This window comes from Pocillopora damicornis, chromosome 8 (genome assembly GCF_964200805.1).
Source record: "Pocillopora damicornis chromosome 8, jaPocDami1.2, whole genome shotgun sequence".
Lineage (NCBI taxonomy): Eukaryota > Metazoa > Cnidaria > Anthozoa > Scleractinia > Pocilloporidae > Pocillopora > Pocillopora damicornis.
In genome coordinates, this window is record NC_142677.1 from 19,353,335 (window position 1) to 19,586,463 (window position 233,129).

Genomic DNA, 233,129 nt, shown 5'->3' on the forward strand with positions numbered 1-233,129 from the left:
TGGACGCTAGTGGCCGATTTTGTATTTTGGACACTAGTGGCCGATTTTGTATTTTGGACGCTAGTGGCCGAGTTTATATTTTGGACACAAGAGACCGATTGTGCATTTTGGACACCAGTGGCTGATTTTGTATTTTGGACACTAGTGGTTGATTTTGTATTTTGGAGACAAGTGGCCGATTTTGCATTTTGGACGCTAGTGATCGATTTTGTATTTTGGACACCAGTGGCTGATTTTGGATTTTGGATTTTGGACACAAGTGACCGATTTTGGATTTTGAACACTAGTGGCCGATTTTGGATTCTGGACAAAAAGTGACCGATTTCCGATTTTGAACACGACTGGCCGATTTTTTATTTTGGACATTAGTGGCCGATTTTGTAGTTTAGACGCCAGTGGCCGTTTTTGGTATTTGGATGCTAGTGGCCGATTTTGGACATTTTGCATGGGATTTTAAATTGCAACACTACCATTTACTATCACTTTACAACCTTTATACCTTTATATCAGTAGCCAGATGCAGTCTCAGACTGCCTAGTTTTTGTAGTATACAACCTGAGATTAAAAATATTACTGTGATAAGTAATGAGGGTTGCCATCAACATCGCGGTACTTCTAATACATAACTAGATACGCAAAAGAAGGATAGCCCCTAAGCAAAACGTTTCCACTATCATGATCGCAAGGGTCTGAGCGGACAGCAGAGAGAATATATCATAAAAATACGCTTCTCACAGCGGAAAGAGACTATGTCGTGAGAAGAGGGTTAGTGTTTTCACCACCATAAATCATGGAGATATTTTGCCGTCAAGAAACGGAACTAACTAGCCAATGACAATAGATCTAAAGAGGGCACTAATAAAGTGAAAAATAAAATTGATTGCTTAGGTTTTGACTGAAAAAGGATTTTAAGTACTGCCACCTTTTTGTCTTTTATTGTATATATTTTTTAGTATTTAGTTGTTGCTGTCATCTAATTTTTAGTTCAGTTTTTAGTACATAATTAGACAATGGATCACCTGAAAACCAGTTGATTTTGCTAAGCGAAAACTCCACGTTGAATTAAGTATCGTATCGTGTCATATCGTTAATATCGCTGGGCAGCACACTCCTGTAAAAAACTTCATAACAGAATTATTTTGAATACTGCACTTTTCAATACTTTAAGCTACAGGTACTATCTGTCGTTGAACATGCTTTATTGATTATGCTATTTACAATGCCGTCAATCAAACGACCGACTTGGCGTGATGTTTCGGAGGGTTCGACAAGTCATTTTTTAGAGCTTTAAAGGAACACAATGTACAAAGTTGCATATGGTGGAATTTTAAAGATGATTTCAAAACAGGGTGACTTCGCAACAAGTTAGCATTTCGAGATGGGGTGTTCCATTCGACGGTAACAAAATGTTAATTGTACTCTTTTTTACAGCAAGTCAGTCTCTTCAGAGGCTGAATGCTTCGCTTAATGCAGGGAAATTGTCCCTGTTAACATCATGTCTGCGAAAAAGTTAAAAAGGTATTTGCAAATCCACTGCAAAGGAGTCGTGATCTTAACTTTTGCCAAATGTTTGTGAGAAGCATTAATATCATCCTTTTTCTACATGTTATTTTTTCTCCCAACTCCTCTCATTCAGTCCCAGTACTTGATAAGTCCATCCCAGCCACAGGTTACCACCTTTGACGTCTCGTGAGGATGCCACAGGCAAGCGATGCAAACTGCGTCGTGTGCTTTGAACTTGCTGTAGGTCAAAAACAACAAAATTTAACAAAGAATGTGGCACTATTTGGTAAATAAGACAAAAACAACAAGTTGTTGCGACAAGGTTAATCATTTTCCCTAGTTTCCCTTACACTGAGAAGTGTGTCAACAAATCCAGTTTTGAAGTCTCTCATAGCAGATTAGAGCACTTAAGGATACGTTTGACCTTCGAGGGCAAATTTATTTGAATTTTCTTTTTCATGTCAAATTAAGCATTATTATTTTAACTATAGTTTCCAACAAAAATTTTGGAAAAATATTCAAACGCACGTGAATTATTTAAAAAAAAACCTATTTTCGATCTGACTTATTTAGCCCACCAAAATGTGAATAGCCAATTATAACATGTCAACATAAATGATCCCGAAGAGTTTCTAGCGGCAAAACATCCTGCTCCTTGTATTCCAATCGCGTAAACATCCCCTGATTTCGGTTGCACGCTCATGGAGATCATTTCTATCTATGTTAAGTCAATGTCACTTCTCTTTATCACTTTAAGGCCATACACTAACATTAGAGAAATGCCTAGTCCATGATTGATACACTTAAGTGTAATTGCAAGCCACGAGTTACCAAAAACACCCTTCACTTCTGCCAAGTCAAAAATGACCACAGTAGCCTTAATGTTTGTAGGTGTAGCGAGGACGATTTGGATAAAAGTAAGCAACAAATCCTTCACAATAATAATTTCTAATAATGTTAATACTTATATAGCGCCGTATAAATGTGAATATGATCAAATACGTTTTAAAATAACTGAAATAAATATGTAAACCTAACAATTAACAATAATTAAAAAAAATTTTTGTATGCAGATCTTGCGACTATCGACATTACTAATATCTGTATATAATCTAATACCTTTCCTATAAAAACTTACAATAAAATACTTTAAGAGGCAAAATATAGATATTATTATATATGATACAACTTATAGTCAGACGTATAAATGCATAAATTTGTTGTATGCAGATCTTACGATCATCGACATCACTAATATTTCTATATAATCTAATACCTGTCCTATAAAAACTTATCAAATACTTTAAGAAGCAAAATATAGATAATAATTATTATCTGTGATACGATTATTAGTCAAATGTTCAAAGAAATAGACAAGTGAACGGTCTATAGAAGTATTATAAACTGACTATAAACCGAGGAATAAACACAAAATCATTTTTCCTACGGTTCAAAAAAAGAAAAAAAAAATAGGAAAAAAGAGGCTGATATTACCTGTAGAGTTTTGTTGATTTCCAGTCCCATATACAAAGTTTGCCATCTGCATCGCCGGAAATAAGATAACTACAACGACAACAAAGTACAGTCCCGAAAATTATAGTGATTTTAATCAATATAGTTGAAAAAAAGGTCAAAGAAAATCCATACGAATATCATGTCGATGTATGTATATTTTTACCGGAATTTGATAGCAATGGAAGGAAGACCCCGATAAATATTTTCTACACAGAAAGAAATGGTGTGATAAGGAAGAATAAGAAAAATTCTTCAAACTGTTTTCACTTAAGACATTAATTTTTTTTTTTTTTTTGGATTCATTTTCAGATAGGTACGAGGTTGAGAACAACGTTTTCGGTTTACCTTCCATCCGGTGAGAAATTTAACTGACAAGCGTAGCCCGCAACCTAAACAAAGAAGTAGTTGAGATTTATGTAAGACAATCGCATCAAAAGCTAAAGAATAAATAGATCAAATGGCTTGCTTCTCACCATGTGGCCTTTAAACGTTTTCTTTCGGTTTTGACGGAAACGATTTAGTACTGCGAACACCATGATTTGGTTGTCCATGGACTGACATGCCATCCATTTGTCTGCAGAAAGAATAAAGTCAGTAACTTCATCTGCTTTCTAATTCTCTTTTCAAGCTACTACATACTCCCTTAAGCGCGAGAATTTAGTGTTTTATCAGGAGAAAACCATAAAGCTCACCACTTTTTCTATTGCTGGATAACATATTTTTATTGTAGTGAGAGGTTGTATAGTAATCACTCCTGAGAGAAGAGACATCTCTCACCAATCACCAGAGAAGGGCTTGGAAACGAGTGAGGGAGCATGCAGTGAGTCATCTACCAATTGTCGTTCCCATCACACTTTGTACTTGGTACAGTCGTCAAAGATCTTATGTAATAGCGGGGAAGTACGAGCCTAATAATTTCACGGTGGAGGTATCAGGTTATTTAAAAAACACAATGAAATTTAAAACGAGCAACTTACTGTTGGGGTGAAGAGCTACTGCGGGCATGGAGTGCATACTAGGTTCGGCAATATACTTGAAATCCACAGGAATGTCCCTGGTTCGAAAAATGAAACTTACGAGTCAGATGACACAGTCTGCGATGATTCTGAGAAATTCGCCCTGTGCGAGTAAAATGGGGTCGAAAGAAAGAAAAGTGGAGGAAGAAAAAGATAAAGAGATGAATAGCTAACTGTGTGTTCCTCGTCTATTGTTTCCGGTCGAATCGGAATTTAGAGTATAAGAGAGCCAAGAGAAAAACCCTTGAGGGAAGGCGAGAATAATCAACAGACTCAACCCAAATGTGACGTCATACTCGACAATCGAGCCAAGGTCACAGTAATAAGCATTTCCACCTCTGCGCAACCCCACTTCGAAGAATAGAGCAAGGTTTCTTTAAGATAAACAGTCATCGCAAGAACTTGACGAACGTTGGCTGCTTTTCATAAACACGAATGGACTAAGAAAGATAACAACACAGTTACTCACCATTCCCATACTCTGATACTTTTGTCATCAGAAGTCGTCACGAACCTTCTGTTTTGATCCACAAACGTTATCGTGTTAACCGCGCCAAGATGTCTGAAATGGAGTCAATATTTTTGACAGAGCTCTCTTTAAGGTAACACAACTACATGTACTTTTAAAAGTACGAAGTTCATGGTTTCGTACATTTGGCTTGCATTTTCGAGGCTTTTTATTTACGTCTCATATTTACCCTCTTGGAGAATTGCTACCTCACAAACTCATAATTTCGATATTTTTTTCCTTATTCAGAAGGCTTAATTGTGATTCGACATGACCAAAAATGACTCAAAACACTGTTACACACTTGTACCATTGCCTCTAGGTAAACAAATTAGAAGTTTTGACCAACCTGTCATATTCTTGAACAATTTCGTTCGCTCGCGTGTCCCACTAGAATCACAAATATAACCATTAGTAATTTGTTAAACGCCCGGAATTAGGAGCTATGCGCATTTTCTTTCTTTTAAACGGATGGAACATTCGCAATGTTCTCCAGCACATTTTGCTGGGGCACGTTCTTAAAAAAGTATGTAACACCATCAAAACGGTGGCATAGTTTTGTTTTGCTAGGTTGATCACTCGTGTACTCTAAAATAATATCGTCTGGAAGAAATTTTACATCGATACAAAACTTTAACAATTAACAGCAAACGTTACTTCGACTGAAAGATTTCCAATTGTTACCGTTAATATTTTCTTGTCTGAAGTTCCACAAACGAATAAATGCTGCTTATCCTGAGAAGAAAGAGAAAAATGGTTTTGTCCACGCAAATCGAGGAAAATCTTGCAAAATTGGCAAACAACTATTATATTAATGAATTTAACATTTAACAGCAAACGTTACTTCGGCTGAAAGATTTCCAATTGTTACCGTTAATATTTTCTTGTCTGAAGTTCCACAAACGAATAAATGGCAGAGTAACGGTAGATCTAATCCGGAGGTCGTGGGTTCGATTCCCACCGAGGTCAAAAGATTTTTTCTTTGCCTCGTGTGGTTCCCTGTTTCCCTTTATTAGGGCTAACGCCCTGTGGGTTATTCATGGGTTTAAATAGCACTTTAATTTACACTTCAGAGTTAATTCTCTGTTTCACCAACTATTATATTAAGTTTGAGCAATAGCTCATCAGTTCTGGTTCTATTTCAAAACCATAAGGTGTGTACCTTACCTCGTCAGGATTAAACTTGACACAATACGGAATTTTTCGGTTGGTAAAACGTCCAGTGCACTGCCCTGTAACGTATGTGTCATATAAATGCTACCAGGAAAATAGAAATCTGAATAGAAATTCACTGTAACGTTGACAAAAATGAAGACATTTTTTCAAGATTCCCCACCTGTTTCTGTGTCCCAAAGTTTGACATATCTGTCATAAGCAGCACTTAGAAACTGTGTCCCACTGTTGTTAAACGAAATGTCACGAACAGCTTTACTGTGACCTAAAAAGGACGACGACATATTGCAATATTAACATCTTGTGGGAGACCAACCTTCATATGTCACGTAGACATGTTCTGAGAATGAAGATGCACCAAGGTGGGTAGCCAGGTGGGAATAGGTGAAATGCCCCCTATGTCACTCAATCCTCTCGTCTTAAACATTCCCACGTCCTTTCTATGCGCTTATGAAACAGTAGTTGCTGGCTCGGTTATTGATTACGGCAGAGGAAAGAGTCAGAACAATTTTGTGAAACCACGCGAGCTTATCAAAGTTTGGAAAATGTACACCTCGTGGAATAAATTTCATGTAAACACGAAAAATTAATTTATTTGCTTTAATGTGTGGCACATTATGCTATGCAAAGGCAAACTTAGAAGAAATAAACGAAAACATACCCATGAATGTTCTCAAACAACGTCTTTTGCCGTAAACTTCCCACAACTTGAACCGACAAAATAAACAAAAGGAAAACAACATCATAATAAAAAAAATTGGGATGAGATACCCCACAATCAGCAATGCAGCACGAAATTTCGTGACTCAGTGGCTGATATTTTCAGCTCTGGACCATTACTAGTGATAACGGAGCACGAAAACGACTCGTGCTCAACAAATGCGCTGATGCTACATGTTCATGTTATCTTGAAGTGAGAGGGAAAATTTTCTCTTTGATGATCTCTTCTCTCTGGATGGGATGTAACTCAGGAGTATTTAAGTTCTTAGGCTATTGTAATGGCTAAATGTTAAAATATTTGATTGGCATTGCTCTCTTCTAGCTATTATACATTCCACCTTTAAGCTAGATAACACGTTGCTGCTGAAAAGGAAAGTTTCATGTCATCACCTCATACTAGAGTTTTGCAACTGAGATACATTGTACTTTGGTGGTACTGATTCAAGGCTATTCTGAGTGCCTCAGTTAATAACATATTATGTTATTAACTGAGGCACTCCGCCTTTTGGATTGAAAGAATCCTTGGATTTTTTGATTAAGCAAGTTACTGTCTAGCCATTTGTTCTACTGGCCAGACCTACCTTAATTTTGCAGTCCATACTACAAGACAGTAACAGGTGAGCTGATGTTGGAAAGAACCTGATGGAGGAGACACCCTTTGAGTGTCCAGTCCTAATGAGAGATAAAAAACAAAGACACACTGTAAACGGCACTGTTGGCGAGAATTATTTTGCCGATGTTCACGTTTCAAGTAGTTCAAAGAAAGTAACACTGGATATTGTAGAACAATTTACAGGACAAAGAATTATACAGTAGGTTGTGTGATAATGATCATTGAGCCTCTGGTGAATAACAAAGAGGCCTGTTTTTAATTTTATTTCAATAATTCCTTTTTCAGAAGATAATGCTTATGAATCACAAAGCAGTGCTTCAGCATCACAATCTTCAATTGCAGTTGATTATCACAAGATAAGATGTATTATTTGACAAATCATGCTACAAGAACAAGGTACATGTACATGATACACTAAATAATATTTAATAAAATAAATTTAATGCTTATAATATGCATATACCCATTTACATGTGCTCATATGCATGCAAACAAATAAACAAATATTTTAAATATACATAAAGTGTTTGAAAACCCCAACTGAAAGGAGGCAGACCAGTTGGCTTTTTATAAAGCACAGCCAAGGAGTTGAACTTGGGGCCACCAAGAACAAATCCAGTGAGTAGCAGGGCAGAGGACTTGAACCTGGGACCACCAGATTATAAGACCAGGGCCCTAACCACTCAGCCATGCTGTCTCCACAAGAATTCACATCTTTCTCCACAAAACTCTCAACTTACTGACCATGTGTGAATGTGCTTTTTTGGTAAGTAACATCTCTCTGGTGGTTCATCTGTATCCAGTTTCACATCCAGATCTTTTGGAATGTGAAGATATGAGCGACCCTGATAATCCACAGAATCTTGAACTGAAAGGAAAAAAAATCAAGAAATTAAACTAAATCACAGTATTTTTAGATAAGGACAATCCACACACAATCATGTACAAGTCATGGACAAAGACAGAGGTGACAAGAAGATGGCTCCATCTGAAGTCTATACACATGTAGTTGTGTCTTTGAAGAATCACTGTCATGTACAAACAGTATTTCAAGGTTGCGAATAGCTTGTTCATATACAAGGATACAGTCATGTAAAATCAGGCATTTCAATGAAAGGCACTTACTGGCAGTCTACTGCTGCCTCTAAGACCTCTCACGGCTGTCAGTTTAGCCTGCCAAACAGGCTCTTTTTTGGGTTTCCCCTTACAACAAGCTACCATTATGCTATTTGCAGCTGTTTGTGGAAAGAGTTGCCAAAACTCCTAAATTAGAATTTTTGCTTGATATTGAAACTTCCAAAAATTGTGAATTAATAAAAGTTTTTCTTTCAATGAACAGTGGATGGATTTCTAATGAAAACAATTTTTTTTAAATTTGCTAACTCTAATTTTTCAGTCCAAGCCTATACATTCCCTCACCATGAAGAGTAGTCTTTTCTTCCACAACTTGTTCTTCTTTCTTAGTTCTCTTTTGCTTTGTCATCTCAAACTCTTCAAGCTTAGCTGCTTGTTCCTTAAGACAGAAAAAAGTTACATTTTCTTTCCAAAGGTCAACAAATGTCAACTGATAAATTTAATTTTATTAAAAAACTTTCTACTAATTTCACCTCAGATGGCTTAGCAACTTTAGCTTCATCAACAAATGTTGCCCATGGACCTGAAAGGGAAGGTCAATGTCACTAAATCTTCTATGCAAAAATAAGAAACTTCAGATAACTCAGATTTGCACCACAAAATATCACAAAAACAGAATGGTATGACGAGAAATAGGAAAATTGCCTTATTGTATCAAACTATAGTACATGTACTTCCAATATAATCGTTATGATAAAAGTTGGTCACAAATTCAAAAAATATATTTCATAGTAAATTATGTAAACTATGAACAATGTAAGTTGGTCTTTCTTTGTATTCTTTACCTTTGTATCCTTCAATGTCTCCTGGATCACCAGGTTTTTCTCGTTTTCTTTTGTCACCTGGGCGAGCTTCTGTTGCTTCAAATATTGTCAAGCCTGGAGAATACACATATAATAACTTATACCCTATGGTACAGTTCTGCCACAATTATTGTGCTAACAAATGGACAAGCAAGCACATTAAAAACAACCACCAAAAACAAAAAAAATTGACAAAAAAAAAAAAAACAATCACCCAGTCAAAACACACCGAAATTATCCACAGAAATGCTGAAATGCTCCTTGCAAGCATGTAACTAATGGTACATACCCTTCTTCTCCTCTGCTTTTTCTACATCTCCAACAAACCTATTTATAAATTGCAACGTTTCGATGAATAATTAATCAAATATACAGGATAAAAAAAATCTGCTGGTTGAAAAGCTGTTTCAAATGTACATTATGTTGCTGGCTGCCTTCTGTTTTAGGATATCCCTAAAGTCTTTCAGGTTAGAGAAGGAGAAAGAGCATTCTATATGTACTTCAAAACTCTCAATTAACCTCTTTCCTTTCTGTACCTTGAAAGTTAACACAATGAAAGCTTTTTTTCAGCTGTCTCATCAGCCTTAACCTATTAACCCCTGAGAGTGACTAGTGTCTAATTTTTCCATACAAATCACCAGTTAATCAAACGTAAAGGCTATAACAACAAAAAGAAATGATCAGCATGATAATAGGCTCTTAGTTGTTAAATAAACTCTCCTTGTCAATAAAATGGGAAATATATCGAGCACAGTATATTCATTGAAATTCTGTGAAGACAAACCTGTCCCCACTTGTGCTGGCTCCTCCTGTTACACTGGGATCAAGGGCATAACCTGACAGATTTCATACAACACTGTTCAATTCAAACAGTTATTTCAGAAATACATTGAGTAAAACTATTCGAGCTTTCTATATTTATCACAGCTGTTTTCATATGATAAATGAACAATGATAAACAATAATACCTTTAAATCTACAGGAGAAAAATAGAATGACTATGACTGAAATATAAACCCTCTAACCTCCAGAGGTGATCAACATGTAACTTCTCTCTATAATATCCATACACTATCCAGCAAACAGGTTAGAAGATTACTCAAATTTACCAGGCAGAAGTTTTAATCTTGATTTAACACCAAATTCTTGCAATAAATTTAAAAGGAAATGTGTAGCAGCTAGAGGTAAGAATTAACAATCAGATCTTGGCAGTTAAAGGGTTAAAAGAGGTTGACTGTTAATAACGACAATTATCTGTATTACCTACTTATGCTATAAGACACTGAACTTTGCTGAATATCCTCACCATAACTAGTAAATGTTCTTCTTTGAGTTTCAAATGTAAAGTCACTCATGTGAGCTGCTTCAACATAACCTGAAACCAAATCAACAGATTGATTTCTGGGCACATGTGCAGAGCTGTCACTAAAAACCAAAAACAAATGCAGGTGGCAGCTCAACTTGTATAAAAATCAAACTTATTATAAAATCATGTTACCAGCTAGCGCATTCTTTGGAGCACTTTGCTGCCTAGTTTTAAAGGGATTTGATGGTCCAACCTATCCACAGACAGTAGAAAAGCATTGATATATTAATTTATAAAACATATTAGTTAACTTCAAATAACATATGATACCCTGAAACTTCATCACCCTGCTCTGATAAAACTACTTGGCAATTACATGAAAATTTGCAGTAAAATTCATTGATGTACAAGTTGTGTTTTCAGTTGAAAACCAATTGGGCCCAGTTCTTCAAAGGCCAATTAACCCTAGTTAAATTTTAATCCAGGTTTCTATATTTCTCCGTTCAAAAGCCGTTTTGGAATAATTTTACCCATTGTTTTAAGAGCATTCAATTATCAAATTGTAGTCAAAAAGAAATAAACTGAATTTGTTCTTCAAACTTTCAGATCTGAAATCAAATTTCACACTAACCCTTGGTTATCTTAACCCAGCTTTGAACAACCCGGCCCACGCTATAACGTTTTTCGTTGAGCACTAAATGTCTTGAGATGACGACACTTGTATAAAATATTCAGTCATCTCCTTCGCAACTTTTCTCATGGTTCAGTGTCCTACATGTATCACAATTTATGATTCTGAGTCCCAAAATGACGCCTTGAAAAAAAAATAAGGCGGGAAGCCTAAAGATAAAAGTTTTCCGAGATAAAATTGAACTGTGGAGTGTTCCATGCACTAAATTTTCACCTCAGGGGAGAACATCTCCTCATATCGCGGATTGTAAGTGACCTCCTTGGTGGTGGGATCCACTTGTCTAATCACACCAACAGCCTCCTTAGGGGTCAAAACAAATCACTTGTTAAACCTTCTTATAATCCATCTGATATTTTCGCATCTTGAGAAGCGCGAAGAATTCACCAAACCTGACTGATTCGTTACCAACCTTTGCAGTGACAACAGGGGCACTTTTAACCTGAACTTTAGATTGAAGTTGTGAAATTGAGACATTAGAGTTCAGATGTGCCGTATGATCTGCTGTAGTTTCCTCTTCAGGACTTTCATTTCCTTCAGAATCGCTGTCATCACCATAGGCATTCGCAAGAGCTTCTATTGCTGCCATGTTGTTTTGGAGTTGGCCAGGTTACGTAGGAAGCATGAGTTTGGCCCGGTTACCCTGTCATGTAAGTTACCACAGAATGTTCCAACAAACGATAGCTCGACGGGGAAAAATTACGCCCGGTCAGAGTAAAGGGGCATTCAGCGGACACGCATCTGGAGCTAAATATGCATACATGACAAAAATTACACATAAAATGATTGATGTTTCTCGTGCAAAATATAAATGTTAGTCAACTTCCACATGGAATGGCTGTTACTGACCTATGTTTTGTAAAACCCCATGTCAGCTTACTTTATCCAGAACTGGGAATGCTACCGTGCGATTTGAAATTTTGGGGAAGATCCGCGCGCAGTTGCATATTTAATGTCTGTCCAACTATTAGACAAGAAATCGATAATGAGCATGAAATAGTTTTTACAATTATTCTACAAAACTGACAAAAGACAAAAACCAAGAAAAGCAAAACTAAAATCAGTTCCCTGTTTCCTGCTCAGTAGTCTGTACCTTCACAATGTTATGATGTATATCACTGGCTCTCAGTAAGGGATCTAATTTTGGGGCCAAAATGAAAGTATTTTGGAGGGTATGTTTTATAGGCGAAGAGAAAATTCAAAACGTTCCTTTCGTGTATCAGCAAAGCCACGAACATTTCAAGTGTTTCATTGATAAAGTTATATTTACATAATGTGTAATTTTCCTCTTTTCTTCACACAACCCCACAAGCTCGTAGCTTAAAATATTATCGTGTATAAATAAAGGTTATCTATGTATGTATGTATGTATGTATGTATGTATGTATGTATCTGTCTGTCTGTCTGTCTGTCTGTCTGTCTGTCTATCTATCTATATCTATCTATCTATATATATATATATATATATATATATATATATATATATATATCTATCTATCTATCTATCTATCTATTAATCTAACAAATGAATGCCGCGTCCTGTGAAGAGTGAACTTAAAGTAAAAGAAATTTATTTATGATAACTGCGTCCACAGAGGTAAAAATGCGTGATACCTGGGTCCAGTTGTATAAAGGGAGAATAACGCTATCCAGCGGATAAGTGATAGCAAAACGTAGAGCGTTATCCACCGGATATAATTTTATCCAGTGGATAGCGCAATCCAACTTTCGAACAATACCGGGGCCTGGTGTGTAACATTTCCCGGGCACACACTTGATAAAGGATTGCTTCCGTTGAGAAGTGTCCACATCGTTGTCTTTAAAGAACCCCGGCAAACAAGGCCTTCTGCCATCACGACAAATGCTAATATTCTTCTTCTTTGTTTGATTCATTTCCTTTATTTCTGACCGGAAACGCTCTATTGCACTCTCAGTGAGACAAACCTCCTCACCCTACCCCCCAAACCGGTATTTAAAAACTCTCTACAGCGACAATTTATACTAGTAATTTATGGAGTTTCAAGATGGTCGACTGGTAATCGTGGGCGCGCAACGAGTGCAAGTGAGGTCATCGAGGTCGCGGGTTCGAATCACGCTATAGGAGTTATTCTTAATCTGGCTTGGGGGCCGAATAACTTCTCCCCGAGTATGATTTGGAGCTGGCGTACAAGGAGTAACTCTCAAACTGGCTTGGGGGCCGAGTAACTCCTGCCCGTAAAATTCCTTTTTTTTCCATTTTTCTCTCCTTCGTATCACCATTTTATAGTCTTTTTCCAGTTTTCTATCTTTTTCTTTCTGAGCAGTTGTCTTTTTGGTACGGTTGTGGTAAGTGCCGGTTTCTTTTTATAATTAGATGTAATATTATGTTATTATTATTTTATTTTAACTTCATTATTTTTTTATTCAAAATTTTCCATAGATGGCTCATACATGTTGAGCGACAGTTGCATAGCAATTGAAACTAGGTAGTTTTGATATCAACCCCAGTCATAAGGCATCGTTTCCCGTCACTAGACAATATTTCCCGTCGTTGCTCATCACTCACCGTATTTGAACATCTTAATGGCACGATTAAGAAACATCTCACTGTCCTCGACCATCATTCACCTTCATTGGGAGTCACTGACAGTACTCAGAAATCAATTCCAGTCATTTGAAATAGTTCGCTGTCACTAATTATCATGAACCATCAATCGATCTACCGTAATTCACCGCAATGGACATCATTCGCCGCCAGTGGGCGTCATTTACTGTCAGCAAGCCTTATACACCGTCGCTTGGCTTTCGTCACTGTCTCTAACCACCAATTACCGTCAGTTGGCATCCTAAATCAATGAACATCACTCACGGCACATTAGCATCATTTAGTGCAGTTTACCGTCATTATGCTTCATTTGCCGCAGCTTAGCATCATCTATAGTCTATAGGTGCATTCAGTGTCAATAAGCCTCACCCACCACTATTATGCATCATTGACCATCACCCAGGCGTCATTCACCATCACTAAGCGTCATTTACCGTCACTAAGCGTCATTGACCGTCACTAAGCGTCATTTACTATCACTAAGCGTCATTCGCCGTCACTAAGCGTCAATCACCGTCACTAAGCTTCATTCACCGTCACTTGTCATCAGTTATTGTTATCAAAAATCATTTCCGTCACTAAGCGTCATTTACCTTCCCTAAGCGTCATCCGCCGTCACTTAGCGTCATTCACTGTCAACTACCATCATTTATTGTTATCAAATATATCCGTCACTAAGCATCATTAACCGCCATAAATCTTTTTATTTACTTTTACGAAACACCATAAGCATTATTTCTCGCGACCAAAAATTACGATGACTTTTAAAAAACATAATTTTCTTTTACAAGGTTATTCACGCGAGACTTCATACTAAGAGACAAACTCCCAAAGCACATTTGAAACATTACAAGTTTATTTTCATTAAAGAAAATTAACAACCTGTATTTCTAGCTAAGAAGTACGTCTGACAAAAAGTTCGAAAATTTCATACAAAATGGAGTCTAATTAGTCTAGGAATGGTAATGTGATTGGTGGAAAAGGCTGAATTACTTTAATTTTAGTAAAGTTCAGGAAAAATAAAAATATTTGTATCTAAGCCTTCTTTCCACCATCATCATCTTGATAAAAGCGCTAGACAAAAACACTCTATAACTTAAACTGTATTTAAATATTGAGCTCATCACAAAAGCATCAACATGTTGCTTTCCAGCAAGTCTTGAATTCTTGCACCAAGACTGCCTAAAAATTTTGCTGTATGTTCTGCACGAAATGCTTCCCAAAACCATTTACATGCTTTTTGACTCTAGACCTAAACTAGTCTCATACTAAAAAAATTTCAAATTCAGTCTAACAATCATAAAAAAAATGCTCCACACACCTGTTACCAAGAAATAAACAAAATAAAGGGAAAAAACAGCAAAGACAAAAAGAAGAGAAAAAAAAGAGACTGTCAAGGTAGATATGAATGAGTTTCAGATATTTATGTGGCTCATTCATGTGTACCGGTATTAAAAAGAAGCAAAGAATCTCAACTGAAGTTGATCAGTGGATGTATTCAAAATTTTATCCTGCAACAGGAAAGAAATCAGAATCACTCATGGATAAATATCTCCTTTGTGAAAAAGGCAGCAAATGTTTCTATACATAAGGTGTATATTCATCAATTTTCTTAGAAGGGTTAAATTTGAGGAATCCAATATTTTTTAAATAAAAACTGTTAAAAATCTTTCCAGAGATATGCAGTACATGGCCTAAACCTAGGAATACAAGCCAGGCAGATTATGTGAAAATTTAACCCTTTAACTCCCATGACTGACCAAGACAGAATTTCTCCTTTCAATATCAACACAATACAAAGCAGACAAGTGATCAAAATATCAAGAAATTATCAATCAGGGGATTATAAGTTGATCCAAAACCAAATCCTCGAGACTAACATCATAACAACTGTATGCACACAGTAAGGAGAATTACCAATGAGATCTTTGGAGTTAAAGGGCTAAGCAAATTTCAAGCTGACTTTTCTTTTCCATTGTTCAACTTGGGTTGTAATGACCAAATCATATGCATTTACTGGTTTCACCAGACAATTTTTCAAAAGATTTAAAGTGTACCACTCAATAACTTATGAAGAGATGAGCTTGACTCACATTAATTTTAAAGAAATTGTCACTACATCATTGTGTTCCTGTTTGATCAGGTGGTACAGGCAACTCCCCTGGGGGACCGGCCACACCTTGTTCCCCTTGGGGGCCTCTTTCCCCTTGAGGTCCTTGTTCCCCTTGGGGACCCTGAGGTCCTGGAGGGCCTTGAGCTCCTAAAGCAAAAATGGCAATAGAGTTTAGACTTCATATTCAAACTACCTGCATATGCTCTATGGATGGCTGCATGATCCCTTATAGGGTCCAACATAGGTTTGGCAGGATGCGGGATGAGGCTTAAAAACAAGGCGGGATGTGGGAGATAAGAAATTTTAAGGCAAAATGCAGAATGAAGATAGGAAGGCAAGAATGGGATATGCTCTGTCTAAAGGAGGGATAGGGGATAGGACAGGTTTAGGATGGATCATAATTTAGCTCAAGTTGCAAGTCACATGACCTAAGAGACAAAAAAAAACTATTTACTTGCTTTCCCCAAAAACCGTGTGTAAAAATACATGAAATTCCTATGATTAACTAACATTACATGTTCATTTTTTTCTTGGGTAACATCTGATGCAATTTAATCACAACCTTCACCAGACAAATTAGTCAAAAGCTATGTTGACTCTCTGGTTGGTTCATTTACAACAGAGCAATTTCTATGACAGCAACACCATCAAAATTGCTAGCCTCATCAAATATTAAATAGTAACCTAACTAAAAGTGACCACTTAGTTCAGTCCTCAAGCCTGCCGGTAAAAACGCCAAGGAACAACCATTCTTTTAAGCCAGCTAAATATGCTTGAGAAATTTATTGTATTTCTCCATAAAAAAGAGTACATTATCAGTATTGCAAAGGCTTCAATTTGCCCATCAGTTTAAATAAGGTGGTTGTAGTATACTAGGACAGCGGTTGTTTATGTAAAAGTATACATCCGGGAAAGTGTGAGCGCGGGAAGAATATAGAAAGAAACGTGTACTGTGTGTACTGTTGTTGTTCGCCTTCGTGGCTGCCTTTTGTGGCATACTTCTTCATTTTTAGACACTACAGTGGTACACTAGGGAAACTTGGGTTTAACCAGGTGGGATCAGGATGAAAATGTTCATTGTGGTGGGATGGCAGAATGGAATACAAAGTAGCAGCAGGATGTGGGATTGAAAAAGTCTATTTTGGACCCTCTTACAGCACAGGAAAGTTAGGTATGATTCACACAAGGAACTTGTCATGACCCAGCCTAAATACTGGTAACTTGAACAACAAATTTTGTAAGTCTTTCTCATGTCTAAAGGATCATCTTACCAGGTTCTCCATTTAATCCATCCAGTCCCCTCTCTCCTGAAAGCCCTGTAATAAAAAGCAATCATGCAAATGAAAAGAGAAAAAAAAGAAAAAAAGAGAGAGATCCAGAAACAAAATTGCAACAAGAAATAACACCAACCAAGGCTCTCCGTCTACCAACGATTTGCTGATTAGAAATACAACCTGAGGGCAATGATGGTATTGATGCTTTCGAGAATATTAGCAGTACACCTTACTGGTAAATAATTATGATAATTTGTGACCCTTCAACTCTCAGAAGTGATTAATATGTAACTTCTCTCTATAATATCCATAGATTATCCAGTTCCAATACAATACAATAATATACAATATAATATTTATTTGCCATATACGACATTTATAGATGGAAAAAAAAAATGAAGAAAATTGATGACAGAAAATAAATGGCGAGAAAACCTGAAAGAAACCACGAGGCTTATAACAAGTCAGACTTTCTCACTTAAAATAACTAATCTTATATTAGAATTACAATATGTACTTATGGTAATTAACTTTGACCGCACACACGTACACACACACACACGCACACACATATTAAGTAAGTTAGTTAAGAATTACTGCCTTACAGAAGTATCACATAGAATTTCTTATCTTGATCTAACACCAAAATTCTTGAAACTAATTAACAAGGAAATGTGTAGCAGTTAGAAGGGAGAATTAACAATCAAATCTTAGGAGTTCAAGGAATAAGGGTCCTAACCACTATTTCATCGCTTGTCACTTCATTATTAATATCCCAACAGTGTTCTCCTTTTCAGGCAGTAACCAGTAACATTTACTGCCTGTAGTACCTCTTATTACTATTTAAAATTACTTGGAATTCTTGAAAATTCAACAGGTAAAAGGATTGCTTTACCAGTTTGAAAATTTATTTTACCTGTCATGCTTAAAATAATGGAGAACACTGCCCAAGTTGCCCACTGCAACAATTGTTCAAACTTGAACAAATGAGAAGAAAAATTGTGGAGTTGCAGCTAGCTAAATTTCCTTTACAACAGCTCAAAAATACAGTGGTGAGGGCTTTAAAAGAAACAACAACAGGTTTTTCAAACACACCTTGGGGACCCTGTGGCCCTTCTGCACCTGTGTTACCTAATGTAGAAAAGAAAATAAGAAAAAACAAAAATCAATACCTGACCAAGCCAAAATTTAAGGGTGTATTTGTAGGTACTGCTCATTTTAAAACCCATAATTATGTAATAAGAAGATTATTTACTCTGTATGTTTCTGACATGTTTGTTATTATGATTCATATAAATTCAAATTTCTCATCTTCTAACATAAACTATCTTCAATAGTGTGTGTATACCAATGCAAACAGTGGTAAACTACAAGACACGTTTAAGATGTGGCATGTATAATTTGGGTACACAGGCTAACAATCACATCACTTTTTCCGGTCTGCAAGTAACATTACTATATATGGTGAAATAAATGCACTTACCCTTCTCCCCTTGTGGACCTGCAGGACCTGCTGGGCCAGTCTGACCAGTTGGACCTTCAATAACATCATAGAGAACATGATATCAACAAGGTACCTCACTAAGTTCTTGCAATTGAGGGGCATTATCAAAACATGCTTGAAAGTAAGGTAAAGAACCTTACTGAGATGGGTCACTTACTCTTCAACTCAGTTAGATTAAAAATACTGCCTTCAGACATTCTATTGCAGAAATTAATGTGAAACAATGATACAAACTCTATTAAAAATAACCAAATCTATTCCATCAACATGATTTTTTCTTGACTAATAGAGCGCTGGCAACAAAACATGCCCAAATCTTGTAAAAATAATGAATTCTTCACAGCAAAAGAGAAAAAAATGGTAGTAATGGAGATTGGTCACAACAATGAACATTGTAATTCATTGGGTCCATGCTTGTGGCAATAAATAAAATACGAGAAAGTGAACCTCAAGTGGATTACATCATACTGCCAAAACAGGCTGTTTCATTAATATACTTACCATCAAAGGACTTACACTAGCTAAAAAACGTATTTAAAAAAATGGAGGAATTGAGTGCTGGTTATGAGTCAAGGGCAAATCGATACAGGCCTTTTTTTTTTTTTTGCTATAACTGTGATCATGCAGCTATTTTTTTTTTTACAATATGTGGTATCTAAAACTAGAATGTTTTTTTCCTTGAAAAACTTGAAGTATAAGCAGAACCAATCTATGTTATATTCTGAGTCATTAATATCTTCAAAAAGGAACCTTTTAGCAATAGAATTCAGTTTTAACTTTTGCACCTCTCATTTCAAAGACTTTATAAAACAACAAGTATAAGAGGTGACAGAAGACTTTTAATTTTATTATTTAAGGATTTTTAAATTTTTGACAGCTTTTAAATCATAAGTTTAACTAACACAAAAAAGCAGATAAAATACTTTAAAGTTAATGAGTTTTTAAAATTATTCAAATCTTACAGATTGAGTACCTTTGTCTCCAACATCCCCTTTGGGACCTTTTTCACCCTGGGGTCCCTTTTCAGCAGGGGCTCCTGTCTCTCCTTTCTCGCCTGCAAGTCCCCTTGGACCCCTTTCACCTGTTAGACCACGTGCACCTAAAGTATCCCCAAATGTTCCATAGGGAAGGTTTCTATGTGACCATCATTGGCTTTCAAGTAAAATATTTTTGAGCTTTATCTTTTTAATGTTAATTGTTAGGTGCTTCCTAACATGATAGTTACACTCAAGGTTTTATGGTACTTAACATTAAATATTATGACTTGTCAAAACTCGGCTGTCTGATAGACAGTTAATTTAAGTGGATTATCTATCCTTTATACAGTGGATTATTTATAAAATAAATTCCAATTTATATATGAAAATATTTTAAGAACTTAAGAAGAGCAAGATAATATTCTGTTATATTTTCTAGCAGCTCCCTTATGCAAAAGTAATACATATTTTTCAAAATAACTTTTCAACACTGCTATGTCTACAAAATAGAGAAAAATAGAATAATCTCTTTTTAAAGATTAGCCACCTTTGGAATATTTTTTTTATCCAAACATGTAACCAAATATTAGACGACAGAATACCTTGCATCCCTCTATCCCCCTGGGGTCCTTCATCCCCCTTGGGTCCAGTATCCCCCTTGAAGCCTTGTTCCCCAGGGTCTCCTTTGTCACCTTTCTCTCCTGGATCCCCTTGGGCACCTTTCTCACCTATTTTGCCTGGGACACCTGTATAAAGTTTCCATTTCCATCAGTCTGGTTCATTAAAGACAAGGCCAAAAAAATGACTTTGAGATAAGCTTAATAGTGTAAAAATAATAATAATAAATAATAAGCAAATCACCAAAACTCTTAGCCCTTTGTTTTGAACCAAAAAATTAACTATTCAAAAGTCTGAAAACTCTTCTAGATATTATGAAGAATATATTAACCTTTAGCTTCCAAGATGTCAAACTCAGTTCTCAACTCTGTTCACTATGTTTTGAATTTAGTACCAAGAATTTGGTGTTTGATCAAACCATACTTCAAATTTGACATATTTATGCTTCAAAATATAGGAGAAATCCCTTTAGAATCACCGTAAGCAGTGAAAGAGATACAACAAGTCAACCTACATATGCCTGAAAGGTTTCAGGAAGTCTAGGTATCACAAAAAACTATTTTTCTGCTATGAAATTCTAACCCTGACTTGTATTGTTTTAGAAGGGTATTAGCTTTCATCATATGTTACAAGATGTGTCAAGGAAGAACATTCACTAGCCTCCATAAAGAGTGGTTGATATACAGTTATCAGTCCTATGAATTAAAAGTGTTTAATTTTGGGTTGAAATACTCATGGCAATGAACAACTTAAAATGAATGATCAGATTAGTTACATTTCAGACTGGGAAATTGTATTTATTTGATTTCACTTTCAAAGGGAGATGAGTAAATCAAATTATATCAAATTTAATTTTCTACAGAAAAATTGCTTTCTTAAGGTTGCAAAAAAATTAAGAATTATTTATTAATTCACTTTTTTAAAGTATACTTTACCAGATCAGTAGATAATTCTCATCAGAAAATATCAAGCCAGTCTTACAATAAACTCAAACATTTTACAATTTTTTTAATCTTAGATTTCGCTACAAATTAATATTCCATTGACATGGTTAAGGAACGGCTAAGTCAATATTTATCACGTTCTGTAAATACATTAAAGAAAATTATTGCAAAAAGTCCTTTTTCAAATAAATATTAATATAAAGTTAGTTTAAGTTTCACTGTTTGCTTTATTAATACCATTTTGAGCACAATATGGCATTGATAATCGATAGTTAGGCAGAAAGCTTGCCAGTGCCACGTTGACAATCGTAGAGTTCGTGACACAATGAAGATTGCGTGAACGGTTTTCGAAGGTTTCTTTTAGAGCGCATAATCGCAACTTGTTGATGAAAGTTTTTAATTGACACGTTTGTCATTTGATTGGCTTCTTCTTCTAACTTTGGGGGTTGTTATTCGACTTGAAATAAATTCAGTGTCATTTACATTAATTTTAAAGTAAAGCGTTTTTAATGCGTGACATCTCACGGTAATTCTACGGTTAATAAAAGCATCGAAGCCGGTTAGTTCTTCTCGAAACAAAGGATTTCGACTCAAGCTGTGCAGGATCACCATTTCATAAGAAAGCAAGGAATAAAAGTCTCGATCTAATAGTGTAAATTGAAATCCAGTTAAAACTCTGAATTGAGAAATCCATATGATAAAGGAGAGGCTGCTTGCGCAAACAAACGGGCCCACGAAATAAATCACTTACCCGCTTCTCCAGGCATTCCTTGGGGACCAGCCGGTCCTGATTTCAAATAAAAAGGAAATTTTAGTGTCATAATATCACAATAACTACAAAAGCTTCGCATACCTCTCATCGTAAACCACACATTAATTTATCTTCTTAGGAAATAAATGCAAATGTTCCATACCTCGTTCTCCGGTTTTTCCAGGGGGACCATCGCATCCTGCATGAAAATACAATAAAAAAAAAAGGATGCAAATTAGGACAGGATCTTTCTAGATTTAACGTAAGTTTTAGAGATTTTTAGACTACAGGGATAAAGTTTCATTTGTCTACATGGCTCCTTAACCTCTAGTGGGCCGACCATTTGTTCGCGTGCACTGCTGTATTAATTCGCTGAAAAAAGTGGATGCCCATATTTTAGGAACACAAAGGGAAATTGCATCTAAGAAATAGTTCGTATGCGTAAAGGAGGGATGTATCGAAATTTACCTTGTAAAGGAATAACTCCGTAGATCATGGCAAAATTCATTGCCATAGATGAAGTGGCGATCACAAATATGAGCAGTTGAAATGCGGAGAAACCTCCCGCACCCTTGGCCACAGCCTGAGTGTCCTTTGTATCCTTTGGTGCTTTTTTTGCGGGCATAATGCTGAATCAAAATCAGATGATATATGAGGAAATGTTACAAATACAGCACTCACGATGAGGGTGATGCCTACACGCACAGACGGCTAAATAGAAGTGGCCGTGTTGAATAATCAATCAAGAAGATTGGGGTCAAAATATCGCAGACTGGTTCTATTCTCCCGCGGTCCAATAGCCTGCGCCTGCTGAAACTTTGCTCACGCAGGGCGGAAGAATCTAAGTAGTTCACAGAAGTTTAGTTGTAATCAATATTTAATTTTGGACATACTGACGGTAATTTAAACTTCAATGAAGAGGATTTTGGCTAAGGCGAAAGCTAAGCAAGATGGAGGTGTTACTGTGGAACATGCCCTCGAAAAATACGTGGATCGTCCGACAATTGCATGGAATCTTCTCGAGTCATCTCAAGTTGTAGAAAGGCTAAAGCTAAATGATATACGAAGCCCAAAGCCTCCTGGGCACACAAGATTTGTCTGCATTTCAGATACACACAACAGAACGGATAGAATGGAACATGCTATTCCCGATGGGGATATCTTAATTCACGCAGGAGATTTCACCAGTTGTGGAACCCGTGATCAAGTGATCCACTTCAACAGATTTTTAGGGACACTCAATCATCCTCACAAGGTTGTCATCGCTGGTAATCATGACATTTCGTTTGATCTCAAGAGCTACGATTCTCTGTGGTCAAACTTCACACGGATCAGAGAGGAACCTGAGGAAACTCGGAAGCAACTTACAAACTGCATTTATTTGGAAGACGAGGAAATAACTGTGCGGGGATTTCGAATTTATGGCTCCCCATGGTGAGATACTGAGGCTTGAGTTAAAAGAGGCGTAGAGCACATTTCTTGAGAGGCTTGGTATAAACCGGTCTTGAAAAGCTTTTTTAAATTTCAAATACAGGTTTTTGTGACTCAGGTGTCTATCAAGTGTTAACAAAACAAGCTCCTTGATGATAATTCCCTAGGACATTAATTACACCAAATTTGTTTGAGGAGTCAAGCATTACATGGGTCATAACATGCATGAATACATTCAAAGTAATTGTCATTAGTTTACATGACACCACATCTGATGTCCTGCTTGGCAGCACAGGGGCAGTATAGGTGTTTACATGTACATTATTACCATCAGAGGAATTTTCTTGGGAGAGAATCAACTGGAGATTGAGAGATCTCTAGGTTTGGATGTTGCTTTACCTTGTTGTATTTCTAACTCTAAATTTCCTCTCTTCATTTTCCTTCAACTGGCGATAAGTAAGGTGCAAGCTTTGTTTGCCTTAGATACTTTCTTTAGTTACTACAACAGATTTATATTCTGATACAATTCTAGGTCACCTGAGTTTTGCAACTGGGCCTTTATGAAGCCTCGTGGTCAGTCAATGCAGGAGACATGGAACAAAATCCCAGATGGCATTGATATCCTTGTGACCCATGGCCCACCCTTAGGTACTGTAGTTTGCTCAAATCCTTAACACCCTACATCAGTGTGCCTATTCTCTATACTGTTCTCATCACATATTCTCTTGTTTTGATGAGGAAAATTTGTTTGACAATCAAAAGCTTCTTCAGCTTCACTGTAGTAATAATTTCCTTTATCCTTACAAGCTTAATGCTTGATTCAGCAGTGAGACTGTAGGAATAAATCAGATGCTTGTCACTCTCAGGGGTTCAAGGATTAGGCCACTTAAAATTACTCATTATTTGAGTGATAATTTAGCAATAAGAGCTCCCTTATCACTCTACATTTCTGTGAAGCTCAAAAAACCATAAAAGCCAGTCCAAGAAATATTGGTGGAATACTATTGTGTCCCAAAGAAAAAGCCACAGGTGTGAGAAAACCATACCACAAAGTTACCCATTCCAGTAATTAGTTTTAAGTGTGAAGCTTTTTACTTGTGCTTTGAACTGTATTGCACAGTCATCTAATTTTCCCGTAACTAATTGACTTATTATATCAAACAAAGTGTTCACTGTTTTCTCAGCCTCAAAGTGTTACTTTACTCTTTATAGGTCATGGTGATCTTGCAGTTTCAAAGCTAAGAGCTGGATGTCTTAATCTCTTACACACAATACAGTCTCGCGTCAAGCCCAAGTATCACATTTTTGGACATATTCATGAAGGTATATAACATCATATAAAACATAACCTCAGGTTGTAATTTGTATGACTCAGTTATTGTAATAGGCAGATGAAAAAGCAAAAAATTTTGAAGTATTTGGTTTATCATATAAGAAACCCTTAAAGTTATGGTCTGTTTGGCTTCATTCTGTTAAGGGTTTTTTCATAAACCTTGACAAACAAACAAACACAATAAATGGAGTAAGTTTCTAAAGAAACCGTGTTGTTGTATTGGCAGAGGTTATTACAAGATAATTTGGTTTTATAAACTGAGGTGACATTAATTAAAATGGCCACTGGTGAGAGTTTCTTAAGCTGATGTTTTGAGCATTAGCAGAATAAATGATGTGATAATTGTTAAATTCTGAATACGTCTTTTAACCTAATTTTTTTAATATAATGACATTCAATAATCATTTAGTCCACAGATGTAAGAATAACATTTTTCAATTGTACTCCGTAGGATATGGAATAACTACAGATGGAGTTACGACATTTGTTAATGCCTCATCAGTAACAATCCAGTACCAGCCGTCTCATCCACCAATAGTATTTGATCTCCCAAACAAAGAAAGCCTTGATCAATCTTGATTTAACCTTTGCAGCATTCACTTTCTGTTAAGTTTTAACATGGGGCGTATTTGAATCAGACTCTTCCTTTCAGATGCTGTGTGCCCTCCAGTTAGTATAACTGGTAATTGTGATGGGATCCCTTCCTTACTGCTGCCATAGCATATTCCTTGGCAGACCTAAAATAGCTATGAAACCTCAGTGAGTTTATTCCCAAAAGTACTGACACAAGTATGTATAGTACATGAAAGCAAGACTCTGAAGCAAGTACATCACATGTTACAACAAAACAGGCTGTTCCTTCAGATGCACAAAGCCTGTCATGCTTAAGCAAATGATTTAACTCAATTCCAAGCGAGGGCTCAGAAGTAGCCTATTTTTCTCTTTAACAATTTCTCTTAATTAAAAAGTTTTCAAATTGTAAGAAGGATCGATTTTATATATTTAAATAACTTCATTCAGCTGAATACCTAGAATTTGAGAACTGCAGCTTATATTACTTTGAATTCATACATATTTATTCCATATTTTTGAAGTGTATAAAATTTGAAAAAAAAACCTAGAGCTGTATGTAAATATACTCAACTATCACAGCTTACATGACTAGAAAAATACTACAGATGGGTCAAACAAACTAAAAATTAGTCTACTAAATTTAATTCTAAAGGGTCTAACAGAGAACCTTTTTTAATGAGTTATTTGTTTTTGAACACAACCTTGGTGAGCCAAGTTTAAAGGTCTTAATAAATTTAATACATCTTGTTTTATGGCACATCACTGTCTCTTGAAATCCAAGGTGCTTCTCCCATCTAGTACAGTAAATCTTGTAAAATTTCAACTATCAAACAATTGTAATTTTAAAAAAGAAGTACAAGCCTAAAGTTGATTGATGTTGCTAGCCATTTTTCATGGCAATTAGATTTTTCAGCATGTCAAAAGTGTTTCCATCTGGTTGTACTGATAATAATTTACCAGACTTGGTTTGCACTAATAAGAAACCAAATTCATCAAGTCCTATTATCATCACTTCCTCCTTGTCTTTCATGTCATTCACTGACAGGTTAACAGTCACTTCACTGAAAATAGATTCAAGAATACATAGTTTAATTTAAAGTATCAGGCCCTGTTGTTCAATTGGCAGATAAAGTTATCTAACAGATATATCACTATTGGGTGGATAAATGTTAACAAACCATACTGCACTATCCATGATATAGAGATTTATCCAGTAGATAGCATTATCCACCCTTAAAACAACTGGGGTCAGGCTTACAATTAAGGGTGTATATGTTGGCACTATTTTGTCTTTGAAAAGTGGTACTTTAAAATTTGAGACATTATAAATTTATTTGCCACAACTACATTATCTTGTATGTCATATGACTTGGCATACTTACTTTACACAAGTTTAAAATGAACAAATTTCAGTCTTTAGAACCAATCATTGTTCCATTTGATAGTATTTAATGTTAGTTTGATTGTGCAGTTATTTTTCAGCATTAATTATAATAACTGGTAGGTAAGATCCTCAAAGGGTCAAATTTGTAAGTCAGATCAAAACATGACAAAAAAATTCTGAACTGTTAGTTCACCTACTGTAAAATTGAAAAAAAAACATCAGCAGTTAACAGTGTGATACCTAGATGATATGATCCCTCATCAATAATACAAATTTTACATTGGTGTGAAATTTACCCTTCTCATGTGACTAATATTTTCAGTCTGATACCAAATTGACAGTGACCATATATCATGCACTATTGACCAGCCATCAGCATACAATATAATTAACAAAAATTATCCTATTACATACCTATGAAGCCAGCGGTTGTAGTATTTTTTCAGAAAAGGTGCAGAACCATTCTCCTGGAAGTCCTCAATAAGGGCTTCTATTTTGTTGACTGTTCTTGCCAGCATCTCTTCCATAGTCAGCTGCTTTAGGTCAGTCCCACGATCACTATTATACTGTGAAATGATCTCATTAACACTGATGGTAGGTTCTGTGTTGCTGATGTTAATTCCCATTCCTCAGTGAGAAAAACAATAATTTAATGAAGAATGCCACTAATTCCTTAGTCAATATGACCTTAGCCTGAACTTCTGTTTTAAATTGACAGAATTTGGAAGTGTCGTGATTCAAGGAAAAACTTTTGATCAAATAGATTGGACAAATTGTATTCCAACAAATGATATTCCAGTTGTCAGTTTCAAATCTTACTTTGAACAGTTAGTGAGCTAAGTGGCCAAATCAACCAACTTTGAGGTTCATCAGCCAGACCATTTTTTTTTCTTGACCCTTTGGCTACATATTACTGTATTTTGCTTGGACAATAGAATCAGCATATAGAAACTACAGTAGTACCTATGAATGGGAAAGTGTTTTGATGGATACATCTCTTCAGCACTTAATTGGATTGCGAAAATTGACCAACTGGAGCTACCAATGAAAGTAGACTTTTAGATAAACACAGCAACACTTACCCATCACAGCACTCAGCATGTTATCTGTTGCTGATGATGTCACAATAACACCTCCAATTTTAATCTTATTGCCAAAATAAACATCATTTGGCCATTTGAGGCGGATGTTGATATCCTTTGTTAAGAAACAAACATACTGTGAGTCAAATGACTTCTGCAGTAATATCCACATTTCTAAATATTAAAAACATCTCAGGCATCTCAGCCCTTGCCTAAATGTTAAAACTAAGAAACAAAAGATGAAATAGTTCAAACCACCATAAATATTCTAAACAAAAATAGCAATCTCCATTTTCAGGTTCAGATTTCTTTAAACTTCAGATAAAGTTGAAAAAAAAAGGGATAAATGGTTTGTGAAGACAATGATTTCTTCACCCTCAATTGCATTCATTGTGATGCAGCCAGAATATCAAGTTTGTTATTGTTCTAAAGATAAGATGTACTTATTTCCTCCCACATCAAATAGTTGATCATCTCCAATTCAGCATTTCTTTCTGTCATAGTGTATTTATCAGCAGCTGTGTTATGTATTTACTTCATATCCTGGTTGAGATGTGATTGCCTCCACAGCAGCCAGTGAAGCAATGTGCTGTAGGTAGGGTGGTCTTCTACCAAGGTTGGATGCAAATGGAATTTTAACATGAAGGGAAAACATTAAACAACCAGATGGAGACAGCCACACATTTCCACCTCGGCCTGTGGTTTGATGCAGAAAAATTAAGTTTTATTTATATGCTGACACAAATGCAATCTGTGATCGATGAAATAAGAATTAATACATATATGTTAATTAATACACTAGGTCTCTACTTACATTATTAACCAAAGGGGAAATTTTAAGCCCATTCAATTCGATACATTTGTATAATAATAACAACTACTATCATAATGGAAATTTAAGAATCCAGATCAAATGAGGTGTACCCTCAAACTGTTTATGCCAAGATTTTGCTAAGATTATCATGAGCTCACTAACATTTGTAATTAGTTAACAACATGGTTTTGAGTGCAATTTAGTGTTCATAAGCACAAGTAAATATTTCAAAGACAGCACATGAATCATGTTGTGACTTTATGATAATTTAGTATGTGAAAAAAAAGCATCACAGAAAGTTAACAGAGATGAAATTTTGACAGCATGCATGCTATTTGTAATTTGCACTCGTGTTACCTGAAAAATGGACTTGTTTCAGCCAATGAGATACACACAATTTTATCATGTAGATTATCACATGGCTTACCCTGGCCTTTAACTTGCTGTCCTGCAACAACAACCATCCCCACATCTTCAGGGATATTTGAAGTAAAGGTATAATTCCTAAATTAAAATAAAATTTAAAAAAAAAAGAAAAAACAAAGAGTAGTGAGAATAGAGTATGACTTTGAGCAATAAAACATGGAAAACTGTTTCAGGATACTTCAGTTGTCCAGAGACAGGAGCCTGCTTTTTAACAGGTGTACTTAGAAAACTTATCCACACTTAATACCTTATGCATGGCACTTCATGAATAATTTAACTTCTGAGCCTGTTGAAGGTCAGCCATTATCTTCAAGAAGCACTTTTACAAAGGAGGAGCTTATTCAAGAAAAGCACTTTTAATTTTCATATTAAAAAATGCATTATTCTTGGTACAGATGACAAATACTAACCAATCAAAGATTGTTTGTGTGGATGTGATTACATCAGTGTAGAAGACAACTTTTCCCAAAACTTTAGTTTTTAAGTATTTCTGGTAGGTGCTCCAGTTAAAAGAAACAGCCTTGGAGTTTTCCTCATGACAGATAACTGGTAATTTCTCCTCTGTGACATTTGGAATATGCATTTCATCACTTGCCACAAAGTGTAGTGAGAGCTGGTTTCCTTTACAGATGCCGTCCTCCAGTGATGATCTTAAAGACTGCATAAGTTTTTGTTTATCCTTTAAATTATAAGAGACAAATAGCATTTAACCATGATTGTTACATGAAATATATCTTAAAATGTTATTATTTGGAGAAAGTTGGGCAAGCATAAGTGGCATGGTAAAGATAGAGATATTTCCATGGCAGATTGAGTAGGAGTTAGGGAATAGGTTTAACTTATAATATCATATTGGTCAGATGCTTGATGTCTTCTTATAATACGAGGTGAAAGTTAGTTAATAGTTTTATTTTCACAATAAGACTTACAGGGTACTCCATTTCCAATTTATTTGATTTTGTCATAGTATGTCAGTGGAAAAGCAAGGGGGAAAATTTTTGACTTACAAGGCAATAATTTTTTTAATCTTATTTCCTTACTTTTCTCTCAAATTTTTATGAAAAGAAGCTTACCAATTCATTTCCAAGAAGGAATAGTGGAGTCAGTTCTGGCACTTTCAGAGGCTTAAAACTCAATTTTAGTAGTTTTAAAATATGCAGCAACATCTTCCTTCTGGCATCACTGGATTCTCTCAAGCTTTTTAAGTTCTGTGTGTCTTGCTCAAGACTGACTAATTTTACATTATCAGCAAGTGACTCTAAATGAACAAGGCTAAACACAGCATTTCCAGAACCTTCGGAGATCTGAATGATAACTGGTCGCTGTGAAGTTTCTTCTTCTGCAATAATATTCACTCTCTCACCTGTATTTATTGAAAAAAAAATAAAATCAATCCCTTGTATTTTAAACATAAGGGTTTAAGTTACTCAGAACTGCTCACCTTCAAAATAATAAGGCTGACAAAGTGCAGAGAAATGGAGCTTCACTTCAGAGACTACTTCTTGATTTGTTATGAAGGATCCAATGAATGGCTCTTGGTATTCATCCAAGGGCTTTTTGACAACTTGACACGTAAATGGACTACACAGGCTTAGAATCTGTCCTCCACATTTAAGATACTTCAAAAACACTTCTTGAACTTTTGATGACACTGAGTCACTATTTCCTAGAACCAATAGAGCAGTGTTTTCGACCCATGGATGGGTGGTGAGCTGTTGTTCATAAATTCTGTATATTACATAGCTATGCAGATTTATAACTTGTGACAGTGCCCTCTTAACTTCAGTGAACCTCCTGCCTTCTGTGTCATAAGTTCCAGTATATATAAGGATGTTCGGAGGCTTTGAAGATTTAGTAGTCATAGCTTTGCTAACTTGACTAGTTAACCTTGAAGCTGGGGAATAATGCAGAGAACTTAAATTAGTGAAATACCTTTATGTTTCAATTTAAGAGACCATTTTTTAACAAAACCATTGTCATGATCGAGGAAAATATAAAATTGGTTTTCTAATAGAATATTGTAGACGGTATTGTCACGATCCTTTACATGAGATACTGCCGCTTTCATTTTCAAAAATGCTCCTAACCTTTACTATTCTAATATTTCTGTTAACTGAACATTTAAAAACAGTCACACATAACCCTTCGATTCGTTTCAATTGGCTATCAAGAGAGATAGTGCTAGGATCACATGTTTACCTGATGACGATCGAAGGGTCGAAATTTCATTTACACCTGCAACCTTCGTACACGACGAAGTCAAATTCAGAATCCTTAATTTTGTTAGGGCAAAACCAGCTAACCAACTAGCACCCAGCATTTTAAGGACGTCCAAAAGAGCGCGTTTCTCACATGACAAAACCACTACGACGTCTAAGGCTTTAGACAGACCAGGGGAATCACCGGTAGGAAATCGCGGGCGCTGTGTGTTGAGTGCTCATCTATGTAACCTTCATCATCTGTCTCGGGGAGTAATAAGGCCAGAAAACAGCGGGAAAAAGAAGAAAAGGATACCGCAGGTGCCACCTACAACCAGGAGTGTGTCAACAAATATATAGTTTTTGTGTATACAGCTTCTCAAATAATGTTAGAGAGGTATTAAAACTTAAGAGTATTCAACCTTGCCGCAGACGAAATAGAGTTATATGAAGTTTTGTTGGGACGCTTTTATTAGGTCTAATTCGATTTGAAAGACTCGGCAAAGTGATTGGAACCTCAAACTGTTAAACTGTTACATTACATTCGATACTCTATTCGTTTTAATGCACTGCCCAATTTCGAAGAAGCTATCATTAAACGTAACAAATAATTCATAGCTATCTTCTCCTCCTCTTCTTTATCTTTACTCGGATTCTCTGAAGCCGCTGATTCCAGGCAGGAATTACAGTTGGGACATATTTGTTCACTGTAGTCATATCTGATTTTGTCAAGAAAAGAAGTAAATATAGTCAGTTTTTCAATATATCGTACCGTTGATAGTCATAAAACAGAGTTAATAAGAGTAAGAAGCCATTATTAAAATAAAGACACTTAATCTCAAGCCACATTAGGATACTTAGGCTCCAGTTTCTCGAGGGGGGTGACCTTCCCTTAGGCTCTCACACCTCATATTCTGAGTCAAATTTTCACAAAAGTGTATTATATTCGCGCCTTAATTTTAGTTGATAAGTGAAGAAAGATCGGTTCACCACAATACAGCCTTATGGAAGCCACCACCATAGAGTTCGAAAATACCGTCGTTAACACATTATCAATTCTTACTACAACATGCATTAATCAGAACTCAGCATTTCCTACTTCATTGATTCCATAAAGATAAAAACTTATTTATCCCAGTAGGAACAAGGAAAAAACGACAATAAGCGGAAAGGAAATGAGCCAAGGTGTATTATTTAAAAAGCCACCTACTGTGTAACTACTGCAGCATCACAATCAGAGTCACCCTCCGTCAGAAACTGACACCCATCTGTTAGGAAGGAAAACTGCAGTCATTAATGATGTGTACCTCCTGATGAAGGAAGCAGAAAATTTCAAAGACGATGATTATGAATTATGATTTATGGAGAGATAATCAACTCGTCGATTCACTAACCTGAGCTTGTTTCATCGCTATGGTTTTTTTGGGGGACGACATGGGATGCCAATGTCTGCAACAGCATGAACAGATGAAACTTAAATGACAAGCTCTGCCAATTGTTACGCGTGTCGGCACTTTTTTCCTTTTTCATCAATCTTCATTGAAAACTATTTTACCTAGATAAGTTAGGCCCTTCTCGTGTACTGGTATTAAGATTAAAGAGTGGATCAACTCCCCTGTACCGAGTGAATGCCCTGCTTCATCTCGTATATATTCGACCACCATACTGCTAGGGGAAATATGTTTTTGGGGGTTCTCTTTACCAGGATTCCATTGTCTGAACCTCACTTCCTTCAAAGGGTGGTGTGACTGACGGAGAAAACAGTCATTAGAACCTTTTCAAGAAAGGGAGAAATGAGAATGCAAGTTACAAACTTCTTCCAGAGATAAATCCTTCTGCTTTCCGAGTGTTTTCTTTGTTATAAAATGTCTCGAACTTTAAGACTTGCCTTTGAAGAAGAAAGTTCACCATGGAGCCCAAAAGCTCGCGCAAAATCTTGTTGTTGATCGGACAGGATTCTATGCACATTATGTTTAAGTTTTTCAAGTTCTCCGTTTATTCTTTCACGCACAAAGTTATCTGTAAAAACAAAAATAAAATCAATGAAGTGTAAACGCTTCTCAAAAATGGTGAAAATGTTATATTTCTGTCCTTCTGTAATTTCAGGAACCTACAGGACATGCAAAGGACATGCATTAAGGGCCGGCGGGATTGAATCGTCTGTCGTTCAAAAGAAAAGTTAAATGGAAGCGAGCATACGAGGTCATACGAAATCCCATCCTCTTGTCTGCTTATATATTTTGTCAATTTGTATTATTCCTGCAATATAGCAATAAAGATACTAGTACTACTACGAATAAAAATAATGATACTAGCACTACTGCGAATAATAATAATAATAATAATAATAATAATAACGACGGTGATAATGATAATGATAAATCGGTAATGACGATATTAATCGATAAAGAAATTTATCAAATAATCAGAGAACCTAGCGACGAAGGCAGTAGGTGCTGCTTCAAAAATTAGGAAAGAGTTGGGATTGTTTTGAAGAAGTGAAAAGACAAAATATGCATTTTTAAAGCTATTTGATTAGAAATATTTTACATCTTCTTACCTAGATGTCGGAACACCGCAGCGGCAGCAGCTGAATCATCTGTAGAGCTGGATACTGACATGGCCTCATCTGACATGGGATTCATGTGCCCCACCTTCTGAGTATTTTCAACATCGTCAGCTATTTTCTTATAGCTATTTGAAAATCGAACAAAAATATTGTTGTAATAATGTTACAAGACACAAAAATAACACATTCTTGTGTGTAGGGATCAGTCGTTTAATCTTTTTCCCCCACAACCATTCTGATTTGCAAGGAAAAGAAAGCTAACAATAATAAACATATATCAGCGATGCAAAACTGACAGGAAAAAACCTTAATGGTCTGTGACAGGTTTATATTTCAAAGCCACTCAGTGTTTGGTCGTCCTACCCTCTTTGCATTTCCTACAACTTCGATCATTCAATTTTTTAACCCCTTGAAGATTGTGCACTGGTCAGTGTGAAAACTCCCCAAAAATGTATTTTGTTTTCTGTTCGTCGGAGTTTCAATTTACAACAAGAGCTACATTCCATTTTTATTGAAAATCAAATTCTGAATCTGAATAATCGTTTTACATTCTTAAATTAGTGTAAAATTGCATTCTCTCGGCAAGCCAGGATGCTTTTAGATTAGATGTCTACCTACCTTTGGTTGTGATCATCTGTGAATGTGGTGCAATAGTCGTTCATCAGTGGAGAGGTTTCATAAATATTCGTCAAGTGATTCGGATCAGCAGCCATCTTTGGGAGGTTTCGTTGTTTTTCAGGCTGTGGAACCACTTACTGTCGCATCCTAATAAAAACCAATATTTGTAAAAGAAGGCCTCTTTTTGACTTGAAGTGAAGGTGATTTTTACGCATTTGATAAAAAAATTAGCAAATTTAATGATTGTGATTGGTTTGAAGCGCATATAATCTGGGAATATTCTCAAACAGATTTCTCTAGCGCGATCTAGAGAACTCTATTAATTTACCTTTCCTCGAAGAATGAGGAAATTCTCAGTTTCAATCTGTATTTTGTGGAAATTTGGCCATTAATAATGTGAAGTGGCAGTGGTGTGTTCTCCCCAAAATTGATTCCTCCAAGATAGTTTTCGATGGCTAAGTAAACTTCAAAACGGCAGCTCAGATGTGTATTAAGTTTTCTGTTGATACATTTCGCGCCAAAAGTGACGCGCGCGCCGGTTTCCCGCCTTTTTCTCTGGTGCCCGCGGTTGGCAATACTCTGAGATCTCTCGGTTGTAAGAGTTATAGATAGGATTAAAGCCTTTAGAGTTTTGTAAAGTTTTCCTTTTTTTGGCCACAAGATGCTTCATCAAGCTTAGCAAATTTACAAGAGTTAACTAGCTTACATTCAGCATAAAACTCTAAGATGAACGGCGATGGTCTAGAGGACATTGGAAAAGCTTCAACTCTATTGCAAGGTGAGCTAATAAATTGTACAATTAACTGAATTGAATTATCTCAACAATTTTCTTTCCTTGAGTGCAAAACGTTTACCAGGTTCCGCTTATTCTACATCCAGCTCTCGTGAAGGACTTGCGTTCAAATCAAAACAGTGCGGAGAGGGTGGCAGTGTTGGCCGATCGTATAACAAACCTGACGTGCAGAATGCATCAACTTACATTTGAAAGAGCTGACAATAATGCAGTGTTGATACAGATTCATAGCAATGCTGTCACTCTGTGGAATATTGCTGTGGCAATGAAGACGGGTAGTGGGCAAACTGGAACAACCGAAAATGCAAAATGTATGTATTTTTTTCCTTCTCACTACCTGAATTTAGTTTTTTAAAGTAAGGTTCCACCTCAACCATGCTTTAACCCTTCCACTCCCAGATCTCATTAGCAATTCTCCTTATTGTCCTGATACAATTCGTACGGTGCTTGTTCGAAGAATATGGTATCGGATCAACAAATAATCAGCTAACTGATATCTTCGTTATTCTCATCACTTGCCTGCTTGAAATTTGACATTGTAAAGATAATTTCTGTCTCGGTCACTCATGGGAGTTAAAGGGTTAAAGAGATGTTGCTTTTGAAACTGCAAGAGTAACAAATTATTAAGCCAGATTTCTTCGCTTGCTCGGATGAAGAGAAGATTTTTTTCAATCTTGAATATTACCGACTCCTTTGTATTATAGTAAGACTATCCGCATTTGGGCACTTTTACCAGTTTACCATGACTTCCATTTGCAACCTTTTCCAGTGATCGACTCACAACAGGCGACATTTATGCTGACACCGGCTGACCCAAAATATAGCGCTAAACTCAACCAAAAGCCTTGAAAATGTCAGCCGAGTCGGTTAACCGTAAAAAATTGCTGCGAGTGGTCGTGAGATATTCAAGAAAGATTTTGGAAGCTCAGTAGTATCCACAACGACTTACATATCACATATGGCCTTATCAGCCTCTCCACCCGTAAGACGAATTTTAAGTTAGATGAAGGGACTTTTTGGAATGAGTACACTGAAAGTGTAGTTTGGAAAATACCCGAATTGGTGTAAAATATAAACCTTTTTGGATATAAAATTGTATAAACAAAAATTTCTCTCCCTTTCCCTCCTTCACTTCTTTCGCGTAGTGTGAACGTAAGAATGCCGCCCTCAATTATCCTGTTGCGATTTTACCAATAGGGGCCTCTGACCAGTGAATATGAGGAAAAGGCTTCCTTGGCGGAATAATCCATTGCTTTAAATTGTATTTTTTTTTCTTTCAGTGAGGTATGCAGCTTGCAAGCTTTCATTTTTGGCTAATGCTGCTGAAACATGTGAAGTAACCTACCGGAAACAGTTAGTGGTACGGAATTATGTAACAATTTTATAAATGAAATAAAAATTCCAGTTAAATGAATTAATAATTTTGTTCATAATGCAACACTTGATAATCTCTTTTTTTTTAGATGACGACGAAAACAGGACGAGCCTGGCTGGGTGAGCAAAAATATTTACTCAATATTATAGCTTCATTATAGAACATAGCCGTTTCATTCACTTTGCAAGATTTTTTTTAAGTCTAAGTTTAATTTCCGTCAGGTGACTAACCCCTGGGTAATCGCCTAAATAAAACGAAGACAATTAAACTTTGCATTTGATACGAACATGGGTAGAAATAGTCGGGAAAGTGGGTAATTGAGCGCAAGATAAATCGATAAAACCATCGTTATGTTTAGTTAAGACAATGAGGAATAGCCCAATAAATAAGTTTTTCGGGATGAACAAGATTTTATCATTAACAATCATACCTTTATCTTTTCCTTTTCCTTTCATATATTTCAATGTCGACCAACTTGTGTACTACAGATTGTCAGAATCCAGCCATGGCAGATGAATGCCTTGCCTTAGCAACTGAGGCAAGTTTGTCGACTACATGAGAATATTATGATTTGAAAACACGATTAATTTTTTTAGTATTAACGGTGGTATCTAAGACGACTGTTTTGTTAAAATTGCAGTGTTGGAATGGGCTGCAGAAGTCGTGGTCATCAAGAGATGAACATGATTCACCTACACCAGAGCAATCTAAACAGATCGCAGAATGCGAGCGATACATGTTCAGAGTCTACTGTTATAGAGCAGAAACGGTGAATATCATTTACCGTTACTCTTCGTGTGATCCAGTTTATCAAAATAATTATATTAATGAAAAATAACAAATCCAGGAAGACTAAACGTTCCTCTGGATTTTTTGCGTTTTTGTCGTTCCAAGAGAATACAGTTGATGTGTGGTGGCCATTGATTGAAACCAAAACGAAAACCTTCCAGTCATTCCCGAATCAATCATAGGAAACCTTTCCGGCTTTCCTTACCATACAAAATGTTCGAATTTGCCCTGAGAAGTCTTTATGCCGTTCGGGAAAGCTATAGAAAAAAGACACAAGCAGCAGGGTTGACGGCATGTTCTAGGAGAAAATATAATATACATTTTTTAGTTCTATTGAAGATACTCTATTCCCATTTTTATGGCGTAACCGCAATTACTCAGTTAGCATATTTGTTATCCATCAAAGTATAATTTGATTTTTTTTTTTGCAAAATAGAGCTTTTCAATGTGTCAGCAAGATAGAACACAATTGTATGTAGCCAAAGCTAAAGAATTCATGGGCAGACTTCCTGCAAAGGAGGTAAAGGTTCAATTTAAAGTTGGTCTATATTGACATCGAAATACAAAGCTATTTACAGCTTTGATTTTCTTAATTTTTTCGTCTTAAATTTTGTTTACATAAGTGCATTACACTGGCGGAACTGTGCTACAATTTTGGGGTTGATACATATTACAGAGAGGAGTACGAAAAATGTATTGCATGGCTAAGGTAGGTGAAATTTTGGAAACAACTGAGGTTGGCCTACTTTTGTTTTGAGACAATTCGTTCCGGATTTCTTACAGTAATCTACCAGCGGTATAGAGAGTGAGCTACTGGAGAGTCACCATTTCCCAAATCAAATGTTGGAAAGCGAGTGATTTGGGGAGATAGGATAGGTATCTAGAATCTTAGGATCTTCTTAATACTCTTTTAGTGTACGTCATAGTATAGACGAAAAGACGAAATTTCATCACCGAGCAATTATGATAATTAGTGTCCTAGAAACATGGTCAAATTTATCTGTAACTCTCAATTTTTGCAGGGAAAGTTACGATATTCGGAAAGAAAATGGTTCTTCAGGAGCTAATAAACGGGTAAGCGCCTTTAACTCATTTGTAAAATGTTATCCTTTCATCCACTCACTTTGTCCGAGTAAGAAAAAAAGAGCATGCTCGGCCGTTCAGCTATTTCTTAAAGTGAAAAAAGCTATAGAATACTGAAAATTATAGAGTTAATTTCCAAGTTGCTTCAAACTTGTAGTGCTGATCAAATTTCTGGTTACAGCAAGCTACTACTTTGCGTCTCATGGCCAATGCATATCTTGACTGGGACTCTAAACAACATTGGCAAATGGCTCTTAATGCAGCTGGTAGGGAAAAGTTATTTGAATAAAGTATTTTTAATTCTTTTTTTTTAATCAGTCTAAATGGTTGGTTTTGAACATTCGTGTTCTAGCTTGGTTTAATTCCACCCTTGACCCCTATCATTTGTCACCCAACTTCCGTAGTTTTAGTGCTACAGTTTCAATAAAGGTAAGCTTGGAAGCTTCAAGCACTTTAAATTTCTTTAAACGCCACCGTCCAATCATCATATTTTCTTTGAATTTTGAAATCTTTCCCAATATATCCAACCCGACTAAATAATATCTCTTCCACTATTTTTTTTTCAGACCTTGCGAACTCTGTAAGTGGCGTTGCTTTCTTTTAACACTTTACATTTCCTGTTTCAAACTTCCTCCGGCTATTGATTCTTCAGCCATGAAATGATAAATTTTACGTTGTGTTTTAGGAGCATGGGCATCCGGCTGGGTTTTACTTAAAAGCCAAACTTCTTCTGATGGGTAATGGAGACGAAGAGTTGCCGTGTTCAAGATTGTGGTCTGGTATGAGGGTCTTAGGAATACTTCTCTCTTAAGTTAAGATGAACTCAACTTCCAAAGTAATTTGTCGTGCAAAGAAATTTTAAAGGATATCTAATCCAAAATAGACTACAACATATCAGTGCGATAAAAAAATAAACAGCCACAAAACATCAACAGAAACAACTTAAACAAAAAAACAAGAAAACAAGGGAGGCAACCATAAAACAACGGAAGAAAGAGTCCTTCAATGATGGCCACGTAAGGAGAATATTAGGAGCGATTGCAAACCACCTATTAGAATAACGTGGCTCGGCGTTTCAAGGTCTGCACGCTATGGCCTATCAGCTCCTTCAATATATAATCATTGGTACGCGTTTATAGCTATAGATTTTGAGGACGAGTCGAACGGAATGCAGACTGAGAAGCTCCATTTAAATTCTCACCTTTCCTTTCACCTAGCATTCGAGGATACTCTCCGACACCCTGACTTAAAAGTGGATCTTGGGCTTTGTGCTGTAAACCTAGCCGTCCAATACAAGAGGTGAGTGATCTATAACATCGTTGATAGTATGATCAACCATGGTTTGTAATACGCTTACCAGTAACATAATGTATTACCATTTTTTACCTTTGGCAAATGTGGTAGCCTGTTACACTTCTTTATGGAAATAGGCATTAAGAGTCGCAGATTTTCCTGTTTATGAGAGAACAAAGCTTGATAAATGTATTTTATTACGTTTTTATCCTCAGAACAGAGCTGGCTTTTGACTGCTTGAAAATCTTGGAATCTAGATTTAAAAATTCTCTTGACCTATACAAAGTTCAGTTAGAACATCTGGTAAGTTTCAAATAATTCATGGCGTTGGCATAATATTTTGATTCGGTTGCATCCGTTATAGGGTAAAGTTCCAAATCATCTTGATGTAGTTTCGCAATGTATTTAGACGTGTAATTAAAGTAAGGAAATCTTCTTTTGGTTAAAGGTTGGTACAGACCTGCTGTTCCCAACTGTGGTCGAGTTCAATAAAGGACATAGTTGGAGGCAGATAGTTATTATAGCCCGAATCAATCTATTACCATAAAGTCTTAATTACCAAAACTGACCTCAATTTTCCCTCTCTGCTTTCCATATCTAATCCTTGAAGGAACTTCTTCTGACGAACAACAAAGATGAAGATGCCAGAGCTCTCATCGAAAAATGCATTGTTGGTATGTTTTTTTCCGTTTTTCCTCTTTTGAAATCGCTAAGAAATTTTTGAGTGGCGAGGTCACTGTGACGAAGTCATCAGGGATTCTTTGTAACATGATTGTTATTCTTATTGTAGATTCATTTTCGGAGCTTTAAGAAGAAATAAAAGAAACTGTATTTATTCTGATTAGACTTTCCGAGAACCACTGCCCATTTCGGATGAGATTATACGCAAAGCAGGAGTACGTCGTTTGTTTACCAGTGATTATTAAAAAAAACTCGCGTATTCGTGTTAAACTCTGCTATAGCACAGCTTTTTTCTCTATTTCCTCTAGATCAAATGGAAAGGTCTCTCGATTCTCAGATTTGTCAGCGATTCCATATTCTCTTGTGGGAAAAAGCTGCTTCTGCTTACGAGGTTAAGGCAACTGTTGGCAATTATCATAATCCATCAATTCAATTTCGCACGTAAACAGAATTTTGTTCAACGATGTAATATACCAGCTTTTCTAGGTGGAACCATTAGGCTAGCACTATCATTGACCGACATATTTCTCGATCTTTCCTTAGAGGAGAAGCTACAGAGAAGCCTTAGACTGGTACAATTACTCTTTGAGCTTCTTTTCTTCAAAAGAGAAAGACACAAAGAATATTGGGAAACTCCTGGTTAGTGGTTAGTTTTATTTAGGCCTAATTAAATTTAATCGAAACGCCTCATTGAAAAATTATGAAATGATTGGTATTATCTATGATCTGGGTAAGTATGACATATCTTCAGCAGAATTTATAACACTTCAGATGAGAATCTTTTCGCAGGAAAAACTGAACCAAACAGAATAATAAAATAGCAATAGAAAAATTATAGTAATATTGGACTCACTTTACTTGCAATCAGGATAAGAGAGTTCTCTACCTCTTTTTTACGCAGAGAAACAAATGCTCCTGTTACATGAATCTTCAAGATTACGAAAAGGTCGGTATTAATAGATAATTTTATAATGCTTTACTTTCAACATGGTGGATAGTTTTATACGACTGAATATGAATGCCTCTCCCTTTTCAGTTCTTCTACTTGCGCTAGGCTTATTATCTCCCTGATTTCATCTGACGGGACTATGATTTATTTCATAGATCAAACCGGAGTTAACTCCATGAGCTAGTTGATCACTCAATTAAAATCTCATGTTTCTTCCATTTTCTAACTCATACTCCTATGAACAAGTACCAAATAAACAAACAAGGTTTAAAATAAGACCCTTTCACTTTCCTCAGCTTTTTTTTTTCTTAGTTTGTTTCTTCGTTTGCTTTATAGGCCAAAGAAGTTATAGTAGAAGCGGAGCAAAGTGATCCTGACAGTCCTGTCATTCAATTCTACAAGTTTAAAATCGCTCTCGCCGAAGGACAAGATGTTGTCGGTCAGTTGTGCATTTATATTCTTTGACATCTTTTACGGTTTATATTGCAAAATAGGGCAATGTAGTGAGAGGTTATTCTTGTCACAGAGAGACACAAGCTTACTCAGAAAAAAGGCAGGATTGGTGTTTCAAACCTAAATAGAAAACACGACCTTCCGATTACTGATTCTTGTCTCCCACGTTCTCTCTCCCTTGGTTTGTTGTAGCTGTAGACGCAATGACAAAGTTAAGCGAGGTTGGCTCAAATCAAGATAATGATGTAGCAGAGACTAATGCTCATGGACTGATCTGCCTTGCTGCACAGCTAGCTCTAGAGGTAAACTTTAATGTTACAAACAGACGGACAGCAAATATGCTCTGCTGTTTATTCACGTCGGAGTACTGATTGTTCTTCGCTCTATTGTAGATTGCATTGACTCGGTAACACCAATTCTTTGAGCGATATCGCTTTTTGTATTGATTACTACATAATAACTTAGGATTTCTATAGCACGACATGAACTCTTTCCATATATGCATTCTTTCCCTATACGAACTCTTTCCATTTCTGCAAATTCCCACAATAGTGATTTGTTGCTAGAAAGCGCAAGCTCATTTTATCAGTGAAAATGCAGTCTGCAGTTACCAGGATTGACTGAGATAAATGACGTGTACCTTGCCCTTCAGCAAAAGAACCATAGCGTAGCTGTCAGTGCCTTAGAAAAAGTCATAGCGAGCAGCACTGATAACCAGCAGGTTCTAACCTCACTTAGGTAAGTCATTCAAGTATTTTCCTCTCTTTTCATCACGATCGCGTTTTTGTGATGAAAACAGACAGGTGTGCTGCTGCTGACACGGTTTGATAAGCTATGTGTTTGCTTGACAACGAAAATGGTGCATGTGTTTAGTCGGTTTCTTTGGGTTTCTTTTTCAATCCATCTCCAGTGCTTGTTGTTCAAAATTGCCACGCTCGGTAATTTTTTTCAACTGAGACAGGCTATTTTATCGTAGTGTGAGAGCTCCATTTCACCGAATGTGTAAAATCCTTGACGTAACCCAGTTTTTCATTCTCTACCCAGAAAATTAATAATAGGACGGAAAAATCATGGAGCGTTCCCTTTTTTGGAAGAAAAAGATTAGCCGTGATCGCTAATTCAAAATGTTTTTAATAGGTGCCTGACAAGATTAAAACTGACGCAGTCCACAGATTCTGGAGCAACGTAAGTTAAGGAGGAATTTTACCTGGATACCTATTATTAAGGCCAGGTAAAAGGAGGGGGTTAAAAAAAAGGTGGATTGAGGGACTACATCCTTTTTGTTACGCATTATTGTACACTATGACAAACACATAAAAGAAAAAAAATTCCAAGAAAAAATGAAAAAACAAGAAAGAAAAGGGATACTTCTGTAGAAGGTAGCCTTAATAAAACAATGCCACTAAATATTTTGTTTAAACACGACTGTTAGCCGTACTTTTTATGTCCCAATGACTGTCTCTCATTGTCAAAAAATTGGTTATTATTAATCAGTTCTGCGGTTCTTTTCCATTGATTCAGAAAAGATTACAGCAGCTTTTTGCTTTACCTACAGACCGGTAAGTGTTACACGATTTTAGAAGTCTGATAAGAGGGTTTCAAGTGAAGTGTCCCTTAGATAGAGGTAGCTACCTTACCCCTGTTGGTATAAACGTAACCTTTTCTGAATCCACTGGATTCAACTCCAAATATTTTTTTCTGAATCCCAACTAGTGGAAAACTTGATGCACGACAGGATCCTTACTTTGTTCGTAGTTTTTTTATCTGTAAAGTTTGTTCAACTATTCCAGTCAAATCCGCCTCTCATTTTCTTTTTTAGCTTTAGATCGCTTGAATCAGATGGAGCTGGTGAGCGATTCTAATGTGCAAACAGAAGCCGCATGGTTCATGAAAATTGGTAAATTTTTCCTGATTCTTTGATACTCTTGTATTTCACGGGGTGCGAAGAATTATATATTAAGAGGGTTACTCAAGAACGAGGAGAGATCTTAAAATCAGATGTAAGCTATACATGTAATTTGTGCTTATTGTCTTTGACTGATATCCAGTAAACATAGTGAAATGATAGGACATCACGCAGATAATATATAGCTTTAATACATAGCGGGGATGTGGCCATGGAATATGAGATCACCGCTTCCCGCCCCTTTTGATATCCGGGACATTACTCGAATTCCAGCTTTAACTATATAAAATAAACACACCTATGTCATAACAGACAGGGAAATGAGTGGGGACAGAGAACAATTCCATCTCAAGTTGTTAAATATTCGGCGCTAGAATTTATTTTCAGCCCTTAATTCTGTGACAGACAAAAGGAATCACTACAAGACAACAACTTAGTTAAAAAAGAAAAATGCCCCATCCCCCTAAAAAAAAAAAATATATATATATATATATATATATATATATATGTGTATTTATATAATAAGCGCAGTTATGCATGCATTCTGATTGGTTCTCACTTATGATCTATTGGAGGACAGACGTAAAGATGACGTCATCGTTAAAACTTTTTTTTCCGTATGTTTTAAATCTTTATTATATAAAACAAATAGATTCCAAGTTGCCGTGCGTCTGTTCAGTAACAGATCACAGATGACGTAAAAAATGTGGTAAGAACATCAGTGACACACTCGGCTGCGCCTCGTGCGCCACTTTTTTGGCAACTTGGAATCTATTTGTTAAATATATGAATAAAACAAAAATAAATCTTATCATAAGCATTAAATGGCATTTGCGAAAAAAGTTTCTTTGTTTTTTTAGCGTGGAATCTAGCTTTGGAAAGTACCGATTGTTGTGCAGAGATGCAGGAACTTTTCCTATTCTGTTACAAGGTGTGTGTTTACGAGTTTTTCCTTATTTGTCCAGGGACAATTGTTGCCAGTAGTTTTCTACCGGCCTTGTAATTTTCTTTTAGAAAGAATGACTTACGGGGTGGGCATAGATAATTAGTTTTCAAAAATATTTAGTATAAGTTGTTTACTACTATAACTGCTTGAATGCGATTAATCCAGAAATTGTTACAATTTTCTTTGTTTCAAGTTTTCAAGTCTGTGTCTTATGGAATCATCCAATTTGGTTCGTCAAAAAAATTGTCTGGTAATGGCAGCAGCTTCTGCAGTTCAAGCAGCGAGAGAGCAAATCAGTGGAGATGAAAAGGTTTTGCAAACGTCTTTCAGACTGAGCAGTAAATCAAATAATACAAATATGTAGTACAATTGCGTCAATAACTAGGAGCTTGTATCCTTTAACACTCCGCAAAGGAGGCCGAAATCTCAAACCTGATGGAAGTTCCATCGATGAAAGGGAACAAGCGACTGGTTTTGCTGTTATTCCTTACATTCAGGGTGTTACGGAACCCATCAAGAGAACGTTAAACAACGTTAAAGTTGCTCAAAAACCTTTTCAGACTTTGGGGCATATTTTTGCCAAACCTAAGGATCCTGTCACGAAAGAACAACGAACCGACGCCATTTATTCTATTCCTTGCAATGACTGTGATAACGAATACATCGGACAGACCAAACGTCAGTTTGGTACTCGTTTGAAAGAGCATCAAAGAGCGGTTTTCGTTTGCAAAAAAGAAAATTCAGCTTTATCGGAGCACAAATGCCTAACTAACCATGCAATTAGGTGGGATAAGTCTATTATTAACTAATTTGGTTCTCTCAAAACGAGCTTTTTTAAATTTTTTTTTTCAGACTAAGCTTTTACGGCAGTGTCTCGGACATGTTGATGCGTGTCGCGTCTTACGAAAGAAGATTGGAATCGGAGGTTTAAATAGCAGCCTGAAAGGTGATAAAAACATTTTTTTGTGCTCCTTAAGCATTTTTCTTCCAAATGATTAGTCCAAAGTCGGATTCAAAGGTTCTGATGCCTTGTTCTAGAATCAAAATTTTTAAAAAAATGGATGACCTCTCAAATTACGTACTTCTCAACATATTTGCTCTAAAAATCTAAAGGATGTCCAGTTGCACGAGTAAAGATCTTTTAAATTAACAGTAATTCCTATCTTTCAGATGAATCGATATTACTGCTGGCGTTATATGAATTCGAAGCAAAAGCACAACTGGGTGATTCAGACCTCTGTTTCTGTCTTGACGCTGCTGAGGCTCTACTCAACGCAGATCCAGGAACATTTGAAAGCTTTGCTGGTACAATTTTCAAAGTTCAAAATGTAGAAATATCAATTTTTCACAAATACCGATTTTCTAGTCTTTTTCATTTTAATTTTATGAACTATCTTCCCTTTCTGTAGAATTTACCGTGTTTTCTCATTTTCTCTAACTTTATTGGCAATTAATTCGTTCTCCCCTCCTCCTGCTTCTCTAATTTCCACCCGGGGTAGTTTGATTGTGTGGTATTTTAACTTTCTTGTGATCGAATCCAGCGCTTGCAGTTGAGCCGCCTGCTTACCACAGGGAGATAAGCATGAGGGCACTGAGAATTGCGATAAAGAAACACTTAGCTATGGACGTGATTGACTTCACTAAATTAAGGTAACTATGTGTGTCGTTAACAATTCCATCACATTGGTCTAGACGACTTTAACGTCTTAGACAACTTTAACGTCTCCAGCATAAAAACGGCCATTCACGTTATCACTATTTCTAACATACCATTGCCGCGAGCTAAAGCAATTTTCCGAAGCGAATGTACGATACCCTTCTCTCGCTTCTTTTTTGTAGCAAAGCTTTTCATAGTCTGGTGCACCACGCATTAAGTAGTGGTAGCAGCAGTGATGCCGAAAGTAAGGAAGAGGCCTTCGCTGTTTACCAGGACATATGTAAAATCATCGAGAACCAAGCGAAGGTACCCACTATAAACAAATAGATAACTACAGTATGTTTGGGTCCAAGCTTCAGTATAGACATATATATATAAAACATTGAGGTTGGTAGCGTGAGAGCCTTTTGAAAAGGTGGAGTAGGTCACAGGAAACGATGTTAAGATCACACAGGCTCATTTCTACTCCAGAATGCAATTAAATAGTGGTTATCAACCATATGCTGAGTGGTAACCTGCATGGTAACATTTTAGATAGTACGACTGAATGAAGCGAAGAATGTCCGCTTGCAATGAAATAGCTCATGCTCTTTTAAATCCAGGGCTGTTATCCTGAAATTCAGATCTTATGGCTGATGACAAAGGCATGGAACTGTGGAGTAAACTTATTCAGGTACTGCCATAGTGAATGATGAACTTCACAAGCCACAAAAAAGTGTTTCGTTGAATTAAAACAGTTTGCAATGATAAATCTTTCAGCCCAACCATCCAGTCTACCGAATGACTAACAATAGAAAAAAAAAAAACCCTGTCGAAATCAGAATATTTTTATTGTGGAATTTGAGAGGGGATTTCAGTTTGTTACGAGACGTACAGAAATGACTCGACGGTCAATGGTGTGCCATAAGTGTGCCAACCGATTGCATCTGATGGTGAAATCCCTTTTAATGATAATCCAAAATCATGCGAGAGATGGCTTTAAATTAAAGGCAGATTATAATTTTTTTGTTTAACAGAATGTTTGAGGTTAGCTTTGTTAGATTTCTATCTGTAATTTTGCAACTGTATTGTAAATCACTGCAACTTTGCTATACTTTTCGCGTTCCATTGGTGTAGTCACGGCTTGTATAATATTCCCTAAAAGAAACCAGTTCTTTATTAATTATAAATTAAGCAACTAAACTATAGCCGAGGTAGTTAGAATATTTGAATAATTCTGCAAATGCGTAAAATAATGCAAATCATTCTCATTCTAGCGCTGGCGGTCACGAAGCCGGAGAGAAATGGTGTGGATTGGCCATGAGACTGCTTCATCACTTGTCGACATTTAAGTGTAACTATCAGGATAAGGTATTCCATGTAAAGCCATTTCAAGTGATTAAACTATCCATTTCACTATTTATTTAGTCATTACATTTTCTCTCCTTCTGTAAGAGATTGAATCAAAATCAAATAAATTTATACCAGATAGTCATCCATTTCTCGATATTTACTAAAATACAAGAAATGTGACATCCATCAAGATGATATGTAGAGAATAATAAATGGGCGTGCGGAATTTCTTTTCGAGTGTTTAACTCGATAGCTCACGAGTGAGATGGTTATGGCCTTTCTCAGGGTTGGAAATCCTTGTGTAACACCGTAGTTTATATTGTAAAAGGTTTTTGTTTTTACCATAGATGACCAAAGTTTACGGGGATATATTGGATCGTATGGAGAGGAACACATTAAAAGGTCAAGTTGAAGAGTGATGTTGAAGCTACCTGCGTGTACGATCTGATTTTTCTTTTTCCAAGTTCTGTGTGTAATTCGCCTAGTAAATTTGTCGACTTTGTCGTGACCATTAAGTGTTCAGATAAAAAAGGAAACAACAACAACAAACAAACAAGAACAATTATGTGGAGCTAAGTGCAGAAATTTCAGTCATATATCTGAAAGTGTATAAGGCGTTTGAACCAGAAGCAAGGTGAATTTAGAGAAATAAGTTTGGGTTTGGACAATTCAGGTTCGAAATTATTTTCCCAAATTTAACTCTCTCAAAAGTTAACACAATTGTCTCTTTTTTAATGAAATATAATTCAATTTGGTTTATTAAAAGTTTTACCTTTCCTCCACTTAATAAATGTAGCTCTCAGTTATTCATCATCCCACATGCCCTTTTTACTATGAAAATAATGAAAAATATTTGGATGTCGCAGTCGATCATATTCCATTCCAGAATAAACGATTCTTTCCATGAAGTCCCAGTCCTCTCCGCCCCATTTCTCGTCAAACGCTTTTTCATTAAGACCACCAACTTTGTCCCAATCACTCTTATAAACACCAACCAATCCAAAGCCCAATGGTTCCCATTTTCCTTCTGGGGTTTCTGGAGTTTTCCCACAACCCAAGCGGATGATAACGGGAGTGTAGACAGAACGACCTTCAAAGCAATGCTGTGGAACAGATTTAGAAATAACTTCATTTTTTAAAGTAGGGTTTTTAAAACGAGAAAGGCATCTTCGACGGTAAACTACAACCGTCTATAATTGCCGTCGTTGACTAATAAGTAATTGTTTCCTAACTTACCACTAAAATAACGTTATTTTATGGTCCCGTCGTATTTGTGCCACCTAGTTTTGGTAAATACCTCCATAAGGATACAAGTGCGATGAAACCTATCGATATTACCCGTCTGCTTTTTAATCTGATAACAGGCCTCGTTTGTTCCCGTTTTTCATGCGATGTACAACTTTAACAGTCTTTGAGTAAACCGGAAAAAGTACTTATCCCTATGTCAAATACAAGCCTGATTTCTGACCTTGGGAATCGAGCTAACATGGAACATACGAATGTAGGAGTTGTGGGTGCAGGCCTACATAAGATCAGTAAGTAAGTTTTGGAATGGGTAGAAATGTGGTTCATTTCTATACCAAAATTACTAATTCCTTTACTTTACATGTCAGTCGTCAGTTTAACGGAAATCTTATGAAAATGTTATCTATGCTCACTTTACGGATGTCGTCAAAGATTGTGGAAGGTAAGTCCAAGTGAAGATCAAGAGTGAACACGATGGTTTTCGGATCCTGAACTTGTTCCACAGCCCTGTTGAAGGATTTGGTACGAGAATAGTGCTTTGCTTCGTGAACAATGACTTTAGTGGGAGGAAGTTTCCTTTTCGCCAGCTCCTGTTCCAGATTCATGTCGGAGCTTTTATAATCGTATATCACTAGACTCACTTTGTTGTCCTTTGAAGCACTGTACATTTCTTCTAAGTTGTTTAGGAAGTGCACCATCCACCGTCCCTGGTTTTTGAGGGTGATAATCAAGGCGATTTTTGCATTTCTATTCCACTGGAATCCCTTGGGATAACACAAGTTGTCGGAGCCTTTGGGCCAAAAGACAGATTCTGAAAGCATGACCAGTTCGTTTTTTCCCGTGACATTTATTAGGAACTCAAGAAAGAATCGACTTCCCAACTTCGGATCGACTTTTCTTTCCACGTTAACGAGTTTCACGACCTTGAACTTTCTGCATGATAAAGTAAAATTGTCGCTAAATGATAACAATAACTACAACCACAACAACAACAATAATAATTATAGTTTGAGCCGAGAAATTTCCGAGATTTAAATGATTGACAGTATCACTATTTCAGTGTAAAAGTGGTATATATAACAGCAAAAATAGACGATATAACAAGGTTACCATGACAACACTGACACAACAACGATTTGCTTTTGTCAGTTTCAAAACAATGGCGGCAAGATTTCGGGAAATTTCCGGTGAGGAAATACAAAAGCTCGCCGGAAAAAACAGTAAAACAAAAGTACAGTCAAAACTAGAGACGTGGATGAACGTTTGGAAGTCGTGGGTAGAAAGCAAGGGTCTTAACGATGATGTTGTCGAATACGAGGGTAAGGAACATGACGAATGCCTCTCGCGATTCTTTGCCGAAATTCGCAAAAGCGATGGCTCCGACTAACTACGGGACAGCCTAAGGGCTACGTTAGCTGCCTTCGCCATGCACCTCAAAAAAATGACAACAAAACATCCATAACGAACGACCAAGAATTTGTTAAGTGCAGAATGTTCCCGGAAGAAAAAAAAAAGAGCTCTTCGCGAAAAAGGCCACGGAAAATGGCTAAATGCAACAAAAGCCCCTACCTTCCTCGAGAAGCTGTGGAAAAATCGTGTACTTGGCGAACAAAACCCAAATTCACTCCCCCATACTTTCATTTTAATCTTTGGGGTTGCCAGGAGCACCATGAAATTTTTGTCGAAGATTTCAGTTTAAACAAGGACGATCAAGGTACAGAGTGCGTAAAATTCGAAGAAAACCCAATAAAGACCCAGCAAAACTGTCTAAGAAAGAAACGAAGAGCCACCCAGCCAAACATCTTTGCCACTGGAGGTCCCCCTTTTTACTCCACTTCTTTAAACATGTCTTTCCCACAGACCTGAAGAAATGCGAAACAGTGACCCATATTATCTCGCCATTATAGAAAAACCGAAATACGAAGTGTGATACAAGAATCAAAGGAAAGGTTTCAATAAGGTCGACTCCTTCATAAAAAAGTATGACCTTGACCTGAGGGAAGAAAGTTACCCAACCATTTGGTAAGAAAAACGCTTATGAAGAAGCTGAAGGCCTCGAATCATGCAGCCAAGAACTGCTATCATCGGTGTAACAGGCCACACAAACTACGAGGAAGGTCACGAAGCAAAACAGCGACAGATCTCATCTATTATCAACCTTCCTGTCTGCCAAAACGTTTAGAATTCCCTTCCAGTTCTTTCCTGTTTCCCCATTCAGTACAACCATACAGCGACTCCAGCCTGCCAAACAATAGTCCGCCACTTTCATGGCTGCCAGGTGACGATAAATTACGGAGCTGGCGTTGGTGTTTTTCAACAAAGCAGTAGTTAAATACTAGGAGAAACTTGCCCGTACCTTAACTTAATTGTGGTTTCGCTTCACCGCTGCCGTGACAGCAAAAACCGTGATTTTAGAATTTCTTCCATTGAACTAATTCACGTTTTTTGCCTTCGATAGTTTGTACTGGTTTCACAAAAAACCGTCAACCGCCATTTTTCTTCTTTGAGGTAAAGAGATTGTTACCAATACAGACGCCTGCGTATTCTTTTTGTTTGTTTGTTTTTCTTTTTTAACTGTCACGAAATAAAGGTTTCCTGTGCGTTACCGAAAATTTCTCGGCTTCTCTTATAAACAAATAATGGTATAACCAGTGCGTGGTATTACGACTTGTAATATTTCAAAATTGTCCAAAATACCACTCGCCCTTCGCGGCACGTGGCATTTTGAACAATTTTGAAATATCACTCGCGGTATTATTGCCAAATACCACTACAAGTCATGCTTTAATTTTACCTCTACTAATATTAATTAATATTGATATGATAACCCGGGCCAGTATCTGTAGGAGATATTGGGTTATCATGTCGAGTTCAAAGTCTGCCTGCCTTAAGCCCCTTGTCCATGTAGTGTTCTCAAACATCTGCAGACTCAGAAAGAAGAGCCTTCTTTCGCAGATTGTTTAAAAAAAATGTGTTATGGAACAATTATTTAATTCGTTTTTCAAATGATAACTCATACCTCGGCATTGATAATTCATGCTGTATCATGCTCAACTTCGTCCAATAATAGGTATTTGCATTGCCTCATCCTTCGGCTTCGGCAGACAACACAGTTGCGAGATTTAATAATTTTTGATATCATGCGAAAAGCGAATCTAATAATTGCTTTATTATACATTTTTAATAATAATGTGCAATAATCAGCGAAAGAAGACGCTCTCTCTGAGTTTGCAAAGGTTGAGAACACTTTACGGACGAGGGGCTTAGTGTAATATCCGCTGTATAGGGTTATCATGTCAACTTCACACGCTTTGTATATTGATTGAATATTCTCGAACACTCAAATTTTAATGGTTAATAAAAATAATAACAATAATGATAATATAATCGACTGAGTCAGTTCTGTTTTAACTGGTTCATTACAACGTTGAAAGCCACAAGATTTTAGAATAAGGCAAATTCGCCCATCATTTGGTTGAGGCCAAAACAGCCTACAGCTGGCCAAACAAACCCTCATGTTTTTGGTGTAACGCTCGCTATTCGGGTGCTAACGTAGCCTAAGAAGCTGCAAGCCAAAGAAAAAATGGAAAATATGAAGATTTTTGCAGCTTGAATGTATTTGGCCTTCTTGCACGCTTGCGTGATTATTCACACTGTAAGGTTACCTTTTTTTTTTGGTTCTTATTTTCTCAAAGCCATCCAGTGCGATGATAATAGTAATAAAGTTTATGTTATCGGGCAAAAATACATTTGGCCCCTCCAAGAGCTCATTTTAACCCTCGTTTACTGGCCCGGCCTAAAAGGCTCTGATTCGGGCCTAAGACATATCAATACCCACGACCATAGAGTCTACTTTTATAAAAAAAAATAAATAATAATAGTAATATAAAAAAAATTTTAAAAAAAACCGAGCCAAGCGTGTATCTACTCACCCTGGGTGGTGTTCATGTAGAGCATCCACATACTTCTTTGCAGCTTTTTTTGCGATCATCATATCCAAACTATGATTCGCTAATTCTGGATAATATTCCACCACGCTTTTATACTCAACATCTGGGTAACTCTTTATGGGAATAAAGTAACCGTTTAGGAAGTCGTAACCCCTTTTCGGGCCTCTGGGTGCTTCTTTCATGGTTAGATAACTTGGTTCATAAGCGCAATGAGGCAATACGTTGGCAACTTCGTCGTGAAAAAGGTACACAGGTCTGGATTTGGTGTTCGTTTCTAAGCTTTGAAAATGACTGTGCCTTGATTTACAAGCGGGACTTTCTGGAACAGAGTTGTAGTTATTTTCCGTTACACTGTTGCCAATGAATAGAGAAAGGTTATCGGCGGGAATCGTCTCAAATTTATCTCTTTTCTTTCCAGGCAGGCTCCATGCGACTCGAACAAAATCATCTCCTCCCATTTGAAGATGAAGAATTTCTATGAAATATTTGTGACCCATTAACAACTTTATTTCGATGGAAACTTGTGTGGGCGAAAGCTGAAAATTGTTTCTGGTGGTCCATTCACTCAGGCTACAAATCAAAACAGCATTTTCTGGGTATTCGTTTGAGCTGAGCCACAGTTCAGAGAAGTCATCGGAAGCTAAAGCAAATTTATAATATCCTGTTTTCGGCGGGTGTAGAAACCCAAAAATTCTCTGAGCATAATCACTTTCATATCTTGAAATATCCAATGAGTTTACAACGGTTTTCACGTCTGGTGCCTTTGGAAACAACGGGTGATAACAAAGAAGTTGGATTGAAGATTGGCAGAAGTCGTTCCAGATATGGGTATTCGCTCCCAATAACTCCATTTTGGCTGCTTGATTGGCGACTGCGAACCTTTTCCGGTAATTCGAGTTCAATTTATAACTTTCATTGTCAAAAGAAACATTAAATTCAACTGATATCCGGTGCCTTATTGTTACTAAAAACGTTCCACAAATGACAAAGGCTGCAAATGCTAGAGTAATGCTCTTGGTGAGTCGCTTTCTGCGAAAGAGAAACATAAAGAATTTACACAGTGGCTTCATGGTTCTTACTTTTAAAATAAATGGCCACTATTTAGCTTCGTATGTTAATCAATCACCTTGGGTGTGTATTTTGACACGGTTCGGACAGATTTTTACAAACTTCACTAAATCACTTAGATACGCTCCAGCAGAAAAGTTTTATTACTTTATCGTTGTTTGCAAAGCCTGCGTCATTTGTTTATTTATTTATTCACTTTTTTTTTTAATCAAAAACCTCTTTAAGGAAAAAAATAAAAAATGCTCTTCTTACCAGGAACTGAGACTGTATTGACGCGACAGGTTCAAGAGTTTGCGATCTCTTTAAAATTAGATCATGGACTCGTCGTTTCCATGGTATCATAGCCTACTTATTGCGTTAATATATCAAAAAGTTGCCCAGATACGAGCGTTCATTTAAATGCGTCGAATGTTTTGAATCCTTTGAGGCCTTTAATTTTGGTGTGCTTAAAACCGAAATACTCATCTTTTAGATTTAAATATTCACTCAAATTAAATGCACCATATTTCAAAGGTGAGAAAAAAAAAACTTCCTAGTAAGAGTATAAAATCCCCTCAAAGAACGATATTCTCTGGTAAGCTACTGTAATCTAATGCTAACCATGATAGCCTAGTAAAGTGCTTTGTCTATCTAGTAGTTATTTTTTTAATGTTATGTTATAGTTGTGTTTCAGTTTTGTAGTACTTTTGTAAACTGTATGCCGATTTTTAAGTATCAAATGATTAAACGTACCATTTTAATGTTTAAGTTTTTATTTGGAGTTGCTTGTTTTGGTGAATAAAATGAATATACAACAAGGGGCGATACGAATTTTATGGAAAATGTGTCCGTTTGGTATTTATCAGTACGAGTTGGCAGGTATCACAAATCGAACGAATGTGTAATGCGAACGAGTGTGATTTCTTATACAAACCAAAAGTGCGTGAATACCATACGGACCGAGGGAATATCAAATTAGCTACCCCTGCTGTTCAACTTCTTTTTTAATTACAAAATTCCTCAAACGTCTTGACATTGGCCGGGACCAACTTCAAAACAATTTTATCCTGTACAAAACAAAATATCCTTAGAGAATTAGAAGCAATCAGTTACGGTACTTGCAAAAAGTCAGTGTGACGAAATTTTTCCATCTTTCAGGTCGGTTGGATTTGCTCTCAATTTTTTTTCCTTGAGCGTCCAAAAATTACCAAGGTGATGAGCCATGCATCAGAAAACTTTAAAAGCACAGACCTTTTAGGGAGAAAAGAAGGGCAAGAGGGCAGTTGCATTTGCTTTGGGAACGCTTTGTACTCAATCAATCAACTGGATATATCTCATGCTTCAGCACTTTTAGCCAGCCGCCCGCTGACAAGTAATGTCCATATAGCAAGCACTCTAATCGGTGCTGCCATTTTACGCTTTAACCCTCTAAGTCTCATGAGTGACCAAGACAGAATTTCTCCTAACAATATAAATACAATACCAAGCATTCAAGTAATGAGAATAACGAAAAATATCAATTAGGGGAACAAGTTGATTCAGTACCAAATTCTCCAAAATAACATCACAAGAACAGTATGGCAGACAGTAAGAAGAATTACTGATGAGATCTTGAGAGTTAAAGGGTTAAAGTATCCAGCCGTGCTCTTGCTCTATTTTCACATTTCAAAAATTCATGTCCGTCTCAGTTCGTTTGGTGAATAACGGAGCAGCCTATTGGTGGGTGGAGATATTTTTTACAGCGGGCGGTGGGGAACGGTGTACGACGATAACTGGGATATCACCGACGCCAATGTAGTATGTCGTGATTTGGGTTTCTCCCGTGCAACTGCTTCTGCTGATCCCAGAGCGAAATGCGTACCGTCAAGGGTCTGGTGGTATCTGGACGGATGAAGTCAGATGCCAGGGAGGAGAGCTAGATTTAAGTCAATGTTCACACAATGGGTGGAGACAGGGAGATTGTGGCTGCTCTCATAGTAAGGGCCCAAGCGTTGAATGAACTTGAACTCTCGGTTTCTTAACATCATCATAAGTTTTTGCATATTCTTGCATTTAAATCGAGCACTTTTTTTAAAGATTGCTGGTTTGTATGGCATTGAAGTCGTACAGCCGAATGGATATCCACTATTATTGTAGGAGAGTGCGAGCTACCATCGTGAAGAAGGTCAAGGGTTTGTGCCCCATACAGAACTAACACTTAGGACTCGAAAATATTTAATGAAAATCTGGCTTGCCCTTGTAATGACATGCATTATATCCTTATCCTCAGGAGTTTGTGTTTTGTAGGCGATGCAAACAAGATCAAGCACTATTCACAAAGAGAAGCACGCAGACCTCGGAGTCACAGTGTGGTCTTTTTTTGCAGTACTGTCATGGCTCGGCTTGGGCTAGAAATACTCGGATCGAGGGAGTAGTAGTAGGGTAATAGTGTAGCCTTGGACAGCCAAACGCGAAGGTCTGAGTTTCAATACTTCACAAGGGACCGAGATTTTTCTCTTTTTTCACTCTCATTCCAAATGCTGTACAACTTTCTCTATTCTGTTCGACAACTGAGCTGAAAAGTTTGATCGGCTTTTATGTCTATTTTCAATGAACTTAATCACCTCTAGTAAGCAAACGGGTTCACTGAGGTAAATTACCTGCAAGCAGAAGGATAATGCCACGTGAAAGTATGATTTCGTTTTAACATTAGTTTACGCTGCTAATTGATTCAAACAAACGCGACAAATACTGTAGTGGTGTTTTTTTAGTGCTGATGTGTGTGAAGCCACAACATCCTCAAAAAAATCGATTATGGTAAAAATTCAAACTTCCGCATCAAGAATTCTGGATTATTCGCTCAACTGTGATTGGTAACAATATAATTGTATAAACCGCGTCAGATTGTGCTATTCAAGCCAGAGGCTATTCCTGCATGCATCCGGCAAAAATAATAAATTGAACGAGAAATATCGACCGCAAAGTTTTTTTTATATTTTTTATTTGTGGACGACAGTGTTGTTACATGTATGTACTTCTCCGTTTTTTTGTTTGTTTGTTTGTTTTTTACTTTTTAAAGAGCGGCATAAAATTTAAACGTAGCTTTTCTGAAACAGCGGAGATCATAGTTTCATCCTAGGCCTTAAGCTGGTTTCATCAAGACGCGTAGAAAGCTATGCTAGTTAGTATTCCAAACCCTAGAAGTCTCTATTCCAAAGATGATGATCTCTATTAGAACTATCATTTGTTAGATGCTAATTGAAATAAACTCCATATATGCGAAAACAATATATTATCACTTCTTTAGACAAATGCATTCAATATATTTATTATCCAAATTTTTTAGTCACCTTTAAAGTCATCATTGGCACAGATGCCATGCAATGATGATTCTGAAAGCAACCAACAAATGTGACTTTCAATCGAGCGCACAACATGAAAGGAGATAAACTTTTTCAAAAGGCAATTTCGAAAGCCAAAGAATGCTTTTTGAAAGACTAGGTAAGAAAATCCTGTAATAACGTTGACTTCAAAACTAATTCAACCCTTTTGCTACCTTAAACTTTGTCCAAAGAAATCGCAATACATTTTTGACCTCAATCAATACGATGTCAACTGCATGGAAGGTGACCACTACAAGGCTAAGAACGCAGTAAACAAAAAAAATAATGCCTCTATGTTCTCCTACATGATAAAAATTGCGTCCAAAGCACAATAAATCCATTGCTCTTTGTCAGAAACCTTCAAACAAAGAACTGTAATGAAGTCCATAAGCCATCTAAATGAGAAATCGAGGGAGGAAATCTTCGAAGAGGATAGCCTTACTGTAGCCAGATGAAATGCTAATGCGTATACGTACAGAACAGGCGCTTTAAAAACGCGCAGAAACGCAATTTGTGATGAGATAGATAAGTGTATCGTGCAAACTGGCGGGAAGCTAAGATCTATGAGGGGAGATCTCATTGTTGACGTTAATCTATCGAACTGGAATCTCATCTAGAGAGAGAAGTACTTGCAAACGCATGGCCCTCTCTCCGACACAAATGTGATATTGCAATAATGCAAGTTTAAAAGCCCTAGTTCTAAAAGTAATAATGACCAAGATCGTTATTTCTCTTTTGTGAATAAATTTTTTGTAGATAACACACTTTTTCAAGACCATCATAAAATTAAAGGAGCAAACCGACCCTCCTACGATGACGGGCTGCGTTTGAAATAATTTGGTCAAAGTGTACAAAAGTTATGAAAATCCGAAAGAAAAGTAATATAAAAGGAAAAGGAGAGTAAAATGGTGAGGCTAAATCTGAAGCATGCCTGTTTCATCATTGTTGTTTCGAGCTCTCTGTACTGTACTGTCTTTAAGAGAAGAAGAGCGAGCCCTTGTGAACGTGTCGATAATTTAATTACAACCTAGGGTTGGAACACGTTCAGATTTCCAGTAGCTGTTAATTAATTGCTTCCCTATTTACTTTTTTTTTCCTTTTTTTCTTTCCATTCCTTTTTTTTTTTCGTTTTCTCGATTTTTTTTCCGTTAAAACTAAGCAGGCATCTCATTCAACCGTAGTAACAGAGTTCTGTTAGGAGACTGAGGCGACTCGGCAATATGCCAAGTGATACAAACTCAAGTTGTTTTGTTTCGTTTGTTCTGCTTTCACTCTTTTTCCTCAATGGACTTTTCAAACATAATAACAGAAACAGCCAGCATAGAATTGATTTCTTTGAAGTATATCGGTTCTTCTTGGGCAGGCTTCATGAATGGCCTAGCTTCTTGGCTGCTTTGGAAAGTCATGTGGTTCATGAATATCACGTGAGCAGCAGGATGCAAAGAAAGTAAAGGTAGTCTTGTTACATGTGATCACGATGAGTGATCCACTTTTTCAAATCATCAACTTGACCTCCTGAATTGACCCCATCTTGGGAAAGGGTTCTGTACGAGCCTAAAGGGAGTTCGTACGGTAAACAAAGGAAATATTGTCTAGATTATGGCTCATACACGCACACTGTTTTGCAAACTGTGTCTGCAAGCGTCTCCTCAGGCCAGGAGAATGGGGAGGAGGGGAGTTCCCATTCCCACTCGTGTACATCGCCTGAACGCAAACTTTAAAGCCTTTTCATTAAGCGCCAAGATGGCGGAATGGCAGACTAAAGTTCCGGTACCAAAACAATTACTCGAACCACTAGATTTGCCGAGCGTTCATCTCTTTGGGCCTGGCCCGGCTAATCCATCATTACGGACTTACAATGCGCATGCAATGCCGCTATTGGGACATCTACATCCCGAGTTCTGCAAGGTCATGGACGAAACAAAGGCCGGTTTGAAATACGTGTTTCAGACCAATAACGCTTACACGTTGGCCATCACTGGATCGGGACATGCTGCGATGGAAGCTGCGATCATAAACCTTGTAGAACGAGGAGAACGCATTCTAGTGTGTGTCAATGGGTTGTGGGGTAACAGAGCGCGCGACATAGCAGAAAGACAAGGTTTGTTTTCTGGCGATGAGCACGAATTATGTTGTAACACGTGTCGAAAGTAACGAAACGTTGTATAAACCATTACTTCGATTACTGTCTATTTTGTCATTTCTTAGTCTTCCATGATCTCAGTGATTCCATACATTTATTGGGCCGAAACTTTGCTGATGTGTGGCGTATTGTTTTCATAACAACATTAGATGATGATAACTTAACAGAGAACCTTTTACAACCCCTACACGTTATCGACACGTGACTTCTCCTTACCATGTCGACACATCTCCGACAAACAGTGCATAGGACTAGACAAACTCGGCAGCTTGAGGGTGTAATATTGATCTGTTGAACAAAAGGCATTGTTTATTAGCCCTGAGAGAGATCTGCAGCACCCTGGAAAAAAAACAGTGGCTGATTGTTAACTGAAATGCCCATTTGAAATGGTGATCTTTTTATATCAGCTTTCTATTGCGTCTTGATTGTAGCACTGAAGAAGCATTGTTTTGAATCTAGGTGAAATTATCTTGGCTTTCACTGTACATGTAGGTCAGAAAGATCCAAACAGTGAAGACAAATGAAGATTAGTTCACATCAGTGTTAGAGTTTAAGGAATTAAACAACTAATAGCATGTTATCATTTACTTGTTTTCCTTAAGGTTGTGATGTACAGGCCATTGAAAAGCCGCCTGGAGAATACCATACGTATGCTGAAATTGAACAGGTGAGTTACTCTGCCCACCAACTCTTAAGAGCTGATTGATATTTAACCTCCCCTTACAACATCCATACCTTTTTCAACAAACTGGTATTGGGAATAGAAAAACTTGTCACATAGTTAGAAGTGTTGCTCTTGATTTCATATCACTTTTTCTAACAACTAACTTTAAAGAAATGTATAGAAGATGAAAGAATGATATTAAAAATTAGATCCTGAGACTCACAGAATTGATGTTATGGCTTTTTTCCTTTTTTTTTTTTTTTGCTTTTGCTAGTGTTTGATTCAGTAATAGTAAATCCTAGATAGCAATTTTAAATACATTTAGATGATGAAATATCTATTTCTTGTCATTAATTTTTTCCAGGGCCTCAAAGACCATAAGCCTTCAGTGTTGTTTCTTGTTCACAGTGAGTCTTCTTCAGGAATATGTCAGCCATTAGATGGCATTGGAGCTTTATGTCACAGGTAAACAAAGGAATAATTATTATAATTGTATTCATATATTGAAACCCAAATGTACTGCTTTAGTTGCAGAAGGGGAATCATCAATGGTTGGTTGTTCTAGACTCTGATTCAAGCAATTGTGATTCCAGCTATTGCTGGGTTTTTTGGGTCACAGATTCAGGCTCCAGCCCTTCGTGGGCTTTTTGGCTTACATTCTTGGTTAAGAAAATTAAAATTTATCTCCTAGTGCCAATCATGATCAACAAGTGAATGGTACTGGCATTTTTTCAGGGAAGCTTGACAATATTTTATGAAGTGGGGGGGGGGGGAAGAAGGAAGGGGAGGAAGGTAGGGAGAGGGGGGTGGGGGTAGAGAAGCAATACCCCCAATTTTTCTTAGCTGTTTCAAGTATCAAGACAAGGATGAGCTGTGGCAGCTCCACAAGTCAGTCTTGCATGCAGACCCGAGTGAAGTTTACCAGCTAAAGAATCTACAACTGTCATAGCAAAGTTGTGAGTTTTACAATGATAGTGAAATTATATGGGATCATTATCATCAACCTAATCATTATCACAAGCACATACAACCTTTGACATTGTATGAAATCAGAGCAGGAAACTGTAGACTTCATTTGTGTTTGTGAGACTTATTCCCTAAAGCCAGCCACATGGTGATGTCTTTTGAAATTGGGACATTTTATCTTAGATTAGATACAACTGAGCTTGGCCTGAACCTTCTTATCATAGCATTGACTCATGTATCTTGATTATAGACATAACTGCTTGATAATTGTGGACACTGTAGCATCTCTTGGTGGTACACCTTTCTTCACTGATGACTGGGATCTGGACTGTGTCTATACAGGCTCTCAAAAGTGTTTAGGGGCACCTCCAGGAATATCACCAATAACCTTCAGTCCTAGAGCCATGTAAGTTGTCATTTTAAGCTTGAGAAGTGCTAGTTTTTTCTTGAACTTGGGTGACAAACAGTTCTTTCTAAACTGAGAATAATTATTTTTCTTGCCTAGTTGATTTGATCTTTCCTTCAAAAGGCAACCCATGAGATTGTCATTTGATAAAGCTGCTAAAGTAAGATATAAATGTTTTTTAATAACTAGCTCAAGTATAGTCTTCTCTCTTTAGATTTTAATTCAATTCCTTTTCCTTGCTGAAAGGATTGGTTTCTAATCTTACTGGTCCTTAAAGCACATTTAGATTTTACACACTGGCATTTAAGACCATTTATAAAAAATAAAAGTATCCCTCTCTGGTTTGTTGCTGTTTTCATTGAATGTTTTGTATTTGTTTATTTTGTTTTGTTTTTGCATTTTATGTCTTATTATAGTCATTGGCAAATTATTAGAAACTATAAAAGATTTTATACTTGTCAAGGGAGATTTTGCACACCTGAAAATCTTCGTTAAAAAAATTTTTCACATTCATCAGTTTGCCATTTGTCTTCCTGCTAAATGGTGCATAATGCCTTTGTATAATCAAAATTTGTTCAACTTGCCTGTTTATCTTTACGCTTTCTGTGGTTTGCTGTTTGTTTATTTCAGGGCAAAGGTGAACAGCAGAGAACTCAAAGTGCCATCATTTTACTTGGATATAAAAGAATTGGGGAATTACTGGGGATGTGATGAAGGGCCAAGAAGGTAGACCTTAATTCTTGGGATTAGCTTAAAATTTTTTTCAGTTCACATTCAAAATCATATTAGTTAACTATTGTCTGATGCATGTAGTCATGGCATAAAGTACTTGCTCAAATGAGATTTTTGGTGTTAAGAGCCCCACACCATATTATCAGAGCAAATCCGGAGGAGGGGTCTGGTGGTTTGGGACTTCCCTTCCATTTTCTTCCTTGAGGTTTTTTTTTCTTTAAATAGATTTTGTCATACAAGTAATGTAGTTTAAAATGCTTTTTGAGTTATTAAAACAATTTTAAGTTTAAAGAAAGATGTTTTTTGTTGTGTCACAAGCATGGGACAAAGAAGAAAATTCTGAGTCCCTATGAGGAATCAAACCTCAGACCTTCGGATTCCGCACTCTGTCCCATATTCGTTACAAGACGAAAAACATCTTTCTTTATTTCTTTACCAAGCTCAAAATTTACCATCTCTCTTATTTTGTATCTACAATTTTAAGTTTATTTGCAGATGCCCTTTCTTGGGTTGAGATTTTTTAAATGGGCTCAATTGATATTTGTCTCACTCATTTATGCCCCTTCATTTCCTGAAACAAAAAAATGAAAAATGAAAAGAGTAATTACAAAATTTCAAAGTAAAGATTATATACTGTATTAGTGCAATTTTGAAGAAAAAGGCACAAATCATTTTATCATGGGAATCATTTTAAACTGCAATAAGTGCACCAAAGATAAATAGTTAACTTGTTTTTTTGTCCATTTATGTAAAAAGTCCTGGTGATTTATTATTGCTGGCATAAAGTACTGTTTCTTTGTAGTTAAATTAATAACTTTCTTGTTTTCAATTAAATTGATAGATACCACCACACAGGAGCAGTCAGTCTAGTTTATGCCTTGAGAGAAAGTCTGGCACAGTTAGCAGAAGAGGTAATTAGTTTCAAGGAATTATCATGGCTATGCCTTTCTTTGTGAACATTTAATTTGTCATTAAAAAAAATTTTTGTGTTGCTCCAATATTGAATGCAGACAGTTTAAAGAAGATCTCTTCACCCATCTCCCTCCTACTCCAAAATATATGATAGAAAAAATCTGAATGTGTAACTGCTGATTCAAACATGATATGTGCTCCTCCTGTGAATTGGTGAAATGAAAAATAAGACCAATCAACCGAAGAAACATTTCAATTGAACAATGCTAAGAACGAAAGCCAGATACTTACCCAGACTGGACACAAGGAATATGTCAGTTTTCTTCTGTTATGTACGTGTATGAGGAGAACAACGAAATTTCTCCCTGTACAAGAATTTGGAAGATAAATTTGTTCTTGCAAAAATTAGATAGCCAGCAATCAATGTTTATTTATTTATTTCTCTAGGGACTTGAGAATTCCTGGAAGCGGCATCACAACACAATCGAACATCTGTGGGCTGGACTTGAGGAGATGGGGTTAAGGATGTTTGTGAAAGACAAGGTAAAGTTTTTTAAAAAAGGGGTAAGTTACTAAAGAAACTGTGGTGTTGCGTCAAGTGGGAGAGTATAACAGGGTAATTTGGTATTACCAACTGAGTTGATAGCGTAAATTGGCCACCGCTAAGAGTTTCAAAGCTGACATTTCGAGTGTTAGCCCTTCGTCAGAGCGTTAGCCCTTCGCTATGACGAAGGGCTCACGATCGAAATGTCTACTTTGAAATTCTTAACGGTAGCCAATTTACGTTATCAGCCCAGTTAATTCAACCAATTAATAAAGTTTCTTTAGTTTTGATTGAGGCAGGAAACGTGTGCTGTCCAGAAACGGAGATAGCTCTTTCTCTTTCTCTCTCTCTCTCTTAGGCAGCTCGGCTACATTATAATATGACACAGGGCTCTTTGAGAAAGTATGATCACGGAAATTTCAAGAAATTTATTTTCCAGACATATGAAAAGTACTGTTTGGGAAAATGAAAAGACGTCTGTAGTTTACTCCATTCTGTAACAAGCGCTTGATTAATGTGAGAAATTTTTCAAGTGTTAGCTGGGCTAGTTGAATTTCGTGATAGGGTAAATTAAGAGATGATTTTAAATAGTGATCAGATATTCTTAGGGTTCACTACAAAAAAAAAAAAGAAAAAAAAAACTTAAATAGAAAGTTGCAAAATGTTTTCTTTTGCAGGCTATGCGTCTGCCAACTGTTACAAGTATTCGAATTCCTGAAGGATTCCCAGACTGGAAAGCTGTCCCGACTTATCTGATGAAAAAGTGAGTAAGATCAATTTTATTGTTACATTTATAAAAGAACTTATCAACTGGCTGTCAAAAGTGATGTAAGACCGCAGTCACTCTGGTTTTAGAAAACTTGTGTAACACTCTCCACCAATCAGATGTAAAATTTAAAGCAATCGCGGCATAGATACTTTCGTTTTCCCGCGCTTATGACAGAGCCCTTTTCACTGTTAGTTGTTAGTGCTTTTGTACGATATTTATTGTGAGAGACCGAAAAAAAAATCAAATCTTTTTTACTTTATGAGATGCGCTTAGTCGAAAAGCACTCGTAGATATTTTATCATAAGGGTGTTTTGCCGCCGGTCACTGAAGCCACCACCTTTCGCTGCAGAAACTGCTATATAACTCGGCTTGTATGGCCCACCTTTCCTTCGCAGCAGAAATGCGATAATTATACACCCCTATGGACGTTTTTGTTGATTCTTGCTGTTCTCTCCCTCTTTCTCTTTTTTTTTTTTCCTTTATTTATTTTTTTTTCTCTCTCTCTTTCTTCAGACACAAGATTGAACTCGTCGGTGGCCTGGGCCCAACACTCGGAAAGGTTAGTGGAATATCGGCTTTATACTAGTAGCGTTTTAGAGAATCTAACAAAGAAATAAGCGAAATCGTTCTGCGTTTCGTTATCATCTATATATCATTTCAGCGTCAAAAAACAACATATTTTGCGTTACCTTTTTAACTACGTGTTCTTGTGCCATCTACAAATTATCTCAAGAAGGTAAATTTTAAACTAGCTCTATTTTTCTTTTGCTCGTTTGTTTTTTTGTTTGTTTTATTTCATTTTTTAATTTTTCATTTTACCAAGGTATGGCGAGTAGGATTCATGGGACATAATTCATCCCTTGAAAATGTGGACAAGTTCTTGCGACTTTTCAAAGAGGCGCTGGAAGCTGTGAAAAATCGCCCAAAATCTCAGATTTAAAAAAGATATTTGCGAAGCAAAGAATTTTAGCCGGTGTGGCTATAAATGCCGGGAAAAATAGTCAAGGCAGAATTGAAATGTTTGAAATGGGAATTTTATAGCTATTTATCAACTGTCACATGAAAAGAGTCTCTAGGTTAGAAAAGTGTAAAGCATTTATTAAACTCTGTACTTGAGCTCATTTGGTCTCTCGTTAATACATTACTGCGTCTAGTCAGAGCCTTAGCGAAATGCCATCTTTGCAGAATGGAAGCTAATATGTAAGACCCCATCTAGACTAGGCTGAACATGCTTAAAAACGCAAGTTAAGTCTTCCTTATACTTCAGAAAGAAAAACGTACTGTTCGGATCCAGTGTAAAGGTCTGGGGGGTCTAGACCCATTCCGATCAGACCTGTTGGTGATTTACCATTTGCCTATCACCAAAATTCTTGCAACGATAAGATCACGTATATGACTTCACGATCACTTTACTGTAACCTCAAATGAAGAGGAGGCGGGGGAAGGTGGGACGGGGGAACGTGGGTTGGTTGAGAGATATTTGCCGAAAAAAATTGTTCTGTTTCCTCGTTCAAGTAAATAGCAGTTGATAGCAGATTTGTTTCTCCGTCTAACTGTCGTGATTATTTTGCTCTTATTTTAAGACGCTCAATCGAAATGATTTCAAATTATTAAGTTTACTATGTTTTCTAAATGTTTCCCCATTCGTCCCGGTTCCCTGTATCATTTATCTGTCAATCAATGGCATTTTTTCACTATTTTTGTTGAGACTTTTCTGAAACGCGCTCAAAGGCTTTGAATCGCGACTAATTTTGATTAGACTTTCGAATTGGACGTATCAATACAAACTCAGACGGGAGGACTTTTGTTTTTCAATATTACCATTTAGATTAAACAAATGAATTGCTTCGGCTCAAGGCCTCAAAACAGTAACAATCAAGTGTATTTCAATTTGAGAATACCTTGGCCGGCTTCACAGTCTTGTTTATTATGTTCTTCAAAAATTCATTTTTAACCTTGAAGGCCATAATGTTACTTGTAACCGAATCTTTTCCTGGGAACTGAAATTTAAGGCTCTGTTTTTGCAAAAGATGCCTGATCGTTCTGTTTTTATGATCAATTACCCTCACCCAGCTTTGTTTTTGTTTTTGAGGTGCGTGGGAAGCCGAAATTGGCAAGATAAGCGGGGGCATATATTTCAAAACTGTCTCGTTTATTGCACTACTCCTTCAGACTTCTGACACCGTTATCTGATTAGAAACGTCAAGAATAGATAACACAGTGAAATATTGTCGCCTTGTCACTTCCCATCTGCAAGGGGCCAATAACATCTGAAGGGTAAGAAACCCCACTGGAGATTCTTATTAAAAGTTCTAAAAATGTATATGAATCTAAATTGATGAAATGAGAGCAGCTTATCGCGACTTATTCAAAACCTTAAAGTGAACATACAATGCGGTTCTGGGGAAGTTTTACGAAGCACACAGGATTCCCCTTTGTCCATGCTAAAGAGAGAAAAAATGATTAAACGACACTCAGTGAAAAAAATTAAACAAAAAAATGCAGACTGTAACCATAGCTTTTCTGCATGATTTTACGCAGTCAAGTTACATATCACATTATCACATAAGAAATCGATCCTTGAGGGTTTGTTCAATCACTAGTGACTTACGCATCTTGTGCAAACTAATTCCACCCTGGACGATCTCCTTTTCTATCTCCTCACAAATACTTCCTCTTCTTGATAGAACATCACTAAAAGAATTTCGATAACCTTCGGGCACGCTATCCAAACTCCTTCCACAGTCAAGCTCCGTTCTATCGTTCTTCTCTTGGGATTCGGAACTTTGGCTGCAAGGCGAATCGCTTTGCCGGCTTCCTTGCAGCACCGCGTCATCCATTGATCTCTCAGACTTTAGAACTCTGTTTTTCCTCGTCGGTGCGTCGTGATTCATGCTTATCCATCTTTGTTTAGAAAGCTTCAGACTTCCTTTAAATAATCGTCTTTTTTGGTTCGCGGAATTGCTCTGATTGCTCGATCTTTCATTGTTTACCTTTGTATGTGGAAACGCCGTCTCTTTCTCAATATCTTCGCTCTCGCCTGAACAAGTTCCAAACATTGATGTTTCACAATTTTGTTCCTCTCGACGAGAGTCCTCGTCTGGGTCCATATTCTAAAAACTACGCCTCTGTGTATTGCTACAAATGATTTTTCTTGATTTCGCGACAGCGTAGCTTTACGCCGTTACCCATACATTACCGAGTTAAAATTGGCTTCACAGTATTCCTTATCTAACCGACAAACCACAGAGATATCAGCGTTAATTGTTAGTGAAACAATTATGGTATAGACAATCCTTTCAACTTTTTTCAGTCCTTACCGCCCCTCGACATCATGGCGCTTTTTGCCATACTTTGCCTCTTGTTTTGTTTATTTATTTTAATTAATTCTTAATTCGTGGTCGGTTTTTAATTTTGCATCGAGTAAAGCACAGAGACTTCATCAAAATTCCATTTTGAAATATTTGATAGCATCTCATCCAATAATTCAAATAAAAATTGATTGCTTAAAAGCATGTGCGTGACTACAAGTCTGGATACATGTCAATTTTGGTCTTCTTTTTACACTATTTGGCAAGAGCAATTATTGCTGAAAACTGCTGTATCTCACTTTTCACGCATGTTATCGCTTTTAAATTCACCAGAGTACGCCAGAATATATGAAACCTCTTCTTGAGTCATCCAGTCGTTTACTTCTGAATACGCAGTACTAGCTATCATAGAGTGGAAATGATTAATTTACAATCTCCAGCTGCTGTGCCATGTCGTTTCTTTCTCTTATATAACTGACTAAAAAAGCCAGTGCAAAAAAAAAGCTACAATCACAGTTAAATTCGTGATTAACAAAACGTGGCGATCAACACGAATCATCGATGAATAAAAGTATTAATTCAAATTTAATGGTTCTGTGAAAGTCAAAACACTCATATTAATTAGGATTGACGAAAAACAAAATAGCGGTAATAATAATGATAATACCACCAAAATAATAATAATGACAATAATAATAATAATGATGATGATGATGAACGTGGAGAAAGAATATCATGAAGGTCTCTCAATGAATCGAGAGATAGGAAATAGAGCTCTAAGATAGACAGCTAATTATACCCATCGTGAAATGTTATAATTGTAAAACCGCCACTACGTGACATTCTTATGATCATCAGTTTTATTCACAAGTCTTCCTCATATTTGCATCGTTTGTGATACCTGGGATTAAAACTGTGAGGCAAAACACACTACCTAGGTGGTATACAATTCAAGGGTAATGATAAAAGGGAAAAAAAGGAAAAAAATGTTAGAAAAAGGAAGTCTATGTAAATCAGTTGTTTCAACAAGCACAAGGTACCTAGAACAGCCTGGAGTGGGCCCGGAGGAGCGTCGATCGAGGAGCCTCGAGGGGCAAGGACTTGAAAAACGCAAGAGAAAAGGTACTTTAGGAGAAACTCCACACAATTGCGCTTTGAAGGTTTAGTAATCCCTTGTCTTATCTCTTCTCAGAATTCTCCCTTCCTTTTTGTTATTATCAATATTTTTTAAATTACTCTTTTCCTCTACCCACGCGAAACATTTGTGATTTTCTAATATTAATACTCAGAACTCATCAAGGTAAGCTACTAACCGAGAATTCTATCACAAAAAATATACCAGAGTTAATTTGCTTCACAATATATGTCCTTTGGAGGCCCGTGAAGGCATATGTGTCGATGGATGAGAATTCCCCTTTGGCCGCTAAGAGTGACTAACATCTTATTTCTCCCTATAATAACACTCCTAAATTACACATTAAGGTCACGAGAAAATAAGGAAATGATCACCAGCTTAAGAGGCTCTTGATTGTTGAACAAATTCTCTTTGTCAGCACTTTAGGAAATGTATAGAGAACAGTATGGAGAATACAGAGACTGATGTTGGGGTGTAAAGGGTGAAAAGCCAAACTTCACAAGCCCCTCAAAAACATTTTCATTAGAATACTTCAAAAGAGGGCCGCAAAATCAAAAGAAGATCAAAGCTAAAAAATACAGCAAACGTGAAACCTTTATTATCGAAACTTCCCGAATAGAGCAGTACAAAAGATACCCACCCAGGGTCGGCCAAGTCAGAATGAATACGGCGTGAAAAGTTCCATTTCACAATCAAGAATTGTGTAGATACTTATAACTTAGTTTTCAATTGAGCGAGCTCTACTGTTAGATAAAGAGGGATGGTTTAAAGAAAAAGCACTAATTTCCTTAGCTTAACCTCTCACAACGAATATAGCAGGACGCGAGCAGGACGCGCTGTCTTCACCCGCGGGAATATCTGAGACAAGCTGAGTCGAGGAGACATTTGCGGGGCGTCTGGCACTAATAATAATTAGACCCCCAGCAAACCTCTCGTCAAGGCCTCATTCTTTCCCGCGAGCGAAGACACTATCTACCTAGATTTACTTCCAGAAGTTTTTGTTTCAGAATGGTAAACCCTCAAGAGAAAAACTAACGAAATTTTATATTACTAAGTCCTTGAATAATATTTAATACAAGGTTGTTAATATTAAGGAAGGGGATTTCTAGGGTGTAATTAAATCCCAGCCTTATCAGGATGAAAAAAACATAAATATACATCATTGTTACCCACTGTAAAATTGAAATCCCTCGCTTAACATTCCTCTCGCATTGAAAATATATAATAATAGGCTTTATATTACGTTGAAAATACATTTAAATATACACTTGCACTCATGATCGCAAATACACATTTACACCAACTTTTTCGAAATACTTTACGTTCGGTTGCATACGTTAATTAATCGGATGAGACTGGACATTTCACATCGAACAATATTCTAAAAATAATCTTTTGAATTATCATTGGTTAATTCCATAGACGTGGATCTATCTCTAATTTGATCAATAAAATTTTCAGTTCTACTCTTTAACTGATAATTTTAGTTTAATACTATTGCTCAAGTGAGTATTGAGATGCGCGCGCTCTGATTAGTCGAGGATAGTGTAATATCTAGCCATAATCACCCCGCCCGAGATGATTATAAAAAGGGCGCTAAGTTTCATGATGTCTGCCTCGCGTTTTGTCAATGTTTCTGAGAAGGCGATAAACGCAATGGAACAAAATCTATTGCGAAGAGCACAAATTATACTATTAAGTTTGGCCGTACCCTTTTCAAAAGAAATGTATGAATTTTTTTGGTGACTGAGTAAAATAAACCTGCTAAAACTCCTTGCTTATCTTGATACGACCGTTCACTACAATTGTAATAAAATATGCGTAATGCTTACTTTATCTACAGAAAATACAACAGAATTCGAAAGCACCTGAGTAATTACTAAAAATACTAAAAAGAAAATTCCCCTCAGGTTCAGTGAATACAGTTGAATAATTCCCTCGACTTCGCCTCGGGGATTATTCAACAATATTCACTTCGCCTTTGCATAGTTAGTAGTCTCCTCTACTAACTATGGCCTTTGGCGAATTATAAATAAATATTTTTCCTCATCTCAACTTCATTTCTTGATTGTTCTTTATAGCTCTGTTGCAAATTCGACAGGAGTTTGGGCCCGTCTTCTTTCACGTTCAATTTCCAGTAACCAGTTTTCATTAGCTGTTCTTTACTGAATCTATTGCTTCTTTAAATAACCGTAAGAACAGGTCAACATTCTCCTTGTACGAATTATGTCCCATAAATCCTACACGCCACACCTTAAAAAAAAAAAAAACAGAGGAAAATGAGAAATAACAATACACATCCAACTGGGGCCAGGACAGGTTTTTAAAAGTCCCGCACTGCCGGTGCGTACTAGTATTTGACAGCATACTGAGTTGTATTACTTCTATTAATTACAACTTTTTAATGAAAGGCAGGGTGTGGGGTGGGAGTGGGGGGGGGGGGGGGTGTAACGTCGGACTTCCACCCCCTTGACTACCCTACCCTATGCACAAAGACGTTTACACCACCAATAATGCAAGATCTGTTGAGGTGTTCCAAAAGCTAGGGAGTAAACTGGACTTATAAAATAGCCTGCATAGCAGGCGTGATCTTGAGGGGAGATCAGTTTGTTACACCTATTTTATCTCTACCCAAATTAAAAATCCATCCCTCTTTGCTTAATTTTCTAGTGTAGATATTGTAAAAACGAAGGGGTTAAGAGTGTTGTTAAACTGAATGTTAATTTCTCCCCACCTCCCTCCTTCTTACATGCATCAACGGAACGATTCATCATTATTATTAATCATCATTATTCATCGTCAGGACGGTTCTCCCTGTCTGCCACACCTCAAACCCTAAATGAACTGGGATTTTTGAAGCATAATGGCACAGCGAGGAGATACCTTTAAGAAAATCCAGCAAATAACGATAAAAGATTTACGGTTCGAACGAATTCGTATCATTGCTCGTGCAACTCGGTTACTAACCTTTCCGACTGTTGGACCCATACCACCAACAATTTCTAACTTGTACCTGAGGAGGAGGAGGGAAAAAAGAAGTTTTCTGATTAGCACTAAATTTTACTGCAGGCTTAAAAGGATGCAAACAGGCTTTCTTGCAAGAACAGAGGGAAATTGTTATGAACAGATTATCTATTGATAAAGTCGGTTACTAAAGGTTTCTCGCTAGTTGACAGACATGGAACTCCTAAAGTTAGTCAGCGGTATTTCTCTACTTGAAATCAAGATGGCGACTGTGAGAGGAAACGTTCATTAAGGATAGAGCGTAATTTTAGGTGCACGTAACTCATTCATGAATACATGGATACAAACAGACTTTCGCGCAAGAACAGAAGGAGATAGTTATACAAAGATAAATTGGTAAGCATGCCATAATTTGCATGTACACACAGAGAACGGGGAGCTAAGCTTGTTTTGCTACAATTGTTTGTGTTTTTGCCTACTTTTTCATAAGATAATCTGGAACAGCTTTCCAATCTGGAAATCCTTCAGGGACTTTTACACTCGTCACTGTTGGAAGACGAAGGGCCTAGAAAGATATCAAGATTATTAACATTGTAGAAATAGTTATTTTTTACTTTTACAATACAAATTCACAAGTCAAGTACAATTATTACAAGAAAGGAAATTGTTTCGATCTCTGTGGAAACATGCTATCGATGCGATCAAATATATAGAAAAAGGTAACTATCTAGAATAATTTTGAGTAAACATCTTAATATGTAATCATTAGCAATAGAAAATACTGAATTTTACTGATGTACATTTCATTGGGTAAAAATTAAATGAAAAATTCACCTTGTCTTTGACAAACATCTCTAAGCCCATCTTTTCAATTCCAGCCCAGAGGTGTTCAATTGTATCATTATGCCGTTTCCATGAATTTTCAATTCCCTGATAAAGGAAATAAAGTCGGTACTTACATATTGATTCCGTACTTGCTTTTCAGTGTGATACAATAATGGAAGTTAGTGCAGTAATGTTCCCTTTGGAACAGCATGGGTTCATGATATATGTAGATATCTTATTGGACCAGTTCTAGGGCTTTGCTAGGAGATATTAACCCCTCTGCTATATATTTGTACAGACCAACTATAGCTCAGACTACTGTTAATGTTCTTTTTCAGTAATTAAATAGAAGGTATACCTCTTCTGCAAGCAAAGCCAAACTTTCTCTTAATGCATAAACCAAGTTTATTGCTGCTGTGTGATGATACCTACAAACAAACAATGAAACTTGAACATTGGAATACTTTTATTTTTGGAAGATGTCATGGTTACTCAAATTCAAGGGGTTTTTTTGTGTAATTTGCTCTTTGAAATACCATTGTGAGCAGCAACAGAAAGGGTAGAGTTGCATGCACAATGTTCCATGTTGAACAAATACAAACTAGTTATGATAATTTTGAATAGATGTAAAAATTTTACCTAAAGAAGGAAAATTCATTACACAATAAAACTAATTTACTGAAGCCAATCATACATACAAAAGGCAGAGGCACATGATTGCCTTAGTTACATGTGTTTAAACCCATGTCTGACTTTAAAAAAAAAATTTGAAGGGTAATATGGTTTTCCTTGTTAATTGTGCTTTTGTTTTCTATGCAATAAAAATAAGAGTGAAATATGAAAATATTTAACTATTGAAATATGCATAAAACAAATATTTACCTCCTTGGTCCATCATCACAGCCCCAGTAGTTTCCAAGTTCATTAATGTCCAGGTAGAAAGATGGAACTTTAGTTTTCCGGCTGTTTACTTTTGCCCTGAAAATGAAAACAAAAGAGATTGTGCATTGAATGTATGTACACTAAGAAGTACATAAAGATGTTGGGATGAGTGTTTTGGTTAATTTCCTTTACTGTTTGGGCCCTTTGTACAACACTCTTAACCCATTACACCCCAACATTAGTATAAATATTTTCCATACTGTTCTCCAAACATTTCTTAAGGTACCGACATGGAGAATTTGTTTAACAATCAAAGAGCTTCCTTAGTTAGTGATCATTTGCTTAATTCTCATGAACTTAATGTGTGATTTGGGTGTGATACTGTAAGGAGAAATAAGATCCTTGTAACTCAGGGGTCAAAGGGTGAAGGATTAGTGTGGTGGATGATGGCTACAAGGAGATGGTAAGCTTCAAGCTTTTTGTGTTGCATCTAGATGGAGTTAGGAAGGAGTAAAATAATTCTAACCTTTTCAAAAAAGCTGATTTGACACAGAGGACATTCCTCTGTAGTCTAAAAGCAAGGAGGTACATGTGTACAAATGAAACTATCTCTTCAAATTAAAGTTACATGCTTTTTTTTCTCATGCTATGCTATATGCTTTCTCATGCTTCTATGAACTTACAAGTTCCTGAAAGTCTGCCTCAGAGAAACTGAAAGAGTTGAAACCAAAGTACTTAAATTTTGTAGAAGAGTCTTCTCAAAAAATAGAAATACATGATCACTTACATGGCTCTAGGGCTAAATGTGATTGGTGAAATTCCTGGAGGTGCACCTAGGCACTTTTGAGAGCCTGTATAAACACAGTCCAGATCCCAGCCATCAGTGAGGAAAGGTGTTCCACCAAGAGATGCTACTGTGTCCACAATTATCAAGCAATTATGTCTATAATTGTACAGATAGGAAGATGAGTGGTCAAAAGAGAGAATTGCAAAAAGGTTATTCTGTATATTATAAACTGAAAAGTTTACTACTCAAAATAAAGAAAAAACAGACAAAGGAAAAAAACAGAATTTAAAAAATGCTGTTATTAATAATACAGCGAGCTGCAAGTACTTGTGCATAGATGAATTTTCAGAATAGAGCATGTAGTAAAAGTAAAAATAATTATTGCTTTGTTCTAAAAGAGTTTTAACATACTATTAGTTAATTTGTTTGGAATTTAAGAATTAAGTAAGATGATGGAGATCCTCTTACTTATGGCACAAATCTCCAATGCCCTCCAGTGGCTGACAGATCCCTGAAGAAGACTCACTATGGACTATAAAAAGGACAGATGGCTTGTGCTCTTTAAGACCCTTTAAAGAAGAAAAATAATATGTTTTTTAAGAAATAAATAAGTGAGCTTTTGACTTGGGAATGAAAAGCATCCTTTCATTATCAAAGCTTTCAATAGGATTTGAAGAAGGTCTCTAGTCAACTTTAAATATGGATACCACATAGATAAATGATGTAGAAATAAAGAGTAGAGCGTGTAGAATGTAAAGCGGCCATGCATCCCAAAATAATCACTAATCAATGGCTGGTACTACTTTCTTGAGAACCCTGTTAATGTGAAATAATTTATTGTAATATAAATAATAGTTATATTCACTGTTTTGAGAATTGCAAAGTATTACGGATTAAACTTGCATATACTGAAATTTTAGTAATGAATAGTTATGAAATCAGGATATTTTACCTGTTCAATCTCTTCTTTAGTATAGTAGTCTCCTGGTGATTTTTCTAGAACACGCACATCACATCCTTTGGAAACAAACACTTTGTCACTTAACAAATTAGGTTTATTGAATTTGCCTGAAGCAATAGTTGTGCTTTTGAACAATGCACATGACATCTAAAGTGAGTTTATGATGTTAATGACGATCAAGATGTGAATATTGACATATTTCTGGTTGAAACTTCTCAACGTCTGAAAAAAGCAGAGAAAGTGACTGCTGGAAATGTTAATGTAATTGCAAGCTAGATGCAGATTGCTGTGATTACAACTTTTTATCATTATTGTTAAAATTGTCATTTACTTAGTTTTGACTGTGAAAGTTAATTTTTGGAGTTGTGATATTAGCTAAGTCATGAAATTTGTATCTTCAGTTGGTCATTTAAAATTGTTTCATTTATCAACTGATAAGCTGAGTAAATGCACATTGTTATTAAAACAATTAAGTTGCTGGTCATTTGTATATTTTCTTTTTACTCTTAGATGGCTGCAACAATATATTTAGTTATTTTTGATACACTTTTGATAATATGATAAATACAAATTACTATTTTTAGAATCTGAAAAAGAAATAAAATTGATACTGTAGCCTTGACAAATGGTTGTTATTGTAACCAAACTGAATTACCATCATGTTCCCATAAATCTATCAAGGTAAAATTGTGAAGTTCAAACAATATTCTTGATGAATTATTATTGTCATAGAAACCTGCTGACATTTACTTGTGGGAAGGGTAGGGTAGATGTATCCTTTGCAATGTTTGCATCTTTTTTATCTATTTTTAGAACTCTGCTTCTTGTTTTATTAATTATCTGTATCTCCCTAAATGGGACAAAAGGTTTACTTAAAGACGAAAATGTGAAATTAATTGAAAATGAATTTAACTATTTAAGTCAAAAGTAAACTAAAGAACACTCTACCCACTTAGATGTATAACACAGTTGGATATATTTAAACAAAGACCAGATTACTCACATAACGTGTCACAACTAAGACCGCAGATTAGAACTCAGATTTTTCATCAGACGCCTCTGTAGCAGCATTAACAACAAGAGCGCAAAAAAAAAAAATGATAATAATAACAATAAAAAAAAAAACAAAAACAATTCTTTTGAAATTTAAACGAAGAAGGAATGCGACTGGACTTTAACCGGTGTCATACGTGATTAAGATTCAGAAAAAAAAACTTTTTTATTTCACCTTGCCTCTCGGCGATTTCTTGTGCCCTGGCACCCCACATCCCGTTGTTGCAAACCAGAATGCGTTCTCCGCGTTCTACCAGGTTCATGATCGAAGCTTCCATTGCAGCATGTCCCGCACCAGTGATTGCCAACGTGTACTTGTTGTTTGTTTGAAATACGTACTTCAGACCAGCCTTTGTCTCATCCATAACATGATGAAAATCAGACTGTAAATGGCCAAGAAGTGACATGGCAGACGCATTATAAATTCTCATGGATGGATTCGATGGGCCTGGTCCGAAAAGAAGTTTCGTGGGAACTGACAGAGGGACGAAAAGTTGTTCTGGAGGGGGAATGTTCGGCTTCAGTTCGGTCAACTTTGTAGTAGATGTTGAGACTGCTCTCAGTTCGAGGCGGAGAGGTCCGCGAACGGCTACCCCAACAATACGAGAAACTTTCGCCGCGCTCATATTTTTTCCTTCCCCAGGAAATGTGTAGCCGCTCTGTAGTACGTGTGCTATGTAAATTGTAGTGGTAATACCGGTTGGATTGTTTATAAACAGAGTGACACGTGATCAAAAAGGCGACAAATGCTAGTTTGCATCATAGAAAACCAGACGAGCGAGTTTTACTTTTTCATACACGGCAGCTCGTCACGTAAATTGAAAAAAAATATTTTCATTTCCGCACCAAGCATAGATTGTTAAGATAATAATTACACAAGTAGGATTACATATACGATTTCTATGAAACTTCCCCGTTATTCAAGGGCCATGAATTTTGCCGTCGAAACTAATTTTGTGTTCTCACAAAAAAAAAAAGGAATTAAAGAAACATGTTCAATGACATCATAGAAGCCGACGTGGGCGTGTTGGAGGTGTGTACTTATACACGAACAAACTCTTCGGGTAAACAATATTTTGAATTTCTTTGTGGGGAAGCAATTGAAATTACTAGATATTAAAATCACCATTCTTTATTGGAAGAAAGTAATGTTAAAAAAGGAATAAGAAATATTTCATTTCAAAACAATTCACGATTTGTCACGCGAGTTTACAGTCATATTGGGCTCGGAGAGGCAAATATCTGTGCGCGAGCATTCAATTATGCAAATGTTGCTGCGTCACTTCCTGTGTTAAGCCTTGAACCTTTGTAATTTGGATAAGAGCCACGTTTGTTCTTATTCTAGCGAGCCTTTAAAATTCTTCATCTCTTTTTTCGCATATTTTGGCTCGGAAGAATTTTGTTTTGCGACAAACACCGGGTTCAAATCAGAATGATATGTTACAGCTTCCCATTTCATTTCAATTTTTAACATGGACCATTAGCGGTTTCTCACATTTCAAAATAACACGATAATTGCCCAGTGTGTCTAGAAAATGGTTTAGCTCGACTTGGGTGTCTAGAGATAGTGTCAACCGTTTGCCAAGGTCTGTCTGGACAATACAATGTTTGTCATAAGGATATTTTGGAAAAAGTAAGGTGAAAAAGAAGCAGCAAACGGATCCTTGATTAATCGCCAGGAATGATAATTATCTTAAAGCCAAGAGTTACCCCGAGAGTAAAACACCAAATTTCCAGATGGCCACTTTCAAGTGAATAATTCAGAAATTTTTATCACTTTGTTGGGTGTTGTGGCGCCTATTACAGGCTTAAGTGGAAATTTAGGCAAGCCAACTGGAGATTTTGATAGGATAAAATGTATATTAACCTGTTTGCGTGATTGTTCAGACTGTTTCGTGATCACCTTTTTCAGCTCTTATTTTCTCAATGCCCTCCTAAATTGACAAATGACAGCAATGGCCTTAGTAATTTGAATACTATAATAAAACAATAGAGTTTATGTTCTTGAGTATGAAGAGTCCATTTTAACCCACACCAAATGGTTGTGCTGAAATGACAGTGAGTTGGGCTTAAAACATATCTATGCCCAGAAACATTAACTCTACCGTTTTAATAAAGGTTTTTGCACTACAAAGGCAGCTGCTGTCATTTTGGCTCTAATGGCACTAAGTTTTGGTATTAGCTCCCTACAAGGCACAACTTATACAACAATGCAACATTTATACAACAATATTTTAGTTCCACACAATTACTGTTAAAAGATACATTTTTTGCAAAATGGTTTTACTGACACAGCTAAAGACTATTTTAATGCTAAAATGAACAAGTAGATTATTCAATGCAGCATTTGTTCTTTTTCATGGTCTGCTTGTGCAAAATACTTCATCTAATTGTGTTTTGCTACAAACAAAATTTTGTTGACATGTAGTTGCATCTATGCTGAGCTCCATGCTAATGATTGCTATTCAATATGTCATGTACCTGTTCATTTGTTTTGCTTCAGTTCCTTGCCATCTTAGATGTTCAATCTTTAATAACATTCACATCAAGAGTAATGCTACTATTTACACAAGATGCTGAAATTAGAATTTCTTGTCCAACTTCCACAGCTACTTCCTCTTTCAAAACAATAGCCGCTTGCCTCCAATGTGATTCAGCATAATCTCCACTATATGTTGAAAGTGATTGTTGATTGCCAATGTGCAGAGCAAACCAGTAGGGAATGGCTTGAATCCTCCCTGACTTGGAAACTTTTACTTTTTTCTCAGAGTGAGTTTCAAGTAAAGAAAGTACCTTATTTTCCTCATCAAACTGCTCCATGAAATTTATGCTAAAAAGTTCAATATGGTTGGTGATGCTTGAAAAAGGAAGAGTTGTAAGGTCAATATCTATCTGAGTGGTTACTTGAAAATCATTCAGAAACTGGCCAATCTCAAGCCCAAGTGTTCTGTCCTGGTCAAGTACACGACAATTGGCAAACAGGAAAGAAGATTCAATGCACATGCAGTAGACAGTGAATCCCATAGGAATAGTTTGAAAATTTTGTGGTCTGAGCAGACATCCTCTTGAAAAGACAATGTCTTCAATAACTTGCTGACGAATGATGCCTGATGGCTCTACAAGGTCACTGACAAGTAAATTCCAAATTCTTCCCTCCTTAGCAATTTCTTCAAGTTTTTCTGAGCCTTTCTCAATAACTTTTGGCAAATCATTTCCATGTGAAATATGTTCTATCCAATCTGTGTTGTGAGGATTTAATATCAAGACGTGGTCTGCCTTCCCTCTTGCAGCAAAATGAGAAAACAAAGCAGGGCCATAAGTGATGTCAAGAACATTACATACACCATCTTTACATGGATTTTCATTGCCACTGCATAAATGCTGTTTCAGTTTCAAGGAGTTAACAGCTCCTGAGATGACTTCATCATAGAGGTTATTGAAGGGAGTGTCATTCAGGCGCCGCATGTATGATGGTGGAATGATTGCCACAACCTCTTCATGGTCACTCTTGGTTGAGGGATTCATTATTATTGCAGTTTGACTCTCCCTTTGTGATGGTACAGCACTAACTTTAGATTCAAAAACTAGTTTTGTTGAGTTAATTCCACAAAAATTGAACTTCAGACAATCTTTGGAAAGCTCTCCATGGAGAGAAAGCATGTCTCCCTTTGAAACTGCAAATTTACAAGATGAATCAGCATCATTTGCATAAATGGGGAAAACTGCCTGCTCCCAGCACAGGGAATCATCTTTGGGGCCAGTTGAAAGAGTTATATCTTCATCTAGTAGCAAATCAAACCAGACTGCAACTGCATCAGCTTGACCACAGTGGGTTGCAGTGATTTCAAACTTCAAGTCCCTGTCCTTGTTCAAGCTACTAGGATTGTTAAAATCATACTCTGTCACTTTAAAGGGGCATGTGAGAGATGTAAATCCACCTCTTAACTGGTTCAAACTCTCTGTATTGTAGGGTTCAAGCTGATCAAATGCACTGACACTCACGGATGGTATTTCTACCTTTCGTTCCATTACCTCTCCTCCTATGCTACACTTGGGAAACATTTTTAATCCACTCATTGATGGTTTACACCTTGTTTGATTTCTGATGTCATCGCACATAATTACCATGGCATAAAGAACAGCACCACCAGGAATGACCTTAGAAATGGGTTTTACAAAAGAGTCTGAGTTCTCTGGTGGGTGAATTAGCAAGTTAGACCATGCATGTTCTACAGTGGTGAGAATTCCTTCTCCAAGGAGACCACAGTCAAGTGTCTCTGTCACCACCAAAGAAACCTGCTTTGGGATATCCTTACCTACTGTCATCTCAGTTGATTTTTTATGTATGGTGTGAATCAACTTCTCCATGTTATTAGCCCTCAGTACATCGTGGCCCAATTCGAACATGGTCTTGGACATTTCGCAGGCATACACCTCTTTTGATCCGCTTTGAACAGCAAACATACTTAGAATACCAGTACCACTTCCAATATCCAAGACAATGTCATGGCCTTGGCCTATTGCCTTGGAAATGGCTCGTTTGTAGGCCGAATTTCTTTTCTTGTCATTTAACATTCTAAAATGCCACCTCTCAACCAAAAGATTTGCAACATTTTCAAGATTTTCTTTCGCTCTAATGCTTGTTGGATTTACATGTAATGCCCTTCTAAAACACGAAGCAGCCTCGTCAGTGAAACCCAACTTGATCAAGTTTGCTCCTGTGTTAATGAGAACGATCTCACTTTGAGGATACAGCTTCAATGCTTCCTGAAGACAAATCATCATTTTATCCAGCTCGCCATGAGACTCGAGTATTTCTAACCAATTTCGTAAAGCGAGGACGAATTCTTCTTCTAACGTTCCTTTGAATGACGGTTCCACATTAGCCAGAAATACTAAATGTGCCAAGGCATCGCCGTACTGTTCACGACGAAGACAGCTCTTTGCAGCATAAAAATGCTGGGAGTAAGGAGAGTTTTCTTGCATTTTCGGTAACTTTCCAAACTTTTATAGCTAAAATGAAACAATTATCCAGAGATTCATGAGGAAAGCCACGAATTCTTAGCAGAAAAGGGCGCTTCATTGATAGCACTAAAAGCTGTCATCCTCGTCGCTATCTTCTTTATGCAGAAATCTGCTGTTTAACTGCGGGCGCTGTTATCAAAGCGAGGCTGAGCGCTAATGTTGCCATGGATATTATGTAAACTCTGAGCGATTTCAGGTTGTTTCCAGCTGGTAAACAGTGTACTATTGAACGGAGCGAACGATCATGACGGAGAATCATCCAAACCCGCTTGCTTTCGTTCCTGACTATGTGGAGAGAAAAGGATCTCTCTTCTTACGGTCTGATCACATGGATTATGGCAGACCAACTCTTGTGTCCAACTGGTAAGTCGCTTACGAGCAAACGGCACTTGTCGCGTGCAGTCCGTTTCTTGATTATAACCAAACTATATGTAAACACTACTTTTGTTGTCACAAAAGAAAGAGGGAACCTATAATTCTTTTTACTTGATTTAAGGCCTATTAAATACTACATATGATTGAAAAAAGATCTGCATTTTCAATTGGTAACATGCTCCGTGGCAGGGAAGAGTGCGCGAGTTCCGATGCTGGTTTCGTGTGCATGTCGAAGTGAACGATGCATGTTTTGTTTGGAGAAAACTCTTTATGGGGAATTGTTCTATCTGTTATACATTGGCAAATTGCTTCAGCTCGAAATATTGAAAATATATCCATTTTTTTCATCAAGATTTGTCAATTATTAGTTAAGTTGTACATAGCTACTTGTTATCCATTGTGACCTTTGTACCCGAAAGCTTAAAAGAGTAAACCTCCATTGATTTTAAAGTCACTGGTTGACCCCCAGAAATGATCTATACTTTCTATCCCAACCTTTCCAACATTTCGCGGTACTCTAGGACTTTCCTTGTCGCGAGTTTCAAATATTTAAGTCCGAGCATGTTTATACACTGTACTAATTACTATCTGAACAAAAATTTACAGCCGGCTTCAACTTTTACTGGTATTAATCAACTTTCCTAAACTTAACAGGCATCAAGCAAGGGAGGCTGAGCCCAAAGAATATGACATCAAAGATTACCAACCCGAAAAGAGGAACCTTCACAACTCCACATACCATCGCATTGGAAATGTCACAGATGGGGTGAGAACACTCGATTGGTTTATCAACATCTTTGCATACAAGATTCATGAGGTTTTGCAATCCCTTATTTTCATTTTTTTCATGCCCCTCATTATCAAATTTGTATCTTTTAACATTTCTCTTCCTTTTCCTGTCCTTCCTGAGTCTTGCTTTCCTCACCTGCAACTCATAACCCTTCTCCTCCCATTCTGTTGGGCTAGGCTGCTCCCCTTCCCCCAACCCATGCCTCACCCCTTTTTTGATTTGCTAAGACTCTCTTTAATCTAAACTGTAAACATCTATGTTTTCTATATCTTTAAAATGGTAAGGTTGTAAATTTTCACTCATTAAGGAACTTAAGAGACTTTCTGGACCAAAGCTGTTACAAGGCCTGACAACATGATCTAACTTGGAATTTAATTGAAAACTTGTAATGCCTGCAGGGATTTGCTTTATAGTGTGTATTTTGATCTAAGAATAACATCAATGTACTTTTAACATACTATTTCTCTCCCCCAGTCTTTACCCGATACAACCAGTCATGACCAAATGGAACAAGCAGTGAAGCTTAAAAGTGACTTTGAAACAAGAGAAACAAGACGGCAGATGGTAGACATAAACACTTTTAAAAGCGTTAATTTCCAAAGGTGTGTAATCATCTGATTTAAAAATATTATATATTTATAAAACGGTTTTCTTCATTACTCAGCGGTCATCATTCAATATTTAAGACTAAGGGATGACCTAAATGTACTTTGCAAACCAGTAATCCTTCTTTTTCTAGTGCATTGGCACACATCAGTTTTACCTGTCAGGTAATAATATTGGTATATGACAGTGTATGCTCATGCATATAAATTACAAATTAAATTATAGTCTATTGGCAGATCACTACATATCCAAGAAATTATACAGGCAAATTTAAGTTATCTAGAACTGATCTTATACAAGTCTAATTGTGTGGGTCTCGAAGTGCTTTTTGCAGACATGATGTTCATAAAATGTGAAAGGATCATACAATTATAGTTGTTTATATTTACTAACAAAAATTTTACCTTTTTGCAAATGATTTTATAGAAACAGAATCAAAGGGTATTAAGTTGTGAGGTTAAGAGGTTATTAATCCCTTCCATCAGATCCATGATGTAGGAATATTCAGTGAGTTGGGGTACTTATATATCTGGAATAAAAGTGTATTCAAGTTAGTTGGTTGTATTTTTACTTCTGATATAGAGATACTGGGGCACCTGAGAGAGGATTTGGCAGTGTACTTCCAAGACATCCACTTGACCATGGAAAGAGGTAAATTGTTGTTTCTTGAATTCCACCTTTCCACCATGCCCCCTTGCAGCAAATTATGAAGCTTTGCCTAATTAGTGTCAAAGTATAAAAATTGGTAAAAATTCCCCCATAAAATTAAGCTCAAAACTGGTATATTTTGATGACTTCTCTTTCTTCGTTAATGCTTTCCTGATCTTTTGAAAACCATGCTCAACATAAAGAACATAGCAGTACCCGGTTTCAGACCAAATGGTTGAAAATCCCCACCTTGTGCAACGGCATAGCAGGTCCAAGGAGAGTACCCCCACTACTATTTCCCTCCCCTTCCACCCACTGAATAAAAATGTTGCGATGTAACGTTTCACTTATACACTGAGTCAATCAAGAAAACATAATGCGATTCAAATACTTCCATTTTATTTTTGATACCAATGCGGAAAAAGCTCATGCATGACTATGTTTAACTCTTCGCAGGTACCTTGACACCACATATAGAGTGGATTACGACTCCCCGTACCCATATCAAACACAAAAGGTGACATACTTCACTAGATGTGATAAACATGATGTGTTCGAGATGCATGCATGTTACATTATAACACCCAAGTATTTTGCGTGTAATAACGTTCGCGCTGATTAGTGCACAACGTGTTAACTCTTTCCAGTTTCGCTCTTTCTTCGTTTACGCCGTCGTCAGCAGCGACCTAAAGAACATGAGCGTCACAGAAAGCACTCAGTGGGTTCAAAATCTGTGTTCATGACATGATAATTTTTATTTCGTTAATTCTATTTTGTGATTGTCGAGTTACGTTTGCTCTCGTTGAAATTCTCAAACGCGTATTAAACCACGCGTCATAACGACAAATTCGAGTACGCACGAGGCGAAATCGAGGTAAAGCCGAAGGTGCACAGTGATAAATGAATTTCGCGCGCTTTCTAGGTCGTCTTTGAAGTCTTTCTTTTGGAGAGGGAAAGATCTAAATTGAAATAATCCTTTAGAGTACGTAATGGTTTCTTTTTTTGCGTGTCATATGGAATGTCCGCCTCCAAGTTAAATCGTTTAAGACTGCACACACTTTAATACCACGAAAAAGTGATGATTTTACAGGAATTGCTTTATCACTACAGTTTCCCATAATCATTGAGGAATTCAACGAAGCCTTTGTTTATTTATTTATTAAACTATTGATTCATTTTTGTGACGAACCAAGAGGAAACACGAGCAAAAGTAATCGAAAAAATACGGAAGCAGTTTTCGAGTTCCAGCGCCAAAAAACAACAACCAAAAAAGAGAAAAACATTTTAAAAGGTTTTTCTCCTGAAATGATTTCATTTACAGCAAGAGTTGAAAACTCCTGCTGTTGTGAAATCGATTCAAGAGAACTAAACAGAAACACTCAAAAAACTAATTCCAGGTAAAAATCATCAGTGATCAACACTTGTGATAATTCCTCTCTCGCGTTTGGTCTTTCAATATCTCCTGGTTCCTCACCAGACTCCTCCTCCAGAGCCCGATCAGTCTGCACTTTGGCGGAAGTGCCACTCCCAGTTTACCGACGTGGACGACTACAGACGACACGGAACAAACACTTGGCACGATGAGTCAGGAATTTACGCTAACACAGTTGTACGAGAGCATGTTTTACAACCCACAAATCCCATTCCAGAACGACTTGGCTAATATGTATAAAGTTACTTAGGAGATGTTTTAGACTTTTTTTAATCATGATAAGCAAAGATTTTAATTAACAATTTTGTTTAAAAATTCACGTCTTCCCCTTTTCTCGTTGAATTGATAAACTAAAAATAAAGTGCATATTGAGACCAAATTCATTTGAATTTTTAGATTACTGTATTCGTTGTTCGGTCAATATAAATAATGGCAGTGGTAAGGGTTTATATAGAAAGATCCTTCGCTGCAATTCAGATTTGGGTCGACTGATCATTCAAGGAGCCTCCTCCTTGGAAAGAGAGAAAAAAAAAATCGTACAATTTTCTGGCGCTCTGCCAGCCTACGCCCCGCCTTGTTTCAAGAAAAAGAAGAACTTGAGTCCTTAGATAAAACGAGTGTTAAAAAATTTGAAACAAGAAGCAATTATTTCCAAAAATTTTTGACTATTTACATTTTCCTGCTTCTATTTTGTCTTTTTCTTGATAATGAACCACATTCAGTTACGTAACGTTTGCCACCAAGGCATTATGTTCCGTTTCCTCTCAGTCGTCCTAGAAATAATCTGTTTTCAGAAAAGAAGGTTGAAGTTTTTCTTATATTCGGCGGTAAGGTTGTTGGCCAGGTCAGTCATTACCTCCAAGGATTTTGTTAGAGATTGCAATTCACTGCTGATCGGGTGCCCGTCGCTTTTATCATCCAAGGAGTGACCTGAAAGACATAAGAAAATGTTGCTGTCAATCGTGGTCTTGTAGCCAGGTAAATGAACTTTTAATCGATTAATTAATTGTCGCACGTGCACGATATAAAGTCTTGATCAGGCTATCAATTAATGCAAGATGATTGATGGCGACAGGGGACGAGATCGAGATCAGCTAAGACCCTATCGATTAATTGGTTAAATACCACATTCAAGCAAATTCATATTCATTTCATAATGTAAAGTATTCCAATTGAATCATCTTTTTTTCTGATTTGTTGGAAAATGGAGGGTGGGGATACGTAAAATGAAAGTCATAATTTTTCCTCTGAATTGAAGACACTAAGCCTTACCAGAAACCTACACTAAATGCATTTCCTTGGTTTAAAACTTACGGTTTTAAAATCAATGAATATAAGGTTCAGCTGTAGCCTACCTGTTAGGACAACGTTCTTCACATTTTTCAGCGCATTGAATGCTTCATAAAGGCTTTTCTCTAAAGCGATTCCATTGCCTGATGGAACAGGATTATTGCCACTTTTTGACAGTGCCATGTCATGTAAACTTTGAGGAACTAAAATGGATTTCTCCATTTCCTCGACAGCATTCACAAACTGAAAGAATGAACAAGAAAATACTAGAAAATACTACAAATTAACAATAGAATTACTTCCGTTTTTCTTAGTATGCCTCTCCTGCACCCCGTTGCCTCGCCTCGAAATCGTTGTTGCTGTTTTCATTTTTCTCTTTTGCTGTACATTTCGTTCCTGAAATATGTCATATAGTTTAGGTCCGCTAAAAACGAGGGGAAATCATTTACTGCTATATCTGGTCATAAGGTTGATTTTGCAATTACATGGTCTGTGTAATCAGTTTTTCAACATTACGTGATGAAGGCGTGCTTCTTGAGGCAAAGGTGACCTGATCCTAAAGGAACATGAAAAGTGTTATTGCTACTTTCGGAAAAGTCCTCTCCATCACCACTCATCGTGATCAAACATTCCGGCCTGTTCCATGGTACGGTCAACTTACAATTGATCATGCCCTGACAAACAAACATAGATAGTGCGAAGAATAATGGAGCTTTCAATAAGTCAGAAGCGGCCTGACATTCATACCATAGGTTCAAAATGTAGGGAAACTCTCGAACGATGACCATATTTCTTAATAAAGGAACTTTTGGCGAGTGAGTTCCTACTACTGGCTCTTACAATTCCCTTATAACTAAGAATACTACGAAACTTCAGAAACTGGCCACGCAATTCATGTGGATGCAGCAGAGACCATCAGGGACAGTTCAACTGATTATCACAATGCAACATCGTACCTGTGAGAGAGTATTCATAACGCCTTTGGGATTCATAGCAAAATTTTTATGAAATACGGCGGCCCAACGAGGGAGTGAATGAATTTAAATATCTGTGCAGCAGTCTGAAGAGGTTCATGTCCCAGATATAGAAGAACATTAACGTTATATACTGTTCAATCTGTCAAAAATGCTACTTGGAGTGTGACAGAAAACATTCACTCATTGCATGATCACTGCCGGTTAATACCCAGTTCTGCACCTATAGCTGGCGATTGTATGAAATTGCAACTAAACGGGGAAGGAATCATTTAACTTCGCCTACGAGAATAAACAATTCCATGGGCGACACGAAAAATATATTTTCCTTCCGTGCAAATTTCCTACGGCAAAATTACTCGAATGAGAGTTTCTTTTAAGGGTCCATTGTTACCGGATGTTTACGGGTATCATGACTCAATCCTACCAGTAGGCAAGGTGGTCTCATTTACCCCTGTGGACAAAATTACTTAGACGTGTGCCGCTCTTTTAAAGCTTTTTGTTTATTGAAGTCATTGATGTCGTGCCGGGTGGGGAGACATGCGAATGCAATTTAAGTACGCAAGGCTCTAAGCTAGTTTGTCGACTTGGAACCTTCGGGGCTTTTTGTGAACATTGTCAAAAATAAGGGTTATCTTGCGGTGAAAACTCTCGCATCACAATCTCGAAGAGCGGCAGTGAATATAGGGATAAATAGAGGACTCGGTGGATTAATAATCGGAGATACTTGTTTCATTCGATCAACCGTGTTTTAATGGGCCTGGCGCTGTTACTAAACATTTTTTTTGCACTGTAGTTGGAGATACATTAAGTTTCTAAAGCCTTCGCTGCGAAAAGAAACAGTTCCATTATCGACAGGATCGAGACACGCGAAAATATGGTCAATTTTTTCTAAAAGCATTTCGTGCAAAATCTCTAGCAGGCAGCCTTAATGAAGTTTTGTTTTTTAACGATAGTCTTTTCTTTACTACGCCATACAAAATGCAGTCAGTCAGAATACAGAAACACCTATGTATCTTCCAACCTTCCCATCGTTGTCTGCTATCTTTTGACCGTTTACATTTTGAAACTAGTGTCATTTCCGGTTTGTTCTCGGCGTTCAACCTTGACAACTTAAAAATTTGCTAAACACTCTGTTTTCTTTTTATGTGATGAATATTCAGTTTTAGTGTTTTTAGTGTTTTAAACAGGATACAGTAAGGGGCTAGTTCAGAATTAAATCTACGCGTATGCCTTATTGATGGTGTTGGCATTTGTTTTATTTCATCTTTTTGTGGAATGGTATAAAACAGTTTTGAAATACTTTTTCGAGGCACACTTCGGAATGTCCCTCTAGTCATTTAGAGGGGGTCATAATAGTCATAATACACACTCGACTGAAATCTTCTGGGTACACCAAAGATGTTCAAGTAACTCGTGGGATATTCCATGGTTTATCTAATCCAAAGCGTTTTGTGACTAGTAGGCGTTGAGATGTCTGTCAAGACATACAATGAGTATCCAACTTCGAATAACGTGACTTTTTCCTACACATAGTTGGAGGTGGTAAGGGGGGGAGGGGGTGCTACTCTTCCCTTCCCTCTCCCCTTGCACAACTGCTGCCCCCTACACCCCTATGGGCCTGATAATAAGGAATTATCGAACTTACCTTTCCCTAGCTAGTGAATAGTCTACCAAAAAAAACAAACTTAGCTGCCAGATGTTGGTTTTGTCTGTAATTTGTTTTTGTCTGTAATTTGTTTTTGTCTGTAATGACCTGCAGGATGATTTTGAGCCATTGTCAAGAACTATGACCTGTTTCTGTCTTCGCATTTGATGCACGTCAATGGCACGTGTCTGAACAATTTTTGGAAAACATCTCGCATCAATCCTCTCTTCAAGCACTAAGTGCGTTTTCAAGACGAAAAATGAATGCTCCTTCTCAGTAAAAGATCAAATCGTAATTGCGAAAAGCGACAATTACACAATGGTGTTTTTTGTAAGAGGTTGACTGATTGCATCATGAATTGAAGAGGTCCGCCTTCATTGATCAGCCGTGACTGGTACTTACTCACGGTGTTTTAAGAGAAGTTTCAATTACATTTCATCGACAAAGTGTAAAAGACAGCTGACAATTCAATTAGCTTTTTTTACAGTTTCCACAGAAAGAGGCAACACTGGGTGTGTCGCCTCTCAGCGACTTGTGCTGAATTCAGCCATTTTTTTTTCCTGTTCATAAATCCCTCTTGTTCATAGAGCTTGTATACAACCTGCGTGACTTTAAGGGTGAGTTCTTTTCATAATTATGTAACACGTCCTCTTGGAGTCTAACTGTCTGCGGCGCGACATGCCAAATATAAACTCGAATGAAACACTTTATAGAATACTACCAGCATCGTCTGCAATAGCCTAGACAGAGAAGGGCAAAAACTGTACACTATGATTGTCTGGCCGAGAATTCCCTTCCCTTTAGATCAGTCTCAATAGTCAGATGGCAAAAAAAGGCTTTCTCCCGAAGGTTTCCAGTGACAATGATGTTGAAAGTAAACCTTGAGCCATATTCTTGATCAAAGCAAAATTTTTTGGTCTATTCTTCCTCAATCCCTGTAGTGGAATCCATTCCAGCATTTCTTTTATTTGTCTACACGTCTTCAGATAGCCCTGCCATACATCTGACTTTTAACTGACCGAGGATTCCACACCAAACAATGCATCAATGCCATCGGGAAAAGACAGTTTCTCAAATGTCTCGTACCGGAGAAATAAGTGTTCAGCTAATTGCGTCGGATCTGTAATTGGAACCTGGAAATACCAGAAACACTTCCTTTAGAATTCATAGCCAATATTAAAAAATTCACTTAAATGGAGGTGTCAGTAACTGTTTCCATAAGCAGCTGGGCTGCCAATGTTGTAATAGGCAGCCGTGCCCAGAAAAGGAGCCAAAAAGCCAAACCCAAGCACATGAGCCTTCTCGCAAGCTAAAAAGACGGTGGGTAAGAGGTCTCACAGGCAGGTGGTAGACCATCTGTAAACCACTTTTATTGAAATTCCTTGCTGAGGTGTATGGCGAGATTGGAGCATAGGAAAAGTATGCTATGTGAATGGGGAGGGATGGGTAAATTCTGCATAGCTGCTGGAACTTAAGCCTGGTTCTGTTGCTAAAAGCAACCAGGAGGACTGTTACTCCTCCTGGATGAAAAGTTAGCTCAACGCGTGCGACTCAAAAATATTTTCAAGGCTCCCCATTCTCTTGTTGCCATTTATTCTCCATTTCTTAACCAAGAAAACAACACAGTGAACCCAATCTTTCCTTTCGTGGTTTTTATAACAAGAGGCAACAGCCATGGTGGGAAAACAGTCTATTGCAAGTAATCTCCTAGCATATTGATAGCTTTCCATTACAGTTTGCTGTTGAGCATTTTCACTTCTAGGTGGAGAGATTCCAGTCTAGGCTGGAACCTGTCTACATTAAAATTTGTTGAGGAAAATTCAAGTACCATAAAGAGGACCAACCTTTAATTCTAAGAGGTCTGCTACTTTTCTTTCTTTGGATGAATATCCCCTTAACATGTATGAAGTGCCAGCCTGTAATTGGACCATAAATTAGAAGATGGATAACAAAAGACAGTCGATAAACTGCTGCATAAAGAAAAGAACAAACGTCTTTTGGGTAATTCTGTTTGGACCCTGCAGTAAAACCAACCCAAGTGTTCTTGGCCATAACACATGTCAGACTGCCAAAAAGACTTCAAATTGTTTAGGACCAGTTTCTTTAAAAAGGTTTACAGTGGTAAATCTCATTTTAATTAAAAAGTACTATGTACCTTGTGATGAATTCTTGTATCATTGATCCTAACAAGAACTCCATCTACTCTCAAAAAAAATCTCAGCAACAGAAAGAAACCTCCCTGCATAACACGCTGAAAGTAAAAAATGCATGAAATGAATAAGATGTCTTTGCATGCCCATGGCTGTATAATCACATAATATGAATTTCTCTCTCAATCAGAGAGAGAGAGTTTTAAATCTATAGGACAAAACTTAAGCACAAGTTACAGCTCAAGCCAGAAAGAATTGGCCTATATACAGGACACACATTTCTCCACCCACTGGAAGATTTGAGGTTTTTTTGTGAGGTTCTCTCAAAATTCTTTGATATGTTTTTTTTTTTGTAAAATAAATCCTTTGTTGAACAAGCTCGTTTAGAAAAATAGGTGGGTATTGAGTTGATCTTCATTTGCCAGGACACTGACAACCTTGGGCTGCAAAAATGCAAAAAGAAAAAAAGCTTTGCACACATTCAATCATATTGACCTTACAATTGGTCACATAAACATTCATAACTGCATCTGTTTTCTCTTACCATTTTGACATTCAACTTTGCTATGCCGTTATCTGCTAATTCATCTTCATACAATATAATGTCTTCATAGAAATATATCTTTTCTTTAACTTTCAGCTGTTCTAGATCTATTCTCTCTTTGGTGGGCTCAACCTGGAATAAGTGAGGAGAACACAACATAAGATTTTTACTAACTCTTTAACCCCTAAGAACATTAAGCATCTAACTTCTCCTAACAGTGGCACCCCTGAATCAAAAATCAAGTTGTGAGAATAACGGAAATGATCACTAACTCTTGAAAGAAGTTCTTGATTGTTAAACAAATTCTCCTTGTCAGTACCTTGGGAAATGTATAGAGAACAGTTTAGAGAATACGCATGCTGATGTTATAGTGCTAAGGGTTGAACAAGTAAAGCAATATTTGTTCATAATGGCACATGATGTGGAAGAATAAATTGATATCATTACATTTAAAAAATGAATGAATCAGTGATTGACAGATATACTCTACTGGCTGAATTTCATGCTATACTAAATTAAATATGACTCAAAACTATTAACTAAAGTGAATTATTCAGTTGCTGAGTCAAAGATCTTATAATGCATAAATTTCTCTTACTTATCTTTAAAACCACACCTGAAATACAATCTCTTCTTTTCCAGTCAATGTACCCTTGTAATCTGTTGTGAATGTCCAGTCAAAAGGTTTTATAACCTCTTTGATATATTCTGAATCCTGCCTACGAGGTTCAGGTGAAAAAACGAAAAGAGAGACACAATATGTAAAAGCAATTTGGTTAATTCTTGGTAACATTAACCTTTTAACTTGAAGTGATTAACATGTAACTCCTCCCACCAATACCAATTCACTACCCAGCAAACAGGTTATTAGAATACGCTCATACTTATCAGGAAGAAGTTGTTATCTTGATCTAACACCAGATTCTTATAACTCACTAATAGGGAAATGTGTAGTAGCAAAAGGGGAGAATTAACAATCAGATCTTGGAAGTTGAAGGGTTAATTACATTTGCTCTCGAATAACTTCTAAATAGGTTACACGAATCAGCTCTTAGCTATTAAGTTTGCCTTACACTTCTTTACATTGCATGTGGTTGATTACCTTAAAAATCTGAACTTCTCTCACTTTCTACACCTTATTCATGGAAAATGCACTTCTTTTAGATAGAGTATCTTCGTAGAACCCCCTGTGGGAAGTACACTCCCCACTGGATCTTAAAAATTTACACTAAATAAATTACCCAACAGTGAAGATACAATTGAACTCCTTTACAAATATATATATTCTATAAGCAAACACTATTGAAGTGTTTAATCATTGGAGGAGAACTCTGGCTATGAATGCTTTGCATGCTTAGCCGTTTAAAGTAGTGCACTTGTGAGAGCTACTATCTGAATTTTTATTTATGAGCTTCACCTTTTGCTTTGCCATTCTTCTGCAACAGCAACCTTCATCAAGTCGTGCCTGTTGTCTACCAGTTTTAGTGCATCCAGTGCATTAAATTGAATCCCAAATCCTGCAGCATGATCAATCTGTAGAACATTGTCGCCAAACACCATTTCAGGAAGAGAAGGAAGCTCCAGCTCAGAAGAGATTCTATATAACAGCACAGAGAAATAAAAATAATCTAGCTTTAAAGGCACCCAACCCCAATATTAGATCGATTTGTTTAACACCGAAAAGTTCCACTGAGATAGAAGAAACAAAGCCAGCAGGGAGTAAGATCCTTTCATATCTGTTCAGAGATCGGCTGATATACATATGAGAACATTTCTGGAAAAAATATGTACTGTAGTACATATTATACATATTATATCTACAACCAACTTAATTTGTCTTATGTCATTGTCATGCTAGACATGCGATTTAGGAGTTTTACAACCCTACCTCTCTGCGTCATTCGCTTTAAGAATAGCCCCTTTGGTGGTTGTTATTTTCCAAGGTCCAAAGCCAAAAACGTCAGACTTCTTCATTCTTAATCTTGTATTCCCTCTCACCTTATCGAGGAGAATTTAGATCGAATATTTTCACAATAATGTTTAGAATAATGTTTAGAATGAACAGCCCAGCGGTTATTCTGAGGGAACTTGAACGCCCGGAGTATTATGGTATTCAGCGGACACGCATCTAGAGCTAAATGTTTTGTGTAAGTGTTACGGAAAACTACAGGACATTTCACATGAGCATACATGACATACAAAATGTTTCCCGCGCGTGAATGCATAAGTGCCTTCATTAGAAATGAATGTTGATGTCTTATGTTTTGTAAAAACCCATTTCTAACTGCTTTATTTGACAATGCTACCATGCAATATCGGTGAAATTTTGCGGGAAGATCTGTGTGACGTAGTTTATGTCTGTCCAATTATTAAAAAAAATGATGGATAATGAGCTCGAGAGAATTTTGATAGCTATTGTATGGAATAACAAAAGACACCACCCTGTGTCCATTCTCGGTAAAGCCTCTTGCCTCACAGTGTCATAACGTATATCTATACCTCTTGGTAAAGGATTTAATTTTGGTGCCAACATACATGTATGTGGGTGGTACGTTCCATATGCGAAAAGGAAATGTGTAATGTTCCATTCGTGTATCAGGACTGCCGCGCACGTTACAACCCTTTGGTGATTTGTCCACCAAATGAATGCCGCGTTTAGTGAAAAGTGACCATAAAGCAACAGAAATGTTTTTATATAATAAATGCGTCCACAAAGGGAAAAATGCGTAATACCCGCCGAGTATCAGTTTCCTAATGCACGCACTTGTTAGCTTTTTGAAAAATGTCCAAATCGTAGTGTTTGTCGAGCCCCGGCGAATGAGGTCGTCCGCCATTGCGACATATGCTTTTATGTCGCCTCCACCAGTTCTTTGTATGATTCATTTCCTTTGTTAATGAACGGAAACGCTCGATTGCACTGTTAGTCAGACAAACCCTCACCCTCCCCCTAACCATGTATTCAAAGACTCTCTACACTGACAATTTATGCCAATTATATATGCAGTTTCTTGAACGGAAACGTTCGATTACACCGTTAGTCAGACAAACTTCCTCACCCTCCCCCCCCCCCCCAACTCGGTATTTAAAAACTTTCTACACCGACAATTAATACAATTAATTTATGGAGTTTCCAGATGTCAACTGGTAATCGTGGGCGCGCAACGAGTGCAAGTGAGGTCATCGAGGTCGCGGGTTCGAATCACGCTATAGGAGTTATTCTTAATCTGGCTTGGGGGCCGAATAACTTCTCCCCGAGTATGATTTGGAGCTGACGGACAAGGAGTAACTCTCAAACTGGCTTGGGGGCCTCCCCGTGGAATTCGCATTTTGTTTTTGCTGTCTTTTGTATTTTATCCCTTGTCATCATCATTTTTATCGTTTTTTTGTTTTGTTTTGTTCTTTTTTTCTTTCTTTTCCTTCTTTTTTTCCGAGCAATTATTTTTTTGAAGCCACGGTAATATTTTTCCTCATACGGTTTGGTACCTGTTGGTTGTTGTCCTTTTCCTTTCTCCTTTTGGAAATTAGACATCATTGATATTTTTCTCTCGCGATCTCTTTTTATGTTATTATTATCATCATCATTTATTTCATTTGTTATTCTCTTACTTCCTTTTCACAATTTTCCATATCTGAATTTACCCGAAGGCAACTGGAAAAATCTCACCAAACTCCCTGGTTAATAAAGTCGCAGCCCACTGCTGACAAGGACCAAACAGACCGTAGACTAAATTGTTATCTCCTGTATTTAACTGCATTGTTCCTAATACTCGTCGAAAAGTTAAAGTAGAACCCTAGCCAAGTTGATAAATAGATTTTAAAAAAAAAAAAAAAAACTTGAAGAAAAAAAAGCAAATGTTGAGTTTAGGGTAAGTTGTCAGCGGTACAGTGTCTAAGAAACGTAGCTGACAAGCAGGCGAAATGACGCTAGGCTATAAATAGGCCATTTCACAGTTGTGTACTTAGTTGCAAAGCCTTTGATTTGGAGCGAGGCTGAAGGTGACCATGTTGTGATAGAGACAAGCATTTAGATCGCGTAATAACAAGGCAAGGTTTATATCATAACAAGGTCACCCCTTGCCTCACTCCTGTGAAAAGGCTTGGCAACCAGGCACCCAACTGTAACATGGACTTTACCCAATCTCTAACATGGAGGAACACGATGACCAGAAAGAAAATTTCCGTAAAACTTTTGATCAAATGGCGCTTGAGAAACCCAAATATCAGGGCATTATGGCGTTTAATATGGTTGAAAATTTTATAAGCACTCCTGATGATAGATACGTGCCACCAAAGTTTCCCCTTGAGCTTCCCAAGTTTGACCGATCGACCCCATTTGGGAATGAAATGCGAAAACACTTCTTGTTGGATCTGGACAACTGGACGTTCTTGAATCACGGTGCTTTTGGATGTGTCTTAAAAGAGGGTCTGGAAACAGCTTATAAGTGGCAGTGCTACGTGGAACAGCAGCCTGTGCGATTTTTTGATCGAGAAATGTTGCCACTTTTGGCCCATGTCAACCGTCGATTGGCTAAGTTTGTTGGTGCAGAACCACGTGATGTTGTTCTTGTACCGAATGCAACTGCTGGCATCAACACCGTGATTAGATCCATTGAATGGCGTCCAGGAGATACCGTGTATTACTTGAACAGTTGTTACTATACTGTTAAGAAATTATTCAGGCATCTTAGTAGCGCCTACGGTAAGTGAACACAGATATTTGAAAAATTACAGAGGGCTACTTTTTTCATAATAATTCTGACAAGATGGACCTTACTGGTCCTGTATTCTTTGATTGTGTCAAAGGCCATCTCAGAGATCCAGAGAAGCTGAAAAATTGCTATTTTGGTCTCAGCCATTTTCTAGCTGGAAATGTTAGGAAATTTTATTTATCATGGAGAAATGTTTTTGCAACCCTCTAGGAAATGAAATGATCTGGTTTTATCAACTGGGTTAGTAATGTTGATTGGCCTCCATAAAAAGTTTCTAAGGCTGATGTTTCAAGTGTTGAGCTTTGGTCAGAGCAAATTGTTTCTGAAAATGTGCAATGCTACAGCATCGCTGCACCATAGTCTTGCTTACCCTACTAGACTGGGAATTTCCTTGCTTTGAAACAGATCACCATGCCTTACACAAAAGTAGAGACCAGAGTGGGGCCCAATAACATGGTGCTGCAAAGAAGGGGATTTGGGTGGGAAAGGGGGAGGTGATAGTTCAAAAGGATTCTTTGAGAAACTCTCTTCAAACTGTGTGGACTAACCAGAGAGATTTACTTTCAGGTGTTATTTTAAAGGAAACTACAATCACATTTCCTGCCACCAAAGAGGAAATCCTGAAAACAATAAAGGATACCCTGGAAGCAGGTACAAGACTGGCTTTGTTCGGTCATATACCTAGTAACTATCCTGTTATTATGCCGGTGGAAGAAATGGTGAAACTGTGCCATAGCAAAGGTGTTCCAGTTTTAATTGATGGTGCTCATGCTCTTGGAACCCTGCCATTAGACTTGAGTGTTCTTAAGGCTGATTATTATGTGGCAAATGCACACAAGTGGCTTGCATGCCCCAAGGTATTCTTGCATACCCCAAGGTATTTTTGTTGTCTGCTTTGTTATAAATGTATGCTGTGCTTTTTCCTACCTGTATAGGAAAAAAGTGGGTTCCGGTTTCTTGAGAGCTGAACACTTCAAAGTTGCTATCTCTTCTTTACATTTAAAGCAACAAGATCTGTGGTTAGTTAAGTGAGACTCCTCATATGAATAATGAGACAGAAGTGAATATGAGCCAGCTCAATTCACATAAGCCTCATTCTTTTCTTCTGTTTTAGGTGATATGATCCTTCATTGTCACCATCATCATCACTGTCATTATCCTTGATGTGGTTGTCATCATCATCGTTATGGTTGTTGCAACAGTCCATGTTCTTGTCTCCCTAGTCACCTTCCTCTTTATATTCATTGTTGGTTAGCTGGTTATACTTTTGCTTTCCATTCCAACTGGGTCTTTTTCTAAGACATTTTCCATCTCCTCCTCTTCTTTCTCTTTCTCTTCTTCCTTACAGTTTATCACTGTTGTTATTTTAAAAAAAATGAATTCACTTTCTTCTCTTGCAGGGTTGTGCATTCTTGCATGTTTCTAAAAAGCATCAGCCAATGATCAAACCTCTTGTGGTTTCAAGTGGTTTTGGAGCAGGATTTAACTCACAGTTCATATGGACAGGTATAACTTTTGTTGAAAAACCCCAAATTATCATCATGATGATTTTTTTTTACTTGTGGATTGGAAGAGAGAGATGTGGCATCCCTTCATTGAAAGTGATTGTCTCTGGATGAATAGGACCAGGCTATTCAGTGTTTCATTCCCTTAAGAATAGTTGAAAATGTGTTCCAGTTAACTGTCAGAGAAACCAGACAAAATGTTAGGGTAAGATGGGAGGGAGAATGCATACCTTGTGATGAAATTGCCTCCCACATGGGCAGAAAAGGAGAACATCTCTTATCACTTAAAAAAAACAACAAAATGAAGCAATCAGAAATCACAAACAAAATGAAAAGTCAAACTATCAGAGTGTTTTCTCATTCCCTCAACTTCTACCACCTCAGAGTTAAAAGTGGTGAAAATTTTCCCATAATTTTTTCTTTTCTTCAACAGGTTTGAGAGATTACAGTCCCTACTTGGCTTTAAATACTGGTGAGAGTAATGGTTTAAATTTTTATCTGTTAAAAATATTTTTTCCAAATCTTACTTTGAATAAGAGAAGTTCTTTTTAGCATCTGTCGGAGTATTACAACAATGATGTGTAACTGGTCAATTTCAATGTAAATTATGGGTTTTCTTTAAACAAACTTAACTGCAGCCCTCCTTTTTACCTCAGAATTAAACTTATTTTTTTGTATTAAATGATCAATTTAGGTGCAATTGATTTATACATTATTTTAGGATTCACATAGTTATTATGTAACATTTCCAACTTATTCCAACTTATCCTTTCTGGCCATCTTTCACTGATTTGGTTAATTAATTAATTAATTTATTTATAATTAATTATAATAATTAATAATTTATAATTGGTTATTAGAAAGGAAGACATTCGCACTGAAATAGTCGGCTTGAGGAGAAATGTTTGAGACATGTCAAGGTGTGAACAATTTGGACTGGCAAACAAAGGGTGAAAAATCATGTGGGAGAGACAAAGAAGAGTTTTCCATGACACTTACCTGCTCCTACCTTGTGTGTATTACTCTTGTTCTCTATGAACAATTGTCATGCAGTGCTAAACTACTTGCCTTACAAAAAGTACCTGCTGTTCAAGTATTTCCTGGGTTTGGCTGTTGAACACATAATTTCTTTTTGTAGATTACATGTTCATTTTAGGTGATCTACATGTTGGGTGTTTCCAAGGAATGTGGTGTGAAGTATCTTAGAGTAATGAAATATTGCATGTTTGGCCTCTTTGAACCGAAAAAAAAAAAATGCAAGAATCAGACCTAGAGGGAAACCTTCCGTTGTGGTTATATGTGAAATTGTTTTGGTGGTAATGGCCTTTAATTTACAGTCCAAACAGCAGTATCAGTTATAAAATCTACATTTTGACCAAGAATAGAAATGAAAAAAATCCCACCTCTGTTCTATCCCTTAGTGTTAGACTTTTGGGTGGCCATGGGCCCTGAGAGAATTCGCAAATTCAACAACACATTAGCTCACAAAGCTGCTACCATGCTGGCACAGAAATGGGGCACAGGCTTGCTCTCTCATGCCCACATGTTTGGTCCAATGGTGATGATTCGTCTCCCTGAGGTACTGCTGAACTGTGTCACACAGGGTGGAAAGGAGGAAGCTGTGAAAGCTCATGCAGAAATGGTGCAAGCCAAGCTTCATTATGAATTCAATATTGAGGTTCCTGTCAAACTGATCCAAGGGAAACTACATACTAGGATTTCTGCTCATGTTTATAATGAGCTGAGTGATTATGACAAGTTATGTGATGCGATTCTTATTATGACAAATGATGTGCTGAACAATTCAGGAGCCTATAACTCCTATAAGCAGTATAGGTAGCTAGGAGTGGTATGTCTGCTGGAGCACATCACAATAAAGAATTGACTAAAAATTACAACTTCCGGAACTCAGCCATTGTTACGACTAATTGCAAACCCCGATCTCTCTCTTAAATTTATTTTGATTGTTGAATGCTTGATAAGGATCATTCCATTCTTATTCCCATCCATTCCCTTACCCTTACCCTCTAATGAAGCTTTAAATTGCCCCAGAGCTGGCAGAGGAAATAAAAAGGGGTGTAGGAGTGTGAAAACAATTTCGCAAGAAACCGAGAGAGAGGGAACGAGAGGGGAGGGTGGCTGATGGCACGTTTAGCGAAAACCACCTTGTCATCAAGCTGATGTTTAAGTAATGATGGAGTATTATTTGATTAACAAATACTTCAGCTCAGTTTATCAATGAATTATTGCATAATGCACCTCCTATTGGGGCATTAACTGAGGCATTAACTTTATATCATCATCATCATTATTATTATAAACATAAAATTTGAATTCATTTCGCCAGCTTGAAAAGTTAACTCGAGTGCGCTAAGTGTTTCCTGATATTTTACCCCCCTTATTTCCATATGCATATTCTCTCCTTGCTCTCTGTATATTACTTATGTTACCGGCAGGGAGAATTTGTTTGACAATTAGGAGCACCTAAAGCTGGCGATCATTTCCCTTATTCCCATGTTCCTTAATGTTTGATTCATTGATAATGTAAAGAGAAATTTGATGTTTGTCATTTACCTTGGGGTTAGTCGTGAAATGTTCTTCATGATGTCTCAACGTCAGTGTTAACTTTTCTCGTTTTTGGTTTAAGTTCATAATTTGTAATTGACAACTCCACTTGTTGATGAAAATCTTGACGCAAAGAAACCGTTCTAAATGACAGCGAAAACGACTGAACAAGAAATTTTGTGAAGTACCAAAGTAATTGTGCGATGTGAATGTTTAAAAAATTGAAATGGAAAATATGTAATTATTTTATTACGTCTCAAGATTGGGGGAAGGCTTTCTAAATCAGACCTATCTCTCATCCGCTGTTTGCACCAGGCTAAATAAACTGCCACCTTTCAGAATCGGGAAATTTGTCAATTCCGTGCAGGTGGATTAGAGCATTAAAACTATTATTTTGAAGCACTGATTTATTCATCACTAGCAAAGCGCTTGACAGGCTACAGTCTTGCCAAATGATATACAGTGTCGTCTTTTTCCTCCTCACTTCTCTCGTCATATGTCGATTGCGGCTTTACCCAGTGTCCAACATTCAAGTCGTCCATTTCGACATTTAGATTCATTTGTCTGGCGATGGTCGCTAACAGTCGATTTTGAAGTTCCACTGTTCGTATCAAGGTCTTCACACGTTTCTTTGTCTTGCTTACTTGCTGTTGAATGTCGGATATGGTCGTTTCTGTCATCGCTGCTGAAGACGTTAAGGATGATGATTCGTCGAAAAGTCTCCCTTGGCCTTTCAACCAGGCGTGAAATCTCCTGATAACCAAGGAAAGAAAGAAAGAAAATGTTTTGTCATGATCACACAGTTAGACAACCCTGGAGGAAATTTTTTGTGCAAGTGATAAAAATGAAACATAACGAATGACTAACTTAAATTTGCCTCTATATACGTTTGGTTTTATCTCCAATGATGGCTTGTAAATTCTACGCGTAATAAATCTTGGGTACTTGTTTTCGACTTCGGCCACAAAGGAAACCTGCATTGCCATGCGCTGAAGGGTGGCGGTCCTTTGCACAGATTCGATATCACCCACCGCTAAACCAACCTGAGAGACAAATGAAAGAAGTTCTCAATCAAGGGTTAACCCTTTAACTCCCAAGATCTGATTGTTAATTCTCCCCTCTTGCAGCTACATAATTCCTTGTAAATTAGTTGCGAGAATTTGGTGAAAGCTCAAGATAGCAACTTCTACCGGATAAGTATGACTTTTCTCATTAACCGGTTGCTAAAAGTAGTGTGGAAATTGTAGGGAGAAGTTACATGTTAGTCACTTCTGGGAGTTAAAGGGATAAGCTTGACAAACATGTTGAGTCGTTAAAGAAGACGCTTATTTTAATGTCTGTAGGACAAAGAGTGATAAAGAAGCTTCAATTGTAGTTCAATCGTAGTCCAGCAATTCGATAACTTGACTGAGAGGGATAACACATCTTTAACGTAGTCTTTCCTGAGAGCAAGCCACCATGATCCGGTCAGAACTCGAACCTGGACATATTGGTCTGGAATCCAGGCGGCTGGATCATAGACAACCGTGTATTCCGCTTCGAGAGTCAAAGATTTTTGGCAAATAAGGGTCTTCAGAAAAGTTGGACGGCGTTAAAACATGGCCTGCACTATTAAGAGATTACAGAGCACTACTTTCTTACCAGGAGGTTCATAAGTATAATCGCCATTAGGAAGAGAAAGGCGAACATGAAGATGAGTGCTATCTCTGGAAATGGATTCAGAGGATTTCTTGTTTCGTCATTACTGGCGTCGATGCTACTTATGAACGCAGTATCGTACTCAAACTCCCCCACCATCATAACGGACACTTTGACGATGGACAACCCAAGCGTACTAAACGATTCCTGGAATGCAATTAAAATAGGATTGGTTTTGAATCTAGAAGCATTGAATTATGGCTTTGGCTTTGCTACATTTATCTATATGTGACTTGTTTTGAAACTCGAGCCACTGACTTTACTGATGCGGAATTGTAACCTATAGAAAGGTAATGCATGGCATTTACCCTTTCAGTTTTTTAACCTCGAACAAGCTTTATGTCTTGTACCTGCTCTTTAAAGAGGATAAAGAAGACTATGGCGAATGCAATGATGAATATGAAGAAGACCACAAACACTCTTGCCACTGTCTTGAAGACCTCTAAAAACATAGAAACGTAAATTCCAAAAGGCTGAAATCGTCTCAGGAATAAAATCACATTAACGTAGCACAGGAAGATGGAGATAATTCCAGCAATCCATAAATTCCGTGGATTTTTGAAGCTGCCGAGAGATTCGTCTAATTCTTCGGGTCTCAATAAGTAAGGCAATATGAAAAGGAGTGTTGACAAGTACAGAGCCCATTCTGTCATGTTTGAAGCGTCGGTGAAGTAACGACGCCTTTGGACGAAGAGCTGAAAAATTTCTTTGGCAATGTGGACAGCTGCAAATATAAAAGCGACGAACAACACCGCCCCATTAAAAGCAGTTGCCCTGGTAAAAATCTCTGACGCTTTTACTTTCTCAGTTCCATTCTCGCTTTTACGTGGATTGAAATCTTGAGCTTCTCTTTCCGTGACAATGAATATGGTATACGTTATCAGGAATACCAAATAGGCTATGAGATTGAAGTAGTATATATATCTTCCGAATGAAGCCCATTTTACATCTAATAGTTTCTGCGTTAGGGGATGTAGAAGAAGATCTTCACGGTTAAATTTTACCATCGTCTTGGGACCGAAGAAACGGTTTCCATTTAGGTCTGCCTCGTCATCAGGACCCGGGTCGAGAAGATGGAAATCGTAAGACTCTGTGTAGTTCGGATCTGTTCGAATGTGAGACGAGCGTTTGATACAATGATCCATGACAAGACTGGCAGCCTCAGGGAAATGTTCTATCAATATTTTCATGGGTGAGTTGTGGTTTGGGCTGCGACAATCCAGAATTTCTCGCCATCTGGTGAAAAATAGTAATGGAGAGAGTTAGAAAAACGTTTCCATCTTTTTTTCTTTATTGTAGTCACTACGCCTGCCACCATGATCATGTTCCTTGTGATAAGGCATATTCGTTGCACGTTGGGGAAGGATTCCCTTAGCAGGGTTGTTCAGTATCTTACGAAAGGTGATTGCCTGCGGATGTTACTACCAACCTTCGGTGCTGAGCCATCATTAGAGCCACATCACCTGCACCAGAACGCACTGCCACATCTAGACATGTCTGCCCCAGATTATTTTGCACGCACACCTTGGCACCAGAACTTAACAGCAGTTCCATCACTCTGACATTGCCATACGATGATGCAATGTGCAAAGGAGTGTTTCCCGAATTGTTGAAGTGATCAAGAACAGCTTTCTTTTTTATGAGCTCCTGGGAGGTTTTTTCGCATCCTGATCTCGCTGCCCACATCAAAGGTGACCAGCGATCGTTGTCCCTCGCGTTGACATCAGCACCGAGGCGAAAAAGTACCTGACAGGCCTTCCTGTTTTAACAGGAGAAACAAAAACATCAAAGTCCATACCAAATGCGCGGAACCTACAAGGCCACAAGTATCAACTTCTCATTCCACAAGCAACTCCCAAACCATGGTCCGAAAATTCAGCCATAAAACGTTACGTGAATGCTTGTACGAGTAGCTTTTATACAAATTAGAAAGAACTCGATCGCGTTTCCATATTAAAACTAATCATCTTCACGTAGTCATTTGGTAGAATTATTGACCTTCCCCACCAGTTTGCTGGCAAGCGAGGAAAACATTTACTGGCCATGAATAATAAGAAAAGAGTGGCCCATCATCTCTAAATAACCAAGACAAAAAATAAGCTACTAGACTGTTTACCTCCAGACCGATATAATGGTCATCATCACTCTAAACGAATATCCTTAACCTTACTTTCGCTGTAGTTCTTCTTGTCTTCTTGAATTAAGCCATTGCAAAGACGATTGTTCAGGGTCGTTTTTACCTGTTTCCTTTCATTGCCGCTAAGTGAATGGGTGTCATTCCATCATCATCTCTTTCATTGATGCCGGCCATGGCTCTACCCAAGGCCTCGATATGTGCGAATCGGCCGCTTTGAGCAGCAAGATGAAGTGGTGTCTGCTGAAGTTGGTCTTGAAAACACGCTCGGGAATACTTAGTTAATAGGAGTTCCAGAATCTGAAAACGTAATAAACATTTTCTCAATGATGGTCTAAAATGCAATTGAGTAAAGAAGCAGTTATATCGTATATTTTACTTAGGCTGTTAATTTGATGTGAACCGTACCTAAAAAGTAAAGTCAATATTTATTTTCTTTTTAGTTATAGCATATTTAGATCACGAAGCGAGAAGGGTGGAAAAGGGTGGGCAATTTTTGATGAAAACTTGCCCTCTCTCATGGTAAACTTTTCGATGACTTAAGTTCATCCACTTTGGTTGAACTGAGATGTAATGAGATCTCTGGAACCAGGATGGGTGGACAAATTAGCGCCGAAAATAAGCAGAACAGGAAATCATGCTCACTGCCTTTCTCAAACTTGCGAGTCTCTTAAGGATCTTGTAAACAGCTTTTATTGTTAGTTAATGGACTTTAACCGAACCAGAATACCTTAATATCAGGATAAATAGCTGCATTGTGAAGAGGAACTCGTTCAAATGTGTCTGACTTGTATAGATTTTCTTTAGCTTTCTTATTCTCCAGAAGAAGTTGTACCATTTCCAGATGGCCATTGTCGACCGCCAGATGTAGGCAGTTCTTCATTTCTGACGTGCTAGCGAACGCGTCTGCACCAGAATCGAGGAGGAGCCGAGCGCTTTCCACACTGCCAGCAACCACTGCCTCTAGGAAAGGCGTGCGATTGTCGTTGGCTTTACTGTCAAGTGGGGCGCCCAAACTGATGAGGAACTTGATAACCTCGGCACGATTCTCATAGGCTGCCCTGTGTTACGATAAAGGGATACACATGCGTAAGAAAAGAGCATTCCACTTTTTGATTTTTAGCCTAAGTAATGAAAGTCTTATGAATACGCATGGGTTATGGAGGTAAAGAAGTAAAGCAGTTGAAAAAAGGAGAACATAATCACACGGGAAGGCAAAGGAAATTTCAACACGTTATTACAATTGGTCTCAGTTAGATAAACGATTGCGCGTGTCGAGTACCACCTTTTACAGATCAATTTTTTTTTTCTTGAGATGAAGAGAATATGCTGTTTGAGGACGACGTAATCAATACCAAGCTTGACGAAAGTTTTGGTAGGACGCGGTGCGTCACTCGAGTATCCTACCTATGTAATGAAGTTTTCTTCTCGTTGTCTTTTATGTGTATGTCAGCTCCTTTTCCACACAGAATTTTCACTATTTCTAGGTCACCTCTCATTGATGCAATATGAAGGGGTGTCATCAAGCTACTTCTCTGAGCGTTGACGTTAGCGCCGTATTTTAAACACAGTTCCACCGACTTCACGTTTCTACTTTCCGCCGCCAAATGCAAAGCGCAATCCTGGTCCACATCAGGCTCATTGAGAAATTCTTTAACATCAAGGAGTTGCGATGAAGCTAAAAAGGACAAAAATGCCATAATAAGGTGAATGTGATCCTTGTGGATCCTTGTGTGTGTATAGTGGTCTGAGATAATCTCTGATTTAAAGGGGATGGAAAACGTGATAGACTTCGTCCTCACGGCTCTTCCGCCTTTCCATTATTAGAAGGGAAATGCCTTTGAGAGATTGTATAAATCCCCTACGGCTCTTATCTCGCTTGCACTCAAGACGATTATCAAAGAAAAATTCATTCAAAAGGTCTGTGAACAGACTTCTTCAAAATGATTTCCTGTAGCTTGCTCGTGGGAAAAGCTTTGCTTAATATGACTTCTCACAAAACGGTGTTACAGAGCATCAAACTGGAAACTTTACTTTAGGCTTCTATCTACACGCAGTCTAAAATTGCTACATAACGAAAAAAGGGTTCCAAGCCAACCTTGTTTAATCAGCATCTCCGCAAGACTTGTGTTACAACTGAATATAGCAACCTGCAATGGGGTGCTAAGTTCAGCGGTCTTCGCTGTAATGTCCGCCCCGTGACGCAGCAAGGTTTGGCAAATTTCTTTATCACCGTTGATGCAGACTAGATGCAAGGCAGTCAGCCCAACCTGTGTCTTGGCGTTTACGTCGATATCTGTGTCTCGCACTAGCATGTACACCATTTCTTTATTGCGTCTTCGCACTGCGTGATGCAGGGCGTTGTTGTTCAAAGAGTCAACTAGTGATGGGCGGGCGCCGGAACTGAGGAGAACTTCAGCAACTTCAGGGCAGTTAAACCTACAAATGGCCATTTATGAAGGAGAAACCAGTATGAGCTATATTGAAGGACACTTCCTACGTTTACGTCGCTTCACTGAAGCACGAGTGGAATTTGGAGGATAGGTAGCCATGCAAAAATTGTTTTCACGTGGTTACTTATTAAGTTTTGTAAGGTTCTAAAATTGCACTTATCTATGGCTCGTATTATGAGAACGTCTAAAAACATCAGTGTAATGAAATGAAGTTATGATCATGCGATTTCTGATCCATATTTTTTTTTGTTAGATTCCGATCTGAAGAAATCGGAAGTGACCCAACGATTCGAATCATTCTGGAGAACTCAGATTTTTATTAATTTCATTTATTTTTCTTTTGTTTTTGGCTCATTAAAAAAAAATTGTGAATGATTCATTAATTGAGTGTATGTTATTCTTAATTTAGGTGACGTGACCCTCAATCTATGTAAGGCATACAGGAAAATGTTGGGAGTACTCTGCGTTCGCTGACAAGTTAACTTGGCTTTGAATAGTAATGAGAAGTAAATTAGACTGTGGATGGCACTCTCACCCTTTATAGTACTTAATTACTACGGAACATGTTTTAATAAACGGTTTTTAGGATGAAAAATCAACATAATAAAAGAATGTTGTTAAGAGAACCATTCTGTTTTCATTCATGCCTGGGTTCTTTTAGATAATCATTGTAGATATCGCTCTGAGTCACGAATGAGCTCTACTAATGGAAAAAAGATTTATCCTCAGATACTTTCCGAAGACGGATCCCTTTCTACTTCTAAAAAATCTGCTTCGGGACTGATAGGTTTTGTCACTGTTATGAAAATGAATCAAAAGTTCAACCGTGAAAGGTGATCTCTAATAATAACTAAGATCAAATCTACATGAATTGCAATTCAAACTGTTCAAACAATTCGAATCAATAATATCACCTGTTCTTCAAATCAATCACAATGCTTTTTCTTACCTCGCGGCAACATGTAAGGGTGTTGATGAATTTTTTAAACGAATGTCGACTTCAGCTCCATGATCGATTAATATTCGTGTCATCTCGACTCGATTCCATCGCGCTGATAGATGAAGCAGAGAGAAACCATGGTCATCCAAATCGTTTATCAGCTTAACGTTCTTATTCTCCGACAGATAATCTTTCAATTCGGCTACTTTCCCGTCTTGGATGATTTCGCGGATTTCTTGCGTGCGATCTGATGGGGCCGCTAACTTGAACTGCGTGAGTTCGAAGTCGCCTTCAAGTAAGTCCGCTTTGCTGACTGCTGTGTTATGTCGACCCAAGAAAGGCGAGTCGGTGTACTCGAACGTCGTCGTGGAATTCATCGTACAGCCTCACCATACCCAATGGAAAGGTCTATCTTTAAGATTGCACTGAATTACAACATTTTACGTTTCCGGCATAGTAATATTTAAAGAGAAATGAACTGGAACTTATTTCAACAAACCTGAAATTAGCATGAGATGACACAATTTATTACAATACAATACGAACGTCACTCCGCCTACGACACTACACGTTAATATGACCACCAGATTAATTACTTTGTTTCAATTAAATGATTTCATTCTTAGCCTACATTTGTTCCCTACAGATTCAATTTTATATTTTACAATTGTTCTGTTTTTTTAGTTGTAAGAGGTGCACCTCAGCGTGGAGATTAAATTCTTCGTTGTTGTAATCTCTTTGAAGTGTTTTCCTTCCTCTATAAAGTTGTTACAAATAATAATGAACTTAATCTGCATCAATGTCAGCGTAGAGTTCTCATGCTAAATACCGCGTGCCTCAAATTTTTATACTGGCAGTGACGTTTTCGTTTCATATGATAATATAGTTTGTTTTAGCCTGCATAAATATGTTTTGGCCCCCCTCAGAGTCGGGCCATAATAACATGAAGGGGTAAGTTTCTAAAGAAAACTGTTGTGCTGCGTCTGAGAGGGAGTATAACAAGATAATTTTGGTTTTATCAACTGAGTTGGTGATGTAAATTGGCCACTGTAAAGAGCTTCAAAACTAACGTTTCTAGCGTTAGCCCTTTGACAAAGCGAATATATACTGTTATTGAACTAGTACTATTTTTAAACTATATTGCTATAATTATCACTTATGAGGGCATTGGCAAAGTAAAAACTGAAAGACAAAATGAGGGCAAACAGGTTGAATAATCATGCGCGCTTGAGAGCGAACTATAATACATTTTAGCCCCACAATACCCGATGATTAACAATTATTCAACGATGTGGAGATGGATAGTGGCAGATCTCTATTTCTCTTATTAAAACGCAAAGCTAGTACCTACATGCAGCCTAGCCAATGGCCCATTTGAGCGTGGATTGCAAGTGGATCTATATCAAAAGCTTAGGGGTGGGAAGGGAAGGCTTTTGACTCATCAGTCAAGGAGTAAAAAGTGGACATCTTTGGAGAGGTCTTTTCAGCCTATTGTTGTTTTGGACCGTCCCCCATATTGATAGTAATGCCCATGCCTTGCGGCTGTTGTGTGTGTGTGTGTGTGTGTGGGGGGGGGGGGGGGGGGGGGGGTATGTTTTGGTGAATCCACTCAGATTTACTTGTTTTGTTTTACTCTAAACTCATGGATATGCCGCATTTACTTTAATTCCTGACATAAAGATCATTGCTCTAAGACGCCGTTGCTGTGGTTGCTCTATTATGACTCGGAGACGAGACGAATCTCGTTCAAAAAGTAATCTATTGAATATCAAACAATGGTCAAGCAAAGAATGCTGGGAAATCCATTTTCAATTACGTAGCAACAGCCGGGCGACAGGAAACAGTCATAAAAACAATTAAACAAACCAACCAACTAACAAACAAGTAGACAGAACCAGGGGAATTAATCGCTTTTATTTAAATTAGCCGTAGCCCTTCTTTTTCTACAAAACGATTTAACAAAGAGATAATTTTTACAAAAAAGGAAAAATAACTCACTGCAAACATGCTTCATCCCAGCACTGATAAAATTAACAATTATTACCAGAGTGGAGGTAAAAAATTGTGGATATTCACCACTTTTACCGACACTCAGGTTTTAATTTTTTTTAGTATATATCACACAAATACCTAAAAATAGTTTATGTCGTTCAATATACCGAAATTCGGTCGGAATTGAAACTCTTGACGCACTATTATATTTCTTCGGCTGCTCGGAGGCGAAAAGTACTTGCTATTTACTTCCGAATTAACCAATCAGCGCGCGCAAAAAGCACTAGCTACCTGTGTAGTATAAAAGGTTTAAAACATAGGCTTGGTAATAATCGCCCACCTTCAAATCACTCTATTTAGCACTTTTACTCTAAAAAAATAGATATCACAGGGACATTTTCCTTTTTGACAACGGAGAAAAGCCAATTTAATAAAAATAAAGCTTTGTTTTACGATGACACTGACTTTTGTTAACATCGTACATCATCCCTGTTTAGTAGATTATCAAAGTACAAAATTTGTATTTATCAATGAAAGCTAAACTGTAAGTCAACCGTGCGAATAAACATAAAAGGGGTAATTTCGACTTACTGATTATTCACAACCAGTTTGAGAATACAAGGTGAGCATTAGCAGCTTTGTCTATGTGCTTTGCTGAAGAACCATTTCCAAGTGCGATGTTATAAAATAATTGCTTTTTTTATACAATAGTAATTGTCAAATACTTGTAAAAAAAATATTTCGTAGTTGGTTTGTCGCGGCGTTTGTTGTTGTATTTTTATCCTAGGAAAATATTTCGCGGGAAACATTTGCAGCGGTTTAAACATCTGTGCCAGTCAGACGGATATGAAGCTCGACGTGGTCATAACAGTGGGAAGAATTAAAATAAAGATCTAAAAAATTATTCTTTCAGTTCATTCTTAGGTCTCTGTCTTGTTCTCTTGAAGCCTTTTTAATACATGGATACTCTTCTTTCTTTGACCAAGCCAGTACTTCAATTGTTTCTTTAGACGACATTGCAAGTAGCAGATGATTAACCTTAACATGTGAGCCAACGGAAGAGTTTTTGATTAGTCAAAATTGCTGAATATTATGTTTACTCAAGTTGCACAAATCCAATTACGGCACCGATTTTGCAAGTGAACATACCCACGAGACCTGTCAAGTGGTGCAAATTTGAGCGAGCAGCTGAAAGTATCAGCAAGCCGTTATGTGTGACTCAAAATGGGGAGTTTCAGTGGTGGTCTCATTTGGCGGCTGTCCATCGAACATATCCTCGCCTAACGCTACCCGCTCGTCACCCAGAGTGGGTCTAATCTCATCTATTTCCATCTCAGCATCGGGATCAATCTTTATGGCCAATCGTCGCAATAATGCGTTCTGAACCTCAATCACATTCACCAACGCCTTGACGCGTTTTTTAGTTTTGTCGAGCTGCTTCCGTACTTCAGTATACTCGGAGGCCTTAGATTCTTCTTCGTTATCAGGAGGGCCACGGGTGGGTTTTGCATACCTTGTTAACCCAAGGAGAGTCATCAACCTGAAATTGCGGTATTTGTATTTCTTAGAAGAAAAACACGCGGGACGCTTCACAATTATCAATACAGAAAACTTCCCTCGGTCATTTACTATTAATTTGAACGAGTGAACACAGTGCCAGCATAGAATACTAGACTTGGTGGTGGAAGTCAAACAGGTGTCATTGTCAATGTCACACACATAACCCATAGCTTCAAGTCAGTTGAGCTGATATTGTAGTTATGGGATAGTTTAATGTCAATGTCTCCCGAGGGTTCGATGAGAAAAATATGAATTTTCCAGGATTAATCTTAACCTTTTTTCTATTTGTCGGAGCGTACGAGATTGTTCGTGTGATTGCTCATACCTTCTCAAGCGACTGGATCGATTAGGTCTCAAAATTACAGTTGGATGGTATAGTCGCCGTGTGACGAACCGTGGATAGCTCTGCTCAATCTCTGCTACAAACTCAACTTGCATGGCCAATCTTTTTAGAGTGGCACTCTGTTGAATGGTATCAATATCTCCCACAGCAAGACCAACCTGAACGAAAAAATACACATATATCACAAAAATCCACGAATTTTAATCGCATGCATAAATTTATAGCAGCAAAACGCAAGGAAGAGTTGGACTTTTTCCATCTTCAGCCCGGAAGCTAAAAATGAATCGACCACTGTGGTAGAAGTGCAGGGGAAAAATCCACGAGGATGTCTTACTTAGGAGCTAGATAAGTACACGGGTTGACGGTAAAATAGATACCCATCATCGCCAATTTATTTTCTTCACTTTTATGAATTGTAAAAGGGTAAAGTGTAAAGGCTATGAAAGTCTCACTGTACTTTGTACTCAATCAATCAATCAATCAATCAATCAATCCTTTATTTAAACACGTGACACCCAGGAGTACAGAAGTACTCGTTTAAACGTGTACGTGTATTTCTATCCACCCAACCCAACCCAGGGGAGGACATCCATCACACAGTAATCTCGTGCGTGGGAAATTAACGTCTCCTACCCCAAACCCTGCAGGAGACGGGACCTCCGGCTTAACGTCTCATCCGAGAAGACGAAGCAAGGTGAGTGAAGCGACTTGCTTAAGGCCACAACGTAGTGCCCCATCCAGGACTCGAACCTGGGCCGTCCGACCCAGAGTCCAGCGCTCTGACCACTGGGCCACTCACGCCTCTGCGCCACTGAAGCTCGAGTAATGGATTGTTCTAACGAATAAAACTTTAACAGCTCTTTTCTGATTCTAGTGATTTAAAGACTTTCGAAACATCACATTTAGTTAATATAAAGTTCTTTCGAGTCTTAGTTTAAGGCCTTTAATTTTGCGGGTTGCTTTATAGATATCTATGCTCATTGATTCAAACAAGCGCTCATTGATTTTATCGCTTTAATTTTCATTTTACTTAGAAATTGTCAAAGGAAACTGAAGTAAAAAAAAAAAAATGGAAAAAATAAAATGATTTTCAAAACTGACATTAATAGAAAGTAAGACGTACCAACAGGTTCATCAAAACGATGCCCATCAGAAACAGAAATAAAGTAAGGAATATAAAGGAAGTTTCAGGAAAGGGATTCTTTCGTGCCCCAGTCGTGGTATTTTTCCCAATAGTCTCAACGAAGGTGTCATCGAATTCAAGCTCTCCAATCATCATCACTATCACCTTTATGAAGGCGATACCTGGATTTTTAAAAGAATCCTGTGGCAAGAAAATGAGTATATATTAGATGAATGAATAAATAAATACATAAATGGATAGAGAGATAATGTGAAAAGAAAGACGAAAATGAAATACTTCGTTAAATAGATAAATTGAATAACGAAAGCGCGGGATTATGAGTGACTAAGTGACTGAATGAATGACAGAGGAATGAACGATTGAAAGGCTTCAAGTGTTTAAAATGGGTGAGTGAAGGATGATGATTGAATGAATAAATCAGTCAGTTAATCAATCAGTCAATCAATCAATCAATCAATGAACAAATCAGTGAGTGAATTAGTGGATGAGTGAGTGAATCAATCGGTGAGTGAGTGAGGTAATAACTTCAAGCAACTCCCAGACAATCGGATACAAAGCGAGAGCCATTTATCTCTTGATAACTAGCACATTTTCGTCCTACAGGCTCTTAGTTTTGCCTGTGTGAATTTTAAGTTCTATTCGTCCCTTTGCGGTTTTTTTTTTCGCTTTCTTTGATTTCTCTGACTTTGGCTTTTTATTACTCAATCAAAATGTCATCAGTTTGTGTTGCATTATCTTACCAGCTCTTTGAAGAGGACGTAGAAAACAATTGTAAAACCAAAGATAAAGATGAGGAAGACCAGTAGGACTTTAAAAACTGTCTTTGTGACCTCCACAAACATGGTGACGTAAATTCCAAACATACGAAACCGACGGAGAAACAAAACCAAGTTTGCGTAACAGAGGAATATTGAGGTGACGCCAACTTGCCAAATAAGGAAAGGATCTGTCATTTCCCTGAACCAATCATCAATGACTTTATCGGGCAAGACATATGGCAACAGGAAAGCGAAGGTAGTCCCGTACAGCGCCCATTCCAGTAGATTGCTTAAATCCGTGAAGTACCTAAATCTCTGTATCAGAATCTGTAAAATCTCTTTTACAAGATGGAAAACTGCAATACCAAATACTACATATGAGAATCCTACGCTGAAATCCGTCACTGTGTCATAAATATCCGACGCCGGTTCACAATACAAAGGATCTCCACTAAATTCCTCATCTTCATCGCAAACTTCGACGTCCGAAAACGTCTGCAATTCCCTTACGTTGATGATGAAAGCCGAGTAGAGACCAACAAAGATCAAGTATGAAAAAAAGTTTAAGTAGTATATAAATCGACCAAATTTTGACCACTTTTGATTCAAGAGCGCCTGTGTCAGTGGGTGAAGAAGCAGTTTCTTTTGTTCATGTTTCACCATGGTGATGGGTCCGAAAAAACGCCTCCCGTGCACAAAAGCCGGATCATCCGGACCTGGGTCAAGGAGGCGAAAGTCGTAGGTAACAGAGAACTGGGGATCGTTTGTGTTTGTCATTTCCGATCGCTTGATACATTTGTCCATCAGCAGCTCTGCACTGTCTGGGAAGTGCTCTATCAGCAGCCTCATTGGTGTATGGCCCTGCATGTCCTTATGCTCCATTATTTCTGACCATCTGCGAAAGTCGCAAATTTATGCAAGTCTAGTCAGTTCTTCTCTAGCTTCGCTTGTAAATTGATTAAAATAAAATGCACAAAGTTTATTTCTCAGTTGTCAGATGGGAAAATTACCCAACATAGAAGTGAAATTAAACAGGATTGTTCCTTGGTGGAAAAGAACTATTTGTATCGATATCAATTATCAAAAAAGTCGATGTTGATGCTCCAAAATTCTGCCTTTAAGTTCTACACGGTGACCGCTTTCGCATAAGAAATTCACTTGAGTGTGTGAACACCAAGACTCCCTCACGACTGCTAGATCATTAATACTCTCTAAACTTCCCACTTAGACGATTAGATAAGCATAACTTATACTTAAAGAAATCTCAAAGGTTTATACCTAGAGAAGAGCAATAGGTTATAATTGTAAGTGCAAATGGAAAGAGCATACCTTGAGTTTTTTACCATAGCCATGGCTACATCGCTGTTCCCTGTTCGAACTGCAACTTCTAAACACGTGAGCCCCTGGGTGTTGCAAACAGTTAAACTTGCCCCATTTTCCATCAGCAAGTTTACAATGCCGATGTGACCTTGTTTACAAGCAATATGCAATGCAGTGTCACCCTCACTGTTGACGTCATCCGGAGATGCTTGCATATCGAGCAATTCTTGACATGATTTTGCCCAGCCCAGGCTTGACGCCCACATCAATGGTGTCCAGGAGTTGTTGTCTTTAGTGCTAACGTCCGCTCCAAGTTTCAACAAAGTGTGACAAACTTTCCTGCATTAAAATAAGACAAAGGCTATTCGTCAAATACATTCCAGATATAGCATGGAGTTACAAGGTGAAATGTGTAAGTAAGAATCCAACAACTTTTTTTTTTATGAAGTGGTTTTTCTCCACAAATAATTTTGTCTCCATGAAACAAGAAAGAGTCCAAAAGAAAGTGGATAAGTTGATTAACTGTTTGGAATGACAGATTAAATGGTCGATATTGTATAGAAACAGGTGAGAATTCCATATCAAGATATTGTGCTCTAACTCTAGCCACATCGCTTCCCAACAATCGGGCATGTTTTTACTTCTTCTTTTTTTTTTTTTTTTTTTACCTGTGACCACTCATGACTGCATAATGAAGTGGGGTTCTTCCTTTTTCGTCCCGGTCATTCAGTCCAGAGGCTATTCGACGAGCCAGTGCTTCCACCTGTTCATACATTCCATACTGAGCAGCAAGGTGGAGGGGAGTTTGCTGCGTTTCATCGTGGAAAGTGAACCTTGTTTGTTTGTCCAAAAGTGCACCCATTATCTGGTTTGAAGAAAAGTGAGTGCAGTTTCATCGCAGTTTTAAGACTTAATTTTTCTCTCTGATTTAAATTTATTCCCGTTTGTCCCACTGACATGGTAAGCCGGAAGGACTACAATGAGTTTCTTGCAGACTTGCTTTCACGTGTCTCTTTTTTCTAATTTGGCCTCTCAAAAAGTAGCCCACGATTGATAATTAAAAGAATAACTGGATAACAATTGCCATACATACCCTGATGTCTTTAACCGTAGCTGCATAATGCAACGGAACTCTCTCGTTCACATCTGGCCTGTAAAGGTTGGATAAAACAGAATTTTCCTCCAGGAGCATTTGAAGTGTTTCCAAATTTTCGTTCTCCACTGCCAGGTGAATACAGTTCTTCATGAAGATGTCAGATGCTTTGACGTCAGCTCCCCTTTGGAGAAGCACTCGAGCACACCTTGTCTGACCAGCCGCTACTGCATCTAGGAAAGGCGTATTGCTTTGTGCATCACGTGTGTCAAAACCTACTCCGTTATCGAGAAGAAAGGAAATAATGTCATCACGGTTGAACACAGCCGCCCTAAAAAGTAATTGGACACAAATATTCTTCCTATTGAAAGCAATTTTGCATTGAACAATCACTTGACCCTAAATCTTTTCAGTTACTAATATGGACGTGAAATGAAATCGAAACAAGGAATGGAAATTGTAGAATTTACAATTTTTGAAGTTACTTAATTTAGGTGCAGTTGAAGGTCTTGCAAAGCTAGACGACAAACTTTCCCATCCGGCAGAAAAGTCTCATAAAACCAGATAACAGGCTACTTTTATGATTAGGAAGATTAGGTGATCGAGTCGTCATCGCAAATTACGCGTGGAAATGGCATGGATATACAAGCGTAACAAACAAGAAGAGATGAGAAAAAAGCACATTGGACAGTTCATTGTGCTCATAATTAAATTGCGGTTCAGCAACCTCCAAAGATTAACACTTTCGAGATGTCAATTTCATGTAAGACGGCTTGAGATAAACATTTCATGGGATACTCCAAAGACTCAGTCAAGATAAATTATCTGTTTACCTGTGAAGAACAGTTTTGGAGTCAGCATTTTTAATATTTACATCAGCTCCTTTCTGTAACAATAATTTTACCATCTGCAAGTTTCCTTTCACTGTTGCCACGTACAAAGATGTCTCATTATTCGATTTGAGTGCGTTTATGTCTGCCCCATTTTGCAGACACACCATCCCTGTTTTGAGATCATTTGCTCCAGCTGCTAGATGTAAGACTGTGTTATTATTTATATCTCGGTCTTCCACAAGCTCAGTGATATTTTGTCTCCTCTCAGTGGCTGAAAGAAATACGTTTCAATGAGAATGATTCGCATACTTAAAAGAGGAAGTTAATCGCATATCGTTTATTGTCATCTGTTTGCTCAATTTCAAATCGTAAATATCCTCTTTAGGTCTGCAGCTTTATCGCTTGCAGTAAAAAAAAATTGGATTTGATTCTGGGATGAGAGTGTAGCTTTCTGATCAAACCATGGAATGGTTTATTACAATGGAAGATGAAATAAGCACCGGAGGAATTTTTGTGAAATGGCCTTTTTAGCGAGATGTCGAGTCGAGTTAATTTCGTGTGTGCGTGTGGGTTTTGTTCACCAATTGCTGTAAATTGTAAATTGAGTGAACGATCTTGCTATGCTAGTTTACTTCTTGGAAAAAAAAAATTTGCTTGTCACCCACAAGGTGTTTTAAGACGCTGAAGACTTGAAAAACTAAATGGAATATTTATCGAGTATGTGTGTCAGTAAATACAGCCTAAGGAACGCAGACTCCTCGTATCAGTCTATCCGTCGCAAAGCCGTTGCTGTTTTCTACTCACCAGTTTGCAAAATAAGAGAAGCTATTGCGGAGTTGCCATTGTACACTGCGGTATGAAGAGGGGTCATTAGCTCCGTCGATTTAGCCCGTATATCTGCCCCCTCTTCAAGAAGCATCTTTGAAATGGCCATGTTTCCACTAACACAGGCCAAGTGTAGTGGAGTCATATGAGAGGAGTCCTTCGAATTGACGTCAACTTTGGCATGACGTAACAAAAGCTTTGCCACCTGATCATTCCCCCGGCGTGCTGCGAAGTGTAACGCCGTGTTACCATTTTTTGATGCTAAAGCGGGGTCGGCACCTTTTTCAATCAACAACTGAACGGTTGCCGTGCAATTGAATCTGTGCAAGAGAGATGACAATTTTTGTTGACAGGGTTGTAATATAAGTAGCCCCCCAGAAGGAACTGTCACTATAACATACGAAGATTCTAATCCCGTAGGAGATACTAATTACGTCGTTGGGACCTAAGTTATCTAAGACGCAGAACCGAATTGTTCATAAATTTCGCCTGAGCCCGAATATACAGTAACTGGGTCGAACGCTGTGAACAAGTAGACCAAACAAGTTGTACAACTGTTAATACCGTTACGTCCAGAGGGTAAATTTATTACAAACTTTCAAGTGTCGAAATACCAAAATTAGATCAATAGCCTGGAATGCAGACGAGGTAAGTGTCTCATCTGAAGGCCCCAAGCATAGCATCGTACTAAAAACAATCAAATCAAAATCTGAAATCGTCTTGAAATTTTCCACTTGTAGTTCAAACGACTACAAGTGTTCCTTAAAACGAATGTGCAAACAGATTTTGGCAATATTTCCACTCTGGATGTAAATGGAATTCTTTTCCCTCTGTGAACTTCTCCGCTCCAGTGCTTCGCTTTGTTTGACTGTCTCAATGTTTTTTTGCTTTGTTTTTTTTTTTTTAACGCAGGAATTCATGTTCTCTAGTATCTACCTTCTTAAATACTATTAATGATCGTTGATAATACAAATGAGCATTTTTTTTATAGCCATCGTTGTATTTGTTCCCCGGTTTAATCTGTTCATCAACTTAAAACGCATCAAATTAAAGTAATTCTTTTGTGATCGCCGCAAATTTCGTCTATATTTATTGCTTTCAGCAACCAGTATTTGACGGCGAAATGTTGTCGTCAAGGATGCATCTAAGGAAGTTGGAACGCTGCACATACACTTCACGTAGTGTCGAAAACGTGTCAACAATACCTCAAGTGAAAACTAATTTGTTTTCATAAATTTCGGGTCTTCTTATTGTTTCTTGCGTGCATTATAAATGTGAGCTTTCTTGGATAAAAGATAGACATTGGGAATAAAGTAATATGCTTAGTACATTTTGCGATTTAACTTGTATGCTTTCGATGCTGATAAGAATCGCAAATCCACATCTACTTTCTATAAAATGCGTGACCTCATTTGAAATTACAAAAAAAAACCCAGCAGTGCTTACTTTCTCAAATTACAGAAATGAATAATTCTGAACAGTTTGCAAGACTCATAAAATTATTCATCAAATACTCTTGCAAATGAAAAGGAAACTTACCTTGCAGCGATGTGAAGCGGTGTAAGGTTTTCTTCTCTGGTTAGAACATCGATACGTGCGTGGTGCTCCAGCAACGATTTAGCGACGTGAACTCGATCATAACGTGCTGCATGATGGAGCATCGCAAGTCCCGACTGATCTAATTTATCAATAGTTTTGGCATTTCCCTTTCGGCTGAGCTGTTCACTGACAACGTTAACTATACCATCGCGCACAGCTTCGAACAAACCGGTGGCTCGAGAGATAACTGGCTTTCCAAGTTCGCTCATTTCCAAATTTAGTCTCTCTTTGCTCACGAAAGGAGCTTTCTTTCGGTCTTCACCGACGTTAGTGTTTCCATTGGTTTCGTCTTCCATCGGTGAAAGTAGGTATTTATTTCGGAGGTTATTTTTTATCGACATATTTCTTAGCCGCAGCAATGTTGCCGGGTTTTCTTGGATCACCAGCTTCCAGGCGTAGGAATTCTAATTGTTTCTCCTCGAGTTGGCGAGAGTTAATATAGTCAGTTCGCTTGTGATTTCAAGCTATTTTGCATTGTGATCGTGATTAACATAAGAACCTTTTATTTCAATTAGTAGTGTACCCGCTGTGCCGCCTTGAAAAGACTGCGGCTATATATAGTACTCGACCTAAGACGCTGGAAAGGTCCCACATAGAACAAATCACCAAGAGAACCTCTTAAGTGTCACGTATCAGGCCGTAAAGTTGTTTAAAACACGGTAAAATGTCATTGTTTTCTCTATCCAAGAACTGTATGCATAATGTAGTGTGGAAATTTTACCTCAAACACTTTTGAACTGAGAGTTTTTAGATTTGAATCGGATCACAGTTTCACAAGTTACACTATATTTTGTTAGTAAGAGTTTGCACAAATTGTATTTTTTACTTATTCATGTTTACATTTTTTTTTTCATTTTCGTTATAATCTGCATCTCTGATCAACATCAACTTGAAAATGGTTTTGCCATATGAATCACGAGTGCATTTACTTATCATTCATTCTTCGTCAAAGATTTTGATAAATGAGTTACACTCATAGGAATATAGCTTGACTTTGCTCAGGAGAGGTACAGTTAAATGGTACAGGACAAGGGATTCCGCCGAGGCCATTTTGGGTAATGTTTGGTTTTGTTGAAAAAGGGAAGGTAACTCAAAATTTGATGGTACATTAATATCCTGAACTTTTTCCCGTTATCGTGTAGTGTAGAGGCAATACGGGGGTCTGGGTTAACCGTTAGCCATAAAAGAACAAAAAACATCAGCCGTTAGGCGTACAAATTGACAAATTTTAACCGTTATACGTAAAAAAAAGTTGGCTGCAAAGAATATTCTGTCAACCGTCACGGAAATTAACCTTCGGCGTAAAAATGGCCAACCTTTTATTTAAGCCAGCCGTAAAAGCCATTACCCCATTATGACTCTCTAATGTACCCTGCTTTGTTGGTTCCTTTGTGCGAATAAACAAAGGATAATATTGTAGCTGTTTCAATAAAAGAATCGCTGCCAAAAGCATTGGACCGTTACAATTTTGCAGACGTTTAATTGATTGGTATTCAAGAACATAACGTACCCTGTGCCACGCAAAGATTGAAATAGATTTTCCATTGGCAAAATAAAACGAACAGTTCACGACAGAACAACTGAAAAGTTGATGACTTGAAGTGTAGAATTCCTCGACCATCTGGTAAAAGTCTGTCACATGCTCACAGAGAGAAGCTGAAATTCTTGTTAGGTCGTTATGTCGTTAGGTCTCAAAATATTTCTCTAGATATGATCTTGAATCCATACGGATTTGTTTTCGGAAAGAAATCTTACTAATTCTAACCAGCAAGAAAGAAAACAGTTAATCATTCATTGTCCAATTACAAGCATGACGCGTACACTGTCCTATCAGTGTTCAAATCGGGCTGGTGATAACCAATCACGTTCGAAACTTTTGTTATAGTTTTGATTAATAATGGAAAAAATTATAATGTATTTGAGAATGGTGAAATGTTCGGTTGGTCGGCCAAAGAATAATTATCTGGTTCAACTACAAATGAACGGATGTTACATCTCTAATATAACAACGTTACTATCGGTGCTGTTCAAGTGTTCACTCGTTCTAAACCATAATATGAAAACGCTTTAACTGATTCTCACACGATTTCATCGAGGTTTTCTACGAGACCATTTATATGCATTGGGTATCTACCGCTAATCATGGGTAACAACTCTGTACGCAATCTACACGTATTATTACAAAATGACTAACAAAATATTCAAATTATACTAAACATTTAAACACGTAACGGCAGAAAGTCGTTCTGTTGATGAACGGGAACGAAGTCTCCCTGAGTGTATTCTCCCGTTTAAATACATTCCTGTCTAACACTTATCGTTTTAAGCAAAGGTAAAGGAGAAATAAGTGTCAGGCCATCAGCTAGTCCACACATTACCGCTTTTATCGGATTGTTTCAGTAAATGGAACCACAGATGCACTTTAGCAATACATTTGGCAAAAGCTTTGAAATGAGAGATGTTTTCACTGAAAAGGAACTACTCCTACCGCTTTTCTTGTCACATCAAAAAGTTCTCGGGCGAGGGTTGTTGTTGGTACAAGTCCCATTTTTATTTAATCCGTCCGTTTCTAGCACGTTGTTGGGTGATCATTTGATGCTTTTAACTGCCTCCAGTGAGTGCGTTGAACCAAGCGAGAATTACAAGCCACCCTCGAAGAGAGAATTTGATGCCTTGTCTTCCCTGGTGAATTCTGCGCTTGTGTCATCCGTCGGTAGTTCGCTTTCTGTTCCCCCTTCACGTGATGGGCCATGTTTGCCATCTGGACCATCCACACCATCCACGCGACGTCCTTCCCTAGCCTCCTCATTCCCTTGCGGTAGCTCAAAGCTGGGGTCTATTCTGTGTGCTAGACTTCTAAGCAAATTGTTTTGTGCTTCTAGCATTTCCATCATCGTCTTGATCCTTTTCTTGTTCTTCGTCATCTCTCCGTGTAGCACGGCAAGTTCATTTGGCTTGCTGTCTTCATCATCAACTGGCTCTGGAGTGGCTTCATCAATCCATGCATATAACCAGTCTATTACTCTGTAAAGAATCGAAAACGAGCAAAGATTAAATTTATCGTATTTATCACCCTTGACTGAGCCCCCATGGCCTGTTTGTATTGTCTTCCACCTGTATTAAGCGGTCACTCAAGGCGGAACCACTCAAATACAACTACGAATAATCTCTCAAGTCAAATTTATGACATATTTATCTCCCGGAATCAATGTTAGTACTTTGAGTTCAAATGTCCTCAGAACAATTTGGATAATCATTCATATAACCATATATACCTGTATTAAGGTCACTTCCCACCTTGAGAGGCCGAAAATATCGATTTTTGTTTTATTTGACTAAACCGAATTCAAATATTCAACCTACCGTTTCCATAATTTTTTTCCTGAAATCTTTAAAGCAACTGAGTTATTTAGAAACACGTATTCTCTAATAAAAGTTCATAAATCAAGAAGGTGTCATAATCTCGGACCTGGGCGAATCCCATGTTGAGGCTCGATTTCAATGCTATTCCCATATTTTGTTTACATCGCGCACTTCGCAAAATTCACACGTGGAAGCTCTTTGCTTACAGAATCTTTGCTCATGGAAAAATCAAAAGCGGAAGAAAGTCCTTAGTGAAAAAGAAAAAAATACAGGCCCAACGAAGAGAGAAAGAGTACCATTCTGGCAAGAAAAGAAAAAAATCCTTCGTGAAAGCGATTGGCAGTGGCTGAGCTCCACGCTGGCGTCCAAATTTCGAACAAAGAAGTCGCCATCAAAACAAAATTTGCCACACATAATGTTAAAAACGAGGTTTCCTTTTCTTTCTGCATGCCTTGCTACAAAAACATGAACAATCGCCTCGAATGTAATTTTGAAAGCTGTCGGTCGATTTGTTGTCTTGCTCCTCAGCACATTTTCCGGTTTTTCCATTTTCGCCGCGGGTTTTTCCTTTGCCTTTGGCAACTTTGCTCATTATTGTGTCGTCCTCCTCAACGCTCTACTGAACGATCGCGATTAAAAAAAAACAAAAAACAAAAAAAAAACAAAAAAACGTGTCTGCAACGTTCAACCTGTGTTAACAGTCACCCTGCCAATCCCATGGGTGAACGCTTAATACAGGTTAGACTGTATTACTTTTCTTCCAGATTGAGATGCTGGTCAACCGCTGCTCGACCGCAGCACTTCGCCGCATTTCGTACACTTCGCTGTTGCCTAATGCTACCCTTGTACATTCCATTTAAACATAATGCGGAGTCCAACTTTTAATTTATATTACCTGGTGACGTCGTCTATGTCACGGAATGAACTTTATCATACTCATGTGTTTAAAAAAATTGACTGAAGTGATAATTTAGTCTACTTTCATACCTTTTGCGTCTCGAGTGTTTGTTTGGTTTTTCGACGTAAACCATCTGGTAGACTCTACGGATGATGAAGGAAGGATAGGCTTCTTCTATTGCAATTTGATACTCAATTTGCATGGCCAATCTTCTCACTGTTGCAAACTTCTTCATTTGCTCAGTATCCCCAACAGCCAAACCGACCTAAAACAAAAGAAAAGCTCAGAACTCCGCGCTTTAGCCAGTTTGCGGGCTTTTACCTCAAGTACAACTGGATTTTTTTTCCTTGTCTGTGATTGGCCAATTTCATTATCTTTCTTTTCATTTGGCACCCAAACGAAATAAGCTCTTGAATCAGTGCCACAACCACACAAATGCACATATGACAACAAAAAAAACATCGATTTTACAAATATTGGTAAGGTTGCAGATCAAAAAGACATTCTGTTGTGTAATCGAAAACTTATTGAATCAAGTTTTCTTACCAAGAGATTCATGAGTGCAATGGCCAGTAAAATCAAACATAGGAAGATGAAGAAGAACCCAACTTGTGGAAATGGATTTAACGGCCGCTCTTTGTTATCGTTCCTGTATTCACCGATTGAATCAATGAAGATTGAACCAAAGTCCAGCTCCCCAATCATCATAACCATTACACGCAGTAAAGAGTGTTGCACGGTGTGAAATCCAGTCTGCAATAAGATGCGAGACATGTTTACTGTTTATGTTTTTTTTTGTTGAGGCAGCAAATTTTGATGGTATTTTACAGCAACAACGACCGTAAATTTTCTTCCTTTACCATCATAGTTCAATCCAATAATGTGATATCTGACTATTCTTGAGCGCTTTTTTAACAATGACTATCAACCACTCGCACGCTACTATTGCATGGCTTGCGAAAAATACGTCAGTAATTTGCTTAAGAAGATAAAAATGTGATGCACCCTACCTGCTCTTTGAAGAGGATGTGGAACACCAGGGCAAACCCAAAGAGGAGAAAAATAAAAACCAGCAACACCTGGAAAACCGTCTTAGTCACTTCAATGTACATTGAGATGTAAGTGCCAAATAAACGATACCTCCTGAGAAAGAGCATCATGTTCATGTAGCACACGAAGATTGCGAAAATTCCAGTTGTCCAGAGTAAGCGTGGATCAGAAATGCTTGCAAACCAGTCGTCAAGGTTTTCTCCAGTAGTTAGATAGGGAACCATAAAAATTGCAGCAGAGAAATATAGAATCCAGTCAAGGTAATTGGACGCGTCCTTAAAGTAATTCCAGCGTTGAACATAAATCTGGAAAAATTCTTTAATGATATGGAATAAGGATAATATCATAATTATGACTGGTGCAGCTTGCGTAAAAGGCGTTTTCGTCGGATAAATATCGGAGGGTTTAGGCTTGTAGTCGTCTTCATCATCTTCCATCGCGTTATTAAGTTGCCTTGGCCTTGGGGTTTTTCTGTTCACTGGTCTGAAATTCTGGCCCTCCCTTTGAACAACTATAAATGCAGTGATGAGTATCATCAATAAGAGGTACGTGAAAAAATCGGAGATGAACACATATCTTCCTAATGTGCTCCACTTCCTTTGGTTGAACTTCAGCGTGAGTGGATGAAGAAGGAGCCTCTGCCGATTGTGCTTGATCATGGCTTCAAGAGCTGAAAATCTGGATCTTCTACGGCAATCTTGAACGTCTGGGCCAGGATCCAGATACTTAAAGTTATACGTAACCGCAAAGTCTGGATCGGAAACGTTGAGGCGCGGAGAGTGATGCACGCAATGATTGAGCAAAACTTCAGCTGCATCTGGAAAATTCTCAACAAGGAGTGACATGGCATCTTGGCCTGTTGATGTTTTGTAATTTTCCAATTCTGTCCACCTTAAAAGGATAAACAGCAAACAATTAAATAGAAGAGTTAAGCGTCAGGAAACCAGAAAAATATTGTTGCACCATACTACACAAATATTTTGGGTGAAAATTTAAAAATCGTTATATTTAAGGAGATTCGGTTGTCTTTTGGGGTTCCTCTGTAACCTCTGTAACCGGTTACTCATTTGGAATTGGTGTATCGGAAAAAAGCATTATTTGATAATTCACCACATCTATGGTTTCTTTAAGCACTACAACGACAAAAAACTGACCTTTTGTGCTTCACAAATACCATGGCGACCTCGCAGGAGCCCGCTTTAGCTGCCGTTTCCAAACATGCATGATCTCTATTATTTAATAGCACTACGCTTGCTCCGCGGTCCAGAAGAAGTTCCACGATAGCTCCACGCCCCTGCCCGCATGCCATGTGTAATGCAGAGTCACCATCGTTGTCCCAAAGGTCAGCAGAAGCTTTGTGGTCAAGCAAAAGCTCGGCACATTTGGCGTGGTTTCCCTTCACTGACAACATCAACGGAGTTTGGAAATTGTTGTCTCTACAGTTAATTTCAGCTCCCATACTCAAGAGTACTGTACAAGCTTTCCTATGAAGATGGAATCAATTACATGGCAATGAGCAAAACACAAAAAGCATTATTTCATTGGTGGTTACACTCACAAAGGCCCCTAAAGATTCGTAACTCGAAGTTAAAAGTCACTTACAGTAAATTTAGCACTAGACCGTTGAACTGTTATTAGACTGCACCCTTGAGATTGAAAAAAATCTACTGGGTTTCTACGTTTCTCTCCATTTATAGGTAGTTTTTTTCATGTCTTATCCTACGCGATCCAAGCTCACGTAATCCTCCGTTTTAATGTCAACAAAAAAAAACTGTAGTCGAAAGAGGCAATGGAAGGTGGCTCTATCAGAAACTTAAGAATCGGGAATTACTAAATAAGAACTCACAGAAAACAGATTGCCAATGGAAATAGAATGTCGTAGGAATGATTTTTCATATTTCGATAATTAGAGATCAGTAAGACTACATTGATCACCTGGTAGCTGTTGTAATAGCTTACATTGAACGAAATCTTTTTCGTAAAGTTTTTAATTCCGTACGTCGCTTAACACCGAATGTGATGTAAAAATAATCTATTATTTTGTTACCGCTGTCCTTTCCTGGCCGCACAATGAAGGGGGGTTCGCCCAAGGTCGTCTCGATCGTTAACGCCACACATCCGCTTCACTAACATGTCAACGTGTTTAGATGAGGACGATTCTGCGGCGAGATGGACAGGGGTTTTCTGATTCACATCTCGGTAGGACATTTGCTTTTGTTTGGATAATATCAGCTCTAGAATCTGTACGATAGACACATTATCAAGAAGTTATTTCATCGGGCTTTTACTTTAAACGTAACACATAATATAGATTACTTTTAAAGGAATGAAAAGAAAGGTGTGGGTCTCAATAAGGATTGGAATCTCCGAGCCTACAATGTTATGGTTATTTCACTTATCTATGCGTCACTGGAAACTCGCCACGAGCTATGCCAAATACTCGGCTCATATGTGGCAAACATTTTACCAGCAGCTAGGATCAGCCATGTCGAAAGCGGAGAATGGTTAACAAAGGGATAATGTATATTTGGAGCTTGGTTGGCGATCGAGTTTGTATATACAATATTTAATTCGGCCGTGATTATTGTTTTGATAAATACCTGTAGCAGAGACATTAACTGTGTATACAGAAAGAAGACTACTTTGCGACTATTCATGAACCATTTACACCGCAGTTCTCTTTACCTTTATGTCTTTTGTAATGGCAGCACTGTGTAAAGGGACCCTATCCCACAGATCTGCTTTGGACAAATTGTTAGTACCCGCGCGAGTCTCTAAAAGCATAGCAAGCATCTTGAGCCGTTCATTCTCTACCGCGAGGTGAACACAAGTCTTCATGAGCAAATCAGTTGCAGAGATGTCAGCTCCATGTTGGAGGAGAGCCCTGGCTGCTTCAACGTGACCGGCGGCAACTGCATTCAGGAATGGCGAGCGGCCTTCGCCATCACGTGCATTTAGCTTGGCATCTTTCGCCAAAAGAAGTTCAATAAATTTGGTTTGGTTGAACATAGCCGCCCTGCAGAGCAATAGTAAATTTGCCATGGATTGGTCATCAAAATTTAGCAGGAAACAAACTTAAGTTATCGAGCTTGATGCCTACAACTGTCTGGCTGACGATCCGTCCGACTAATGACATGATGTTACCTACGTAACTGAATGGTTGCCTTTAAAACTCGTCAGCTTACTGTGACTCCCACTGAATGACTGTTTCGGTAGCACCACCACAGCCTCATCCACATAGTGCTTCCCACTGACTAACAGCTCACTGCAGCAAGCAAGTCTTAAATTTCAATAACTCAGTTCTCTACTTTCTTCAAGAAACAAATATTCATAACAAGCATTTTACTTTAAAACAGCTCCATTTGTGGAACCAAATGTTAGGCTCGAGGAAAGTCTTGCCCTAACAGCAAACACAATGTGGAGAAGCAAGTAATTCTCAAGGACATACCTGTGAAGAGGGGTTTTGGAGTCTCCGTCTTTAACGTTAACAAAAGCCCCTCGAGATATCAGCAACTCAGCCACCTCTAGGTTCCCTCGGATTGCAGCCAAATGTAGTGCACTAGCTTCGTCACATTTCTTCGAGTTGACGTTAGCGCCATTTTCAAGACAAAGTTCAGCGGTTATCACATCATTATTCCACGCCGCCAAATGTAGAACTGTGTTATTCTGCAGATCTTCATTGTCCACCATTTCCTTTGTGTTAGTGTCAACATCGTTGTCTGAGGCTAGTAAAAACGAGATCATCTCCATTATCATTATCATCATTATTACCATAATTATGATTAGTATTACTATTGTAAGACATATCTCCCTACCTCGCCTAAATACAAGCCTTGCGATCTGCGAATATCCATGTACAATAGCATTATGGAGGGGTGTCGACCGGTCCGCCGAAACTGCCCTAATGTCTGCTCCATAATTCATGAGAACTTGGGAAACTTTGCTATGTCCTTCGCCGCAAGCTAGGTGCAAAGCAGTTTGTCCTGAGCCATCTTTTTCGTCAATCTTTACTGAAGGATGCTCCAGAAGAGCTTTTACGATCTCTTCGTTTCCTCGGAGCGCTGCGAAGTGCAGTGGGGTGCTTCCTTTGATACCTTTAATGGATGGGTCTGCTCCTCGTTGCAAAAGAACGTTTACAGTGGAGAGACCATTGAACCTGTGTGATAAGTGCCATAAAAGTGAAAGTACAGTAAGAAGTATAATAATACATATATGTAATTTACAAGTATAATACACTTCTAGATACTTATTGCCTGAACATTTCACAGCCAACTGGGATTTGACGATTTTCCAAAGTCTTAAAGATGTGACACCTTTAATTTTATGACTTTATAATCAGAGCAAACTTATCAAAGTCAAAGAAACAATTTCGACATTTTTAGATGTTTCTTTTGACTGTTGTGTTTGGATGGGATTAACTTTGCAATAATTATTTGCTTAAGCTAACAATCGGTGGGAAAAAATTACCAATACCAAGAAGAACGGCAAGCATAGCGACAATTTATATGACTGTAAATGGCGAACTTAAAAAGCAACGGTTAGATTATTGAACAGTCGAAAAATTCCTTAGGCGTAAAAATTATTCAGGCCAAGGCAATAAAACCAGAGAAATAAAGAAAGGAAAAACATATTTTAAAAGTATGACGGATTCAGTTCTGAAATATCCATAGTTTGACCCTTATAAACTGAAGCGACCATATAAATGTTCATAGTTTCCACTAAGCCTATTTCAGTTACAGCATTATGCTAATCACAACCAAAACCACATCCAATATCCAGTAAATTTACATAATCTGTCAAAATTTTTTAATCGTCAAGAAATTTTAACAAAGCACACAATACAGTATTTTTTTTATCAACACTTTGGCCAAAGGATCACTCTTCCCACATTATCCTGTCGGAGCTCAACGGAAATACAAATTTAAAAACAAGTACATGATAACATGAAATACTAAACCTAAAGTGAGCCATATGAAGATGGCGTTACCAAACAAAGCAGATCAAAACAATAATATTTCAAAACAGAAAGATGCGACGTTTAGAGCGAAATATAACAGTTTGCTTGTGGAGGAAAAAACATCCCCGTGCTAAATCTCTAAAATCAGCGATTTGATCTTTTATGTTGACCAAAGTACAGAGGAGAGAAACGAGTTTTGATTTTTTTCGTGATCGTATGTAAATGTTCAACGGGTGACATGTAAAGAAAACGAATGTTAAATTCAAAGCACGTAAGTTTAACTGTTGCGGATTTCATTTCAATTTGAACACACCTGGCGGCTAAGTGTAGAGGCGTCCACTTAAACTGACTGGTACCAATGTTTATATCTGCCCCATAATCTAACAGAGTGTGGACGATTCTGTTAAAATTGTATCGTGCTGCAACATGAATAAGGGCGAAGCCATGGCCATCTTTCTTGTCGATCTCGTGAGTGTCTTGCAGGTTACTGAGCTCTTCCAGGACCAGTTCCACTTCATCTTCACGAATCGCTTCAAAAATCTTCAGAGCACGAGGTGACACAGAGGTTACCCCAGTGTCGCTGACTTCCAGAGCGCCATCATCGTACACAAAGGTCCTATCGGGGTTTGCCACGGGTTGATAATCGACCAGAGGTAGATCGTATTTGCCATCTGGATATTCCTCATCCTTCGAAGTCTTAAAAGGGTTACAAAACCTCTCCCGGCGTCCCTTCGGCTTCCTTGAGCTCTCGTTTTCGTCTGCAACTTTACTGTCTTTCTTCGATTTTCTCATCTCAGCTACTTCGTTCGTGACATCGACAGCAATACCTGCCGAGGTGAAGAGGATGTGTGGCTTTATAATCGCGAAATCACGTGTCGAGACCTTTATTTCCGATGAAGAACAGATCGTGTCTTAAACATTTATACGCCAATCAAAATCCTTGTCTGAGCTTTGTTTGTGATGTCATAAGCATTTTCATGTCAGGAAATACGCAAAACGACAGTATTTGCAATTTGAACGTGAATTTATCAAGCACCTCGTTTTACCAAACCATGCAAAATTTAAAAACAATCATTTCACTTCAATTGTTGTGATAATGAGATAAAGTAACAACTCAAATAGATAGAAGCGTGTATCTTTTGTTATCGAGGTGTTGAAATCTGTAGAATACGATTTCTCCCAAATTTAGTACCCGAAATTCTTAAAATGTTTTTGTAATTGCGCCGAGAGAAGCTTGAAGTCTCTTCTCAGGCAAAGATACACCAGAACGTTTTGCCAAGGTTGGTGACCGCAGTCTACTCATATCAGTCTGTTCTTGCTTCAAATAGACACTATTTTCTTATGAGAAAGTCTCGTTTTAACTAGAGACTGGACTAGGACTTGACGATCTCATTCTTAGAGTATGTACTTACTTAGCCTCTTCAGGCTACCTTGTAAATTTATTCTTCAGAACTTGTGTCATTGCATCATACTTTCCTATTCATTATTGCATTCACTATTCAGACAGAATATAGAAGTGGATATAAAGGTGATAAATCAATATAGTAATATAATAGCTGATGATCAGTGAGATTAATTATCCAGTCCAATAGTCCACTTAACGTGAGCAGGAAATGCTACCCTGATCAACTGACGTATGTTCTGTTGCACTTTGTAATAATCGTCGTACTTAAGCTTTTTAATACCTGTCGAACTTTGGAATAAAATCGTCGCACTTTGTAATAACAGACCATCGCACTTTGTAATAAAGTAAGCTGTCGCACTCGGTAACAAAACTTCTCGCACTTTGAAATGAACATGGTAGAGACGGTCGGAGGGCGAGTAGACCCTAGTAGGTATCACAAAGTATGATAGAACGACGTATCATCTTAAATCCAAATTGCTCAATAGCAACGTTTTTAGCCTTGGTCCGGAAGCCTACTCATCTGGAAATTACGTTGTTAATTTGCCAGTCAAGCTGAAAACGAAATTCTCGGATTCTCATGATAGATTTTTCCTTATTCTCTCAAGTCCTTGAATAGAATGTCAGGTAGGACAAAGCAGATTAATGGAAAAATATTCTCCCCAATTTTTGAACGTTAATATGTTTTTATAAATTCGTCTTTTACTTAAACACTCGAAGAGAAATTTCATACCTACGCGCGCCCATGTATTATTCTCTATTTATCATTGTTTGGAAATGAGAACGAGACGTGATTAAAAATATTCACTTCTCTGTTCAAAAAACCTATATCTTTGACCCCTGAGAGTGCGCGTGACTGGAATCTTATTACTCCCTTGCAAATCACCCTGAACGTCACAGAAATAAGGAAATGATCACGAACTAAAGAGGCACTAGATTGTTGAACAAATTCTCCTTGTCAGCACCTTGGGAAAGGTATTGAGAACACTACACAGAATGTGAATATTGATGTTTTAATTCACCACATGTGCATTTGATTGTATTAAGTCCAGGCTTAACCGGCTTTGCAATAATTCAGACCGGGGCTCTCAAGTCATTCATCTTCTTTATCTTTTATCGGTCTCGTTTTGTTTTGGTTCAATCTATCCTTCTTCCCTATTTGATTCATGTTTACTTGAAAAAACAAATTTTGCGAGGTTTCACTCTTTTCAAAAGCAATTTCTAAGCCGCGTAAAATATCTAAAGATATCGTGTAGGGTGGAAATTAAGAATAAGCTGGTGAGCCAAAATTATATGAATATAGTTTGGTCGCAATAAAGAAGCGCCTCATACCATTATCATTATTATCATAATTATTATTCGAATCAATAAATTTTTAGAAACTGATTTTACTATAAAAATTAATGTTAAAACTACAGTAGAGCATGATTTTTTAGTTGATTTATACATTTGTGTGCCCGTAAACATTTATAAATTTGTTTCAATAATGAGTGGTTACAGTTCAGAAAAACTAAGTTAAAACTTGAACACCGGAAACCGCGAAGACAGATGATATCGAGATCGTTAACCGCGTTATCATGGAAGGTATTGATAAGAATAATTTCCAAGGTGGCGCAAAATTTAAAATAGACTTTAAAAAATTATCTTAGGCACAGGAATAAGTTCTCTCAGTTTAGGATCTCTTGAATAATCATACTCGTAATTTACAAGTCGGACTCTGGTCTCGTGGTCTTCAGATTCTATTAATTATGCGTTTACAAACCATATTTAACCCCACTCTGTCCTACTTTTATTTATTACTTTTATTATTATTATTATTATTATTATTATTATTATCGTTATAATTATTATTATTATCATTATAATAATAATTATTATTGTTATCATTACTAGTGTTATTATTATGAGAGTATAACACTTCTGGATGCCCAAATCCTTAGCACTATAGTTGGGCCACGCGAGCCGTAGCCAACTCCGTGATAAGGACTTAACCTTAATTATTAAAACTATACTAAAACCCAAATAGTTAAAAATATTTAGACCTAATAAGATTCTTGCTTATGAAAACAGGAAAGAGTTCCTGATGACCGGAGCACTATTGTTATCATTATTATTATTATTATTATTATTATTATTATTATTATTATTATTATTATTATTTTATTATTATTATTATTAATTTTATTTTTGTTAAAGGTATTGGTATTTGTATCACTAGAATCATAATCATTGAATCTACTTTTCCTTGCCCTCTGGAAGTACGGCACACAGCAGCAAATTACAGAACCTGTATCTTCAGTTAACCACCTCAGTTAGCTTAAACGTGTCACGACTATGGATCTCATCAACCAATGAAGAAGTCGGGGCAAGCTCACCTGTTCGACGTTGCTGTGTTTAAGTGTTATTTTGGCTTTTGTTCTTTTTGCTTTTTTTTTCCATACAGAATTTCCTCTGAAAATAAGAGGTACCATGGGTAGTATTAAATTATTTTTCCTCCATCTCTGAAATGGTTAATTCAATTCATACATGTAAATTGGCATTAGCAGACTCCTTCGAATTATTTCCCCATTGTTGAGTCAATACAAGAATTTAAGAGTTTAGAAATTCTATATTTCCTGTACTTAGGTTATTGGAAAATGCAGGGGAAAATCAGTATTCATTCCTGAAACTTACAGCCGTAATGAAGCAATAGGTGAAAAAGTGGCAAATGTTCTTCGAACTTGGAAAAGAGTGTGAGTAGTGGATTCTGTTTTCGGTAGAGACTTAAGGGGAAACTGGACGAGGCATACATAAAAACACGTACAGATCTATATATATATTTTTTCCTTTAGGCGCTGTAAGAAATTCTCAGAGCCCTTTATCATCGCTTGTCTTCCGTGGTTGAATTAGATTTCTCATCCCCCTTCAGTAATTAAAAATAAGACAAAAGAAAATAAACAGTGCTACAAGTGACCGGCAGAGTGGCGCCATTCAAATGAAAAGAGCGCAATATTTGATCACTTCAGCGCATCCGTGTAACGTAGAATCTTATTACTCTGCGAACCCGTAACTGGGCGAAAATTAAATACTTCCAAAGCTTGTTCTTCCATTCTGATTGTAGAGGCATATATATGCATTTCTACAGGCTTAAATATGGTTACTGGTGACGGCTGTTGATTGTACAAATAGATGTCTGTCTCTCTCAGACTTTATCAAGTTTCCTGAGTTCCGGGCAGTTAAAGATATCATTTATGTATTGATCTGTATGTATCTAATAGGTAGCTAGGTGTGGCTCTCGTGATCTTATCGTTCTGTTTCATATTTATAGAATACCCTAAAGGCCTCGAAGTTGGGGCATACACACCGAAAGAATATAGCTGCAAGGGCATTTTAAATTTCTTGACATAAGAGTAGATTGACTTTCTTTCAGTGTCAGGCATGTCTAGATCGGGTCAGTTATTGTGGTTTTAATTTTTTTTTAAAAGTAAAACTTAAAGGGTTAGGTAACTGCGCAATTTTTATTGTTGATTCCACTGACGTGGGCGTCAAAATCGTGCTCCTTTCTCACAATACAAACGAGTCCTTAAATAATTACTCGTTGACAACCTTCACGATTAACGACATCGGTCTAAAGCGCGTTTGTCAAATCAAAGAAGTTTCATAATCGTTCGCGAGACACATGAACGATCCAACCATTGAAGTTCGCTCCGAGCTAGAATGTCAAATGCGTTAAAAGAAAAAAAAACCGGAAACTGAAAAAATAAGTCTCAACTCATGTTTCGCGAACGCCGAAGGATCAGTGGGTAACATCTTTTCTTGAAATTCAGTTCACGTCGTTATTTGAAATATCAAGTTGTTTTTTTGCACCTGTTATGCAAGATTTCTTAGCATATTGAGTTTCCGCGCCAGTGATACTAAAATCACGCTGAGATTGAACCACTTTCAGCAAAAATTGTGATTCAAGTGAATTGAATGAATTTCAAACGCGAGAATGGAAAATTCACGAAAAAATAAACACCATATCCATGTCGGCAGACCGAAATAATCGATCATCGCAGTAACAAGATTCACCCGAAAGAGAGAAATATAAAACAACAGCATGCAGTGTATGTATATATAAATTCGATTGCTCTTGTGATTTCAAGTCTCACAATACATGATAACAGCTAGTACGAAGGCACTTTTGTACTTAAATTGGTGTGTTAAACTGATTTCCCTCACGGTTAATTCTGTGGATTCACTCGGCTATCACAAATGTTATAACAATAAAATTATAAATATTTCTGTTCTTTTAGGCAACGATAGTCTTGACTGAGCAGTGCGGTTGATTTTCTTCATCCAGAAAGCATTTAGTTGCAACTGTAATGCATTAATACATTCGTTGCAATTCAGTTTCTTTGTCAATTTGGAAAGCTAAAAAGGTATATGATGGCATAACATTTCAAGTGAAGCACTGACAAAACAGTTCCCTCCTTCGAATGTCGTTACAATAAACGTTTTATGACTTATTTAAAAGCTTTTAACCCATTAGCGTCTCTCAAGTTATCGGATCAAATTTGGATATTTTCGAACACTTCCAAAATATTGGTTTTTTTCAGTGATTGCTTCCATGAGGATTGGAATTTTATACACGATCTTGAAGAACAGAGATATGTGATAACTGTAACATCGGGGCAGTCCTTGAAGATTCATCTAGCGGCAAAGCGAACAAGGCATTAAAGATATCCATCAAGGAAGATTAACGAAGAGAGTGCTTTCTTCTCCTTTGAGGAATTGTAATGGCCTCTCGGAACGAGCGACAGTAGGATAAAATTTGATGGCAAAAGTATCTATCTTACGGTTGTGAATAGCCACTTTATCAATAAACCAAGCGGCGCTCCAATTTTACACTGTTCAAACAGCATGAAACGGCGCCAGGCAAGTCAAATAATGGCGGGAAAAAAATTAAACACAATTGACATGACCACGTATGTAGTAAAAAATAACCGCAGAAAGCGTCTTTCATTGCTTTTCCAGGGCTTGGATTTTCCTCAAGTGGCTTATTGTCAGCTACGCCTTTTTTTTTTTTTTTTTTTTTTTTTTTTTTAAGCCACAAGGAAAGTAAATGCAGGCAATTTGTATTTCCTTCCGCGAGCGGCTTTTTGCAAACGTCGATCAACATGATCATGTTATCGTTTTCAGAGAGGTTCTCAATGTTATTACAACGTTTGAAATAAGGAAACGGAGAAAATAATACGACCTTACTATTCTTTTATGGCATTTTAAGGCAGCCGGCGGAAAGGATGTCTTAATAAAATGACTGACTGTCATATATTATTACATATATCTCCAATGAAAAGGAAAAATTTTCAGTGATTTTAATCCACTGTAATTTCTCAAGTAAACCAAGTCTTAATATGAGGCCGCTTGTTCGTTTTCGAAAGGTTTAAGAGTTAGCTGAGAAAAATAAAAAATTTTGACCATTAAAATTTCATGTTCATTATTTCGCGTGTAATTAAAACACGAGATGGGGAAATAATCTCGTCCAATGAGAAACAAGCGCTTTGTCCATCACTTCACTCTTTTTGAATTAATGGCAAATACTATCATTGTCATATCCACAATACGAAAACATCATGAAGTTTGCACACTGCTTCCCTATCGGGACAGTCGTCTTTTCAACACAGTTGCATTGAAAGAACGAGTCGCTCTCCACCTGAAATGCGACGAAGCGATCGCTACACACCGTGTGTATGAAAGAGTAAATACTGCAGACCGACCTGGCAGATTTTTCATGGCTGCGCTGGTTGCTGATGTAACTCGTGTCGATAAACTGACTGAAAAGTTCGGCAGACAGCGGATCGAAGAGGGTTTCGTTTACGGAGCTGAAAAAACTGGTTCGCAGCTTGCTGCAAACAACAACGCTGGAGATGCAGCGTTCACAGAACAGCATAGAGCTTGGTTTATCTGCGAAAGGCCGCCCGTAAGAGGCAAACCTGAAAGACGCACTTGCCAAGCGAATAAGCCGCGCGGCGCGAGCCGCAATTTACCGCGTCTAACTCACAGGAAATCGCCTCCGCTTGTCAGTGAGGTACGCATCATTCAAGTTCGAAACAACAAACGGGGTATAAGTCAAAATCAGGACCCATCGGAAAGGGAAGATGAAAGCAAACTTTGTAAAGATAGGTTTTACATTTCTCTTAGAGATAACGACGAAGGATTTGACTTATCTAGCTCAAGTGACGACGAACTGCGAGAGCTCTATTCATGCAAAACCGAATTTTTGGAAGCGAATCCTGACGGTAACTTAGACGCTGCGGAAGAACATTCCATTCGGCTACCAGACTTGGTCAAAGATCAAAGTGACAAGGATGCCAGGAGGAAAAGGAACAAAATTTATCGAGGTAGTTTGAAAAAGAAACTTAAAGTCTCAAGACCTAGTCTTGATCTAGAGAAGATGCTCGCAAGGAGAATGGAAGATATGAGATCTGATAAGGGACCGGAAAACATATTCCATCCAATTCATCAGATGTAGAGCCGGGAACTGTTTCGCGAAACAATAACAGGCCAATTGTAATTCACTGGTGAATTTATACGATGTATACGGTTATCGACAAAGATCCTTCTTTTTCCTAAGCCGAGCACCGATAGGTTTTAAATAAAGTTTACTAGGAAGACTCGATTGACTTGAAAAAAAATTGTCAGAATTTGGCCTAGCTCAAAAGAAAGCAAATGTGATATATGGAGGCACTTTTGTGAAGGTACAAGCTCAAAGTAGAAGTACGTGTCAGGTTTGTGTACAGTACCTAATGCATATGTTTCTTAAGAGTGTAACAGGATGCAATACGTTTATGCATTTTGGCATAAAAACGGTACGGGATATTTTCCTATCGATAAAGAAGTGTATCAGATAAGTGCCGAAAATACTGCAACAAAAATATTCCAGAAAGTGCGATTAAGCTGTACTCCGGAAACAATGCGAAGATGCTAATGTTATACTATCTCTAAACAACAAATATTACTCAGCTCATTTGAATTTTAGATTTGCAGTGAATTCAATCTTTAGCTGTTTGCCGCAGTGTGTTATATACGACCACAACAAAAAGAGATGTGCTATCTTCTACTGTTCCAAACTAGGGGGTAAAGGGCAAAGTTCACTTTATTGATGTTTTCTAAAGTTTGACAAATCGCAACGAAACATGGATATTAATTCCCTGTGTAAATCTTTATGTGATTACGGACCGGTTTAGTGCCATCTCTTCCACAGAAAATTATTGAAATTAAACTTACAATGGATCCTGAGGGACTCCTGTATTCTTTATATTTCGACAAAGCCTTTTCAAAACGGTGACGTTTAGAACCCTCCTTGAAGACACGAAATATCGAATTTTTTCCCGTTGTGTGCGCCTGGATTACGGTGATGTTCAGTTAGTACTTTTGCTAGCTCGTTCAACGCATTCTCAAAACAGACTCAGCTAGATTTAATCTCATCTGAAGTTAAAACCTCTAACTTTAGGATAGTTTTGGAAAGTATATGTTTAGGCACTTTGCTGCACGCTAGCAATGTTCAGATCACGGATTTAACCGGCATCTTTCTCAGAATCTATTGACAATTTTCGCCTTAATGCATGTTATGACATCCTCAGCGCCGGCCACGCCGCTGTTTTGGGGCTCGATGCAAAATGGCCGGACTGACGGATAAGGTTGGCGCTAACTACTCTTCATCAGCAAGCTATTGTGTACTGGTAAAATCGTTTTAACTGTGGCTGGATTGATTTGAATAACAAGTATTTACAACGATCAGGGCTGTCAAAACTAGCACGAAATAATTGTTTGACTGATATGGGTAGGCCCACGTGTTCTCGGGAGCTTTGAAAACCAAGGAACAAGGCAATAATCTTTCATTGAACAAACTTCTCAACCAACTTAGAAGGGAAATTAATGACATTAATGACCGTTGAACCGGACAGGTCAAATCATGATACTGAATTAAAATTACTTGCTAAACCCCAGCTACCCACTCAGAGTGACGGTGTGGTTAAGTTGCGCAATGCCTATAAGGTGATTCGACTAAAAGATCCTTAATCAAACTTCATCTAAGGAGAAGTTTGTGATGAGGTCGAACCTGTATTTAGAGGTCACTGACGGGTAATGACTCCTAATAGAGGTTGACCGTTACATGCAGGTTCCACATATTAGGGGCATTATAAAAAAACGATGAACGATGTCACTTTATGGCATAACTGACTACTTAATGAACAGAATCTCGCTCGAAAATACTACTTATTTTGATTTTGGGCGACAAACATGGATTAAAAATTACTTGAAAGATTATTATCAATTTAATTTGAGTGGTCCGGCTTTAAACGTACAGAACAGATAGAAGACGATGCAAACAGGCCGTTGGAACACAGGCTGTTGGGACTCAGCAAAGGGTGACTGCGACCGATTCATAGAGGTGCAAATGACGGTGATTTCGGGGAAACAAATTCGGGACTTTAGCAACCGACCTCCTGATACAATGTGACCGCTTTTTCGGTGCCGGTAAATACAGGTTCGACTCTATTTGCTTTATGTTCTGTGCTGTAACCAGCGTAGAATTAAGAATGAAAAAAAATTGGTTAAACGATCCTATGGGTGCCTGCGTTTAATACTCTTTCAACAGATTTTCTGAAAAAAAACTAAAATGATGCTTTGCGCAATAAAAGATAAATTTACGAATCTGGATCAATATTTTTAATTAAAATAGATTTCCTACTCGTCCATTCATAGAGCTTTCAGATGAATGTTTTGTTCTGTTAATTCTAGACTAAGACTTACCCCTCCAAAAGTCTCTTATTTTTTAATTGAAAACCTAATCCCGTATGATCTGGTAACCATGTGCAGAGACAATTAACAACATACGTGGAACAAAAATTGTTCAAAGTAAACAAAAAACGGCTTAAAAAGTCAAAAGTTATGTTCTTGAATGTATGTGTTTTTAAGCCTGAACTGACCAGGCAACCTGAAAGTTCAAAGAAGTATGTAAGTCATAAAGCACAGACATAAAAACGTTTATGCAAACGACAATGCGCCATTCTTCTTTCTGATCTTTCATCACGAAACATAAGCATTGGTAAGTAGATCCTCGACTGATCGCACGTGCTTCTTCGTCCGTTCTAAACCTTGCACGTGTTGCGACTCAATGTTTCAAGGACTTCGATTTTTCAAAAATTTTAATTCAGGCGACAAGAGTCGATACAACCGAGCGCGTGTTTCTCTTCTTTTCGATCTTTTATTTCAGGGTAGCTGGCATCGATTAGAATATCGTTCACTGATCTAACGCGCTCTCTATTTTTATTGTAGACCTCGCATGTGTATCAGCCAAGCTCTTCTTAGCAAAAACGTTATTTTAAAATTTGCAATTAAAATTTAATAGACTTTTTTTGTCTGGAATATATTAAAGATCAAGGGAAAGGCGTATTGAATATAATTTTTTTATAGAGTGTGTCGTTCGGTTTCCACTTAGATCTCGAACAAGAAAATAGAGTGGCGATTGGAGTAATTGTAGAGAACCAAAGCTTAAGATCCATAGTTCTATGTTAGCGCCCTAGCTTGTCCGGCATGTGTCATAACTTTCGGGTTTGCATCCACAATGTCCGTCTCCAACCAGGCGTGTAAATGGATTTAAACAAAAACTGTCAGGCAAACCTTCGGTTCGTATGCTTTATAAAGATCATAAACTACTCTATGCCATTTTGCTATTACTTCAAGTCAGCTGATGGTTCGAAAATTTTATTTTATTAAGCTGAAGGCTAAATTATTGACGCCGCTTTTTTAAAACAGCTGAGCAACGCGGTTGCAAACGTCCAAGTGGGCGGGAATCACGGTGCGTGGTTAACAAGCAGCTGTCGCTTTGGTTTTCGTAAAAGAATCATTATTTGAGTATTGAGTAAAGAATACTTATTGCGGTAGTTCCTAACAGATGCAAAGGAGAAAAAAAAACAGAGGAGTGAGACTGTTTGGCTTTAGGTAAGCGTCCAGGTTGCTAATTAATTATAAGGTTCAAAGTCGCGGCTTCCCTCTCTTTTCTATTGATGCAGTTTTGGAGAATTTATCGTGATCTCACGTTGACATGAATAACTTTGACAGAGAAAGTCCCGATAATGTTGGGAGTGAGTTGTAATACACGGATTACTAGACTGTGCAAGGATCTCTTTGAAAACGCAATTGTATACAAACCACAGAACGAATGACTGAGTCTAACTCTGTCGGCTACACCCTAAAACAAGTTTATTCTGACAGATCAGCAAAGCAAACACGGCAAGTTTGTAATTAAAAGCTTCTTTGCAATTCTTTCCTCCCATTCCTTCGTGCTCTATCTGCTATCAGTCTTTTTCAGTTCGGAGTAAAAACAATTCGTGAAAATTTGAGACCGTCAACTACTGGCAACAGATCTCGGGAATCTGACCGGGTGTGAAAAAAGCACACTACAAAACCCCAGAAACAACTAAAAGAGATTAGGAAAGCCTACCAGATAAACCCAGTTGATCCAAAATTAATTTGGTTTTATCAAATGAGTTTAAAATGTCAATCGGCTCACGACCTTCTAAAGCTGGCGTTTCGAGAGTTAGCCCTTCATAAGAGAAACTGACGAAGGGCTGGCACCCGAAAAGTCAGCTTTATAGACTTTATACTATGGCCAATTTACATTATAGACTTAGTTGTTAAACAAAATTACCATCCAACACTCCCAATCGACGCAGCACCACACTTCAGTACTCCCTTGATCTACAGTTAAGCCAGTGACATGATGGATATTGCGCAAGAAATTTTTTCATCTATAGTTTTTTATCCGTGGTTAATTTTTTTCTTAAACGAGTTTGAAATGCAAATATATTCTCCTTCAACAATTGAGAGCATAACCATAGGAAATTTCAACTGGTTGTGACACCTTTGCTCTTGCCAACCCCTTTGTTAGGTGAATCATCCCCTTCACAACTGTTTGTTATGTATATTTCATAAGCTATGTCTAGCTTAAGCTTGTTAGCTATTACTGCCGGCTAAAAAGCCTCCTTCAAGCGAGGAAAGGAAAGAAACTCTTACGTAACTGGTTTAGTTAATGTGACCGTTAATTTCGCTAGGGAATATCACTCTACCATGTTGCTTTTCACAGTCTTCAGCAGAGAGTTTACATGACTGGGCATGAGTTGCGTGGAAGTTTGAAATTTAAAACACAGAGTAGGAAAGAATGGATCGGGAAATGAGGAGAGGTACGTTTGTTAATGATGGTATAGCTCTCAGTAAATCATAAGTTAGGGTGTTTTTTCTGGATACTTACGACAAACGATCGTTCCTGACAAAACTCAAAATATTCATTACATGTTAGAAGTGAACGAGAAGAAAAAGATGAAGAACTGACTCAATTATCAAATCAAACACACTGGTGATAAATTTCTATTTGTGTATAATTTTTTTTTTAATTTAACGTTTTGAAAATCATATTTTCCCTTATAAAAGTGATTAATTTATAAAGTTACAAGTATCTTACAAGTTGAGTTATATGTTACTGTTTTCCATAACATTCCGTACGTATATTTTGAACCTCAAGTCTTTCTACCTGTGCCAAAAAAGATAATGCTTACATTTTCCGACAGCCAGACGTGTTTATTGTGTCTAAAATCGTCAGACCCATCCATATTAAGGAAGTGATCATAGAAATGAAAACAAGACAAATTGGTTTGTCAAGGCCTCTGTTCTGAGGGATTTGTTCAGTTTTTGATGTACGGGATGGTCAACAAACATGCTTAGTTTTAGAACGCACTAGCAAAGCCATTGTTTTGCTCATTAAACCCTATTGTTCCGAAAAATTTTCGTTTCCGTCGTCGCCCTGTTAATCGCTACGGTCCCCATCTAAACAACAGAACAGGCCAGCAAACAGTTTCGCAATGCAATTGGGACCTTAAAAATTGATTATTCCAATGTTAACGACGACGCCATTAACAAAGATGCTATGAATTGTTTTCTTTGACTGTCACCTTAGTTTTTTGTATCAACATCAGGACTGTGTAGAGCATGCTCTGTAAAGAGGAGGCCTACATTCTGAATAGGAAATACTAATTTTTCCAACGATGCCATTGTTGACTGTTTAGTTCCCCTTCATATAAATGCATTAGTTAACAAGAATGGCAAGCAAATCAAAGAAAATTCGTACATTTGAGCCAGGCATTTCTTTTGCTCATCAAGCTTTTTTCTTTACCATTTTCTCGTCGTTGTTGCTGCCCGAGTTTTTTTTTATGTTCCTAGTGTCCAACACCCTGCATTGATCAATTCAGCCTGAGGCTTTTCTATTGCAGCCATCGAAGTGTCCTTTAAAAATATGTTAATTTAAATTTTTTTCCCAGATGCAATATGTCTAAAAATAATTGTTTGCTGAAACAAAGGTAGGACCCTTTTAGAGACCTCACAAAATATTCACGAAAAACTTGCATTGCAAATGAGGTACTTTTGGTGGAATTAGATAAGAGGTTTACTCGTCTGCACTAAATAACAACGTATAATGCAGTTTTATTATCTCTTGTTTCTGAAGGTTGTTCCCTGTACATAAAAAATAAATTCAGATAAGTTAGGGATGTTCCTTTCTTATCATAAGCACCATTTCTCACGTTCTAATTGACGCGTTCGATAAATGTTGATACAAACAAACAACTACGTTCAGCTCTTTTGTATATAAATATATGGGATTATTGGCGAGAAAATTTTACGTAACATATAATGGTCAATAAAATAACATGTCCGAGGTCTTATTCAATGCAAAACCAGCCATTTCAAACTAAATTGTACATAGCAATAATTCGAGATCCATGCATGCACCCATTGGATAAATTTACAAAATATTTGTGTAAAATTTTGGATGTGGTACCTAAAAGAAACCTTCTGGTGTCGCGGAACAATGCACTCTGCATCACACATCATATTAACCAACAAAACGTTTTATGACATTTTCTTGATCCAACTTATTGCGAATATATTTTGTTTAAAAATGTTTGAGTCAAGATACATTAAAAAAATTTACCTCCATGAAAGATTGCTTCTTCGTAAACGAATGAATGGTGTTCTCCTCGAAGGCTTTCTCTCTTGTTCTCCTGTCTCAGAAGTTTAAGGCTAATGATATAATATTAAACATTAAAACGTCAGTAACAGTCTTTCAATACATTCCCTACATCATTTGAAGAAGTATTTTCTCGAGAAACGTTCCAATTAGTCTCGAAGCTGAACTGAGAGACGTTTTCATCTCGGAGAGGAAGCTAACCGTAGCCCGAATTTTCACAGTGTTTCATCTCGTAGGGCTAATCAGTGTTACGAGCAAATATCCTGGCAAAGTAATGTACCGCAATTTTGGTTGCGATTCCCAGCATTACGGCACCGATGAAAAACCGTCGGCGACTGTTGCTTGAAGTGTCTTGGAAGTAACTCCTATCTAAGGCGTCTCCAATGATTCGAAGTTCAGCTGCAACCTGCTGACATGTTGCTTGCATTTCATGAGAATGGCTCTCACCAATTTCCTCGCACGTGTTTTGCAGTATCTCGAGGTCATGAAAGCCCATATTTATGTAATATCTTCTTTTAAAGGACTGTAAAGGTAGAAATACGATGAAATGTTATCGAAAGTTGAAAAAAGGAACTAAAGTAAAATATGGATAATCCGAATTGAGAATACGATAAAGTTGGCCAGAAGAATGCATATCCACTTCACTCGCCTAGAAATCATTCTTTGCTAAAGGTTTTTGTTTTTCCTTTTTGTGTGCAAAAAATGAGAAATTGAATGAGTCACTTAACCTTGAGATACTACCATAACATACTTCAGCCATTTTTTTCAGGCGCTCATTTTTTTTTTGTCTTTGCAGATTAATTGCAATACCTTAGACAATTAAACTTCCGTCGATTTATAAATGAATGTCTTATACCTTAGGACTTTAACATATTGAAATAACATGGTTTGGACAGATTGATTTCTATCTCGTAAAGTCTTTAAATATCGAGGTTTTGGTAAATAAATCGATCAAAAATTATCAAGAACCAACCGAGGTAGCAAAAACGTCCACTGTTTACCTTTGGCTTTGTCACTTCACTAAACAAAATGTCTCTAATGCAGAGATACAGCAACAGTCAGTCTTTTGAAATATCAATCTCAACACTGATGTACAGACACGGTAAAATCAGTTTTATAACCCCTTGACGCTGTTGTAATGTAAACAAATATCCAGTTACAGTTACGCAAATTCAATATTCCTCATCGTCAGAAGGTCAGCGGTCGACATGTGGATTTACACCCTTAACACGTTGTTAACACGTTTATAATGAGTTCTCACGAAACGATAACCCTCGTTCCGTGCGTTATCCAGCGTTTCGCTGAAGAAGCCGGACATCCAAGCATTCCGACCAAGAGGTTCGCTTTGCGGCTTCTTTGTCGCCTTAGTTTTAGCGGTTTCACAATTGCTGTCTTCCTTGCATTGGTTTTTCTTGAAAATTTTGTTTTGATTTCACAATTGGCGTCACAATCTTCGTCACGGCATCAGTAACATGCGAGTAACCATTAATTCATAGCCGCAGTTTCCAGCTTTTTTCACGTTTGTTTAAGTTAGCTATCTGTTGCACAAAATTTTCACAGCTGCCTTAACATCAAAAACAGATGAAACCAATGACAGATACAAACATGTCTCCTAATTTTCCCTGTACCGGAGGTTCCAAGATAAACAATGGTAACCACTCTGTCTGAATATATGATCTGTTGTCTATACCGTAAGGAATGACACGTAAGGTGAAAAAGTCTTTTATTTCATTCTCCTGCATAATCCATTAGCGGTGTAGAGTCCTATGAATGTATTTCACCAATTAAATTCACTACATCTGAAAAGCATTCAATAATCGGCGGTAGAATTTCTTACTCATTATGTAGATGGAAGGCTCACTTCTGGAAGAGCTCGTTGACAACCTGTGTCATACACAGCACATCTCCATCGCCTTTAAGTACTCTAACAAGACGAGACGTAGTAGTTTTGATTGCTTCGCAGACGTAAAAAACCAATATTGGAAACTGAAGTGTCTTGCATGCAAAAAAAAATAATAATTTGGTGTCCGTGAACGAAACTGAGAATTTCACCGGCTGGTACCTGCAAGTGTCATAATTTGTGCCCCGGTTCAGTTGTTCGCTAATCGTTAACATGTTCATATATTGCTCGTCAAGGGTCAGTTTCGTCGCACGAAATCGTCTCGACTTGTCCTAAGGAATTATTAATTGTAGGTCTGAAGAGTAATCGAATAATTATAGTACGTTACTCCAAGGATATTTTTACGGCTAACCTTACATATGATTGGCATAGCATCGATTGAAAAATTTTATTATTTTTTTTTTTTAGAAATCCTGCTATCGTACCTTCATGAGCAAGTAAAATTAATATTTAAGCACATTCCTGTATAAATGCAACCGTTGATCCACAGTTCTTATCTAGTCATGGCTATAAGGCCATTTGAAAGAAACACAAGAAAGATAGACGATATTTAGAGTGTAGTGGTATAGTGGGATTCTTCGTTTAAGGGCAAGCCGCTTTGAAAATGGTGGTCAATGACACTGAGGTCTTGCTGCGAAAAGACGACACTAGACTGCAGAAGAATTGACTGGTGATCATAGACTGAGCTCAGCTCTAGTTTTTACCTTTTTTTTCTTCTTTTTTTTTGGAAGAACACTATCAAGTGGGTGTGGGGCTCTTAACTTGCATGTACTTTTACTAAAGTAAAGCTTATCAATTACTCTGGTACCAGCAATGCAGGGGCAACTCTATCGCAGGGACAACTTTGTCTTAGCTTCGATGAGCAAGATGTGAAAGTTTCAGTTAAGTTGTTGATGGAAAATTTTTTAGAATTTCAAACTGGGTTGAACTTACTGAAGTAGAAATGAAGCAAGTATTTTTTGTACCTTAAAAAATCAATCCCATTTCTGCTTTTTATTTTATATGCTGCTTTTTATAACAGTTTAGCTCACGGGTGAAAGGCCGTCATGTAAGATCAGCTGGAAAGAGCAATGCCCTCAAAAGCAGGACTTTTAGCTTCCTCTGAAGATTAAATTACAGTAGAGGTTACAAATCTGTGGCGTAATTGATGCAAAAATAGGTCTAAACAATAAATTATCATCTGCTTGTTGTGTGTTACGCTATCTATAGCGTACCGTAAATAATTTTGTTTAGATTGAAAATAATGTAGAGGGTCTTTTTAAATGAACACAAAGGAAGCTGCTACGACTGTTACCTTAAAATTTAGTATCCTTGTTATTTTTTTTTTTTGTTTGCTTTTGTTTTTCTTGCAGTTTTTGTGCTTGGATGGCTTTTATTTTAGGGATGATAAGGATGAGTGTCTATGTCTTAAACAACATGAAAAAGGAAACCAGCACTGAACTACATGACAGCCGGCCAGCCTCGTGTAGCTATGTACCATAAGCGAATTGCTTAGGAAACCTTTCCAATATTTGGTACAATTTAAAGTTTAACGACCGAAAGTAGCTACTCTAAGACGTATCTATTTGCTGAAGGTTTTGATTTGATTCAGAACGTTTCAAAAATTTTGTGATGAAAACTCAAGCGCTTCGCTTACCTTGGTATCAGTGAGTGTGGGCTTTGCGTGTTCAATCTAGGTCATGTCATCACATTTAGGTTATTTTGTCTCCAATGGGAGGGTCCATTATGGCAGTGATAAGTATGGAAATTATTTTCCTTTTACACAATAATCAAAACACTATCATTCTTAGCTGAAATCTATCTAATATCAATTTCCAAAAAAAAAGAGAGGTTTTTATCTTCAATTTTGTACTGTTTTTTTTGACAGAGTTGTCGATAACCAAGTGCTTATCTTTGAATTTGAGTCTGGCCCACCACAAAAAGCTTTTAAATCAACTAAAAACTCTTAGTTTTAATTGCTGATACCCGTTTTGACATTACTCAAGGAGGAGCTCTGACATTTACTTCGATGTTTCAATATTTTTTATCTCAAAACATAGATATATCATCCGGAGCTGGTGACATTCTAAACAACCTTATGTACTGATTAAATAATCAATGAGAGGAAAAGGGCCTCTCTAACGAGGACTTTAGGAAAACATTCATAGCGAGCTCTTAAAAATTGTTATTCCGTTACTTTAGTGCCATATTTATCTCGGGGCTATTCAGATGACTACTTGGAGAATGATTTTGACAGATTTTAAAAGCGCTTAAAATTCAAAACAAACGCCTGCGAGAATTGAACAAATGTAGCTAGGAGTTCAGACTTATGTTTAGTTTTCAACGGCAAATAAACTTATGCTGACACTAGCTTTGGAAATTAAAAAGAAACTCAATGGATTCATTTGGTTCAGCAGAAAGAGGTTCAAGACTTTCTAGTTCATATCACAGACAGCAAATGCGTCTTCCTGCCGTCCCTCAAGAACTAAAAAAAACAAAAACAATACTTATGATTTTGAGACGAGTTTTCTGCATTATAGAGCGACGATTTTCGACGGATGAAGAAAAAAATGCGGCAATGCTATTAAAAACTTAAGAAATTTGTTGTCGTTCACAGAACGACGTTAATAGATTGACATAAGCTTTCAAAGTGGAGATGATACAATTAGAATTTATCCTCAAGATAATATTACCATTAAGGTTCATATAGAATGTTTAGAAAAAGGAATGAAGCCATTAAGGTACGAAAATCTTGTGTTATATGCCATTAGCGCAGTATGGATAGCCAATGAGATTTCACCATCAGATAGCACAGAAAAGGAAGCCTGAACATTAAATAAATTCAATTCATACTTCGTTAATACGGATATAATGTACTCAGCTGTAAACCCAATTTGTCGCTGCGTCCAAACAAAAAACTGTTCTGTTTATAATAATTGGTAGCAAAGCTACATAATGACGACCTCCGTTTTAAAGATAGAGTTCTGTCCTTCTATTTGCTTCTACAGTTCCGAAAGTTATTGTTGTTGATCAAAAATGGACACATTCATACAATAACGATAACGGAAAATTCACTTTGTGTACATAGAGCTTACAATTTGAATATTTCTCTAACCTGGAGTTTCCGTGTTTAGCTCTATCTGAGAGTCATATCTTGAAGGATCTTGGTCTTCTGCCTATCGGCGTTATTTTATCTAAATTTCCAGAGAAAAAGAAAAGGTTGAGAGTTTTGCTCTCGCTGACCGGTAAATGCACTCAAGTTCACTAACTAATAATTCCACAACGGCGCGGATGTGATGTCTCTGTTGGAACAAAATGGAAAACTTATGACGAAGTTTTTCTATGTGTGTATTTGTGTTACGCTAGTTACCTACGTAACACTGTTTCTAAAGAAAAAGATACATCAAATTGCTGTCAACTGTAACACATAACTGTGTAACAGCTTTTCATTGTCAACATTTCGTGACCAAGAGGTTCTCAATTGTTTATTGCCCTTGGAAGAACTTTTAGCCCAGGCATAGACATTACAACGTCCATCAGCATTAGATTAAGTTTATTCAGAACACGCAAATATATTATTTTTGTTGAAGGGTAAATGCGGAAGAACACCTTTTTTGGAAAAGTCGGACTCTCTGTAACCTGATTTAAGTACACTAGTATGGCCTTTTTTTCTACAAGAAAATTACTTAGCTTCGTTTGTTATGGTAAATGTTGCTATCTTTATTTTGTAGAGTCTAGAAATGATTTATGACTAACATTTAAGCTATATTGGGGCAAACTAGCATCAATTTGGCTGCACGAGTGTTTCAGATACTTAAGAAAAGTCACGACATATCATCATGAAAAATAACTTTCTTCAGCTATTGCGGAGGAGACCTTTTGGTAGTATACTGCTTTTGTACATGCAGATATTTTCTTTTTGAAAAAGAAGTATCGATAAAAGTCTAATATTTTCCATATGTTTTCCAGTTTCAGTTTCTTTGTCTTTCAATACTCAAAACATTGCCAGATAAACAGTTAACTCTCGACTTGTTTAGTTTTAATCTCGCTGTTATCTTTTGATACTTTTTGATTGCAATCTACTATGCTCATCTCAATACGTTTTTCGTGGGATAAGTTGAAGTAGACTTCCTTTTATTTCCGTTTACAAAGACTTTATCGATGTTAATTTCGCGACGTGTCTTCCAAAGATCGGTTTTACGTCATAAATACAATAAGGCTGAAATGCTCCTTACAAACCTTTTTCTTATTCATTATCGTGGTACAGCCTTAAAAGTCGCTTTACAATATCATTTCCCGTGTCTTTAAGTGTGATTGTCATTATTTTACGCAGAAGTACTTTTCTCTGACAACACTCTTTAAGAAAAAGGCAAGATTGTTCCGGCTTGTCGATCAAAATGATAAGAGTTATGCAAATATGAAAGTTATGTGCTCAACTTGTTTCTCTTGTAATATTTTCTCTTTACTTTTCGAGCGTGAACACGCAGATTCTATTTTTTTTTTCAATTGCTGTTTATTTACCTTCTTAACCAGTTGTTAATGACATCTCTCACGACATGTGTGTTCTAGAAAATTATTGAACCAAAAACGGCAATAACATCCCCTAGGCGAATTAATTTACAGTGGGACTTCAAATGTGTTTTTGTGAGATAACCTTTCTGGAAGTTTTACACTTGTCAGTTATATGCCAAAGTATGAAACCGAGTATGAAATAATTTTCAAGTTTAGGCTCATTATTTTCATTCAAAATTAAGGCAGCTGTAAAGAGTGTTTACAAACTCTGCTTTGATACACTTTATTTGGTTTTAGGGAAATCGCGTTTCCTAAAGTGCTGGTTGTTTGCTCACACTCACGAACACGGACACTTCGCGAATAAAACAAGAATGGACCAATACATAATTTTACAAATTTTATTTTTAAAGATGTTTGATTAGTTTCCATACAACTCAGCTTTTGGCTATCACGAGTCGCTAATACGAGAGATTTTCATCTATTTATATATATTTTCCTTTGAATTTAGTGACCAGCGACATGAATTGTTTTATTCCAAATAACCCTTCGCACGCATGTATTTTTGGCCATTTCATTTTCTCGGAAGCAAAATATATGGTGAATTTAACGCATGTTGTTTCATAATTAGCTGTTTTTGTGATTATTTCTGCTAGTTATCTTATAGTCGCCGAGCTCTAAAATGGGAACTAGCGTTGTCATGGTACGCCGGTAAACACGGGTAAAAATTGTCAGTTACAAGCTACGCACCAAAACACGCGAAGATCCCTAACACCATATAATCTTAAATTCTTTTCAAACACAGCCCTTAATGACCTTTCCGTGATAAACCTCACACTAAGCCAGAAATGTGTGCTTTTCCTGACTGGCTTTGATGCGTATTTCCATATCCATGTTCTTGCGTGATTTATTCTGTTTTCGTGACTGATCGAAACTGCTGATTCAGCTGATCACACGATAATTGAAAATGCTGCACGGCAAAACTCTAACGTCATGATCAGAAATAGCTGACAACTGTACGAACAGTGCCGAGAGTCAGATCGGAAATATCTTTGTTCTTATTCCACAATTCAATTGTTACGCGCGAAAAGTTCCGTAACATATCGCCGGAAGATCTCCCTGGCAATTTCCAGCATGTTAAGTCCAAGAGGACGTCTCTCTTGATTTTCATCAACGTCTTGACGAAAATATCTGTTCTCGAGTGTATCTCCTAAATGCTGCAACTCCCGCGCGACCTGTCGACATCGCGTCTTCATTTGCTCGCTCAGTTCTAAATGTTCACCGACTTCATTAGTTTCTTTGCTGAGTGTGGATCTCATTGTGTCCATAGACAGTTTCAGATGCTACTGAAAGCTGATGCAAGTGCTCTCGGGATGATATAGACAGATGATAAATATGTCTGCAGTTGAAGTTGCCTTAATTCTGTTGTAGAAACCCTGAAACCAAACAAGGCAAAATAAAAATGATACTTAGCCTCACACAATATCAATTGCATCAATTAACCTGAAACAAGGAAAACAAAAAAAGGGGAAATTTACATAACAATTTTCGTGAGAAGTGATCTATACGAAAAGGGGTTTTAAAGTACTTCCGTCACCTTATGAGAGAGGAAGATAGTCTGTTACCAAAAATGTGGGTTTTTCCATAGTTTCTCATCTGTCCTAGATCAATGTTCGTATGGATTCAAAAAAGCCAGGTATACGATACGAAGTATGAGACAATTCGAAATTACAGAGGCGTAATGTGACGGCGTTTAAAACGTTAAAGTTATTTTTAAGTGACGATGATTAATGGACTTAAATATCGATATGTGTTGATGCATATACCTCTTGAAGATGAAGGGATGATTTACAATCATACGTTGATTTATATAGTCATACATGTTATAGTTACAAGGTGGTTTTGAGCGAGGCGGGCGAGAAACCCGATCTTCTCATACACGAACAACTATTGTTAGTATTGGTTCATACACTTATTGTGTGTCATAGTACTGGAGAAAAAAACAGAAACAGGAACAAAAGACAACCTATTGCAAATTCACAAGAACGAACTAGATTTCAAAAGCCGTGACTAAATTTCGAAATATTCAAATTTATCCTGTTAGGAACCGTAGCTTATCTGCATTTAAACCAAAATACCTCACGTTCTACCATGTTGTGCTCTGTTAAACTGTTTATCTTGTTTATATAATGCGATAACAGAACACCTGCAGTTGAAACAAACCGGCAGAAAAGCTGGCCGGCGCCGCCAGTATTCAGCTTGATAATTTTTTTTTTTTTTTTGCCTGCCTCTTGAACTACCGTCTAATCATTACAAATTGAGATAATGAAATAAAATTAACTCTATCTTTACCTAAATATAGCTTTCAAAGTAATTCCAAAAAGTCTGGAGGATCGCAGTATCATCGAATGTTTATTTATTGTAAACGCCGTTTTCGTCTACGTGACTAAAACTTAACCTCAGTGCAGGACCTGACCTTGGTGCCTAGTTGGTTCAAAGTTTGGTCCAATCACGTTTCATTACATATGATATTCTAGAGACTCGGAGTTAAGCGCGATTTCTTGTAATTCTTATAAACTTAAAATTCAAGACCCTTCTTAAAGCAAACTAAACTTTTGTTCAGATAAGTAGATTCGTTGGGCAAAAGCTTAGTCAAAAAGTCAACAATAAGGAACACCCACCCGGTTGTTAGGAAGTCCTTTTTTTTTTTTTTCGAAAAGAACAAAATCAATTATGAGCAAATTGCGTATTTGAAAGTGTCGTTTCTCATTCGACTAAAGCTGTGATTTTAATAGATTTTTGAGTGCTTTCTAATGTCATAGTAATCTCGTGGAGAAGCTACGAAATTTCCCAATGAATGCAAAATTGAATGGACAAGTATATAACAGCATTTTAATTAGCAGAAATAATGATTCTATCGAAAACATGCTAGTCACGAATCCTTGGTGATAGGTTTAAAGAGAAAATCTTGATGAGAGGTCTTCAAAACTTTGGAATGGATTACTACCTCAAATAGTCCACTCGAAAATGCCATTTTGCAAAGATTATCTCCTCATTATATTTATTTGGCGATCTACACAGCAGGGAATTTCAGCTGTGTATCCAATTTTCAGTGTTTTGATTCATTTTTGTGATTATAAATGGTGACCTCGGGCGAGGAACGAAATAAATAAAGTAATATTGTTATATGATCAAATACATCTTTTTCCTTCCAATTTTCGTTCACAGAACAAATTGCAAGAAATTATTTTCAATTTTTAATGACTCCCTAGTTTTAACTTCAGTTTACTACAAATTTTCTAAGTTTTTAGCATTTCACTAAACACACAAATATCGTAGTAAATTATGTGCCTCGTATATTCATCATATTTACCTGAGTTGTTCGAGTCCCTAAGTAACGCGAGGGTGTATCAATCGTTAATTTTCCTTTCAGTTAATGCCCTTGTAGCGACAGGTCTTGAAAATTCCACTTTGTTCTCACTCAGGACAAAAATTAATATATGTTCGTCCTCCCACACGGAAAGGAGACTTAAAGTGAAGCAGCGTGATTCGCGCCTCATTGCTGGTAGCCAATGCTAATCGTTCATGTGACTTGACGAACGCAACTCTCTTATTTATTAATTCATAAACCGTTCGTCACTCGTCAGAAGCGTGGCGGGAAATGATTATGTACCATGTTGAACTTGGCCCAGCTGAAGAAATACCTCGTTTTTTCTTTGAATAGAACCCGCGTCGCGTCCAAGCCAGTCCCTCTGCAACAATACTAGTATACTACATGCCTTCGACTTCTAATTAAAGGGAGCAACTGTTTGGAGGGTGGTTTAGAACCTAATTCAGTTTAGTTAAATGAAAGAAAAACATACAACTTTACGCCCACATCTCCTCAGTGGCACGCAATGGGACAAAAAGCGCGTGACGTATTACGTCACTATCGATACTGCTCTACGCTGCTATAGCTGGAAAATACAAACAATATCTCTCACCCGCGTGTCTGCCATGTGGCGACCGGTGTCCACGATAATGGCTGATATGACGTTACAACACTGTCGATTTCCGACCAAACGAAGGAATTTAGGACTAGAACTTATTTTTCAATTTATCTTCCTAACTTTTGCTCTTGTAAAATAGAAAACAGGACAAAGAACAGATTGCGTATAATTCAGGTGTTTTTTCTTGCGAAAAGTGATATGGTTACTTTTGTGGTGAAGAAAAAAGCCGCAAATTATAAAATGTTAATAAGCCGAACGCCGCCAACAGTCCTAATTTTAAAATTTTTGGTTTAAAGAATAAAACTCATTGTGTCTGCTTGCGATGCACTATCGAAAATTCATTATATTTAGCGTTTGTGAAAATAAAAATGCTAAATTCCTATTTATACTACCTCAAAGGAATTTTCTTCAGGGAACTTAGCGGATACTCGTGCACATTGTTTACATGAATTAAAAAGCAGTTATTTCCGAATTTTTCTCCGTGATTAGTTGCCCCTCCTTCCTTCCTTTGTTACTTTTGTTAACAAAAATTCTTTAATGTAAATACGTGCTTTTCCTTAAGAGGCTTGCGCAAGACTCAGTATTTAGCAGGAATAACTCAGTAGCAGATTGTCATGATAAAAACGGGATTAAAATTTGAATGATGGACAATTTGAAAATTACGCTCTACCTGAATGCCGGTTAGTTTCTTTGTCCAAAGGGAAGGCAGTTCTACTTACCGATCACCTCGCGTAGAAGCATTTGTTGTGTTGTTTGCTAACATTATACCAAAACCAGATCGGTGAATAATTCTTTATTATTTTAGTCAAGAGAATTTTATACTTGAGTGCTATGATCAGATCTGTTTATATTCGGAATATATTTGTTTGAATTAGCCTGTCGCTTGTTTTCTTATCACTAGTTACTAATTACGGTATCCGATGTGAGTTTTGTGCTCAAAACAGATCCATCTTAAATTTAATCGTGTGAGATCTAAACTGGCATAACTAACATTCGGCATTGTTTAGTAAATATTTCCTTCTAGTTATTGGCTCCCACTGGCAGTCAAGATTAGAGAATTACAATATTCCCTTAACAAATTTGCACCTTTGTAGTAAATAGCTACTCGTAATGATAATAAATATTTGGTGCTCACGGTTGAAACGGTTTTTAAGCAAGCAAAGTCCAATAAGAAGAAACCATCAAAGCCAAGAAAGGAAGGCCAGTAGAACCTTCTGAAGACCAAATTACTACCTTACTGAATATTCCTCAATTATTCCTTTCTTTTTCAAATTTGAGTTTTCAAGCTTTTGAATTCGGATTGACTTTTTTTCGCTCGAACAGCCAACTTTTTTTACTATTAGTGAAGACCTCAGAAGAGTAAATTTCATACTCACAATTTTTTTCCTCATCAAACATTTTCTTTTTCGTGATATTTATTCTTAAAGAATCACCCTCAGCATTTCGTGAGTGTAATTGTAATTTTCTCTTCTCCTGTCATACTTCAAATAATTGTTTACGAAATTGATAGACGAATCTTCAAAAGCACTCTCTTAGATCAATGACCCCACGTAGGTAAAACTATCCCCTCAAAGATTCACACACCCACATCGTGGATCCATTTCCCAGACATCTCGATCAGCTGGAAACTTAAAAAGCCACATAAAAATAAACTTTGTTCAGATGAAACTCAGGTGCAATCAATAAGAATTACCTCAAGGTACTATGAATCTCTTTTTCTCCCACGCCTTTTGTTTCCTGCGTTAAGCGTCGATCCGGAAAGTATAACGGCTTTGTATTGTTCGCGTCGAGACGGCAAAACCAATATTGAGCGAATGCCGCCAAAATGCAAGTTTTATGTCGCTTAATTTGTTGATAAGAAGGGGATGCTCTAATCTTATTTTCCTCCCCTACTGTGCGTACGCTAAGCTCTAGAAACAAATATTGGTTTAAGAATCGGCCACACGCAGAGGTCGGCGAGATAACTGTAAAAACAGTGAAATGTATATTACCATTTTTAAAAAAACAAATGGAGATGAGCCCTCTGAAAGTTGCTAATTTGCCAGCAATTTCGCTTTTTGTTTCTTGATCTGTATTTCACTTCAAAGAGCTAAACGAATCATTTTAAACGCTTTCTAGCCGATTAAGAATCTTTTTATGTTTGTTTGCCCGGTTTTTTTCGCAACATTGTATACAAGTTACATTTACTATTCCTTAAGGCCTATTTACACGGCACGACTTTGTCGCATGCGACAAGCTTACGACAGGCCTACGACATGACTTAAGAGTCGTAAGCGAGTTGTAGGTTTGATTTACACGAAACAATTCGTGTCATAAGCCTGTCGTAAGCTTGTCGCATGCGACAAAGTCGTACCGTGTAAATAGGCCCTTAGTGAGCTTGTTTCATTTGTGATTCTGTCATAACTGGTACCTAGCTTGATTCATGAACAAATATCTCACATTCAGAATAATTCTGATTTTCCTTTCGCACTTTTTTAATCTCCTCTAGTGATTATGGCTGAATGCTCGACGAAATATTTAACACCGAGAGATTATTTTAAACTCATTTACTAGCAACTTTATTTCGACCTTTTTGGCCGAAATGACATAAAACCACCTTCTCGTTCATTTTTCAAATGGATTCGAGAAAATAGATCAGATATAGATGTATCTTCAAAATCAGAATAGGGAATATTTCCCATGTTCAGAGTGTACATTTCTAATCTTTCAGCCAGAAAAAAAAATTAATTTCGTTTCCCTGGTGTTATGAAGAAAAGATAACAAAAGTTTTATTATTTGTATACATAATAAATTAGCAATATTGTTTCACTTTAACAAAATTGACGCTAGCGGTGACTACAAAGGTTTAAGCTATTAACAACTTTGGATGGGATATATAAATACAGTTGGCGGAAAAGTTAAATGTTATCGGCAAATAAGGTGGAATATATTTTTCCACTTTTTAAAATCGCGGTCATTTTGAAGACACATGGGTACATTTAAACTTAATTAAACTTTTCTTCCAAAATGTACAATTTTTGCTTTTTTTTTTTTTTTTGCGATACTTATCTCCGACTTGTCGGCACATGTATTTGGCCTCAAGCCGAATACCTAGAACAATGTAAATTCGCGAGGATTCTTAATTCTTGTTTTTGCCAGTTATTTTAATTTCTACACTTTAGATCTTCCTTTTTGCATTTAGGGCCCATTTTTTCGCAATCAAAATATCAGTGGCTCAACATGGCTCAGAAGGGTGATAAGAGCTTGTCGGAAACAGTACTTTTTAAATTAAAACAAAGTAAAGTAAAATGGAAAATAGTGATCGATCGCTCATCATTAGCGGAAGATTTTAAAGCCTCACATATTTGCAAGGCGAAGAAGATTGATTATCATATAGATGTATTTGAGTAACTTGAATGAATTAAGAAAGATTAACTTTGAAAAATCGAGTTTGCCTGTGAATATTTTTACCTTGTGCCATGCAAAAATTTTCAAGTTATAAGTCTTGGGTGTCGAAGTTAAAAAAAAAAACGACAGAAAAACAAAAAAAACATTATTAAGACGATACATGTTTGCTCAATTTGCTAAAATGATGAATGGCGACAGATCAAATCCGTGAAAGCAGCTTTCAAACGTTACCTTTTAAAAAAAAAATGAAGGAAATCTGGCTACAGTAACTCTGTGCCTTTGAATTTTGTTAACCGGGGCTCGAATGGTCGCCTCCTCAATGAGGCTTTACTACTAGCAAAGCGATTGCGTAACGCCGGTAACTAACAGTCTAATGTGTTCTAGTATTGTATGAGTGAGGGGTTGTTCTGTAAAAAACATCCCGCATCGGTGGCCTTAACGTACGTTTCAAAGTTATCTTAAGAGGCAACTAATGATGATGATTATGGTAAACTTTAACAAGGAGCCAATGGAGATTCTTACTAATCACATTTGAATGGCTTTAGGCGCGAGGAAATGCGGGTGAACAAGTCCCCGTTAATTTAAGGTTGCATCCTGATTGATCGAGAAGATGACGAAAAATCCTTAGACCAATGACAGAGGTTTATACAGCAAACAAACTCAATTCTGAATTATTTTCGGCATTCTGGTTAAATTGAGAATTTTCCAGTTTCTATAAAACACCGCCAAAAACCCTTTAGTAGCTAATTACCCTTTAAATGTATCAGGTCCACTTTTTGATTGGATGATGGATGATGTATGTTAGTATGGTTCGACGTAAAATACTTTTTAAACTAAAGCACCTTTAACTATCGTCAATCGACCACTTAAAGAGCCGAAAATGATAAAAACTAGATGCAATACAAAGAAAACACTGCACTATCACTATTGATAACTAAAAAAATAACACAATTAGCTTGTAGGAATTATACTTTGACCATCGATAAATGAGTGTTGAATGGGAATTGCTGCTTTTAGACTAAAAAAAAGGGCACAACCTTCCACATCTTGATTAGAAAAATGACCAGTAGTGGCTAACTACAGAACATTACTTTGTACGCAAAGCTGGATGTGCTGAAAATTAGGAAAGGTCCTTCACGTCTCGTCCCTTCTTATTTCCCTAGCAGAGAAAATATCTATTTCCCTCGTCTGGCAAGGATGCAAATTTTAGTTAAAATTTGAAATTAAATAAAATACATTTACGCTTAATTTCTGTAATAGTCGATAGTCCCAATAATCATTTTCAGAATTTTCCTCTATTTCCAGGGTAACTGAAGATGACTTAGGAAACGATGCAAAAGGAAAGAAAGGTCAAGCCAGATAAAGTCGTCATGTAGGCGGGATGAATATAACTTAAACACCGTGCAAAAAAAAGTTGAATACAACAAAGTGCTAGTCTAAACTTTAAATAAACAGTAAATTCTAGAGCTAAAATATATTTATGCGTTTTTTAATTACCTCTAAAACGGGTTCTAGTTCTGCTTGTGCCGATATAATTGACAATTCTCCTGATCGATTTTGAAGTAGCGTTTATCCAGCTTCACAGCATCAATTGTTTTCTTTTTAAATTTAACATATTCATTGTCTTTGAGAACCCTCAACTTTGAATTTCCTCTTTTAAAGAAACAGCCAGGTTTCTGGTCCCTTACAGAGCCAACCTTGCAATTTAAGAGCCCCCCTGGAATGATTTATCCCGTTTTTTCAAAACGGCTTAAACACGATCGTGCAAATACTAATTTATGTCCTTGGAAATGTTTATCGAGATAATTGAATTCACTGTAGCGAAAATACGGTAGTTTAATGCATCTTTAACAGGGACCATATTACAATTACCATATTATAAAACTTTTTATGGCGTGAGAGGTCCATTTTATTGGATTTTATAATTTGCAGCTGTGTGAGTCGGTTGAATCTTGGCCTCTAACTGCGTGGAAAAGTAATTTCCCTCCTTCTCTAAATGAATATATTCTCCCACTTATTCTCCTACATCGCGAACCTTCATGCTATTAATCTGTCTTTATCTCTTTGATCCTTCACTTTTTTGTTTGGAGAAAAAGAAAAAGAATTGTTAAACTTATCAGATTCGGCTCAAAATTTGATCAAAACTTGAAGGAAAAAATTTGCCATTTTTCCCTAAGTATGACTCCTGCACAGAGATATCTGATGAGACTCATAATAGCAACATTCGGCGTATTCGTCAATATGATATTTCCATAGACGTAAGTTTCAATTTTTCACCCCCTCAGCCTCCGTTTAAGGAATTACGGAGTTTGTCGCGCGCTGTGGATTAGAGAACCTAAGACCGAGTTTGAATGGTTACTGATAAGGATGGCAGCTCTATCACGAACATTTGATCGATAAAGCAGCATGACGTAACAAGTCACCATAAGTCGGAGAAAACATTATGGCTCGCTACTGAACTTAACAGAAGGGGAAAAATATAGAAAGAAAGCAAAAAAACAAGAAAAAAAAGACAAAGAAAAGTTTCTGATTTTAAAAGAACAAATGGGGAATAGTAAAGAATATTCGTAAACGCAGCGGCAGATTGACAGCTTCTTTATTTCAACGTGGACCAACGTCCATATGGATTCTCGTTGTTATTATCAACTCAAAATAAAGGCACACGAAGCTCAGGATCACAACACGAAAAGGAAACAAGTTGACCGCCTAACTTAGAGGATGGTCTTTGGTGTGATAATTGAAAACATGAAAAACGCTGCAGGATGTCTAACACATTGAAAAAGGTAGCCACGCGAGAGAGTTATGTTAGTTCTCAGTCTCATTTACTGCTCTCTGCATGACTTTGTAACGTTGCCACTAACAAATACTTCAGACGATCGTCAATGAATAAAATTCATGCGTGTATAACTTTTGTTTTCTCGTCAAAAAGAGACTTTTTGATGAGGAAACAAATGGTGTAGATATTTCATATAATTTTTCAAATTGCAACGTTTTTGAAAAGGGGTGTATATATCTATTTAGTGCCAGCTTTTCCGTTGTTAAAGCTCACCCCCAATGGATTTAGTCTCTCTCATGCAAATACACGGAGAAAAAGAACTTTAAAATTTTTAAAAATGTTTGAAAATTCGTTCTGCTTACCTGATTTTTAAGGTGACTGAATGTATTGAGTGTAAGCCACCGTTCAGCCCTCTGAAATCATTCCCATATTTTAAGTCTGTGATAAGCCTGTAATTAATATTCATCTACATGACTTAAAAGAACGTGACTAGCACTCTTGAAAGTTCAAGTTGAAATGATTGTATCTGGAGAAATTTTGAATTGCTTTTCGAGCTTTGCCGAAAAATTATCAGTGTCTCATTTCAAAACTACCGCATAAATTATGGAGACACTTGGTCCCGAATTGAAAGTGATAACAACCGTAATGGAGCCTAAGGTCATCATTTCTGATTTGAAAAATCAAACAGACAAAATTGTGCCTTTAAAGCTTAAGTAACTTCCGTTCCTACACGCAACTTTTATGAATAAAAAACCAACTTCCTCTTTGTGACATGCGTGCAATCTTCCACGGACGAATCATGCAGATCAAGGCCTTTGTTGCTTAGATACTTCAGTTAGTGTTTATTCGCTCAGAAAAGGGATTGCGGCATGCTGTATTCATCTTATCTGGTGATATTTTCAACCAATTGTAACTAAAGAAAGATGTTTTTCGTCCTGTCACGAGCGTGGGACAAAGAAAAAATTCTGAGTCCCCACGAGGAATCGAACCTCAGACCTTCGGATTCCGCGCTGCGATGCTCTACCACTAAGCCACAGAGACTCCACGATGAGCGAGGTTTATTAAGAAGTTCATATGACACGCGTCCTGCATACTGCTAGGATCAGCAATGTCGATAGAGTAATTACAACAAAAAGGTTACCAGCTTTTTTAAGAAAATGAACGACACTTTTTAAAAACATGTTTCGGCAGTTCTTCTGTCATCTTCAGTTTGAATAAAACAAAGTACAAAGTTGAATTTACAGTGTGTAACAAAATGCTGATTGAACAAAACAAACAATAGTAACAAAACAATGTATGCATTTACAAAGGAAAGTTTTTCGTTACATATCTGCTTCTATCCAGACCATTTACCAGCTGTTGTTAAAAAAAAAGTGCATACATACAAACATAGTTAACTGCAGACAGTGCTACAGACAGTACTGTTTCGGCCTTCTGGGCCTCATCAATACAGTACTGACGCTAGGATGGAGGCAAAGCCACTTTTGGTATCATCCAAGCCACGTCAGAATGCTCAAACTAGTAAACTAGTGCATTTATTAGATTTTCAAATTTGCGACGCTTTTTTTTTTTTTATAGATATTGTTAAAGTGTAAAAGTGAACTATTAGGTATAAAAGTGTAAGACGGCTACCAAACGAACGGCTTCCAGGAGAAGGATCCAAAGTATGCAAGTATTTTCTCCAAAATTCCTAATAATTGTAGTTCAGGGAGAGAGAAAATAAACTAGTGTTGCACAATGCCGGTTTGGAACTTTTTCATCAGGTGGAACATTTGGTATTCACGAGTTAAAATTTAAAAAACGCAAAAAATCCTAAGATCTTACAAAGTCGCTGATGTTTAATATATATCAGGAAAATGTGAATTAGGTCAGGTAATATCACACAACACAAAAGGAAGCATATCGTAACAAATTAATGGTAACCTACAAGAGGGCGCAAACAGCGGAAATGCATTATTTATTCATTGTTGTCTAAATTATAGAGTGCTGAATTTAGTTTTAAAATGAGCTAGTATGGCAGACACGATTCTTTTTCGATCTGAAATCAAGGCTTTTGTTGAGGCTATGTAGGTTGAAGAGAGAAGACTTACCCTAATCTGTTCAGGTGATTTAATACTTCGGCCTTTTACGGGTGTATACAAATTAGAAAATTAAAAGGCTAAAAATCCTAAACAAGTAACAAATATAAGTGGGACCTATTTATCGTACAAACTCAAGAGTACCGAGTGTAATAAAATAATGTAACAAAGCACAAAAGAAAGAATTACGTTACAAAACATGGAAACTTGCATGCAGGAAGGTGCAAATTGCGTATAAAAAATACAAAAATACAAAATACATACATTGATACTAATGAAAAATACACTGGAGATTGAAAATATTGGATTCAGCTTTTCCTTTAGAGGGGATTGTGATTTTAGTGTAAATGTATAGCAGTCACTTAGACTCGTGGCGCCTCGGAAGAAGCCCCAGGCAGGGTCTTTGTCTTTTGACTTAGGTATTTCTTACTCCATGAACAAAATGAAAAATCCAATTTCCCCCCCACCACCCCAAGATATTTCTGGTGTACAGCAAGTGTGAATGGCGCATATAGTTGCCGAACTAGGACACAATATTGGGAAGCGCTAGGTATCACCCATGCGACAAGGGGACAGGAACGCCATGCTAAAGATGATGTGGATAAGTTGACGAACACTCTGAAATACTTAGACCTTATGATATCAAAATATTGATAATTTTTCGACCCAAAGCCACTTCAAGGCTATGGGCTTATTTGTTGTTTATCATACACTGATTCTCTATGAGTTTCATTACTTCAAATCAAGGCAAAGAGGGCTCAAAGTCAAAAAGTCATTCATAACTATGACGTGACAAAGGACACAGGAAATAGGACTCTTTAAAGCCCTATACCTGTATTTTCATCCGGTGCCACCATGAGTCATCAGATGAAAGTTGACTGACACGGACCCTCCTGGTGCCAACCTTTTAACTGCGAAAAGTCAACTCAACACGATGGGGAAAAAAAAAACAATAAAAAAAACGTGCGGGCACAGCTTAGGTCTCTTGGCTAATTAATCGGCTCTGGCGCCGTACGTTCAGATCGTATGGAAGACTTTGTTTCACTTACCTGAAATGAAGTAATAAGTGATGTTATTGGAAAGAAAATGAAAGGAGCGACGCCTTTGAGTTGAAGTCTACGTTTAATCTCAACGCAAGGATTGAGTTTTCACGCCAAGAGTCTCTTGTCGTCGTTAATCAAAGCCAGGCGATGAATACCTTATTCATAGTTACATATGCCGGCATTGCGAGGTTTCGGTTTTGTTAAAAAAGAATGCAATTTAAAATCATCATAATTGACAGATGTTTTAATTACGTTCCTCTGTGCAGGTATAATTAGAATTCGTGTTTCTGCCAGCACCTTTTTTGTCCTAGTAATTTGCTATTTTAGTTTGCCATACTGTTGGTGATTTTCATGTTTGTCATAAAGCAATCTACTGTTTTATTTAAAATATGAATTAGAATATTTCAAGAGATTATGAATATCTTGAATATTGCCAGTGCGATTCAAAAGGCTTCGTTTTACATTACATTAAGAACACGGCTAACAACGGTTGAAACATTGATGACTTTTTCACCCTAAGATATCGATTTGGAACTGCCTCTTTTATTTGTTGCTGAATAGCACTTTTGGAATAGTAACAACTTTTCATCTTCCTGAGATGTATGCGTGCATAGTGTACACTATCGGATTGGCCAATCCAGTTTCCACGCCGTTTTGTTTTTCTTATCAGGCCAAATTTACCCAGAAGTGAAACGAGATCAAACTACGAATAAAAGTATTTCTTTCTTTGATGTCGGTATTTCTTTATCAAATTAAAACTCAGGAATTTTTCTTTCTTTCAGGTGCTTTGGTTGACTTCTCGCTCCATATTATGCAATGCCCGCGACATTTCTTGATAAGAGTTGACACCGAATCTTACACTGAAATTATTTTATTGTTCTCCGAGCATTCCTCGTTGGTTTATCTCGTTTTAGGCCGCGGAAAAGAATTGCCTACTGTTTTCTTTTCTCGAACGTCAATTTAAAAAAATCAATTCCTTAGGATGTGATGACACGATTTTGGAAGAACTCTCTCCTAAAAAGGTAGCTCTCAAAATCCTTTTTTATCATGTGGAATCGGGTTCTGAGAAAGACTTTACCATGTTTGAGAGGAAAACAGAACGAAGAGGAAAATATGTTGTCTTGGCTTCAAGGAGAGAGTGGGCGTAAACTCCCGTGGAAGCTGAGTCCCAAAACAGTAACAATGTAGACCCATATTTCAAAACATAGCCACAGATGTTCCAAGTTACTAAATCTACCTTTCCTGTTTTCCTAAAGGAAAAAGAAAAAGAAATTAACAAGTTTTGATTGAAATAAATTTTCTCCCGCTTCATTTTGCATTGTTCTCTCAAAATTACATGTTTTGACAAGTCTGTCATTATTTCTTTCTTATTTTCTTTCTTGTTCTTCGTAAAAATCGCCAGCTGTCACTGTATCAAACTTATCGCTTGCTTATATAAACAATGGAATACATATGCATGTTGTTTTGATTCTGTTTGTGACGTGCTGTGATGTGCACAACACGCAAACTTTTTCGGTGGAGATGTTTTATAGTAGCAACCACATCAAGTCAATTTGAATGTAAAGTGCAAATATGATATTTGATTTCTAAAGTAGATCTTGAACTTACCTCGTCTGTAACATTGAAGGTGTTCTGCATGCGTGTAACTTTATGTGTAGCCTTTTCGCCTAAAGGTGTTCACGACATTATGAATAATTCAGAAGGGGTTTCGGTTTCTGGTGGAACTTTGTTTTGGTGCTTTGAGGAATACCTGCCACTAATATGTCTTTAATTGGCTTTGTTCGCATCTAATTGATTGGGCTTTTCAAATCACAGCAAGAGTTTCCGTGTTATTTGAGGGCTTTGTGAACGAAACCATTGTAAGATTTCGCGAAGGCACGCACCCAAAACTAAGAATGGAGTCCTCAGCCCATGTGAAACGACCCATGAATTGCTTCATGGTGTGGAGTCGAGAGAAGCGCTACCACATCCTAAAGGAACACCCTGGAATTAACAACGCTGAAGTGAGCAAAGCGCTTGGTGCAGCATGGCGTAAACTGTCTGAAGAAGATAAAGAACCGTACGTGGAAGAAGCGCGGAGACTGACAGAGCAGCATAAGATGGACAACCCTGGATACAAATACCAACCAAAGAGACGCAAGCCTAAAAGAAAGCGAAAAACAGATAAGAAAATTGTTCCATCTACGACATCCTTAAAACAAATTGACACTCGCAAATCGTCTAGCGAAAAGATTCACTTCCCCTTTAAAATGTGGTCTGAATCCCACACATCACTTCTTGATGATGTAGGTGGAAGGCCTTCTGTGCTCCTTCCTCCACACCTCAGTGTGTCCTGCTTGCCTCCAACGTTTCAAAAAGGAACCACTCATGAATGGTGCTTATGTCATAATCTCTTTCCTGCACCTCACTGCCACCTTCCTTGGGCTGGAGGCATGAGTGAGCATTTCTATAATGTCGAGAGCACTTCCTGCTTTAGAATATTTAACTTGCAGGGAAAGCCTCTGATACGCCACAGAGCGGATTCTATTTTCAATCCATACAAGATGTGATTTTACAGACTGAAATGAATTATTTGTGTGCTTTTGTTTGCACGATGGAGTTACGATTATCGTCATGACGTTCAACTTTGCGTGGAAAAGGACTTTTTTTTGAAAATTTGTTTTCTAACTTCATCTCAGCACGTAAATCAAGCACCACGTTTTGTAATTTAAGATTACGAGGCTATTCGTAAAGTATAAAGTTAATTTGTCACTTAATTTATCTTTCGAGCATTCTAGATAGTGGTTGATTTGATTGTTCATCGCTCAAGTAAACGCAACCGCTGATACTGAAGACGTTTTCATACAAATACGCTAATAGTTGAATGTACCCACGCCGTAAACAGGAACATTTTGCATGACGTTTACCGCAATGTTTATCAACTAGATATTTATGATATAACTAGTCGTTTCAGGCTTTCTAATTATTCTTGAAATGGTTTCCCCGTGGAGAAGGGCGGGTCCTTGCATACATTGTCTTTCTTGAGTATATTCAAACCTAGAAAACTAATTTATACCAAGTAAAGAGCCTTTGTTATGAACACAAATCATTCATTATGTTCTTGGAAGTTCGCCGTTTAATTCCATGGTGGCTTTGCGACGGAACGCAAAGTGAATTGCTTTTAATTGAGGGGTTTTAACGAAGTGCAAACTGAATAGAGGTGAGTCCAAAGGCAAGTCAAGGATTGTTTTTTAAAAAGCATTATCCTGATGAAGCCGAAGGGCCGTCGATTTTGAACGAGGCCGAATTGAAAAAAATTAGGCTGTTCGATTGGAATTCAGATTCTAATCCTGCACTGGCTAATCAACCTAGTCTGATTAAAATGTGGTACGGGGCAATGTATAACCATGCGGCAAAAAATCCCTTTCTACTCATACAGAGGACCAGATTGCGGAATCTAGAGGTACTAAGCGTATTATCTCGACGAATAAATCTTACGATCGCAGTCAGAGGGTATCTTGAAATGTGTTTTGAAAATGTCAAAGAGATGTCTGAGAAATTTGCGAGTATTTCCCCTCCCCTCCCCTCCCCCTTTCTCCTCCATGTTAAGCATCCAACCACCCAACTTCGAGAAAGATCCCTAAAACAAAAAGCACTTGTCACTTCATTTACCTTTCCTTTGATTTCTCCTTTTCCAGATGCTCTGGATGCTTTGTAACCTTCAAATCGCCTTGGATGTCGAGAACTTTCATCTTGTGTCCAGAGCTTTGAGTGGTGAACTCTTCCTCGTGTAGGATAGAAATTATTCTCCTCTTCCTCTTCATGTTCGCTCCTTCCTTTTTCTTTATTTTTCTTCTTCTTCTTCTTCTTCTTCTTCTTCTTCTTCTTCTTCTTCTTCTTCTTCTTCTTCTTCTTCCTTTTCAATACAGAATTTCACTCTTTCTAGATGATGTACGATGCAAAATGTTCGTGCCTGATTTTCATAGAATATGTCTGAATATTTATCTGCGATTGCTAGTGTCCATCAGTACCTGATAACTTTCTGGATGGGTCGCCTTAAGAGAGCTGGATTAAGAGGGAGAGAGTGATGTCAAAGACGTAAAAGTATACACAACTTTTCAAGCTAACGACCCGAATAATCTCGTGCGCTGCACACGATTTTTTGATTTAGGAGTAAGTTTAATTAGGGAAGGTTTTAAAAGGAGATCGATAGGATGACAAACCTTCACTTGAAATGAAGGCATAAAAAATTGGAATGGCGCATTTTTGAAAACTATGAAATCGGAACCTAGTGAGAACAAGGACACCAATTATTTCATAATCGCAATTCTTTACGACACTCGAAATAATTCGAAATAACATGGCACAGGTCAATTCAAAACAACTTCAGCTTGCGTGCAACTGTTAATGGTCAAAAATTCTTCCGTCAAAACGTCGAAATGTTTAATGGCTTACTCATGAATTATCAACTTGAAGCGAATTTACATTTGATATTTGTGGATTTTGCGGGAGTAACTTAACAGTAGCAGAATTATGCTTCCATCTCATGGGAAGTTAAATGATATAAATAGCTTTAAAAAAAAATTTTAAATTCTCATCTTCATCCGGCAGTACCCTGTTTGAGAGATCATCATTTACATGATGAATTATGGACAAAAAAAGTTTCCTTGGTTACCTCCTACCATTGTAAAAACGCTTCTGATACTTCCATGATCAGATAATACTAACAGGAAAAAGCTTTATGCAGGTATAAGAGCGTCTTTTAGAATTTCTCTCCTGAAGGCCTCCTTGAAAAATTTTGCTTAAGGCCTTGAGGAGAAAACTGAACGTGACTGTCATTTTTGTTTTCATTAGTGTACTTCCAGAAAGAGTGTTATTATCTTTTCGGGAATGAGAGATTGCGGGTTCTTATCATCGAAAAAGAATGTACTCCATGCAAAGTGACTCTTACTTTGTAGGTCTATCCTTCTGCGACAAAATTGGGCAAAATTGATTTTGGGTTGTCCTTAATTTCATTGATAGTAATGTGTTCATAAAGTAATCGAACGCTTTTCGGTGAAGTGAAGAATGACAAAGTTCTCTTCGACATAAGGGCGACTTTAGCTCAAGGGCAACTTTGGAAATTCACTTACATTTGTTAATGAGAAACCCTAAGTTTTGAAGTGAGACGTTTTGATGGCCACACACAGAGTTCATGGTACGATCACGTTTTGATTTACAGATGCTGAGTAAAGGCTGGCCTGATTAGTTGATAAATATCCGCACGCCATTTTGTTGCGATAATGATCTTCAATGACAAACGTAACATTAATTGTATCAATCGAGGGGAGAACGCCGTGCATGTTATCGAAGATGAAGACATCCTGACCGCGGGCAGCTTTTTTTATGTATCTTTAGGTTTAATTAGAATTCCCTTTTCGACCCCCTACAATGAAAAGTAAAAATAATCGAAGGCCAGTTTGCATGGTCTTTTCCCCTGAATTTTTTTTGTTATTATTATTTCCCGCGCACGCAATGATGTAGGAAATGGTAAATATTGAGGTAATGCGTGTTCGAAATAAAGGGGAATACAGGTGCTTTCAACCCAAGGTTATAATGCGAAAAAAGACTAAGTTCACGACATTTTGAAGCATGAAGGAGTTCCAGCGAGCACATGTACGTCGTCGGTACGGGAGCTAGTTTTCTTGACATTGATGTAAATTTGAATTAAATTATTAAAAAGGTCTTAAGGAAAAGGACACGAAACATGGATAAAGTTTGAACCAGTGTTGTTAAAATTTCATTGTGAATGTATTGTACAAAATATGTTTTGGTAGTCATGTATGCAGCTAAAAGACGCCCGTTGTTACAAATCTTCTTCAGTTACTTGTTTTGCGGTCAAAGGCTCTTAATTGAAACTTTGAATATTCATTCTTGGAAATGCTGTCGTTTGCTTCAGAAGAGTAAAGCGCTACGGTCAAAAATGACTAATGAAACACATCAATATCATTCAGCGATCTCTGAATTACGGTCTCATTTTTCAAGTTTGCAATTCCACAGGGCCAGGCCCTAATTTAGGCAATCACCGAGTCATCGAATCGATCAGTCAATGGACCCAGAATTGAATACAACCTTTTTGGTTGCAGTGTCGACGTCAGTTCATTGACGAGACTACTATTGTAAGACGATGCACGAATCGTTACTCAGTTTCGTAAACGAAAACATGATTCAACACTGTTTTATAATGGAATCGAGTTTATCTCCTTTTTATTCGTGGTGAAATAAAAAAAACCGCTTCCCATTTAAGGAGTTTGCGTCTTTTTGTTTTCAACATAAATAGCAAAAGCTGTTATATTGAGAAGTACAAACGTTAAAAACCTCAAGGTTGACTTTTTAAGAAAAAATAAAAAACAAGGTCTTTATGCAGTCGCAAACGATCTCTCAAATTTGAGTTCCAAATAACCACAGTATTTAAACATAAAACCCCATCAAAGAAAAGACAGCTATCCCAGACTTTTGTTTCCGTGGAGACGAATGTTCCCGTCACGGATTTTGGCGGGAAAGTAGCACGCCACTCATGCAAGTTCTATTGGGAGGGACGTGACCACATTACCATTTGCGGAAGTTTTAGTGTTTGACACAGCTCAACCTCCCGAAGGTTCATTTGTTATCTAAACGAAAAAAGACGCACGAATTACTCAGAGTGTAAAAACAATGTTCTCGTTCGCAAATATTGATCGTTGTAACGTTGCCGTCAAGTTTCGGCGCTATGGGATAAATATTTTCATTAGCATGGAGAAAATAGGTGACAGCGCTTATAAAATTTTGACGAAGATGTGGTAATAGAAAAATGAAGAATCGAAAAAACGAGGAATATGTTAAAAAAAAACTCTTAGTAAAAGGTTTCCATGTGCTTGTTCGAGATTATAAATCGAGTTGCTTCACAATGGCCTGTGGCTGTATTTCAAGATATATTTCATATTTGAAGATCCCTCTTCGATGTGTTCTTATCGCATTTGTTCATGACATTCTGATGAATAGTTTAAATATAACGATAGAACTCTTTTTAAAAAGAACGCGTACTTTAGGTCTCGTTTCATCTCAAGGGTTTTAGTTTTGAAATCAAGGAGACTTTTTCTTCAACAAATTTGGATAGTATATTATTTTATTCAATGCATGGCAACCGTTTCTTAAAAATTTGAATTCCACTTTCGTCACGATGACACAGTTATCTTGCATAACAGATGTAATTACTATTCAGAAGCTGGCTTGTTCGCAGAATTCATTGTTTATTTAACCCTCTCTCTCGGTCAATGTTAATGATATTCTATCGTAAGTTTTTGCCGTAATGTCACGAAACTATATATTTACAACACACCCGTCATCAAATTCAAAGGCGCACACCACCGTGAAGCACGCACAACGAGAAGATTCTCTCCGGCGTAGATCTATGCGAGTCACAAACATCCAAGAAACACGGTGAGTTGAAAAAAGATATTTTATCTCGCCAAAGTTTAATTTTATTTCTTGAAATTGGAAATGAGATCAGAACAATTTTTAATTTAAAAGCAGCTAGTTCCACCAAGACAACGTACACTAAGCGAGGAGCCCTCAAAAAGCCGGTAGAACATCGTTCATACATTAATAAGCTACCGATAATAAGATGCTCGTCGTGAAGTTTCAGTTCCTAGCCGCGACATCGTCTTGTCTCTGGAAACTTACATTTTTGCTTTCTATGTTTGGCATAAAAAAAACTGAAAAAAATTCGTTTTTTTAAATAATAATGAGCTCTATCCTTAGATAAACCTTCCCTTTTCCCTTTTCTAATCGCTAAAGTATACTCCAACTTCGTATGAAAATTTCCTCAAACAGCCGCGCCTTTAGTCAGCCGAAATTCACAATCTGTCAATCATTACAGATCATTTCGTGCACCACGACGCCTGAAAATTGCTGTGCGTAACTTGAAATATGTCAAATCTGTTTTACTCCTTTCCTCAAAGCAAGCCAGTTACAAAGAATTTCGCACACAATAAAGAGTGGGGAAAAGCGCGTTTATAAAAAAAACAAAGCGAAACAAAACTGAATTTTTTTTTCAGGAAGTCCATTGAAACTGTCTTGCAGCAAATATTTAATCCTCCATTCATAAGGTACCGTTAATCTCTTCTCATCGTATTTTTCAGTCATCGCAGCGAAAAAATTGCGTGGGTGGAATAATAATTATGTTCCATACCCCGCATGTTTGTTTACAACAGTTGGCGAATCGTTCAGTCAGTATTTATCTTAATAAGCAAACTCGTCTTATTTGATACCAAAACATGCACGCTATCAAGGAGTAAAGTTCACTTTTCGTTGGTGAATGACGAATTTGCCGGAAAATGAAAAAAACATATTTCGTCTTTATGAAATTTATTTTATTTTCATCCAATCACGTGCGAGAGTCGAAAATTATCTTTTTAACTTAAAACAAATCAATCAATTTTTGAAAATATGGCAGCTTGCCATTCACAAATTAATGAATTTCTAGTGTGCTAAAACATAATAAATACTACAAGGTGAAACAGGTTGCCCTCAATGTTTTTGAGATGCTCGGCGCCGTTAGAAAGAAAATCTCATACTTTGGTGATAACAAGGCAAGCATACACGGCAAGTCAGAGACTGTGATTATCATAGAGTAAGTACAACTTCTTCTGATTTTAGCAGCTGTGGTTTTGACTGAGTGAATTTCTATGACCTTGCCACAGAAAATTATAATTCCTTACTGGTATCAAGTTAAAAATTTTAAGTGTTCTAGTCGATAACTGGTAGACGAAGGTTGTGACTCTCGGACAAACAACTCTTAATTCAAAAAAATGCAGGCCTGCCTTAGTAAACAGATGTCAAGGGGTGGATAAACACATAACTGGTTACTTGTAGGTGCTAGGGAGGCACGCGCAACGGGTTCTGTTCCACCAGCGCATAGAAATTAAACCTCTTCTTAATTTAAAATATTGCCGTTCAGCGCAATAGTCAATCATTCCATAAAATAACAGTGAACAATTATTTAATTCGCAAATTAAGAACCCGAGAACTTTTCTGTAAGAGATCTTTCTATCGCAAATGGAGCGGTATGAATTTTCTGAAAAGCAAAAATTTGTTTTTCTTTCCTGATAATTTTTTCTTGGTCACGTGACCGTGCATTTATATTAAGTGTTATTTACCAATTCATACAGGACTTTCGAGAATTTTTTGGAATTAATCATCAAGATGTAAAACATGTGCCGTAGTAGTTTTGGGACCAACATTTTCGAAACACGAATACTTTTTAACTACTCTTTTCTATTTACGCCTTGCTCGTTGTTTAAAATTACTTGGAAACACTATTTGTACGATTTATGAAAGAAAGCTATTTATTTTCAGCTATTCACTTACGTTGTTCATCCTCTTAGAAGGCCCTGGTAATGCTTTTTTTGTCTCCTCCTTCTATTCCGGAGTCTATCGTTCTTGTCAGATAGAGAAGAGTGCTAAGAAGCCGCAATTTTGAACGGCTCAAGTAAGACTATCTGCTTGAAAAAAGAGCCGTAACCTTAAAAACAACAGCAAATGTCAACACAGGAAAAGCTACGAGTTATGACTACGAGTTGACCTTTTAGGTCTCAGGACCACCCAATACACACTTTTTGCTTACAATAGCCATAACAATGCCAAACGATTCGGCGATGAGAATGAAGAAAATATATCAACTATGAGATATCGTTTCATTTTGCTTAGGGTTTTTTTTAATTTTGCACCAAATTCTTTGAAGTAGTTTCTCAAGAAATTGATGAAGGATAGCTACGAAGATTTCCATCGATATCTTGGGAAGTGAAAGAGTTGAATTAATTGAGCTCATCAAAGAAGAAAAAGATTAGTGATGGACCTAAATTATTTTTTGAGGTATTATTGGTAGATTTAGTCGCGCCTGCTATACTACCTTGTCGCACATTCAGCGGCTGTGCACACGAATAGCTCACAGAGAATATGATGAATTGTTAAAAAGATTAGTCTGGAGCACTTGCCTTCTTTAAAGCTTCACTTTGTTATCAATTTTTCCTTTTCTCCAAAACTTATCGAATGAACAATTTTTAAAATTTGATTAATTGTTGCCTTGCGGTAGGTTAATTTTACGCAGTACGTTATCCAGCGTCTATATTGTAGATATTTTTCTTGCTAAATTTTCAGTTTTGATTCAAAAACTCAATTAGCCCACCTTTTGTGGAGGATTCAAGCTGTACTTAAATTTGAGCTCTCCCAACAATTTCCTACAAACGTTAGTTTTGAAATTGATTCATGAGATTTTCATACTGCATGATAAGTTGCCTGGTAAAATAACTTGAATAATTAATAGTAAAATAAAGAAAGAAAAGAACAAAAAAAAAGTAACACACTAAAAAAAACAAAACAAAAATAAGACAAATAAATAGACAACAACCAAACAGAGCTGAGCAAAGACAAAAAAGATCAACCAGCTTTATAATAATTCACAGTAAACAAAATTAAGAGATGAAAAAATAGGAACTATGAATTAAAAAAACCACAAAGAGGAACTAAACAGCACCAGAAAAACTAAAACAACAAACAACACAAGCAAAAGAAAAAATTAAGGTGTAAAAAGGCTCTTACTCTTTCATATATTGAAGTTAAAAACCAAAGAGGGAAGATAAAAGAAATCAGTGTTTCACATAACGGTTGACTGGCTTCAATCTATTCGGCTTTCGTCGAGTGTACGACTGAGAAAAATGTTTCCTCATAACCAAAATTTAACAATTTTCGGTGAAGTAAACTAGGAGAAAAGATAGGTTCACTGACTATCCCTTTTTCCATTTTCAAACCTAATTCATTTTCGCTTCCATAGGAAGTTTCTTGTCAGACCGTTTCTACTTTTTTTCTGTAGTATGCTTAACAAGATTCTCCTGTAGTTCCGACAAATCTCTCTGTTTTGAAAGTGTGACAACAAATCTATCCACCTGGCGCACCAGGATTCAGGATTGTTTGCCTCATCGATGACAATCTTGAAATTGAAAAATACGAAGGCGTCTCTGCAGGAGAAGATACAATCATTGATTCTTTTCCGCGCAAGTTGAGTAGAAGCAAAGAGCAAGCTTTCGGCCATGAAGACCTTTTGACCTACAGACACGTGCTGAGTAAGCTCGTGCTGTCACATTTGCATAAGAAGCGCACGATTCTGATTGTTGACATGACAACTGCTATGAATGTCCGGAAAGCGACCAGTTGTTTTATTCAACGCTGAAGGCAGCCACAATGAACCAAAGAACAATACATTTAAGTACAACGTAAGAGGTTTGGAGTAAAACGGTTAAGAAGCAATTGCTGTAGGCCGCTTCATTTGAATGTTCACACTCCGTACTCAGCCATTTCGTCAGAGGGAGCGCTTCATTGAAAACAGTAAGTTACTCAGTTCTACTGGGGAGCTTCATAAACTTCTTAAGCATATCACTTGAACAATGTATATATTAGGTAGAATTCATCCCACATGTATGGTTTCTAAAACTTCATTGCATGATCTTCGAAAATCAGTGGACTTCGTTGGCCAGAATCACAGGTTACTCTTACCAAACAAATCATTTACGATCAAATGAATTTGAAATCACGAGGCATGATATGTCATTTCTGCCGATACTTCAATTAGTCAGCTTGTACCCATTCAAAGGTTTTTATAGTCCCCCTGGTTGGCGCAAGAAGATCTCTTACTCACAATGGGCTTAATCTGAGATACGTTTGGTTAAATTAGTGAATAGCGTTCATCAATGCCAAAGGCTATTTCTAGGCTATGCTCCTGTGCATTTTAGTCCTTACAAGAGGTCGTATTTGTTTCGTTATATATCAAGATATTTATGCGACTGACTGTTAGATATTTTTCCATTTTTACGGATCAATCAAGCAACGTAATGTATTGGGGCTCGCACCTCGAGAAGCTTTGCCCTCATTTGTTTTGTAATTAAAATGTTTCTTGCGATAAGAAATGGCAGCTGCAGTCGATAAAAATTGGCTCATTGAAATTAACTCGATCTATTTGCATTTCAAAACAAAACGTTCGTGAATTGTTAATGACAAGTGTAAAGTAATTGTTGTGGTTACAACAAAGAATGGCTCCTTGGTGTTAAAGTAGAATTATATTAACTTTTTTCTAGTGCATCGCAAGCGATCTTTCCGCTTTTTTTTTCCTTTTTTTCAACGAGCCGAGAACTTAGCACTTGAAATCAAGCATGAATCTTCATCGTGGTCTTTTACAACACCTTAACGAGCTGGGATCGACTCATTGCTTATTGTTCATGTGTACTTTTGTCACCTCTATTAGAAAGGAGGTTCTAATTTGTATTTCTACAATGGACCCTACATGCTAAATTGAAATTATTAATATCATCGCAAAACAAATGACCCCAGATTTGAACGCCAATGTTAAGTCAGGGCGCCTCCTAATAATTCTCCAGCGCGGTCAGACTACAGTGAAACACTTAACTACCCAATATATAAAATGATTTATAGGTACAACTTTCCGTTTGGAGTCTTCCTTGCCATGATATATAAAGTAATCATCCATTTTGCACGTCAAATTAGGAAAGTATGGATTGGGAGACTTGCTGAGAAATTTATCTATCTCAATTTAATGGGTTTTGTTCGCACAACTGTTTTTGAGCAATTTTGAATGGTTTTGACCCCGTAAAATCATCGCATATGACTTCCCTGGCCCCAAACACAGCATCGCGAAAACTATCTGTGCTAAAAAGGGTTCAACCGTTTGAAGAGAATAATAAGCTCAATTATGAATATAAGATCTATTATGTCGCGAACAGGTGACCATGAAGTTGTCACTGTAATTGGTATTCACAGAATACGCCCTGGTTTTTCGGACAACAAGTTGCTCTTTAAGCTTTTCCTCTTGGATCAACTGAACGTCAGCTTCGATAACAGAATTCTTTCCATGCATGTCAACTCTGTGTACTTTTGAACATTTTTTTTTTTTGTTCTTTCACCACGTGTATTTTATCTTGCCCATCTATCAACATAAAAGCAATTAGCACAGAGTAGACGTTAAATATGAAAAGTAAGATGTGCCGAGGGAAAATATTGTGCCATTCACTAACTTTTCAAGTGGACAGTTCTAACATTACAGGATATTTGCAAAAAGTACAGTCATCCCATGGAAGTAAGATCAGCAGCCAGCTAACGCGGCCTTTTCACTGGGACGATAATTTAATGTTTTTAGTCAAGGGTATATTCGCATATCCAGCGGAATCGACGACCTTTCCGTACAGTTTAAATGCAACAAATCATTAGTGATAGCTACACAAAATTGAGGTTTAAAAATTAATGAAATGGAAAAAAAAAATGAGAAAAAACTGACAAGACATACGATCCTTAGCTGTTTGCGAACCTAAAAGCTTACAAAAGAACAGCATCTGCACTTCTCAAATTACGATTAAAGAAGACACTCAATATACCATGTGGGTCAGTGAAGCTAGTCTTCGCTACCAAAAACGTCGTAGAAAATTCGACGATTCACATCGCTTCGAAATAAATTCAATGCGTTTCCAACCTCAGGGAAAACTCGCCGTGACATAATCTGATTCATTTTACTCGCCGCTAGCTCAGTTTCTAAATGTTCGCCTTAACACGTGGTGCAAAATTACTATGAAAATGATTTCAGCTCAACTCACAAGAAATTTGCATAACAGGCATTCTGATATCAGCCCGCCCTGCAGGATCTCACAATGTGCTTTTAAATGTTTTGGAAGTTTGTTTACGAAATCTAAGACAAAAGACCCGGTGGCCTTCCCTTTAAAGGGAAAAAAAATTTACACGACGATTACAAAGCAAACTCCGTTACTCGAACCTTCCCCACGATCGCTTAATAATTCTTAATAATTCCGAAAAAGGCAAGCCTTTCGGACTGTGCCGGAGGAAATGAAATAAAAACCTGCATTTATCAAGTCAATCCTAATCCGCACCTCTAACTGTTCCTTTTAGTAATTCTCATCATCTAAACGGCTCAATTTGAAATATTTTTGGTGTTGTACGTAGACAGGAAAGACGAGGCTTATTAAATAGATCGTAAGACTGTTTCTGGCTCATACTCAGGGCTCTGCATTTATCCTTTCTTTTTCCTCGCTATTTTACTCGAAATCGATTGCGGTTATTGCAGCATGCAATATTCAAGCCTTCGACTGACAAATGTTAATTTAATTTGAAGGCCCTCGTTGTTTTAGTTTCTGTCGAATTCATTTACTTGGGTGACATAAGGCTTTAATCTAGTACTCAATAGCTGTCAGACACGCAATTTCTTTCGCAAAGTAAAATTGTCTAAAAAAAAAAGAAGTTAAATCAAGTGAAAAACTTACTGAAAAACCCGGTCCATGATAAAGGCCAATTTGTCTGAAAAGCTAAGTAGTGAGTAATTTCTCGTGTAGAATTTCATGAATGATGATCACTTCCAAGTGAACCTGCTGCTTTGTTGTCAAAGATAATGGCTCAACGGGTGCAATTGATTGGCCTTAGCCAATCATATTTCTCCACTAATAGTTGAACTTTGTGTTTTCAGGTGGCCCGATGGCAAGTGTGTTGTGTGAATCGGACTAGACTAGTTACCGGGCTAGCACTCCGCACTCTGCGCTCCGCGCCAAATCAGTCAGCTACACCAGCTCGCGTGAGTAAGATTTACTAGGACACGGAGGAGGTGCCAACCATCGTTCCTTCCAAATGGCCTTAACGAGCAGTTTGCCTTGTATTGACACGCTGGCCTTTCAGCTGAGTCGACATGGCCTCGACGAGAATCGAAATATAAAGCCACCGTTCTTCTACTCTTGGTCGGAGCCCTACAATTTAGACTTTGCCGGAAAGGCTCCCAATAACCCGAAGCGAAGCCGAAGCCATCCCAGCGCTTTGGTGGCCAAGCGCAAGGAAGCAATTCATTCACAAGCTTGTCTACCTGGTTTAAAAAGAGAGAAGGAGAGCGAGAAGAATTCGGAGGAAACTCGCGGATCTGTAAAGCCATTAGCTGAAATTCATTCAACCAGTCTTCATACATCGCCAGGGCACCTAACTTTATCAGTTAATAAATATGCAAATCAAGCAAACAGGCATGAAGAATCAGACACCGCAGACTTCGCTGAATCTTCCGACGACGAAATAAGTGAACTTCTAGTAAATGGCTCTACCACGAATAAAGAGTTACCTCATGTTCTTTGTAAAAATAAGACCCCGCATCCTGTTAGTAGGAAAACTAATCGAACAACGAGAGACTCTGGTCCTCTCAAGCGAACCTTGGAAGGAAGCGAAAATACTAATGAAAACAAGAGACGTCGCCCGAGGCTTGACTTTGAAAAGATGCAACTCTCCAGAGATGCTCTTATTCCTCTGAATGGAAGCGATAAATCTATCTTGGACGAGGTATATTTCAGGCCAATTTTAGCATTAAACTTGAACGAGTGAGCTTTGCGTGTTGGAAAACAGCACACGCTCATTAATGAAAGAAATGCAAACGACAAGGCCATCGAACAAAAATAATATCACGTATGAAAATAACGCGGAGTTATCACACAATAACAAACATTAGGGAGGGACCAAATCGGGAAATGCGAATTTTATATCTTGAAGGCTTTTTTATCACCATATCAGTACTGTGTGTTATTCATAGCACGTATAATTTTCTTTCCCATTTTGGAAATGAACTGAATAAATCCGCCGTTTAATGACTGGTTGGCGTGGCCTCTGCGGAACAAACATATATTCAAATTTAACATCCGATTACAAACAGAAACCGCGACGCTCAAATAAACGATATTTAGACGTCAGCTTCACACAACTGTATATTTAGTAACTTTTTTATACAACAGATGCTTCTGTTGAGGAAAGAAGCATGAGAGATAAATGGGAATTCAGTAACACCGTGGGCAGTACACCTTTTATAGATTTCCAATTTTACTAAACCAGTATCAAAGGAAGTTCTATCTCAAGTCATTGGGAGAAAATAAAGAGAGATTTATTTATCAATGAAAACTCTTTGTGATGTACGTGCAATTGTACGATTTGTGGTTTTGGATGAGAACATTAGGATTCGTGCAAGCAAAAAACAGTTTCGAATGAATGAGCCATAGCCAACAGTGTTACCCTTAAATAAATCGAGGGTTTTTTTTTAAAAATTGGTTGTACTGTGCTGATTAGTCTTCGCCAGTGCTAATTTCTTAGTCGGGGATTTTAAGTGAAAATTTCTGTGGGTAGGTGACGAATTAGAACTCATTTCGCATTTATAACGTATAGGTAATGAGCCAGCGATCATTTTTAGTGTAAAAGCAATTATCGACATTTCCATAGATTTGTTAATCAGCTAAGCAATATTGCGTATGTAGATAGCGAAGGTGAAAGAGGAAATAGAGGAGATTTTCAAGCAAAGCTGCATTGATTCAATCCGTCTACTCAGATAAAACAATGCCGTTTTCTTCAAGAGCGCTTTTGACATAGGCTTACAAGTTCTTGACAGATTTTTGGCCTCAGCGGAGTAGAAGAGGCAGGTGGCTATTTTTCGGTGAATGGATGTTGTCACGTGATCAACCACTGAAAGGAAAGCCCGCGGCCTGTTTATTTACGAACACTTTGTGATGGTGAGCGGACCAATCATATCTGCGAAGCAATTATGAGAATTTTATTAGCTTTCCGGGTGGCCAACCTTTCAGCTTTCGCGTAAATTTCCATGCGAGACAAAACCACGAGAACGATAATTTCGAATATTCAGATTTACCAATTCAAATTTTTTGTGGGTGTGTTTCTATTTATAGCATTTCTTTTACAGCAATATGGGGCTTTGGAAAAATTGCACGCGGGAGCTTGAAATGCCATAAATCGTGTTTACCATACTTTTAAAGTTTAATTGTTTTCTGGTAACGTACTTTAAGACTATCGAGGCGCCATGCATAGTACGTGAGTAGTTTATTGCCAATCATTTCCACAAATTGCCACGATAACCCCTAAAGAAGGAGCCTTTCTGTATCTCCGTGTTTAAGCCCTTTCTTCACTGCCTTCTTAATGCCATAAAATAACCAATTCAAAACAAATCATATTGGATTGTTTTGGAGTTTCTGTTTACCAAGGTGCTCAAACAGGGTGAGGCAACGAACCCCTCATGGGGAGATAGACAATGACTCGTGAGACTGAAAGAAGTCACCTGTAAAAACAGAATAACTTCCACCAGCTTTCTCGAAAAATACCTACTGATTTATTTCCAAAGTCCACTTAAGTGTAGTAAATTAAATTCTCAATAAAGGCCACGTCTTCATCGTTTCTTATCTATTGCTCGAGAACACACCACAGCTCAAATGTTTTTCCATTTTTTTTACCATTTATCGTAGCGTGGTCTTCCATGTGTGAACAGTTCTTAAAGAGAACATGGTGGATGACATACAATGATTGGCGTTTCCGAAACGTGAGCGGAAGTGGCCTTGTCAATTGAAGAGTTGTTTGTCAATCCAATGTTGTAGTCTGGTTTGTGAAAGCTGTGATTTTTAAGTTGAAACATCTTGGCATATTATTGTTTTCAACACTTGTTTTAACAAAACTTACAAATTGACCGACTTCTGCTATATTTAGGAGCAAGTGCTATTGCAGGTGCTGCAAAACAATAATTTCTCCTTTAGGCAGTCGAAAACCCCCTATAATTGGGCAAATATATTCGTTCTTACACTGCCATCAGTTCTAAATGATAGCTTCAAACTTGATCCATATTCACAGAATATCAAGACCAAAGGAAGGTGCAGGTCCCGGGGGAAAGTAGTAGATGAAGATTTAATCAGTGTTCCACAATGAAAACTTAAAGCTGATGGTTATTGAGCCAAAATGCTTTTAAAAATTTCAGGATGGTGCCTAAAAGTATCTAAAGAGAAAGTAGAGGCGTCAATTTTTTGTACTCTCAACCAATTATCTAGCAAATTTAAGTAAAAACTAAAATAATCTGTGTATCAGTTCGCAACTGTTTGCTAAAATCTGACTATTGTGGTGGTTCCAAATAATATTATATCGTCTCTTCCTGAAGGCTACAAGCATCGTGGTACCAATACTCACAATCGCTCAAGGCCACTTGGAGAGTTCCTATTCATTATGGTTATTTTGTCTGAGCCGTGTAGAGGCCAATTCATTCGAAAGTTACCCTAATAACTGCATCCAGAGTTCTCTCTGACTCGTAACATCTTTTCATTAACAGTAAGTCACCTCATGCTACTTAGACATGCAGATAGGCACAGACCTTGACAGTTTTTGTCATTGCTTCAATAAATTAAAAAAGAGCAACTTCATCCCAATTCCGTTCCATCAGAGGCAAGAACATTTGTTAAAATAAATGTATAGTATTCACCCAACGGGAGGTTCATATTGGGAAAAATTGCATGTGCCCCGAGATCTCGGATGCGAGCCTGCCCACTCTCGAAAACAATCAGGTCGCACGATTACTAGAATTCCGCTCGCGCACGAAGTGAGAAAAAAAAATATGACAATATTTTTGTCATTAATTCACTCTAGATTTTTCTTCCATTCCACAATTATTATTTTTAGTTTTAATTTACGAGGAAAATTTTTTTGACGATGGTGAAGCATTAGACTGTACATGCCGTGATGAAGAAACTTTTTTCCTTTTTAACTTGCGCCCCTGCCTCTAATTTAAACATCACTTTATTACATTGTTTTCCCTTGTCTGTATTTCAACCTTAAGTGTTTGACAATTCAAAACGCAGGTCTCCGTGGCTAGAGCTATTTCAGTGATATATATACAAAATTATTTTATCAATGTGAATGTGAAGATCTTCCTTACAAGGGTCAAACTAAGTAAGCCTTAGCAATATTATTATCGTCAATTCTCATACCCTAGAAATGTCCGTCGTGCGTGAACAGCAGGTTTTCTCAGTAGGCTCAAATGTTCATGTTCTCGTCACACCAAAAATTTGCATTTCTGTGAGCCACCTAGGTTGTGTCCACTCGATTTCAATCAGCTGCGTTTCTGGTGGCAGTCATATTTTCTGAGTAGAGTGTCAATTTCTACTTAGAGAGCTGTTAAAACAGGGTATACCACCCGAAAATAGTGACAACTTAAGTGGGCAAAGCGTGTTTCATGAAGCCAGTAAATTAGTAATTCCTCCACAGACATGTAACACGTAAAAACAGGTTTCAGATCAAGAGTAGAAAGGCGTTGTTAACCGAACTGTTAACTTCAATTTTTGTCACCTTTTTGAAGACGAGATTGCGGAAAAACTCTCTCCTCTTCCAATAACAGCCTATTAGACTACGACCTACGGCTTCGGGCGGTACTCAAGACAGAGGGCACAATTTTCCCTATACAGACCGACCTAGGCTGATAAATAACATTTTTATTTTCTACTCCTTAAAATTAACGAAATTATTTCCAAAAGAAACCGAATGATTAAGGGATTACGGTAAGACCTTCCATAAACTGCCATCTTCCATCACGGCAAGATCCTACATAAACTGAAGAATTTTTGAGCAAGTAAACAGGAACCGCACAGCATGTTTTTGAGTAGGGAGGCTATTATTGGTTCCGTTATTTTTGTTAAATTATTTTTTGTTTAATTTATTTTTATTTTTATTTTTGCGAAAAAGTGGGGGGGTTAAGCCCCCTAGCCCCTCCCTCTGCGCGGTCCCTGATAGATGGTACTTAAATTCGAGGTAAAGCAAATTTAAGAGAGAGGCTTCACCGAAACACTTTTATCTGCCAAATGATAAAGTTGATTCAAAAGGCCTTCAACAAACTTTGAAACATTATTTTCACAAGTATCTGTCACAATCTGGCACCTGTCAATTAGAGCGTGCCAGAAAAAAAAAAAAAAAAAAGGCGCCAGTACACTTTTCGAAAAAAAGCGAAACTACTTTGGCGAGGACTGCCATGACAATATTTCCTTAAAAAATAGTCAATGATCTTACGGAAAGTATTATTCACTCTCGTCGACGGTTAATTGATGTACGAAGATTTACCTCTGTTCAGTAAGTGAATGGCAAGGAAAGTAATTGTAAAGAAATTCAAATTTTTTTATTTTGAAGTTGTGAGAGTTTGCACGTTTGTTTACTGCATTGGCGTGTGTAAATCTGGTTTTTCCTTCCCAAAAACTAAATTCGAATGAAACACTTCTACAAGACATAAGAGAATTAAATGCGGCTTTTCCTCTTAGAATTCCTTCAGTTTGTGTTGTGCAATTAACGGTACAATTGCCCAAACAGAACGGACCTGGAAAGACTCACCGAAAGCGTCTTTGTAGTACAACTGAAACTTCGCTCGCCCTTTCACTACAAACAAATTGTTTAAGAGAACTCAGATATCAAATGGATATAAGTTCCATCGACTAATTCAAATGCAACCAAATACCTCACGTTTTAACTTTCTAGGTACTTTTTCAGTGTGAAGGACTAAGATTAATTACAGACGGTTTTTAGACCGCTTGTCTACCAATTTAGTGACACCTATGATTATACAAATTCATTTCGAAACCAAGATTTTACTGTCAACCAAAGTGATTTGAGAGAGAGAAAAGAGAGGATTCATAAGTTGTTTATCGGCTTGAGGTAGTAACCGACGTTTTTGCTTAAAGAATACTGCCCAGCTGGAAAAACTAGATAAATTTATGAAAAATGGCAGCGAAGGTAGGGATGTACTCGGCTACTCGCGAAAGCTTTACTGTGGCCGTGGGCAGAGATAGGAAAATATGGACCGCGATTAGAACCAATCAGATTGCAGGATTCGTTACCTTGCCCTCTGAGAAAAAAATAATAGTATTTAATTATCAGCCTTCCATTTCAAATAGTCCAATCTTAAAGCCGTAAATGAGTTTCCAGAATGAGTAGTGGTTATTCGATGAACAGACTATTTTATTGACTCTAGGGAGACGCCAAATTAAATAAAGTTTGGCCTTTGTTCAGTTTTTCAAGGTCAACCATTTAACAAAGCAACTTCTACTCGAAGAAGTGAAAAGGAAAAAGTCATATCACAAAGCCGAAAGTTGAGCGACACGACCAAAGAGAAGAGTCTAATGGTAAAGATTCATAGTAACATAGCACATTCGGAGATTTGTTTCAATGGTGGTAGTTTGTATCATGGAAAAAACTTTGATGCTTAGAAATATAGCTGGTGTTTAGCAGCATAGTGTTAGGTGGATATAGCACCAGAATGTTCTTATCGAGTAATGGAAAGCTAACTCATTCTGTTCTCAAACACAGCAACTTGGTTTTGAAAGAGGAAAAACAGAAATATATTTATAATAGAATCGACCTGGCAATGTATGTCACTGAAAAATTTTGGTAATGTTCCAAACAGAGTGAGCCCAAGTGTCTACGGTCTGTTATCTCATGTTAAGAATAGCCTCAGGTATAGCAAGACTTTGCGCGCGTGGCACTGGTGAAAGTCACGTACCGTAAGGACACAAGATCTTTAAAACGGGAGGTCAAAACATAAAAAAAATCAGTAAGAGGTCGCACCTTTGCCTTACACCTGTTGAGAAGAGATTAAGACCAGCAGATTGTCGCACATGAATTTTAAAACCCATGCGACCCTCTACTCGAAGAGACTTCACAAATATTTAAGGAGTTAAATTTTACATCGCGAGAAGTGTCCACGTTGTCTACGTAGAGATGTTATTTTAAACAAGGCCAATCAGAACTTGTCACTACTTTGTCTCAGGAGCCCTTAGTCTGGCTGCGATGTTGGTTAATTAGATAATATTTCACACTGCTATAACCACTTTAGCTCGTGTATGAGATCATCAATGAAATTACCAAATTTTTCGGAACATCATCTTAAAATAAGTAAAACGGGCACGTTTCCTCTAAAGTATAATGGGAAACGCTCTGCTAATAATTCCATCATTAAAAAATCCTCGTTGGTGGCTTAACTTTAGATACACTCCAGCTTAGTTACAACAGTAAATCAAAAAGTTTATTGTAAGCAGACAGGCAAATAATTGTTGAAAACTTCAGCTGATGATAAAAATTTTGATAGTTTGTATTTTTTAAGCATCTTACGAATCCGGCTAAGATAGACGAAAAATTTCCGCCTACTGCCCTATGGGTGAATAGTGGTACCTCTATAGTGGCAGACTTTGTATCAAAAATGTCCAAATAAATTTCAGAGCCGATGGGTGGCATCGTGTTTGAGTTTTTCTTGAAGAGGAAACCCAAACGTTGGTGATGATAGAGCGGCGGGTGGATATCGGAGTGGCAAGAAAGCGATTCTTCTTGTAGTGGCTATCCACGGATAGGAAGAACTATACTTCATTGGAAGGTCTCAAGATCAGCGCGCAAAAACAGAGTATCTATTTTCATAACGCAGCTAGTAAATTTCATTTACAGAGTCTGCTTCAGTTCGAGTTGATCACGGCTACACTTAAGCAAACCTTACATACACTGTCGCCTGAACCATCTGTCAATCGCTGCAGATCTAGAGAGCAGAATAAGTTTACTTTATATAATACTCACGAAGCTTCCTTTTGAAAATTACGCTGAATTCAGTGGAATAACATTTTACTCTCTAATTCTTAACCTATCAGCCATCGCTTGAAGAAGCCTCCCCTGAGCTTCTACCGTGGCCTGTAGGTTTCTGATGTTCTCTCCTTGTGTTTCGTCCCTTGCCTGCTCTGGGGTGGTCGAACCTGATTTGCGACTTATGAGCAGTTCAATGAACTCCCGACCCGAAACATCTGAACCAGCGAGGAGAACCCTTCGAAGTAATAAAGAGTTGATAAAAAATTAAAGGGATATGACATTAATCGTCCACAAGATGACATGTGGGGTTCTATCATCGATTAGCCAGAAATCGTCAAGGAATCCCTCTTACCCACTGTAACTGATCTTCCTCAACCAAACTAAAATAGGTTTTAAGTAGATGAAAGAGACTTTACCTTGTCAAGACAAGCAATATGTACCTTTTAAATTCTTTACGGTGGCCAATTTACGATATCAACTCACTTGATAATACTAAATTACCCCAATATATGTCAACGTCAATCAGACAAGGAGCTAACTACAAGCACTTGGAGAACAAAATTATTTAAGCTTCTGCCGGCCTTGATGTGCAATTTTGTAGGAAGACACTTTAATATCGATTATAAGAATTCCACAATCAAATAAATGCAAAACATAAGTTACTTTACTAGATCTGTAACGTGAATTTTCTCTTCTTTCATGTGGACTTCACAATCAGATACCTACCTTTTCAGGAAATTTTTTTGATTTGGTTTTATTTCCAACGAACTTTTGTGAATCCTTCGCAGAATCCACTTCGGATACGACTTCATGATGCTGTCAACCAAAAACACCTGATCTATTAAAGCTCGTAGACTTGCTGTCCTTTGGATAGACTCAATGTCTCCAACCGCCAAACCAACCTACACAGAAACAAAGTTTCTGAAGAGTTATCCTAGCTCAAGTTGTTGTAAAATTGTCAGATATTTCTCATTTCATGTATCTATCGACACATATATCATACATCATTTATCATCAACGCATTCCCTCTAGAAAGAGTACACGTTGAGAAGGATAGATGAGAACAGATGATTGAATATGGTTCTCAAATTATCAGACATACTTTTGATCCTTCCCAAAGCACAACGTGTCTTACACAAAACACAGCATGTTTCGTTGATTTTCGTTTTATTGGCAGCAGATTAGCTTCTTAGTAGAAGTCTGTCTCATTGTAGGGAAAGAAGAGAGGAAGCAATTAACATGAAAGGAGCTAGAAGGGAATCAGAGAATCAAGTGATGCAATGGAAGCTGTATCGATGGATAATGTCATTCTTGGACCAGTAAGGAAGAGGAATCGTATACAATCATTGGCTTACCAACAAGTTGACTAGCACAATGGATACCATCAAAATGAACACTAAGAAAAGCGCAAACGTTAGTCTCGGCAGAGGAACGTATGGGAAACTTGTCCCAGGTACTGTCTGGTTGTTTACAACGTGTTCAACCAACATGTCTGTATAATCCAGTTCCCCAACCATCATCACAAGGATCTTTGCCGTTGAGAACCAAAAATCTGAGAAATTACCCTGCGAACGAATGAAATTATTAAAAATCAGAGCAGCCCATAACATTTAAGTGAAATAAGTAGAGCTTTGTTGAAAGGCTAGTCTTTCAACACCTACCAAGCGAAAAAAGGTAAAAGTTGTGTACATGTTGTTCAGTCCTTTCCCCAGCATTGATTACTGAATCTTTCATCATTCGACCCATCCATCCAGACATTTTTGGATTGTATTCTAATAAGATCACGTGTTTGTAAACTATCGCTCTAATGTTGCGAGTAGCACCCGTCCCCTCACCTGTTCCTTTAGTAGTACGTAGAAAACCAAGGCATAACCAGTCAGGGCGATCATGAAAGTGGATATCACTTTGACAAAGGTAAAGAGTACCTCAACGTACATTGTTACGTATAAGCCAAGTCCACCAAAACGACGAAAATATAATGTCAAACTGATGTAGGACATAAATAATCCCAATACCCCGACCGACCATCGCACTTCCGCTGTTAAGGAAAACGATTCCGAGATGGAAGAAAGGGTGAACATCCACACGAAGGCAAACATGATAAGTTCAAATAAGTTTGTGAGATCTTTAAAGTACGACAACCGAAGCCAAAACATTTGGATAAGCTCTTTGACGAGCTGAATAACTGAAAATATAATTATGATCCATGGTGTGTGGCTCAGGAAGCTATCATTGTCTTCAACAATTGCTATCTCATCCTTCGAAGCATGTGAAAGTTTTACTTTTTCTCTTTCTTTGACAATGAAGCTTGAAAACAAGGCGACGAAAACAGCAAATACTAACATGTTGAAGAAAGTAACGAACTTTCCAAGAATCATCCACTTCCATCTCAGCAAAGCTTGGGTGACATTATGATTCAGTAACTTTTCTCGCCGATGTTTTGCCATACACGCTGGTCCAAAGTAATTACTGCATCCCGAATTCGTGTTGGGATCTAGTGGAAGGAGGTTGAACCTTACAGAAAAATCTTCGTGTGATGGAGGAAGAGGACTGTAACTTATACAATTGTCAAGAACAATTTCTGCCACATTCGGCAGCTTTTCGATCAATTTATCCATTGAGCAGACACCATCGTCAGGGTAGTAATTAAGCACCTCTTCCCATCTGTAAAAAGAAGCAAGGGAATTGATATAGAACGCGACATTTCTTTTAAAAGTGTTTTAAGCCTGACTAGGAGTACTGCTTATCACTTGGGACGGTATGCTTTTTTCCTTGTAACTATCTTTACCCCCTCCACAGGATTTCCCACAGCTCTTTGGTATTCATTTATACTACTTCGTGAAGGTTATGTGAGAGCACGCATTGCTTAAGACAATTTACAACTACCTGATAAATCTCGAGCTGAGTCCAGCGCGCTAACTATAACACTACGTCGCCTTTTGCGGCCAGAAATTACTTATTTTTTTAAGTTGTTACTTCCAGATAACAGGTTTCAATTTTAAGTAGTGTATGGGGACGTAATTTGTTCAATGTTGGCTTTTTTTTTCTGGTCTATGTAAACTTGTAAAAGAAATTCGAACTGAGTCTTATAATTAGACTGTGAGCGCAACACTTTGCTTCAAATTTTTTCAGTTGCAAATTGGGATATAACATCAAGACCGACTTTTATATTCATTTTATTCTACTTGACGAACCTTGGATGCCTCATTAACGTCATGGCAACTTCGCTCGCTTCCCATTCAACGGCCACATCAAGGCAAGTCATGTTCCTTTTATTCTTGGCTGTAACGTTAGCTCCTTGGTCCAGCAGGAAACTTAAAATATCAGGACGATTGTGCATACACGCTATGTGAAGTGGTGTGTTGTTGCTTAAATCTACTCGTTCTAAAGTACTTGGCAAACGGCAGTCTAGCAAAATTTTAACAGTCTGCAGTGATCCAGCTTCTACTGCGTGGTGAAGTGCAGTAAAACCTCTCGCATCCATTTGAAAAACTTCGGCGCCATTTTTCAGTAAGACTCTGCATGTTTCCCTAGGATTGCAAAGATGCGACCAAAAGTAAAAAGCAAAACAAAAATATTTCCAAAAATTGTAATCGTTTGGTAATCTATTTTAACCCCTTACTTGGATGTTTGTGAGTGGAATTCTTTAGATCTTATCCCACCCCATGCATGCATGCTTAATCGTGTTTTACCGAATCAGTTACGCCGTAAACCAACTCATCGCTCTTAAACTGATTTCCCTTTGGTGTGCTACAAAAGTAAAAAAGTTTACAGGTCAGCAATTTTCAAAATGGAGATTGCCGCCGGGGAAAGAATCCGATATCTCTTTGTCCTCTGTTGGTTTTATCTGATGCCATATAAGTCTTCCTCTTGACCGGAATGTTTTGGCGTCAAAAGTTATAGATGATGAAGGGAGCAATATTCACAAAACAGAACTAGTGGTTTCTTAAATATTCTTGGATCTCCATTAATGGGAATGAATTAATAAACCAAGATAGATCACTTCACGAATGAGCTCTATGGGGGATTTCATTCTATTTGACTTTATTCCAGATCGAAATACCCACGCGTGTTTGTTACTAGCTGCTAGATGTAGAGGTGTCCTTCCAATTTCATCCGTCTGCTGGGTGTGAAATGAAAATCCATGGCACCTGGAGAGAGCCTCGACACAATGGATTGAGCCTTTTTCAGCTGCGATGTGAAGGGGAAGCCTTTCTTTTACGTCACGCTGGCATAAAGGAGATGTGTCTTTCTCTTGTAGAAGAATTTCCAAAATCTAAAATTTAAAGAAGGAAACTTACCGATACGTGGGTACAAAATTTTAAGAAGGAACAGTTTATATATTGATTCTTATATTAGTGAATCTCAATTAAATGGGACATTTTGGGGCTCCACAAAAAGGAACAGTGTGTACGCTAGATGGCAAAAACGCCTTTATGGTTAAGTATTACTGTGTGAAAGCTTTTTCCATTATTCACGAGAAATCTTTGTTTATTAATTTCTGTCGTTCAGGAAGGCGTGGATCTCTCATTTAGAACGTGCGATTATTGGATATGTTAACCCATAAAGCCATTGGGTCACGTCATTCATTGCGAACGCCATCAAGGTGTCAATACTTTTACAATTGAATGTATGTATGTGTGTAAAGGAGCGTCCTTAAGCTATTTAGAAACGGATGCTAACACTGTTTCCAGTTGTTGTATTGGTTGAGAGAAAAGAGAGATGTGTAGGGCTACCTCTGAATCTTTCATGCCAGCAGCTAAATGGAACACGGTTTTCAGGTGTTTGTCCTTAAGCTGTAACAATGTATCCTTGTCTTTTCCTAATAAGGTTTTCACCATCTCCGTCTTGCAGTAATTGATAGCCAAATGGAGGCAGCTATTTAAAGAAGAGTCCAAAGCTGTTTTATCTGCCCCTTTGTCTAACAAAACCTGTACACTGTAGCTTGCTGCATGGGTCACTGCAAGTAGGAAGGGTGTAATTCCTGACGTATCCCGGGCTTCCGGATCCGCCCCAATCTCCAAAAGTAGTTCGACTATCTTGCCGTGATTGAATCCTGCGGCACTGGTAAGAGTATGATAGTCGCTTATCACAAATTGAATAATTAGTTGTTATCACAAAGTTATCTGACAGTTACTGTTTGAATGGTGCACTTTATCATCGCCGGAAGAAAATTTTACTTTGTTGTTGTTATCCAAAAAAATTGTTCAAATTTACGATTTGATTTTTAAATATCATTGTGTGAAACCGTCGAAGAGCGTGAAATAATTTGTTTTTAAATATTCAATGTCGTAACACGAACATGATGTCTAAAGCCACGTTCTTTTAAAAGAAATGTTTTACACCCCCATTATATCAAGACAAGATGCCAAGCCTTGTTTGTTTAAAACTCATTCAGTGTTTGTCTTGGCTATTAAGGGATCAGATAAAAAATACACAAACAGGTTTCTTTAATTTCCAACTTATATTTCTTTTATTAAAAGAAACAGACAGAAACGGTCTTACCTATGCAAGGGCGTCTGCAGGCGACCGTTTCTGGCGTCAATAACGGCACCGTTTAAGATAAGTAGTTCGACCACCGCTAAGTGACCATATTTAGCTGCTGAGTGAAGAGGAGACATGCATACTACCCAGTCCACCGCATTACTGTCTGCGCCGTTACGTAAAAGCAAGTCAACTATTCGTTCGAAACCACCATCACAGGCTTTATGAAGAGCAGTTTTGCCCTCTTCGTCTCGTTCGTTGACAAAGTCAATTAAAGATGGCAGTCTTTTGGAAGCTGTAAAGCAGCAGTGATAAGGCTTAAGTTACCAGAAATATTTTCTTAATCTGTGAGGGAATAAAGGGGAGCCACGTGACCCTCAAAAGTTCCTCGTTCTCTGAGTGCGTCTTTGTCTCTTTAACCACCAGACTTCGAATATGTCAATCTTATTTTCTTAATTCTATAAAACATTGCATCGATATTCCATATCCCATCAACATTTAAAGATTTAACTACCAAGAGTCTTCTGTAAACCGGTCCCAAAACACCCAAAGCGCAATTCAGAACGTTATACGCTAAGCTCTTTATTTGGAGTACTTTGAATTTTCTCTTCCTTAAAAATGTTTCAATTTCACACTCTGCAAAGCTTACCTCTCTCGATGATAAGTTGGCAAGCCTCTTCGTGGCCCTGCCAAGCAGCTAAACTTAAGGCGGGAGTCGTGCTAAATGCTTTGGAAGTTACATCGGCACCACCGTCCAAAAGTAATGCACACACCTCCGGATTTCCACCTAAGCAGGCGCAGTGGAAAGGTGTGATACACCCCTTGTTTAATGCGGAAGGTCCTACTCTAGAGTCTTTCAACATAGCGCGGGATATCTCTGTTAAACCCTTTCGTGCAGCTAAATGAAGTGGTGTCAAGTGATTTTCGTTTTCTTTTAAAGGATCAGCTCCTTTTTGCAGCAGAAGTTGGACAATCCTAGATCTTTCAAACCTGAAATTGTAATCACAGAACTGAAAATATCTCTGTCATACAAAACCGTGATTCTTCAAACTCTGTTAACTGAAATGAAAAAACCCGTGTGTGACAATTTGACTCCATAACATTCCATGCAAAATGCTGACCAAGACTGTTAGTCCTCGGAGATTTAAACCCTCAAGTTAGGAACTTGTGTAAGTCTTCCCGGCGTGAAGCACCAAGTACTATTGCTCGTCTTCTTAAATGATGAACTCTAGTGTAATCCATCGGAAGAAGCCCCCGCCCCAACCCGACACCCGTTGATATTTACTTCAAAGCGGGAGACAAAAACACTACTCGCAAACGCAACTCGCTGCACAGCACAGTCCAATGACCTGTGACTTGTGACCTGAAGGGTCACATACAAGCTTACCTAGAAACAGGGAAATCAATCACATACCTTACAGTAGCATGAAGGGGTGTATTTCCACTCATGCCCAATATGTTAATATCTGCACCATTATCCAACAAAGACGTCACACCCTCCACATCGTCAAGACGGACGGCTCGGTGAAGAGCAGAGAGGCCTTCATCGTCAAGAGCGTTTATATCTCCCGTATTTAAAAGAGACGCATCAGCCGAAAAGTGTAGCAAGCCATTTTGAGTGGGCTTAAATGGTTTGATTTCTGTTTCAATTGGCGGTGTAGGAGTTTGATGACGCGATCCATTGCCACTTCCGGGGTTGGATATAAGTTCCAGCCCTTCGTTGTCAAACCATGGTCTGACTTTAGATGCAGAGAGGGTGCTTCTTTGTGTACCTCTGGACGACAGAACCGGACTATCTATTAAAATCAATTATTTTTTCGTCAATCTCCAACATCCAATGTCCATATAAAAAAATACCAATTCACTAGATTATTAAAAACTAACTAATAACAATAACGATATAAACAATAATAACTACAGAAATGACAACAGTGATAAAAATAATTATGACAATAATAATGAAAATTGTTATACAAAAAATAGCAAAAATAGTAGTTTATACATTGTATATTTATTTATTTTGATCTCTGCTTGGTTTGCAATGGCTCAGTTTAATTTCAGTTTCTAAGATCTTGTTTACTTCTTTTTTTTTTTCTTATGATGTTAATATGCAGGAACGCCCAAAATAGAAATGACAAAATGAAATCACTAAGTAACTAAGTATACAGATTATACAATTCACAGTGTGGCTGTCCTTTCTCAAGGGAGAAATATGAAGTCTATCCTGGTCAATGCTTTTTTTTTTTGTACCGCTCATGCTAGAGGACATATTTGGCACTGGGCGAGAAATCAAATCTTTAGAGTGCACAACCGATATCAAGCAACACTGAAAATTTCAAATCAGAGATATTGCACCAAAAGAAACATCGAAATTATGCTTTTGCTCTTCTCCTGAGACAAGGATATTGAAAGAAAAAGCTGAGTGCGTTCCGGATGTCAGATTTCTGGTAGATGTATTTTCATTTGTTTTGTTCTTTGTATTTGTAACTTGGCAAATTATTTGGCTCTGACCATTATTTTTTCCTTTATTTACCGACTTTGATCATCATCATCAACTATATTGGAACGACTGATGAAGTCCATAAAAATTCCTAGAAACTGTCTACCGAAGATTAAGCATGTCACCTTACTGAAAAAGTGTAAGTCTGTTGGATAATCTATCAACAGTTTTTCCTTGATCGGCTCCCCAAACCCTAATGTTGCTGTAGGATCTTTGTGGTACCCGACCCGACCCAAGCCTCGCTCTTTTTCACTCTGCCGATACTATCGCGTCGTTTACTACTTCGCTCCGTGTTACCGACTGAAGGCCTGGAACTCGCTTAACCTCTCCCAAAAAAATTGCATTATTATCGTTTTAATTCAAATGTACAACTTCGAGTTATCCTCAGCTCCTTCTGCTTGCTGCTTAATCCTTTAACTCCCATGAGTGACCAAGACTGAATTTCTCCCTCTAATATCAGTACAATATCAAGGAGACAAGTGATGAGAATAAACAAAAATATCAATGAGGGCATGATTAGTTGATCCACTACCAAATTCTCCAAACAGACCTAGTGAAAATAATATGGCACACAGTAAGGAGAATAAATGATGATATCTTGTGAGTGAAAGGGTTAAATACGATGCAGTACTAGAACAAAGTAGTACTTACGAGCTCGCTGACATTTAACATAACCAAAAATTTGCATGATTTCTCTTGTTATCTTAAGCTCCAAGATTTCGCGTATTTCTTTACGCACCTGCCTCCCTGCGTAGTTACTTGTCAATGAAGAACTAGTGAAGTCATCATAATCTCAATTAACTCTCCTTGCCGTTTACACAAGCGAGCTTTGAAGTCGTAATTTACAAGACAAAGGAATCACATGATCCCCATTTGCTTACATTGCACATGGAAAAAAACATCAATGAAACAAGTGATACAAAAATTAACATGATTACTACTAATATGGGCCTTTGTGACCGATGTTGTCTCTGCTCTCTTTCTTAATTGGAAAATTAATTAAGATCAGTTTGGATTTCGGAGATCGCACCTAGCAGTGGAAATTACGATAGTACTTGAGCCTCGGACCTTTTCTGCTTTTTTTAATGGAGTGATGGAACTGATAGGGAGCTTGAAAGGGCAATAGTGTTGTGACAACGTCCTGTTGCTACAATAACAACATCAGACAGTGACGCAAGAGTGAAGTTACTTATTATGATTTATCTAAAGCATGGCATCATGAAACACAAGCAACACGTTACAATAACCTCATTGGTTCCTAATCACTCTAAGAATATATAACGTTAGAAAGAAGCTGAAATATATTTATTATAAAACATTTTGTGGGCGAGACGGTTGACATGGTCATACAGTTATCTTGTAAGTTCACAACGAACGACAAACAAGCGCAGCAGTGAGGTGAAATATTTCAGTGGCATCATTGTTCATTTCATTCATTCTGATCACGTTTCTAACAAGTTTCCCGTTAAAATAACAACAGCATACAAACCAATTCCATCCAGGACGCCAACAGAGCGATAAGTCGACATGGGAGCGAAACCGACACAAAGTAAACGTAAGATTTACAGCATTACCAAACGCTCTTCTTATTGATGGTGACGGTGCTGTTTATCGGTTTCGTGACGTACGCAACGTTAGATATAAGAGGATGCAAATTTTAAATGAAATGGGGGTAAAGTCTCACATGAGTGGTCACTCTTCTACGACCCTCACGTTGACGTAACAGCACGGGACTAGCACAATGTGTCAGTTATATCACGCAACGACTTTTTCCACACTCTTTAATGTCATTGGGCTGAAGAATATTTTTATAATTAGCCTCTATTTTGCGTGAAATATGCTCAAATTTTCTGTGCGGACATCATCTACTCAGAGAAAAGAAAAGCTTTGCGAAAGCGCTCAGGAGTGACAGATTAAGTCCGCGGATAACATTTTGTCACGCCAAACAGGCTCAAGTGTCAGGTGACCACTGATTTCTTCTATTTATTCATTCATTCAATCATTGATCGATTCACCCGGCTAACTCTCAACATTCCATATCTTTTTAATTTGCAGCACGTACCACAAAAGGTTTGCCATCACCTTACAGTCATCAAGTCTACTAAAAACGATACGATTTACTTTTCAATGTTTTCTGATATAGTTTGTTGACCTCTTGTTCTGTAACACCTGTAAAATTATCTCACATCTTGATTTAAGAGAGACGGAAACTACACAATCATGGTAACGCACTTAAGGTCAATACCACTTCAGGAAATTGGCTCGGAAATTTCCCCGTTTCGGGTTCAGGTTTAGAACAACTCTTATAAGCCAAAATATTTTACCAACTGTAATTTTGACTGTAGTGCTTTATGGCTTCATTAGGACTCGATAACGTGGGATAGTGTTTATGAAGCAGAAACGCACCGAATTTCCAATGCACATTTCCGAGAAGGGGCCAACAAGAAGACGTTGGAAGGTGAGAAATAAAAGCATTTACAAACTTAGCAGGCAACTTTAATTAGCAACTTCCACATTCTTTATCATTTACACTCTGTATGAATGCACAATGACAACATAATTAAATTAAATATGTAATAACTGACAAGGGCAACTTTCTGAAGTGGATTACTTCTAACTAATTTGATTTTAATATCTTCTTTTCTTTCAACGTAGTTAGTTCCTAAACTGAATGTTACTGGGACATTCAAAATATCAAGGAAGATGGTGTGGGAGTAATTTCTTTTAACATATGATCACTTTTAAAATAATATTAATATAAGGAAAACGATTGAACGTTTACTTGAGACTTAATAACATCTGGGACAAGCGCGCATATTCAAACTGAATCAATGAACACTGGGTCGCTTGTTCCATAATTCGCTAAATGGGACAGTCAATCCTTCATGAGAGTGGTTGTTTCTTTTTGTCTTTTGTGTGATCAACCAGCCTTTTATTGATAATCCTTTATATTCAACCTTTCAGCCATTGCCTCAAGGAGTTTGCTTTGTGCTTCCACAGTGGCCTGGAGTTTTTGTATCCTTTCCTCTTGTATTTCCTCTTGCAACTGCGCCTGTCGACAAATATCACTAGAGTTCCCGCTGGATGCGCCGTTCAGCAGCATTTCTACAAAATCACTTCCTGTGATATCGGTAGCAGATAGTGTGACCCTAAAATGTAAATGAGAGTTCGAGTAAAATAATAATATAACTGCTATGTATGAAAAACAGAACTTCTTAGTCTCTCTTTGGCATCAACTAAGCTTTGAGAACCCTTAGTTGAACCCTCAGTACAGTTATTGCCCGCTTTTGTATTCAGCGACCTATAGTTCGTTAGATCCCATTAGCCTAAATTTTGGGCGTGACTGTATGACAACTCATTCGGAAGGTAGTTGATTCACAGGGATAATCTCTCAGAGTGATACATAAAATTAATCAAGGAACAAACACCAGATATAGAAGAATTAGAGACTGAGATGTACATGAAAGCTCACGAATGAAGTGGCCACTGACATGAAAATAAAAAAGAACGAAAAGTTACGTATCGAAAAACAATACTTACCACTTCATGAAACTGTTTTGGTTTGGTTTTATTCTCAACGAGCTTCTGTAGATCTTTCGTAAAATCCACCTTGGATAGGATTTAACGATGTCGTCAACTAAAAACACTTGGTCAATCAAGGCTCGTAAACTAGCTGTCCTCTGAATAGACTCAATATCTCCAACTGCTAAACCAACCTATGATTATGGAACACAACTTTCGTTAACTTATGGATGATAATAACAGCAACTGCCCGATCGACGTAGCAACCATGCCCGGTGCCCGGGTTCACCTCCTCACTAGAACGTTAGGAGACTACAGCTTGAACAAACTCGCTGAACGAAGGGTACCAGGAGTCTTGGATCACAATAGCTACTTCTTTAATGTACCACTGCCTTACTCTTACAACATTTACTAACTCTAACTGCTACTCCAACTTCAACTTCCACTACTATAGAGACATCGAATTCTAGAATGTATCAACAAGAACCCCAAATATATCTTTCTCCAGGTAGAGAAAACCACGTCTTATCAATGACTAACGATACTCTGCTCAGCTCGCTTTACAACTAAAGATCGTTTTTTGATGTATGTCAAGCAACTGGTGGCCTGTAATATAGTGACATAGGGAATTGATATCTTACATACCAGCAAGTTGACGAGCACAACACTACCTAACAATATGAACGCTAAGAACAGACAGAAGGTAAGTGTTGGCAAAGGAACATATGGAATGTTTGTTCCAGGCACTGTCTCGTTGTCCACAGCTTTGTCAACCAACATATTTGAGTAGTCTAACTCACCAACCATTGTGACGTGGATCTTTGCAAAAGCGTACCAGAAAGATGAGAAATTACCCTAAGAGAGAAATAAACCCAAAACCTATAAGGCATGCAATTCCATTCATAAGAAGTACTCTTTATATTTATAAGCAAGCAATTTTTGTCAGCTGTAAGAGCCCAAAGAAGCTGAAGGTTTTTCAGACAAATTTTTATAAAGCGTGAAATGCAAGTTAACATTCAGAAATGATATCAAATTTGAAACACCAGAAAATTATACTGTATCGCGAACGATTCTACTATTTTATACTGATGGATCTTCATGCATTTAACATTCACATAGAAGTTCACATTTCAGTTCCAGTCACAAACTAATGCCCCGAATTGATCGGAACACGTCTTTTTCGAAACATCACTAGTTTTTACGGTAATGAATACGAAAAGTTCCGTAATATCTGCGAAACCGTTCCTACCTGTTCTTTCAACAAGGCATAAAATACCAAGGTGAATCCAATCAGGGCAATCATAAATGTGGACATCACTTTCAGAAATGTATAAAGAACTTCCACGTACATTGTGACGTACAAACCAAGTCCACCAAAGCGACGAAGAGATAATGTAAAATTGATGTAGCTTAGTAGAAGACCGAGTATACCTGCTATCCATTGAGTCTGTGTGCTGTATATAATTCTCCCAGTCATGTGAGGAAGTATAAAAATCCAGACTAATACGTACATTACTAACTCTGACAAGTTTGTGATATCCCTAAAGTAAGAAAAACGCTGCCAAATGATTTGAATAACTTCCTTGATGAGCTGCACGATCAAAAACGCTAGTATAACATAAGCCACGGTCAGCTCAAACGACGAATTGATTTTAACATCTCCGTTAGCTGCTTTCTCAGAAGAGGTCAATGAAAAATTGATTTTGTTCCTCTCTTCGACAAAGAGATACGAGAACAGGATGACATAAGCGGCCATTACAACACAGTTAATCAAGGAGACACACTTTCCCAAAATTAGCCATTTCCATCTCAACAACGCTTGAGTGACACTGTGATTGAGCAATTTTTCTCGTCGATCTTTTGCCATGCATGCTGGCCCGAAGTAACTGTGACAATCAGGCTCAGGATCCAAATGAACCAGGTTAAATGTAACAGAGAATTCTTCGTGAGACGGAGGGTGTGGACTGTAGGTAATGCACTTATCAAGAACAACTTCTGCCACATCTGGAAGTTTTTCGATCAGTTTTCTCATCGGGTGAACACCAACACCTGGTGAGCATTGCAGCATCTCTTCCCACCTAAAAATTTATAACAATTCAATAGCCATTAAAACATTATGCAATTTCAACGTTTAACAACTAAGTAATCAAGGAATAGCATTGGTTCTTAATGGTCATTATATGATAAGATAAATCATACATGCATTTCAATTGGTTGTTGCCTATGACCTATTGGAGGACAGACGCATGGTTAGATGACGTCACCATTAACTATATTTCGCTTTTTATGGCGTAAAACAAGTAGATTCAATGTTGCTGTGCGTTTGTCCAATAATAGATCTCAGACGACGTCAAATTATGGTAAGAACATCGGTTACACACTGAGCTGCGCATGTTACGCCACGTTTTTGTTCTTACCACATATTGGCGTCATCTGTGATCTATTATTGGACAAACGCACGGAAACATGCAATCTATTTGTTACCTTTTTCCTGGTGGAATTCATGTTATCTCCACTATTTTCTTTTTCACTCATTAGAAGCTTCCTTATCCTATTAAAAATTTCTTTTTCACTGTAATGCCGGTAACACACTCATTAGAATAAATTGGCTATGAGCGAAAGTTCACAGCGTTAGCTGCTGCTCAGGTGAAATGGAGGGACGAACAAATATTACAGGAAAATATGGTCAAGTCAAACCTCGAAGCAAACCAAGCCAACAATGTGTGTCGTGCATTTCCTCCTTGCCCCGAACAATCCTTTAGGTGGCTGAAGACAATTTTCCCTTAAGTGAACCTATGTATATACACCTAAATAGAACAAGAACATCAACTCCTCTTCTCTCCAGCTGATTTCAAGACCTAAAAATGTACCTTTCGTGTTTCATCAGTGTCATGGCCACATCTTTGGCTTCCCATTCAATAGCAGCATCAAGGCAAGTCATTTTTCTGTTATTTAGAGCCGTGACGTCAGCTCCTTGGTCCAAAAAGAAGTGGAGAATATCAAGGCGATTGTACCTGCAGGCTATGTGAAGAGGAGTGTTCCCATCTTCGTCTTTTTCCTCGAGCGTGCTTAACAAAAGGTAATTAAGTACAATTTTGACTGTTTTTAAAGAACCAGCCTTGACTGCCAAATGAAGAGCCGTGCGACCGTGTATATCACTGGAAGTTACTTCAGCTCCTTTCAGGATCAATAGCTCACATGCCTCGCTGAAAATTATACATGAAGAATTAAGGAAACAAAATATGTTTGGATGCTGCACATGTACATCAAGTGTATTTTCAAGATTTGTGACAAAGCCTTGGTCACAGCGAAAGCCTTAGAGAGTTTTGCTAGAAAAACTGAAATAGCAGATTGCGTTTATAAAGTAGCCAGCTTAAAAAAAGTCTAAATCCGATTGGACCGAGTGGAGAGCACTATGGCGCAACATACGAGTCTAGACAAAGTCTCAAATACATTTAATGTCGTAATACAATGGCTTTGCGTGAGTGAGCACGTTGGAGTATTTTTTAAACAAAACATCATAAGGGGTACCCACGTGTGCTTGTTGCTGGCAGCTAAATGAAGAGGCGAACTTCCTTCCGTGTCTCTCTCATTTACAAGAAAAGGGCAAAGAGTGAGAACCCGCAAGCAATTAAGGGATCCACTTGCAGCAGCATCGTGAATAGGCAATTTCTCGTGTGCATCCCGCAGGCAAAAATATTCCTCCGTTTTCGGCGCCCTTTGAACGAGAATTTCCAGAATCTAAAGAGACAAACAAAAAGTTTGCAAATTTATTCAGTTAGTTCCTGGAGGGCAAAGTATAAGTTGTTCGTTTCTTTTAATTCGCCAGAATGCGGGACTCGGTCGTCTCCGCTTTCAGGTTTCTTTGGGGTACAATGCTATTGCTATAGTGGAAATTGGTTAGGAAAGACCATATAACCCCTGAGTGGCTGACATCGCCGTTTCGTTGGGAAAAGCTGCCATGTTACAGTAAGTACCTTTGGATCTTTCAGAACAGCTGCCAAATGAAACACTGTCTTCAAGTCTTTTTCCCTACATCTTATCAATTTGTCTCCGTCCCTTTCTAATAATAGCTTCACCATTTCCGGCTTATTGAAGATTACTGCCAAATGAAGGCAACTATTCAATGAAGAGTCCACTGCGGTTATATCCGCTCCGCAGTCCAACAAAGCTTTCACAGTGTGGCATGCTCCATGGCTCACTGCCAACAGCAGAGGCGTCATCGATAACTGGTCTTTGGTCTCTAGATCTGCTCCATTCTCCACAAGTAGCTCGACTATTCGAACGTGATTAAATGTTGCAGCACTACATTTTCATCAAAAAACAAGAAAAATGTGTTAATTATTAAAAATTGTGGTTGATAGTACACCGAAGTTATCATAAATGAGCTCCGCAGCCAGAAAGAAAATTGTTGAAGAGACGCTCAACCGAATTATTGGCAATTTGAAAAGAGGAAGAAGAAGTAAAGAATTAAAAAAAAACTTACTCAAAAAAGGATTAAACAATGTTTTTGATTCTCTACTATGCAATGTCAGAGATGATTTTCACAGAATATTATGCAATTCTGTCCTATCAACAGAAAATCACCTTATTTTCTCTTGGTCCTAAATACAAAGTTCTCCTCAATAGTAACTGGAGACGAAAAGGCAAATGCTGTAAACTCAAAATGAATCCATTCTATATGTGAACATTCGTTTCCATGTTCCCATTCAGATTGACTCTCAGGCCAGAAGGCATTTAACTTACACAGTCATGCTGTGATTAGACTTCGTGCTTTGTCGACTACCCTGAATCTTAAATTTACACTCTGTTGCATGAAACTGGTAATCTATGCAGGGTAAACAAAAAGTATTAGAAACTTTCCACAAATATCCCAAATTAGCTACCTGTGCAATGGTGTCCTTATATTCCTATCCCTTGCATCAACGACTACTCCGTACAAGATGAGGAGTTCAACCAACTCCACAAAGCCGCATTTGGCTGCATGATGAAGTGGGGACATGTTCTCCGACCAATTATGCGAATCATGATCCGCTCCGTGACGCAAAAAAAGTTCAGCTACATTCACATTTCCTCTCATGCACGCAACATGAAAGGCTGTTGATCCTTCTTTGTTTCTTGTATTGATATATTCGCTTACAGAGGACAGTGTCTTGGAAGCTTTTACAAAACAAACAAACAAAAAAGAAACAATTGACAATTTCTATTTTAAACCTAAGTTAATTGAATACTCTACCTTTCGTATAGCAAGAAACTTTTTCATGATAACCGACTAGGTATTTCTCGAAGAAATAATACTATAAAGTCATGATATTTCTCATGGGGTTATGTTGAATTTTGGTGCGTAGCGCATGTCACAGGGTCTCTGACAATCCTAAGTTGCTATTATAGATAGCATTTGGGTACACTTCAAATTCTCCTGGACGATATAAAAACACCACCCGTTCCAAATATATCGATTACTGAACACACTATTCGCAAAAGAGATCCAGAGGAGAAGTCGTTTCGGAAACAGCTTTCCAATCATTTAGCGATACAATTCTCAGCACTCTATGTTCGCTGTGATCTCAGTACCGCATTTCAGACCTATTACCCTATGAGCTACCTTATAGCGGCACACACTTTGAAAAACATGTCCGTGAAGTATTCCCTCGCACAAGTTGACTGGCCAATACTGAAAATAGTATCGTGTGATTCTCTTGTTTTAAACGAGTCCTCGAAACCAACACGAACCATAACAAATGGTTCATGTACGTCAGGGAGAACGAACAATTACCTGCGTTGATAAGAAGCTTGCAATTATATTCATCCCCATTCCAAGCCGCAAAATGAAGTGGAGTATTTTTAGTTACCTTCGAAATGTAGGTAACATCGGCACCATGTTTTAAGATCAGTTCACATGTGGCTCGATCTCCGCCGAAGCAGGCCATGTGCAAAGGCGAAATATGTCCGTAGTTTATAGTGGTAGCTTTTATTCTGGAATCATTCAGCAGTAGAATACAAATCTCCGTGAAACCCCTTCTGGCAGCTTCGTGAAGTGGTGAAATCGAAGAAGACTCATTTCCTATAAGAGGATTAGCTCCTCTTTCAAGAAGACGCTTAACCACCTCTGATCTGTTAAATCTGCAAACGAAACAACGATACAAAGTTCTACTTTAAATTCAACATATTTATTTCCAGCATTGTTCGATTCTCGAAGCCAAGGTGCCTGTTTGCTTGTTGAGCAAAACTTATGTCGCTTAAATTTGGATCAATCTTTACTTATAAAACGAGTGGGACTGCACAATTATCCTCTTATAAAACGTATTAAATTGCAACATGAAATGTAATAAAGGATTGCCTTTGTTTTCACTTTTCTCCTATTCGGTTATTAGTGTAAAAAAGGCTAAGATTTAAATCAAAGTAGAAGAAAGAGAAAGAATATTCCGCGCTATCTAGATTGAGAATCTCTCTATGTGGAGTTATTAAAATGTACGGCTGATGAACTGACTTGTGTATACCTTGCAGCAGTGATAAGAGGCGTCGATCCAGTTCTGTCTGCAAGATTGATATCTGCGCCGCTTTCTAATAAAGAGGCTAATGCCCCAACATCATTAATGCGAACAGCTCGATGAATTGGGGCCACTCCTTCCCGCTTCAATGTGTTCACATTTACCTTGGCTGCAAAATTCTCGTTCGAGAAGTAAATAAAGCTATTCATGGTCGGCCTATATACTTCAACATTAGGAACCAGGATGCGAGTTCCATCAACGTCACCAGGATTGTAGTTTATTAGTTCCACAGAATCGTTGTCGAACCAAGGATCAACTTTGTTCAAAGATGCGTTGCTTCGTTGGGTGCCCCCAGACCTCAACCTTGCAGTATCTATTGATAAGATTTACATAACATTTTATTTCATGATTTCAGCCTTTTACAGGAATAGGGTAAGGATGACCATGGGCTGCTGTCACGGGTGCTTTAATAAAAGTTAGCTCTTCACTCTGGCGAATGAGAGTCAAGTTTTCTGAGTTTGCTTTCGGCCTCATTCCTGAATCAAAGGGTTTTTTTAGGTTGGCAACCATGGTAAATTTGATTGAACTTGTGAGACCCGAATATAGAGGTGAACATTAAATTCATCCATAGACCATGGAAGAGTGAAAAAATATGTTTGCATGCCCGAAAATTTTGCAGATTAACAGAGATCACAATCACACGCGATTATAAACTCTCGCTATCGGCGTGCTCCTTCGTCCTCTTCGTTAGAGAACACTCGAGTGCACGATATTGCAACTTTTCTTCGAAAATATAGAAAAGCTGTCGCCATCAGAGCTGCTTCATCATTCCCTGAAATGTCAGCTATCAAAAAACATGGCTATTATTTTGGTCCAATATTTACTTGTTCTTCAACCATGACCGCTATCCTGTTCGATTCCCACTTAGCAACTTGCGGTTAAAAAAAATTAAAACCTCTCCAAGGGGAAACATAGATGGCCAAGGAAGGAGATGAAAGGTCAAAAAGACATCGAGTAACAGAGGAAAACTTAGCAGCTGAAAATTAACTCTTCTACTTACCATGCGCGATAAAAAACTCAATCTCTCTTATTCTTAAAAATTTGCCCAGAAAGAGACTAGTTCCTTTTGTTGCACAGTTTTTAATCCAATGTTTGGTAAAATTAGTGTATTTTGAATATTTTTATTCTGAGCTGCTTCATTTAATATACGGCATTTCAAGCTGTTTCTGTAAACATTTACTGCAGGTGCTGTAAACGTTATCAAATAAGCGGTAAATCCTCTCCGAATGAGACTTTTACGACAAAATAATTAAATTAATTTACATATCAGAACGTCAGATCGCACAATCCACAATGAAAAAGTCAGAGGAATATTTCCAACGAACTTAAAAATTAACAAGATTTATTTTCGCAAAGAATTATGCTTTTTCTGGCCACTGTTACTGGTGAGAAGAAGGTAAGCAATCTTCACAGAGAGAATATCTGTGTCACACAAGCACTGCTAGTGAACAAATCATTCTTTACCAAAATAATTAAAAGGAGAATGGGGACTCATTTTGCTCTAAAAATACGCATGCGACTTTTGTGATGATTTACCAGTATTATGAAACGATGATTGTATTGCTTTCTGAATTTAATGAAAGAGCGTCATTTCAATTTGATATTATCACATTTGATGCATCTAACAAGTTCAACAGGGAAAGACAGAACACTGAGCTAGTTGTGTTACAGACATCGAGAGCAGTCGGGATCGATGCTTCTCAATTCCTGTCCTGTAACCTTAACAATCCCGGCTTGATCTCGGGATATCAACATCTGAAATCATCGGAGCTTTTAATTAGATTCTAAGTAGTTCAGGTTTCTTCTGATTAAAAGTTTTGAAAGTAAATTGACTTATAATGCCTTGTTACTCATATATAACTTGTTCTGTCTTCTCATTTATTCGGTAGTTGATTATTTCATAAAACTACTTCTTCGTTCTAAATAAGTTAGTGAGTCTTAACCTAGCCGAAACAATCAGCAGCACTGATCGCGTTTTCGTGACAAAACCGCATGCAATCATAAAAACGCACGTACTTCCCACGCAAGAATATAGGAGCATGTAAAGCAACTTTCGAACAATTTAGTCTCCATTTCTCATTTGGTAAATAATAAAAAGGACTGGATCAAATCTTCAACTTGAATTGGAATAGTAGCTCTGCTACATCTTCGTAAACTAAACTAAGAAAGCAATCGTGTCCGTGTCATAATAAACAACCAATTCTCCTCACTCTAACCTGAGGAAAGCATCGTTTCTTTGTCACAGTAAACAATCAATATAGGTAAGAAAAGGGGTATGTATCAAACCTTTTCCATTTTGTCCCCCAACAACTCGATATGTCGACACTAGATTGCTCATGATGATGATGAAGGTCGGCGAACGTGATCGCCAACAACACTTTCTGACGTTACACGATCAGCGCCAAATCCGAAACACGTCCGAAGATGCAGATGAAGTCATATTAATTACAGATGATTAGTTTCACAACAGTTGCTTTGGTGAATAGCACGAAATGGAGGCGGTGGATGGGAAAAAAGCAAACAGCTTGGCATACTTGTCCTTCAACGAAACGTGTTATTGTAATGATTTATTATGCTCTTGATAATACAAAATTGGCATTATCACAGCTCTTTTAACTGATTGCACTGTTCTTCGTTCAGCGGCGGAAATCGTACTCCAATTTTTACCAAACAGGTGAATCAACGACACTGAAGTGGATAGTGACATTTGTTAATTTTTTCCTAATTAACGAAAGATTATGCGAAGAGAGATAAATTGATAAATAAATCAGGGGTTTTCTGAGCCTAACTGGTTGCTTCTCCTGTCGTAAAGTAAGGAAGTTAGTCCAAGCAACTGATATTTCAATGTCACTTTTTAGAGCAATTACCGTTTTAAGAGTTCTAAAATGACGCTTGAATTTCATGATCACCAGCCTTTCTGTTTTGTTTTGTTTTTTCCTGTTTGTTTTTTTTTTTAATTTATAAACTTATAAATATACGGCGATGGTGAAACGTTTCCTATGTGAACTGTACAAATATCTGAGAAAATTGTGTTAAATTTAATGTTCCAATTACGCAACATTTATTAGTAGCGAGACCAGACAAATTTCGAAAAATTAAAACGTAATACGCGCCACCAATTTTTTTTTCTTTTTTTCATGAAAGACTCTCCAGAAGAATCTGATATTGCCGACAGCAATTTCTAAAGTAGGCATACTCAGGATCTCATTGTGTCACCCTGGAACGGAGAATGATATCCTATCTTACCTCAGTGGTCTCTAAAAAGAGAGAGATGTGCCCTAGGGCCGATTTTATCACAGGCTACACCGTCTTGAACAAACATTTTAGAAACGACCGCCCTATAAATATTTGAGCGTTTCTATTTTTTTCCCTTTTTCCCTTTCAAGAACTGAAGTAAATATATCGCAAGATGAATTCAAATGTGAATTAGTTCAGTTTTCTCAGATAATTCACCCGACGACGTCAACCATTTGATTCACTAATCATTAATTACCAGAAAATATATTAAAACTGATTCTGACATTGTAATTACAAACCTTGTCGTGGCATGCAGACATGGCTAGCAAAAGGGGAATTGTTCGCTAATTGATGACTGGGAAATGCATTCTGAACGACATAATGCGTCCTTCTCCGTATTTGAATTTGTCCGGATAAAATTGGCATTTACTTAACATGTGTTTAGTTATTCATTTATCCCCAGTTTATTAGCTATGGCTGTGAGCACTTTGCTTTGAGCATCTACAGTGGCTTGAAGTCTCTTCATTTGTTCTTCTTGCCTTTCGATCCTCTGCCGATCATACTCATCTAAGTCACCTTCATCTTCGTTTTGGCTGGATTCGTTCTTGCCAATGATATCCAGGAAATCTTCATTTGAGAGACCCGTACCTGAAAATACAAATCTGAAAGAAAAGCAGAATTTGTGACTCTTCCTTTTTTCACGATAGCACTGTATATATGACACGTTTTGCGGGTAATTACTATATCATAAGAGCATTTCCCCTTTGTAAATGATTTTCCTTGAATAAAGGCGGCCGCCTTTGTTTCTTGCATTTGTATTAAAAATTAGGAAATTCAGAAGGCCGTTTCAAGAGTCATTCTGTGGATGCTTTCAACTTTCAACTCCACTGGAAAAATCCACACAATTCAAATCTGCATTTTAAGTGCGGGCTTTGAGTAGTTCACCAACACGATCTGAGTACGTTTTAATGCAAAACATACCTCTTAACAGTCGTGTTCTGATTCAGTTTGAACTCAAGGTATTCTTTGTAAGTTAGTCGTAACATCCATGTCGGATATCTCTTTCGTATACTGTCCACTAACAAAGCTTGATCTATCAAATTTCGCAGAGTTGCTGTCTTCTGAATAGAGTCTATGTCCCCAACGGCCAGACCGACCTAGCATAGTAACAGTAATTAGAGCGCTTCTCAGTTGAATGTTGCAAAACCAAAGTTAACTACTAAAGAGGTCAATAAAAAAAACCGAAAATTCGAGAAGGAGTCAGTAAGAACACAAGGTAAATCATGTATTCCAATAAGTCTGACGCTAGTGTACAGGTAAGGCCCTCAATTGGAGAATTCCGTTAAGGACTCACCAAAGTAAAACTATCACTGAGGCTAATCAGAAGAAAAAACAAATTTAAAAGGGGCCTATACACAAAGTAAATCATTAAACGTAGGTAGTTTGAAAGACACTAGTGTACGTTTAAGGGGCCCCGTAATGAACTATATAGCCTAGCCCCCGCGGCGGAATTAAGATGAATAACAAGCAAGTCGGCTTTGGGTATTTGTAACCTTTCTTTTTTTCTTTTGATCGCACCATCGAGTATGGAGCTAATTATGGGTACAGTGACTCACCAGGAGATTCATAAGGACGATGGAGACTGACAACACGAACAGTATGAACAAGATATACGACAGCACCGGTAGAGGAACGTACAGGTTACTCGTGCCCGGGACTTTAGCGCTGTTCACCACGTTGTCAGACAGAATGTCAGTATAGTCCACTTCGCCCAACAACATAACAAATATTTTCGCCATCGAAACCCAAACAGATGAAAAGGTATCCTGAAAAGAAAGGCAACGTAAGCGCACACAATGACCAAGATATCTAATAAACTGTAAGTTGTGATCAACCCTCGACGTAAAGGTAATGAGAATTTAAATTCTATTGAAGTTTCAACCGCAGACCTGAATGAGCCGGTTACAATTCATCCAATACCATTAATGGAAACTATTTTGGCAAAATAAACAGGATCTAATTTTAGAAAAAGGTTCATCAAAGGGTCCTTCAGCAAAAATAAAATTAATAACGAAATTTTGCAACAGTTGGCGGATCCTCCATATTTATGGTCGGTGGTTCTTATTGTGCATGCTAGTAATTAACATTGCACAACGTTAGCTTCAAAAATTAACATCTTACCTCTTCTTTTAAAAGAACGTAGAAGACCAATGTATATCCCAAGAGCAAGACGGCAAAGATGAGGATCACCCTCACAAATGTCTGCAGTACCTCGATGTACATGGTTATGTACAACGATAAGGAAGTTATGCGACGTAAAGAGAGACACCAATTGCTGTAGCATAGCAACAAGGCTAACGTTCCGAAAGTCCACTGCACGCGAACGTCGCCATAAAGCTCTTGGTTGGTCAAATAAGGTAGAATAAAGATCAAAGTGCTCAAATACATGCTTAGGTCTACCAAATTTGTGTAATCCTTAAAGTATCCAAGACGCTGCCAAAATATCTGAAATATCTCTTTAAACAAGGATATAATCAAGAACGCAAAGATAACTCCTGGAAGGCTCTTGGAATCCTCGCCAGCCTCGGTCACTGCATTGCCACTTGAAAAGTTCACTTTGTCTCTTTGCTGGACGATGAACACGGAAAAAACTACAAGAAATGCGATGAAAACTGCGAAGTTAAAATAGCTAACATACTTTCCTAGAACAAGCCATTTCCACTTTAAAAGCGTCTGCGTCACACAATGATCCAAGAGACTCTCTCGACGATACTTTGCCATGGAAGCTGGACCGAAAAAGTAATGATGACCTGTTGGATCAGCAGCCGGATCCAAAGGAAGGAAATTGAAAGAGACCGTAAAATCGGGATGATTAGTTGGCAGGTCGCTGTAGTTGATGCACTGATCCAAAACAATCTCTGCTACTCCCGGAAGCTTTTCTATCAGTTTTTCCATTGGTGTAATTTGATCCACAGGAGTGTCGCACAAAACCTCCTTCCATCTAGAAAATAAACGTCAAAAAACAACCATGAGATAACATCGAACTCCAACGCAATGAAATGCTGAGGAATTTATGAAAACAATTCTATGTTACAAGGTTTTGTTTTGACAGTGTTCCAGTATGACGGCGAGAGCTTCACTTTCGAAAATCACTTGGGAACAGTTTCCTTACCAATTGCAAATGTACGCCGTAAGCCGGTTGTGGAATTCATAAAAAAGGGTATACAATCCTAACAACAAGAAAGCCCAATTAATTCATTGCATCTCTCAAGCAATCAAGTTTATGTTTCATTTTTAATTTAAGAAAGGATCAAGCTAGGAAAGCAAATTCCTTAAGACGCGTAGTTTGTAAGACTTCTTTAATAGATCAATCCTGTTTTGGAGATCTTTTGAAAATAATTTTGGCTATTCACCAAATTTATTCTATCAGGGAGAGAGCCGGGCACAAGAATAGACCTCACACGTCAATCCAAAAGATAACCTAAGAGAGATAAGCTTAGAATAAGGGTTATATGAAGGATTACGTCTCATCGAGCCAACCGTAATGGACCAAACGTTCTAACCATACTTAACCTTTTATGCCTGACGAGTGTCTCTGCCACTTCAACTGCATTCCACTCAATAGCCTCGTCGAGACAAGTCATATTCTTGCTATTTCGAGCCGTGACATCAGCTCCTTGGTCCAAAAGGAAATTTAAAATTTCGACTCGATTATGCATTCCTGCCACATGAAGGGGTGTGTTTTGATCTTTATCTTTAACCTCAAGTGTATTTGGCAACATAGGACTCAACAACAGTCGGACAGTTTCCAATGAACCAACCTTGACGGCTAGATGAAGTGGAGTACACTGTTGGTTGTCAAGTGCGGTTACGTCACTTCCTTTAGACATCAAAACAACACAAGTTTCTCTAGAAAACAAAACATTGGTGGACAGTGCCGCTCATTCACTTAATTAATTCGTCACAAGGAGATGGAGATGTCATTAATTATTACGGAGAATGGAGGAAGGGAAAGGCACTGTTTGCATACTCACAGTTTTGGTGTTAAAAGGTAAGGCTTTGCACATTTTGCCAAAAAATAATACGTGGACTCTTGACAGTGAATAATTTTAGACATGGATCCTAAACGAGCCTTGTATTGTGGATCGCAGAGGACCCTGTGGGTGTAATACACTTCAGTGATTGCTCCGAAACAACTGCAAATTCTCGGGGAGTGTGTAATCTCAAATTTTGACGAGCCCTACTTCTATTTAGAGAAATGATGAAAAAAAGGAAAAACAAAAACAGAAACTTACAAGTGCTTGTTTAAAGCAGCGAGATGGAGCGGACTCATTCCGTCCTTATCTCTGTCGTTTCCGTAGATGAAAAGCGCCTTGCAACTCAGCAGAGAGTGAACACATTCCAGTGAACCATTTTCTGCCGCAATGTGTAATGGAATTCTTTCATTCAAGTCCCTTTGGCTCAACCAGAAGTCGTCTCGCAGAACGATATCAAGAATCTGTTGAGGGGGAAACAAAGGTAAGTTTAAATTGATAACAGACAGTACGCATTCGTAGTACCAATTCCGTGGAAAGCATCGAAGACCCTCCTGATTGGCTCATCAAACTCTGAATATCTTTTGAGCAACGCCCGCGGGATTTGTACCCAGAAATATTGTAGTCTTTGCTGGAATTAATGAGACTTTTGAGCTCGTGGCTACGCAGTAGTTTTTAACTATGTCATGAGGCGACTCTCTTTCCGTTTAGTTGATCAAAGAGGAAGATGGAGAGGGGTTGAAGTTTGAAGAAAAAGAGTGAGAAAGAGCTTAAATGCGTGCAGAGAGACTCAACTTAATAGTTTAGTCATTGAGGGACTGGTACGTGTTTACACAAGCTAATAGACAGCTTTTGCGTACTCAACGCCTTTTCTGACAACGTACCTAAGAAGGATTGAAACTTCCGGGACACGAGATTCCCACAATTGGACTCAGTAGGCTGTTTTCTCATCATGAGTTCGATTACTTGATCTCATCACCTACAAGATCGTGGCCACCAATTCTTCTCATAGGCTAGAACTGCAAAAGAAGATCCAACTCACCTCTTTTTGCTCGAGAGAAGCTGCAATATGCACGAAAGTTTGAAGCTCGTTATTCCTCAGCTTCATCAGATTTTCTTTTCCTTCAGTAACCAGCAGCATTTTAACAATCTCTAGCTGTTTGCGTTTCACGCCTAAATGAAGACAACTGTTGTGCCCGGAATCGACAGCCATAACGTTTGCTCCTTGATTGAGCAGCAGCTCTGCTGTGTCCTTAGCTCCATGAACAACAGCACCCAAAAATGGTGTCATGTCCATCATATCTTTAGCCTCTTTATCGGCTCCACTATCCAACAAGATTTTGACTATATTCACTTGATTAAACGCGGCAGCCCTAGCACGAAACAGAAATATCATGATTTTACTACATTGATTCCGAAAACGATTACCGAGAGAAATGATCACCGACTAATCGAATGACATCTACTTTTGAAATTTTTGAAAATTGCCAAGCCGCTCTATGTAGTTCGGCCATTTTTATATTGACCTCGGTTTTCTAATTATGCTGCTTACCTGTGAAATCTCTATCCATTCAAGATATGTATTTCTGTAAAAAGAAGCTACCCCATTTATAAACCAGATAGCAATTAATCCGCTGCTCAACCCCACCACAATTTCTACATCGACCCATTTGTGGGATGGATAGTTGCTTATAAGATAGTGCAAAATGTCATCCAACCTTTGAGCATGATATGGACGGAGGTGTAAATTTGCCGTAGAGGTTTAACCGTACGGGCCACCTTTAGCTTCAACACTTATGACATGTTCTTACCTATGAAGAGGCGTCTGCAAATGTCCATCTTTACTAGAAATGTCGGCACCACAAGTAAGTAACAGCTTTGTTATTTCCTCGTGGCCATACATTGCGGTGAGATGGAGAGGAGTGCTGAAGTTCACTCCGGTAACTGCTTCATAATCCGCTCCATAACGCAGTAACAATTCCGCGACTTTAGAAGCTCCCTTTCGACAACATACGTGTAAGGCTGTGCTGTCCTCAACATCTTTAGCATTCAAAAAGTCTTTCACAGACGGGCATTTCTTCTTAGCTGCATCAGAGAACAATTTTTTTTTTAAATGGAGAACGATTTATGAATACACTTCAAATTTCATCTGACGATGGTGTCTGGTTGATCGGTTACACATGGAATTAAAACATCATCTCACTTATGTAAGGTAAAGTTGCATTCAACTCTTTCTTGAGTTTTTTCATGAAAACATTTCGGATTCTGTCGTCCAACCAACTTTACTAACAAAATGTGATAAACATTTATGTGTACCTGTGGAGATGAGCAGTTCACAAACGTCTTCGTTTGAGTTGAAAGCCACAAAATGAAGAGCAGTCGTCAGGTTACCAGTTTTTGCAAATAAATCAGCGCCATACTGCAAGAGCATTTCACAAAGCGAACGGTCACCGCCACCACTCGCGCCATGGAAAGGCGTAAATTTTGCTGAGTTAGCACAGTTTACTTCAGTCCTGGAATCCTTCAGGAGAAGGGCTGCGATTTCATTGTACCCTCGCCGAGAAGCGAAAAGCAGAGGCGTCTCGTTTTCTTCGTCAGGTATTGAAGGGTCTGCGCCTTTTTGAAGTAGAATTCTTACAACCTCTGTGCAATTATTTCTGGAAAATAAATTAAGATGTAAACTTATGTGGTCTACTAGTTGGAATGCAATGTTAAGGATAAAATTTCAAGTAAAGGAATAATCATGAATGGTACATATATTAGAAGTAGACTAATGATGATTTGGACGGATTGAGCTCGGAGACTACTTACTAAGTCTACTGAGATGAGTAGAAAAAGTTATTTTTGAATGCCCAGAACATGTTGTAGCTTTCTCTTTTCTGAGGAAACAGAGATGAGACGCCTACGATAGTTGTTCAGAAGAGCGTTTTAATTCCGAGTGACTCGGCGCTCAAACTTGCTAAAATAACTTCGGATCAGCCAAGATCTATAAAAAGGAAGACATCTTCCTCAAACATAAGAACGTTCCTGAAACATTCAGGAAAGGCTTTGGCGACAAGCAACGACGTAGGCAGCAATCGGGAAACATTCAGCAACATGCATCTCAAGAAAGATCATAACCTGCCGAGAAGTTATATTTGGAAAGTTTCATTTTGAAAGGGGTGTAATGGAAGACAGAGATAATTAACCTCTATTGCTAATTAGAACAAGAGCAGGTGACAGCTTTGATACACGGGTTGCCATGCAGAGTGCTGATATTGATATTCGAAGTAATCCAGCTTGGGTTCCAAGATATCCACGTTGTGACAAGGCAGGAGATTTATTTAGTGGGCGTATTTATTTAGGGCTCCAAAAGAGCTCATTTATATTCGATTTGGTGTGTTAGGTTTTTTTTTCAGAATACGGATAGCGTATGTAACCGAGATCGTGGCAAATATGACGTTGGTAAGAATATCTTCTAATGTATCTTGACTTTTTGGTGGTTCGTTCAACCAGTATTTGTCAACTTACACGATTCCTTGAGAGTTAAGAGCCTTTGTCTAATCATTGTTTCGGATTAGCACCCATCTTTATTATTCGACTATTCCACTCCGCAGGAAATCAAACACCGAAAACAATTTGCATATTGGCCTCTATTCACAAACACACGGTCGGCTTCCGACGACGAAGGAAGGCCAAGCATAGATAATGGTTTTATCAAAACAGAAAAGAAAAATTAAAATCAGATTTTTCTAAACTCAGAAAGGTTTTTACAGATAACATCGATTCTTTTGCTTATAATAACTAGATCATACCTGACGGCGATATTGAGTGCAGTGAGCCCGTTATTTCCAAGTGCGTCGATTTCAACTCCCCTGTTTAATAGCCAGATGACCTCATCAACTTTATTGCATCGTGAAGCATGGTGAAGCAACGTAAAACCCTCGTTATCCTCGGCACTCAGAAATTCCCTGTCTATAGCTCCAGTTTCTGCCTCCTTTAGTTTAATGGCATCGAAGATGCTGGCGCCTTTACCACGAGACAGCATTTTCAGGGCTCCGTGACAAAGTCGCTCTCCTTTCGAATTCTCGTTTGGTAAAAGTATTTTATCCAGCTCCAACGAGTGATCAGGGTCCTTCATGGTGATATTCAGGGGCGTCACCGTATTTCTATTAGATGTATTTCGTTCTAAATGGACTGCTGGACTTCCTGAAATTAAGAGAAATAATGCTGAAGTTACACATTCAAAAGTACAACAAAAATACGACGGAGTCGACATCACAATTTTGCAGTCTCGTTCTCAAAGTTATCGTTGATTCATCTGGATTGATATTAATTAAATTTTACCCTAAATATATCAAGTTTGGAGCCACACTTTAGCTCCTTGCACAAAGGAAGGTCACTTTGCTCTTGCATCCACAATGAAGCAATGTTCCCCCTCCTGCCGGTCGGAAAATTAAATCATAGCGCAAGAGGTGCAAGTAAATCCCTTTGTCAACACACACTTTCTTGTGCTTGAATCCGCTAAGAAAACATCAAAGTTTAGACTCTTGCTGGTCTTCAGTAGATTATAGAATACATTGTCTTTTTGTTCTAGTGGACGCATTTATTAAGTTACGGTTGATTAATTCTGCGTAATTTTCACACATTTTACATTCACTGATTGGTTGTAATTACACGCGTTCACATGCACGTGCTAACCGCGTTAAAGCAATTCTTCAAAACAGGACGAGTCACGCGTGCTAAATGCGCGTGTAATGTTGTATTACATGTGAGGGGTACTGTGCTGCTGTCCAGTGAGACGGGTGTTGAAGGCCCAGGTCGAATCCAAAATTTCAAACCTTTTCCTAACGCTACATGGTTCGATAGGTAACACAACTTAATGGACACGACAACAAATGAGTTTCACATAACTCAAATTTGAGTGAACTTCTTCAGCCATAGCTGAGCAATCAGTGATGCTTACGGAGCAAAACGATCGAGGCTCTGGGAACGAGCTAGTCAGTTTACTCTAGATTTTAATTAAACTCACATGGTTATGCCAATTTGGAGATCCAATTAAACAAATTCAGCAGTAACAACTCTCTTTTTCGAAGGCCACTCTTTTTTGAAGTTCACTTATCTATTTGTTGGCCAAGTTCTCCCGATATTGCCTCTATGTGTACTTCAGAAACAACAGGTTGTTCATGACAAACAAGGACTTCATCCTCCTCTAGGGTCATGCTACCAATACTCATCTTAAAATCTGAAGCCTTTCAAATGGCATGGGGTCGTTCAGTTAGCCTGTTCTATTTAGGTCGTTTGAACCAAAACAGCAACACAAGTGATTTCATTTTAAAGCTCACATTGATATAAGAACGTATAAAAATTTTTACAGAGGAATCGAAAGAGTGGCAAGGCAAGGTCACAAAAGTTAAGGCAGCCTGCGGGCTTGTAAATTGTGAGAAGAGGCCTTATCAATAAATGGGTCCTTAATAGGTCAATCACTCAAGTGAAATGAAAGGACTATATAGAGCAAGCCTATGTGTAGCCGTACCCTCCCCCCCCCCTCCGTTTCTCCTGGGGGGAAAGGCACGACTTCACTTAAGCCAATATAAAACATGTGTTTGAGGTGGTGGGTAGGCGACGCATGTGTCGCGTAATCGCAGTTAGAGCATTAAAAAGAAGAGTTATTTATTTTATTAAAGTTAGAGAAAAATGTTTTTCGTCTTGTCACGAGCGTGGGACAAAGAAAAAAAATTACCGTCTTTCTTATTCCATTCACTGGAGTTGTTACCTTTTCCATCTGCGAATCTCACATAATCTTGTTCTGTTAGTTTTAAATCATCCGCCATATTTGACGAGTGCACTCAAGGTGAATCGATAATCACCTGCAGTAGTCTGCCAAAGGAAACCACATATCCTACAAAACAACGATCAAATTGTGTGATGAAATCGAACAGTGCGTGAATTAGGTTCTTTACTACTGAATGCTTTACACGGGTAGAAACTGAGCGGTTTCTTTACGTCACGATGACTTACAAACATAAATAATCACCAGGTCACAAGGACTGTTGATAATCATAGTGACCGGCACAAAATTTGGCAAGATTTTCGCACAGCCCCATACTTCATTACGATTACAGTTCTCTGATGAAAACAAAACAACTTAACAGAATCAACATATTACCTTTGGGATTACAGCTTTGTTTTAAAACAGTGTGGAAATTTCTCCCAAAATTTAAGAACGCTCAGTGTAATGTGGAAGTCACGAACGAAAAAAAAATCCGATTTTTACGACGGGTCGCTTAAAAACTTTGAGAAAAATAAAAATAAAACAATTTCTTACATTGGAAATTATCAACAGCAACGATTAACAAAATTAACATTTCAATATTCACACAAAGAAACAAGTATGAATCGACTCAGTGTCGGCAACTGATACATTTCGGCCGACCGACGATCAAAAAGTGACTTTAAATCTATGCCAAATAAGAGAAGAACTGTTACTTCCATTAAAAATCTACAAAATGAGCCTTGTTTTGGGATATTTTTCTCAACAACATCCTTAATTACTTCACTAACCTTAAACGACTAAAGAGCCGTCATCATGATCATCGATTTTGCCGCACTTTGTCGCTCTATCCAAGCGAGCGTTCCTTCAAATTCCCCGTCTCATTCTCAAAAGTGCCACTAAAACTACCCTGAATTTTTGTTTTCATCTAAACATCTGAGAGAGTCTTCCGTTACTTTGAGAAGCATCGACACTTGCTCGTTGTGTGACATTCACTTGATCGATTACGTGCAAACGATCGATTATCGCTAGGCAACAGGAGACTCAATACAAACAAAGCTTAGCTGACATAGACACGACTATCATTTCGCCTTCTTTTCGACCAAACCTCAAGGGAATTATAAGGATTAACGAATAAAACATGGTTTTAATGCAATATGTGTAAGTAACACTACAACATTATGAAAATTGCACCAATAATATTTGAAATTCGCCATTGCCATTTCGATAACGTACTCTGAAACAATTCCTTCACTGTTTTCAGGCAAAATCAGGACAAAACAACTTGATTGAAGGCATCAAGCGACGTAACTAGGGTATTTATTTCACCTCTTTAACCCCTAAGAGTGACAAGCATTTAATTTCTCCTAACAACATCACCCCTGAATCAAAGATTATTCACGCGAGAATAAAGGAAATGATCACAAACTGAAGCTCCTGATTGTCAAACTAATTTTTCTTGTCAGCTCCTAAAGACATGTATAGTGAACAGTATGGAGAATATGTAAATCGATGTCAGGGCGTAGAGGGTTAAGGCTATTTCGTGAATCTCTGATGTAAACTTTGGAGATTGGGGGTGATCAAATAGATCAGAAACAAGACAAATGTTGAGCGCCGCCACAAAATAAGGAAAGATGTCTTGTCACGAATCTGGGGCAATTAGAAAATTTGATGTCCAGACCTAGAAATTCTTCTCGCGTCTGAGAATTAAGAATTCAGGGAGAATCAAAGTCAGAGATTTTGCTTGTTGCACGCTCGTGACGAGACGAATTTTGTTTTTTCTTCTGCGTGCGCCACCATCGCAGTGCAGTGCGACCTGGCATTTACCCTGTGTGATGTAATTGGCCGTTGCCATTAGTTTTTTTACGGAGCGTTCCAACAACGTGGAACGGATTGCTCCAAAAGAATACCAAGAAGGCCAGGAAACAAGAATCCTCTCCTAATCTCCTAACGTTTAGCAATGAAGTCGGCAGAGGTTTTTCTAGTTTTGATTGAAGAAAAGTCGATCGTGACCTGATGCTCAAAGCAAACATTTCTTCTGACGTTACAATTCACAGCGGTACTTGTCGCTTGATATGCAAATAGATCGGTGTCGAAAGCTCTATGATAACAGATTGCAATTAAAGTTAAGTAAAGATGTCAGAACTTTTCAGTAAACTTTCAATAACGCTCTCCAGTGTTAAGTCATCAGCCAGAATTATGCAAATGTATTACCAGCTGCTTCAAAACATCACGGATGAAATTAGAAAATCGAAAATTGGGGTGTTATTATAAGCACGGATATCCAGTCGCTTCCTTTAATAATTCCGTCGCTTGAACTTCTCTTCTGGTGCACCAATATCATTCTTCGCAGCATTTCTCTGCTTTGAGCGGCGATGAGTCGCATTGATTTTATGCCCTCGCCAGTTTTAAATCCTTCCATTGTCGACGCTGAAACGCAGAATGGTCATACGTATGAGATGCAATCGATACAATGCGGAGAGACTAATTTGTTCGAAGCTGCGGCTGACGGGCGCATGGCTGATTTGAAAGCCTACTTTTCATCAACTACAAACAAAGCGGACATTTTGGATCATAATGGCCAAGGTGCTCTTCACCACGCAGCGAGAATGAACCGAGTTGAGGTTGTAGAGTTTATGCTGAAAGCAGGCGCTGATGTTGATGTTCTCAATCGAGAGGGTCTAACTCCTCTTCATGTCGCAGCCAGGTAATCGATAAACGAGAGAAAAATGCTTCTTTATCATGTCATTTGACACCAACTTAAGTCAAACCTTGCTGGCCAGGAAGATCCCTAACCTTCTATGACGTATTCTGCATCGGAACTAGATATACAGTTTTAAGTTCGGAGAAAGTTTAGTTCGCCGCACTGCGTTTGTTCACTGTGTGTTTTTTAATACGCAATACTAATATTTGCTTTCAGGTTAACTGTTTGCCTTTCGTGGGACTGTAATCCTTTCGATTGCTGATGCTAATACATCACCCAGTAACAGATGAAATCGTATTAGGACGAGTCATAATTTTTGCAGCCTTTTCTTTTTCGTCGTCTAAGTCTGTTTACAGGTACCAGAGTCTGAGTAATTTCGCCCCTAAACATGTTTTCATTGCATATGAAATTTTGCATAAATTATTCATCACACTGAATTCGAAACAAAAGAAACTTTGGGGTAAATCGCTGATATTTGTGTTTGATGGTTGGGTGGCCCTTGAAAAAAAGAGAAAGGCCAAACAACTGCTGATATTAATTCGGCGTGAGATCTCAAGGGATTCCCATTCCGATCTCAACTGTTACGGGTAAAAGTGACTACGAAATTTGCTTCGGCAACGATCAGCGGCTTTTAATATGGGTCATGTTAGTACAGTTATCTAATTAACACTCTTACAAGGTTTCTTGTTTACCTCGTTGAATCGCGTACGGGAAAGCAATAGCTTTTAGAGCGAAATGGCTTGCAACTTCATAGATCATCAATCAATTTTATTTTAATCCAGCTCACCAAATCAACCAACAACTCCTTTGCTTTACCCAGCTTTTTGTAAAGATTTCCACCTTTTTTTTTTTTGCCACAGCTGAACACTAAACACATTTTCTTCAGGTCGAATTCCCTGGAAGCTCTTAACTCTTTGCTGAAGAAGGGAGCGAAACTAAACTTCGTTAGCACATCAAGAGGCTACACTCCTATTCACATTGCGGTAGAATTCGGCAACAGACAGACCGTTCAGCGCCTACTAAACGAAAAGAGCCTGGAAATTGATGCAAAAAACGGACAAGAAGTAACTGCCCTACACATCGCCATCAGTCGTGGATATGAGGGTATATGTAGAGATCTTCTCCACAACGGTGCAAGTGTTAGTATATCTACCAAAGAGGGTAACTCATGTCTCCATCTGGCAGCAAGCGCTGCAAACTCAGATATTTTTTCTGCAGTTATTCAAGCAGGTATGTGAAGAAGCCCCTTGAAACAAAGTGTTGAAAGTATTGGTTGAATACTTGAATAATTTTCCAAAAAAAAAGGTTTGCGCCAACTAGTGAACTGTAAGACAGAAAACTCTTCTTGTAAACTGAGAAGGGAGTTACTACATCACGGGCGACGAGCGGGGATAGAAAAAACGACCCAAATATGAGCGGTCAGCGGTAAAACAGCTTTTATACTTCATATAGAGACAATCGTGTTGTAAAGCCGAAATGTTAACAGTTTACTTCACAGTTTAAGCAATTTTTCAAAAGTGTTGATTGAACTCATATCTTTTACTGCTTTAATAAACAATGGAGGCTTCGGAGAGGGAGTCAGTGGCATTTAGAAAGGCACCAAGAATAATTATATATATGGTCTGTAGCTAGCTGGTCTGTAAGATTTGCAAAGACGACGATGGAGAGGATTGGCTCGGGTGCGATAGCTGCGGCCAGTTTTTCCATGCAAGTTGTCTGGATGTGCCTTTCGCGGAGACGCTTACGCAACATTTCACCTGCCCTTAGGGTGGCTTCTTGTCAACACAAGTAGAGTTTAAATTTTAAAGCTGACTATAACAACGAACCAGATGATGAACTTAATGTCATGTACAGACCTTAATTTGCAAGATAAGAAATACAGTCCTTGGTAGTCAATTAAGATAGATTTTCACGAGCGTCAATGGTGCAGAATCGTAACTTGATGGAGCCAACAGTGGACAACATCCCAGAATTCAAACTTTGTGATTTTTTTCTCGGCTTAAACGCTAAGTCAGTTGTTCAATTGAATAGGAAGAAAAACATTTCGAACGGAAAACAGCATTATTTGCACGTGTGGATCTTTTGAGAAAAGGTCTCCTAAACGAGTGGTCTTGATTGTAAATATTTAAGGAATGGTAAATACATTAGCCTTAACATGGCTGTTTCCCGAAGCTCAGTGTTTTCCTACTTGCCTTTTTTCCACGTGAATTGGGGGCGATTGAATAGATATAATATGCAGTAAAAGAACTTCAGCTGATAGAAATTTTAAATTTCTCATCTTAGGCTGTGGATACAAATTCAAGTGAAAAGGAAGCCAACTGTGATTAATGCTTTGAACAAGTCAAGATACGTTTTTTTCGCCACACAACAAATTACATAACGTGAATATCATTCTTCTTGATGCCTTTCCCGGTGTCACCAATGCCTTTCCCGATGCCTCCGTTGGTCAATAGAGCATTAAAAGTATTGTTCCAGTTAAAGCTTGAGGAAAATTGCTTAACTTTTTAAGTAGCGAAGTGTAACTTGGTAACATTTCGGCTTTACAACACGATTGTTTTCTGCAACTACGAAACGTACATTTAATTCTTCTTGGTACCTTTCGGATGCCACCGATGCCTTCATTGTTTATTAAAGCAGTAAAAGATATATGCACAATCAACACTTTTGAATTGCTTAACACTTTATTTCGCGAAGTAAACTGTTTACACTTCGGCTTTACAACACGATTGTTTCCTGTCCTGATACTACAAATGATATGTCTATATATGAGGTATGAAAGTTGTTTCGCCGCTGACCACTCGTATTTGGGTCGTTTTTTCTATCCCCGCTCGTCGCCCGTGATGTAGTAACTCCCAACTGAGAAGGGGCGATTTTTCAATGTTATGGTACACTAACTAAAAATTAACAGCTCTTTAGAAGTAAATTTATAACTGATTATCAAATAATATAAATATTAACAAGAAAGGAACTCCAGTTCCTCTTCCTGAGGGCTATCAGATATCTAAGAGTCAATGATTTAGTCTTGTGAGTCGATTTCCACCATCAGCGTCTGCAGAAGAAAAGTAGAGGGGTAAAAAGTATATCAGTAAACGAGTGTGATAGGCATTTAATACCAGTAAAACCCAGCTGTTTAAATAATCTCTTATTAAATCATATTTCAGCTATGGTGGACATTAAAAATTACCCAGCTTACGCTATGCAGCCAACCAGAGATGTACCAGAATTTGGCCAGATTATCAATCAAACAAACGGAGACAAGAACACAGCGCTTCATATCGCTGTCCAAACAGGTCACGTTTCCATTTGTAGCACCCTCCTACAGCACGGTGCAGATCCCAACTTGCTAAACAGATACCATAAGACCCCCCTACATTTGGCTTCTATCAGAAAAAGAAAAGAGATTGTGGAATCCCTCATCCGGCGAGGAGCGCAATTAAACATAAAGGATCGGAAGCAGAGAACACCTTTACACAGGTGGGTTGCAACCTCCAGTGGTAAGATAAATAACTTAAGCCTATGATCTTGGGAAGAGCATTACCGAGAACATTTAGCCGAGAACTTGAAACACGTTCTCCATCCTAGTCTCGAGGGCAGGAGACCACGGCAAAGCTCAAAGGTGCAGGGAAGTAAAAAAATTATTTTATCTTTTTCGGAATAATAATCTGCCATACGAAAGATTCCATTTAGCAAAAGTTAAAGACCGACTGAGTACGTACATTGAACTACACGACACGGAATAGGTTATAGCAGAGAGAATAAAACTGATATCTGACAAGCACTGTCGATTTTTATTGCAAAAGTACACTTCACGCGAAACTGTTCCTCAAACTATCTTTATAGTGCAGCGTCGTTCGGAAGTGAAGACGGCATCGATCTTCTACTCAAGAGCTTCGCATCCAGAGATCCGAAAGATGATGAGGGAATGACGCCCTTTCTTTGCGCTGTAGCTGCTGGTCATACCAGATGTGCCGAGTTACTCCTGGAGTGTGGTGCAAATATCACAGCTCGTGACAAATACCAGCGATGCTGTATTCACTTTGCCATAGAAAACGACAAAGAAGAGGTCTTAGCCATGTTGCTGCAAAGACCAGAGTGTGAACTCATTAATGCCCCTGATATTCATGAAAGGACGCCATTGCATTGTGCTGCTTTATCGGCTAATATAAGGGTAATTTCAATTGTGTGATAATGTGGTTACATATGCAGCTTGAAAGCGTGCCTCGTAGGAAATAGGGAAATAAAATCAAAAAAGAAAACGCACAAACAAATGCACAGTTCAGATGGTTACATTCGCAACCGAATGAGTTTTCAAAAGCGCAGTGAAATCTTCAGTGAACAATTGGAAAGCAATAAAAATCTGTATTTGCTGTTCCAACTCACTCAAAAACTCAAGACCTAAACGTAGGCAACGTAAAACCACTTTCCTTATTATCTGGGATTCTCCTTTTCACGATGGATTGTCTTATTTTTTAATTCTTTGCCCTAAGTACTTTGTGCCGTCCATGGTTTGTTGAGTCTCTTCTCTCCTTTTTCTTTTCTGTGTTTTTCTTGAACTTTTCAGTTGTTAGACATTTTATTGGGAAGGAAGGCGAACAGTCTCCTCACAAATGGTGCTGGTAAAACTGCCCTGCACATGGCAGCTGAAACCGGAAGAGTTCGTCATGTTGAAGCTTTGGTCAAGAATTCTTGCGCCAGTGTTGACCAAAAGGATCCCGAAGGACGGACACCATTACATCTCGCAGCATTGAATGGAAATGAGTATGGACTTGTCATTCGCTTCAAATGTGTTATTTAGGGCATGGAGGTGTCAAATTAAGACAGATGATTATTTTCACTTGGCGAAGCAATAAATACTTAAACGTGGTACTTAGGCCTGTGTTAACAAATTTATAATTTACAAATAGTAGTATCTGAGCACACGTTACAATAACATTTCCTTGTTTCTATTGTTTTTGAAAACCACCATGGCCATAAGGCAAACTGAACGTAAGATATCCATTTTCTGCTTAAGGAAAATCTGCTTAACCCTCTTGCGCATGGGCGCACAAGTCGACAGCGTTGACGTCAATGACTCCACTCCTCTTCTACTCGCTGCAAAGACAGGTACAGGTAGCATAATCCAACTGTTCCTTGAAAAGAACGCCAACATAGACCACCAAGACAAAACTGGAAGCACTGCACTCCTGATTGCGTCCACAAGAGGGCACGTGGATGTTGTAAAAATGCTTTTGAGTAGACAAGCAAGCTTAAAACCGAACGAAAACGGCCTCAACTGCCTCGATGTGGCCATAGATAACCAGCAAAGTGACGTTGTCATGACTATAATAAAAAATTCGAGGTAAGCACCACAGTAAGTTGTTATGAGCCCATCAACAAAGCAAAATAGAATATTGCAAAGAGTTAGGGGAATGACTGAATTTACCCTAAGAATTGCCTCACATTTACTCCTTGCGTTGATGACTGACACGTTCAGCGTACACGCGATATTTCTACCGCTCTGTTTTAATTGTCAAAGTAGAGCAGAGTAATGAAGTTCTTAATGGATACAACGAAGAAAATTCCTTTCATCCCCAGATGGAGAGAGGTTTTATCTGCGAAGAGCTCTGATGGTCAGAACAGAATGGGAAAGCTAATTCAAAGGTTCCCGGATTCTGCCAAATCTGTACTGGATCGCTGTATTCAAAGGTCTGCAACCAGTCGATCCATCACATACGACTTCAGCCTTCTCGATCCAGGTCCTGACGATAGCAGTGGACCCAGTGGGAGGCCGTTCTTTGGTCTTGCGGTCATGGTAGAGTACAAACAGAAAGATCTTCTGGTTCACGATGTTTCCAGAAAACTCCTCCGGATCAAGTGGCGTGTCTATGGATGGTTTGTTTATTGGACAAACCTTGTCCTTTTTTCCATATTTCTTGGGCTTTTGACATATTTCATGTTACATGAACGGGGCAATGTTGTGCTCAAACCTAAAAGTAGTTACGTCGACGACGAAGAAGAGGCCGTTTTCCGAAAGAATGAGACTAACGTGTTCAAACACTTAGTTGAGTTCCTTATTCTGATTTTTGCATCTTTCCATCTCTTAAAAGAGCTGTATCAAATCTATGTTCAGCGGCTAGAGTATTTCAAACAAGTGACAAACTTGATGGAGTGGGTCCTTTATCTGTCGACAATAATATTCATTCTTCCTTACATATTTGAGAGTCTAACAAGTCTTCGAAGTGATCCGAACCTCACCTGGCAGTTAGGAACACTTGCTGTATTTCTGGGCTACGTAAATCTTATTTTGTTCGTTCAAACTCTGGACTATGTTGGTATTTACGTGACAATGTTTTTCCAAGTGGCAACCACCGTGGGTAAAGCTATCAGCCTTTTGGCCTTGTTTTCTGTTGCTTTTTCGGTGGTGTTCTTCATTTTATTCAGGGAACAGGTAATGACAAATGCTATATTTTAAGTTTTAATTCATTGTTTAGGTTCCGGGTGAAATAGGAAATAGGGCTGGTTAGGACAACTACGAAATGAGTTTGGAGTCTTTTCCTCCGGGAGGCTTTCGAAAGTCATGCTTTCCCTTCATAACCCTGCTCCGTTTCCAGCTTTCGTGGCAGTTTTGCCAAACGCGTAGCTTGTCCCTAGTTTATTGATATTCAAAGCATTGACGCACGTACTGTATACTAATTATAAGCCTGCCATTCATCGTATTTGGTCAATGTGATGGCATTTATCCAAGAGGTGGTTGGTGTTAGAATCAAGTTCATTAACCATCATGATTCCAATCTGTTATTTTAACTTTTATTCTGTTTTGGCTTTTCCAGGAAACGTTTAAGACATTTGGCTTAACGTTAATGAAAGTGGTTGTAATGACTATTGGTGAGCTCGATTATACTGCCATGATCGTGGACAATTTTAACGTCTCCTCGGACTCCGGGGCGCCTTTGGTGCCTTACCGAGAATCTTCTCTCATCTTCCTATCTGTCTTCATATTTGCTATACCCATCGTTCTCATGAACCTTCTGGTAAGTAAGTTTTAAATATATATATTCAGCTTACGGGCAACTGAAATGTTTGACGTATGGACCGATTGTAACGATGTCCGTGCCTTATATGACCGCGAGCCAAATATAAATGTTGCCGTCTGGCCAACCAAACACAGACAATAAGCATTTATCATATGACCACTTCTAAATTGTTTCAATATGAAGCGATAGACGGGCGCATGCGGGAAAACCACAAAATCGAATCTTCAGTAAAAACGGTTCTCGGCTTTTGTTTTTTCGAGTCAGAACAAGAAAGTAAGAATTCATCGAAAATGCAACTTTTTCTAACTCTGTTCTTTTTTTAACTTAAATTTTTGTACCAAGACCATGCGAGTGCACGGCTGGCAGCTTTTCCCGGACCGGCTCACGTCAACCCGTCCGGCTCTATACACGTCACATTTCACTTTGGTTTTCTATGGGATTGCGCGCGCGGGGCCGTTCGGATCATATGATCATCCCGTTTAAGTAGTAGGAAGAGAGTAGAAGTATTTCCCCTCTTCCTGAATTGGATGCCAATCTATGGCTCGTTCAATGCCCGCCATTACCAATACCCATTTACACTCCTGAGTTGAGAGACATCGCGCGAGCGAAGTGTTTTGCATCAGAACTCAACACAGTGACTCAGACTCCGCAGCGGCTATTTAGAGTGAAATGGTGTTACGTATTATCGCAATAGGAGCAGATCTACGGGTGACTCTTAGTTTGCAGTAATACAACTACAATGCCTTTTCCTTACTTTCGCTTTAGTGACGGAAGACCTTTTGTGGTTGCAAATTGCGCCGCTTACTCCCCATTTTGATGATATTCTTCTATGTGATAGCGGCAAATAAATGGGAAATAGACAGAATAATGTCCTGCTTAATGAACCTTCTCCAACCTTAGGAACCTCATGTATTCATTTCCCGTGGTGTTTCACAGGTCGGTTTAGCTGTGGGTGACATAGAATCCGTGCAACGATATGCGTATCTCAGAAACAAGGGAAAGTTCGTGGACTTCGTCTACGGGGTCGAAAGAAGATTTCCAACATTCATCACGCGTTATTTTTACAAGCCTCAATTGGTGATAAGTGGTAGCTTCTTGGAAAAGAAGATCTCGTCACAGTATGTACAATATCATAACGACAATTCTTTTTAGAAAAAAACCTGTATCGAGGGTTACCTTTTGATTCACCTTTCTCTATTTAGTGTTATTTATGGGAAATTATAGAGTCTGAAGAAGTTTAGAACGTTTGAAAATAAGGAGAGAGACTTTTACTTTGTGAGAAAAGAAGTGAAAAAATACATTTTGACCATCATTCAATCGATCGGTGCTCGCGTATACATACATTTTGAAGCTCTTTTTTCATGAAAATCTAACAAATTAAGAAGTGTAGAATATCTTCATGGATATCTAAAAGAGATATTACGTTATATCTTCAGGACGATATATTTTTACTAACCCTATGGATTATTCTTATTCACTCTCCCCTCACCTTTCTCCTATTTCCACTTCTTTTGCTTATGTGGCCTAATCAGACAATCGGCAAATCTCTACACAGGCAGAGGTGATAAATCGATGACTAAGAGTATCTTCTATACAAAAGATTTGAAATTTTCCTCTTGAGTGCAAAATGTCAAAGTTTGTTTCTGCTTTTAATTTTTAGAGAATACACCTTTGTCGTTGACCAAGATCTTGCTGAAGATGAAGATTATATGACAGCAGACCAGGTGGAGGAGCAAAAGCTAGAAATCCTCACCAAGGAACTGGCAAAGACCACTCAACGACAGCTGTCTATTATCGGAACAATTCAGGACCAGAGGAACCTTTTACTTGCATTAGCTGCCAAAGCAGGAGTTGAAACTCGAGAACAAGACACTAGATAACTCTCAAGAGCGTTAATTAGATCGTTGATTGTACGAGGCAACGTACAATTTTTCATTTTATTTTTCTTTCAAACCTGGTTTGCCGTGATTTTCATAGTTCTCTTGTTATAAATGTGCACGTGGCACCCCACATACGTTTTCCAAGGATGAAACGTTTCGCTATAATTGGAAATCATGTTCCAGAACGTTTTGCATGGTTGCCAAACATTTCCTATGGAAAAAGATCGATAAAACAGAAATAACAAAGAACTTAACGATAAGCTGAACAATTGATTTAGACTCGATCATGCACAATGGTACATTCGGCTTCGACAAAATTGCGCTTCTTTTAAGCAGTTAAAATAACAAGTGGAGCGCTATTCAGTGTAGAAGGATGGAATCTTCATATTATTTAGTACAAGATAAGTAAGTACATATAAGGCCAAGAATGAAGCTATTAGGCAGTTCTATCGTGTAGCGGGGATTTTCTGTTGGGCACGTGTTAAATGTTTCTTAAACTGGCTTCTTATTTTATCTTCTGCCAGAGATCAAAAGTGAAATAAGCGATATCTCTCCTGAACTAAGGAATTAATACTGAATTCTAATATGTAAGGAAAAAAAGTTTATCGTAGCTGCCGTTTCTATATATTTTTATTATTGAACAAAGTACATTTTACTACTTTTTATCAGACACCGAGAAGCATTAACAAGCTCTTAAGTACAATTTTTGATACGATGGACCTTGTTTCTTTTTTTAATAAAGCACAGGGCGTTCTCTGGTTCTTTGTTGATGTTGTACTCCGACTTGCTATTTTCATGCATCCCTCGATAATGGGCTTAACTAGTTTCTCTCGTCCACTCATATATTCAGTGCCGCTTGTGAATGAATTGTCCCCTTGGAGTTGGAAGAACTTTAGAAATATTTTCACATTTAAAAGTTGTCTAGGGAATAAAGAGAGGTACGATCTAAATTTCAGTGGAATGAAGATTAATTTTACCGACGGAACCTTTTACACCCTCACTAGTAATCATTATCGCCTCTTCGCTCAGTACGGTGAGAGGATTAACCAGTTGAACCCAATCAGCTAGTTTGTGCATTTTTGGCAGTGTAAGTGTTTTTGTTAGTTGTGCCTAACATTTCCTTATTGATAATCATAATTGCCTCTACGTTCGTTACTGTGAGAGGATCAAAACTAAGGGTAGGACAATCTCTGAAATCTTATTTATTCCAAGGAACCCAAAGTTCAAATTCGTGGCGACACTCTCGTTAAACACCTCTGGACAGATTGGGCGTTCACGAAGAATTTCATACACGAGGGAAAAGTAGAACTTAAGATTAGTATAGAGGTTAACTGTCAACAATTCATAGCATGCAATGTCTCAGCAGAATTTAATTGCATGTTACTGTTATGGAAATCAGTTTTGGTTATAGACAGAAATGAATGACTTAAAAAAAGGCAAACCCTCAAAAGCGGAGTTGCATATTCGACACCTTAATTGCCTTTGCACGTGAATAAAAATTTGTAGTTCTTTTTTCTCCCTTTGCCTTTCTTCCGCGATAATAGCAATTGTAAAAATATGCAAGTCTTAATTCTGCACTGAAACGATTTGAAATAATGAAACCACACTTGAAGAAAATGTGGTCAGCACAGGATGCAGCGACTGCCCCCTAAGAGCCGAAGTAACTAGAAAGCATTAATCCTCTTGCAAGCTCAGTATTCGCAACAGGAGGAAGTTTTGGACTACTAACAAGTATTTGGTATTTGTGTTTAAAGTTTAAATGCATTTCACCTTTACACCTTCTCCTCATCTGTCTTGTCCCAGTCACGATGAAGCAGACTCGCCGACTGAACCTCATTTTGAGAGAGTGTTTCCTTGCAAAGTGAACGATCTATACGAGGCCATAGCTAAAGGACAAGTCGATAAAATGAAAAGTTATTTATCATCGACGGAGAACAAAGTGGATATCTTGGATCAGAATGGTGATACTGCTCTCCACCACGCGGCAAGAATGAACCGAGTTGAAGTCATCGATTTCCTGATTAAAGCTGGAGCCAATGTTGATGTTTACAGCAGGGATGGACTTACGCCATTGCATGAAGCTGCAAGGTAAATATGGACACACAGTAATTTTCAATGGTTTCTAATAAATTTAACGCTTTTCCTCTAATTTCATATATAATGGAGAAAGTTTCTCAAAAATAAGCTTAGTGCTTGAGTTATTATGAAAAAGTCCGCCAAATTTAACTTGGACAACATTCTTCGTGTTAGAAGAATGCAATTGTTGCAACTTTATTCATAAAAAAATGATGATTTAAATATTTGATTTGAATTCATCTTAAATCTAGTTCTTGTTACAATCATCGGCACTTTGAATAGAGAATAATACATGGGCGCGCCCAGATATGGTATTTCTCTTCTTAGTCAACTCGCAAGCTCGCGATTGAGCGCAGCAAACGAGTGAGATGTCGTCAGTTGAACACGAGTAGATAAATGCCATATCTACAAGCAAACATGTATTATTTTGTTTATTATATAAACACAATAGCCCTTTACCTACAAGAAAAATCGACTTAATTGATGAATGAAAATAAAAGGATCGACAATCCCCGAATAAAATCGTAGAGTGCGTGGGCGCCAAAGCTCAAGAACAACAATAGGCGTAATTATCAATTTACAAAATTCTCAGGTATTGACTTTGTCCTTACCGACAGAAGAAATCTTTCAGGTATACAGCAAAATTCGGCGTGTGTCAAATCTTCCAGTTGTCGGTTTTTGTCCTCAGCCGCAAGAAATGCCAGTACCAAAGCCACTGAATACATATCTTTCGGTTTTCGTTTTCGTAATTTGGTTTCCTTCCTCTTCTAGGAAAGTTTGAACGTCACTGTCTTTAAGCGATACGAATTTTTCAGTGTTTTAGCAGCCATAAGAGAAAATTCGGACAAACGATTATGGATTGAAAATGGTGAAGGCTTTGCCGTTCATTCATCGTCGTGACTGAGTAGCGCGAAAGGCGAGTGACGTCAGTCAGCAGCTGATTTCCGATATCAAACACACGTGAAAAATTATCGTATTTGTTCACTTGTGTTGTTACTACTTTTCTCAGGGCTGGAAATTCTTGTTTAACACCACAGTTTATATGATAAATTTCGTCATAACACTGAACTCTCGCACAAATATAGAACTTTCTGTGAACCACGATGTAAAGTTTTTGCGTCAGCCATTTCGTTTTTTATCATTGTTGTCTTGCTAAAAGATTTTAGCTATATGCAAAGAGAGGGAGACATCCTTTTCATTCGATTTGATTCTACCGAAGGTAAAAATGCATATCATTGCCGGCTCAGTAATACCCAGCGGTGGGCCTATGTTCGCTCCGTCGGAACACAGTTTCAAAATACGTCAGTAACCAAATGGAATAGAATACCAAGCAAGTCGATCATTACCGATAACAACTTTTTGGAGAAAAACCAGATGGCTATGTGAAAATTGCAGAAGACGAATCCAACTCAGAATTCGGAGAAACAAAAACCGATTGAATTATGGAGTAGAGAATTTGAACCTTGAATCTTCGAATGTCAAATTTTGTATTCTAAACCATCAGCTATGGCCGGATATTTTCCGATAAAAACCTATTAGAAAATATCTGCAATATTTCTAATGGCCCTTTTTTTTATTTGCCGTATCCTCATCATTTTTTTAAGGGCAAGTCCTAATCTTCAGTAGGATTTTGATGTCTGCTATGTTTCTAACAGGTATAAATCATTGGAAGCCTTTGACAATTTGTTGAAAAAAGGAGCCAATCCAAACAATGAATTTACAAATAGAGGTTATTCTCCTCTTCACTTTGCTACCCAATACGGTAGTAGAGAGATCATCAAACGACTGCTCTATGTAAAAACTTTGAAAATTAACGCAACTAACCGGGACGGATTGGCTGCTCTTCATTTGGCCATTAATCATGGATACGAGGACACCTGTGGCGATCTCAAGCGGACCAAATGGGGAGCGTTTCTTTGGTCTAAAGGTCATGGTGGAACACAAAGAAAAGGACCTCCTAGTACATGAGCTTTGCAGAAAACTTCTCAAGATAAAGTGGCGCAGATATGGATGGTTTGTTTATTGGACAAACCTTATCTTGTTTTTCTTGTACCTCTTCTCCTTGACGTACTTTATGGTGACAAAGCGTAAAGCGGTGATCCTAAAGCGGAAACATGATAAAGATGATCCCGACGACGATGACATGTTCACGAACAAGGAGGCATTGAATCAAGTTATTCCTTTCCTCATACTGGTATTTGCGTCATTTCATTTGGCCAAAGAACTCTATCAGATTGTCCTTCAACGAATGGAATATTTCCAACAACTGACCAACTTGGTGGAATGGGTGCTTTATATAGCGAGCATAGTTTTTATTCTGCCATACGTCTCGTCCAGCTTTTCAAGTCTTCAAGGAAACCCTAGGATAACCTGGCAGATAGGGACAGTCGCTGTGTTCTTGGGCTACATGAACCTGATATTGTTTGTTCAGACTTTGGACTATGTCGGCATCTACGTGACAATGTTTTTTCGAGTGGCTATCACGGTGCTCAAAGCCAT

At 37.8% G+C, this 233,129-nt stretch overlaps 25 protein-coding genes, 5 long non-coding RNA genes, 1 other non-coding gene and 1 pseudogene across 41 annotated transcripts; 13 read left to right on the forward strand and 19 right to left on the reverse strand.

Annotated features, from left to right (window-relative positions):
* Positions 1–916: 916 nt before the first annotated feature.
* Positions 917–11,590, reverse strand: LOC113671838 (pre-mRNA-processing factor 17). Its single transcript, XM_027188097.2, has 22 exons — positions 11,392–11,590; positions 11,196–11,282; positions 10,484–10,544; positions 10,292–10,360; positions 9,770–9,821; positions 9,275–9,312; positions 8,968–9,060; positions 8,656–8,705; positions 8,468–8,561; positions 7,793–7,916; positions 7,017–7,107; positions 6,377–6,422; positions 5,879–5,980; positions 5,710–5,774; positions 5,227–5,277; positions 4,892–4,932; positions 4,504–4,596; positions 3,996–4,072; positions 3,492–3,592; positions 3,364–3,407; positions 2,998–3,066; positions 917–1,741 (listed from the first exon to the last, which is right to left on the reverse strand). Exons 1-22 carry the CDS (start codon positions 11,566–11,568, stop codon positions 1,633–1,635), a joined length of 1,734 nt encoding a protein of 577 aa, XP_027043898.2. The 5' UTR covers positions 11,569–11,590; the 3' UTR covers positions 917–1,632.
* Positions 11,591–14,401: 2,811 nt separating this feature from the next.
* On the reverse strand, positions 14,402–22,494 carry LOC113671837 (uncharacterized). Of its 2 annotated transcripts, XM_027188095.2 has the most exons (10): positions 22,213–22,476; positions 21,908–21,943; positions 21,745–21,780; positions 20,034–20,177; positions 19,428–19,553; positions 18,434–18,487; positions 18,046–18,081; positions 16,948–16,992; positions 15,657–15,823; positions 14,402–15,074 (listed from the first exon to the last, which is right to left on the reverse strand). In XM_027188095.2, exons 1-9 carry the CDS (start codon positions 22,367–22,369, stop codon positions 15,684–15,686), a joined length of 774 nt encoding a protein of 257 aa, XP_027043896.2. In that variant the 5' UTR covers positions 22,370–22,476; the 3' UTR covers positions 14,402–15,074; positions 15,657–15,683. The 2 variants fall into 2 exon arrangements, with proteins under 2 accessions (XP_027043896.2, XP_027043897.2); XM_027188096.2 differs by lacking the exon at positions 19,428–19,553 and having other exon boundaries at positions 22,213–22,494.
* Positions 22,495–22,532: 38 nt separating this feature from the next.
* On the forward strand, positions 22,533–26,507 carry LOC113671830 (metallophosphoesterase domain-containing protein 1). The gene is made up of 4 exons (XM_027188089.2): positions 22,533–23,178; positions 23,708–23,823; positions 24,388–24,498; positions 24,960–26,507. Exons 1-4 carry the CDS (start codon positions 22,658–22,660, stop codon positions 25,085–25,087), a joined length of 876 nt encoding a protein of 291 aa, XP_027043890.2. The 5' UTR covers positions 22,533–22,657; the 3' UTR covers positions 25,088–26,507.
* Positions 25,566–31,704, reverse strand: LOC113671831 (biotin--protein ligase). The gene is made up of 9 exons (XM_027188090.2): positions 30,987–31,704; positions 30,229–30,681; positions 29,861–30,150; positions 29,198–29,466; positions 28,789–28,865; positions 28,083–28,243; positions 27,548–27,662; positions 26,880–27,093; positions 25,566–26,142 (listed from the first exon to the last, which is right to left on the reverse strand). The coding sequence occupies exons 1-9, from the start codon at positions 31,105–31,107 to the stop codon at positions 25,962–25,964; spliced, it is 1,881 nt and encodes a 626-aa protein (XP_027043891.2). The 5' UTR covers positions 31,108–31,704; the 3' UTR covers positions 25,566–25,961.
* LOC113671785 (uncharacterized) lies at positions 31,434–34,697 on the reverse strand. The gene is made up of 7 exons (XM_089180972.1): positions 34,501–34,697; positions 34,173–34,319; positions 33,546–33,679; positions 32,862–33,004; positions 32,380–32,434; positions 32,196–32,253; positions 31,434–31,704 (listed from the first exon to the last, which is right to left on the reverse strand). The coding sequence occupies exons 2-7, from the start codon at positions 34,265–34,267 to the stop codon at positions 31,524–31,526; spliced, it is 666 nt and encodes a 221-aa protein (XP_089037098.1). The 5' UTR covers positions 34,268–34,319; positions 34,501–34,697; the 3' UTR covers positions 31,434–31,523.
* A 39-nt stretch (positions 34,698–34,736) lies between these two features.
* Positions 34,737–48,220, forward strand: LOC113671833 (testis-expressed protein 11). The gene is made up of 33 exons (XM_027188093.2): positions 34,737–34,950; positions 35,052–35,276; positions 36,246–36,325; positions 36,429–36,459; positions 36,829–36,878; positions 36,981–37,109; positions 37,566–37,649; positions 37,753–37,838; positions 38,152–38,203; positions 38,394–38,478; positions 38,779–38,792; positions 38,898–38,991; positions 39,430–39,511; positions 39,721–39,808; positions 40,116–40,179; positions 40,495–40,577; positions 40,730–40,825; positions 41,088–41,132; positions 41,472–41,574; positions 41,781–41,890; positions 42,241–42,326; positions 42,726–42,773; positions 43,110–43,147; positions 43,408–43,485; positions 44,355–44,425; positions 44,634–44,750; positions 45,293–45,386; positions 45,611–45,745; positions 45,982–46,090; positions 46,280–46,403; positions 46,700–46,770; positions 47,354–47,447; positions 47,777–48,220. The coding sequence occupies exons 1-33, from the start codon at positions 34,899–34,901 to the stop codon at positions 47,846–47,848; spliced, it is 2,790 nt and encodes a 929-aa protein (XP_027043894.2). The 5' UTR covers positions 34,737–34,898; the 3' UTR covers positions 47,849–48,220.
* Positions 46,909–53,761, reverse strand: LOC113671832 (beta-1,4-N-acetylgalactosaminyltransferase 3). Of its 2 annotated transcripts, XM_027188092.2 has the most exons (4): positions 52,607–53,761; positions 49,088–49,607; positions 48,202–48,532; positions 46,909–47,234 (listed from the first exon to the last, which is right to left on the reverse strand). In XM_027188092.2, the coding sequence occupies exons 1-3, from the start codon at positions 53,692–53,694 to the stop codon at positions 48,233–48,235; spliced, it is 1,908 nt and encodes a 635-aa protein (XP_027043893.2). In that variant the 5' UTR covers positions 53,695–53,761; the 3' UTR covers positions 46,909–47,234; positions 48,202–48,232. The 2 variants fall into 2 exon arrangements, with proteins under 2 accessions (XP_027043893.2, XP_027043892.2); XM_027188091.2 differs by lacking the exon at positions 46,909–47,234 and having other exon boundaries at positions 47,508–48,532; positions 52,607–53,741.
* LOC113671834 (uncharacterized) lies at positions 49,866–50,963 on the forward strand (annotated as a pseudogene).
* Positions 53,762–58,262: 4,501 nt separating the features above from the next.
* Positions 58,263–65,290, forward strand: LOC113671855 (alanine--glyoxylate aminotransferase). The gene is made up of 10 exons (XM_089180973.1): positions 58,263–59,134; positions 59,779–59,843; positions 60,205–60,305; positions 61,057–61,212; positions 61,843–61,938; positions 62,786–62,855; positions 63,304–63,399; positions 64,078–64,163; positions 64,683–64,728; positions 64,993–65,290. Exons 1-10 carry the CDS (start codon positions 58,633–58,635, stop codon positions 65,107–65,109), a joined length of 1,335 nt encoding a protein of 444 aa, XP_089037099.1. The 5' UTR covers positions 58,263–58,632; the 3' UTR covers positions 65,110–65,290.
* A 1,014-nt stretch (positions 65,291–66,304) lies between these two features.
* LOC113671829 (uncharacterized) lies at positions 66,305–67,912 on the reverse strand. Its single transcript, XM_027188087.2, has one exon. The coding sequence runs from the start codon at positions 67,277–67,279 to the stop codon at positions 66,731–66,733; it is 549 nt and encodes a 182-aa protein (XP_027043888.2). The 5' UTR covers positions 67,280–67,912; the 3' UTR covers positions 66,305–66,730.
* Positions 67,913–69,191: 1,279 nt separating this feature from the next.
* On the reverse strand, positions 69,192–77,210 carry LOC113671821 (alanine--glyoxylate aminotransferase). Its single transcript, XM_027188079.2, has 10 exons — positions 76,263–77,210; positions 75,026–75,090; positions 74,542–74,642; positions 74,074–74,229; positions 73,287–73,382; positions 72,763–72,832; positions 72,414–72,509; positions 72,059–72,144; positions 71,583–71,628; positions 69,192–70,868 (listed from the first exon to the last, which is right to left on the reverse strand). Exons 1-10 carry the CDS (start codon positions 76,711–76,713, stop codon positions 70,767–70,769), a joined length of 1,269 nt encoding a protein of 422 aa, XP_027043880.2. The 5' UTR covers positions 76,714–77,210; the 3' UTR covers positions 69,192–70,766.
* Positions 77,204–81,222, reverse strand: LOC113671820 (protein arginine N-methyltransferase 9). Its single transcript, XM_027188078.2, has one exon. It carries the CDS (start codon positions 81,071–81,073, stop codon positions 78,611–78,613), a length of 2,463 nt encoding a protein of 820 aa, XP_027043879.2. The 5' UTR covers positions 81,074–81,222; the 3' UTR covers positions 77,204–78,610.
* Positions 81,223–81,259: 37 nt separating this feature from the next.
* On the forward strand, positions 81,260–85,342 carry LOC113671818 (cilia- and flagella-associated protein 95). The gene is made up of 6 exons (XM_027188075.2): positions 81,260–81,475; positions 82,142–82,253; positions 82,752–82,879; positions 83,466–83,534; positions 83,988–84,048; positions 85,009–85,342. The coding sequence occupies exons 1-6, from the start codon at positions 81,357–81,359 to the stop codon at positions 85,192–85,194; spliced, it is 675 nt and encodes a 224-aa protein (XP_027043876.2). The 5' UTR covers positions 81,260–81,356; the 3' UTR covers positions 85,195–85,342.
* Positions 85,343–85,611: 269 nt separating this feature from the next.
* LOC113671819 (uncharacterized) lies at positions 85,612–87,371 on the reverse strand. 2 transcript variants are annotated; one of them, XM_027188077.2, is made up of 3 exons: positions 87,210–87,371; positions 86,319–86,496; positions 85,612–85,893 (listed from the first exon to the last, which is right to left on the reverse strand). In XM_027188077.2, the coding sequence occupies exons 1-3, from the start codon at positions 87,243–87,245 to the stop codon at positions 85,754–85,756; spliced, it is 354 nt and encodes a 117-aa protein (XP_027043878.2). In that variant the 5' UTR covers positions 87,246–87,371; the 3' UTR covers positions 85,612–85,753. The 2 variants fall into 2 exon arrangements, with proteins under 2 accessions (XP_027043878.2, XP_089037100.1); XM_089180974.1 differs by lacking the exon at positions 87,210–87,371 and adding an exon at positions 86,770–86,872.
* Positions 87,372–88,464: 1,093 nt separating this feature from the next.
* LOC113671817 (TIP41-like protein) lies at positions 88,465–93,688 on the reverse strand. The gene is made up of 7 exons (XM_027188074.2): positions 93,458–93,688; positions 92,987–93,166; positions 92,186–92,288; positions 91,570–91,701; positions 91,031–91,126; positions 90,720–90,791; positions 88,465–90,008 (listed from the first exon to the last, which is right to left on the reverse strand). The coding sequence occupies exons 1-7, from the start codon at positions 93,541–93,543 to the stop codon at positions 89,886–89,888; spliced, it is 792 nt and encodes a 263-aa protein (XP_027043875.2). The 5' UTR covers positions 93,544–93,688; the 3' UTR covers positions 88,465–89,885.
* A 1,974-nt stretch (positions 93,689–95,662) lies between these two features.
* Positions 95,663–99,681, forward strand: LOC113671806 (uncharacterized). Its single transcript, XM_027188061.2, has 5 exons — positions 95,663–96,268; positions 96,846–97,135; positions 97,679–97,784; positions 98,217–98,255; positions 99,205–99,681. The coding sequence occupies exons 1-5, from the start codon at positions 95,716–95,718 to the stop codon at positions 99,621–99,623; spliced, it is 1,407 nt and encodes a 468-aa protein (XP_027043862.2). The 5' UTR covers positions 95,663–95,715; the 3' UTR covers positions 99,624–99,681.
* A 1,059-nt stretch (positions 99,682–100,740) lies between these two features.
* Positions 100,741–108,094, reverse strand: LOC113671854 (uncharacterized). Its single transcript, XM_089181208.1, has 10 exons — positions 107,583–108,094; positions 106,279–106,619; positions 105,588–105,858; positions 104,911–105,241; positions 104,287–104,480; positions 103,476–103,805; positions 102,397–103,282; positions 101,990–102,193; positions 101,216–101,391; positions 100,741–101,101 (listed from the first exon to the last, which is right to left on the reverse strand). The coding sequence occupies exons 1-10, from the start codon at positions 107,948–107,950 to the stop codon at positions 100,786–100,788; spliced, it is 3,417 nt and encodes a 1,138-aa protein (XP_089037334.1). The 5' UTR covers positions 107,951–108,094; the 3' UTR covers positions 100,741–100,785.
* On the forward strand, positions 106,586–107,259 carry LOC149041735 (uncharacterized). The gene is made up of 2 exons (XR_016179450.1): positions 106,586–106,724; positions 107,043–107,259. It is a non-coding gene; the product is annotated as an uncharacterized LOC149041735 (long non-coding RNA).
* A 1,374-nt stretch (positions 108,095–109,468) lies between the features above and the next one.
* Positions 109,469–119,527, reverse strand: LOC149041736 (transient receptor potential cation channel subfamily A member 1-like). The gene is made up of 9 exons (XM_089180980.1): positions 118,981–119,527; positions 117,421–117,761; positions 116,617–116,887; positions 115,784–116,114; positions 115,359–115,555; positions 114,700–115,029; positions 113,353–114,265; positions 112,592–112,792; positions 109,469–111,626 (listed from the first exon to the last, which is right to left on the reverse strand). Exons 1-9 carry the CDS (start codon positions 119,379–119,381, stop codon positions 111,342–111,344), a joined length of 3,270 nt encoding a protein of 1,089 aa, XP_089037106.1. The 5' UTR covers positions 119,382–119,527; the 3' UTR covers positions 109,469–111,341.
* A 973-nt stretch (positions 119,528–120,500) lies between these two features.
* Positions 120,501–131,029, reverse strand: LOC149041737 (uncharacterized). The gene is made up of 10 exons (XM_089180975.1): positions 129,622–131,029; positions 128,167–128,507; positions 127,800–128,076; positions 127,037–127,367; positions 126,399–126,592; positions 125,506–125,835; positions 124,312–125,242; positions 123,848–124,054; positions 123,391–123,566; positions 120,501–122,064 (listed from the first exon to the last, which is right to left on the reverse strand). Exons 1-10 carry the CDS (start codon positions 130,098–130,100, stop codon positions 121,680–121,682), a joined length of 3,651 nt encoding a protein of 1,216 aa, XP_089037101.1. The 5' UTR covers positions 130,101–131,029; the 3' UTR covers positions 120,501–121,679.
* A 28-nt stretch (positions 131,030–131,057) lies between these two features.
* LOC149041738 (uncharacterized) lies at positions 131,058–135,426 on the forward strand. Of its 3 annotated transcripts, none has more exons than XR_016179348.1 (3): positions 131,058–131,139; positions 133,336–133,442; positions 135,288–135,426. It is a non-coding gene; the product is annotated as an uncharacterized LOC149041738 (long non-coding RNA). The 3 variants fall into 3 exon arrangements; XR_016179347.1 differs by lacking the exon at positions 131,058–131,139 and adding an exon at positions 131,202–131,337; XR_016179346.1 differs by lacking the exon at positions 131,058–131,139 and adding an exon at positions 131,597–131,685.
* An 813-nt stretch (positions 135,427–136,239) lies between these two features.
* Positions 136,240–137,968, forward strand: LOC113671809 (uncharacterized). The gene has a single exon (XM_027188063.2). It carries the CDS (start codon positions 136,262–136,264, stop codon positions 137,201–137,203), a length of 942 nt encoding a protein of 313 aa, XP_027043864.2. The 5' UTR covers positions 136,240–136,261; the 3' UTR covers positions 137,204–137,968.
* Positions 137,969–139,672: 1,704 nt separating this feature from the next.
* LOC113671811 (uncharacterized) lies at positions 139,673–158,997 on the forward strand. Its single transcript, XR_003446281.2, has 4 exons — positions 139,673–139,783; positions 140,494–140,679; positions 141,824–141,920; positions 158,828–158,997. It is a non-coding gene; the product is annotated as an uncharacterized LOC113671811 (transcript).
* Positions 143,198–143,856, reverse strand: LOC149041739 (uncharacterized). Its single transcript, XR_016179350.1, has 2 exons — positions 143,723–143,856; positions 143,198–143,244 (listed from the first exon to the last, which is right to left on the reverse strand). It is a non-coding gene; the product is annotated as an uncharacterized LOC149041739 (long non-coding RNA).
* LOC113671814 (uncharacterized) lies at positions 147,982–149,035 on the reverse strand. The gene is made up of 3 exons (XR_016179349.1): positions 148,907–149,035; positions 148,753–148,831; positions 147,982–148,122 (listed from the first exon to the last, which is right to left on the reverse strand). It is a non-coding gene; the product is annotated as an uncharacterized LOC113671814 (long non-coding RNA).
* LOC113671813 (uncharacterized) lies at positions 150,534–153,911 on the reverse strand. Its single transcript, XR_003446282.2, has 2 exons — positions 153,520–153,911; positions 150,534–151,582 (listed from the first exon to the last, which is right to left on the reverse strand). It is a non-coding gene; the product is annotated as an uncharacterized LOC113671813 (long non-coding RNA).
* A 6,211-nt stretch (positions 158,998–165,208) lies between the features above and the next one.
* Positions 165,209–166,907, forward strand: LOC149041740 (uncharacterized). Its single transcript, XM_089180981.1, has one exon. It carries the CDS (start codon positions 165,315–165,317, stop codon positions 165,966–165,968), a length of 654 nt encoding a protein of 217 aa, XP_089037107.1. The 5' UTR covers positions 165,209–165,314; the 3' UTR covers positions 165,969–166,907.
* A 3,725-nt stretch (positions 166,908–170,632) lies between these two features.
* Positions 170,633–179,409, forward strand: LOC113671810 (uncharacterized). Of its 4 annotated transcripts, XM_027188067.2 has the most exons (3): positions 170,699–170,856; positions 171,474–171,524; positions 177,953–179,409. In XM_027188067.2, the coding sequence occupies exon 3, from the start codon at positions 178,111–178,113 to the stop codon at positions 178,840–178,842; it is 732 nt and encodes a 243-aa protein (XP_027043868.2). In that variant the 5' UTR covers positions 170,699–170,856; positions 171,474–171,524; positions 177,953–178,110; the 3' UTR covers positions 178,843–179,409. The 4 variants fall into 4 exon arrangements, with proteins under 4 accessions (XP_027043865.2, XP_027043868.2, XP_027043869.2 ...); XM_027188064.2 differs by lacking the exon at positions 171,474–171,524 and having other exon boundaries at positions 170,633–170,856; XM_027188068.2 differs by lacking the exons at positions 170,699–170,856; positions 171,474–171,524 and adding an exon at positions 171,953–172,048.
* A 5,901-nt stretch (positions 179,410–185,310) lies between these two features.
* LOC113671805 (transient receptor potential cation channel subfamily A member 1) lies at positions 185,311–195,523 on the reverse strand. Its single transcript, XM_027188060.2, has 11 exons — positions 195,351–195,523; positions 192,776–193,157; positions 192,011–192,351; positions 191,383–191,656; positions 190,614–190,941; positions 189,945–190,153; positions 189,072–189,407; positions 187,713–188,541; positions 187,233–187,442; positions 186,604–186,779; positions 185,311–186,112 (listed from the first exon to the last, which is right to left on the reverse strand). Exons 1-11 carry the CDS (start codon positions 195,388–195,390, stop codon positions 185,917–185,919), a joined length of 3,321 nt encoding a protein of 1,106 aa, XP_027043861.2. The 5' UTR covers positions 195,391–195,523; the 3' UTR covers positions 185,311–185,916.
* Positions 195,524–196,335: 812 nt separating this feature from the next.
* LOC113671852 (transient receptor potential cation channel subfamily A member 1-like) lies at positions 196,336–206,522 on the reverse strand. 3 transcript variants are annotated; one of them, XM_089180976.1, is made up of 11 exons: positions 206,221–206,498; positions 203,884–204,247; positions 203,160–203,506; positions 202,270–202,543; positions 201,361–201,688; positions 200,919–201,124; positions 200,254–200,589; positions 198,633–199,461; positions 198,029–198,238; positions 197,402–197,577; positions 196,336–197,010 (listed from the first exon to the last, which is right to left on the reverse strand). In XM_089180976.1, exons 1-11 carry the CDS (start codon positions 206,270–206,272, stop codon positions 196,794–196,796), a joined length of 3,339 nt encoding a protein of 1,112 aa, XP_089037102.1. In that variant the 5' UTR covers positions 206,273–206,498; the 3' UTR covers positions 196,336–196,793. The 3 variants fall into 3 exon arrangements, with proteins under 3 accessions (XP_089037102.1, XP_089037103.1, XP_089037104.1); XM_089180977.1 differs by having other exon boundaries at positions 203,884–205,689; positions 206,221–206,345; XM_089180978.1 differs by lacking the exon at positions 203,884–204,247 and having other exon boundaries at positions 206,221–206,522.
* A 783-nt stretch (positions 206,523–207,305) lies between these two features.
* LOC113671804 (transient receptor potential cation channel subfamily A member 1) lies at positions 207,306–217,973 on the reverse strand. The gene is made up of 12 exons (XM_027188059.2): positions 217,749–217,973; positions 216,961–217,086; positions 215,000–215,393; positions 213,522–213,862; positions 213,017–213,290; positions 212,248–212,578; positions 211,467–211,669; positions 210,745–211,080; positions 209,353–210,172; positions 208,788–208,997; positions 208,153–208,328; positions 207,306–207,833 (listed from the first exon to the last, which is right to left on the reverse strand). The coding sequence occupies exons 2-12, from the start codon at positions 217,016–217,018 to the stop codon at positions 207,617–207,619; spliced, it is 3,360 nt and encodes a 1,119-aa protein (XP_027043860.2). The 5' UTR covers positions 217,019–217,086; positions 217,749–217,973; the 3' UTR covers positions 207,306–207,616.
* Positions 217,974–219,048: 1,075 nt separating this feature from the next.
* LOC113671850 (transient receptor potential cation channel subfamily A member 1) lies at positions 219,049–229,324 on the forward strand. Its single transcript, XM_089180979.1, has 10 exons — positions 219,049–219,664; positions 220,548–220,891; positions 222,823–223,135; positions 223,502–223,829; positions 224,223–224,419; positions 224,673–224,999; positions 225,236–226,088; positions 226,471–226,671; positions 227,611–227,792; positions 228,335–229,324. The coding sequence occupies exons 1-10, from the start codon at positions 219,333–219,335 to the stop codon at positions 228,552–228,554; spliced, it is 3,297 nt and encodes a 1,098-aa protein (XP_089037105.1). The 5' UTR covers positions 219,049–219,332; the 3' UTR covers positions 228,555–229,324.
* Positions 229,325–233,129: the final 3,805 nt, after the last annotated feature.

What these genes read in the sequence shown, in the direction of transcription:
- LOC113671831 (XM_027188090.2), bottom strand. Translation starts at nt 31,107, where the DNA reads ATGCTGGGTGCTAGTTGGTTAGCTGGTTTTGCCCTAACAAAATTAAGG. An exon ending in GACCCTTCGATCGTCATCAG is followed by an intron (nt 30,682 to 30,986) that starts GTAAACATGTGA and finishes ATTATTCCCCAG; the next exon opens with CTTCAAGGTTAACTAGTCAA. An exon ending in TCCTTCTTGGAAATGAATTG is followed by an intron (nt 29,467 to 29,860) that starts GTAAGCTTCTTT and finishes TATAATTTAAAG; the next exon opens with GATAAACAAAAACTTATGCA.
- LOC113671855 (XM_089180973.1), top strand. Translation starts at nt 58,633, where the DNA reads ATGGCTCATACACGCACACTGTTTTGCAAACTGTGTCTGCAAGCGTCT. An exon ending in TGGCACAGTTAGCAGAAGAG is followed by an intron (nt 62,856 to 63,303) that starts GTAATTAGTTTC and finishes TTATTTCTCTAG; the next exon opens with GGACTTGAGAATTCCTGGAA. An exon ending in GGATGTTTGTGAAAGACAAG is followed by an intron (nt 63,400 to 64,077) that starts GTAAAGTTTTTT and finishes TTTCTTTTGCAG; the next exon opens with GCTATGCGTCTGCCAACTGT.
- LOC113671804 (XM_027188059.2), bottom strand. Translation starts at nt 217,018, where the DNA reads ATGGCGGATGATTTAAAACTAACAGAACAAGATTATGTGAGATTCGCA. An exon ending in GAGATTCGCAGATGGAAAAG is followed by an intron (nt 215,394 to 216,960) that starts GTAACAACTCCA and finishes TCTTAATTTCAG; the next exon opens with GAAGTCCAGCAGTCCATTTA. An exon ending in GCACTCAATATCGCCGTCAG is followed by an intron (nt 213,863 to 214,999) that starts GTATGATCTAGT and finishes TTTATTTTCCAG; the next exon opens with AAATAATTGCACAGAGGTTG.
- LOC149041737 (XM_089180975.1), bottom strand. Translation starts at nt 130,100, where the DNA reads ATGAGAAAATCGAAGAAAGACAGTAAAGTTGCAGACGAAAACGAGAGC. An exon ending in AAGGCTTGTATTTAGGCGAG is followed by an intron (nt 128,077 to 128,166) that starts GTAGGGAGATAT and finishes CGTTTTTACTAG; the next exon opens with CCTCAGACAACGATGTTGAC. An exon ending in CCATTACAAAAGACATAAAG is followed by an intron (nt 126,593 to 127,036) that starts GTAAAGAGAACT and finishes TCTATCGTACAG; the next exon opens with ATTCTAGAGCTGATATTATC.
- LOC113671852 (XM_089180976.1), bottom strand. Translation starts at nt 206,272, where the DNA reads ATGAGCAATCTAGTGTCGACATATCGAGTTGTTGGGGGACAAAATGGA. An exon ending in ACACTGATGAAACACGAAAG is followed by an intron (nt 199,462 to 200,253) that starts GTACATTTTTAG and finishes ATAAATTTTTAG; the next exon opens with GTGGGAAGAGATGCTGCAAT. An exon ending in CAAAACAGTTTCATGAAGTG is followed by an intron (nt 197,011 to 197,401) that starts GTAAGTATTGTT and finishes TTTACATTTTAG; the next exon opens with GGTCACACTATCTGCTACCG.
- LOC113671818 (XM_027188075.2), top strand. Translation starts at nt 81,357, where the DNA reads ATGACGGAGAATCATCCAAACCCGCTTGCTTTCGTTCCTGACTATGTG. An exon ending in TTGGAAATGTCACAGATGGG is followed by an intron (nt 82,254 to 82,751) that starts GTGAGAACACTC and finishes TCTCTCCCCCAG; the next exon opens with TCTTTACCCGATACAACCAG. An exon ending in ACCCATATCAAACACAAAAG is followed by an intron (nt 84,049 to 85,008) that starts GTGACATACTTC and finishes GTTCCTCACCAG; the next exon opens with ACTCCTCCTCCAGAGCCCGA.
- LOC113671832 (XM_027188092.2), bottom strand. Translation starts at nt 53,694, where the DNA reads ATGAAGCCACTGTGTAAATTCTTTATGTTTCTCTTTCGCAGAAAGCGA. An exon ending in CTACATGAACACCACCCAGG is followed by an intron (nt 49,608 to 52,606) that starts GTGAGTAGATAC and finishes TTTATCATGCAG; the next exon opens with AAAGTTCAAGGTCGTGAAAC. An exon ending in TCTTTGACGACATCCGTAAA is followed by an intron (nt 48,533 to 49,087) that starts GTGAGCATAGAT and finishes TCTGTTCCACAG; the next exon opens with CATTGCTTTGAAGGTCGTTC.
- LOC149041736 (XM_089180980.1), bottom strand. Translation starts at nt 119,381, where the DNA reads ATGTCGATAAAAAATAACCTCCGAAATAAATACCTACTTTCACCGATG. An exon ending in CTACGGTTAAAGACATCAGG is followed by an intron (nt 115,556 to 115,783) that starts GTATGTATGGCA and finishes TCTTCAAACCAG; the next exon opens with ATAATGGGTGCACTTTTGGA. An exon ending in GCAGTCATGAGTGGTCACAG is followed by an intron (nt 115,030 to 115,358) that starts GTAAAAAAAAAA and finishes ATTTTAATGCAG; the next exon opens with GAAAGTTTGTCACACTTTGT.
- LOC113671854 (XM_089181208.1), bottom strand. Translation starts at nt 107,950, where the DNA reads ATGAATTCCACGACGACGTTCGAGTACACCGACTCGCCTTTCTTGGGT. An exon ending in AAGAAAACTTCATTACATAG is followed by an intron (nt 105,242 to 105,587) that starts GTAGGATACTCG and finishes ATCGTAACACAG; the next exon opens with GGCAGCCTATGAGAATCGTG. An exon ending in TTATACTTATGAACCTCCTG is followed by an intron (nt 101,392 to 101,989) that starts GTAAGAAAGTAG and finishes TTTGTCTCTCAG; the next exon opens with GTTGGTTTAGCGGTGGGTGA.
- LOC149041740 (XM_089180981.1), top strand. Translation starts at nt 165,315, where the DNA reads ATGGAGTCCTCAGCCCATGTGAAACGACCCATGAATTGCTTCATGGTG.
- LOC113671838 (XM_027188097.2), bottom strand. Translation starts at nt 11,568, where the DNA reads ATGGCAGCAATAGAAGCTCTTGCGAATGCCTATGGTGATGACAGCGAT. An exon ending in CCCCTGTTGTCACTGCAAAG is followed by an intron (nt 11,283 to 11,391) that starts GTTGGTAACGAA and finishes TTGACCCCTAAG; the next exon opens with GAGGCTGTTGGTGTGATTAG. An exon ending in AGACATTGAAGGATACAAAG is followed by an intron (nt 8,706 to 8,967) that starts GTAAAGAATACA and finishes CTTCCCTTTCAG; the next exon opens with GTCCATGGGCAACATTTGTT.
- LOC113671806 (XM_027188061.2), top strand. Translation starts at nt 95,716, where the DNA reads ATGGAGGAACACGATGACCAGAAAGAAAATTTCCGTAAAACTTTTGAT. An exon ending in AGTGGCTTGCATGCCCCAAG is followed by an intron (nt 97,136 to 97,678) that starts GTATTCTTGCAT and finishes CTTCTCTTGCAG; the next exon opens with GGTTGTGCATTCTTGCATGT. An exon ending in CTCACAGTTCATATGGACAG is followed by an intron (nt 97,785 to 98,216) that starts GTATAACTTTTG and finishes TTTCTTCAACAG; the next exon opens with GTTTGAGAGATTACAGTCCC.
- LOC113671837 (XM_027188095.2), bottom strand. Translation starts at nt 22,369, where the DNA reads ATGCCCGCAAAAAAAGCACCAAAGGATACAAAGGACACTCAGGCTGTG. An exon ending in TGGAAAAACCGGAGAACGAG is followed by an intron (nt 21,781 to 21,907) that starts GTATGGAACATT and finishes ATTTGAAATCAG; the next exon opens with GACCGGCTGGTCCCCAAGGA. An exon ending in TGGATTAAATGGAGAACCTG is followed by an intron (nt 15,824 to 16,947) that starts GTAAGATGATCC and finishes TTTTTGCTTTAG; the next exon opens with GAGCTCAAGGCCCTCCAGGA.
- LOC113671810 (XM_027188064.2), top strand. Translation starts at nt 178,111, where the DNA reads ATGGCCTTAACGAGCAGTTTGCCTTGTATTGACACGCTGGCCTTTCAG.
- LOC113671833 (XM_027188093.2), top strand. Translation starts at nt 34,899, where the DNA reads ATGAACGGCGATGGTCTAGAGGACATTGGAAAAGCTTCAACTCTATTG. An exon ending in AACAGGACGAGCCTGGCTGG is followed by an intron (nt 36,460 to 36,828) that starts GTGAGCAAAAAT and finishes TGTGTACTACAG; the next exon opens with ATTGTCAGAATCCAGCCATG. An exon ending in CTTCAGGAGCTAATAAACGG is followed by an intron (nt 38,204 to 38,393) that starts GTAAGCGCCTTT and finishes TTCTGGTTACAG; the next exon opens with CAAGCTACTACTTTGCGTCT.
- LOC113671817 (XM_027188074.2), bottom strand. Translation starts at nt 93,543, where the DNA reads ATGAAGAAGTCTGACGTTTTTGGCTTTGGACCTTGGAAAATAACAACC. An exon ending in GAAGAATGGCAAAGCAAAAG is followed by an intron (nt 92,289 to 92,986) that starts GTGAAGCTCATA and finishes TGAACCTCGTAG; the next exon opens with GCAGGATTCAGAATATATCA. An exon ending in ATACAAGAATTCATCACAAG is followed by an intron (nt 90,792 to 91,030) that starts GTACATAGTACT and finishes GTCCAATTACAG; the next exon opens with GCTGGCACTTCATACATGTT.
- LOC113671805 (XM_027188060.2), bottom strand. Translation starts at nt 195,390, where the DNA reads ATGTCGACTTATCGCTCTGTTGGCGTCCTGGATGGAATTG. An exon ending in CCAACTTATCATCGAGAGAG is followed by an intron (nt 191,657 to 192,010) that starts GTAAGCTTTGCA and finishes GCTGCTTTACAG; the next exon opens with CTTCCAAAAGACTGCCATCT. An exon ending in TTGTGCTAGTCAACTTGTTG is followed by an intron (nt 186,780 to 187,232) that starts GTAAGCCAATGA and finishes GTTTCTGTGTAG; the next exon opens with GTTGGTTTGGCGGTTGGAGA.
- LOC113671820 (XM_027188078.2), bottom strand. Translation starts at nt 81,073, where the DNA reads ATGCAAGAAAACTCTCCTTACTCCCAGCATTTTTATGCTGCAAAGAGC.
- LOC113671785 (XM_089180972.1), bottom strand. Translation starts at nt 34,267, where the DNA reads ATGGCTGCTGATCCGAATCACTTGACGAATATTTATGAAACCTCTCCA. An exon ending in CTTCAAAGGCAAGTCTTAAA is followed by an intron (nt 32,435 to 32,861) that starts GTTCGAGACATT and finishes ATGCTGTTGCAG; the next exon opens with ACATTGGCATCCCATGTCGT. An exon ending in GATGCTGCAGTAGTTACACA is followed by an intron (nt 31,705 to 32,195) that starts GTAGGTGGCTTT and finishes TGACAAAATCAG; the next exon opens with ATATGACTACAGTGAACAAA.
- LOC113671821 (XM_027188079.2), bottom strand. Translation starts at nt 76,713, where the DNA reads ATGAGCGCGGCGAAAGTTTCTCGTATTGTTGGGGTAGCCGTTCGCGGA. An exon ending in CTAAAGAAGAGATTGAACAG is followed by an intron (nt 74,643 to 75,025) that starts GTAAAATATCCT and finishes TCTTCTTTAAAG; the next exon opens with GGTCTTAAAGAGCACAAGCC. An exon ending in AGATGTTTGTCAAAGACAAG is followed by an intron (nt 72,145 to 72,413) that starts GTGAATTTTTCA and finishes ATATCTTTCTAG; the next exon opens with GCCCTTCGTCTTCCAACAGT.
- LOC113671830 (XM_027188089.2), top strand. Translation starts at nt 22,658, where the DNA reads ATGAAGAGGATTTTGGCTAAGGCGAAAGCTAAGCAAGATGGAGGTGTT. An exon ending in CGAATTTATGGCTCCCCATG is followed by an intron (nt 23,179 to 23,707) that starts GTGAGATACTGA and finishes ATACAATTCTAG; the next exon opens with GTCACCTGAGTTTTGCAACT. An exon ending in GACCCATGGCCCACCCTTAG is followed by an intron (nt 23,824 to 24,387) that starts GTACTGTAGTTT and finishes TACTCTTTATAG; the next exon opens with GTCATGGTGATCTTGCAGTT.
- LOC113671819 (XM_027188077.2), bottom strand. Translation starts at nt 87,245, where the DNA reads ATGAATCCCAAAGGCGTTATGAATACTCTCTCACAG. An exon ending in TTATGAATACTCTCTCACAG is followed by an intron (nt 86,497 to 87,209) that starts GTACGATGTTGC and finishes TCATTCTTTCAG; the next exon opens with TTTGTGAATGCTGTCGAGGA. An exon ending in GAAGAACGTTGTCCTAACAG is followed by an intron (nt 85,894 to 86,318) that starts GTAGGCTACAGC and finishes TATGTCTTTCAG; the next exon opens with GTCACTCCTTGGATGATAAA.
- LOC113671829 (XM_027188087.2), bottom strand. Translation starts at nt 67,279, where the DNA reads ATGGACCCAGACGAGGACTCTCGTCGAGAGGAACAAAATTGTGAAACA.
- LOC113671809 (XM_027188063.2), top strand. Translation starts at nt 136,262, where the DNA reads ATGGCAAATACTATCATTGTCATATCCACAATACGAAAACATCATGAA.
- LOC113671850 (XM_089180979.1), top strand. Translation starts at nt 219,333, where the DNA reads ATGAGTCGCATTGATTTTATGCCCTCGCCAGTTTTAAATCCTTCCATT. An exon ending in CCTCTTCATGTCGCAGCCAG is followed by an intron (nt 219,665 to 220,547) that starts GTAATCGATAAA and finishes CATTTTCTTCAG; the next exon opens with GTCGAATTCCCTGGAAGCTC. An exon ending in TTCTGCAGTTATTCAAGCAG is followed by an intron (nt 220,892 to 222,822) that starts GTATGTGAAGAA and finishes ATCATATTTCAG; the next exon opens with CTATGGTGGACATTAAAAAT.